The 275,096-nt window shown below is 43.4% G+C and overlaps 6 protein-coding genes and 3 non-coding genes across 15 annotated transcripts; 5 read left to right on the top strand and 4 right to left on the bottom strand.

Moving 5' to 3' along the window:
• Positions 1 to 1,748: 1,748 nt before the first annotated feature.
• On the top strand, positions 1,749 to 12,166 carry LOC120029943 (cerebellar degeneration-related protein 2-like). Its single transcript, XM_038975255.1, has 6 exons — positions 1,749 to 2,021; positions 3,044 to 3,156; positions 7,002 to 7,150; positions 7,413 to 7,583; positions 9,827 to 10,052; positions 10,226 to 12,166. Exons 1-6 carry the CDS (start codon positions 1,940 to 1,942, stop codon positions 10,868 to 10,870), a joined length of 1,386 nt encoding a protein of 461 aa, XP_038831183.1. The 5' UTR covers positions 1,749 to 1,939; the 3' UTR covers positions 10,871 to 12,166.
• Positions 12,167 to 14,739: 2,573 nt separating this feature from the next.
• Positions 14,740 to 20,066, top strand: LOC120029445 (NACHT, LRR and PYD domains-containing protein 14-like). The gene is given in 7 exon segments (XM_038974653.1): positions 14,740 to 14,807; positions 14,880 to 14,973; positions 15,205 to 15,463; positions 18,711 to 19,029; positions 19,232 to 19,348; positions 19,448 to 19,627; positions 19,889 to 20,066. Coding segments are annotated over 7 exon segments (1,215 nt in total).
• An 11,099-nt stretch (positions 20,067 to 31,165) lies between these two features.
• LOC120029798 (DNA-directed RNA polymerase III subunit RPC5-like) lies at positions 31,166 to 41,423 on the bottom strand. Its single transcript, XM_038975070.1, has 20 exons — positions 41,313 to 41,423; positions 37,688 to 37,787; positions 37,510 to 37,560; positions 37,331 to 37,408; positions 37,090 to 37,205; positions 36,883 to 36,965; positions 36,605 to 36,762; positions 36,402 to 36,521; positions 36,221 to 36,306; positions 36,033 to 36,077; positions 35,853 to 35,944; positions 35,602 to 35,722; positions 35,286 to 35,367; positions 35,070 to 35,129; positions 34,730 to 34,887; positions 34,559 to 34,620; positions 33,971 to 34,467; positions 32,575 to 32,652; positions 32,191 to 32,316; positions 31,166 to 31,814 (listed from the first exon to the last, which is right to left on the bottom strand). The coding sequence occupies exons 2-20, from the start codon at positions 37,724 to 37,726 to the stop codon at positions 31,758 to 31,760; spliced, it is 2,109 nt and encodes a 702-aa protein (XP_038830998.1). The 5' UTR covers positions 37,727 to 37,787; positions 41,313 to 41,423; the 3' UTR covers positions 31,166 to 31,757.
• Positions 41,424 to 41,689: 266 nt separating this feature from the next.
• Positions 41,690 to 41,771, bottom strand: trnal-aag. The gene has a single exon. It is a non-coding gene; the product is annotated as a tRNA-Leu (tRNA).
• A 21,954-nt stretch (positions 41,772 to 63,725) lies between these two features.
• On the bottom strand, positions 63,726 to 93,383 carry LOC120029325 (eukaryotic elongation factor 2 kinase-like). Of its 5 annotated transcripts, none has more exons than XM_038974552.1 (19): positions 92,936 to 93,383; positions 89,932 to 90,210; positions 89,190 to 89,246; positions 87,523 to 87,623; positions 86,306 to 86,366; positions 84,604 to 84,641; positions 79,706 to 79,877; positions 79,443 to 79,592; positions 77,954 to 78,086; positions 77,693 to 77,820; positions 76,018 to 76,249; positions 75,616 to 75,683; positions 75,426 to 75,503; positions 75,056 to 75,115; positions 74,217 to 74,351; positions 73,932 to 74,120; positions 66,609 to 66,733; positions 66,241 to 66,419; positions 63,726 to 66,097 (listed from the first exon to the last, which is right to left on the bottom strand). In XM_038974552.1, exons 2-19 carry the CDS (start codon positions 90,178 to 90,180, stop codon positions 65,982 to 65,984), a joined length of 2,271 nt encoding a protein of 756 aa, XP_038830480.1. In that variant the 5' UTR covers positions 90,181 to 90,210; positions 92,936 to 93,383; the 3' UTR covers positions 63,726 to 65,981. The 5 variants fall into 5 exon arrangements, with proteins under 5 accessions (XP_038830480.1, XP_038830481.1, XP_038830483.1 ...); XM_038974553.1 differs by having other exon boundaries at positions 93,098 to 93,383; XM_038974555.1 differs by lacking the exon at positions 75,056 to 75,115.
• Positions 93,384 to 117,386: 24,003 nt separating this feature from the next.
• On the top strand, positions 117,387 to 180,102 carry mrtfab (myocardin related transcription factor Ab). 3 transcript variants are annotated; one of them, XM_038974809.1, is made up of 18 exons: positions 117,387 to 117,495; positions 130,983 to 131,050; positions 142,478 to 142,663; positions 166,728 to 166,793; positions 168,521 to 168,576; positions 168,765 to 168,840; positions 169,068 to 169,235; positions 169,561 to 169,718; positions 169,878 to 170,006; positions 170,136 to 170,392; positions 170,630 to 170,798; positions 171,414 to 172,673; positions 172,953 to 173,165; positions 176,932 to 177,048; positions 177,254 to 177,397; positions 177,551 to 177,640; positions 177,877 to 177,937; positions 178,637 to 180,102. In XM_038974809.1, the coding sequence occupies exons 3-18, from the start codon at positions 142,540 to 142,542 to the stop codon at positions 179,164 to 179,166; spliced, it is 3,618 nt and encodes a 1,205-aa protein (XP_038830737.1). In that variant the 5' UTR covers positions 117,387 to 117,495; positions 130,983 to 131,050; positions 142,478 to 142,539; the 3' UTR covers positions 179,167 to 180,102. The 3 variants fall into 3 exon arrangements, with proteins under 3 accessions (XP_038830737.1, XP_038830738.1, XP_038830736.1); XM_038974808.1 differs by lacking the exon at positions 117,387 to 117,495 and adding an exon at positions 129,242 to 129,576; XM_038974810.1 differs by lacking the exons at positions 117,387 to 117,495; positions 177,551 to 177,640 and adding an exon at positions 128,976 to 129,082.
• Positions 117,590 to 117,671, top strand: trnal-uag. The gene has a single exon. It is a non-coding gene; the product is annotated as a tRNA-Leu (tRNA).
• trnat-ugu lies at positions 131,847 to 131,920 on the bottom strand. Its single transcript has one exon. It is a non-coding gene; the product is annotated as a tRNA-Thr (tRNA).
• Positions 180,103 to 222,864: 42,762 nt separating the features above from the next.
• shisa8b (shisa family member 8b) lies at positions 222,865 to 262,661 on the top strand. Its single transcript, XM_038974652.1, has 4 exons — positions 222,865 to 223,481; positions 233,034 to 233,152; positions 258,397 to 258,501; positions 262,189 to 262,661. Exons 1-4 carry the CDS (start codon positions 222,865 to 222,867, stop codon positions 262,659 to 262,661), a joined length of 1,314 nt encoding a protein of 437 aa, XP_038830580.1.
• Positions 262,662 to 275,096: the final 12,435 nt, after the last annotated feature.

Here is a 275,096-nt window from a genome sequence, read left to right as displayed (position 1 = left end):
GCAATAGTAACTGATAGAAAAGAACAGTACAGTATGTTGCCAGGGACTTGTGTAATTGCAAGGTCAAGGGTGCAGCACGTTTTGCAAACATGGAGAAGTCAGAGATAGCCAGACTAGTAAATTGTGCTAAGGAACAGAAGTTGGGTATTGGAAAAAGGCCATCAGTGCATGTTCTGAAAACAATACAGTGGATGAAGGAGCAGCATGGGGATGGTGAACGGAACAGCGGATGAAGGCGCGGCATGAGCGTTGTGAACGGATAGATGTGGTTATGGACAGCGAGGAAGAAGGAGAAGAGCAGAGGGAAGATTGTGTGTTGAGGAAGAATACAAACCATGGCTCAGAAATTTTACCTGACGAGTGATGAAGATCTCAGAGTTCGAGCCTCACCCCGGTGGTCATGCAAAGGATGATCCCTGCCTTTTGGCTGACCCACATGTAGTCTCAGGCTGGGTAGAAGTAACACAAACATAGGCACAGACACGTGCATACAAACATGATAACATATGCACTATACACACACGTACACATGGATTTTGCCTTGTAGATATGTGGTAGTGGAGTAGGGGCCTGAGGGCACACAGTGTTGTGAATTCTGTAATGAATATATTGTAATGTTTTTAAAGTTGTATAACTGCATTAATTTTGTCAGACCCCAGGAAGAGTGCAGCTAATGGGGATCCATAATAAATACAAAATAAATTGGGTACTGTTAAATTGCTGAAGGTAGCTCAAAGTGATGATTTTCTGTGCTTCACACGCCTTGGGACAAGACCTGTGATTTGCTTTGCTCTCCGGAGCAGGGCGCCTTTGAAACGAGTGATGGCTTGGGTGGTATTAAGTGTTGAGGTGGAGCAACTGAAATTGACCCGGTGGCGAGCGTGGTGAAACTGAGAAGACACCATCTGTTCTTTTGAGTTTTGAAGCAGAGTTTTAACCTGACAAAGTCATGTTAGGATATGTCAGTAGTGCCCAGTGCGAGAGAGACAGGTTAAGGTTGCCAGGGTCAGAGTTGAACAGATGGTGTTGTATGCTGAGGCAGTGAAGAGAGTAGAGGATGATGGGTCAAAGGTGAGTAGTAGGCCTAGGCCAATACAGAGTTATACGAATTTGTGCTTCAGTGAGGTTGGCTTTTTAGCATTCATTGCCATGGTTTTCAATTGTACCGCATAAATGTAATGTAAGTCACAGAAAATAGATGTGATGGCAGCTGCAGAGAAGTACTTAGGTGTACGACAGTGGAGGATGCTGAGGGGAGGACGGCTCATAATAATGTCTAAAATAAAGTGTTATGACTGGAATGGAGTGAATGGAATGGTATCAAACACATAAAAACCATGTGTTTGATACCATTCCATTCCAGCCAATATTATGAGCCGTCCTCCCCTCAGCAGCCTCCACTGGTGTACAAGGCTTTGCTGCAGAATAGTTACATGGTGTGTTGAACGAAAGAGTCTGTTGTTATGGTGTATGATCAATTAAGGTCAAAGTAGTGGAATGGGATGGTGTTCTAAAAATGTTTTTTTAAATAGTGGTATATAGGCGTAGAGATAGTCCCCCTTCCTTTTTTTAGCATGTAATGTAACGCGATAGACCACACACTACCGCACAGTAGGTGGCAGCATGCCCAAACAAAATGTGCGAACGCCATGATATCAAAGAAGGAGAAGAAGAATAGACCAGTGCGCGTTTACTGACGTGGTAAACTACGTTGCTGCTGGAGGGGATATGTGTGTGGAGTGCGATGCTTAGGCATGTTCATCATACTGTGGTTGTAGCCGGTGAATAGACATCCGCTTTAGACAGCACCAGCTGATGAGGGGAAACGCATTTGGTGGATTATTATATCTCAAAGGCATGTTGCATTGTCTGCGAAATTAGTATCCTACCAATTCCAATGAAAGCCCATTGATCAGTCGGGGATTCATTGTGGCCGAATATGCTTACAGATATGATTGAGGTGGAAGAATTCGAAATCAAGGAGGATGAACCTTGGTATGACAAGCAGGACCTTGAGCATGGTAAATATTATTATATCCATAATGATGACCGAGACTGGGAAAGCGCGGGTCGACCTGTGCTGTGCGTATCAGTGGCCGGCAGCAATAAACCAGGCAGTGGCCACAATTTGACACAGCGTAAAACAAAATTATTTTCAAGCAGGCGCTGAAACAATGAGCGCCGGGTGCACCGCCACTTTCATATGGCAGGTGTCATGTCACTAGCAAATGTAGTAGCCTACATGCTACGAGACACATTTGGTAGCCTACTGCGGCAGAACACACTGTCGGACTTCGGACGAATATTTCAAGGTAGTCTCAAGCAGAATTTCCATCACCCCCCGAGGCTATCATTCCATTGCCATGGATTTAGTAACCAACATATGAAAAAATTTATCCTTTGTCTTAGATTTTCTACACATTTTAAAATGTTCATCTCTGCATATTAAGGTTTTATTCCACGAAATTGCATTGTTCAATATCTATCTTTGGCTATCTATTGATGAATGCTAGAATAGAAATGAGGAAACGGGAAATGGCTCTAGAAACATCTATTCATTTTTCATGCTCATAAACTCACCCCATCACAAATCCTGTACATGAGACAGTCTCACAACGCATGAATTAGGCCAGAGTGATGAAGGTAGAGATATATATATATATCTTACCTTTCTGATTGTAAATGCCCTGACTTGGGTCAAATAGCCTACATATCTCCAATATATTTGAGGTGTGTTTGATTTATCCCTTTTTGGGTCTATATTCCATCAGTTCCATTGTAGGCAATTGTTGGCAAACTACTGTAAATCATGGGCAGCACAAGTAGTGTGTATTTGACACACCAACCCAGGTAGGATGTCTGCAAGATAGATGCATGTACCTGACCTTGAGCATTGAGGCACAGACACAGCCATAGATGCACACTGCACTCTGCAACCTCTTGTCGCACTAATGGACGTGTCTTTGCCCAAGCCATTATTTTGTTGGTGACACAGTGATCATTTATCGATCCTATTCTCTGATCTCTCTTTCCTCCCATGTAGACCTGCACCTAGCTGCTGAGCTGGGGAAGACCCTGCTGGACAGGAACAGAGAGCTGGAGCAGGGTCTGCAGCAGATGTACTCCACCAATCAGGAACAGCTACAGGAGATAGAGGTAAGGGGTTAACCAATCAGGTTGTAGCTACAAGGGTAGAGGTAACTGGGCTTGACCAATCAGGAGTCAGCAGACAGACACAGTCCCAAACTATAGCAATAGGCATTTCCCGTAGTGTGTGCAGGTTTGTTTTCCATCCCAGCACAAGCACACATTATCCAAGTAATCGAGCACTAGTTGACACACCTGAGGCCTGTCCATTAGGCTACAATCTGTTCCTGTTGAAAACAAGAGATGTTGAAAACGAAAGGATCTCTCCTCAGATTTGTGCTCCTTTAATTCCTTAATCAAATCAGTGTTCCATATTACCAAAAGGCAGGCTACCATTAACTCCATTTGAAGCTGAAATTAGAGGGTTGGACCCTGATGGACTGATTACTTAATCTTTCGGTTGCACCTGTTGTTTATCATGGGTCCATGTAGGGTAGGATCCTAGAAACACAAAGGTAACAGAATATAATGGCTATTTTATAATGCAGACTTCATCTGAAATGGTTTTGTCAAGACAAGGCTATAAAATCTATATTCCAATCCTTGTCTTTCTTTTTCTATACTATAAATCACCAGGTAATAAGTTTACAAAACCATTATCAAACGGTAGTGCACCGATTGGGATCTCTTACTCCTTTGAAAACAACATACCTCAATGCTTTTCACCTTGTTTAGGGAAGTTTCAGGTGCTTCTACACCTGCATTGCTTGCTGTTTGGGGTTTTAGGCTGGGTTTCTGTGCAGCACTTTGATATATCAGCTGATGTAAGAAGGGCTATATAAATACATTTGATTTGATTTGACTAGGAAAGATAGACTGCCCATATCAGTTGTCCTCTTTAATTTTTTCGGACATACCTTTGAACCAACATTGCCACCATTGTATTGTTGTGACTCAAAATAACTTTAGATTAAATAGCCTCTCCATGCTAGAGAATCTATTAAGCCAATTATTGAGTTTGTATTTAAATATCACATTCAGTCTTGGTGTTTTTTTCTCCTGTATCAATACTGAATCTATATTGTATGGTCAGCAACCGCCACTCATTTCCAGATGAGCTCTGGATTTAATTTCCCTGAACAGGGTCAGCTCTGGTTGTGCGACTCCTAAATCCTTCCCCGTCTCTGAAACTGCTGACTGACAGAATTCATCTCTCTAAAGGTGCCATCCATTTCATGACCTGACTGCATGTAGAAACGGTATAGGAGAAAGCTGATACTGTGAATTATGTTACCTTTCCTATAATGTTATGTTACACTATAGATCATCGCCACAATTTTTCATGATATTAACATGCAGAATTCAAAATACTAAGTTATCTAAGTGAATTGCGTTGCAAGATCATTTATAGCTCCTATCTACTGTAGCAGTATTTGTTTTATTGCCAGGATTTATGTTTTTAGTAGGTGTTTTGTGGCTGATCTTACTTAATGAGCTGACTAAAGGTTCACAGCGTTCTCCATAGATATTGAACTGTTATTATCTATGACATTCTCCCTGTTTTACCCTGATAAGATAAACTGTTCTCAAAGGAAAAGAGAGAGAGAGATGTATAGAGAAAAACAGAAAACGAAGGGTATAGGGAGAAGCAGAGAAATGATGTGTGAGGAGAGATAGTGTTATGTTATCCCAGCACCATTGTTAGTGTATTTAGCTCTTCAGTCTGAATCAACCTGTGATAACGAGAAGAGCCTGACCTTTACCTTGTGTTGGTGCCTTTCTACATTCCTCAGGAGTCAGCCTCTCGCCAGAAGTGTTACGCTCTTACAGACACTCATTCAGACCACTCAAATGCTATTACAGACATGCTGCTATCAAAGCAATAATAGTCGCTCAGCCAGGAGGTAGTTGTCATTGATTCTGCCAAGTTTGATTGATCTCATTCATGGCTGAACAAGCAACCAAATTAAATAATGTGTATGCCTTGTATGTAGTGGCTTAACCAATCGTATTGACTTGAACAAGTACAATGGTGTAATCTCAATGGTAGAAAAAGTACTCACTTGTCATACTTGAGTTAAAGTAAATATGCCTTAATAGAAAATGACTAAAGTGAAATTCACCCAGTAAAATACTACTTGACTAAAAGTCTAAAAGTATCTACACTGAACAAACTATAAACGCAACATGTAAAGTGTTGGTCCCATGTTGCATGAGCTGAAATAAAAATGTGTCAAATGTTCCATACTCACAAAAACAATTATTTCTCAAATTTTGTGCACAAATTTGTTTAAATCCCTGTTAGTGAGCATTTCACCTTTGACAAGATAATCCATCCACCTGACAGGTGTGGCATATTAAACAGCATGATCATTACACAGGTGCACCTTGTGCTGGGTACAATAAAAGGCCACTCTAAAATGTGCAGTTTTGTCACACAACACAATGCCACAGATGTCTCAAGTTTTGAGTGAGTGTGCAATTGGCATGCTGACTGCAGGAATGTCCACCAGAGCTGTTGTCAAAGTATTTAATGTTAAGTTCTCTACCATAAGCCGCTCCAAACGTTGTTTTAGAGAATTTGGTAGTATATCCAACCGGCCTTTCAACCGCAGACCACGTGTATGGCGCTGTGTGGGCGAGCGGTTTGCTGATGTCAACGTTGTGAACAGAGTGCCCCATGGTGGCGGTGGGGTTAAGGTATGGGCAGGCATAAACTACGGACAATGAACACAATTGCATTTTATCGATGTCAATTTGAATGCACAGAGATACAGTGACGAGATCGTGAGGCCCATTGTCGTGCCATTCATCCGCCGCCATCACCTGCACAGTCCCATGCAAGCAGCATACCGCCCTGCATCTCACTGCTGCCTTGCGTCTGAAGCTAAGCAGGGTTGGTCCCTGGATGGGAGATCAGATGCTCTCTATGATTTTTCATACCATCATGTCACCTAATCATCCCCAGCTTACAATTGGCTGATTCATCCCCCTTCCTCTCCCCTGTAACCTTTCCCCAGGTTGTTGCTGTAAATGAGAATGTGTTCTCAGTCAACTTACCTGGTAAAATTAAGGGTAAAAAAAATGGTGCAAGGATCTGTACACAATTCCTGGAGCTGAACATGTCCCAGTTCTTCCATGGCCTGCATACTCACCAGAAATGTCACCCATGTCACCCTCTGGATCGATGTGTACACTAATATTCAGCAACTTCTCACAGCCATTGAAGAGGAGTGGGACAACAGGCCACAGTAACAGCCTGATAAACTCTATGCAAAGGAGATGTGTGGCGCTGCATGAGGAAAACGGTGGTAACACCAGATACTGACTGGTTTTCTGATCCACACCCCTACTTTTTTTTTAAGGTATCAGTGACCAACAAATACATATCTGTATTCCCAGTCATGTGAAATCCATAGATTAGGCCCTAATTAATTTTTTTCAATTGACTGATTTCATTAAATGAACTTTAACTCAGTAAAATCTTTGAAATTGTTTCATGTTGCATTTTATATTTTTGTTCAGTATAGTTACAAATGTACGGTGGTGTAAAAAGTACTAAATTGTCATAATTGAGAAAAAGCAAATGCTATACATGAAGTTCCTTATATTAAAGCCAACAAGACGGCACACTTTCTTTTAACGGACAGCCAAGGGCATACCAGCATATGTATAGAAGTAAAAAGTACAGATTTTCTTTAGGAAAGTAGTGGAGTATAAATTGTCAAAAATTGAAATAGTAAAGTACAGACACTCCCAAAAACAACTACATAGTACTTTAAAGTATTTTTACTTAAGTACTTTACACCAATGTGTAATCTGGATTCAAAGTAGAAATTAATTGTGAATTTGAAGGTGGCCGGTTATGTGATGATACTGAGTCCTGGTTCTCTCCTCCATCCCCCTCCCTCCAGTACCTGACTAAGCAGGTGGACCTCCTGAGACAGGTGAATGATCAGCATGCTAAGGTGTACGAGCAGCTAGATCAGTCCTCCAGAGAGCAGGAGCAGAGCAACACCCGCCTGGTACAGGACAACAGGACCGCCCAGCACAAGATCCAGGGGTGGGTTGAAACCTGAGGCTGCCTCCCAATTCTTCACCCTTCTCGCACATTTTCTCAAATTAATGTAACAGTGGTGGAAACTCCCTCCAGCCAATGCTTATATCAATCCTATGCATCTAAATCAATGACGGGGTGGAGAATCGGGACACAGCCCGAGTCTTTCTGCAGAGAATACAGATGGAATGGTGAACGACTTGAGTTGGTGAGATGAGAGCTAAATGTGTGAGGGCAAAAGCAACTTGATTAGTCAGTCTCTCTCCAGGCTCACAGAGATGATCGAGGCTCTGCAGACCCAGGTGGAGGATCTGCAATGTCAGGTAGAGGATCTGAAGACAGCCCCTGCTAATCCCCATAGGAAACCCCTTGCAGAATCATGGAGGCCCTACGGGGTGCAGAGTGTGTCCTGCCTGAATGAGTTGCAACGCACACACAGGTGAGATCACAACACTCATACATGAAATACACACACTCAGCGTTCCTTGAGCTTGTGTGGCCTACCACTTCGCAGCTGAGCCGTTGTTGCTTCTAGACGTATCCACTTCACAATAACAGCACTTACAGCTGACTGGGGCAGCTCTAGCAGGACAGAAATTTGACAAACTGACTTGTTGGAAAGGTGGCATCCTATGACTGTGCCATGTTGAAAGTCACTGAGCTCTTCAGTACGGGCCATTCTACTGCCAATGTTTGTCTATGGAGATTGCATGGCTGTGTGCTTGATTTTATACACCTGTCAGCAACGGGTGTGGCTGAAATAGCTGAATCCAGTCATTTGAAGGGGTGTCCACATACTGTAGTGTATATACAGTTGAAGTCAGAAGTTTACAAACACTTAGGTTGGAGTCATTAAAACTAGTTTTTCAAACCACTCCACATTTCTTGTTAACAAACTATAGTTTTGGCAAGTCAGTTAGAACATCTACTTTGTGCATGACACAAGTAATTTTTCCAACAATTGTTTACAGACAGATTATTTCACTTATAATTCACTGTATCACAATTCCAGTGGGTCAGATGTTTACATACACTAAGTTGACTGTGCCTTTAAACAGCTTGGAAAATTCCAGAAAATGATGTCATGGCTTTAGAAGCTTCTGATAGGCTAATTGACATAATTTTGAGTCTGTTGGAGGTGTACCTGTGGATGTATTTCAAGGCCTACCTTCAAACGCAGTGCCTCTTTGCTTGACATCATGGGGAAATCAAAAAGAAATCAGCCAAGACCTCAGAAAATAAATTGTAGACTTCCACAAGTCTAGTTCATCCTTGGGAGCAATTTCCAAATGCCTGAAGGTACCACGTTCATCTGTACAAACAATAGTACGCAAGTATAAACTCCATGGGACCACTCAGCCGTCATACCGCTCAGGAAGGAGACGCGTTCTGTCTCCTAGAGATGAACGTACTTTGGTGCGAAAAGTGCAAATCAATCCCAGAACAACAGCAAAGGACCTGGTGAAGATTCTGGAGGAAACAGCTACAAAAGTATCTATACCACAGTAAAACGAGTCCTATATCGACATAACCTGAAAGGCCGCTCAGCAAGGAAGAAGCCACTGCTCCAAAACCACCATAAAAAAGGCAGACTACGGTTTACAACTGCACATGGGGACAAAGATCATACTTTTTGGAAAAATGTCCTCTGGTCTGATGAAACAAAAAGAGAACTGCTTGGCCAAAATGACCATCGTTATGTTTGGAGGAAAAAGGGGGATGCTTGCAAGCCGAAGAACACCATCCCAACCATGAAGCATGGGGGTGGCAGCATCATGTTGTGGGGGTGCTTTGCTGCAGGAGGGACTGGTCACTTCACAAAATAGATGGTAACATGAGGAAGGAAAATTATGTGGATATATTGAAGCAACATCTCAGGACATCAATCAGGAAGTTAAAGCTTGGACGCAAATGGGTCTTCCAAATGGACCATGACCCCAAGCAAACTGCCAAAGTTGTGGCAAAATGGCTAAAGGACCTGAATGTATTAACATTTTATATATTTACAGCTGAATAGCTTGTGCATTAATAATTGTTTTTAAGCTGCAGGTAGAAAGTGTTTTGTGATAAGACGTAGCCCCACTGAAGTTGCCATTAGTTTGTTCTATTCTAGATGGCCTAAGGCCCTAAGCCCCACTTTAGATTGCGTTCATTCAATACCACTATGTTTCAACAAGTCCCTCTTGGCCCTGCCCTAGCATTGCGGTTTGTCTCGCTCTCGCTCCCTTACCTCTCTCTTGCCGTACACTGCAGCTGTTGAAGGGGACTAGTGCTGCTGCTAGTACTCTAGCCCTATTCCTGTCCTCTGATGCCATAGCAGTTCAGACTGTGTTATTGAGTTAGGGATGGGCTCCTCTCCTTTAATCCAGGCCTAAACTCATAGGTCACTGATAAACACACATGCCAAGCAGATTATAGTACTCTCTCCCTACTGACCTCACTGGTCACAGTTGTCACCCACAGGATTTGATTTTGATTTGATTTAAGGTAATTTTCCACCCGTAAGGCCACTCATCTCTGCCTCCACTCATCTCTGCCTTCACTCCCTGATTAGTCTTATTGGCAGCTTATCAGTGACTTTATTACACTAATTAGGTGTAAGTGCTGGTCTGGACTGGAACAAAAGCTGTTTCCCATCCTTTTTAAAGTTTGATTGGTTGGATTCTCTCTGACCCCTCCAAGGTACTCGAGTGTCGACTCTGGAGACCATTCGGATGACCCCTGGTCTCCCTCTGACGTCTCGTGGCAGGAGGAGGAGCAGGAGTCGCTACGGCGATCGCTCCGCTCCCTACAGACCCAGTTGGCCAATGAACGTGCTCGGAGGGAGGGGGCAGAGCGAGATGCAGACCACCTAGCCAATGAGAATGTTGCACTGGAGCAACGCCTGGGAATGATGGAGGGGTGCCAGGTGAGGAAGAGAAGCAACACACAGAATAATTTGAAGCAGATGCGTGCTTCAAATTCAAATAGTATGTAGGGAAATGGTAAAGTCAAGAGTTCCATGTGACATTACTGAATCGTGTCTCTCTTTCTCTCTTTCTCTCTCTATCTCTCCTATCTGTCCTCTCTCTCTTTGTCCAGGCCAGACTAGTGGAGCTGGAGTGTGAGGCTGAGGAGCTTCGTCAGCTGTGGAGAGCCGACTACGGCAACAAAGCTTTGAGGTCAAGGGTCAGCCTGGGCATGCTGCCCAATGCCCTCTTCTTCCCCCTGAACCAGGAAAGGGGGATGGGGGAGGATGGAGAGAGTGAGGGAGAACTGATGGAGGTCAGCTACCATTCCAAGGTGAAAGGTTGTGATGTCCTAAAGCACTGCAATAGCGAGAAGCAGCTTAGGTCGCTGCGGGGTGAGGGGTCAGACGTATACGAGAGTCATGACCACGAGCGTTCGTGCGTCCGCCATTCGGAGGTGGTGAAGCAGCGTGGGATCTCCCTTCTCAACGAGGTTGACGCTCAGTACAGCGCCCTGCAGGTCAAATATGACGCGCTGCTGCGGCGCTGCCACCAGGGGGAGCCGGAGCCAAGCCAACAGCACAGCCTAAAGGACGTCCAAAAGCGCCGCGGAGCCCCCTTGGTCCGCCCACGAAGCCCAGCCTCCCTCCGCCAGGGCCAGGAGGATGAACTTCACCAGCCTGAGTACAAGGCACTGTTCAAGGAGATCTTTACCTGCATCCAGAAAACCAAACAGGATCTGAGTGAGAACAGGGGAAAGTCTTGGCAGCTGGAGTAGCATTACTTTTGCAAATAAACGTAGAAAAATGGGTTTGTGCTGAACAAGCTATTTCTTTTTCCAATTGGAGCTGGGACATACTGTATGTGCAAGCAAAGCACCATACTCAAACAATTTGAAAGAATTGTTTAAAAGTTTGCCTGGGAACTGACGTGTTAAATCTGGTATAAGTGAAGATGAATTGATAACCTTCTCAAAGGGCTCATCGTTATCTATGGACGTTGGCACAGCTAAAGAAAGGCAAGATACACCAGCTCTTATGCATGGAAACAACAGTGCCTAACGTTCAGTCTATTGTACATAATTCTGCCTCAATCTCCCAGGTATACCTGAGCCAGTTGCTTAGCATCTAAGGGCAACTTTACTGTACACTGAGAAACCAAGGACCTCTGGAAACTATTTCTGTGGACTAGCTCTTTTCAATGGTACCTCTATGCACTGTTAAATCAAAAGTTGCATATCCTTTTAAAGTGAATTGTCTGAGCCTGATGGTCAAAACGGAAACTTGTTACCATCTTTGTGTGCCTAGAAATGCCACTGTTTCCTACTCTTGGTAATGAGTTACCTTGCAAGGCGAGGTGTGAAGGCAATCTGTGAATTTTAAAAAGGGAGAGCTTGTTATCGCTTTTGTTCAATGCAGCTATACAATAATCATCAATGCGTCTTCAACTACAGCTATGAAATGTTTGGCCTAGATCTTTGTCATTATTAAAAGTTTCTGAATATTTTACCAGAAAAAACACCTGATGGTTTTTGGTGCTCATGTCAGGTCCATGATGCACTATAATTTCCGGAACTCTATCTTTCACAATTGTACTGTATGTCTTCAAAGTGTTTTGCCTGATCCTGAAGTTTAAAAACAAAAGTAATAGGGTACGAAGAATGAGTTGTTAATGAATAATGTAGTAGCTAGTGATAATCTACTGAGGCTATACCAAAACTCAGCTATATACTGTACGGTGCTATGATATTGATGTGCTTTACGAATACAATGACTGACAATGTAGACATTTCATAAGTGCTGTTCTGATTCTTTGTCAGAAACTGTCTGGTTAATCGTTTTTTTTTTACTCATGCTATCCTAATTGTTCATGATAGCCACATCCTTAGTTGACATCACTGTAAAATCACATTGTATTGAGATGCACTTAAGACTTGCACAGGGATCGTTGTTCTTTTCTGACACTTTATGTAGCTTGCCACTGTACTGTATAACAAGTGCTATTAGTAGTTCCTGTTCATTGTATTAGATACCAAAATATTGTAAAATGTATGTGTCATCTTTGATAAATGCAAACTCTGAGAGGATTCTGTGTTTCCACTGGTCAGTTATTACATGCCTAGTCATGTGGTTTGTCAAGGTGCTATCATCATCCATGCAATTTGAACAAACCAGTTTATACACAGAGGGACATCATCACACGACAGTGAAACCACTCTCACTTCGCAGAAGGGACAGGATGGAGGGCAGAGTACGGTGGGACTCTGTAAGTTGCTGTTTTGTACTGTATGCATGTGTATTATCCCGTGTGGCTCAGTTGGTAGAGCATGGTGCTTGCAACACCAGGGTTGTGGGGTTGATTCTCATGGGGAACCAGTACGAACATGTAACTTGCTCTGGGTAAGAGTGCTGCTAAATTACATTTATTTGTATTTAATAGTCTACATAGTAACAGATTCACTTGCCTTGTTTGGCATTTTACAAAATGGTTTAGTTGGAAGGAAGTAAAAAGTCTGGTGTATTGGAAATGAGGAGTAAGACAAATTCTGAGGGTTAGTATAATCTTTAGTTCCAGGCAATCTGTGCTCAAAATCAGTTTGTTGCAAATGCCAATAAGAATTGTATATTATGATTGTACCTGTACATAATTAGGCTATCTCTTTTGAAAGGAGAAAAGTTTGGTAAAATAGATAAAGATATAATTCAATGTATTTCCTGATGAAGTTTTATTTTATACATACTAAACACACGTAGCACTAACTGGAATGTAGACAAACCTTTTGTTGAACCTTACAGTATATGAATAGATCTGGTTTCTCTGTAAGAAATCAAACGGCATGAAGATAGCGGTGATGAGGACATATGGTGCTATGTTATAGATTTAAAAAGCTAAGAAACAAATAGACACGTTAATAATATCACTGACCTATTTTTTTTAACAAATATGATTTCAAGATTTTCTGGGGGATAACTTTTTAAAAACTTTGTCTTCCATTGTTCCACTTCAAGACAAAACTGCATGTGTTCACTGTACACGGATGGGTTTCTCAAAGCCTTTATATCCACCTCCAAAATCAGTCTCTCTGGGGAGAGAAGGGGACCACTGACTCTATAAGTCTCTCTGAGGAATGAATCAGGAGAGACCAGATTCACTTGTACCCAGCTGTGAATCCATGAAGAATGACCAGTCTATGATACTGCCAATATAATTCAAGCATGGAGCCTTCTATGATAAACAAGGTTAAGACATTTGCATTCTTGGACATTGGCATTTTCTTAATGACTTTTCTTGGTAGAAACACCAATGCCCTGTAAATATTCATTTTCTGCTTAACCCTTTAGACTTGTGGGAATTGGCCTATATGGATAGGGCCAAATGTAAATGTTTCTAACAGAAGAAATATGAGAAGTTTAAGCATAACCATGGTAACAATTGAATAGGAACATTGGAGATAATTTCCCCATAATCAGACCAAACGTGGGGACACAACAGTTCACCTGACACAAGACTGAATCCAAACATTTTCATTTTACATTACTGTACTTTTGGCAGCATTTGTCGATAACTAAAACTAAAAATACTCTAGATACAATCAGTAGCATAACAATATTCATGAAAAATGTGGGGTAGGTGCAACATAAGACAAATAAAAAGGCCGGGTTTAAGTGAGAGGTCTAGTTGGTGTCTTCAAGTGGCCACACACCTCTCCAAAGTGTGCACAGTTCCTAAGTAATTTCAATGGAGTTTTATGACTCGAGAAAAGAGCCTTCAACTATAAGGTGCTTTTTTGAGCTCATTGAGCTTTGCCATTAAAGATCTGAAGCAAGCACACTTGTAGTTTTTGTTTGGAACACAGCCCTGCATCCCCACCATCATAGATGGTGGTTTTTCTTTATTTTTACTATTTTCTGCATTGTAGAATAACAGTGAAGACATCAAAACTATTAAATAACACATGGAATCATGTAGTAACCAAACACGAGCAATGGACATTAGACCGGTGGAAATCTGTCCTTTGGTCTGATGAGTCCAAATTTGAGATTTTTGGTTCCAACCGCTGTGTCTTTGTGAGACGCAGAGTAGGTGAATGGATGATCTCTGCATGTATGGAAGGAAAGTGACGGAGTGCTGCATCAGATGACCTGGCCTCCACAATTACCTGACCTCAACCCAATTGAGATGGTTTGGGATGAGTTGGACCACAGAATGAAGGAAAAGCAGCCAACAAATGCTCAGTATATGTGGGAATTCCTTCAAGACTGTTGGAAAAGCATTCCAGGTGATGCTGGTTGAGAGAATACCAAAAGTGTGCAAAGCTGTCATCAAGGCAAAGGGTAGCTACTTTGAAGAATCAAAAATCTAAAATATATTTTGATTTGTTTAACACTTTTTTGGTTAGTACATGATTCCATGTGTGTTATTTCATAGTTTTGATGTCTTCACCATTATTCTACAATGTAGAACATAGGAAACATAAGGAAAAACCCTTGAATGAGTAGGTGTGTCCAAACGTTTGACTAGTACTGTACAAACACACATTTTAAAAGTAAGTTCAGTATCACCTGGCAAAGATTTAGGAATTCCAGTGTCTTGTGTTCAACAGGGTTCAGCAGGAGAGACCAGACTCCTCTTTACCCAGCTGTGTCCATGAAGAGTGACCAGTCTATGTTACTGCCAATAGAAATCAAGCAGGGAGACTTTTCTCCTAAACAAGAGTAAGAACTTTTGCGCCCCCCATTTTTTTAAGCACAAAAAAACATGACTCTCACTTGTTATTGTTCTGCCAGAGTTCACAGAGACCAACAGGAGAGATCAGAGTCAGAGGTTCCCAGTGGTCAGTCTGCCCAGAGTCATCAAATGGACCTAGACTCCATATTCAGGGTAGGCCATGTTAATTGTCTAATATGCAGTGGAAAATGACTTTGATACCTTGATTCTTATTTCCTAGCATGCTGCCTTAAACTAAGACTAATGTAAATAGGTCAGTGATTGGATGAAGACCAATAGTGTTTTCATCACCAGCTCAGTAATAGATCTCGCTTGGAGGCAACAAACAGTGATCAGAGATTAACATTCTTTTCAAAACATTCTCCTTTGTTTCATTTCCTTGAGCATGATGTCATCACTTTAGTCAAGAATGAGTTGAGGAGGTTCAAGAGACTTCTCCTTAAAGATTACACAGAGTGCACTGGGAGTCAGGCAGAGGATGAGGAAGTGGTGGATGCTGAAGATGAGAAGCAGGAGAGCAGCGCCAGAGAAGGGGCTCTGAAGAGCACGCTGCATGCCCTGAGAAACATGAACCAGAAGGAGCTCGCTGACACACTGGAGAAAACGAAGAAATCTAGGTCTGGTGGACCGCAGCTAGTTCCTCGTAGGTAGTGATGAGAAATATTGTTTATCGGGAGGGTCTCATAAAAAATTCAAAGGCTTTAGCCAAGGTCAGATTGTAATAATAGACAAGAGAAGCATTGCTAAATATAAAAGATAAATAATGTAAAAACCACTAAATGAACATGTATGATTTTTGTCCATTTAGTTAATTTAGATGAGCTTGCCAAATTGCCAAAATAAACTGAAATCTACCCTAAAGAAATTTCTGAATTTGTTTGAGGGAATAGCTGGGCAAGGAAACTCAGCACTTCTCAATAAGATCTACACAGAGCTCTACATCACTGCAGGTGGAAGTGGAGAGGTCAATAATGAACATGAGGTAAGACAGATTGAGACGGCATCCAGAAGATCAGCAACAAGAGACTCCAATCTCATGCAACGACATCTTTCAACCCTTACTTGGGCAAGATCAACCTATCAGAACTGTGATGACAAAGGGAATGGCTGGCATTGGAAAAACAATCTCTGGGCAGAAGCAAAAACAAATCAGGACGGCCATTTCATATTCCCACTCCCTTTTCAGGAACTTAATTGAATGAAAGGAAGAAACAATTGTTTGATTGAGCTTCTTGATAATTTTATCATGGTGTTGAACAAATCTGTTTTCTCCAGCTATGACAAGTGCAAAGTATTGTTTGTCTTTGATGGTCTGGATGAATGTTGACTTCCTTTACACTTCCTTTACACTGTGATATCAGTCGACCTCAGTGGATGTGCTGCTGACAACCATCAAGGGGAATCTGCTTCCCTCTGCTCGTCTTTGGATAACTTCCTGTTCTGCAGCAGCCAATCAGATCCCTCATCAATGCGTCGACCAGGTGACAGAGGTGCGTGGGTTCAATGACCCACGTAAATAAGTGTACTTTAGGAAAAGAGTCAGCGATGAGAACCTGGCCAACAGAATCATCACACATGTAAAGTCGTCAAGGAGCCTCTACATCATGTGCCACATACCAGTGTTCTGTTGGATTTCATCCACTGTTCTAGGGATGCTGTTGAGTGAAACAGAGAGTGGAGAGATACCCAAAACCCTTGCTCAAATGTTTACACACTTCCTGGTATTTCAAACCAAACAGAGGAAGCTGAAATATCTTGGAGACCATGACAGGGTTCAGCACAATGATAAGAGGATCCTTCTGTTACTGGGGAAACAGTTTTTTCAACAGCTGGAAAAGGGCAATCTGATCTTCTATGAGGAAGACCTGAGAGAGTGTGGCATTGATATCAGAGTCTACTCAGGAGTGTGCCTCCGCACATTGACTCTGTACCGGTACCACCCTGTATATAGTCTCGCTATTGTTATTTTACTGCTGCTCTTTAATTACTTGTTACTTTTATTTCTTATTCTTATCCGTATTTTTTAAAAACTGCATTGTTGGTTAGGGGCTCGAAAGTAAGCATTTCACTGTAAGGTCTACACCTATTGTATTCGGCGCATGTGATTAATAAAATTTGATTTGAGTGTGGTGTACTGCTTTGTGCATCTGAGCATCCAGGAGTTGCTTGCTGTTTTATGTGTTTGTCACATTCAAGAACAGAGGAAGAAATCCACTGGTCAAATGGAACTCGTTTTCCCATATCCCGGGGAAACATCAAGCTTTGATCAACTTACAAAAGAGTGCAGTGGACAAGGCCTTGGAGGGGAAGAATGGACACCTGGACATTTCCCAAATCAAATCAAAACAAATTGTATTGGTCACATACACATGGTTAGCAGATGTTAATGCGAGTGTAGCGAAATGCTTGTGCTTCTAGTTCTGACTGTGCAGTAATATTTAACAAGTAATCTAACAGTTTCACAACAACTACCTTATACACACAAGTGTAAAGGAATGAATAAGAATATGTACATATAAATATATGGATGAGTGATGGCCGAACGGCATAGGCAAGATGCAGTAGATGGTATAGATAGAGTACAGTATATTTATATGAGATGAGTAATGTAGGGTATGTAAACATTATATAAAGTGGCATTGTTTAAAGTGACTAGTGATACATTTATTACATCCAATTTTTTATTACTAAAGTGGCCAGAGATTTGAGTCAGTATGTTGGCAGCAGCCACTCAATGTTAGTGATGGCTGTTTAACAGTCTGATGGCCTTGAGATAGACGTTGTTTTTCAGTCTCTCGGTCCCAGCTTTGATGCACCTGTACTGACCTCGTCTTCTGGATGATAACGGGGTGAACAGGCAGTGGCTCGGGTGGTTGTTGTCCTTGATGATCTTTTTGGCCTTCCTGTGACATCGGGTGCTGTAGGTGTCATGGAGGGGAGGTAGTTTGCCCCCGGTGATGCGTTGTGCAGACCTCACTACCCTCTGGAGAGCCTTACGGTTGTGGGCGGAGCAGTTGCCGTACCAGGCGGTGATACAGCCCGACAGGATGCTCTCGATTGTGCATCTGTAAAAGTTTGTGAGTGTTTTTGGTGACAAGCCGAATTTCTTCAGCCTCCTGAGGTTGAAGAGGCGCTGTTGCTCCTTCTTCACCAGGCTGTCTGTGTGGGTGGACGATTTCAGTTTGTCCGTGATGTGTACGCCGAGGAACTTAAAACTTTCCACCTCCTCCACTACTGTCCCGTCGATGTGGATAGGGGGGTGCTCCCTCTGCTGTTTCCTGAAGTACACGATCATCTCCTTTGTTTTGTTGACATTGAGTGTGAGGTTATTTTCCTGACACCACACTCCAAGGGCCCTCACCTCCTCCCTGTAGGCCGTCTCGTCGTTGTTGGTAATCAAGCCTACCACTGTAGTGTCGTCTGCAAACTTGATGATTGAGTTGGAGGCGTGCATGGCCACACAGTCATGGGTGAACAGGGAGTACAAGAGAGGGCTGAGAACGCACCCTTGTGGGGCCCCAGTGTTGAGGATCAGCGGGGTGGAGATGTTGTTTCCTACCCTCACCACCTGGGGGCGGCCCGTCAGAAAGTCCAGGACCCAGTTGCACAGGGCGGGGTCGAGACCCAGGGTCTCGAGCTTAATGATGAGTTTGGAGGGTACTATGGTGTTAAATGCTGAGCTGTAATCAATGAACAGCATTCTAGGTATTCCTCTTGTCCAGATGAGTTAGGACAGTGTGCAGTGTGATTGCGATTGCGTCGTCTGTGGACTTATTGGGGCGGTAAGCAAATTGGAGTGGATCTAGGGTGTCAGGTAGGGTGGAGGTGATATGATCCTTGACTAGTCTCTCAAAGCACTTCATGATGACGTCTTCTTGGCCTCTCACTAGAGTCCAATCAGACGCTCCTACAAGGCCTACTGATACAGACAGGAAGCGGCTCACAAAGCAATGAAGAAACAATCAAGGAGAAGATCCGGGGGAATCCCTCCCCAGAGAGGTGCATCAATTTGTTCCACTGTCTGAATGAGCTCAATGACCATTCTCTAGCGGATGAGTTCCAACGCTACCTGAGCTTAGGAAGTCTCTCTAAAGCCGAACTCTCACTTGCACAGTGGTCAGCTCTGGTCTTTGTGTTGCTGACATCAGAAGAGGAGCTCGATGTGTTCGACCTGAAGAAATACACCAGATCAGAGGAAGGTCTTCTGCGGTAGCTGCCATTAGTCAAATCCTCCAGAACAGCTCTATAAGTACAGTAGAAGGCAAACACTATTGACAGATATCTTAAATAGAGTATACAGTATATGTAAGATTCTAACTCAGATTTAGTCTTTCAGTCTGTGTATTGATTCACTTTTTTTCCTATTTAGTCTGAATCAATGTTACTGTGAAAGGTTGGTCTCTGATCTCAGCTCAAACTCCAAACAACTAAGAAAGCTGGACCTAAGTGACAATGACCTTTAGGATTAAGGAGTGGCACTGCTTTCTGCTGGAATGGGAAGTCCACACTGTGAACTGGAGAAACTTAGGTCAGTATTGCATTCATTTTGGGATACATAATTGATATATATTATTGTGATCATTATTATAAAAATAACAAAAATATTTATTCTATCATTTTTATTCAGTCTGAATCATTGTAACATCACAATGAGATGCTGTGAAGTGTTGGTCTCAGCTCTCAACTTAAACTCCTCACACCTAAGAGAGGTGGACCTGAGCGACAATGACCTGGTGCAGGATTAAAGGGTGAAGCTGCTCTCTGCTGGACTGGAGAATCCAAGCTGTAAACTGGAGACACTAATAAGGTCAGTACATCTGCGATGCATACTATAACCATAATGTATATAAACAGAATTGTAACATTCAATAATTCTTCAATTTAGTTTTATATGTACATATTTAAGTCAAAACAATGTAGTGTATATAAAGCAGGAAAAGCAATGGCCCTAATATGAACACCTCAATTAGGCTTCAGGAATTAATTCATAAAATGTTTATTAACTTCCTGAATATACTTGAATATACTATGAAAACCGAATTGAACCCAACCTTGCTTTCCTCTGTAGGCTGTCATACTTTAGAGTCACAGAGGAAGGCTGTGGTTCTCTGGCTGCCGCTTTGAGGTTCGATCCCCCACACCTGAGAGATCTGGACCTGAGTTACAATCACCCAGGGGCCTCGGGAGTGAAGCTGTTCTCTGCTATAGTGGAGGATCCACAATGTAGACTGGAAAAACTCAGGTAAAGAATTAATATTGGGGCCTCCTGAGTGGCGCAGTGGACTAAGGCACTGCATCGCAGCACTAGCTGTGCCACTAGAGAGTCTAGGTTCTTGTCCAGGCTCTGTCGCAGCCGGCCGGAGACCCATGGGGCGGCGCACAATTGGCCCAGCGTCGTCCGGGTTAGGGGAGGGCTTGGCTGGCAGGGATGTCCTTGTCCCATCGCGCACTAGTGACTCCAGTGGCGGGCCGGGCACAGTGTTTCCTCCGACACGTTGGTGTGGCTGGCTTCCGGGTTAAGTGGCATTGTGTAAAGAAGCAGTGCGGCTCGGTTGGGTTGTGTTTCAGAGGACGCGTGGCTCTCGACCTTCGCCTCTCCCGAGTCCATACGGGAGTTGCAGTGATGAGACAAGACTGTAACTACCAATTGGAGAGAAAAAGGGCTAAAAAAAAAGAATGAATATAGGATTGGATGAATCATTACAATATTTGTAAAACATGAATAGTGGTTGCAGTCTGGCATTTAATCTATTCTTTGTTTGTCAAAATAATATGGACTATAATGCAGGCTCAAACGCAGATGTACCAAATGTAAGTCATGCCTACTATGGAGTCCAGGACTAAATTCAATTATGATATGTATAAAACCAACATATTATTTACATGAGAATATATTGTTAAAAAATAAAAATAAATAGAAAACCTTTTAAGATTCATAGTTGAAATTTAGTGCAGTGGCATAATTGTTTGAGATCACACTGGACCCTAACACAGCACACAGACGCTCTCTTTCTGAAGACAACAAAAAGGTGACAGAGGTGAGAGAAGCAGCCCTGACCACCAAGACAGATTTGAGCATTTGAAACAAGTGCCGTGTAGAGAGGGTCTGTCAGGGATTTGTTACTGGGAGGCAGAGCGGGTTGGTATAATTATGACATACAGTTGAAGTCGGAAGTTTACATACACCTTAGCCAAATACATTTAAACTCAGTTTTTCACAATTCCTGACATTTAATCCTAGTAAAAATTCCCTGTCTTAGGTCAGTTAGGATCACCACTTTATTTTAAGAACGTGAAATGTCAGAATAATAGTAGAATGATTTATTTCAGCTTTTATTTCTTTCATCACATTTCCAGTGGGTCAGAAGTTTACATACACTCAATTAGTATTTGGCAGTGGCGTGCCGTGGGCCTGGGGCCTGGGCCTTCAGTGAGGCACTACACAGTCCCACCCGAATTAATCCACCTCTTATTACTATCATTATGATGCCATGGCTCTAGACACTATACATTTAGACAGAAACGCAGTATAACCAGGCGTTGCGTCACCTTGAAATTGACAAATTGACATTTTTGGGTAAACAGTGTTTACCCAAAAACATGACACAATCAATGAGTCTTTTCAATATTTCCCTTCACCTTTTCATTGTGCAGCTCCGTTGCCCTGCGCTCTTGTTCGTTGAGCTGTAGATCCACTCCGGTGTCCCCAAAAGTTTTCAAAAGCACCATTGCTTGTTAGTGCCCAGCCGTACTTTGGTGTCTCGTTGCTGCCTTGGTTAGACAACTCAAGTTTGCAAAGCCAGTGTGGCTCCAAACACCAAATCGATCACTTGCAAATAATAGGCATTCCCAGCAGTACAGTTTGCAGTGCTTCTCGGAGCCTGTGAGCCATTGATAGCGCTCGTAGTTGGAACCCCTTTCCCGCCTGTGACAGGCTTTGTAGCGTCGGCGTCGGGCAACCTCTCCTTACAATGTCTAACTTTTCTTGAAAAGTTCGTCTTGAGAATGGCGTTATAATTATATCCTCGACCAAATCGATATCTTCTCCTCCTTCCGCCATTGTGGGTTGAAAAAACAGCTTAGTAGTACGCGAATTAATTCGTTTATCAAATTCAGTTTCCTAGATCTGCATAGACCTGCCCATAGGACCTGCCTCTCAATGTTGGTAATCCAATCAAAAGACGTGCACGCACTACGCCTGCTAGCTGGCTCCTGTGTAACACTGGAGCCAGCCAGCAGGCGTACAATAGCCAACTCTAAAGCTGATTGGTTGACACTAAATTTTAATTTCCATTCACTATAAGCTACAAGCGCCCGCACTGTTGATTCTGAAGGCCTGAGGGCAGATTTTAGACCCCTGGCAACACATGATGGCTGAATATGATTGGATAAAAGATCTAACATAAAGACCAGCCCTCCAAATCTCAACCTGGGGCTGGAAGCAGTGCAACCAAGAGGAAAGCTATGAAATTAAGAGTATAACTCTTACTCTGGGGAATAATTTAATACATATTTGTGGGAAAATATATTTAAAAAAAAATTATATTCTGATGATGTTTAGGCCAGCAGAGAAGGCCTTGCTGGCCCTGACGGCCCACCACTGGTATTTGGTAGCATTGCCTTTAAATTGTTTAACTTGGGTCAAACATTTCAAGTAGCCTTCCACAAGCTTCCTACAATAAGTTGGGTCAATTCTGTCCCATTCCTCCTGACAGAGCTGGTGTAACTGAGTCAGGTTTGTAGGCCTCCTTGCTCGCACACACTTTTTCAGTTCTGCCCACAAACTTTCTATAGGACTGAGGTCAGGGCTTTGTGATGGCCACTCCAATACCTTGACTTTGTTGTCCTTTAGCCATTTTGACACAACTTTGGAAGTATGCTTGGGGTCATTGTCCATTTGGAAGACCCATTTGCGTCCAAGCTTTAACTTCCCGACTGATTGATGTCTTGAGATGTTGCTTCAATATATCCACATAATTTTCCGTCCTTGTGATGCCATCTATTTTGTGAAGTGACCAGTCCCTCCTGCAGCAAAGCACCCCCACAACATGATGCTGCCACCCGTGCTTCATGGTTGGGATGGTGTTCTTCAGCTTGCAAGCCTCCCCCTTTTTCCTCCAAACATAACGATGGTCATTATGACCAAACATTTATATTTTTGTTTCATCAGACCAGAGGACATTTCTCCAAAAAGTACGATCTTTGTCCCCAAGTGCAGTTGCAAAACGTAGTCTGGCTTTTTAATGGCGGTTTTGGAGCAGTGGCTTCTTCCTTGCTGAGTGGCCTTTCAGGTTATGTCGATATAGGACTCGTTTTACTGTGGTATAGATTATTTTGTACCTGTTTCCTACAGCATCTTCACAATGTCCTTTGCTGTTGTTCTGGGATTGATTTGCACTTTTCGCACCAAAGTACGTTCATCTCTAGGAGACAGAACGCGTCTCCTTCCTGAGTGGTATGACGGCTGAGTGGTCCCATGGAGGTTATACTTGCGTACTATTGTTTGTACAGATGAACGTGGTACCTTCAGGCATTTGGAAAATGCTCCCAAGGATGAACCAGACTTGTGGAGGTCTACAATTTCTTTTCTGAGGTCTTGGCTGATTTCTTTTGATTTTCCCATGATGTCAAGCAAAGAGGCACTGAGTTTGAAGGTAGGCCTTGAAATACATCCACAGGTACACCTCCAATTGTCTCAAATGATGTCAATTAGTCTATCAGAAGCTTCTAAAGCCATGACATCATTTTCTGGAATTTTCCAAGCTGTTTAAAGGTACAGTCAACTTAGTGTATGTAAACTTCTGACCAACTGGAATTGTGATACAGTGAATTACAAGTGAAATAACCTGCCTGTAAACAACTGTTGGAAAAATGACTTGTGTCATGCACAAAGTAGATGTCCTAACCGACTTGCCAAAACTATAGTTTCTTAACAAGAAATTTGTGGAGTGGTTGAAAAACGAGTTTTAATGACTCCAACCTAAGTGCATGTAAACTTCCGACTTTAACTGTATAAAGGAATCAGCAGAAAAGGAAGGGGTGACGATACCTGGCTCGGTTGCAATGCCAAGTCCTGGAGACTGCTGGTTTGCTCTGATGGCAACTACATTGCCTGGAACAATAATGAAAACACTACCTAACAAGTCCCCTCCTCCCACTCTTGCAGAATAAGAGTGTATCTGGACTGGTCTGGTGGCACTCTGTCCTTTTACAGTCTCCTCTGATGCACTGAACCACCACGCCAAATTCACTGAGCCCCTCTATATAGGGTTTGGAGTTTGTGAAGGCTCTTCGGTAAGACGGAGAACAGCATTCTGTGTCCTGAGTCCTCAGGGAAGTCATGCTCCGGTTCAAACACAAACGTGCCATACATTTGCACATAGCATTTTTTCTTCACATAAAACATGACCTTGTAAAATCGGTTAACCCAGAAGTAAAATCTTGCGTACACGCAGAATCTGCCCATGGGAGATGAGTCCTTGTGTGGGACACATGTACTACACTTCATTCACTGCTGTTTATATGGTAATGTTGTATGTAATTAGCGTCTGCTAAATTACCAATGTTTTGTGTAATCTTTCTGATAAATGCAGCATCATGATTTTTTTGTATGTAACATTAACTGTCCTATGATGCTGTTGCTGTTGATAGTAATCAAGGAATAAAATAGATTACCATTGAGTCCACACATCACTGCTTTAATCTGAGTGATGAAACACTTAACTGCAGTGTTCTTGGCAGACACATTATGCTGATAAGGCTTGTACCAGTGGAGGCTGGTGGGAGGGGCTAAACTGGGGTCAGTCCCTGCACCTCTCCTGTTTCTCTGACTCACCTTAGACCTCACCACAAAATTGACCTTAGATCTGAGTCATTCAACTCAAAGGTCTTTAATTATACATGTTTAAAAATGGAACTGGCCACAGAGTAGACTGAATGATGGATGAAAGGGGCTGTGTTCTCTCCATTACAATTCAGTGAATCATTTATCACCACTAAAAGATCCTGTTTCCCTCTGATGTCGTTTGTGTCTCTGCTGTTTCTCATTAAATCACATCAAGACCTGTACATCACCGGGCTGGTAATACTGACATATCAGATAATCCACTCCTGTGTGTGACACCTACACCACCCGATGTCACAGGAAGGCCATAAAGATCATCAAGGACAACAACCACCCGAGCCACTGCCTGTTCACCCCACTATCATCCAGAAGGCGAGGTCAGTACAGGTGCATCAAAGCAGGGACCGAGAGACTGAAAAACAGCTTCTGTCTCAAGGCCATCAGACTGTTAAACAGCCACCACTAACATCGAGTGGCTGCTGCCAACATACTGACTCAACTCCAGCTCACTTTAATAATGGAATTGATCAAAAATGTATCACTAGCCACTTTAAAAATGCCACTTAATATAATGTATATGTATATACTGTACTCTATATCATCTACTGCATCTTGCCATCTTTATGTAATACATGTATCACTAGCCACTTTAAACTATGCACTTTTATGTTTACATACCCTACATTACTCATCTCATATGTATATACTGTACTCGATACCATCTACTGCATCTTGCCTATGCCGTTCTGTACCATCACTCATTCATATATCTTTATGTACATATTCTTTATCCCTTTACACTTGTGTGTATAAGGTAGTAGTTGTGGAATTGTTAGGTTAGATTACTCGTTGGTTATTACTGCATTGTCGGAACTAGAAGCACAAGCATTTCGCTACACTCGCATTAACATCTGCTAACCATGTGTATGTGATAAATACAATTTGATTTGACATGTAATACTGACATATCAGGCAATCCACTCCTGTGTGACAGCTTATCTGAAGGAGATGAAAATCAGACAATAGGCTTTCCATTATTGCAATTTTTATTGAGCAAAAGAACATACCAATGGAAAAATAACCAATAGCCTATTGAGATCATTGATCAAATTAATTCACCAGAAAAACCTGAATATTGCATGGACAGAAAGTTGTGGAATGCTTCAGACGGTTGCACTGATTGTGCAAGTCTTCATGAAATGCCAGATAGATTCTTTTGTTGATGTTGAAAATAGCTATAGTCAGAAAAACATTCTAATTTGACCTCTTTTATATTAATATCAGTGATTACTTAGTTTGTCCTGAATGTCTGCGGAGGCACTTTTATAGAGACCTAAGATGGGAGCAAGTGGCGACACACAGCAGTAAGCATATCTTAACCAAATCATACCAGGTCCAAACAATGCTGGCAGATATTTTAACATGTACTCTGTTGGCTTCCTTTGAATGTGGCAACAATTAAATCCACTCATCTCCCAGACATCGCCAATCCTCTTTTCTTCTAAATACTCTAACCGTTAAATAATAGCAAACCAATCTCAACATTCAATTGTTTTTATTCACATTTTCCATGAGGATCCACTACCAAGTGCATAACTGTGCAGTTTTGAAATATGTCTGTATCGAATATAAAATTAATTTGTTTAAGTTTCTTTCAAAGTAACATTCACCTCCACTCGTGGTACAACTTTGGGTTAACAGTTTAAAGGATTTGCTACCAGGCTGCGTCACATCCGGCTGTGATTGGAAGTCCTATAGGGCGGTGCACAATTGGCCCAGCGTTGGAGGGGTTTGGCCGTGGTAGGCTGTCATTGTAAATAAGAATTTGTTCTTAACTGACTTGCCTAGTTAAATAAAAGGTTAAATAAAAAAATGTAAGTTTTATTCAGATAGTATTTGGTTGTAAATTATTGCGATAACTTCAACACCAATTCACTCCTGTATTATAATTCACCTCAGTCCTCGGCACACTCCTCTCTTTTAATTTACTCACAACAGTAGTTTAATGTGTCTATCTACTCATGTTGATCCAACTATTAATTGATCGCTGTACAACAATCTGTTTCCTAGACTAATTGTTTAGGAACAAAACCAACGCGTGCGCAACTATGGGGAAAAATAGATGGGGGGTTAGCGCCTTAGACTGTTGACATGTCAATTATATTCTCCAAATGTTAATTGAAAACAAATACATTTGCACAATGAGCACTTGTCTCCTTAAATACATCATTAGAGTTGTTGGTTAGCGAGCTTGTGAATTTTTGCCATAATAGCATAGAAATGACATCAGTCAAAACACGACATGTTAATGATACCCTTTTGACACGTAAGTTCTAAATATGAATAAACAGCCCTTACAGAGTGAGTTTTTAGCACTTTAGGCTTTGGTATTAGCCTGTCTGCGGGGCTGCGTGTGAGATAGGGCGGGAAACCTGAGGCACTAAATCCGGTGTATTTGATACAATAGTGGCATACAACAAGTGAGAGAGTGGTATGAGCATATATAGTACATATGGCGACCATGTCTAAGGCCAGGAAAGGCTGGCATCCTAAATACTTTTTCTTCATTTTTAAAAATGACAAATTTATTCTCCCCTGGAAAAACTAGGCTATAGTGGTGGCTACATTTCATCACCATGTCAACGTATTATCACCACATGTAGCCTACAGATGCCTGCCTCGTCACCAAGCGAGGAAGATATTTCTCAAATGCGGTGAGTATTATGGCTTGGATAGGTTTTAGCCTGGTTGAGGATAATGAGAACAGGGTGGTGGACAAAGTCATGTAAGCAACAAAGTGAGGTAGTTTGTGCAGGCGATCAGATTGAATGGTGCGTGCGTCTAATCAGCTATATTGTATGCAGAGAACGTGGCATGAGTGAAGCGAGGTTGTAGATATAATGGGTTTTCGTAAACTATGGAGCTAGACAGGATTAAGCTTTGGTGCCATCTAAGGGGATGAATGATGTGGGTGGATCAGTTATCATTCTCCTTACAAAACTTGGTTACATTTATATAAACTTCAAGTATTACTAAGTACACAGTATATTTATAGTTTATAAACTTCTGTGTTTGTCCGCCAATTTATTGATAAATCCCCCTTCATAGTATTATTTCGTCCATCATATCCCCCCACGATACCTTCCCCCGTGCACTGAAACCCCCCCACAAATTAAATGAATGCCCCTCAAACTCCACTAAAATGGTTTCAACCAAATCTGTCAGCCCTGTTAGTGCTACGGCTCGGCAGTAGGCTTGTATTTGGGTGATGATCTGTGAGGCGATAACAATTTTTTTTGCTTTGTGATTGGTCAAAAACTAAAAACTTGTCATGTTCTCTAGTAACAAGCTCATGCAGATTTGTAATATGCTGAAGAGTGGCCAAACTAACATGATATTTTCTGGGCAATGGGTGCAACCATCTTTGACTTTGTTTATTTGCGTCTTATGCTGTGTTCAAAACTACTTGGAACTCGGAAAAATACAAGGTAAAATCATGACAAGTGATCTTCACGTCGGAAAGTCAGAGCTTTAGAAAGAGGCCCCGAGTTGTACGACGTTCAAATCTATTTTTCACTAGTCGGAGCTCATTATTTTCAGAGTTCCCAGTGGTTTTCAATACACTGAAGTCGGAGATTTCCAATTTCCCAGTTTTGAATGCGGCATTATAGTGAAGTCTGGGATTAGGGAGTTCTCGCAAAACGTAAAGAAACATGGCTGCCATCATAAAGAATGTAGCTGCTGTTAGCTTAGCTGACACACATTTATTTTCTAAACATTACATTAGTCTTTTGTGCCCACCAGAGATGTGGTATATTGTAAACTAGTCTAGCTGTTAGGTCGACAACTTGTGTTTTTTTTTTTTTGTCAGCGCAACTTAGACTGGTTTATTGAATGAGTTTGAGCTGTGGATGTGTTCCGTGTGATGCTTGGATGATGAAGTTCTCTTTTATCTTTGACCTTTTATTGTAAAATGGAGGAATAAAGTTTAAGACCTTTACTTTCCATCAGTACAAAATAATATTTAGATGCTGTTCAGACAACGCGTTTGTTGCATCATACGTTATGTTGCTACTGTTCCAATCACGTATTTGAGATCGTACGCTGCAGGGACCACTCAACATTGATCACAAATAAGTGATTGTATGCGTCAAAGGGTTAACAAGTTACAAGCTGAAACGAGCCACCCACATGGCAACTTGTCATTGTTGCTAGCTATCTGACCGTTCAGAATCATAACAACTCACGCCTTCCAGCCACATCGATGCGCGCATCATGTTAGCCAACCGATCTATAACCCTCAACACGATGCTGGGCTGTCCTCTGTATCAGTGACGGGGGAGTGAATATCTAAACAAAGTTATAATTCCTCCACTCTCCCTCAATTAAAAGTCAAGAAAAGAGTACCGAGAATTTTAAAACTCAAGCCTGGCAATGTGCTACCCTGGTTACGGCCTTAAACTCCGGGGGAGGCGAATAGTAAAATGGATTTTTATTTTATTTTATTTTTTAGAGGCCACTATCAGGTTAAAATCATTGGACCTGGCCTCCCGAGTGCCGCAGCAGTACAAGGCACTGTATCGCAGTGCTAGAGGTGTCACTACAGACCCGGGTTCAAGCGGGTGGGTGTTAAGCAGCGCAGTTTGGCAGGTCATGTTTCGGAGGATGCATGACTCGACCTTCACCTCCCAAGCCGGCTGGAGAGTTGCAGCGATGAGACAAGATCGAAATTGTGGAGAAAAAACAAAAAAACAAATTGGACTATGAACTGCACTCACTTGCTTCCTTAGTGGACACCACCCTCAGTCTAGTAAAATACTTCTATTTAATTTCTTATTTAATTTTTTTTGATAATTTTCTTAACTGCATTGTTGGTTAAGGGCTTGTAAGTAAGCATTTCACTGTAAGGTCTACACATTTTGTTGTATTTGAAGCATGTGACAAATACAATTTGATTTGCTTAATTCAAAAACAAAATAATTAAGGATCACTATCAAAATAGTCTAATTCTCAATGGCATAGTACAGTCATGACCAAAAGTTTTGAGAATGACACAAATATTAATTTCCACAAAGTTTGCTGCTTCAGTGTCTTTAGATATTTTTGTCAGATGTTACTATGGAATACTGACGTATAATTACAGGCATTTCATAAGTGTCTAAGGCTTTTATTGACAATTACATGAAGTTGATGCAAAGAGTCAATATTTGCAGTGTTGACCCTTTTTCAAGACCTCTGCAATTGGCATGCTGTCAATTAACTTCTGGGCCACATCCTGACTGATGGCAGCCCATTCTTGCATAATCAATGCTGGGAGTTTGTCAGAATTTGTGTTTTTTTTTTGTCCACCCGCCTCTTGAGGATTGACCACAAGTTCTCAATGGGATTAAGGTCTGGGGAGTTTCCTGGCCATGGACCCAAAATATCGATATTTTGTTCCTCGAGCCACTTAGTTATCACTTTTGCATTATGGCAAGGTGCTCCATCATGCTGGAAAAGACATTGTTCATCACCAAACTGTTCCTGGATGGTTGTGAGAAGTTGCTCTCGGAGGATATGTTGGTACCATTCTTTATTCATGGCTGTGTTCTTAGGCAAAATTGTGAGAGAGCCCACTCTCTTGGCTGAGAAGCAACCCCACACATGAATGGCCTCAGGATGCTTTACTGTTGGCATGACACAGGACTGATGGTAGCGCTCACCTTGTCTTCTCCGGACAAGTTTTTTTTCCGGATTCCCCAAACAATCGGAAAGGGGATTCATCAGAGAAAATGACTTTACCCCAGTCCTCAGCAGTCCAATCCCTGTACCTTTTGCAGAATATCAGTCTGTCCCTGATGTTTTTCCTGGAGAGAAGTGGCTTCTTTGCTGCACTTCTTGACACCAGGCCATCGTCCAAAAGTCTTTGCCTCACTGTGCGTGCAGATGCACTTACACCTGCCTGCTGCCATTTCTGAGCAAGCTCTGTACTGGTGGTGCCCCACAGCGGAATCAACTTTATGAGATGGTCCTGGCGCTTGCTGGACTTTCTTGGGCGCCCTGAAGCCTTCTTCACAACAATTGAACCGCTCTCCTTGAAGTTCTTGATGATCCGATAAATGGTTGATTTAGGAACAATCTTACTGGCAGCAATATCCTTGCCTGTGAAGCCCTTTTTGTGCAAAGCAATGATGACGGCACGTGTTTCCTTGCAGGTAACCATGGTTGACAGAGGAAGAACAATGATTCCAAGCACCACCCTCCTTTTGAAGCTTCCAGTCTGTTATTCAAACTCAATCAGCATGACAGAGTGAACTCCAGCCTTGTCCTCGTCAACACTCACACCTGTGTTAACGAGAGAATCACTGACATGTCAGCTGGTCCTTTTGTGGCAGGGCTGAAATGCAGTGGAAATGTTTTTTGGTGATTCAGTTCATTTGCATGGCAAAGAGGGACTTTGCAATTAATTGCAATTCATCTGATCACTCTTCATAACATTCTGGAATATATGCAAATTGCCATGATACAAACTGAGGCAGTAGACTGTGAAAATTAATGGGTGTGTCATTCTCAAAACTTTGGCCACGACTGTACAGTGTTCCCCGATCCATTCCTCGAGTACCTCCAGGACTGCACATTTGTGCTCAGACCCTGAACCAGCCCACCTACATTAGTTGGATCAAGTGTACCGGTTCTGGGCTAGAGCAAAAATTTGCAGTTCTGGGGGGTACTAGAGAAACAGATTGGGAAATAATGACATAGTACATCACCTCCAATTTTTTCAGTATTGTCTCGGTCATATACATCTCCTCTGCTCCTGCTCCAGCCCTTAGCGTGAATATGGAAGGTCTTCTGTCCAACAGATCGGCTCCGTTTGGGCCGAGCTTAGAAGTGACTTCTTTAGCTGCATTAACAACAAGTGTCATGTTCTGACCGGAGCAGATGACGGACATCTCAGTCCTCCAATCCCAGTCCGGAGAGCTGGGGGCAGGAGGGCTACAATTGGTTTGTGTGTCTGGCTGTCCCGCCTTCCCGTACAGAGCCCTCCCACTAGGCTCTGGGGGAGTGGGTTTGGTTGGTTGATGGTGGCCACAGGGGCGTGTCCTCAACGTTGTCAGGACTGTAGGGTACCCTTTAGGTACCACATCCCTCCAAAGCTCACACAGCACTCCTAATAAGAAAGGACCAGAGAACATAGGTTAGAAACACAGATGGTTCTTGAGACAGTTCTGAAGGGGTTCCTAGAGCTTTGCAACTGTGTCAACTCTGTACCCACTCAGTTACTCAATGGCAACTCTATTATAAGTTGGTTCCAGAACCCATTCTAAAGCTGGTTCCAGAGCCTATTATAAAGTTGGTTCCAGAACCCATTCTAAAGCTGGTTCCAGAGTCTATTATAAAGTTGGTTCTAGAACCCATTCTAAAGCTGGTTCCAGAGCCTATTATAAAGTTGGTTCTAACAGCCCATTCTAGAGCCTGTTTCTAAAGCCAGTTTGAGACGCTGTTCAACAGTCTGTTCTATAACTATGTTCTGAGACCAGCCGTACCTTAAGCAGGCGGTCCACATCGGCCTTGGTAACCTGGTCTCCCATCTCCTGCGTCAGCCTGGTCTGGATCACGTTCCTCCTCACTCGGTAGTTCTTCATGAAGATCTCATACAGGACCTGACGATGCTGAGGGGCAGGACATACAACAAGATCTTGAAATGTAGACAGTAGAATCCTTTAACACATCCTGATCTCAAGTTAGAGAAGGCAAACGGCTTAAGACATGATCCATGTATTTCTCAATGACTTCAAAACCATAATACAGGACATACACATACTCCGAGTGATTCAGTGGGTGCAGTAGGAATGTGGAAAAACAGTAAAAAAACAACATTTGTACAGACTTGATATAAAGAACCCCACCCTTGCCCCTGTCGTTGTTACCTTGTCGAAGGTCTCTCCTGTCTCCCACACAGCAAACACCTTCTGCTCATCAGCAGCTGCTGTGCTCTGGGCTGGAAACTACAGGGAAGAAAAGAGAGGAAGGAAACAACTATTGAAATTACAAGAAAGAGGATAAAATAGATAGAACCAATGAAATGAAGAGAAGAGAAAGACAACTGAAGAAACTAAGGGGACAGGAAAGAAACCGCTGAAGTGACCCACACAATCTCATTGCACTTGGATTTACAGACAGAAGAGACCTTTTTTACAACACTTTGTATTATTCCCAATCCCAACAAAACACTGAGGCAATGCACATCTACAGACAGGCGTGCTGTGTTCATAAAATGACTAAGTCGCTCTTGATAAGAGCAACTGCTAAATGACCAAAACAAATAAACCAATCACTAAATCAACCCTCTCCACTCCCAGTAAGCATTAACCCCTGCTGGGATAGGATGAAGTTGCCCTAGAGGATGATCTAAAAGTTTTGCCTTCCGCCTGCCTAATGTTTACGGTTAATCTGATCCTAGCCAATTTCTAACCAGTAATAGGCTTTGTCCTCTCAGCCAATAACAGAAGCTATTTAACAGTGGGATGGGGTCCTCCACCCCTCCAGGGCCTAAAATCCTACCACATCCTGAGGAGAGAGGAGGATAAGAACCTAAGCCAGGTTGAAAGGGGATCTGATACGAGGGAGAAGATGAGGTCCTTATCCATACAATAGGCATGTCTTGGTATTAATGCTAACAATGTTCATTCAACTGTTTCTCTGATGTGTCCTATGGAATTAAGACATAACAATGAGAGCAACGTTTGAAGAGCCACACCTCACAGGAAAATGTAGGCTTCGCCTAAGGTACAGTACAGGCTGGTGGGTTGTAGTTCAATTGAACAGCTAGATTCTACAATCCCACAGCCATCAGGCTCTATTCAGAGCTGAACCTGAGAAGGCCAACCCTCCAGTGCATCACTGCTCTCTACCTACTACCCTCAGGAGCAAAGCTGGTGTGCTGCTACAGGGATAGGTCACATACCAAAACCACCGTTAGTTTGTTATTCTGTTTAGGAAAGGTGATAGCCGCACTCCTGAGGCAAGCAAGAGACCACCATTCAGGAGTAGCAGAGAGCCCAGGCAGGCTAAGTTTCATCTGGCTGGGAGCCTAACGCCGATATCTTTAGTTCAGGGAGAGGATGTTTCTTTGGATATCCAGGCTTACTCATCGGGTGGAAGAACAGGCCTGTCTAACTGAAATCCTCCAGTACCACAGTGGGTTGTCAGTTTACGCTTTCCAGTGGAACTAACCCCATCCCCATGACCTTTTCACAATCTTAAACCAAGACCAAACCTCATCGGATAGTAATCCTGTAGCAGGGTTAGGGCTCTAATACTCACAGGCACCAGTATCTGTTTGCAGTGGCTCATCAGTATAGTATCCTGTAGCAGGCGGTCTGAGATGGAGTGGAACAGGCTGTCTCCGGGAGGCAGGGAGGCCAGGTGGAGGTTGAACAGCCTCTTGACTTCGCTCAGCGTCAGCACATGCTGCTTCCTGAACATGTTCCACACAAAGTCCCTCAGCTCAGGGGGCGGTGAGTGCGTGTGAGTCCCGCCGTGCCCGTTATGAGGATTCAAGGCAGCGGAAGTGGCGGCGGATGGGTAACCGTTTACCAACCCGTTAGGGAGAGCGGAGGAGGAAGAGGATGTGTCCATGGGTTCGTCTTCACCGTCGCTGACAGGTTCCTCTTTGACTCTGACCCCGGTTCCACCGCTCGGTCCGGCTCCACCCTTTCCCTGTCGACGAGCGCTCAGGTCCTTCTGAAGAGAGGGCTGGTTCTGTCGTGCACGCTCATGGGCTGCTTTCAGACGCTGCTCGCCACTCACGTGCATAGCTTCTGTAACAGAGAGGCACACAGTTTTCAGCTAGAGACACATAAATACCTTATGCCAGAGGGACTTTCCTATGAGCACACAATCAGTACACACCTGTTTGTGGGTGCTTTTTGGATACCACGTCCTCCTTAGAGAAGTTGAAGACCTTCTCCAATCTGCAAACAAAACCACCACGAACAATAAAATCAACCCAGTCTCTTTCCACATTACCATACCAAGAGAAACAGTGAGTGATAGTGTGTGTTCGCGTATATCGTCTCTTACTTGCTCTGTATCCCCATCCACAGCATGTGCTGCCGCTGGGCCACGTCAGGGTGCTTTTTGATGAAGTCACTGTCGCTTGGCAACATGAACTCCCAGCCACGGTTTATACGAGGCACCGCCATGTGTTCCAGGAAGTCCTTCACATCCTCTGGCGGGAGCTGAAAATAATAGGTGTGGACAGACATTTAGTAACACCCTCTAGGGCTAACTGTTAGTGAGTGTGTTACACCATGTACTTTAAATAAAGTTGTACTTTAATTGGGTATATCATCTTTGGCCAGGTGAGAGACTATAGGTCTATGTATCACTAGTAGTATCAACTGTTTAAACAGCTGATTACCTTGATGATGGCTGTGATCTCCTTCCTCATCACTGAGCGCTCCTGAGTGAATCTCCACATCTGAAAAGAGAAACAGGTAATTAACAGGATTCAAAACGGATTTTTTTTTTTCACCATGAATTCTCTTGAAATTTGAACGTGTGGTACATTTTACTGTGGACCTGTGCAGGAAGATATGCTATGAGATATGGTAGGGATATATACAGTGTAACTCACCACAAAGTCTCTTCCTCGACACAGCACTTCAGCAGGCACACCACTGTGGGGACTACAGCTGTTCTTAGGATACAGCACATCACTGAGGGAAGAAAAAAACTGTTCAATTGGTTTCAGGAACATGACCTGAAATATTTCTGGGACAATATAAATATATTTTTAGTATTCAAGCATAATCTCTGTTCATGAAATCACATATTTAGTTATTGAAAAACTAAACCCGAATTAGAACTACATTTTGGATCGATTTAATTTTGATCTGTGAACCTGGTCCCTAGGGCCTAGTGCCTCCACAGTCCTGCTCTGCTGGTCTCACCTCTTGACCACCCAGTTGCCCTGCACCAGTAGCGCCACCTGCTGGATGCAGCGCAGCACTGCAGTGGAGTCTGTCCCAGGGGTCAACAAACCCATCAGGTTGGCAAACGGTATCACTTTGACTAGAGGGGAGGAGAGAAATGATGGAAAGAATAAGATGGAGAAAAGCATGTACAAATATTTCAATTTCCGTTGGGGACAATAACAATTTATTGGATTGAAAGTAACAAGGTTAGCAGTTAGTGAGCGTACCATTCTTCAACAGGGTTTTGACCTGGTCACCTAGCGGCAGGGTCCGGAGCTGAGCCATGGACAGCACATTACTGGGACCTACGGGCCTCACACTGATACACACACAGGACATCGGTTTCATACCTGAAATTTTACATGGAATAAGTAGTACATTACACACTTCATGTAAGTGTTACTTACATCTTCTCCTCTGTGATAGGGGGCATGAGCATTGCCAGGTACTCCCTGAGAGAAGAGAGATGAATAAAGGGAGTGGGAGGAAAGAGACATAAGGGAGGTCACACAAAAGCAGCCTGAGTGTCAAAAAACAGCACAAAAATAAAGCAAAAGCAGACACTTAAATAGGGACACTACGGGTTAGTACTCACTTTGGTGTTTTTACCAGTTCTGTGTTCTCAGAGCCTCCCATGGCCTGACAGTACAGGTATTGCCTCTCGTGGTCTGACCGGCCATCCTAAACACACACACATAAAGCAGGTGTTGAATTGGTATTGGCAGTGACTTGGATTAACAGAGGCCAGAAAAGAGTGCATGAGAACGCCTCATTACGTTGAGGCCGTGGTAATGCAGGTAGACCCAGGGCTCCTCTGCCTGTTTCTTCTGAAGGAAGTCGTACGACTGGATACGCCGCTGACGAGCCTGGTCCGACTCAGGACGGGAAAACCTCACCTAGAGCGAAGAAACGGAGCTCAACAATTGTTTTAAGAGGATCATTGTGTGAGAACTGTGATTGTAACTGTGTGTTTCCTTACAGTGACGGCCTTGACATCTTCCTCCACCTCATCCTGAGAAGAGTCTCCCCCTTCGTTAGCGGCCTCCCTCTCTCTGTGTTTGCCGTCAGCCTTATCCAGATAGGAGAAGCTGGGTCGCATCTGGAGGATACCCTGCAGCGGCGTGATGTGGAGCTCCCCTGGTGACAACACAAGTCAGTGACAAACATTTAGATATTGACACTAACATAAACACAAGCAGGAGCAATGACAGTGCTGATCAGGGCCGATTGGATATGAATGTAGAGAAACACAGCTACCTTTCCTGAAGACAGCAGCAGCGTATCTGGAGGTGTTGGTTGTGGACTGGATGGATGTGAACGTCTGTTTGTCCATCATCTTCCTGCAAGGAGATTGATCAATGATCAGTGTCAATTCCCAGCATGCCACATACACAACTGAGACGTAAGGACTAACAGAGTACTAAGAAGCGAACCAGCACAACGTGTACTAAGTATTGCACTCACACAGAGTAGGTGTTGGAGTCCTCTGAGGTGGTTCCGTCCACATTGAGGGCAATCTGCTCTCCTTTACTTCGACAGTAGTTAGGACTCAGAGTGTTAATGGCCATCTCCAACTCCACCTACAGAGAGACAAATCGTAAGCCGAGAATGTTTTATAATTAACAGGCTGAGGAAGATGAATCATAAGTTGTCATTTAGGTATCAATGGGAGATGGAAATCTCTAACAAGGGAGCCCTGTCACACCTTCTGCTGCTTGGGCTTGATCTTGGCAGATAGATGAGTGACATCATCATAGGTCATAGAGGAAGGGCGTACTGGATACTATAAAAGGAGAAAAAAAATCAAGATAAAGATTAACAAATTATTTTTACCACAAACATATCAAATCGACACATCTTGATGCCGAATAGATGTAGGTTTACCTGGAACAGATATAGCTTGTCCGCAAGGCTTTTAGCTAGGTATACATCAATCTAAAGACACAGAAAGAGAGAAAGCTTTGGTTCATATTATTTTCATCACTCATCATCGCCTTGCCAAGAAGATCAAACCTAGGCTTGGGCAGAAACATACTGGAAAATGGGGAACCTAGTCACTCACCTCTTGTATGATGTGGTCATCGTCCTCCTCACTGGCCATAGTGAGGGGAGAGGTCTGGGGGAGACGTCAAAGAGCAGCAGCAGACCTCTGGGGACCCAACCTAGGATGAAAGAAATGCTGAGTGACTGAGACACTCTAACAGAGGCTACTTTCCAATAAATATCAAGGGTCTTATTCTGGTTACATGATCAACGCTCGGCTTCCGTTTGACAAAAAGAATCTCGCTCTTTTTTCCATAATAATCTCATCATGTAGACTATACGTGCAGATACAGTGTAGAGCGCACGTGCCAATACCAGAGTGGGCACACTTGCTATACAACGCAATGTTTCTTTGAGAAAACCATCAGTAGAGTTGATAATGCGATTAAAAAAAAAAACTTTTTTTATTTGGTACTGTGCACTCATCACACGCAGCCTTTTATCAACTTGATGGAAACATCTCTGTTGGGAAAATGTGCATATTGTTTTAATGCAGATGATTGAATATTCACATGAAAATCTGTCACCAATTGGATGGAAAGCTAGCTAGAGATGCCACAGAATTGCTAAACCCAGAGGCCCAACATTGCGATACTTCCGGGAACCTTTCGTGAAGCAGACTCGACAGACCAGACGAGTTTGAGAAAATAACATTTCGTCCTTAGTTGTTAATTCTCAAAATCTAAAGGCACGACGTAAATTCGAGCCAATGTCTTAAGTAGCTCAACATCTTGTGAAAGTGACATGTTTTCCTTTGTCAAAAATTTTCTAAAATCGACAGAGTGCCTTTCAAGGCCTGCACATGAGCAGTTCGGCACGAGACAACCGTTAGACCTAATTACGTGTTTCTGCGCATAAGCTTAGCTAACCAGGTGGAGACCGTGGCGAAGTTGGAGAGAAGTCTTGTGAATTATGACGCAGAAGAATGGCGCTAAAATCAAACCCGCGTCTTCAGAATATAGACCTACGTCTCCCGTATATACAGCTAGTACTGGAACTCGCAAATATAAAACAATGTCATGACTGACTACAAGAATCCAAATATGTCAGATCAGGTTTGCAATGAATAATTTCAATCAGACCCCCTGTCACCCAGAGGGGGAAGGAAAGAACTAGTGGTTTAAAGGACCAAAGCACACTCTTTGGTCCTTTAAAAACCTGCTGTATGTAATATCTTGTGTGCTATAGCTTGGAAAATAACTACATCTGACTCTGGATAACAAAATTGTTTGTTTCTAACATTAGGGCTGTTTTCCTAAAGAAGTTAAATCCGCTTCATGTTTTGTTTCCTTGCCAAGATACTAATGAGGATCGCGATACTGGTATCATCCCAGCCATAAGTTAATAGTGACAATGGAGGGAGTGTCATGGAGTTTAAGTATCAAAAAATTGTTGGAGTACGATTCAAGAAAAAAAACAAGTTTACATTTGAATATTTGTAGCTACTTTAACTAAGGAGGTATTTGGACATAAATGGACTTTATCGAACAAATCAAACATGTATTGTGGAACTGGGATTCCTGGGAGTGCATTCTGATGAAGATCATCAAAGGTAAGTGAATATTTATAATGCCATTTCTGACTTCTGTTGACTACACAATATGGCGGATATCTGTTTGGGTTGTTTGTCTCTGAGCGCCGTACTCAGATTATTGCATGGTTTGCTTTTTCCGTAAAGTTTTTTTGAAATCTGACAGTGGTTGCATTAAGGAGAAGTGGATCTAAAATTCCATGCATAACAGTTGTATCTTTTAGCAATGTTTATTATGAGTATTTCTGTAAATTGATGTGGCTCTCTGCAAAATCACCGGATGTTTTGGAACTACTGAACATAACGCTCCAATGTAAACTCAGATTTTTGGATACAAATATGAACTTTACCGAACAAAACATAAATGTATTGTGTAACATGAAGTCCTATGAGTGTCATCTGATGAAGATCATCAAAGGTTAGTGATTAATTGTATCTCTATTTCTGCTTTTTGTGACTCCTCTCTTTGGCTAGAAAAATGGCTGTGTTTTTCTGTGACTTGGCTCTGACCTAACATAATCGTTTGGTGTGCTTTCGTCGTAAAGCCTTTTTGAAATCGGACATGTGGCTGGATTTACAACAAGTTTATCTTTAAAATGGTGTAAAATACTTGTATGTTTGAGGAATTTTAATTATGGGATTTCTGTTGTTTTGAATTTGGCGCCCTGCAGTTTCACTGTATGTTGACGCTACCGTCCCACATACCCTAGTGAGGTTAACTTGTTTAAAAGTCTGGTTCGGTACCGAGAACATTAATCTGTTTTTTATTGGATATTTGGGTTTCTTTGTCAATAGCTATTGAACCAAGCATGCCATGAACATTTTATATTCTGAATCAGGGGAGGATTGAGATTTATTTAAAAAAAATGTAGATATAAAAAAAAGTGTGTTCTCCATTCTCCCCTGATTCAGAATATACCATAATCATTGTCTCCCTCTGCAACTTGATTCTCGACTTTGATGGGCCACCCTCAGGTGGTGAGGGTAGGTAACAACATCTGCCATGCTGACCCTCAACACTGGGGCCCCTCAGGGGTGCGTGCTTAGTCCCCTCCTGTACTCCATGTTCACCCACGACTGTTTGACCATGAACGACTCCAACACCATCATCAAGTTTGCTGAGACGATGATGAGACTACAGGGAGAATGTCAGACAACAACCACTTTCACACTCTCCACAAAAGCTGCTACTACTCTGTTTATTATCTATCCTGTTTGCCTAGTCACTTTTACCCCTACCTACATATTACCTCAACTACCTCGTACCTTCTTGTATGTAGCCTTGTTATTGTTATGCATTACTTTTAAACTCTGCATTGTTGATCAAGGGTCAATAAGTTAGCAGCTCACAGTCAAGTTTACACACCTGTTGGGTTTTGGCGCATGTGACAAATAACATTTCATTAGGTAAACAATACCTTCCTGTGCATACCTTGTCTCAAATTCCAGCAGCTTAAGGGCAAAACCCACAGACAACTGGTCGAATAAGTGTAATTGTATTGAACATTCTGGCTGATAAGGAACATTTCCCCTATTCTGCAGACGAACTATATAACGTTACCAATTACTTGTGTGTTACAGCCTGAATAATTAGACTACCATCGAGCTAGCTAACGTTAGCTACAGACACACATTATCACCATAAACAACATAGCTAACTAGCCAACAACTAGCTATGTAGCTAAGTTAAAGGTGTAAGCTAAATACCTTTATCATCGTGTGTAGTTATCGCAGTAAAATAGCATGTGTTAGTGGAATTTGCTAGCGTTAGCGTACATAGCTTATTTACATTGACACATCATGACAAGTCACCTGCTTAAGACGGCTAACGTTAGTAGCTAACGAGCTAGCATATCTGTGTTAGCGAGCTAGTCATTCGACCAAACCCAGTGAGTCAAAACGAATCGCTAAAACAAAACGAATTCGTGAAATAACAAGAGTAACGCGGTCCAAAACCGCAAAGTAATTGTGGCTAGCTAGCTAACGTTATATCTGTAACGTTAGCTATTAATGTACCGAGCAATCAAAATAATTGAAAGTTATTTGCCAGGCCTCGATTGTTTTAAAATAAGTTTTCACTGGTATATCAATTAAACTGAGGACTAAATCTCACCTGCCCATTTGACCGTTTCCCTCCGTTTATGTCATTCACGTTCACTTCAAGTGAGCTGGCTAAAGTTGCGGTAGCTGTCTGCGAATGCTGCCATGTTGCTTGGCTCTAGAGCTTCACACAGACATGGCCACACGTGGGGAGGAGCTGCTATTTGTGTTCCCACAATGCAAAGCGATAAAAACGTTAACTTTCTTGCCTGCAGATGTCGCAAAAGCTCTTAAAATAAGATAATGTACTTGAAGTCATAATACCGTGTGAAATTGAGTAGCATTGCTACGTTTTGTTAATACAGTGTATACATAATTATAGTCTGCTCTGTTCGCGAGTTACCGCTTGGACTGTCTGAGTACATCACCCGGGATAAAAAAGATATATATTGACAGCGGTGGGATTCGAACCCACGCCCCCGAAGAGACTGGAGCCTTAATCCAGCGCCTTAGACCGCTCGGCCACGCTATCATATAACATAAACGCGGAAAATAACACACTTAATACACAGATATTGTCGTCTTTAATTGTTTACAAACAGTCAGTATTGCCGCTAAATATTGATAACTAAGCAGTAAGGCCCGAGGGGGTGTGGTACAGTGCCTGGATACAGCCCTTAGCCTTGGTATATTGGCCATGTCCCACAAGCCCCAGAGGTGCCTCGTTGCCATTATAAACTTGTTACCAATGTTTTTTAATTTTTTAATGTTTTTTAATTTTATTAACAACAAATCAATACAGAAAGTACATAAGGGAACACAAGTATATATAGATTATATATAATGGACAATCGAGCTAGGGGGTACAATATCACATTACAATTACACAAGGACCTTAATTAAGGGACATACATACACTTACAATTCTAACAGCTTTTTGTTAGTAGAGTGTTTAACTGTCTTAAAATACAGTTACAATGTGTTTTTTGTTAGTAAATTTACATTTGTGTATATGAAATGTGGACAAAAGAATAATGAAATGAATTACATAAAAATGTTTCAGCTTATTTCTATCGTATGTAAAGAATCTCTCCACAATAGTGTCAAATCTTCATAAATGTGTTCAATTATAAATCTACTGATGTCTTGCCACAGTTTTCTTACATATATACAATGCCAAAAAAGATGCAACACTGTTTCTGGGTCGTCATTACAAAAGGAACAATTTGAGTTGATGTTTTCCTTAAACTTCTTCATATAGTGGTTGGCAGGATAATATTTATGAATAATTTTAAAGGAAACTTCCTTAATTTTGTTAACAAGTAGGTATGTGTGTGGCAACATCCAAACTTTTTTCCAACAGATATTATCAATAAATCCATTCCAATAAGGCATGACATAAGGTATAGATACAACATCCTGCTGAAACAAGGTTCGTATCGCTCTGTTGTTGAATGGACCAAAAGAGAAACAAATCTTTCCTACTGATGAGTCAACAGGGTCAATAGAAGGTAGGCTCTGAGGGTCAGGTCTTGACACGTTCCTGAATAACAGAGCAACACCTGAGGAAATGGCGTCTAAAACAATTGCAAAATCTTTAGGTGTTACAGGGACCTTGTAAAGTGATAAGAATTACTTATAACTGAGTAAAAGACCCTCTGCATTTACCAGTTGGCTCACCAATACGATATTATTTCGGGAACCAATATTCTAAAAACAAAGAAGTATTTTTATACAATATATCCCGATTATTCTATATATAATATCTGCGTGGAGAAAAATTGTGTTTATAAATTAAGGACCATGACAAGAAAACCTGCCGATGAAAAGCAGAAAGTTTCACTGGAATTTTGTCAATATTATAATTGCAAAACAACATGAAGTTAAGGCCACCAAAAGTAGAGAAGACATGATGAGGAATAAAATTCCAGATAGAAGTGGGTCTTCTTGGGAATTGTTTTATCCAATTGATCTTAAAAGTATTATTTAAAGTAGTAAAGTCCAGAAAATTCAGTCCACCATTCTCATAAGTGTTCATTACAACAGTTTTCCTAATGTAATGGGTACGGTTTCTCCAAAGAAAGTTGAAAAGCATCTGGTCTATCTCCTTGCTTATTTTACTGTCAAGATATAAAGATAGAGCGCCATATGTTAGTCTAGAGATACCTTCGGCCTTGGTTATTAGGACTCTACCTTTTAAAGATAAGTCCCTCTGTAGCCATTGATTTAGATTCTTCTGGGTATTTTTAAAAGAGGGTTAAAATTTAGTAAGCCTCTAGACTTCTGATCCTTTATAATGGTTATGCCTAAATATGTAAGTTCTTCTTTTACTGGAATACCATAATATGAAGGTGTCACACAATCTTTGACAGCTATGAATTCACATTTATTAATGTTAAGGTATAGACCAGACGCTTTGGAAAAGGATTGTATCACATTGATCGATATGGGAATTTGGTTAGCGTCTTTCAGAAAAAGTGTAGTATCATCAGCCAGCTGGCTGATAATAATTTCTTTACCAGCTATGGAAATACCTTGTACAGGACTATTTTTTAAAGAATTTGCAAGAAGTTGGGTGATGAATAAAAACAGGTACGGGGAGATAGGACAACCTTGCCTAATTCCTCTCTTTAACTCAAATCTAGGTGAGGTGCCATATTTCAATTTGATAGAGCTGTTACCATTTGCATAGAGAGTCTTAATAGCCTTACATAAAAAATCCCCAAAGCCAAGTCTCTCAAGGGAGTGGAAGAGAAACTGATGCTCTACTGTGTCAAATGCTTTATAAAAATCTAAAAATAATATGAAGCTATCCTCAGTTATTAGGTCTGAGTAGTCAAGTATGTCTAATACTAGTCTGACATTGTTAGAAATATGTCTGTTCCTCATGAAGCCAGATTGTGTTTCATCAATGATTGCATCCAGGACTTCTTTAATTATTTTTGCAAGTAGTAAGGCTAATATCTTATAGTCATTATTAAGAAGACAAATTGGACGCCAGTTATCGATGAGCAGCACTTATTTTTTAGGCTTAGGTATCAGTGTTAATTAACCCCTGACTCATTGTAGGAGGGAGAACATTGTTTTTAATACTCTCTAAAAAGACTTCAAATAGGAAGGGAGCTATTTGTTCAGAAAATAATTAGTAAAATTCTGATATAATTCCATCAACACCTGGTGATTTATTGTTCTTTAGATGTTTGATAGACTCTATAATCTCTTCAACTTTGATGGGTTCATCACACTGTTTAGATTCTATATCACTGATAGAGTGAACATTATTCAGTGAGTTAAAAAACATATCTGTGGATTCCTGAGAGTACGTAGAGCTATACAATTTTCTGTAAAAATTGCTACAGTATTTAGCGATTCATTTTTGGTCATCTGTAATAACACCATCAATGTTTAATTTATGGATAGTGTTATTTTTAGAGTGAAATTTCTCAAGTCAAAAGAAATAGGATGAATTCTGTTCTCCCTCCTCAATCCATTTTTTCCTAGATCTAATAAAGGCTCCTTCTGCTTTTAATCTATATATATTATCCAGTTTATTTTGTAACTCAATCAGTTCCATCTTCTCCTCCCCCGAGAGGCCGGCTGGGGACCTCTGAGAAAGGGAAGTCTTAATGATCACCTTTTCCTCCTCAGCTCTTCTGGTCTTAGCAAGATTACTACCATATTTTCTAAGGTATTTGGACACCTCAAATTTAAAGAGCTCCCAGTTCTTGCAATAAGATCTTTCTTCACAAGCCCTTTCCCAAAAGTGTGAGAGCAGATCTTTAACCTCAAATTTAACTATATCATTATTTAATAATGAGCTATTTAGCTTCCAGTAGGATGCTCTGCCAAGGTTAGTATCAGGGGTAAATATTTTGATATCAATGTAAATGGCCCTATGGTCTGTGAGGGGAGTAGTACAGATATTTGTAGTAACACACTCACTATCAATACATTTGGATATAAGCCAAAAATCTATTCTGGACTGTCTGGAACCTGTTTTGTTACTCCAAGTGAATGATCTGTTGGCCGGAAACCTCTCTCTCCATATATCAGTAAGATCAAACTTTTCCATAAAAGGTATTAAACCCAAATTCTGATTGGTTGGTCTACCTGGAGGCCATCTATCAGTTGAATTACCTATAGTAATGTTAAAGTCCCCTCCTATCAATAATAACGAATTGGGAAATTTAGATAACCAATTAAGTATATGTTTCTCTATAGATTCAAGCAATTCATCATTCTCATGTTTGGTGTTGTACCCGTAGAAGTTTACAGTAATGAGCGTAATGTCATTGTAACTGATCACAAGACAAATAAAGTGACCAAAGGGGTCACATTCCGAGTGTAGAATATTACAACCAAAGGTATTTTTCATTGTAGTGACACCAGCGGGGCGTTCAGATCCATGGGAAAGCCAAATATTGTTGCCCCACTGTGACCTCCAGAAGTTGGCATCAGCCGAAATTGAGTGAGACTCTTGAAGAAAGCAAAAATATGTTCGAAATTGTTTAGCAAATAAAAATAAGGCCTTGCGCTTCACATTGTTTCGTAACCCCCTAGCATTAAGAGAAACTAAAGACAAAGACAAAACAACAAAGATTATATACAAGTATAAACTGTAGTAGAATGAGTCAAAGACGTAGGAGCAGTGAACGTAAACGATAAGGAACCGAGATCTGCACCATTTAAGTCAATTTAAAGTGAAAATAGCTTATTCCATAAACTTTGAGCTAGACGTTATCCGGCTTTGAAATTCAACTCAACTGAAAATTATGTTCAAGACCAAACCAAGGGTTCTTGTAGTAAGAGAGACTAAAAACCCTCTTTAGTGTAATCAGGAACTATTCTGAGAAATAAAATACAAAATAATAATTTAAATAAAAGGGTACCTACTATTTTAAGTGCATATGAAAACTGATCATAAAATAATTGAATAAGAAATGTTTTACATATACACGTTCCTAAGATCTTTTTTTGGAAATAAGTAATAATAACTAAATGGAACAATAACCGTGTAAAGTCAGAGCAGACCTGTATGCCCTTTAAAACAGTATCTTAGTTATGGTATACATAAAAAATAAATACAGCTTTCAATCTTCTTCATAAGTTTGTAAACAAAATAGGTCTTCTGGTCATACAAGAACAAACGAATAAATTGAAGTACCTGAGTATTCCTGAAAAATAGTCACCTGATGCTTGTTAGGTAAACAACATAAGGAAAATGAGAATACCATGGCTGAAACCATCACCCTGTTCCTTTTCTATGTACTCCAGGCTGAGATGCTCGGCGAAACGCATACCATGGCTCTGAAGGAAGGCGTTCTTCCTAGCAGCTTTCCAGACAGCATCCCTGTAGAATCTGGCAGTGAAGAGGATGATGATACCCCTTGGTCTTGAATCGTTTTGCTGTTGCTTCTTGCCGAGGCGATGCACAACGTCGATGGTATCACCAACTTTGTTCATCTCTGCAGGCATAACTTCTTGGCAGATGCGGATGGCCTCTCCTCGCACATCTTCATTCTCCACCTCTGGCAAGCCGTAGAGTCTCAGGTTCCATCTTCTTGTGTATTGTTCCAGATCAGTGAGACGTCTATGGTAGACATTGTTATTCTTTTCCACCTTTTCCATACTTTTTTCAACTTTTGCCACTCTCGTTTTCACATCCTTGATTTCACCACATGCAAACTCCAGTCTTTTTCAAGCCTTGGATAACCATGGTGTTCGCGCCAACCATTTTCTCAATGGCATCAGACCTGGAGTTGATAAGTAAGGAAAGGGTAGCCACGATGTCAGAGTTCATGTTGGGTTTTTTGGAGGGTGGAGGTTTGCACGGAGTAACCGGTAAAGAGGGGAATTCGTCATCTTCAACAGCATTCGAAAGAATGAGATTATCCATAGGGCAAGCGTAGTTATGGCAGTTGTCTATAAGCACGTTTCTCTCTTGTTGATTAGCAATAGAACGGCTAACTTCTTCCTTTCTTTTTCTTGTCACGACTTTGCATGGACATGCCGAAATAAATTATCCAATTATTATTCCAGTAACAGGAAAGGTCTTATATCTTGAACAAATAAAAATAGTAATGACTGTAAACTTGTTTTTTTCCCACAATCTTTCTGAAGTTTGGTACGGAGCTCGGTAAAAAAGCATCTGTTCAAGCCGCCATCTTGGCACCTTTCAACTGGTTACCAATGTAATTAGAGCAGTACAAATAACTGTTTCGTCATACCCGTTGTATATGGTCTGTTATAGCACAGACTGGAATATGTTTGGAGATTCATCAGATGGCATTGAGGATTTTACCACATCATCAGTCACCGGCTTCATTAATAATACGTGCTTTGACAACCTCCTCCCCACAGTGACCATACCGAGCTGGAGCCGAGCTGGAGAGCGTGCCCAATTTGAATCGAGCGCAGAGCGAGTTTCCCAAAGACTGGAGCTTTGGCTTTCTTGCCCTCTCCAATTTCGCTCCAGTACTATTAAAAGCGATTAAAGGGCTTTATAAATACATTTGATTTTGATTTGATTTTTGCTTTAGCTACTGTCATGGAGTTTGCTCAATATTTTCATAAATTAACATAATGAATGTACTAAGTGCACATGCTAACAGAATGGAATGAGGTGGATAGCTAGCTAAGTGTGTCAGTCACTGTAGCAAAGTATTTATAAACAAACAATCAAATCTCTTAAACGTTTAATTCATTTTCGTTATATTATCAATACAATAGACTATCATTGATTTTGTCCCGATAAGCCTGACATTATCTCTTTCAAGGAGCTTTCCGTTTTGATAGGGTTATTTTGCCTAAATGTTTTTGTTTTGTTGCCAAAAACAAGTCTGCATCCCTGCCCAGCCTGGCAAGAGTGGCCCGACGGGTGTTTAGCATTCATAGTATGGTTCCTACCCCAGTGGCTCTGCAAGCACAGAGACGGTATTCTCCACTGCTGGCCTGCTCTCCAGGCACCATTGCATGAACCTGAACCTGAAGCCACCAGACCCTGGACAAACTAGTGTTTCTAAAAGTGAATTCCAAGGCACTGCAGATGGAGCCTAATAAAGCAATTTCCATTTAATTTGTATTTAATTCTAAGTCACAGTAATTCACATTTATAGACTATAATGATTTACTACAACGAAATGTTGTTTAAATGCTGAGCACATAATGTTCCTGCCAGCCTAGTGTGTTGCACTTGCATATGCTTCACAATGTATTTATTTGTAGGCTACAGCCTTGAAATAATTGAAATAACAGGCTAATAATAAAGCCTAAATTATTCAGTTTAGTTCCTTCTTTTGCTACCTGTCTGGCACCGGACCTATTTAGAGTGTTTATATGATGTTTAATACGAGATGTAGACTATTTGAAATGATGAGCGCTTCTTACAGTCAGTTTTTCATGTTGTTTATTAAAATCATTTTCATTCAAATCATATGGTTTGCTTTCAATACTTCAAAACCAAATGGTAGGTCCATGTAGTCACAAAAATAGATGGGTGTTTGTTAAATGGGGATTTTAATGAATGAAGCAAATTTGGAGCGACAGTTTTTTTTTTCTTCCTGTGAGCGATGCAGTTGAGCTGTCAACTCTGCACACATACTCTGGAGCATATGTACATATCCCAACCAGAAACCATGGATTACAGGCAACATCTGCACTGAGCTAAAGGCTAAAGCTGCCGCTTTCAATGAGCTGGACACTAACTGGATGCTTATAAGAAATCGCACGAACCATCAAACAGGCAAAGCATCAATATAGGTCTAAGATCGAATCCAACTACACCTGCTCTGACGTTCATTGTATGTGGCAGGGCCTTTACGGATTACAAAGGGAAACTCAGCCACGAGCTGCCCAGTGACACAAGCCTACCAGACAAGCTAAATGCCTTCTACGCTCGCTTTGAGGCAAGCTGAACCATTCCTGAAAGCACCAGCTGTTCCGGATGACTGTGTGATCACTCTCTCTGAACCCAATGTGAGTAAGATCTTCACAACATTCACAAGGCCGTAGGGCCAGACGGATAACCAGGAAGCTTACTCAGAGCATATGCTGACCAGCTGGCAAGACTCTTCACTGACATTTTCAACCCCTCCCTGACCCAGTCTGTAATACCTACATGTTAACAAGCAGACCACCATAGTCCCTGTGCCCAAGAACTGCAAGGTAACTTGTCTAAATGACTATCACCCCGTAGCACTCCGTGAAATGCTTTGAAAGGCTGGTCATGGCTCACATCAACACCAACATCCCAGATACCCTGGACCCACTCTAATTCGCATACTGCCCCAACAGATCCAGTGTACTTTTTGCTCCATACATTTTCCCTGACACCCAAAACTACTCATTACATTTTGAATGCTTAGCAGGACAGAAAATTGTCAAATTCGCACACTTATCAAGAGAACATCCCTGGTCATCCCTACTGCCACTGATCTGGCGGACTCACTAAACACAAATGCTTTGTTTGTAAATTATGTCTGAGTGTTTGATTGTGACCCTGGCTATCCGTAAATAAATGAAACAAGAAAATTGTGCCGTCTGGTTTGCTTAATATAAGGAATTTTTAATTTGTTTGTACTTTTACTTTTGATACTTAAGTATATTTTTACTGAAGTAGTACTTTACTGGGTGACTTTCACTTTTACTTGAGTCATTTTCTATTAAGGTATCTTTACTTTTACTCAAGTATGAGAATTGGGTACTTTTTCCAACACTGGGAAAGGAGGGACGAGCACGCCACCATTCACATCACAGGGGCTGTAGTGGAGAAGGTCGAGAGCTTCAAGTTCCTCATGGGCCTGCAGATCCTCAAAAAGTTCTACAGCTGCACCATCAAGAGTATCTTGACTGACTGCATCAATGCTTGGTATGACAACTGCTTGGCATCTGACCGCAAGGTGCTACAGAGGGTAGTGTGTATGGCCCAGTACATCACTGGGGCTGAGCTCCATGCCATCCTGGACCTTTATACCAGGTGGTGTCAGAGGAAGCCCAAAAATGTTTCAAAGACTCCAGCCACCCAAGCCACAGACTGTTCTCTCTGCTACCGCATGGCAAGCAGTACCAATACACCAAGTCTGAAACCAACAGGACCCAGAACAGCTCCTACTCGCAAGCCATAAGACTTCTAAACAAGACTGCTAAATAGCTAATCAAATGGCTACCTGGACTACCTGCATTGACCCTTTAATGCACTAACTCTCTTGCACTGACTCTATGCACACATGCTGGACTCTACCCACACACTCACACTGACACCCCAACACACACACACACACACACATACACACACACACATACAATGCCTTCAGAAAGTATTCACACTCCTGGACTTTTTCCACATTTTGTTGTGTTACAGCCTGAATTTCAAATGGGTTAAATTGAGATGTTGTGTCACTGACCTAAATATAATACCTTTTCAAATCAAAGTGGAATTATGTTTCTGGAAATGTTTACAAATTAATAAAAAATGAAAAGCTGAAATGTCTTGAGTCAACATGTATTCAAACCTTTTGTTATGGCAAGCCTAAATCAGTTCAGGATAAAACATCTCACATAAGTTGCATGGACTCACTCTGTGTGCAATAATAGTCTTTAACATGATTTTTGAACGACTACCTCATCTCTGTACCCCACACATACAATTATCTCTAAGGTCCCTCAGTCAAGCAGTGAATTTCAAACACAGATTCAACCATAAAGACCAGGGAGGTTTTCTTCCTATGCTTCCTGGCTGATGTTTTGGTCACTTTTGAATGCTGGCGGTGCTTTCACTCTAGTGGTAGCATGAGACGGAGTCTACAACCCACACAAGTGGCTCAGGTAGTGCAGTTCATCCAGGATGGCACATCAATGCGAGCTGTGGCAAAAAGGTTTGCTGTGTCTGTCAGCGTAGTGTCCAGAGCAGGGAGGCGCTACCAAGAGACAGGCCAGTACATCAGGAGACGTGGAGGAGGCCGTAGGAGGGCAACAACCCAGCAGCAGGACCGCTACCTCCGCCTTTGTGCAAGGAGGTGCACTGCCAGAGCCCTTCAAAATGACCTCCAGCAGGCCACAAATGTGCATGTGTCTGCTCAAACGGTCAGAAACAGACTCCATGAGGGTGGTATGAGGGCCCGACGTCCACAGGTGGGGGTTGTGCTTACAGCCCAACACCGTGCAGGACGTTTGGCATTTGCCAGAGAACACCAAGATTGGCAAATTCGCCACTGGCGCCCTGTGCTCTTCACAGATGAAAGCAGGTTCACACTGAGCACATGAGCACATGTGACAGACGTGACAGAGTCTGGAGACGCCGTGGAGAACGTTCTGCTGCCTGCAACATCCTCCAGCATGACCGGTTTGGCGGTGGGTCAGTCATGGTGTGGGGTGGCATTTCTTTGTGGGGCCGCACAGCCCTCCATGTGCTCACCAGAGGTAGCCTGACTGCCATTAGGTACCGAGATGAGATCCTCAGACCCCTTGTGAGACCATATGCTGACACATGCACATTTGTGGCCTGCTGGAGGTCATTTTGCAGGGCTCTGGCAGTGCACCTCCTTGCACAAAGGCGGAGGTAGCGGTCCTGCTGCTGGGTTGTTGCCCTCCTACGGCCTCCTCCACGTCTCCTGATGTACTGGCCTGTCTCCTGGTAGCGCCTCCATGCTCTGGACACTACGCTGACAGACACAGCAAACCTTTTTGCCACAGCTCGCATTGATGTGCCATCCTGGATGAACTGCACTACCTGAGCCACTTGTGTGGGCTGTAGACTCCGTCTCATGCTACCACTAGAGTGAAAGCACCGCCAGCATTCAAAAGTGACCAAAACATCAGCCAGGAAGCATAGGAACTGAGAAGTGGTCTGTGGTCACCACCTGCAGAACCATTCCTTTATTGGGGGTGTCTTGCTAATTGCCTATAATTTCCACCTTTTGTCTATTCCATTTGCACAACAGCATGTGCAATTTATTGTCAATCAGTGTTGCTTCCTAAGTGGACAGTTTGATTTCACAGAAGTGTGATTGACTTGGAGTTACATTGTGTTGTTTAAGTGTTCCCTTTATTTTTTTGAGCAGTGTATATATATATATATATTTTTTTTTAAAGAATAATAATAATAAGATATAAATAAATACAAATAAATAAAGTTTAATGGCTGTGATAGGAGAAAACTGAGGATGGATCAACAAAATTGTAGTTACTCCACAATACTAACCTAAATGACAGAGTGAAAAGAAGGAAGCCTTTACAGAATAAAAAAAAAAAATATATACATGTTTGCAATAAGGCACTAAAGTAAAACTGCAAAAAATTTATTTAAAAAATTATCTTTATCATGAATATTTGGTATTTTTGGTATTTAATTAGGATCCCCATTAGCTGTTGCAAAAGCAGCAGCTACTCTTCCTGGGGTCCATACAAAACAGAATTACATATACAGAACATCATTAGACAAGAACTGCTCAAGGACAGAACTACATACATTTTCTTTAAAGACACACATAGCCTACATATCAATGCATACACACAAACTATCTAGGTCAAATAGGGGAGAGGCGTTGTGCCACGAGGTGTTTCTTTATCTGTTTTTTGAAACCAGGTTTGCTGTTTATTTGAGAAATATGAGATGGAAGGAAGTTCCATGCAATTAGGACTCTATATAATACTGAATGCTTTCTTGAATTTGTTCTGGATTTGGGGACTGTGAAAAGACCCCTGGGGGCATGTCTAGTGGGATACATGTGTGTGTCTGAGCTGTGTGTAAGTTGACTATGCAAACAATTTGGGATTTTCAACACATTAATGTTTCTTATAAAATAAGAAGTGATGCAGTCAGTTTCTCCTCAACTCTTAACCAAGAGAGACTGACATGCATACTATCTATATCAGCCCTCTGACTACAATTAAGAGCAAAATGTGCCGCTCTGTTCTGGGACAACTGCAGCTTCACTAGGTCTTTCCTTGCAGCACTGGACCACATAACTGGACAATAATCAAGATTAGACAAAACTAGAGCCTGCAGAACTTGCTTTTTGGAGTGTGGTGTCAAAAAAGCACAACATATCTTTATTACGGCCAGACCTCTCCTCATCTTTACAGCCATTGAATCTATATGTTTTGACAATGACAGTTTACAATCTAAAGTAACACCAAGTAAGGTCTAGAACTTAAGGAATGATTTGTACCAAATACAATGCTCTTAGTTTTAGAGATGTTTAGGACCAGTTTATTACTGGCCACCCATTCCAAAACAGACTGCAACTCTTTGTTAAGCGTTTCAATGACTTCTTAGCTGTGGATGCTGATGCGTATATGGTTGAATCATCAGCATACATGGACACACATGCTTTGTTTAATGCCAGTGGCAGGTCATTGGTAAAAATAGAAGAGTAGAGAGCCTAGAGAGCTGCCCTGCGGTACACCACACTTTACATGTTTGACATTAGAGAAGGTTCCATTGAGTTCTATTAGATAGATAGCTCTGAATCCACGATATGTGTTATGAAAAGCCATAACACATGTGTTTTTTCAACAACAGGTTATGGTCAATAATATCAAAGGCTGCACTGAAATCTAACAGTACAGCTCCCACAATCTTCTTATTATCAATTTCTATCAACCAATCATCAGTCATATGTGTCAGTGCAGTACATGTTGTTCCCTTCTCTATAAGCATGCTGAAAGTCTGTTGTTAATTTATTTACAGAGAAATATCATTGTATTTGGTCAAACACCATTTTTCCCAACAGTTTGCTTAGAGCTGGCAGAAAGCTTATAGGTCTGCTGTTAGAACCAGTAAAGGCCTGTTTAACACTCTTGGGTAGTGGAATTACTTTGGCTTCCCTCCAGACCTGAGGACAAAGACTTTCTTCTTGGCTCAGATCAAAAATATGACAGATAGAAGTGGCTATAGAGTCAGCTACCATCCTCAGTAACTTTCCATCTAAGTTGTCAATGCCAGGAGGTTTGTCATTATTGATCGATAACAATAATTTTTCCACCTCTCCCACACTAACTTTACAATATTCAAACTTGCAATGCTTTTCTGTCATTATTTGTTTGTTTTTTATGCATGAATACAATTGCTCACTGTTCGTTGTTGGCATTTCCTGCCTAAGTTCGCACCCTTTGCCAATTAAATAATAATTAAAATAATCGGCAACATCAAATGGTTTCGTGATGAATAAGCCATCTGATTCGATGAAAGATGGAGTAGAATTTGTCTTTCTGGCCATAATTTCATTTAAAGTACTCCAAAGTTTTATATCATTGATCTTGGCTTCATAATACAGTTTCTTCTTCTTTTTGTTGAGTTTAGTCACATAATTTCTCAATTTGCAGTAAGTAAGCCAGTCAGATGTGCAGCCAGACTTATTAGCCACTCCTTTTGCCCCATCTCTTTCAACCATAGTTTTTCAATTCCTCATCAATCCATGGAGCCTTAGCAGTTCTAACAGTCAGTTTCTTAACAGGTGTATGTTTATCAATAATTGGAAGAAGCAATTTCATAAATTCATCAAGTGCAGCGTCTGGATGTTCCTCATTAATCACGTCAGACCAACAAATACTTTTAACATCGTCCACATAAGGGTCACAGCAAAATCTTTTGTATGATCTCTTATTCACTCTTTTAGGTCCAGCTGTTGGAACTTTGGCTTTTCCTGGATATAGCCACTATATTGTGATCACTGTTTGGGCTTGGCAGTATACCGTAATTTACTATATACCGATATTGATGCACGGACCGGTTTGGGTTTTTACTTTACCTTCTGTAACGGTATTTGAATGTTTGGTTTGTTAAATGTGATACGCCGTGTGTAACGTCCATTTGTATAGTTTACTCCGCTACTTGAGTCATCCCTCTCTGCTCTCTCTCTCTCTCCATGCCGCTTTCCACACAGACCTAGTCCCACCCCGTCACTCAAGGAGCGCATTTGTTGTTGCTTGACCACAAGACACTTTTGTTCAGTCTGCATGGTCAATGCAGCACATGCAACAATGTTGATGACAACAATGTTGTTTCCACTTTGATCTTAATATAAATCCACAAGTGTTCTATAATTACAAAATTAGTTTGTTTTTTACATCTGCAAACAGCTAGTTTGTATTTTCTTAGCAAGTTAAGCTAAATTGTGTTAGCCACTAATGCTAATCGCTAGTTAACTGTATTCTAACTATAGAATTAGAAAAAACATCTATTTCCATGATTCCAAAAGTTCACCCAAGTGTTTTGATCTAAATCGCAATTGCAACATTTGGTTAAAAATAAGGCCTAGTTTTTTTGCCCATAATCGTGGCAGTATGGAAATTATCTCAAATGAGTGCAGGAAATGCAGAAATTGATGGAAATGCAGGAAATGATTTTAGGTTGAAGTTGAATTGAACAGTATAAAACAATCAGAATGGAGAAAGACCCATTGAAATCACGCACCACTCATAAAGCAAATGTAGAACTTTTATCAATATAAAACAATACAGTCAAATACCGTCATATCGTCAAAAAATTGGAAAAATACCATGATATGATATTTTTGTCATATCGCTGTCACGCCCTGGCCTTAGTATTCTTTGTTTTCTTTATTATTTTAGTTAGGTCAGGGTGTGACATGGGGAATGTTTGTGTTTTGTCGTTTTGGGTGGTTATATGGTAAAGGGGGTGTTGGGTGTAGTGTATGAGTTTGTGTTGAGTGAATGTTTCTAGGTATGTCTATGGTTGAGTGAATGTGTCTAGGTATGTCTATGGTTGCCTGAGTGGTTCTCAATCAGAGACAGATGTCTTTCATTTGTCTCTGATTGGGAGCCATATTTAAGGCAGCCATGGGCATCATGCATTTGTGGGTAATTGTCTATGTCTAAGTGTTTAGTGTCAGCACTTATGTTTGAATAGCTTCGGGTAATCTGTTTTGTTGTTTTGTTTAGTTTGTATAGTGTTCGTGTCGTTTTCGTCTTCTTTCTTTAATAAAGAAGATGTACTTTCCACACGCTGCATTTTGGTCCTCACTCTCTTCGCAAGACGATCGTGACAGAATTACCCACCAATGCGGGATCAAGCAGCGTGATAAGCGGCAACAGGAGCAGCGCAAGGAGGAATGGCAATGGGAGCGTAATCTGGACTACACTACGTGGGAGGAGATCGACAGGTGGGCGATCGACCCAGGGAGAGTGCCGGAGCCCGCCTGGGATTCTCTGGCGCAGTGCGAGGAGGGATACCGGCGAATGGAGGCAGCACGAGGACGCGGTAGGAAGCCTGTGAGTCAGCCCAAAAAAATTCTTGGGGGGGGGGCTTAGAGGTAGTGGGCCGAGGGCAGGTAGGAGACCTGCGCCCACTTCCCAGGCTAACCGTGGAGAGCGGGAGTACGGGCGAACACCGTGTTACGCAGTAGAGCGCACGGTGTCTCCTGTACGTGTTCATAGCCCGGTGCGGGTTATTCCACCTCCCCGCACTGGTAGGGCTAGATTGGGCATTGAGCCAGGTGCCATGAAGCCGGCTCAACGAGTCTGGTCTCCAGTGCGTCTCCTCGGGCCGGCATACATGGCACCAGCCTTACGCATGGTGTCCCCGGTTCGCCTACATAGCCCGGTGCGGGTTATTCCACCTCCCCGCACTGGTCGGGCGACGGGGAGCATTCAACCAGGTAAGGTTGGGCAGGCTCGGTGCTCAAGGGAGCCAGTACGCCTGCACGGTCCGGTATTTCCGGCGCCACCTCCCCGCCCCAGTCCAGTTCCACCAGTGCCTACACCACGCAACAGGCTTCCAGTGTGTCTCCAGAGCCCTGTTCCTCCTCCACGCACTCGCCCTATGGTGCGTGTCTCCAGCCCGGTACCACCAATTCCGGCACCACGCACCAAGCCTCCTGTGCGTCTCCAGAGTCCTGTGCATCCTGTTGCTGCTCCCCGCACTAGCCCTGAGATGCGTGTCCCCAGCCCGGTACCACCAGTTCTGGCACCACGCACTAGGCCTAATGTGCGTCCCCAGGGTCCAGTATGCCCTGTTCCTTCTCCCCGCACTAGCCTGAAGGTGCGTGTCCTTAGCCCGGTGCCTCCAGTTCCGGCACCACGCACCAGGCCTACAGTGCGCCTCATCCGGCCAGAGCCATCCGTCTGCCCAGTGCCATCTGAGCCATCCGTCTCCCCAGCGCCATCTGAGCCATCCGTCTCCCCAGCGCCATCTGAGCCATCCGTCTCCCCAGCGCCATCTGAGCCATCCGTCTCCCCAGCGCCATCTGAGCCATCCGTCTCCCCAGCGCCATCTGAGCCATCCGTCTGCCCAGTGCCGTCTGAGCCATCCGTCTGTCCCGAGCCATTAGAGCCGCCCGTCTGTCCCGAGCCGTCAGAGCCGTTAGTCAGTCAGGAGCCGCTAGAGCCATTCGTCAGTCAGGATCTGCCAGAGCCGCCAACCAGACAGGATCTGCCAGAGCCGCCAACCAGACAGGATCTGCCAGAGCCGCCAACCAGACAGGATCTGCCAGAGCCGCTAACCAGACAGGATCTGCCAGAGCCGCCAACCAGACAGGATCTGCCAGAGCCGCCAACCAGACAGGATCTGCCAGAGCCGCCAACCAGACAGGATCTGCCAGAGCCGTCAGCCAGCCATGAGCGTCCAGATCCGTCAGCCAGCCATGAGCAGCCAGATCCGTCAGCCAGCCATGAGCAGCCAGATCCGTCAGCCAGCCATGAGCAACCAGATCCGTCAGCCAGCCATGAGCAGCCAGATCCGTCAGCCAGCCATGAGCAGCCAGATCCGTCAGCCAGCCATGAGCAGCCAGATCCGTCAGCCAGCCATGAGCAGCCAGATCCGTCAGCCAGCCATGAGCAGCCAGATCCGTCAGCCAGCCATGAGCAGCCAGATCCGTCAGCCAGCCATGAGCAGCCAGATCCGTCAGCCAGCCATGAGCAGCCAGATCCGTCAGCCAGCCATGAGCAGCCAGATCCGTCAGCCAGCCATGAGCAGCCAGATCCGTCAGCCAGCCATGAGCCGTCCAGCCAGGATCCGCCAGAGCCGTCCAGCCAGGATCCGCCAGAGCCGTCATCCAGCCAGGATCCGTCCCTCAGTCCGGAGCTGCCGTCCCTCAGTCCGGAGCTGCCCCTTATCCTGGTGCTGCCCCTTATCCTGGTGCTGCCCCTTATCCTGGTGCTGCCCCTTATCCTGGTGCTGCCCCTTAGTCCGGTGCTGCCCCTTAGTCCGGTGCTGCCCTTTAGTCCGGTGCTGCCCCTTAATCCAGTGGGGTTAATGTGGAGGGTGGCCATTTGGAGGAGGCTACGAAAGCGGGTAGTGACTATGGTGGGGTGGGGACCACGACCAGTGCCAGAGCCGCCACCGTGGACAGACGCCCACCCAGACCCTCCCCTAGACTTTATGCTGGTGCGCCCGGAGTTCGCACCTTAAGGGGGGGGTTATGTCACGCCCTGGCCTTAGTATTCTTTGTTTTCTTTATTATTTTAGTTAGGTCAGGGTGTGACATGGGGAATGTTTGTGTTTTGTCGTTTTGGGTGGTTATATGGTAAAGGGGGTGTTGGGTGTAGTGTATGAGTTTGTGTTGAGTGAATGTTTCTAGGTATGTCTATTGTTGCCTGAGTGGTTCTCAATCAGAGACAGATGTCTTTCATTTGTCTCTGATTGGGAGCCATATTTAAGGCAGCCATGGGCATCATGCATTTGTGGGTAATTGTCTATGTCTAAGTGTTTAGTGTCAGCACTTATGTTTGAATAGCTTCACGGTCGTCTGTTTTGTTTTGTTTAGTTTGTATAGTGTTCGTGTCGTTTTCGTCTTCTTTCTTTAATAAAGAAGATGTACTTTCCACACGCTGCATTTTGGTCCTCACTCTCTTCGCAAGACGATCGTGACAATCGCCCAGCCCTAATCACTGCATCCAATGGGTATGGATATAGCTTTAGAACAAAGTTCTACAGTATTAGTAAAAATGTGATTGATACATGTGGATGATCTTGTTCCTGTAGTGTTTGTAAACACCCTGGTAGATTGATTAATAAACCTGAACCAGATTGCAGGCGCTGGTTACAGTAAGAAGCTTCCTCTTGAGCGGACAGCTTGATGAAAACCAGTCAATATTTAGGTCCCAAAGAAAGTAGACCTCTCTGTTTAAATCACATGCACTATCAAGCGTTTCACACACCACAACACTTCAATAACAATTGACATAAGATCTTCTCTAAGCATTACAGGGATATGGCTCTGAATAAATACAGCAACACCTCCCCCATAAGCATTTCTATCTCTTCTATAGATGTTATATCTTTGTATTGCTACTGCTGTATCATCAAATGAATTATCTAAGTGAGTCTCAGAAATGGCTAATATATGAATGTTATCTGATGTTAGCAAGTTATTGATTTCATTAACCTCATTTCTAAGGCTACATATATTAATATGGGCTATTTTCAGCCCTTTCTTGGGTAGCTTATCAGATATAGATATAACACTGAAAAGAGCAAACAAAGCAAGAGAAACAATATATTAATTCAGCAGTCCATTAATCAATTGGTGTGTGTGTGTGCTGCGGGGTTGAAGCTACGAACCCATAGGCTCGGCTCTCTCACCCTTCCAAGCTTCTGGGAGGGAGGGTGGACAATAAGCCTGTCATAGCGGATGTAAGCAATATCCCCACCCGCTTTGGCAGCTTTCATGGCTGGGATCAGATCTTTCCTCTTCTGTGGCACAGCTTCAGGATAGTCCTTGTTGAGGAAGATATACGTTCCTCTCAAGTTCTTGGCTCTTTCCAGAACAGCTACCTTGTCCGTGAACCTCAGGAACTTGACCACTATTGGCCTGGGCCTATCACCTGGGCCGGTGGTGGGTTTTCCAGTCCTGTAGGCAGCGCTCTACCTCAATCTTCCTGTGGTCCATCTTCAATTTCTCAGAGATCGTTTCCCTCACTTTGTCCTCAGACTCCGTCCAGGTCTCATGTGGAGATTCTGCAATTCCATCCACAGCCATGTTGTTCCGCCTTGATTGTCCCTCGAGATAGTCTGATTTACTGGTCATTGTTATCATGGATTCACACACAGAACTGATGTCCTCTCTCAATGACTTACAGATTGCTGTCATCTTGCCATTCTCCTGTTTCAACTCATCAAGCTGACTCTGGGAGAACTGCAAACTGTTCTTCAGGTCCTGGGCCTCTCTGGTCAGGTCGTCCATTCTTTTATTAGTAGAATCCACCAGTATTTGGACAAAACACTTGAAGCTATTTTCTTGTTGTTGTAACAACTGCTTGTAGGTCTATATTTGTTCATTTAAAAGATCTTTCACGTGTGATAGAGAGACACCACTGTCCTCAACGGTACTCCTGCCGGCTTTGGTCTTTGTCACGGTAGCTAGCAACGTAGGTTATGCTGTTACTCCTCGCAGTTCCAGACAGGGCAGGTCATGGTGAAGATTCAAAACAACAAACAGCAGGATTCTAGACAGCCACAAACCCGGGACAATCCACGGTCCCAGCTACAATGGCTAATAGCGTCACGGGCTGCGTTCAAGAAAACCCCGCTAGCTTGATATGCAGCTAGCTAGCAGGTAGGCTAGCTGCGATGCCAAATAGCTCCTCAGACCCGTCCTTGGTCGGCAGGATCACTGGAGAGACAACCAGTCCCAGCAACTGATGCCAACTGCGTCACGGGATACAAACTAAGAAGCTAGCTAGCTACCAAGAATACAAAGCGTTATGTTTTGAGCAAATCCAACACAACACATCACTGACTACCACTCATATTTTCAAGCATGGTGGTTGCATCATGTTATGTGTATGCTTGTCATTTAGCAAGGACTAGGGAGTTTTTTTAGGATAAAATGAAACGGAATAGAGCTAAGCACGGGCAAAATCCTAAAGGAAAACCTGGTTCAGTCTGCTTTCCAACAGACACTGGGAGACAAATTCATCTTTCAGCAGGACAATAACCTAAAACACAAGGCCAAGTATACACTGGAGTTGAAGACGCCATTGAATGTTCTTGAGTGGCCTAGTTACAGTTTTGACTTAAATCATCTTGAAAATCTAGCAATAATCAATAACCAACTTGACAGAGCTTGAATAATAAATAAAAAAATAAAGTGCAAATATTGTACAATCCAGGTGTGCAAAGCTCTAAGAGACTTACCCAGAAAGACTCACAGCTGTAATCGCTACCAAAGATGATTCAAACACGTATTGACTCAGGGGGTTGAATACTTATCTAATCAAATCATGTTTATTTTTAATTTTTACAAATGTTAGAATTTTGTGTAGATCGTTGACAATTTGTAAAACATTTAAATTAATTTAAATCACACTTTGTAACACAACAAAATGTAAGCGGTGTGAATACTTTCTGAAGGCACAAATATACACACACATGTATACTGACGCCACACACACACACACACACACACACACACACACACACACACACACACACACACTACGCTGTTGCTAGTCACTCACTCCTACCTGCAGTATATATATTTTTTTTTATTTAACCTTTATTTAACTAGGCAAATCAAGAAAGAATTCTTACTTACAGTGACGGCCTACTTGTAAAGCCCCCCCCGGCCAAACCCTCCCATAAACCGGACGATGCAGGGCCAATTGTGCGCCGTTTGTGATAGAGCCTGGGATCAAACCTGGGTTTGTAGTGATGCCTCTAGCACTGTGATACAGTGCCTTTAGACCACTGTGCCACTCTGGAAGCCAAAATATATGTACATAGCTACCTCAATTACCTCGTACCGTTGCACATCAACTCAGTACAGGTACTCCTTGCATACAGTGCATTCGGAAAGTATTCAGACCCCTTCACTTTTTCCACATTTTGTTATGTTACAGCCTTATTCTAAAATGGATTAAATTAATGTTTTTCCTCATGTACACACAATACCCCATAATGACTAAGCGAAAACACGTTTTTAGAAATACCTTATTTTCATAAGTATTCAGAACCTTTGCTTTGAGATTCGAAATTGAGCTCAGGTGCATCCTGTTACCATTTATCATCCTTGAGATGTTTCTACAACTTGATTGGAGTCCACCCATGGTAAATTCAATTGATTGGACATGATTTGGAAAGGCACATACCTGTCTATATAAGGTCCCACAGTTGACAATGAATGTCAGAGCAAAAACCAACCCATGAGGTCGAAGGAATTGTCTGTAAAACTCAGGATTTTGTCGAGGCATAGATCTGGGGAAGGGTACCAAAAAACTTCTGCAGCTTTGAAGGTCCAAGAACACAGTGGCCTACATCATTGTTAAATGGAAGAAGTTTGGAACCACCAACTCTTCCTAGAGCTGGCCTCCCGACCAACTGAGCAATCGAGGGAGAAGGACCTTGGTCAGGGAGGTGACCAAGAACCTGATGGTCACTCTGACATAGCTCCAGAATTCCTCTGTGGAGATGGGAGAACCTTCCAGAAGGACAGCCATCTCTGCAGCACTCCACCAATCAAGCCTTTATATATTTTTTATTTAACTAGGCAAGTCAGTTAAGAACAAATTATTATTTACGATGAACGCCTACCCCGGCCGACACTGGGCCAATTGTTTGCCACCCTATGGGACTGCCAATCACGGCCGGATGTGATACAGCCTGGATTCGAATCAGGGACTGGTAGCCCTATGGTAGAGTGGCCAGACGGAAGCCACTCCTCAGTAAATGGCACATGACAGCCTGCTTGGGGGTTTGCCAAAAGGCACCTAAAGGACAGACCATGAGAAACAAGATTCTCTGGTCTGATGAAACCAAGATTGAATGCCAAGTGTCACATCTGGAGGAAACCAGGCACCGCTCATCACCTGGCATATACCAGGGGATGTTTTTCAGCAGCAGGAACTGGGAGACTAGTCAGGATGGAGGAAAAGATGAACGGAACAAAGTACAGAGCGATCCTTGATGAAAACCTGCTCCAGAGCACTCAGGACCTCAGACTGAGGATGAAGGTTCACCTTCCAACAGGACAAGACCCTAAGCACACAGCCAAGACAATACAGGAGTGACTTTGGGACAAGTCTCTGCATGTCCTTGAGTGGACCAGCCAGAGCCTGGACTTGAACCCGATTGAACATCTCTGGAGACCTGCAAATAGCAGTGCAGCGACGCTCCCCATCCAACCTGACAGCGCTTGAGAGGATCGGCAGAGAAGAATGGGAGAAACTCCAAAAATACAGGTGCGCCAAGCTTGTAGCGTCAAACCCAAGAAGACTCTATAATCGCCGCCAAAGGTGCTCCAGAAAAGTACTGAGTAAAGGGTCTGAATACTTATGTAGATGTAATATTTCAGTCAATTATTAATACATTTGCAAAAATGTCTAAATCTGTATTTGCTTTGTCATTATGGGATATTGTGTGTAGATTGGGGAAAAAAAAACATGTAATCAATTTTAGAATAAGGCTGTAACCTAACAAAATCTGGAAAAGGTGATGGGGTCAGAATACTCGCCGAAGGCACTGTGTGTGTCTGTGTGTATATATATATATATATATGTATATAATAAAAAAAACATTTACAATGTCATATATATTATATTATATTTATTCCAAAGTCAAGAGACATTTACATATAGCTACTTCCATGCATTCATATACACAAGTATGCAAACAATGCAACAAGTGTCCTCTATTACAAAAGTGTTAGGCAAAACCAACACAAAGTAAACATTTGTTGATGAAATGTTTATTTCATGAATCAAACATTAATTAATGTGCTTGCTGAAGGCACGACCCCTCTAGACTTCTTAAAATGTAATATGCATTCTTATGATTGGATTTCTTCCTCCCGCTCTAGAGCTTAAATGATTTAAGTTATGAACTCATAACCAACTTTAAAAACATACAACCAGTCCAAACTTAGATTGCTTGAGAATTTGTATTCATTTTAGAGCATTTATACTTTTTGAACTACATTTTTTTTTTTTTTTTACATGATCTCCAATGCATTTAAATGGCAATAAAAGGGCCATTACCTTTGAGTTAATGGCCCTTTTAGTTAAAAGTCAAAACGCATCTCCTCTTGAACCGTTTAAGAGTCTATTCTTATTGACGAGTATTAAGGAGAATTGAGGGATTCTCGAGACATAATCGTAATGTAAACTTGCACTTCTCACGTCTCGAACGCTACCTCCGGAGGTCGCGCACGACACTCGGCCGACCGTTGCCCTCCTCTAAGCAGAAGCAGGGCAGTGTAAGCAGAATTGTCTCGTTGAGCTCAACATTTATACAGTAAAAATACTAATAGCAGAGCAATGTTTTTGAAATAGCTGAAATGTATAGACATTTTCATTATATTTGAGAGTTGTTTTGTGTTCACCTGAACTTGCAGTAACAGCCTGTTTCATTTCTAAAATTGTCACCGTATTTTTAAAAGGCCTCTGCACACTTTCCAGCCGAAACAGTTTGGTAGAGTTCGTGCACATATGACGACATTTTGTGACGTTTCTGACTCGGGCACACATTTCCTTCTGGAGGCAAGCCGAAGTTTGGAGCCGAACGAAGTCTACTGTAGGTCAACAGTAGGGATTCTTCCATAACGTCTGTCATTCAACGAGAGATGACTCGTTTTCATAAAATAATACTGCACCAAACATCCTAGTTAGATGTAAAATTGCAGGTCTAAGATCTCCTAGGCAAAAACATCAAAATTAATGACATTTCTTGAGTTATCTTAGATTAATTCTGACTATTTTGAAGAAGTGTATACTTGCTACTTCATCTCAAAATGGACAAACCGTACTATTGGCGCTTTTTTTCTGTTTTTCAAGCGAATGTATTTTAAGGGAGTATGTGAGCACACTCGTTCAGTTTGGCTAGCCGAGTTTGGCTAAGGGCCAGCCGACCAGAAGCACGCCTTAAGAAAGGGATGCTGTACAGTGTCGGGATGCTTAGCTATCAACTCCAACCAGACTTTGAAATCAACTTAGCGTGCTTGCGTTCTGATTTTTTAAACTATAACCATTTCACATTACCATATATTAACATGGGTTTGAATGAGACCCATGGAATAAGTTACAATACCAACTTTAAAACATTTAGGCTATCCCAACTTCAATTAATTTGTATAAACTATCATGAAACTTCATGAATTCAATGCCAACCGTAAGAACACAATGGTAGACACTTCCAATGCTAATTATCTGTAACAATTTCAGCTACAAATATGAACACAACTAGCTTTAACACAATGACTCTAAGTCTATGGGTATCTACTAGCATGCTAGCAGATACCCATAGACTTTGTCATTGTGCTAATGCTAGTTAGCATTGGCACATAAAACTACCTCCAACTTCCTTCTTACTGGACACAAAGACTTAAAAATGGCATACACAAGTGCATCTGACTCTGGGGAAGTAGATGAAGGGCCTCATTGAAAAAAATAAAAATATCCCTTTACGCTAGCAAGCACAATTTTGGGGGGGAAATTTACTTTTCTAGTTTGAAATGGCTTATTTTCAGTTAGGTAAATTGCCTCAAATGCAACCATATTCATTAGTCCAAAGGGCAATGGGGACAGGAATAGAAAAGGGGAAAAATGTACAAGACCAGGACTAGACATAATTCCCTCTGAAGCACCAAGAAAGATAGCTAGGCCGGAGGACGGCTGCATAAAAGGTCATATACAGATCAAACAATTACACAGCATTTTGGAAATCACACAGTAAATGTGTCTGTAAACTTTAAACCATTAGGGAGGAAAATCCATCACAACATTATCCTGGGTGCCAGCTTGTTTCTGCTTTAGCCGATTCCTTTGGCCTTGCAGAGTGCCAGCCCGTCTCCTACTCCTCTTCCTCCATCATGCCCCAGGCCTCCTCTGCTTTCATATAGTACTGGTTGGCCAGTCGGCCCTTCATCGCCTCCATGGCTGCGTCTGCTGCCTCTGTGAACAGATCACCTGCACAGGAGAGAGAGAAAGTGAGTCTTTGGTTAGTTACTGTAATTACAACAAAGGTTATCACACTGAAGGCTCGAGTTAGGACTGTTGGCTAATAGTTCTAGGTTCTAAGCTCAGGTGTGGTTCTCTCTGCTGTTTCTTACCTGCTCTCTGTGGGTCTGGGTCCAGGCTGTGGCCCCCCTCCTGGTACATCTCAGCCTCTCTGGCCAGCAGCCGGTAGCAAGGCTCGTCCTGCATGCCGTCAAACTCGCCCCCCTCATCATAGTCTGTCATGTTCAGGGCACAGTTGTACCATCTCATCGCCTCCTTCCAGTCCTGGGACCTGAGAACCACAGAGAAGGCTTATAATAGTTTTTATAATATCCATTTCACAGTCCTGATCAATTCTAATCTTTCTCAGATCTCTAGGTAGATATCACCATGTAGGCTAATCAATAAATATGGTGCCATTTTAGTCACAGCCCATCACAAGTTGATACTGTATCTGATATATGTTCCACCAGTCTCTGACCTGTCTGGTGAGAGGTTGATGCCGGTGTCGAAGGCCCTGGCCACCAGGACCATGCAGGATCTGTGTCCTGCCTCAGCAGCCTGCAGCAGGAACTTAAAGCCCTTCATACGGCTCCCTGAGTTGTCCTGATGACAAGACAGCAACATATAGCATGTAATAAAAGAGAGAGATTCAAAAGACACCTCTCTAATACACATTATGTTACTGCCTTATTCGAAAATGGATTTAAAATGTTTTGAAATCCTCAATCTACACACACAATAATGACAAAGTCATTTACAACTTGATTTGAGTCCACTTGTGGTAATTTCAATTGATTGTATATGTTTTGGAAAGGCACATGTCTATATAAGGTCCCACAGTTGACAGTGCATGTCAGAGCAAAAACCAAGCCATGAGCTCGTAAAGGATTGTCCATAGTGCTCTGAGACAGGATTGTGTCGAGGCACAGATCTGGGGAAGGGTACTAAAACATTTCTGAAGCATTGAAGGTCCAAGAACACAGTGGCCTACATCATTGTTAAATGGAATAAGTTTGGAACCACCAAGACTCTTCCTAGAGCTGGCCGCTCGGCCAAACTGAGTATTCGGGGAAGAAGGGCCTTGGTCACACTGACAGAGCTTCAGAGTTCTTCTGTGGAGATGTGAGAACCTTCCAGAAGGACAACCATCTCTGCAACACTCCACCAATTAGGCCTTTATGGTAGTGTGGCCTGATGGAAGCCACTCCTCAGTAAAAAGGCACATGAAGGCCCGCTTGGAGTTTGCCAAAAGGCAAAGATTAACGGAGCAAAGTACAGAGAGATCCTTAATGAAAACCTGCTCCAGAGCGCTCAGGACCTCAGACTGGGGTGAAGGTTCACCTTCCAACAGGACAACAACCTTAAGCACACAGCCAAGACAACGCAGGAGTGACTTTGGGACAAGTCTCTGTATGTCCTTGAGTGGACCAGCCAGAGCCCGGACTTGAACCCAATCGAACATCTCTGGAGAGACCTGAAAACAGCTGTGCAGCGACGCACCCCATCCAAACTGACAGAGCTTGAGAGGATCTGCAGAGAACGGGAGAAACTCCCCAAATACAGGTGTGCCAAGCTTGTAGCGTCACACCCAAGAATACTCAAGGCTGTAATCGTTGCCAAAAGTGCTTCAACAAAGTACTGAGTAAAAGGTCTGAATACTTACGTAAATGTGATATTTCAGTTTTTAAATTTTTTATAAATTTGTTATGGGGTATTGTGTGCAATTTGATGAGGGGAAAAAAACAATCTAATACATTTTAGAATAAGGCTGTAATGTATTTTTTAAGTCAAGGGGTCTGAATACTTTCCGAATGCACTGTAAAAAAACTAACATCTTATGCTTCACGGAGTCATGGCTGAACGACGACAACATCAACCTACAGCTGGCTGGTTATACAATGTACCGGCAGGATAGAACAGTGGCACCTGATAAGACAAGGGGCGACGGTCTATGTATTTTTGTAAACAACAGCTGGTGCATGATATCTAAGTCTCAAGCCATTGCTCGCCTGAGGTAGAGTTTCTCATGATAAGCTGTAGACCACACTACCTAACGAGAGAGTTTTCATCTTTATTCTTTGTAGCTGTTTACATACTGCCACAGTCAGAGGCTGGCACTAAGACAGCATTGAATGAGCTGTATTCCCCCATAAGCAAACAAGAAAACGCTCACCCAGAGGCGGCGCTCATAGTAGCCGGGGACTTTAATGCAGGGAAACTTAAATTCATTTTACCACATTTCTATCAGCATGTTAAATGTACAACCAGAGGAAAAAGAACTCTGGACCACCTATACTCACACACAGAGATGCATACAAAGCTCTCCCTCGCACTCCATTTGGCAAATCTGACCATAATTCTATCCTCCTGATTCCTGCTTACAAGCAAAACTTAAAGCAGGAAGCACCGGTGACTATATCAATAAAAAAGTGGTCAGATGAAGCAGATGCTACGCTACAGGACTGTTTTGCTAGCACAGACTGGAATATGTTCCAGGATTCCTCCGATGGCATTGAGGAGTATTAGTCATTGGCTTCATCAATAAGTGCATTGATGACGTCGTCCCCACAGTGACCGTACGTACATACCCCAACCAGAAGCTATGGATTACAGGCAGCATCCGCACTGAGCTAAAGGCTAGAGCTGCCGCTTTCAAGGAGTGGGACTCGAACCCGGAAGCTTATAAGAAATCCTGCTATGCCCTGCAACGAACCATCAAACAGGCAAAGCATCAATACAGGACTAAGATCGAATCGTACTACACCGGCTCTGACGCTCATCGGATGTGGCAGGGCTTGCAAACTATTAGACTACAAAGGGAAGCACAGCCAAGAGCTGCCCAGAAACACAAGACTACCTAAACTACTTCTAGCTCGCTTAGATGCAAATAACACTGAAACATGCACGAGAGCACCAGCTGTTCCGGAAGACTGTGATCACGCTCTCCGCAGCCAATGTAAGTAAGACCTTAAACTTCTTATGGCTGGGGGCAGTATTGAGTAGCTTGGATGAATAAGGTGCCCAGAGTAAACTGCCTGCTACTCAGTCCCAGAAGCTAAGATATGCATATTATTAGTAGATTTCGATAGAAAACACTGAAGTTTCTAAAACTGTTTGAATAACGTCTGAGTATAACAGAACTCATATGGCAGGCAAAAACCTGAGAAAAAATCCAACCAGGAAGTGGGAAATCTAAGGTTTGTAGGTTTGCCTATCCAATATACAGTGGGGCAAAAAAGTATTTAGTCAGCCACCAATTGTGCAAGTTCTCCCACTTAAAAAGATGAGAGGCCTGTAATTTTCATCATAGGTACACTTCAACTATGACAGACAAAATGAGAAAAAAAATCCAGAAAATCACATTGTAGGATTTTTAATTAATTTATTTGCAAATTATGGTGGAAAATAAGTATTTGGTCACCTACAAACAAGCAAGATTTCTGTCTCTCACAGACCTGTAACTTACTTCTTCTTTAAGAGGCTCCTCTGTCCTCCACTCGTTACCTGTATTAATGGCACCTGTTTGAACCTGTTATCAGTATAAAAGACACCTGTCCACAACCTCAAACAGTCACACTCCAAACTCCATTATGGCCAAGACCAAAGAGCTGTCAAAGGACACCAGAAACAAAATTGTAGACCTGCACCAGGCTGGGAAGACTGAATCTGCAATAGGTAAGCAGCTTGGTTTGAAGAAATCAACTGTGGGAGCAATTATTAGGAAATGGAAGACATACAAGACCACTGATAATCTCCCTCGATCTGGGGCTCCACGCAAGATCTCACCCCGTGGGGTCAAAATGATCACAAGAACGGTGAGCAAAAATCCCAGAACCACACGGGGGGACCTAGTGAATGACCTGCAGAGAGCTGGGACCAAAGTAACAAAGCCTACCATCAGTAACACACTACGCCGCCAGGGACTCAAATCCTGCAGTGCCAGACGTGTCCCCCTGCTTAAGCCAGTACATGTCCAGGCCCGTCTGAAGTTTGCTAGAGAGCATTTGGATGATCCAGAAGAAGATTGGGAGAATGTCATATGGTCAGATGAAACCAAAATAGAACTTTTTGGTAAAAACTCAACTCGTCGTGTTTGGAGGACAAAGAATGCTGAGTTGCATCCAAAGAACACCATACCTACTGTGAAGCATGGGGGTGGAAACATCATTCCCAGAAGCTAAGATATGCATATTTATTACTGCATCGTCGGAACTAGAAGCACAAGCATTTCGCTACACTCGCATTAACATCTGCTAACCATGTGTATGTGACAAATAAAATTTTATTTTATTTGATCATGCTTTGGGGCTGTTTTTCTGCAAAGGGACCAGGACGACTGATCCGTGTAAAGGAAAGAATGAATGGGGCCATGTATCGTGAGATTTTGAGTGAAAACCTCCTTCCATCAGCAAGGGCATTGAAGATGAAACGTGGCTGGGTCTTTCAGCACGACAATGATCCCAAACACACCGCCCGGGCAACGAAGGAGTGGCTTCGTAAGAAGCATTTCAAGGTCCTGGAGTGGCCTAGCCAGTCTCCAGATCTCAACCCCATAGAAAATCTTTGGAGGGAGTTGAAAGTCCGTGTTGCCCAGCAACAGCCCCAAAACATCACTGCTCTAGAGGAGATCTGCATGGAGGAATGGGCCAAAATACCAGCAACAGTGTGAAAACCTTGTGAAGACTTACAGAAAACGTTTGACCTCTGTCATTGCCAACAAAGGGTATATAACAAAGTATTGAGAAACTTTTGTTATTGACCAAATACTTATTTTCCACCATAATTTGCAAATAAATTCATTAAAAATCCTACAATGTGATTTTCTGGATTTTTTTTCTCATTTTGTCTATCATAGTTGAAGTGATGACAATTACATGCCTCTCTCATCTTTTTAAGTGGGAGAACTTGCACAATTGGTGGCTGACTAAATACTTTTTTGCCCCACTGTACAGTGTCTATGGGATCATATTGCACTTCCTAAGGCTTCCACTAGATGTCAACAGTCTTTAGAACCTTGTTTGATGCTTCTACTGTGAAGGATGAGGGAATGGGAGCTGTTTGAGTCAGGGCTCTGGCAGAGTGCCACGAGCTCACTCAGGTGCGCCCCCGTGAGAGGTAGCTGCGTTCCATCGCATTTCTACAGACAAAGGAATTCTCCGGTTGAAACATTATTGAAGATTTATGTTAAAAACATCCTAAAGATTGATTCTATACTTCGTTTGACATGTTTCTACGAACTGTAATGGAATTTTTGACTTTTCGTCTGGCCTGCGCGTCATCAATTTGGATTTTGGAACTAAACGTGCGAACAAAAAGGAGGTATTTGGACATAAATTATGGACGTTATCGAACAAAACAAACATTTATTGTGGAACTGGGAGTCCTGGGAGTGCATTCTGATGAAGATCATCAAAGTGAATATTTATAATGCTATTTCTGACTTCTGTTGACTCCACAACATAGCGGATATCTGTATGGCTTGTTTTGGTCTCTGAGCGCTGTACTCAGATTATAGCATGGTGTGCTTTTTCCATAAAGTCTTTTTGAAATCTGACACAGCGGTTGCATTAAGGAGAAGTTTATCTAAAGTTTCTTGTATAATACTATTATCTTTTATCAATGTTTATTATGAGTATTTCTGTAAATTGATGTGACTCTCTGCAAAATCACCGGATGTTTTGGAGACAAAACATTACTGAACATAACGCGCCAATGTAAACTAAGATTTTTGGATATAAATATGAACTTTATCAAACAAAACATACATGTATTGTGTAACATGAAGTCCTATGAGTGTCATCTGATGAAGATCATTAAAGGTTAGTGATTAATTTTATCTCTATTTCTGCTTTTTGTGAATCCTCTCTTCGGCTGGAAAAAATGGCTGTGTTTTTCTGTGACTAAGTACTGACCTAACAATCGTTTAGTGTGCTTTCGTCGTAAAGCCTTTTTGAAATCGGACACTGTGGTGGGATTAACAACAAGTTTATCTTTAAAATGGTGTAAAATACTGGTATGTTTGAGGAATTTTAATTATGAGATTTATGTTGTTTGAATTTGGCGCCCTGCACTTTCACTGGCTGTTGTCAAGTCAATCCCGTTAACGGGATCTCAGCCGACCTCAGCCGTAAGAAGTTAAACAGGTCCACATTCACAAGGCCGCAGGGCCAGACAGATTACCAGGACGTGTACTGCGAGCATGCGCTGACCAACTGGAAAGTGTCTTCACTGACATTTTCAACCTATCCCTGTTCGAGTCTGTAATACCAACATGTTTTAAGCAGACCACCATAGTCCATGTGCCCAAGAACACTAAGGTAACCTGCCTAAACGACTACTGACCCGTAGCACTCACGTCTGTAGCCATGAAGTGCTTTGAAAGGCTGGTCATGGCTCACATCAACACCATCATCCCAGAAACCCTAGACCCACTCCAATTTGCATACCGCCCCAACAGATCCGCAGATGATGCAATCTCCATTGCACTCCACACTGCCCTTTCCCACCTAGACAAAAGGAACACCTATGTGAGAATGTTATTCATTGACTACAGCGCAGCGTTCAACACCATAGTGCCCTCAAAGCTCATCAATAAGCTAAGGACCCTGGGACTAAACACCTCCCTCTGCAACTGGATCCTGGACTTCCTGATGGGCCGCCCCCAGGTGGTAAGGGTAGGTAACAACACATCCGCCACACTGATCCTCAACACAGGAGCCCCTCAGGGGTGCGTGCTCAGTCCCCTCCTGTACTCCCTGTTTACTCATGACTGCACGGCGAGGCACGACTCCAACACCATCATTACATTTGCAGATGACACAACAGTGGTATGCCTGATCAACGACAACAACGAGATAGCCTATAGGGAGGAGGTCAGATACCTGGCCGTGTGTTGCCAGGACAACAACATCTCCCTCAAAGTAATCAAGACAAAAGAGATGATTGTGGACTAGAGGAAAAAGAGGACTGAGCACTCCCCCATTCTCATCGACGGGGCTACAGTGCAGCAGGTTGAGAGCTTCAAGTTCCTTGGTGTCCACATCACCAACAAACTAGAATGGTCCAAAAACACCAAGACAGTCGTGAAGAGGGCACGACAAAGCCAATTCCCCCTCAGGTTACTGAAAAGATTTGGTATGGGTCCTCAGAGTTTCTACTGCCTCACCAACGAGAGCATCCTGACTGGTTGCATCACTGCCTGGTATGGCAACTGCTCAGCCTCCGACCGCAAGGCACTACAGAGGGTAGTGCGAACGGCCCAGTACATCACCGGGGACAAGCTTCCTGCCATCCAGCGCCTCTCTACCAGGCAGTGTCAGCGGAAGGCCCTAAAAATAGTCAAAGACTCCAGCCACCCTAGTCATAGACTGTTCCCTCTGCTACCGCACGGCAAGCGGTACCCGGAGCGCCAAGTCTAGGTCCAAGAGGCTTCTAAACAGCTTCTACCCCCAAGCCATTAGACTCCTGAACATCTAGTCAAATGGCTACCCAGACTATTTTCAGAGCCCCCTCCCCTTTCACAACACTGCTACTCTCTGTTGTCATCTATGCATAGTCACTTTAATAACTCTACCTACATGTACATACTACCTCAAATAACCGGTGCCCCCGCACATTGTATCAGTACCCCCCTGTATATAGTCTCGCTATTGTTATTTCACTGCTGCTCTTTAATTACTTGTTACTTTTATCTGTTATTCTTATCGAAATTTTTTTAAAACTGCATTGTTGGTTAGGGGCTCGTAAGTATACCTGTTGTATTCGACGCATGTGACTAATACAATTTGATTTGATTAAATACCTCGAGCACCATCTCTGACAATATATGGTGTGGCAGCTGTAGGTAACACTGTCCCAGGGCAACGATAGCCTCTAGTTCCCCACACATGGCAGCTCTCTCCAGGTGGTACATGGCTGAGTCCTGGTCCCACTGCTCCTCCTTGTCACAGAACCGACCAGCCTCGTGGTAATGCACCATCGCCAGGTGCACCTGGGGGAGAGGCCAGAGGAGATAGTGTGTGTTTTTAGTGTGTGTGTGTGTGTGTGTGTGTGTGTGTGTGTGTGTGTGTGTGCGCGCGTCACTCACCTTCCCCAGGATGGACTTGCCAATCTTCCTCTCCAGGATCAGCGAGTCAAGTCTCTCCATCTCCACAGCAACACAGGATGGCCGGTGGACGTGAGAACGAGACGAGTGGTAGACACTCCATTTATCATCTGTCAGCTGGACACAGACACACAGAGCTTAGGAAAGGACAACGAAGCACTGTATCTATAGTATTGCTTGTTCAAAAAACAACAACTCAGGCACTAATGCAAATCATATTTCACACTCTAGGCATGCACTAAGAGATGGAACATGATTCTGGTGAACAGGCAGTTAGACTGATTGATTGGTTAGGTGATTTGATAAGTATTGGGGCAGGTAGACATGGACAGGCCAAACAAGGAATTAGACTAAAACACAGGGCTGCTGGTGATTTCTCTGTTGTGTTTCAACAAGTTTGCATTCCCTTTCTTGGGTGTACTCAAACTTTTGCCAATACTAAGCATGTATCGTTAGAAAACAAGCAAGTGTCAAATCAACAGCTGCTCCACACTAGAGGGAGAGGCCTGTGTTAGAGGCCTTCATGCAGAGGGCAGGGAATCACCGGTTGGCTGTTGGGGGTGTTTACGGCAGGAGAGTTTAAGTTTGGGGAAGATCTGCTGGGAACCTTTCTCTAGTAAGGAGATAGACAGCAGCAAGAACTCAAGTTAGCTCATGGATGAAGGCATAGATTAGATAGCAGGAACACTACACTAGTGAGCAAGGGGATAGTGGGTGACACAGAGGGATGAGTACAGGATTATTTGATTATGGCGACGGTGGCTTTGTTGATTATGATGATTATGGTGGTGATGAAGATTAGACATCGTTATTTTGTTTACCCGTCTCACACTGTCCTCGTCTGACTCAGAGTAGTATCTGTTGTAGCGGTGGGGGCGGGCCTACATGGTGACATCATACAGTATAAAACCTACTGCTAAAAGGCCATAAACAGAGCTAAAGAGAGGGCCAAGTTCACACTAACATCGCTATACAAAGGGTAATAGTTGAACAGCTTTTAATGCTGGTGAGTCAAGAAAGAATCCATGTCATGGTGAGCAAACATGAACAATAACTTTGGTGTCAGCTACAGATAACCAATAGAAGACAAAAGAGGAGGAGTACAAAGTGTTACAGCATTTGACAGTTTCCATAAAGCATTTATGATGGCCAGGCTCACTAAGACCAAGTGTTGGTGTGGAGAAGATGTACCCCATCTGCATGGTCGGTTGGGTCCCCTTCACTCCTCCTCTCACTCGGACAACCACTGTCTCCTCCATTCTCTGAGTCCTACAGGGGAAAAAAAAGAAAACACAGCCCTCAGTACATGCCAACCAACCATAACTAATGTCATTCTTGTGATCAGAATCATCAGAGTCATTTCCACAAAGCCTTGACTGACCTTGTGTTCTGGGCTGTGGCTGCGGTTGTGTTTCTCCCGTTCATCCATCTCATTTATGAAAGACCAACCTGAGGGTGATTAACGAGACGTTAGATTAAAATGTTTAATGGCTGATAATTCTTTTTTTTTTCTTTTTTTTTTTTATCAAGTTGAAGTAGTTCAACCATATCTCAAACAGGGCACTCAAGCCTATGGTACCAAATAAAACTGTTTTGAAGTTAGTTTTATGGGGATTTAGGCATGCTATTTGGAACATAATGCTAATGCTGGGCTGAAAATAAGAAAACAAACCCATATGGTGGGTCATTGACTTTATAGGCCCACAGATTACCTTCTAGATCTTCAAAGAATTTGATACGTTTGTAATTTGGGTGAACTATAACCTCGTAAAACTGTTCTTACCCAGAGGAGACCTGCCCATGGAGCCCATAGAGAAGTGCTGTCCTAGTGGAGAGCCGGGGAAGGCGAGGGGCGAGCAGGGGATGGAGTCACTTATGTCACTCATAGAGTCGTCCCCAGACGAGGTCTCTGACAGGTGGGAGAGAAGTGGGGGCACACGGCCCCCTGATATAGTACGAAAACGAGCGAAACCACACTGTTCCTCACTACCCCTCAGTACCGTCTGGGCCGACTTCTGATTGGAGTAGAGGGTTGAAAATATTGTTAAAAGATGACTAAAATGACCATTCTAAATTGTTGCATTAAAGCTGCAAACAGGTCTTAGCCTGTGGTGAGGTAGTATTCTGTCTGATGTACTGATAATCATTTCTGTGGTAATATGACGACTGTGGGTATACCTAGGAGATATGTGATGCTGTATGTCAGCCACACGCCCTTTGATTCTACTTCAATATAATTATACAGTGCATTTGGAAAGTATTCAGACCCCTTGAGTTTTTCCACATTTTGTCACGTTACAGGTTTGTTCTAAAAATGTATTTAATTGTTTTTGAATACATTTATTCAATGACAGAGCAAAAACTTTTTTTTAGAAATGTTTGCAAATTTATCAAAAATAGAAAACTGAAGCTATTTTCAGGTCTCTCCAGAGATGTTCGATTGGGTTCAAGTCCGGGCTCTGGCTGGGTCACTCAAGGACATTCAGAGACTTTTTTTTTTACGTTCATCTTTCCCTCGATCCTGACTAGTCTCCCAGTCCCTGCAGCTGAAAAACATCCCCACAACATGATGCTGCCACCACCACGCTTCACCGTAGGGATGGTGTCAGGTTTCTTCCAGACATGATGCTTGGCATTCAGGCCAAAGAGTTCAATCTTCATCAGGCAAGAACATATTGTTTCTCATGGTCAGAGTCCTTTAGGTGCCTTTTGGCAAACTCCAAGCGGGCGGTCATGTGCCTTTTACTGAGGAGTGGCTTTCATCTGGCCACTCTACAATAAAAGGCCTGATTGGTGGAGTGCTGCAGAGATGGTTGTCCTTCTGGAAGGTTCTCCCATTTCCACAGAGGAACTCTGGAGCTCTGTCAGAGTGACCATCGGGTTCTTGGTCACCTCCCTGACAAAGGCCCTTCTCCCCCGATTGCGCGGTTTGGCAGGGCGGCCAGCTCTAGGAAGAGTCTTGGTGGTTCCAAACATCTTCCATTTAAGAATAATGGAGGCCACGGTGTTCTTGGGGACCTTCAATGTGCATAAATGTTTTGGTACCCTTCCCCAGATCTGTGCCTAGGCACAATCCTGTCTCGGAGCTCTACGGACAATTCCTTCGACCTCATGGCTTGGTATTTGCTCTGACATGCACTGTCAACTGTGGAACCTTATATAGACAGGTGTGTGCCTTTCCAAATCATGTCCAATCAATTTACCACAGTTGCACTCCAATCAAGTTGTAGAAACATCAAGGATGATCAATGGAAACAGGATGCACCTGAGCTCCATTTCGAGTCTCATAGCAAAGGGTCTGTATACTTATGTAAATAAGGTTATTAATAAGGTTAAGGGTATTGTGTGTCGATGAGGAAAACTATTTATTTCATACATTTTAGAATAACAGAACAAAATGTTGAAAAAGGGAAGGGGCCTGAATACTTTCCAAATGCACTGTATTTCTATGGTCTCACCAGCAGTGTGTTGGTGCAGTCTAGCTGGCTTTTCTCTGCAGTGGAGAGGTCAAAGGGTGTGAGCCCCATACTCTTACATATCTTATTACACAGGTGGGAGTGGAAGAACAGTGCCATGCCCCGCACACCTGTAACACACACACACACACACACACGTATGTTGTAATCTATTTGAAAGTCTTTCGCTAGGTGGGTCACAACTCAAAATGTCAGTCTACCTCATTGTGTTGCTAACACTGACTATGTGAGAGAAAGCCGTACCCAGGTTTCCGTCTCCGAAGTCTGTCCCCCTCTCTGAGTGGATCTGAGGGTCCGTGTAGAGGTCCCCCACCCCCTGGATGTCTACCACAATCAGCTGGTGGGCCGAACGTTCAAACGAGAAGTGACTGAATGCCTGCAGGCAGAAAGAAAAATACTAGGGTTACTGGCAGACGACAAAAAGATGGCAGTTTACAGATATTTTGGAAAGGTTGCAGGTTCACACACACAGAACAAAGGGGGGAAAAAGCATAGATATGGTAAAGAGGTCAATGGAACACAGACCATGAGGGATAGAAGGACGCTGGATTGGCGCACATTCAACAAATCTGATCTAACAAAGTGGATATTCGCCATGACTGATGTATTGTAGAAGGCCCACAATGTGGTTACTAAAGTCCCATTTGGATCTATTTGGCTGTTTTCGCTGCATAACATTAGAAGTTGTTCGTTTTCAGGTTTAGAAGAAGTGACTGCTAAATGCTAACTCCCGTTCGTATAAGCTGGTAGCATAGCTAATATACAGAAATTGGTGTTGGTAGTCAAGTCTTTTTTAACAGGAATGCAGTTGATTGGTGATGATAAACATGTATTGGGGTTGACATCCATCCAAGCTAGGGGTGTGCCGACATGGCCATACTCGTATCCATAAATTGACAGTTGATAGTCGGATCGAATGATACTCGTGATCGAAAAAAACTAAATGTTTTAATATGCCTCAGTAGAAAATACCCATCTCCATGCACGTTTATAGACCAAACAAGCTGCAGATTAAACTCAGTGGAGGGGTGTGCATATCTGACCCGTGTCTGTCCTCAACGTCTTTACCATTTGATTTATGGGCTCCCGAGTGGCGCAGCGGTCTAAGGCACTGCATCTCAGTGCTAGAGGCGTCACTACAGACCCTGCTTCGATCCTGGGCTGTATCACAACCGGCCGTGACTGGGAGCCCCATAGGGTGGCGCACAATTGGTCCAGTGTCGTCCGGGTTTGGCCTGGGTAGGCCATCATTGAAAATAAGAATTTGTTCTTAACCGACTTGCCTAGTTCAATAAAGGTCAAATATCATAGGAGGAGGCAGCAGCAGTCTGAATGATCAGACCGAAACAGAGAAGTGAAAGTGATCGGGTGAAATTATGAAGCGAGTGAACAGAGAAATACAGCTTCACTCTATCCAATCAGAGCATCAGGATTAATGTACAGCCCCCCCTCTCTTTACAAACAGGCACACTAGCCTGTTGAGTTATTTAGACCATGTAGAGCCTCACTTGACTGACTAGAAAGAGTTAGATGCGTGCTGGCACCCAAAAATTGGCACGGATAATAAACAATGTAAACATAATTGAGTTCTATTGACCTCTTTACCGCATCTATTATATTGACAAATCTAGCAATTGATAACAGAAAGATGAAGATGCATCTTCGGGTTCTGCAGCTCAGGAGTAATCCATAAAGTTTGACAATACATTTAAAGTAGTAACACCCACTGTACCTGTGGAGTGAGCCTGATGTTGTCATCCTTGACGAAGCCAGAGTTGGAGTTGTATTTGATGTACTTCCCCTCTATGTAGTGTTCCAGGTGGTACAGAGGTTTACCTGGACGCTCCATCATCTCAATCACACACATCTGCATGATGTCCACCTGGGGGGGGGGGGGGGGTTAATTTAATTTAGGATTGTGGATTTTCCACAATATCCTATCAATCGATCAATCAATGGGATGACTCATTGGTTAATTAAATGTTCCATCCATACCTGTTTGGGTGGCCTGTGGCGGTTGTACTCTTCTCCCCAGAGTTTGGCCTCCATCTGCAGCCTGACATCCTCAAAGTACACATCCCTGTCCACAGGCTCCATGTAGCGCTTGGTCACATAGTTACACGCACACTTCCAGTTACTACTGTGGGAGAAGTTAGAGAGCTTCTTCCTGCAGAAGAAGGAAAGGAAATATGGAAAAAAAGGCATCGAAAGACAAGAACGGCACTGCACTAAAACGAAAGGAACATTTAAAAAAATAAACCCTGAAGAATGTTAGTTGTGTATCAGACTGACAACAAACTAAGATGGTATTACCCAACTAAATCATACAATATTCCTAAGGTTTTGAAATTGTGTATCTCTTGGACATTGTGTATTTTTGATGATAAACCATAAACATGTTTTTTGTGGTTAGAAACAGTGTTTGGGCTTGTTAGTGAATAAGGGCTTATTTCCTCTATGTGTTGTTTGTGAAAGGGATGTTCTTCTGTGGAAGGCATGGACTGCCAGTGGTGTGATCTAGACATGACGGATGCCTCATTGCCTCCCCTACACTGTTCCCACAGAAAGAGGTCAAATCATAATAAGGTCATAATATTAATAATATTCCTGCTGCCTAAAGCTGCAAATGTCAGGCTAGACCAGAGTTATGTACTATATACACAGAGTTCAGCAAACTCAGTTTGAGATAGAGAACTCTACCGGGTGCCATGGCAAGTTTAATTGTGATCACATTCCATGAAAAATGTGAACTAGAATGTTGTAGTTATGGAATGTTTGGTTCCATCTGGATATCTATGTGTTGCTCTAAGCTGGACTAAATGGGTCTGAGAGCGATATTTCTGGAATGTGAATTGGGGACCTGTGAATCTTGTGCCGTCTTTTCATTTTATTTAGACTACATGAAGAGGACTGTGCACATGGCTCTGAAACTAGCAGGAACAAAAGGCCAACCGCCTCAGAAATAGGAAATCAGACTGTATGGCAAATATGACTAATTATTCTGAACGATAATCAAATTAAATCCAAATCAAATTGTATTTGTCACCTTTGCCGAATACGTTAATACACCTTAACGTGAAATGCTTACTTACAAGCCCTTAAAAACTTCTTATGGCTGCAGGGGCAGTATTGAGTAGCCGGATAAAAGGTGCCCATTTCAAACGGCCTCGTACTCAATTCTTGCTCGTACAATATGCATATTATTATTACTATTGGATAGAAAACACTCTCTAGTTTCTAAAACCGTTTGAATTATATCTGTGAGTAAAACAGAACTCCTTTTGCAGCAAACTTCCTGTCAGAAAGTGAAAAATCTGAAATCGATGCTCTGTTCTAGGACCTGCCTATAAATGTGCTTGATATGTATGAGTATACATGCACTTCATACGCCTTCCACTAGATGTCCCATAGGCTGTGAGAGGTGAAATGGGGTTTCTAGGTGTTTCTATGGTGAAAAGAGAGCTCTTGGAATGACATGACCCCAGAATTCCTCTGTCCAGGAAGCGCATAGAGGTCACCAGTAATGGCTTCTGAAAAGCAATCGTTATAGACGTGTTATATCTCCGGCTTTGATTTTATTTGATAAATGTGATCATATCATCGTAAAGTATGTTTTTTCAATATAGTTTCATCAGATTATTGAAATATTTTCGGGAGTTTAGGCGCCTTGCGTTCTCTGGGTATGGTGAAGATGGAGAGCTTCGCGCCACTTGGCTAGTTAGCTTGCTAATTCGAGAGGGAAGAAGGCCGTTCTAAAACCAAACAACGATTGTTCTGGACAAAGGACACCCTTGTACAACATTCTGATGGAAGATCATCAAAAGTAGGACCCATTTTATGATGATATTTCATATATCTGTCAGAATATGTTGACAATTATTTTGCGCCCAGATATTGGGCTCTCTCTCGTTATAACGTAAGCTGGATGTGGTAATGAAGTTATTTTTAGAATTCTAACACAGCGATTTCATTAAGAACTAATGTATCTATCATTTCCTATACAACATGTATTTTTTAGTAAAGTATATGAATAGTTATTTGGTCAGAATAGGTGAGTGTCATAAAAATATCCGGACATTCTAGGAAAAAGATGCTACGTTAGCACAATGTATAACCACGTATTTCAGCTCTAAATATGCACATTTTCGAACAAAAAAGAAGTGTATTGTATAACCTGATGTTATAGGACTGTCATTTGATGAAGCTTATCAAGGTTAGTCAAAAATTATATATCTTTTGCTGGTTTGTTACGATCGCTGACTTTTGCTGCGGGTAAATGCCTTGTGTTTCTGGCTATTGTGGTAAGCTAATATAACGCTATATTGTGTTTTCGCTGTAAAACACTTAAGAAATCGGAAATATTGGCTGGATTCACAAGATGCTTGTCTTTCATTTGCTGTAAACCATGTATTTTTCAGAAATGTTTTATGATGAGTATTTAGGTATTTCACGTTGGTCTCTAATTATTCTGGCTGCTTTCAGTGCAATTTCTGATTGTAGCTGCAATGTAAACTATGATTTATACCTAAAATATGCACATTTTTCGAACAAAACATAGATTTATTGAATAACATGTTATAAGACTGTCATCTGATGAAGTTGTTTGTTGGTTAGTTTGGTTGGTTCTTGGTTAGTTTGGTTGGTTTTGTGCATGCTACCTGTGCTGTGAAAAATGTTAGTGCTTTTTTGTATTTGGTGGTGAGCTAACATAAATATACGTGCTGTTTTCGCTGTAAAACATTTAAAAAATCAGACATGTTGGCTGGATTCACAAGATGTGTACCTTTCATTTGCTGTATTGGACTTGTTAATGTGTGAAAGTTAAATATTTCTAAAAAATATCTTTTGAATTTCGCGCCCTGCACTTGAGCTGGCTGTTGTCATAAGTGTACCGACACCGGGCTGCAGCCATAAAAGGTTATTAATCTAATGAGTCACAAACCCGGATCCGGGATCCCCCCCATCAAAAAAGCTGACTAGCATAGCCTAGCCTAAAGCCACAGGGATATCATATAATAAAATGTTCATGAAATCACAAGTCCAAGACACCAAATGAAAGATACACATCTTGTGAATCCAGCCATCATTTCTGATTTTTAAAATGTTTTACAGGGAAGACACAATATGTATTTCTATTAGCTAACCACCATAGCAAAAGACACAACTTTTTTTTCCCACCATTTTTTTCCTGCATAGGTAGCTATCACAAATTCGACCAAATAAAGATATAAATAGTCACTAACCAAGAAACAACTTCATCAGATGACAGTCTGATAACATATGTATTGTATAGCAAATGTTTTGTTCGAAAAATTTGCATATTTCAGGTATAAATCATAGTTTTACATTGCAGCCACCATCACAACTCTCACCAAAGCAACTAGAATAACTACAGAGAGCAACGTGAATTACCTAAATACTCATCATAAAACATTTATGAAAAATACACAGCAAATGAAAGACAAAGATCTTGTGAATCCAGATTCTTTAAGTGTTTTACAGCGAAAACACAATTTAGCATTATATTAGCTTACTACAATAGCCAACCACACAGCAGCATTGATTTATGCACGTTAGCGATAGCGAATAAACCAGCAAAAGATATTACATTTTTCACTAACCTTCTCAAAACTTCATCAGATGACAGTCCTATAACATCCTATTACACAATACATATATTGTTTGTTCGAAAATGTGCATATTTAGCGGCACAAATCGTGGTTATACAATGAGAATAGTAGCCAAGCTGCAAAGAAAATGTCGGGAGAAATCTTGGGAGAGGCACCTAATCTAATCAATAACTAATCATAAACTTGACTAAAAAATACAGGTTGGACAGCAAATGAAAGATACATTAGTTCTTAATGCAACCGCTGTGTTAGATTTTTAAAATTAACGTTACTACGACATACAGCGTGCGTTAAAGCGAGACCGCACCGAAATTAATGGCGGAATAGTAGGTCAACATTTTTCAACAGAACAACGAATTAACATCATAAATAGTTCTTACTTTTTGATGAGCTTCCATCAGAATCTTGGGCAAGTTGTCCTTTGTCCAGAATAATCGTTGCTCCGGCTGTAGAATGTAGTCTTCAGCTTAGGAATTAGCAGCAAACATTAGCTATGTGGCCCAGACGTGTCCAACTCTTCATTACGCAGCACAAAGAAAATTCCGAAAATCGCAATATACTGATATAAAATGATATAACTCGGTTTAAAATAACTACATTATGACGTTTTTAACACCTATATCGAATAAAATCAGAGCCGGATATATCTAAGGCCTATAACGAGAGCTTTCCAGAATGCCATCCTGAGGTCTGTCTCGCGTCATGGCGAACGTTGAAAAGAGTGCACCCCACGTTCCAAGACCCTTTATATGGCCTCAGATCTGCCTAGCAACTCCATTCCAATTCTCACTGCTTGCTGACATCTAGGGGAAGGCGTATGCAGTGCATGTCGACCAATAGAATACATGCAAATTAATAAACTGACCCTGGAACAGAGTGCCCGATTTCAGATTTCTCACTTCCTGACAGGAAGTTTGCTCCAACTTGAGTTCTGTTTTACTCACAGATATAATTCAAACGGTTTTAGAAACTAGAGAGTGTTTTCTATCCAATAGTAATAATAATATGCATATTGTACGAGCAAGAATTGAGTATGAGGCAGTTTAATTTGGGAACAAATTTTTACAAAGTGAAAACAGCGCCCCCATATTGACAAGAAGTTAACCAACAATGCAGTTCAAGAAATAGAATTAAGAAAATATATTTACTAAATAAAGTAAAAAATATAAGAAACATTAATAACAATAACGAGGCTATATACAGAGGGGTACCGGTATCGAGTCAATGTGCGGGGGTACAGGTTAGATAATGAGTGAAACTTACGTTCTGAAGCATTCCCTCATGGCCCCGCGTCCAAACGGCTGTGAGAAACAACAATTACAAATCAATCATTTGAGAAAGTCAATCAATTCACCAAGCTTTTGTAAACTTTCACATTCAAGTAAACAGTGTCACTACACTGAACAAAAATATGAAAAACGCAACATGCAACAATTTCTAAGAGTTACAGTTCATATAAGGAAATCAGTCAATTAAAAGAAATGTATTAGGCCCTAATCTATTGGTTTCACATGACTGGAAATACATATTTGAATCAGTTGGTCACAGATACCTTAAAATTAAAAAAATTAACTAAGAGCGTGGATCAGAAAACCAGTCAGTATCTGGTGTGACCACCCTTTCGCCTCATGTAGTGCAACATCTCATTTGCATAGAGTTGATCAGGCTGTTGATTGTGGCCTGTGGAATGCTGTCCGACTCCTCTTCAATGGCTGTGTGAAGTTGCTGTATATTGGCCGGAACTTGAAAACGCTGTCATACACATTGATACAGAGCATCCCAAACATGCTCAATGGGTGACATGTCTAGTGAGTATACAGGCCATGAAAGAACTGGGACCTTTTCAGCTTCATGGAATTGTGTACAGATCCTTGTGACATGGGGCTGTGCATTATCATGCTGAAACATGAGGTGATGGCGGCGGACGAATGGCACGACAATGGGCCTCAGGATCTCATCATGGCATCTCGGAGCATTCAAATTGCCATTGATAAAGTGCAATTGTGTTTGTTGTCCATAGCTTATGCTGGACCATACCATAACCACACCGCCACCATGGGGCACTGTTCACAACATTGACATCAGCAAACTACTCGCCCAACCTACGCCATACTGTCTGCCATCTGCCCTGTACAGTTGAAACCGGGATTCAGGCGTGAAGAGCACACTTCTCCAGCATGCCAGTGGCCATCGAAGGTGGGCATTTGCCCACTGAAGTTGGTTACAACACCAAACTGCAGACAGGTCAAGACCCTGGTGAGGACAACGAGCATGCAGAGGAGTTTCTCTGAGACGGTTTCTGACAGTTTGTGGAGAAATTCTTTGGTTGTGCAAACCCACAGTTTCATCAGCTGTACGGGTGGCTGGTCTCATACGATCCCGCAGGTGAAGAAGCTGGATGTGGAGGTCCTGGGCTAGCGTGGTTACACGTGGTCTGTGGTTGTGAGGCCGGTTGGACGTACTGCTAAATTCTCTAAAACAATGTTGGAGGCAGCTTATGATAGAAAAATGAACAATCAATTCTCTGGCAACAGCTCTGGTGGACATTCCTGCAGTCAGCATGCCAATTGCACGCTCCCTCAACTTGAGACATCTGTGGCATTGTGTTACGTGACAAAACTGCACATTTTAGAGTGACCTTTTATTGTCCCAGCACAAGGTTCCCCATATGAAATGATCATGCTGTTTAATCATCTTCTTGATAATCCTTCCACTTGACAGGTGTGGCATATCTTGGCAAAGGAGAAATGCTCACTAAAAGGGATGTAAACAAATTTGTGCACAAAATTTGAGAGAAATAAACTTTGTGTGTGTATGGAACATTTCTGGGATCTTTTATTTCAGCTCATGACACCAAAACTTTACATGTTGCATTTCTATTTTTGTTCAATGTATATTCCACATACATATGTTCTGATCAATAATACAATTATAGATTACTGATGATTTAGGAGCGGAGGCATACCTGGCCAGAAACCTTGATGTGCACTGTGTCTTGAGACCACGCCGCCGTGATAGCATTGTACCTGAGGAAAGATAAAGCAAATAACATTCAAACATTATTATTCCATTCTATATGGGCCAGAATTCTGGACTTGTGTAACCAATATGGTGATGACTAGGAAGTGTAACTTCGACCACAATGATCTATGTACACTGAAGGGGTCAGGATTAGGACAGAAAATAGAAACAGAGTACATGGATTTGTTCTGACCAGGACCTGAGCTGCTTATCCTCAGGTCTGTGGTAATAGCCTGTTATTATTGTCAACCAATTGAGTGTGTGTTTACCAACAACAAACTCAACAAATATGCCTGTTTGTACTCTGTTCTGTCGGAATACCATTATCACCAATATGATATTGACGTTACATGTCACAATAAACTAGGGGAACATTTCAAACACGCACACTGATATTGAAAGCTTGGTTTGACTGAGACTGGGTCAGCCATACACAGATAAGAAGATACACAGCAGACCCAGAGGCTAAGGCTAATATTTACACAGTCGGTTCTGCCCTTCCGTGCATATTTCTCGGGCCTAGAACTCTGTGTACCATGGTTGTCATATTAGGCGCATGGGAAAGGAAGATAGCTATTGGCATCGTGCCAAGAGACCAGAGAGGCTTAGGAAGAGTAAGGTTACAACCGGGTTAAAAATCAACCCAGACACACCTCTCCCCTAACCTGGCTCCGTCTAGGCAGGGTTTTGTCATACAGTAAGAGGTGATTAGTAATACAAACAAACACGTTAGAGAATGCAGAAGTCTAACCCCTATTATCTAAGCGGGGGGGGGGGGGGGGGGGGGCATCCCTCTAGTTGTTCTCGCCTGAAGAATTTGGGCGAGTTCCATGTAATCTCAATGCCTGGAGAAATGTTCAACGTCTCAGGGACAACGATATAGCATTATTCTTAGTTGTGCAACGTTACTGGAAAGACTGACCCGGAATGCACCTTTTGGCTTCAAACGAAGTGTTTTGGTGTGGGCAGGCAGCCCTGATATCTGCCACGAGGGAACTTTGCGCACTGGCCAAGAAAACTTGGAAGGGCCATTGGAAATGGAGTGATATCATGTACTGTACCTTCAGAAAGGGCAGGGGTGGGGGATGGTGTGTATTTGTCAACAACTCCAGTACAGGGTAGGGATCAAGCCCACTGATACACAAACACAGGAATATGTACCTGTATCGTATGCATGGCTCTGTCTTGACTTCCTCCAGGTGAAACTCAGCCCATGGGTCAGGCATGGCCCTGGCCTTCTCTATGGCTCTTTTCCACACCGCCTGGGACAATGGGAAATATGGCATATATTTTAGGTAACTATCACACTCACTGTGTAATACAGCTTATGTTAAGGGAAGCTGCAGACACTGGGGATATATACATGAAACAGACAGATACATTGTCTACACACAAACCCAGATAGAAGGATTAAAGCTGGACTCCTTAATGGTGAAACTGCCACGACAGTTTGCAATATTACAAAAACAAAGAAGTTACTGCAAACAACGAACAGTTTTTCCCCTCTGACATCATTACACGCGCAATAGAACAGCAGAATATGAGCTGCCATTTTTATTTACCACATTGCGTAACGCTTCTCACATCCGGTTCATCAACAAAATAAATACCATAACACTGGTGGGGCACCCTACTGCGGATTCCATCTTTAAGTGTCCTGACAGGTGGATTGCTAATCTTTCCGGTTCTGTGGAAGTGTTGAGGAACATGCAAATCACTCTTTTGAATTGATAGAGGAAAACAAAATACAGGGAGAGATATGGCAAACAGACACACACATCAACAGAGGATCATGAGGAGGTTGCTTCAGGAACTTTCATTATAAGAAAAGCGTAATCAATCATGATTATATGATACAGGGCCCAAAAAAAATTCTGACCACATATGACCTACTAGAAAATTAAGAAGTCTCACACTAGCTGTCCTATCTGGCAGTCACCCATGAGCCATACATTGCACAATAACCAGCTAATAACCACAGCCAGCACTTGGGCCAGGGGTTTTCCCAATCAAAAACTCTGGACTGTTGTACTCCACTTTCTCAGAACTAACAGTGGTTCAAGTGGCATTAGCTATTAACGTAAACCTGTTGGTAACCTGAACCTCCCCTACAGTAGCACCCTCCTACTCACAAACATGTGGCATTTTAGGCTGGTGTATATTTAGCCTGAACTATTCACATTGATATATGAAGGTCATGTTTTAACAGGCTGAGGGCCACTGCTGGTTGGTGAGAAACATACACCAGATATTGCACGTCAGTCCCTGGTCACTTGACGTTTGTGTCCCTTCACACGTCCCAATTGGTAGTATATACTGTGTCTCTGGTGCAGTTGTACCCTTGTGATGAGAGACACTATCCCCTCACAAAACTGGACCACATAAGATATAGTAGTGGTATGGTAGTGGTAAACTATGGTATTGTATAAACAGCCTGCCTGGTTGTTGCTTTTCTACTGCACTGGAGCTGAAAATTACATTTAGGATAAGAGAAACAATACTGTTTGTTCCAACCATTATCATAATGTGCTTACTTGCTGCTTATTACATTTACATAACTCTTCATAAGATTCCTGAGGACTGCTGCATGGGTTAGGGGAGATTAAAAATGTCAGTTAGGTGGATTAAGGATCTAGATTTTTGTTTAATAACTAAAGGAAAAAACACATTTCTTGGGTAGGGAAACGATCATGCAAGTACAATGGAAAAAGAAAGGAGGAAGGAATAAATTATTTAAAGAGTAAATTAATGTTAGGAAGGTGAGGAGGAAGGAGGCAGTCACTGATGCAAAAGGAGGGGTAAATGAAACAACATGATGATTAACGTACCCGTGCATTGTCAGAAAACGCCCCAAACCTGACAGACTGTTGTTGTGGAGTTTCATTCTATGTGGAGTAGAGAAATTAACTGTTTTATATCAGCAAATTAACCATACACGAGCAGGAGAGAAAAATACTTATTGAGTTAAGTTGACTATGTTGTTGAACATTCCATGAAAACAGAATTCTTGGTCTTATTGACAGTAGAATGTGTTTTGGAACTTGGTTCCAACCTTGCGACCCATACATTCTACATCTCAAACAGAGTCTTCCCAACTCTGTATGTATAACTATAACTCTGATGAGGAAGGGCTATTAATTCCTTCACATCAAGCCCACTCTACAGGCTGGCCTACTGGATCAGAAGGCCAAGGGTCGCACTGTGAGAGGGATGTTTACATATGACATCATCATGCGAAGGGAGAGACGCTCTTTGGGTACTTACTGTTCTGAGAGAGAGAAAGAGCACACAGATGAGAGGCAGCTGAGCTGCTGCTGTCAGCCACAGTAGATGCACACACAGACAGACACACACATGCAGAGATGGATATAAGGAGAAAGCCCTCTCTCTAAGGCAGAGTGGTTCTGACCACATCTCTAGCAGTGAGAGCAGGGGCACCACTTTGCATACTGACAATAGAGCAACAGTACAAAGCAACAAGTCAGCTCTTGTCCGGTCAGCTTTTGCCCAGCACACCATTCAGAATGTACTGAACCGTGTGAATATTGCACCTACACTACTGCTGCTCACCTTGTAAGAGAAGGAGTTTTTGGGGGAGTTAGACGGCTGTTTGCTGTGGACGAGATTCTTTAAATAGCCACAGATGTCTTCGGCCTGGCTGACAGGGTCGTCTGTGATTGGACAGATGTAGTAGTCGTCCTCGTCGCTATCGTAAGCGTTGCTAAGAGATGGGGCCCGTTGATCAGGGGTCCTCTGTTGCAGTGGGTTACGCTGGGCACTGCCCACCTCGTCCATACTGAACATCAGTTCATCCTCCATGTTGACTGGTAGGGGTCTGTGTGATGAGTACTGGGATGGGTTAACACAAGAAAAAAATACACACACACAAAGATGTGAATATTAATGTACACACAGAGACAAACCGACAGATGGCTGCTTTTGAGTCAATGACAATCTAGCTAAGTGTGTTTAACTGTGTTCAATCAATCACAAATACAACAATGAAATTGTCCCATGTGGAAGATAGTATTACTTTGCATACAGGAACAATTTTGAAAATAACAATATTACAACTATTTTATAACTAAATTATATTTATTACTACAGGCATTACCATTTTAAAAAATGCAGCAGAACTGTAGGACTGCTCGGTCAGGGTTTACTCAATCACACCTGTCAATTCCATGTCTATCTACGGACTGCAGTTCCTACAAGGTACACCTCCACGCGAAACGTTCATTAGCATTTTACTACATGCCACGCCCACATTTCAATCATTTTGGATAATGGTATAATTAGGGGTACAGCAACATCTTCCATCTTTAGATTGAGGTATGTTTTCCCCAAAATATCCCGAGCCGCTTCAGAATAAAAAAACGGTACCACCATAATACATAACTCTAAATACACACCAACCACCTCTGTAGCCAAAATGTCAATATTTACAGGCCTACTTATTTTCTGCAACACAGGCACTCCTGACATTCTTAGCAAGCAAGTGCCAGCTAGGCCTTTTAACTTGACTACTGGAGACAATTGACTTCAGGAAAAGAGAAGCTATCAGCTGATAGCGAATGATGAGGTCTATCTACTAGCTAGTTATGCTTGTTTGTTCGGCTGCCTCTTAAAAAAAAAAAATCAAATTGCCCTCTTCTCTGTCCATAAGTGAAAGACAAACATGACAGATACATCTGAAATGTAGGCAAATAGCCACTTAAGCAATAAGGCCTGAGGGGGTGTGGTATATGGCCAACATACCACGGCTAAGGGCTGTTCTTATGCACGACGCAACGCTACAGCCCTTAGCCGTGGAAAATTGGCCATATACCACAAACCCCTGAGGTGCCTTATTGCTATTATAAACTGGTTACCAACTAGTTAGAGCAGTAAAAATAAATGTTTTGTCATACGTGTGGTATATGGCTGTCAGCCAATCAGCATTCAGGGCTCGAACCCCCCAGTTAATACTGCTGACATGGGGCGGGGAATATTCATTGGTTCAAGAGTTTACGAAATTAGCTAATTTGATTTGCAATTCGATACATTTAAAATTAAAACATTGAAAATAAACAAAACAAATTTACTCAAAAGTTATTCATAAATTTAAATTAAAAATCCATGAGCTGTGAGGGCACTTATTTATAGGAGGGCAAAGGGGCCGATGCTCGGGCACAGGCCCGGCAGCTGTACATTCCAACCTGAAAGGTTAAAATGTATTTACTGCCTGCCTGAATCTCAGATCGGAACAGTTCTGGCTAACCCTTGTATCAAGGTGCCTGGCGAATTGAGGTGTTTCCCACTGGGCAGCTGTATCACGGTGCCAGTGTTGTGCCGAAAATCTCCCCTCTGCCAGAATTTCCCCCCCATTCGCGTTCTTCATTGCTGCGACTTGCTTACTAGTTGAGATTTCTGCTCTTCACTCCGTTGTCAGTTTAGCCAACATTTCACTGATCTTAGTAGCAGAAAGCCTTTTTTATTTGTGTCCTTCAAGGCAGCTGTCAATGATGACGTTAGGCTGCGTTTCATTTTTTTTTAATGGAGGTTTGATCGCAGGGGAGGCACTAGCAATGTCTGCAGTTTTCGGTTTAGCTATTTGTTTCAAGTGTATTAGTTTATAAATAAATCTGCCAAAATTCATAATCTCTCCCATGTCTTATTTGACTAGTAGTTGTTCTGAAATGTTTATCGCTTGCCTACATTTTACTCCCTCTGTGTTTAATATAACACACATACATTCATTATTAATTTAGGTTGCCTATCCTGACGTGAAGTTTGTTCTACAGAAAGTTAAGAACAACTACTAGTCGAATAAGACATGGGAGAGATGACGAATTTTGGCAAAGAGATGCAATTATAGACTAATACACTTGAAACAAATAGCCAAACCGAAAACTGCACATTAACCTCCCCTGCGATCAAACCGCCAGAAAAAAATATAATGAAATGCTGCCTAACGTGATCATTGACAGCTGCCTTGCCTTGAAGGGACACAAATAAAAAATGCTTTCTGCTACTAAGATCAGTGAAATGTAGGCTAAACTGACAACTGAGGGAAGAACAAAGATCTCAAATTGCAAGCAAGTCGAAGCGTGGAAGAATTGAGTGTGTGCGCGTTCACGCTAAGGGGGGGGATTTTGGCAGGTGGAGATTTTCGGCACAACGCCGGCAGTAGTTAACTTGGCCAAATATTTTCTTCCAAGTTTAAAAAAAAATAGCATAGCAGCCTGCACGGAAAGTCAGTTTTTCACAACATCGGTACAGTGTCATTCGCCCCCGCCTGTCGAGCACTGTTTTCCCGTAGTTCTGATAACGTTATGGCGTGAGAAGTTACGTTAGCTTGCTAGTGTAGCCAACCCAACTCTCGCGTGGCAGGTATTGATGTGCAGGCGATCGTCACGACACAAATCCCCACACGACACACCCCCAGTCTGCTGTACGCTGATAAGGGTCTAGTACGCTGATACTAGACCCTTCTCACCAATTCACCTGTTAACAATATTATTGTAAATACATTTGCTGCAGTGCAGTTACGTAACACATGTGTGCAAAGACAGACAGTACTGCTATTGCTTACCTAATCTAAACAACGGTGGACAGAGATTACTTGATGAAAATATGCATGCCCTGAAAATCCTCCACCAATTTCCTCTTCGTCTCCTGCGTTTTGTCTGTCTGGTGGTATTTGCAGTTTTCAGGTATTTTTGCTAGCTTGACAGCTGTTACTCCAGGTGCATACCAAATCAGAGGATCACTGCTGGACTGTGGTGGATTCTGGCCTGAGGAAATGGCCTGAGGATCCAGGGCGAGTCGCGCTTCTCTGTTTTGTCTGTTCCCTGGGCCACGTTCAGTTACCAAACGTTGTCGAACGTTGCAGATATAAATATATAGAAGAAAAAGACCAAGGAATCATGTTGCATCTATTCATGACATCTCTATCTGAACATTCCAAAACGTTTTTTTTTTTGTTGAACGCGCCCTTGGTCCACCCGTCCGCCACCGCGACTTGTACTCCCTGCACGTATCCTTGCAGTCTAGGACAGCCACAAAGTATTTCTGGCTACACCCCTTCTTGTGCAACTGGCAGTGAGCCAATATAAACTGCAAGTACTGTACACAAATACACAAGGTTATTTACTAAGATAAAATGTGTTTTATATTTGGTCTTCTCTCGTCAAAAGCTATTGACCCAAGCATATGACGGAAGATGGTACAGTATATTCTGAACAATGGAGAACGATCCACACCATAGTAATAAATCAATTTAAATCTTCAATAGCTCTTACACAAAGCGTGCCATGACTATGTTAATGATATATCCTGAATCGGGAGGGTTGACAAAAATCCACAACTTTTTGGGGGTGAAATGTGATTTTTTTTCTTTTTCCGGCTTTTAATCTTTTTGATTTTATAGTTCGACAGAGTGGGCGTGTCATAGATTTTATAGTTCGCCAGGGTGGGCGTGTCATAATATCCATAAAACCTAGCAGTAAAACACGGAAATCGTTATAATCGTTTTTCCGCCATTCATTTTTGACATCGTGAATTTTACAAACACTTCAAATGTTTCGTACACACACACTCACTAGGCTCCCAGAATAGGTTATATTACATACAAGCAGGAGCGACCCAATAGATTATATTACATACAAGCAGGGGCGACCCATCATTTTGAGCCCCACCTGTTTAGCTATATATATATATATCTATATAGATATAGATATATATATATGTCAAAAGATTGTACACACCTACTCATTCAAGGGTTTTTCTTTATTTTACTATTTTCTACATTGTAGAAAATAAAGTGAAGACATCAAAACTATGAAATAACACATATGGAATCATGTAGTTACCCAAAAAAGTGTTGAACAAATCAATATATATTTTATATTTGAGATTCTTCAGTAGCCACCCTTTGCCTTGATGACAGCTTTGCACACTCTTGGCATTCCCTGTAACGCACAGTGTTGAGATTGCCTGCAATGACAACAAGCTCAGTCCGATGATGCCGTGACACACTGCCCCAGACCATGATGGACCCTCCACCTCCAAATCGATTCCGCTCCAGAGTACAGGCCTCGGTGTAACGCTCATTCCTTCGACGATAAACACGAATCCGACCATCACCCCTGGTGAGACAAAACCGCGACTCGTCAGTGAAGAGCATTTTTCGCCAGTCCTGTCTGGTCCAGCGACGATGGGTTTGTGCCCATAGGCAACGTTGTTGCCGGTGATGTCTGGTGAGGACCTGCCTTACAACAGGCCTACAAGCCCTCAGTCCAGCCTCTCTCAGCCTATTTCGGACAGTCTGAGCACTGCTGGAGGGATTGTGCGTTCCTGGTGTAACTCGGGCAGTTGTGTTTGGATGTACTGATCCTGTCCAGGTGTTTTTACATGTGGTCTGCCACTGCGAGGACGATCAGCTGTCCATCCTGTCTCTCTGTAGCGCTGTCTTAGGCGTCTCACAGGACATTGCAATTTATTGCCCTGGCCACATCTGCAGTCCTCATGCCTCCTTGCAGCATGTCTAAGGCACGTTTACGCAGATGAGCAGGGACCCTTGGCATCTTTCTTTTGGTGTTTTTCAGAGTCAGTAGAAAGGCCTCTTTAGTGTCCTAAGTTTTCATAACTGTGACCTTAATTGCCTAGTGTCTGTAAGCTGTTAGTGTCTTAACGACCGTTCCACAGGTACATGTTCATTAATTGTTTATGGTTCATTAAACAAGCATGGGAAACAGTGTTTAAACCCTTTACAATGAAGATCTGTGAAGTTATTTGGATTTTTACGAATTAACTTTGAAAGACAGGGTCCTGAAAAAGGGACGTTTCTTTTTTTGCTGAGCTAATGTTTTTTGTTGCCTGTTTTGAATGTTATTTTGGCATTAATACGTGTCACATATCAGTAAGCAAACAATGTAAAACATGATAAAAAATAATCATTGAGTTAATAAAGTCACAAACAAACATGGTCTCTTTTTTGCTTTCTTGTGTAAGGCTGTTCCAAAATGCAGGCGTTTCAGCCTAACTCAGTGCTTTCTGTGGTTGTGGGGGAGCCAGCGGAAAATACGGAGCGTAGGGGTTGGTAATGTTTTCTAGTTGCGCCATGATTGGCTCAGTGTTTTCTCACTCATGGGGACACTACGTCACCGCAAAATCTAAAGGGAGAGCTAGAAAATTCAAGCCCCTTGGGTGCTACCATAGAGTTACATTAGAAGTGCCCATCCAAGAAGGCTCAAGGTCATTGGCCACAGACAAAATGACGTCAATATCTACAGTAGTTTTGATTGGACTGATGTCAACATCATACTTTCAAAATCTTAGCTAGCAAGCTAGCAGTCATCATGAATCAAGTAAACAATCTACTGGCAAATCCTTTTCAATCCTTGTCATTTGAAGTTAAATTAAAAAGATCAATTATAGATAAAATGTTTCGGTGCTCATCGGCCATTGGATATAAACATTACACAACAAGTTGGAAATTGCAAATTCAACAATGAGCAGTTTGGAAGGAATTAGTGGCTAACTGCAAGCATTGCAAAGCAATCACTAGCCTGCTATTCAGTGGAGTGGTTGTGTGGTCCAAGTCTGGGTTTAAGGGTCTCTTTTCCAAGCTTAAAAGGATAAACATTCAACATTGGCCATGCTGTCAATCCAGCATGACCTCTGCCGCGTTCAAAACAACTGGAAACTCGGAACTGGGAAATCTCAGACTTCAATGAGTTCAAGACAACTGGAAACTCTGAAAAAAACGAGCTCCAACTGGGAAAATTTTGAATGGTCATCCAACTCAGAATTCCAAGTCGGGAACTCAGGCCTCTTTCTAGAGCTCCAACCTGAAGATCACTAATGTCATAAGTTTCCAGTTGTATTGAAGCACCATAAATCCAGAGAATGACCAAGTTTGATGACAAAATTTTCCCACGAAGGACCGCCGTGCCACCTTCCTGTTCAAGTGAGAACAACAAGGTGACTCCAAAAATTGTATGCTGCTGCATAAATGAGGTAATATGCCAGGGAGATATGTATACTGTAGCTAAGACATTAACACTAAGTGTATGTTGTGTAGTAAGCTGTTAGTAGCCCATGTGCCTCACCCTATTAATTTGGTCCCTTTTCCCTTCATAACTTAGCATAGTGTTCTGACTTGGTGGTGCACATGTAGCCTATAGCCTGTTTTAGAGAAATGTCATCGTCGAATGTTTGTACATCTCAATTGTCAGTAGAAACCAAAACATTTTAAAGCAAGTCAGCCATATCAGCTATTTTTTTTTAAAGGCAGTAAATGAGGCTGAGTTAAGTGTTTTGCTGCCAGACAAGGCTCCGCTGACAGCCATGTGTAGTGGTTGTAAGGTTTTGGGACTGCTATGTTAGGACAGCTTTATGTAGGCCATCTGTCACGCCCTATCCTTAGTATTCTTTGTTTTCTTTATTATTTTAGTTAGGTCAGGGCGTGACATGGGGAATGTATGTGTTTTTGGATTGTCTAGGGGTTTGTATGTTAAATGGGTCAGTGTCTTGTCTAGGTGTTTGTATGTCTATGGCTGCCTAGATTGGTTCTCAATTAGAGGCAGCTGTGGTTCATTGTCTCTGATTGAGAGCCATATTTAAGGCAGCCATAGGCATTGGGTTTTGTGGGTAATTGTCTATGTAGAACGTTTGTAGCTTTTGTATTTGCACTTACGTTGGTAGCTTCACGGTCGTTTGTTGTTTTGTTTAGTTTGGTTATAAGTGTTCGTTTCGTGTTTCACTCGTCTCTAATAAAAGAGATGTATTTTTCACACGCTGCGCCTTGGTCCACTCATTATCCTCAAGACGATCGTGACAGAATTACCCACCAGAACGGGACCAAGCAGCGTGTCAAGCGGCAGCAGGAACATACACAGGATTTATGGCAATGGGAGCAGGATCTGGACTATACTACGTGGGAGGAGATCGACAGGTGGGCGATCGACCCAGGGCGAATGCCGGAGCCCGCCTGGGATTCTCTGGAACAGTGCGAGGAGGGATACCGGCGAATGGAGGCAGCACGACGACGCGGTAGGAAGCCTGTGAGTCAGCCCCAAAAAATTATTGGGGGGGGGTACAAGGGAGTGTGGCGAAGTCAGGTAGGGGACCTGCGCCAACTCCCCGAGCTTACCGTGGAGCGCGAAAGTACGGGCATACACCGTGTTATGCGGTAGAGCGCATGGTGTCTCCTGTACGTGTGCATAGCCCGGTGCGGGTTATTCCACCTCCCCGCACTGGCAGGGCTAGATTGAGTATTGAGCCGGATGTCATGAAGCCGGCCCAACGCATCTGGCCTCCAGTGCGTCTCCTCGGGCCGGCATACATGGCACCAGCCTTACGCATGGTGTCCCCGGTTCGCCTACACAGCCCAGTGCGGGTTATTCCACCTCCCCGCATTGGTCGGGCTACGGGGAGCATACAACCAGGTAAGGTTGGGCAGGCTCAGTGCTCAAGGGAGCCAGTACGCCTGCACGGGCCGGTATTTCCGGCGCCACCTCCCCGCCCCAGCCCAGTACCACCAGTGCCTACACCACGCACCAGGCTTCCAGTGTCTCCAGAGCCCTGTTCCTCCTCCAAGCACTCGCCCTATGGTGCGTGTCTCCAGCCCGGTACCACCAGTTCCGGCACCACGCACCAAGCCTCCTGTGCGTCTCCAGAGTCCTGTGCGTCCTGTTGCTGCTCCCCGCACTAGCCCTGAGATGCGTGTCCCCAGCCCGGTACCACCAGTGCCGGCACCACGCACTAGGCCTAATGTGCGTCTCCAGGGTCCAGTATGCCCTGTTCCTTCTCCCCGCACTAGCCTTCAGGTGCGTGTCCCCAGCCCGGTACCAACAGTTCCGGCACCACGCACCAAGCCTCCTGTGCGTCTCCAGAGCCCTGTACGCACTGATCCTTCTCCCCGCACTCGCCCTGAGGTGCGTGCCCTCAGCCCGGTACCACCAGTTCCGGTACCACGCACCAGGCCTATAGTGCGCCTTGAGAATTCAGTGTACCCTGTTCCTGCTCCCCGCACTTGCCTTGAGGTGCGTGTCTCCAGTCCGGTACCACCAGTTCCGGCACCACGCCCCAGGCCTACTGTGCGCCTCAGCAGGTCAGAGTCGGCCGTCTGCCCAACGCCGCCTGCACTGCTCGTCTGCCCAGAGCCGTCTGAGCTGCCTGCCTGCCCAGCGCCGTCTGAGCCATCCGTCTGCCCAGCGCCATCTGAGCCATCCGTCTGCCCAGCGCCATCTGAGCCATCCGTCTGTCCCGAGCTATTAGAGCCGCCCGTCTGTCCCGAGCCGTCAGAGCCGTTCGTCAGTCAGGATCTGCCAGAGCCGCCAACCAGCCAGGATCTTCCAGAGCCGCCAACCAGCCAGGATCTGCCAGAGCCGCCAACCAGCCAGGATCTGCCAGAGCCGCCAACCAGCCAGGATCTGCCAGAGCCGCCAGTCAGCCAGGATCTGCCAGAGCCGCCAGTCAGCCAGGATCTGCCAGAGCCGCCAGTCAGCCAGGATCTGCCAGAGCCGCCAGTCAGCCAGGATCTGCCAGAGCCGCCAGTCAGCCAGGATCTGCCAGAGCCGCCAGTCAGCCAGGATCTGCCAGAGCCGCCAGCCAGCCATGAGCAGCCAGAGCCGCCAGCCAGCCATGAGCAGCGAGCCGCCAGCCAGCCATGAGCAGCCAGAGCCGCCAGCCAGCCATGAGCAGCCAGAGCCGCCAGTCAGCCAGGATCTTCCAGAGCCGCCAGTCAGCCAGGATCTACCAGAGACACCAAAGCTGGTATTGACAATGGTGGAGTGGGGGTCACGTCCCGCACCCGAGCCGCCGCCATAGGAAGGCCCACCCCGGACCCTCCCCTTCTGTGTTAGGTTTTGCGGCCGGAGTCCGCACCTTTGGGGGGGGGGGTACTGTCACGCCCTGGCCTTAGTATTCTTTGTTTTCTTTATTATTTTAGTTAGGTCAGGGTGTGACATGGGGAATGTATGTGTTTTTGGATTGTCTAGGGGTTTGTATGTCTATGGCTGCCTAGATTGGTTCTCAATTAGAGGCAGCTGTGGTTCATTGTCTCTGATTCAGAGCCATATTTAAGGCAGCCATAGGCATTGGGTTTTGTGGGTAATTGTCTATGTAGAACGTTTGTAGCTTTTGTATTTGCACTTACGTTGGTAGCTTCACGGTCGTTTGTTGTTTTGTTTAGTTTGGTTATAAGTGTTCGTTTCGTGTTTCACTCGTCTCTAATAAAAGAGATGTATTTTTCACACGCTGCGCCTTGGTCCACTCATTATCCTCAAGACGATCGTGACACCATCACAGTTTGTGGGCACTGTTTGTCACAGTTATAGTCCAATTAATGCATTGTTTAGTGTTGTGTTGTGTAATGGCTTTGCTGGCATGCATATAAAAAAAAGACCTACCACTGACCAAATGTCTCTTTGTTTTCCAGTCTAACAGGAGTGCATCCTTCAGACCGTCCAGTGCATGGACATCTTAGGCCAGTGTGAGCTTGCCCCACCAAGATTTACATCCTAAAATCACCACTGCAAACAAGTTTTGTTCAAAGGAGCTAACTAAAGAAATGGGCACAGTGGGAATTTAAATCTGTGATGTTCAAATTATATCTTACCCCTGTGTCTTACTTGCTGAAGTCCCCAGTCATCCCTGCCTGTACATGACATTGTTGAAAAACAAGTGAACAAGATATAAAGATCATACAAACAATAGGCTCCTAGAATAGGTTATATTACATTCAAGTTTTGCTCAAAGCAGCCAACTAAAGTAATTTAGTTCATGTAAATTCAATCACAAAGGCTGGTCTGAATTCACATTGTATTTTATCATGGGTACATTGGGAATTTATATCTGGGATGTTTAAATTATGTCTTATCACCAGAGTGAGAGAGTACAGTACATCACCACCAGCAGATCACCCTGCTGAGGGTGTCGTTGATCATGCACTGCTTCTCGTGGGGTGAGTCTGATGTTCCGTATGTCACGCCTCATGTCTAAAACATGGGGAAAAGGGAACATAAAGTCAACATTTCGATGCATCTACAAATTCAATGTTTTACACAATATTGTATCATATTTGATGAGTTACTGACCTGTCCGTCCACAGGCTCGATGTGCTGTAGTCTCCAAATCAAAAATTGAATCAAATTCTGTTTGTCACATGCGCTGGGGTGGCCATTTGATGAATTGTTCAGCAGTCTTATGGCTTGGGGGTAGGAGCCTTTTGGACCTCGACTTGGCACTCTGGTACCGCTTGCCGTGCGTTAGCAAAGGGAACAGTCTATGACTTGGGTGACTGGAGTCTCTGACAATTTTTGGGCCTTCCTCCGACACCGCCTAGTATAACTGGACGCTTGTGCTCATTCACACTGGCCTAAGATGTCCATGCACCGGATGGTCTGAAGGATGCACTCCTGTTAGACTGGAAAACAAAGAGACATTTGGTCAGTGGTAGGTCTTTTTCAATGCTGTATCACCATCTTTATCTTGACAGAAAACGCATTGTTTATCATAACACAAACACAGCTTGGACAATGTGACAAGTGGTCCCTCAACACCCAATCTTAAATCATGGGAACCATACACAAACATACTCTGCAGATAAATATACACATGAATTGTATCACATTTGATGAGTTACTGACCTGTCTGTCCACAGGCTCGATCTGCTGTAGTCTCTACAACTGGACGCTTGCGCTCAGATCACACTGGTACAGGATGTCATCACACTGGCACAGGATATCCATGCACCGAATGGTCTGAGGGATGCACTGGTAGGTCTTTTTCAATGCTGTATCATCATCTTTATCTGGACAGAAAATGCATTGTTTATCATAACACAAACCCAACTTGGACAACGTGGCAAGTGGTCCCTCAACATGCCTTTGTTCTTGTTTCCCAATCAACAGTCTGAATCTTCATCTTCTGCCATGGTGGATGAGCTACCTTTTCTGGTAAAAATAGGGCCATTTCTCTTTCCCAACGGAAAATGGCAGCTGCAGACCCGACTGTTGTCATTGGGCTTCCGGTCCGCACATCTGAAAGACAAAAAAAAGTACATTTTACTAGCTAGCTAGGTTGATTACTAAAATGATAACATCTGTTTCTAAATACTATAATCAACAGACTTGACTATAGTAATTTTAAAATAGACTGGGCTTTGGTCTATCTGCAGATCTAAAATACTACTATGTGGATGGGACATTTCTGCTGGGATGGAGGAATTATCTGGAATGCTCAACTAGATGATCAGGACAGTCTAGGGTACCTTTTGCCGGAAGAGGTGAAGTATTGCAATGAGCTATATGGCTGTACTTATGATTCTAATGCTCAAGAGGAAAGTTAAACCCTCAGCCGTATGGTCACTGAGGAGGACCAACAGTGGTAGGGGGATATTCTGAAAGGGACTGACATGCAGAGATGGAGCATAAGGATTTTGGGCAATGCCCAGCAGAACACAATTTGTATTAGCCCGGGTAACATTCTGGTCCTACATCTGTGGAATGTGATGTTTGTAAAGGCAAAATTTCCCTGCATTGTCAGGCTAGTTTGGCACATTTTCTACTAGCCCAGTCTGAAAAGTATTAGCCTCGGGCTAGCTTAATTTCCATCCCTGCTGACATTTCTAACTGACTTCACAGGTCATTTGCTTAGTCATGTACAACAGATGCACTCTTGGAACAAAACTGTTTCTGTGTTTTGTATGGGGAAAACATTGAGCCCACAAATCCTTTGTGAGCTAGCTAGCCAACTTTAGCTAATGTAGCCAACTAGCCAATCAAGTGCCTTACTAGCTAGCCTACCAGGTGATATTTAGCTAGCTAGCTAGTTAACATTAGCTCACTGTTCGTGTAGTCAGATTTTTCAAAGTGGTGACATGCTAGCTAACCAACTATCCTTACCATTGGGCCGGTGTTGTGGCGAAAAGCTCCCACCTGCCAGAATTCTCCCCCTGCCCCCTTCGCATGAACACGCACGCACTCAATTATTCATTGCTGCGACTTGCTTGCCAGTTGAGATTTCTGACCACGTTAGTCTGCGTTTCATTTTATTTATTATGTCGGTTTGACCGCGGGGAGTTTGCAATCTAACCAGACACCTAGGTATTTGTAGTTGTCCACATATTCTAAGTCAGAACCGTCCAGAGTAGTGATGCTGGACGGGCGGGCAGGTGCGGGCAGCGATCGGTTGAAGAGCATGCATTTAGTTTTACTTGCATTTAAGAGCAGTTGGAGGCCATGGAAGGAGAGCTGTATGGCATTGAAGCTCATCTGGAGGTTAGTTAACACAGTGTCCAACGAAGGGCCAGAGGTATACAGAATGGTGTCGTCTGCGTAGAGGTGGATCAAAGAATCACCAGTACCAAGAGCGACATCATTGATGTATACAGAGAAAAGAGTCGGCCCAAGAATTGAACCCTGTGGCACCCCCATAGAGACTGCCAGAGGTCCGAACAACAGGCCCTCCGATTTGACACACTGAACTCTGTCTGAGAAGTAGTTGGTGAACCAGGCGAGGCAGTCATTTGAGAAACCAAGGCTGTTGAGTCTGCCGATAAGAATGTGGTGATTGACAGAGTCGAAAGTCTTGGCCAGGTCGATGAATACAGCTGCACAGTATTGTCTCTTATCGATGACGGTTATGATATCGTTTAGGACCTTGAGCGTGGCTGAGGTGCCCCCATGACCAGCTCGGAAACCAGATTGCATAACAGAGAAGGTACGGTGGGATTCGAAATGGTCGGTGATCTATTTGTTAACTTGGCTTTTGAAGACCTTAGAAAGGCAGGGTAGGATAGATATAGGTCTGTGTCATGTTTTGTCTTTTGATTATCATGTCTTGTCCCTGTGCTTCCCTTCCATTTGTCTCCCTCTGCTGGTCTTAGTAGGTTCTTTCCCTCTCTCTTCCCCTCCCTCTCTTCCTCTCTCGCTCTCTCTCTATCGTTCCGTTCCTGCTCCCAGCTGTTCCTCATTCTCCTAACTACCTCATTTAATCTTTCACACCTGTCCCCTATTTTGCCCTCTGATTAGAGTTCCTATTTCTCCCTCTGTTTTCCGCTTCTGTCCTTGTCGGATCTTTGTTTGATGTTTGCTGTTCCGTGTCCTGGTTCCGCCCTGTCGTGTTTTTGCCTTCATCAGATGCTGCGTGTGAGCAGGCGTCCTGGTTCCGCCCTGTCGTGTTTTTTGCCTTCATCAGATGCTGCGTGTGAGCAGGTGTCATCTAAGATATATCCAGGAGTACCGTTTTGTTTAAGTTTGGAATAAAGACTCTGTTTTTGTTAAGTCGCTTTTGGGTCCTCATTCATCTGCATAACAGAAAGATCCGACCAGTATGGACCCAGCGACTACGGATTCTCGCAACACTGCCATCGAGATCCAGGGAGCAATGCTCGGCAGACACGAGCAGGAATTATCTGCTGCTCGTCATGCCGTTGAGACCCTGGCCGCTCAGGTTTCCAACCTCTCAGGACAGTTTCAGAGTCTTCGTCTCGTGCCACCTGTTACTTCCTGGTCTTCCGAGTCTTCGGAACCTAGGGTTAATAACCCACCATGTTACTCTGGGCAACCCACTGAGTGCCGCTCCTTTCTGACCCAGTGTGATATTGTGTTTTCTCTCCAGCCCAACACATACTCACGAGAGAGAGCTCGGATCGCCTACGTCATATCACTCCTTACTGGTCGGGCTCGGGAGTGGGGCACAGCTATCTGGGAGACAAGGGCTGAGTGTACTAACGATTATCAGAGCTTTAAAGAGGAGATGATACGGGTTTTTGATCGTTCAGTTTTTGGGAAGGAGGCTTCCAGGGTCCTGGCTTCCCTATGTCAAGGTGATCGATCCATAACGGATTACTCTATAGAGTTTCGCACTCTTGCTGCATCCAGTGACTGGAACGAGCCGGCGTTGCTCGCTCGTTTTCTGGAGGGACTTCACGCTGAGGTTAAGGATGAGATTCTCTCCCGGGAGGTTCCTTCCAGCGTGGACTCTTTGATTGCACTCGCCATCCGCATAGAACGACGGGTAGATCTTCGTCACCGAGCTCGTGGAAGAGAGCTCGCGTTAACGGTGTTTCCCCTCTCCGCATCTCAACCATCTTCTCCCATCAGCTCAGAGACTGAGCCCATGCAGCTGGGAGGTATTCGCATCTCGACTAAGGAGAGGGAACGGAGAATCACCAACCGCCTTTGTCTCTATTGCGGTTCTGCTGGACATTTTGTCATGTCATGTCCAGTAAAAGGCCAGAGCTCATCAGTAAGCGGAGGGCTACTGGTGAGCGCTACTACTCAGGTCTCTCCATCAAGATCCTGTACTACCTTGTCGGTCCATCTACGCTGGACCGGTTCGGCTGCTTCCTGCAGTGCCTTGATAGACTCTGGGGCTGAGGGTTGTTTTATGGACGAAGCATGGGCTCGGAAACATGACATTCCTCTCAGACAGTTAGGGAAGCCCACGCCCATGTTCGCCTTAGATGGTAGTCTTCTCCCCAGTATCAGATGTGAGACACTACCTTTAACCCTCACAGTATCTGGTAACCACAGTGAGACCATTTCCTTTTTGATTTTTCGTTCACCTTTTACACCTGTTGTTTTGGGTCATCCCTGGCTAGTATGTCATAATCCTTCTATTAATTGGTCTAGTAATTCTATCCTATCCTGGAACGTTTCTTGTCATGTGAAGTGTTTAATGTCTGCTATCCCTCCTGTGTCTTCTGTCCCCTCTACTCAGGAGGAACCTGGTGACTTGACAGGAGTGCCGGAGGAATATCATGATCTGCGCACGGTCTTCAGTCGGTCCAGAGCCAGCTCCCTTCCTCCTCACCGGTCGTATGATTGTTGTATTGATCTCCTTCCGGGGACCACTCCCCCTCGGGGTAGACTTTACTCTCTGTCGGCTCCCGAACGTAAGGCTCTCGAGGATTATCTGTCTGTTTCTCTCAACGCCGGTACCGTGGTGCCTTCTTCCTCTCCCGCCGGAGCGGGGTTTTTCTTTGTTAAGAAGAAGGACGGTACTCTGCGCCCCTGTGTGGATTATCGAGGGCTGAATGACATAACGGTTAAGAATCGTTATCCGCTTCCCCTTATGTCGTCAGCCTTCGAGATGCTGCAGGGAGCTTTTGATCTCCTCAAGAAGCGTTTTACATCCGCTCCTATCCTTGTTACTCCTGACGTCACTAAACAATTTATTGTCGAGGTTGACGCTTCAGAGGTGGGCGTGGGAGCCATTCTGTCCCAGCGCTTCCAGTCTGACGATAAGGTTCATCCTTGCGCTTACTTTTCTCATCGCCTGTCGCCATCGGAACGCAACTATGATGTGGGTAACCGCGAACTGCTCGCTATCCGCTTAGCCATAGGCGAATGGCGACAGTGGTTGGAGGGGGCGACCGTTCCTTTTGTCGTTTGGACTGACCATAAGAACCTTGAGTACATCCGTTCTGCCAAACGACTTAATGCACGTCAAGCTCGTTGGGCGTTGTTTTTCGCTCGTTTCGAGTTCGTGATTTCCTATCGCCCGGGGAATAAGAACACCAAGCCTGATGCCTTATCCCGTCTCTTTAGTTCTTCTGTGGTTTCTACCGACCCCGAGGGGATTCTCCCTGAAGGGCGTGTTGTCGGGTTGACTGTCTGGGGAATTGAGAGACAGGTAAAGCAAGCGCTCACTCACACTGCGTCGCCGCGCGCTTGTCCTAGTAACCTTCTGTTTGTTCCTGTCCCTACTCGTCTGGCTGTTCTTCAGTGGGCTCATTCTGCCAAGTTAGCTGGCCACCCCGGTGTTCGGGGTACGCTTGCTTCTATTCGCCAGCGGTTTTGGTGGCCTACTCAGGAGCGGGACACGCGCCGTTTCGTGGCTGCTTGTTCGGACTGCGCGCAGACTAAGTCAGGTAACTCTCCTCCTGCCGGTCGTCTCAGACCGCTTCCCATTCCTTCTCGACCATGGTCTCACATCGCCTTAGACTTTATTACCGGTCTGCCTTCGTCTGCGGGGAAGACTGTGATTCTTACGGTTATCGATAGGTTCTCTAAGGCGGCACATTTCATTCCCCTCGCTAAGCTTCCTTCCGCTAAGGAGACGGCACAAATCATCATTGAGAATGTGTTCAGAATTCATGGCCTCCCGTTAGACGCCGTTTCAGACAGAGGTCCGCAATTCACGTCACAGTTTTGGAGGGAGTTCTGTCGTTTGATCGGTGCTTCCGTCAGTCTCTCTTCCGGGTTTCATCCCCAGTCTAACGGTCAAGCAGAAAGGGCCAATCAGTCGATTGGTCGCATTTTACGCAGCCTTTCGTTTCGAAACCCTGCGTCTTGGGCAGAACAGCTCCCCTGGGCTGAGTACGCTCACAACTCGCTTCCTTCGTCTGCTACAGGGCTATCTCCGTTTCAGAGTAGTCTTGGTTACCAGCCTCCTCTGTTCTCGTCCCAGCTCGCCGAGTCCAGCGTTCCCTCCGCTCAGGCTTTTGTCCAACGTTGTGAGCGCACTTGGAGGAGGGTCAGGTCTGCACTTTGCCGTTACAGGGCGCAGACTGTGAGAGCCGCCAATAAACGTAGGATTAAGAGTCCTAGGTATTGTCGCGGTCAGAGAGTGTGGCTTTCCACTCGTAACCTTCCCCTTACGACAGCTTCTCGCAAGTTGACTCCGCGGTTCATTGGTCCGTTCCGTGTCTCTCAGGTCGTCAATCCTGTCGCTGTGCGACTGCTTCTTCCGCGACATCTTCGTCGCGTCCACCCTGTCTTCCATGTCTCTTGTGTCAAGCCTTTTCTTCGCGCTCCCGTTCGTCTTCCCTCCCCCCCTCCCGTCCTTGTCGAGGGCGCACCTATTTACAAGGTACGGAAGATCATGGACATGCGTTCTCGGGGACGTGGTCACCAGTACTTAGTGGATTGGGAGGGTTACGGTCCTGAGGAGAGGAGTTGGGTTCCATCTCGGGACGTGCTGGACCGTTCGTTGATTAATGATTTCCTCCGTTGCCGCCAGGGTTCCTCCTCGAGTGCGCCAGGAGGCGCTCGGTGAGTGGGGGGGTACTGTCATGTTTTGTCTTTTGATTATCATGTCTTGTCCCTGTGCTTCCCTTCCATTTGTCTCCCTCTGCTGGTCTTAGTAGGTTCTTTCCCTCTCTCTTCCCCTCCCTCTCTTCCTCTCTCGCTCTCTCTCTATCGTTCCGTTCCTGCTCCCAGCTGTTCCTCATTCTCCTAACTACCTCATTTAATCTTTCACACCTGTCCCCTATTTTGCCCTCTGATTAGAGTTCCTATTTCTCCCTCTGTTTTCCGCTTCTGTCCTTGTCGGATCTTTGTTTGATGTTTGCTGTTCCGTGTCCTGGTTCCGCCCTGTCGTGTTTTTGCCTTCATCAGATGCTGCGTGTGAGCAGGCGTCCTGGTTCCGCCCTGTCGTGTTTTTTGCCTTCATCAGATGCTGCGTGTGAGCAGGTGTCATCTAAGATATATCCAGGAGTACCGTTTTGTTTAAGTTTGGAATAAAGACTCTGTTTTTGTTAAGTCGCTTTTGGGTCCTCATTCATCTGCATAACAGGTCTGTAACAGTTTGGGTCTAGAGTGTCTCCCCCTTTGAAGAGGGGCATGACGGCGGCAGCTTTCCAATCTTTGGGGATCTCAGATGATACGAGAGGTTGAACAGGCTAATAATAGGGGTTGCAACAATTGTCTAGCCCGGCTGATTTGTAGGGGTCCAGATTTTGCAGCTCTTTCAGAACATCGGCTATCTGGATTTGGGTGAAGGAGAAATGGGAGAGGCTTGGGAAAGTTGCTGTGGGGGGTGCAGGGCTGTTGACCGGGGTAGGGGTAGCCAGGTGGAAAGTATGGCCAGCCGTAGAAAAATGCTTATTGAAATTCTCAAGGCCATCAGACTGCTAAACAGCAATCACTAACTCAGATAGGCTGCTGCCTACATAGAGACTCACTAGTCACTTTAAACAATGCCACTTTAATAATGTTTAAAGATCTTTCATTACTAATCTCATATGTATATACGGTATCTTATACCATCTATTGCATCTTGCCTATGCCGCTCGGCCATCACTCATCCATATATTTATATGTACATATTCTTATTCCATCCCTTTAGATTTGTGCATATCAAATCAAATCAAATTTTATTGTTGTTACTTTAGCTAATTAGGTAGTTGTTGGGGAATTGTTCGATTACTTGTTATATATTTCTGCATTGTCGGAACTAGAAGCACAAGCATTTCGCTACACTCGCTTTAACATCTGCTAACCATGTGTACAGTCGTGGCCAAAAGTTTTGAGAATGACACAAATATAAATGTTCACAAAGTTTGCTACTTCAGTGTCTTTAGATATTTTTGTCAGATGTTACTATGGAATACTGAAGTATAATTACAGGCATTTCATAAGTGTCTAAAGCTTTTATTGACAATTACATGAAGTTGATGCAAAGAGTCAATATTTGCAGTGTTGACCCTTCTTTTTCAAGACCTCTGCAATCCGTCCTGGCATGCTGTCAATTAACTTCTGGGCCACATCCTGACTGATGACAGCCCATTCTTGCATAATCAATGCTTGGAGTTTGTCAGAATTTGTGTTTTTTTGTTTGTCTCTTGAGGATTGACCACAAGTTCTCAATGGGATTAAGGTCTGGGGAGTTTCCTGGCCATGGACCCAAAATATCGATATTTTGTTCCCGAGCCACTTAGTTATCATTTTTGCCTTATGACAAGGTGCTCCATCATGCTGGAGAAGACATTGTTCATCACCAAACTGTTCCTGGATGGTTGGGAGAAGTTGCTCTCGGAGGATATGTTGGTACCATTCTTTATTCATGGCTGTGTTCTTAGGCAAAATTGTGAGAGAGCCCACTCCCTTGGGTGAGAAGCAACCCCACACATTAATGGTCTCAGGATGCTTTACTGTTGGCATGACACAGGGCTGATGGTAGCGCTCACCTTGTCTTCTTCTCCGGACAAGCTTTTTTTCCGGATGCCCCAAACAATCGGAAAGGGGATTCATCAGAGAAAATGACTTTATCCCAGTCCTCAGCAGTCCAATCCTTGTACCTTTTGCAGTATATCAGTCTGTCCCTGATGTTTTTCCTGGAGAGAAGTGGCTTCTTTGCTGCCTTTCTTGACACCAGGCCATCCTCCAAAAGTCTTTGCCTCACTGTGCGTGCAGATGCACTCACACCTGCCTGCTGCCATTCCTGAGCAAGCTCTGTACTGGTGGTGCCCCACAGCTGAATCAACTTTATGAGATGGTCCTGGCGCTTGCTGGACTTTCTTGGGCGCCCTGAAGCCTTCTTCACAACAATTGAACCGCTCTCCTTGAAGTTCTTGATGATCCGATAAATGGTTGATTTAGGTGCAATCTTACTGGCAGCAATATTCTTGCCTGTGAAGCCCTTTTTGTGCAAAGCAATGATGACGGCACGTGTTTCCTTGCAGGTAACCATGGTTGACAGAGGAAGAACAATGATTCCAAGCACCACCCTCCTTTTGAAGCTTCCAGTCTGATATTCGAACTCAATCAGCATGACAGAGTGATCTCCAGCCTTGTCCTCGTCAACACTCACACCTGTGTTAACGAGAGAATCACTGACATGATGTCAGCTGGTCCTTTTGTGGCAGGGCTGAAATGCAGTGGAAATGTTTTTGGGGGATTCAGTTCATTTGCATTGCAAAGAGGGACTTTGCAATTAATTGCAATTCATCTGATCCCTCTTCATAACATTCTGGAGTATATGCAAATTGCCATCATACAAACTGAGGCAGCAGACTTTGAAAATTAATATTTGTGTCATTCTCAAAACTTTAGGCCACGACTGTATGTGACCAATAAAATGTGATATGATTTGAGTTATTGCATTCATTGTCTGTGTGTCAAGTTTACAAACTATCATTTCAAGTTGATCAAAGTTCATATATTCAACTTCTCAGATGCATTCAGATTAAGTTTTTAAATTCACTTCTCTAAAGTCAGATTCAAAACCAAAAACATCCTGGTACTTAGCCAGCCAGGAAAAGTACAGGAGAACAGATAGAATGAAATGCTCACTGTGGTAAACAGAAGCTTCCTGTTAGCTTTCTGAAGCTAATGTGGCATGTTGAATTTATTTTCTTCCTATGAATTTGGCTCTAGCGTTCAAACCGTTTCAGCTATAAACTATAAACTCCATTCCTGAAAGCTAAGACTCTGGAATATGAATGTACCTTCTGTTCCCCTCTATGATGATCACAGTTCGCGTTAAAAAGGACAAATTGGCCTCCATAAGAATACAGTTGAATAGCCCTGTCATAGTCCTTCTAAGGATAGCCTGTCCACTCCCTATTAAATCTTGCTCTTGTGACGAACTGGGTTCGAACCAGGTCTCCTACATGTCACAAGAATGTGTTAGCCCACTTAGCTAAAGCCCATATGGATGAGTTCTGGAAGCTAACACAAGTCATAAAGTCTCCAGCAAGGTTACACATCAAAAGTTACATTTCAACCCCCTTTCACCTCCTACTCAGAGATCACGGCACCAATATAACTGACTGGGTTGGAAATCAAGCCTACAACACAACAACACTTTCTGTGGCAAACAGAAGCAGAAGGATCTGTGCACCCCATTTAATGACAGATTACCAGAGGTGGTTTGGTGATCAATGCACGTGATGAACAACCTTGCCTGAGACCTGAAGACACGTGACAGTTTGACTGATGGGGTTCTAACCCAGGTTTCCTGTGCGCCAGACAATGTAACTTTTCAGGTCTCAGACAAGTTACTCATCACAAGAACGAGGTCACCGAACCACCTGGTTTACACTTCACTCCCCTTTGACCTCCTCCTTGAAGAGACGGATCCAAGTCACAGGGCCAATTCCTAGGCTTTAGCTCAACAGGCTAACACAGTCTTAACCCAGTCAGTCACATGTTAACCTTATAATGACTACCCTTGCCGGAAACTTGAAACTAACACGTCTAACACAAACTAACACATGTCAAACTAACAGGTCTTCAGGTCTCAGGCAAGGTTCTTATCACATAAGCATGGATCACCAAACCATGCTCTTTTGATGATCAACCTTGCTGGATCTTAGTTATTAGTGCAGCAGTTTGGGATCTGTGAAATTCACTTATCAGCCTGAAGTGTCAACTTTTTAATTGCAAGGTGTGTTGGAATGCTTCAGGAGGACAGCCACATGTGTTTCCGCAGAAGTCCTGAGTTCAAGTCTCCATATGAGCTGAATCAGGGGGAAGCAGTACTCGCTAAGCAGGCAGAGTGATGTCCTTTACAGTGGTGCCACTGGACTTGGATCTACAGTTGCGCTGGTTCAGCCCCTGGGGTTGCTGTGGAGTGAGTTTAGGGGGAGAATGTAGCAGATGGGAATCTGTGGAACTCACTCATCAACCTGAAGTGCCCTTGCGCAATTGAAGAGGCCTTGCACGGTACGTTGGAACACTTCACGAGGGTGGTCATGTGTGTTTGCGAGGCAGAGGTCCTGAGTTCAAGTCTCGGTATGAGCTGAATCTGGGGGAAGCGGTACTCCCTAAGCAAATCAGTCACCGGATTCATTAATAAGTGCATCAATGATGTCTTCCCCACATTGACCATACGTACATTTACCAACCAGAAGCCATGTATTACCGGCTACATCCGCACTGAGCTAAAGGTTAGAGTTGCCGCTTTCAAGGAGCGGAACAATAATCTGGACACTTAAAAGAAATCCCGCTACGTCCTCTGACGACTGTGTGACCACGCTCTCCGTAGCCGATGTGATGTGAGTAAGACCTTTAACATTCACAGAATATCCACGTGTGCAAGGATATTGGACATTTTATCAAAGTCTACTGGATGACAACTTGCTTTTAACGAAGACAGAAGTACACTATACAGTGCATTCGGAAAGTATTCAGTTCCCTTCCCTTTTTCCACATTCTGTTCTGTTACAGCCTTATTCTACAATGGATTAAATAAAAAAAATATCTCATTAATCTACACACAATACCTCATATTGACAAAGCAAAAACAGAAATACCTTATTTGCATAAGTATTCAGACCCTTTGTTATGAGACTCAACGTTGGGCTCAGGTGCATCCTGTTTCCATTGATCATCCTTTAGATGTTTCTACAACTTGATTGGAGTCCACCTGTGGCCAATTCAATTGATTGGACATGATTTGGAAAGGCACACACCTGTCTATATAAGGTCCCGCAGTTGACAGTGCATGTCAGAGCAAAAACCAAGCCATGAGGTCAAAGGAAGGGTACCAAAATATTTCTGCATCATTGAAGGTCCCCAAGAACACAGTGGCCTCCATCATTATTAAATGGAAGAAGTTTGGAACCACCAAGACTCTTCCTAGAGCTGGCCTCCCGACCAAACTGAGCAATCGAGGGAGAAGGACCTTGGTCAGGGAAGTGACCAAGAACCCAATAGTCACTCTGACAGAGTTAATCTCTGCAGCAGTACACCAATCAAGCCTTTATGGTAGAGTGGCCAGACGGAAGCTACTTCTCAGTAAAAGGCACATGACAGGACACTTGGAGTTTTCCAAAAGGCACCTGAAGACTCTCAGACCATGAGAAAAAAGATTATCTGGTCTGGTGAAACCAAGATTGAACTCTTTGGCCTCAATGCCAAGCATCACATCTGAAGGAAACCTGGCACCATCCCTACTGTGAAGAATGGTGGTGGCAGCATCATGCTGTGGGGATGTTTTTCAGCGGCAGGGACTGGAAGACTAGTCAGGATAGAGGGAGGGAAAAGGTTTGCCTTCCAACAGGACAAGACCCTAAGCACACAGCCAAGACAATACAGGAGTGGCTTTGGGACAAGTCTATGAATGTCCTTGAGTGGCCAAGCCAGAGCCTGGACTTGAACCCAATTGAACATCTCTGGAGACCTGAAAATAGCTGTGCAGCGACGCTCCCCATCCAACCTGACAGAGCTTGAGAGGACCTGCAGAGAAGAATGGGAGAAACTCCCCAAATACAGGTTTGCCAAGCGTGTAGTGTCATACCCATGAAGACTCGAGGCTGTAATCGCTGCCAAAGGTGCTTCAACAAAGTACTGAGTAAAGGGTCTGAATACTTATGTAAATGTCATATTTCAGTTTTAAATGTTTTTTCTTTGTCATTATGGGGTATTGTGTGTAGATTGATGAGAAAGAAAAAAATATTTAATCCATTTTAGAATAAGGCTGCAACGTAACAAAATGTGGAAAAAGTCAAGGGGTCTGAATACTTGTCTTGTCCGTTTATTCTGTTTATTGTGGCAGCACCATTTTACTGAGTCAAATGCCTTTTCATGCATATGTATTTAGTGAATAAAGGTGATTCTGATTTAACTGACGAAAATTCTGTTATCAAAGTAATTTCCTTAATATGTGAAATGTCACGAATGTTTTAAAACTTTGTGTCCTGCTAAACACGCCTGTGGCCCACCTGTCCACCATGGCAACATGCACTCCCTGCACGTATTGCTTACTGTCAGTGACAACCACAAAGTATTTCTGGCCAATAGTCACACCAAATAGAATTTGGCCACACCCCTTCTTGTGCAGCTGGCAGCGAGCCAATTGAAACCGCAAGTACTGTACACAATATACAAGTATATTTATCACCACTCTGTTACCATCTGGCAAACGATATTGGAGTATCGGGTCTCGGACCAACAGCCCCCGAGACAGCTTCTACCACAAGGCGATCAGACATCAGACTGTTGAACACCTAACCCTAGCTGTCTATCAGCTCAGACCTGCACCTTAGAGACTATTTGCACTGACTCTCCACACATTAATCTCTCCACACACACACACACACACACACACACACACACACACACACACACACACACACACACACACACACACACACACACACACACACACACACACACACACACACACACACAGACACAGACACAGACACATAAACACACACACACACACACACACACACACACACACACACACACACACACACACACACACACACACACACACACACACACACACACACACACACACACAGACACATAAACACACACACGCTTACATAAACACACAATCGACGCTGCTGTTCTATTTATATACTCATTCAACTGCACGAGGGTCATTCCATGAAGAGTGCCTTTTACCTCTTTGATATTTGAAGTAGAAATTGCCTCCCAATATTGAATTTTAAAAGCCTGTTTTATGAAATGAAGTGTCCTTTAATATAGAACACATGGAGAATTTAATATGAATTATACTTGCTAAAGTGCCAAGATTCAGCATTTTGACATCCCTCAATGTACCCTCTGTGACTTCTAGGAAGATTTTAACTCACTTAATCTCAACATTTGTCCAAGTTTTCGCCAGCATTGTAAAGCAATACTTCTTACAAAAACAAGTAGTGATGAAGTCAATCTCCCGTCTACTTTGAGCCATGAGAGATTTACATGCATATTATTAATGTTAGCGCTCTGTGTACATTTAAGGGCCAGCCGTGCTGCCCTGTTCTGAGCCAATTGCAATTTTCCGAAATCCTCTTTGTGGCACCTGACTACACGTCTGGACAGTAGTCCAGGTGTGACAAAACTAGGGCCTGTCGGACCTGACTTGTTGATAGTGTTTTTAATAAGGCAGAGCTGCGCTTTATTATGGACAGACTTCTCCCCATCTTTGTTACTGCTGCATCAACATGTTTTGACCATGACAGTTTACAATCCAGGGTTACACCAAGCAGTTTAATCACCTCAATTTGCTCGATTTCCACATCATTCATTTCAAGATTTAGTTGAGGTTTAGGGTTTAGTGAATGATTAGTCCCAAATACAATGCTTTTAGTTTTTGAAATATTTAGGACTAACTTATTTCTTGCCACTCATTCTGAAATGAACTGCTGCTCTTTGTTAAGTGTTGCAGTCATTTAACTCGCTGTAGTAGCTGATCTGTAAAGTGTTGAGTCATCCGCATACTGTACATAGACACACTGGCTTTACTGAAAGCCAGTGGCATGTCATTAGTAAAGACTGAATAAAGTAAGGGGTCTAGACAGCTGCCCTGGGAAATTCCTGATTCTACCTGGATTATGTTGGAGATGCACCCTCTGTGTTCTGTTAGACAGGTAACTCTTTATCCACAATATAGCAGGGTGTGTAAAGCCACAACACATACGTTTTTCCAGCAGCAGACTATGATCAATAATGTCAAAAGCTGCACTGAAGTCTAACAAAACAGCTCCCACAATCTTTTTATCATAAATTTCTCTCAGCCAATCATCAGTCATTTGTGTAAGTGCCGTGCATGTTTAATGTCCATCCCTATAAGAGTGCTGAAAGTCTGATGTCAATTTGTTTACTGAAAATAGCATTGCATCTGGTCAAACACATTTTTTTTCAAAAGTTTACTAAGTTGGTAACAGGCTGATTAGTCGGCTATTTGAGCCAGTAACGGGGGCTTTACCATTCTTGAGGAGGGGAATTACTTTTTCTTTCCTCCAGGCCTGAGGGCACACACTTTCTTGTAGGCTTAGATTGAAGATATGGCAAATAGGAGTGGCAATATCGTCCACGGTTATCCTTAGTATTTTTCCATCCAAGTTGTCAGACCCAGGTGGCTTGTCATTGTTGATAGACAACAGCAAACATGTATTGGATCAATAATTTGTTCACCTCTTCCACACACACTTTTCGGAATCCAAAATTACAATGCTTGTCTTTCATAATTTGGTCAGATATACTTTTAAAATTTTAATTTAACCTTTATTTAACGAGGCAAGTCTTGGATGGGTAATGTCAGCGTTTGTTGCTGGCATGTCATGCCTAAGTTTGCTAATCTTGCCGATGAAAAAATCATTAAAGTAGTTGTCAATATCAGTGGGTTTTGTGATGAATGAGCCATCTGATTCAATGAATGATGGAGCTGAGTTTGCCTTTTTGCCCAAAATTGTATTTAAGGTACTACAAAGCTTTTTACTATCATTCTTTATATCAGGTCAGCTGGTTCTACTCTATTTGGCCATTTTCTGGTGTTTTGTGGAGGGAAACTGAGCGGGTCAAGCATAACAAGTCGACCCTCTTATCCATAGACAGGCTAGAAATGATATAACATGTATTTATTTTTTGTGAAGCTTGCATTCAATTGCCCCTCCCTGTTGCATACAACAAGCTTCCATTCCCACGTCACCAGCGGATTCATGGCTGATTTAAGATGAAATCGTCAACCCTGTTACGTTCAACCCTGTGACTTTATTTGGCACGTAACAGGCACTTACTATAGTATTTTTTTATTTTATTTAATCTCTTGAGACGGGTAAACATGTTTTTTATGAAGTGGAACGTGCTCTTTTTGACAGAATGTTAAAATTAGGCGAAATCAAACGTTTTTTGGGACCAAGTTACACTTCTAAAAAGGCACCCATCTCTTACACACAAGGTCACACACACACACAGATTGCAATTTCAAATCAAATCAACGTTTATTTGTCACACGCGCTGAATACAACAGGTAGACCTTACAGTGAAATGCTTACTTACAGGCTCTAACCAATAGTGCAAAAAAGGTATTAGGTGAACAATTTGCACATCATCCTGTAAATGTCTTTATTAGTACATCTATACATGCACAATTCATATTGTAGCTTATAGTGTAGTCTAGTTTTTTGCTTAGTGTTCATTGTGTACATACTGTATGTGGATTGTGTAAATTCTGCGTCTATATATCCTGTCTCTATATTCTGTTTATTGTGTGCATGTTCTTTTTTATTGTGGCAGCACCATTTCAGTCAAATTTCTTTACATGCAAATGTATCTGGCGAATAAAGGTGATTCTGATTTTACTTCGGTAAATTCTGTTATCCAGGTAAATTACAACCTTCCATCTTGGTTATGAACGCAGCATTAGTGAGCCACGTGGTGAAAGTCAAAATTAAAAACAACTGTTAAGTGTTAAAAGTGGATCTCATGTAAGTAGCCACAGATGAAAGGGGTTATCACAATATTTTCCTGAAGTTCTCTTCTCTAAGGTTATCGACATTTCAAAAGACTGCAATGCATGATTCTGCAGCTAGAACTTTCTAGCCCAAGTCTAGCTACAGCAGTTAGCCCCATGAAAGGGTAGGTCCCTGGCGGCAACTAGTTAGCAATCTTCCAGCGAAGTAAACATACCACCACTGGTGTTATGGACGTCTCCGTCTGTTGTGTTGGCAAGGTAAGATCACAAGTAAGATATTATTGCTTTTGGAACCCCCTACGAAATATTGTATATATTCAAATCCGTTTCTGTACGCTGGAAGTCTTCGGAAGGTAGCGTGGCCGAGTGGTCTAAGGCGCTGGATTTAGGCTCCAGTCATTTCGATGGCGTGGGTTCGAATCCCACCGCTGCCAAATTATTTTTATTAAACGTCAAGTCTTAATTATCTCTACACTTCACAGAACAATGTATTAGGAGTAGGGCTGTCAAACAATAGACAAAAAATTGAGTTAGTTGCAGGATTTGCTGTGGTTAATCACAATTCATTTTCTCAAATTGAACTGTAAATTAAGATTTTTTTTATACAAAAAGCATTACAAGAATATTGAAGTCTAAATTGATAAAGCACACGTTGATAAAGCCCACACATCCAAATATCAACTTATTTTGACATCGCATTGTTGTTTTCATCGCTTATGTATTTTGGATGCTTTCAGTGTATTCTGAACGCTTTCAGACAATACGATTAAAACAAATGAGTGCATCAAAAATTGACTACGGCTCAACGTTCAACACCATAGTGCCCTCAAAGCTCATCACTAAGCTAAGGACCCTGGGACTAAACACTTTCCTCTGCAACTGAATCCTGGACTTCCTGATGGGGTGCCCCAAGGTGGTAAGGGTAGGCAACAACCCATATGCCACGCTAATCCTCAACACCGTGGCCGCTCAGGGGTGTGTACTTAGTCCCCTCCTGTACTCCCTGTTCACCCACGACTGCGTAGCCAAGCACAACTCCAACATCATCATTAAGTTTCCTGGAGACACAACAGTGATAGTCCTGATCACCGACAACGACGAGACAGCCTATAAGGAGGAGGTCAGAGACCGGGCAGTGTGGTGCCAGGAAAAACAACCTTTCCCTCAATGTGAGCAAGACAAATGACCTGATCGTGGACTATAGGAAAAGGAGGGCCGAACAGACTCCATTACCATCGACGGGGCTGTAGTGAAGCAGGTTGAGAGTTTCAAGTTCCTTGGTGTCCACATCACCAACTAACTATCATGGGCCAAACACATCAAGACAGTTGTGAAGAGGGCACGACAACACCTTTTCAGGAGACTGAAAAGATTCGGCATGGGTCCCCAGATCCTCAAAAAGTTTGGTTGCATCACCATCTGGTATGGCAACTGCTCGGCATCTGACCATAAGGCGCTACAGATGGTAGTGCGTACGGTCCAGTACATCACTGGGGACAAGCTTCCTGCCATCCAGGACCTATATACTAGGCGGGGTCGGAGGAAGACCCAAAAAATTGTCAGAGACTCCAGTCACCCAAGTATATAGCCTGCCCCCCCCATTTGTTTTTACACTGCTGCTACTCTCTGTTTATTATCTAAGCATAGTCACTTTACCCCTACCAACATGTACAAATGACCTCAAATAACCTGTATCCCTGCACATTCTTTTTTATTTAACCTTTATTTGACTAGGCAAGTCAGTTAAGAACAAATTATTATTTACAATGACGGCCTACCAAAAGGCCTCCTGCGGGGACGGGGGCTGGGATTAAAATATATATATTTTTTTTATAGGACAAAACACATCCCCAACAAGAGAGACAACACTACATAAAGAGAGACCTAAGACAACACAGCATGGTAACAACACAACAACATGGTAGCAACACAACATGGCAGCAGCACAACATGGTACAAACATTTATTGGGCATAGACAGCAGCAAGAAGGTAGAGACAACAATACATCACGGAAAGCAGCCACAACTGTCAGTAAGAGTGTCCATGATTGAGTCTTTGAATGAAGAGATTGAGATAAAAACTGTCCAGTTTGAGTGTTTGTTGCAGCTCGTTCCAGTCGCTAGCTGCAGCGAACTGAGAAGACGAGCGACCTAGGGATGCGTGTGCTCTTGGGAGAATGTGACTGGTAGAACGCGTGTTGTATGTGGAGGATGAGGGCTGCAGTAAATATCTCAGATAGTGGGGAGTGAGACCTAAGCGCGTTTTATAAATAAGCATCAACCAGTGGGTCTTGCGACGGGTATACAGAGATGCCTCGGTACCGGTACCCCCTGTATATAGCCTCGTTATTGTATACAGTCTCGTTACTTTTTGATACTTTTTTAACTTTAGTTTATTTAGTAAATATTTTCTTAACTCTTTCTGGAACTGCATTGTTGGTTAAGGGCTTGTAAGTAAGCACTTCATGGTAAGTTCTACCACCTGTTGTATTCGGCCCATGTGACAAATACAATTTGATTTGAAGCCCTAATTACGAGTTAGAAACCTTGGTAATTCAGGTGAACTATAAAACATGTCTGTTGCGTAGATTGGTGACTAGTGGTAAAACTACAATCGCCATGACAAAGACCTTTACTTTACTGCTATCTTGTGGTGTTGCATAGTCATTACAAAGAAGAGTCCACTCAAGGGCATTGTTGCCAATTCCATAATTTATTAGTTAGAATGCTTACTGCTAAGAAATAAGTCTGTATCTGGAACATTATTTTGTGGTATTTAAATTTGTCGCAAATGGCTTCCAGTGAATCCCTCTAAATAAGAGATCCATGATCATGGGAGCCCAACCTGCAGCTTGCCATGGCTGGGTCACATCTACAGTCAGAAGTTTACATACACCTTAGTCAAATACATTTAAACACAGTTTTTCACAATTCCTGACATTTAATCCTAGTAAAAATTCCCTGTCTTAGGTCAGTTAGGATCACCACTTTATTTGAAGGATGTGAAATGTCAGAATAATAACAGAGAATTATTTATTTCAGCTTTTATTTTTTTCATCACATTCCCAGTGGGTCAGAAGTTTACATACACTTAATTAGTATTTGGTAGCATTGCCTTTAAATTATTTAACTTGGGTCAAACGTTTCAGGTAGCCTTCCACAAGCTTCCCACAATAAGTTGGGTGAATTGTGGCCCATTCCTGACAGAGCTGATGTAATTGAGTCAGGTTTGTAGGCCTCCTTGCTCGTTAACGCTTTTTCAGTTCTGCCCACAAATTTTCTATAGGACTGAGGTCAGGGCTTTGTGATGGCCACTCCAATTCCTTGACTTTGTTGTCCTTAAGCCATTTTGCCACAACTTTGGAAGTATGCTTGGGGTCATTGTTCATTTGGAAGACCCATTTGCGACCAAGCTTTAACTTCCTGACTGATGTCTTAAGATGTTGCTTCAATATATCCACATAATTTTCATGATGCCATCAATTTTATGAAGTGCACCAGTCCCTCCTGCAGCAAAGAACCCCACAACATGATGCTGCCAACCCCGTGCTTCACGGTTGGAATGGTGTTCTTCGGCTTGCAAACTTCCCCCTTTTTCCTCCAAATATAACGATGGTCATTATGGCCAAAGAGTTCTAATTTTGTTTAATCAGACCAGAGGACATTTCTCCAAAAAGTAAGATCTTTGTCCCCACGTGCAGTTGCAAACCGTAGTCTGGCGGTTTTGGAGCAGTGGCTTCTTCCTTGCTGAGCTGCCTTTCAGGTTATGTCGATATAGGGCTCGTTATACTGTGGATATAGATACTTTTGTGCCTGTTTCCTCCAGCATCTTCACAAGGTCCTTTGCTGTTGTTCTGGGATATAATATTCTCTAAACCTACGCCCATACATCCACACTAGCATTAGGATTTTCTCCTGAAGTCTCACCACAGTTTATTACCACTCAACTGACAGTTCCAGTCCCCCCCAGATACGGGAAACCTGGAGGGGCTCTCCCTGTCCTATCTTATCTCCCCAGAGTTACAGCCGGGTCGGTTCAAACATAGTTTAATGATCCACTTTGTTTTCTTTAGGCACACACATACATTCCTCTCTTCCCAGGTACATGCTACATAACCTCTTTCTTATGAACTAACATTATTTATCATGACAGAAAAACAGGGTAGAATTCAGTTAGTTATAGTTCTACGTTAAATGTATACATCATTTAGTCATTTTTCATAAAATTCATAACAACTACCCTCTGTAGTGCCTTGTGGTCGGAGGCTGAGCAGTTGCCATACCAGGCAGTGATGCAACCCATCAGGATGCTCTCGATGGTGCAGCTGTAGAACCTTTTGACGATCTGAGGACCCATGCCAAAGCTTTTCAGTCTGCTTAGGGGGAATAGGTTTTGTCGTGCCCTCTTCTACTGTCTTGGTGTGCTTGGACCATGATAGTTTGTTGGTGATGTGGACGCCAAGGAACTTGAAGATTTCAACCTGCTCAGTCCTTCTCCTGTAGTCCACAATCATCTCCTCTGTCTTGATCACGTTGAGGGAGAGGTTGTTGTCCTTGCACCACACGTTCAGGTCTCTGACCTCCTCCCTATAGGCTGTCTTGTCGGTGATCAGGCCTACCACTGTTGTGTCATCGGCAAATTTAATGATGGTGTTGGAGTCGTGCCTGGCCGTGCAGTAATGAGTGAACAGGGAATACAGGAGCACGCACACCTGAGGGACCCCCGTGTTGAGGATCAGCGTGGCGGATGTGTTGTTACCTACCCTTACCACCTGGGGGCGGCCCGTCAGGAAGTCCAGGATCAAGTTGCAGAGGGACGTGTTTAGTCCCAGGGTCCTTAGCTTAGTGATGAGCTTTGAGGGCACTATGGTGTTGAACGCTGAGCTGTAGTCAATGAATAGCATTTTCACATAGGTGTTACTTTTGTCCAGGTGTGAAAGGGCAGTGTGGAGTGCAATAGAGATTGCATCATCTGTGGATCTGTTGGGCGGTATGCAAATAGGAGTGGATCTAGGGTTTCTGGGATAATGGTGTTGATGTCAGCCATGACCAGCCTTTCAAAGCATTTCATGGCTACAGACGTGAGTGCTACGGGTCGGTAGTCATTTAGGCAGGTTACCTTCTTGTTCTTGGGCACAGGGACTATGGTGGTCTGCTTGAAACATGTTGGTATTACAGACTCAGACAGGGAGAGGTTGAAAATGTCAGTGAAGACATGTACTGACATGGACGTGTACTGCGAATGCATGCTCGCAGTACACGTCCTGGTAATCCGTCTGGCCCTGCGGCCTTGTGAATGTTGACCTGTTTAAAGGTCTTATTCACATCGGCTGCGGAGAGCGTGATCGCACAGTCGTCCGAAACAGCTGACGCTCTCATGCATGTTTCAGTGTTATTTGCCTCAAAGCGAGCATAGAAATTATTTAGCTCGTCTGGTAGGCTCGTGTCACTGGGCAGCTCTCAGCTGTGCTTCCCTTTGTAGTCTGTAATAGTTTGCAAGCCCTGTCACATCCGACGAGCATCAGAGCCGGTGTAGTACGATTCGATCTTAGTCCTGTATTGAAGCTTTGCCTGTTTGATGGTTTGTTGGAGGGCATAGCAGGATTTCTTATAAGCTTCCGGGTTAGAGTCCCACTCCTTGAAAGCGGTAGCTCTGCCCTTTAGCTCAGTGCGGATGTTGCCTGTAATCCAGGGCTTCTGGTTGGGTTATGTACGTACAGTTACTGTGGGGACGACATCATCAATGCACTTATTGATAAAGCCAGAGACTGATGTGGTGTACTCCTCAATGCCATCGGAAGAATCCCAGAACATATTCCAGTCTGTGCTAGCAAAACAGTCCTGTAGTTTAGCATCTCCTTCATCTGACCAATTTTATTGACCAAGTTTTTGCTTATAAGCAGGAATCAGGAGAATAGTATTATGGTCAGATTTGCCAAATGGAGGGTGGGGGAGCGCTTTGTACGAGTCTGTGTGTGTGGAGTAAAGGTGGTCTAGAATTGTTTTCCCCCTCTGGTTGCACATTTAACATGCTGATAGAAATTAGGTTTCCCTGCATTAAAGTCCCCTGCCTCTAGGAGCGCCGCCTCTGGATGAGCGTTTTCCTGTTTGCTTATGGCGGTATACAGCTCATTGAGTGCGGTCTTAATGGTCTGTGGTCTTAATCGGTCTGTGGTGGTATGTAGACAGCTACGAAAAATACAGATGAAAACTCTCTAGGTAGATATAGTATCTCATGATAAGCTGTAGACCACACTACCTCAGGTGAGAAAAACCTTGAGACTTCCTTAGATATCGTGCACCAGCTGTTGTTTACAAATATACATAGACCGCCACCCCTTGTCTTATCAGAGGCTGCTGTTCTATCCTGCCGATACAGTGTATAACCTGCCAGCTGTATGTTATTAATGTCGTTGTTCAGCTACGACTTGGTGAAACATAAGATATTACAGTTTTTAATGTCCTGTTGGTAGGATATACGTGCTTTTAGTTCGTCCCATTTATTTTCCAGTGATTGTACATTGCCTAACAGTACGGATGGCAAAGGCAGATTAGTCACTCGTCACCTGATCCTCCCAAGGCACCCTGATCTCCTTCCGTGAAATCTGTCTCTTTCTCCTGTGAATGACGGGGATGAGGGCCTGTTCGGGTGTCTGTAGTAAATCCCTCCCGTCCGACTCATTAATGAAAAATTATTTGTCCAATTCAAGTTGAGTAATCGCTGTTCTGATGTCCAGAAGCTCTTTTCGGTTATAAGAGATGGTAGCAGCAACATAATGTACAAAATAAGTTACAAACAATGCGAGAAAACAAACAAAATAGCACGGTTGGTTAAAACTTCTTCGGGATCGGTGTCCCGTCCACAGGACGGTTGAGCTGACGTAGGCTAATGTGATTAGCATTAGGTTGTAAGTAACAAGAACATTTCCCAGGACATAGACATATCTGATATTGGCAGAAAGCTTAAACTCTTGTTAATCTAACTGCACTGTCCAATTTACAGTAGCTATTACAGTGTAAGAATACCATGCTATTGTTTTGAGGGGAGTGCACAATTTTGAACATAAAGTTATTAATAAACAAATTAGACACATTTGAGCAGTCTTGATACAACATTTTGAACAAAAATGCAATGGTTCGTTGGATCAGTCTAAAACGTTGCACATACACTGCTGCCACCTGGTGGCCAAAATCTAAATTGCACCTGGGCTGGAATAATACATTATGGCCTTTCTTTTGCATTTCAAAGTTGATGGTACAAAAAAAAAAAAAATTTTTTTTTTTCTTCTTTGTATTATCTTTTACCAGATCTTATTGTGTTATATTCTCCTACATTCCTTTCACATTTCGACAAACTTCAAAGTGTTTCCTTTCAAATGGTACCAAGAATATGCTTGCTTCAGGGACTGAGCTACAGGCAGTTAAATTTGGGTAATGAATTTTAGGCGAAAATTGAAAAAAAAGGGTGGATCCTTTTTAAGAGCCAATAAAACGGCAGCCATCCTCTCCGGCACCATTGCGATTGATTAGTCTATCTCCAAGGCATTCCTAGTCGATCACCAAACATTTATTTAAAAAAAACAACAACGATAAAGCTTTATTACCATTTTTCCCCCCATTTGTTTCGTACTGTTGGTGGTATGTGCACTTGATTCAGCAGCCATAGCGCCGGGAAGGCAAAGTGTTCTCATTTTGAACAACTACATGTGTCTGAATGTAGAACTCCTACCCGGCAGGCCCAGAGGGTAAATCAAGTGCACCTATAGACATACCGCTGGCCAATCAGATAGCTCAGATCACTGCAGTTTCCTCGAGCCATAGGCTGTAAAAAGAAGAGCACAGCAAAGTTTATACTGTTAGATTTCAAAACGTTTAAAACGATGACTAGAGAGACTCAACAAATACAGCAAAGAGCTGCTGTTTTTATGAGTAAGTTCATTTTTAAGTTGTTATTCAGCACTATCAACACTTTGTTCAACACTTTTTTATAAGCCATAAAATGTGTGTTCTCCTTACTTCCATTGACATGACAAGCAGCACTGCAGCTCCAATGAATGAGTAGCAAAGTGTTTCAATAAGCTTGTGATGTTGTTAGCTTTTTTAATATTGAGGAATATTTAACTTTTTATGGTCATAGGAATAACAACATGAATTCATGCATGAGGCAGAAATAATATAGTGCGACTTAAGTTTCACCATCAGCTGGAAGACTGAGGGAGGGAGGGAGGGAGGGAGAGAGGAGGGACGGTTAGTCGAGTGAGAGGCAGCCTCACCGCTGCTCCCTTCCTCCCCCTCAGACTGACCATTAGATGCAGGCCATCAGTCCAGTAAAATGATTATGCTCACTCTGCTGTGCAAATGATCTATTACCAGTTTGATCATATACCTCAAATTTGGAAATATAATTTCAAAATGGTCTGAGAAGAACAACATTGGCAGGGCAATTCAAGCATAGCCAATATGCAGTGATAATGTATTGGGACTATAGCCTACTGCACAAACTTCATTGCTACAGCTGTTTTTAATAGGTAAATGTTGCATAGACTGAAGTTTTTTAAGTCGTGTTTTTTTAATTTATCCGAGTGGTAGATCTTGGCTTGCGTTTTGACTCAGGATGTGAACTTGACCCAGAAAAGGTTGGTGACCATTGTGCTAGAGAGTCGGTCCCATCAGGACCAAGGCTCTGCATGCTGTGGGGACCCGGCCTGCATATGATATACCTCTGTCTCTTGGGCGATGCTGCGCTCCACCTCTTCGGTAGGGCTGAGTGTCTGTTCCTCCACTCCTGAGCAGGTACAGCGTGAGTCTGGGCCTGATTTCTTGGCTTAACAGTTGGGGCCCTGGGACGGGAGTAATGGTTTGCTGGCTGATGCATTCTATGCTTTGCAATGAGGCGCTGAAGCTCCATCTGTGCTTCTCTGTCCTCATTAGACACTTGGATGTGGGCCGCTGCCGGGCCAAATGTCTGGCCTGGTGAAATGACATGGGTACACCTAGGAGTAGAACCTTCTCTTTGTCAGGGAGTTTGGACTGCGCTAACCGTTGGTGGTGCCGTGATGTCCTTCTCCCATCGCTCTCTAGCGACTCCTTGCACGCTGACTTCGGTTGCCAGCTGTATGGTGTTTCCTCTGACACATTGGTGCAGCTGGCTTCCGGGTTAAGCGAGCAGTGTGACAAGAAGCAGTGCGGCTTGGTGGGGTCGTGTTTCAGCGATGGGTCAAGACTGTAACTACCAATTGGAGATCACGAAAAAGGGGTAAAAAGTAAATTTAAAAAAATAATAACCACTGTAGCACATGCTGCCACTGTTTTGAACAGATTACATTATACTATTTAGAAAGAGCTGCCAGCTCAAGTCACAAACACACCAGGGAGAACGCAACAAGCATGCAGATGCAATAAGTGAAAACACATGATCTAGCTGGGGATAGCTAGCTAACCTAATGTCACAAAGCATGATGCGCTAGCTGATTTGATTTTCATTCTGAAATATAATTACTTCATATTTCTGAGTTAGTCAGATATTAGTTTAGAAAGACCTGAAATTGGCATGGGAGCTAACTAGCTAATTTTGAGAAACATTGAGAAATAGCTTGGTAGATTTTTTTGTGTCAAATGAACCAGTTATCAAAGGTAGATAACTGGTTCATTTGACACAAAAAAAATCTACCAAACTATTTCTTAATGTTTCTCAAAATTACTGTAGCTGGCTAATTTGATCATGCTTTGTGATAGACCTGATTTTATGCTTTTAGTCCACACAACATGTCACCCTGTCACCTACAGTAGAACCTGATGAACAACATGGGGGAAACAATCAAATTGGCCATGCTTTTTTGTCCTACCAAACCCGCAATGAGAAGGTTCTAGCTAGTGTATCCCTCTGTCTTTCGACTCTTGTTGGATGTAGTTGTCTGGTTTATCAGGTCCCAAGCTCCCATGCCTGTTATAAATAAATATTCATGTTCATTACAATTTGCTTTTTGCTTTAGCGCCATCTGTACCTGATAGAGCTAGTCTCACGTGCAGAAATAAGTCGTCTGGCGTGAGAGTCTTGGGAGGGAGACTAGAGCAGACCCAGAAGTTCTGACTGAACGGATGCACATTTGAGCGCCCCAGCACGGTCCATTTACTTTGTGACGTTATATTTTATGCTATGAAATCCTGTGATTTCATTGGGGCAGTTCCCCTTCATAGCAAACAGCTGGAAATACAATCCAAACAATGTTCGCACGGCCTATGCGCCCACGGAGGCAGAGCACTTTAACAAGTGCCTGGTTAAATAAAAAACAAGTGACATCAATAAGGGATCATAGCTTTCACCTGGTCAGTCTGTCATGGAAAGAGCCAGTGTTCTTAATGTTTTGTATACTCAGTGTGTGTGTGTGTGTGTGTGTATATATTTGGGCGGGCTGCCGCTGGTTATGAGGTTTGCCATGGTTCCAGAGGGGATGTTTATTTTTTAAATTGAACCTTTATTTAACTAGGCAAGTCAGTTAAGAACAAATTCTTATTCACAATGACGGCCTACCCCGGCCAAACCCGGACGACGCTGGGCCAATTGTGCGCCGCCCTATGGGACTCACAATCACAGCCAGAGGTGATGCAGCCTGGATTCAAACCAGGGATTGCAGTGATGCCTCTTGCACTGAGATACAGTGCCTTAGACCACTGCTTCACTCAGAAGCCCCGAGAGCTGGCTCCATCCCAAACACCTCTGCAACCATCTTCTGGAGCTCTGTATACATGTAACGGATGTGAAATGGCTAGCTAGTTAGCGGGTACGCGCTAGTAGCGTTTCAATCAGTTACGTCACTTGCTCTGAAAACCTAGATATAGTGTTGCCCCTTGCTCTGCAAGGGCCGTGGCCTTTGTGGAGTGATGGGTAACGATGCTTCGTGGGCGACCGTTGTTGATGTGTGCAGAGGGTCCCTGGTTCGCGCCCGTGTCGGGGCGAGGGGACGGTTTAAAGTTATACTGTTACATTGATGCTGTTGACCCGGATCACTGGTTGCTGCGGAAAAGGAGGAGGTTGAAAGGGGGGTGAGTGTAACGGATGTGAAATGGCTAGCTAGTTAGCGGGTACGCGCTAGTAGCGTTTCAGTCAGTTACGTCACTTGCTCTGAAAACCTAGATATAGTGTTGCCCCTTGCTCTGCAAGGGCCGCGGCTTTTGTGGAGCGATGGGTAACGATGCTTCGTGGGTGTCAGTTGTTGATGTGTGCAGAAGGTCACTGGTTCGCGCCCGTGTCGGGGCGAGGGGACGGTTTAAAGTTATACTGTTACATACACACACACACAATTTAACAAATTAAATCAGGTCCATAAAAATGGAAAGGATGCATCTTAAAATAATTCAAACAGGGCCATGTCAGTGCAATCAGATCACAGTTTCACATTAATGTATTATGCAGTGTGTGCGTCTCATGCACTTCACTGCAGAATGTTTATTAGACTGTTTCACATACTTGTATTATTGTTCGGCCAGAGCTTTGATCAGTGAAAGATCATATAAGACATGTAAAATAATTTGATCATAATGATGAGCACTTTCTTAAAAGTCAGATCTTCATAAGTGATTGTTATGCAACTCCATATGCTTGCTAAAACTCACCCATCATCTAATCTACTCCGATGACTGGCAGGCCTGAGTATTGGAAAGGGATCAGAAATAGCCAGTAGGTGGCGCCACAGACTATGCATTTCACTACACAAGCCCACAACACAAAGAGTTTATTGCCATGATTCAACTTCTCTTCAATGCAAGTCAAGACTGGAAAAACATCTATGCCATAGCTACTTTATTCCCAAAGCAGTTGACATCTCATTCTGTCGTGTGGTTAGATGTGAGTATATATTTGATACTGGTCATCAAGTTGTTGCTATCGTGTGGTTAGATGTGAGTATATATTTGATACTGGTCATCAAGTTGTTGCTATATGGAAGTAACGATTTGCCTTTCTAGCTGAGAGGAGGGTTTTCCGGTCAAAGTTTCCATTGTGAGTCGGAAGTGGTGCACCACTAAAGCCAAAGGCTTTTAAACTCGTCAACAACAATAATAGCGACAGTGATAAGTAGCTAATGAGAGAACGCATTAATTCAATCTTTAACATCGAGCAAGATACCTCGATATTACCACCGCGTGACTAGACTGACAGGTAGCTGCTAGCATCAGATGCTAAGCTAGCTATTTCTTGTAGCTAACGTTAGCTGTCTGGAGCCGGAGAGGTGGACTTGTCTAGTTTTACTGGTGATAGATTCGCTTAAACCCCTTTTCTCTTTGCTGTTGTGGAGGCATTGGATTTCGTTATTCAATAGTTCTGCGTTGGACAATTTTCAGGTGAGCGCCCACTGCGTAGTTAACTAGCCTAGATACCGAGCAAATATGTCCACATTGGCACAATGACAATATGGGCCCAATGCGGGCTAAAATATTGGCCACATGTAGGCTTCCCACATTGGGCCGATGTGCCTTTGCTCATCTGCTCCACATTTGCCCCAAAGACATTGGCTCAGTGTGGGGGTGAGGGTAGCCCTCACTTTGCCTAGAAAATGTGTCCACATTGGCAGGATGTGGTCCCAATGCGGGTTAAACCCATGTAGGCTACCCACATTGAGCCGGTGCGCCTTTGCTCATAGGCTCCACATTTGCCCCAAGGGCAGCCCTCACTTTTCCTGAAATGAGCCCACCCTTTTGGATCGGCTGCCTGTTACATTGTATCAGAAAGACAACAATGTTGTTGTTGTTTTATATATATATATATATATATATATATCATTACCAGAGAAACTTAGTTGTCATATGTCTCATGCACTTATTTAACTTTATTTAACTTATTTAACTTTTTTTACGGTCTTCGTCATTGACAATGTACAAGTTAATATATATATATTTTTTTTAATTCACTAGTAAAATTGTACAAAAATAACCATAGAACTATAAGGTTCTATCTGATAAAATATGATTCCTAGTTAATTGTCTTTAAAGTTCCAAACACTCATTGGTTTGAATGGTGTCTGCAATTTTTTTTTTTTTACTTTAACATATTTGCAAACCACACCACTAACTATTCTAATGAGCCCCCACCTCTACATTTTTGAAGAAGCTGGGCTTGGTTTGGGCTAACCTGTGTTGGACTGGTGTGGGAAAGCCATGTTGGGCTTGTTGTGGGTTAGCCCGTGTTGGGCTTGTTGTGGGTTAGCCCGTGTTGGGCTTGTTGTGGGTTAGCCCGTGTTGGGCTTGTTGTGGGTTAGCCCGTGTTGGGCTTGTTGTGGGTTAGCCCGTGTTGGGCTTGTTGTGGGTTAGCCCGTGCCCACCAAATATTTACATGGGGTCGTGTTTGCTGGGTAAATATTGTATTGTTGTCAAAGGGTATTGTGTAACATAAGCTGTTAGCTATCAGCCATATGAGCCAATGACAGCTGTCGTGACATCTGTGGTTAGCCAAATCCACAGTTGGCGTAATAGCTATCTAATCATACACATTGACCTTGATATCGACATGTTAACAGCTATTGGGCCAAACGAGAGTATATCTTCATCATGTTGCACCATACAGCTACATGCATAGCTACCTAAATAGTTAGCTAGTTTGTATTCATGTCATGAATGATCTGCATCATATCATGAATGATCTACATCAAGCCATGGTGAGTTTGCATACAATGATTGATGAATAGTTGCTAGGCCTATTTGTAGCAATGTGCTTGGACTAATGACAATCTCTTTCCCTTCTTCTCTTTCAGCACTCTTCCTAGCTGTGTGCTGAAATGGAAAAACCATCCCATTTGTTTTCAAGGATTTAGCGGAACGGGTAAGTTCACAATTCTCGTTCAACATCCAGTCCGTCACTCATCTCTTGTTGTCACAATATAGCTTAGCTAGATCTCCATTTACCTTCCATTGATGACTGTAACTTATAGATTTATCCTGTCATACATCATCACTGTGCATTTGTCCTCTGTGACAAGCTGATGACAAATGAGTGGGGTTGCTAACAATCAAGTGTAGCTGTTTTTCACTTCTAAGATGCAAAACCCACATTACAGCCAGGTGGGAGGTTGCCTGCTGTGTTGCTTTGTGAACGTGTTCAGCGCACATCTGCACAGACTCGTGTAGGCGTGCAGTGGGAGGAATGCCAGAGAACTCACTGTCCCTCCCCATGCTATTATGTCAGCACAATGCACTACATGTTTCAACACCCTCATACAGGAGAGGTGCTGGGAAGGAATTAAAAACAACCATCAGGTGGATGTTGGCATGCCTGCAATCTGCAGATTATCCAGGTCATCATTATTTTTGTGATAATGTATAATATGAAAACCTGATATTGTTGTTTGGGTGGTATCAAATATAAGATCTTTTTGCTCCTGTGACAACTTGGTTGCTCAAGGATTGTCATCAACTACATTGTGACATTGCCTTCACCTCCAAAATGTGACTATGTTCTAATAATGCATTGTTATTATGACAACTCCATATTCATTGTTATAAATGAAAAGATTTATCTTCCGCTGGAAACGTATTGAAATCATAGAAATATATAGATCATATTTACATTTAAGTCATTTAGCAGACGCTCTTATCCAGAGCATACATTTTCTTGTACTGGTCCCCCGTGGGGATCGAACCCACAACCCTGCCATTACAACTGCCATGCTCTACCAACTGAGCCACATGGGACAAGAATATACATTCCCATTCAAGTTGACATTTGATGGTGGGTGGACAAGCGGCCATCTTTCTGGAAGTATTTGGAAGTTAAAGTTAATAAAAAGTAAATTTAATTGGTTTAGCAGCTTAATTGCACTGTTCTGAAGGGATAGGTCCATTCTATAAATTATATTTCTATGATTGAAATGACGCCTACCCTGTATTCAAGAGTATGTGACGTCTCAACCGATGATGGGCACAAATCAAATCAAGCTTTATTTATACAGCACATTTCAGACATGGAATGCAACACAATGTGCTTCACAGGAAAAAAAAGAAAGAAAAAAAAACTATGAAAATAAAAACTGAAATATTTACTACACAACAAACATAAGTGGATAAATAACAAAAACTGAACGACTAGAAAGCACCCTAAGGAAAAGCAAAGGTGTGGTTTAAAAAAATATTTATTTTAATATGTCCACAGTTTTGGCCCCCCTCGGGTTCTCTGGAAGGCTATTCCAGAGGCTGGGGGCATAATAACTAAAGGCTGCCTTCATGCCTCTTTGTCCTAGGCTTTGGGATAGTTAAAAGACCAGTGCCAGAGGACCTGAGGGACCTACTGGGTACATAACTTAAAAGTATGTCTGACATGTATTGGGGTGCACAATTGTGGAGTGATTTATAAACCAATAGAAGAATCTTAAAATGAATTCTAAAACTCATAGGCAGCCAGTGCAGAGACCTTAAAACCGGTGTCGTGTGTTCTCCGTCTGGTCTTGGTCATTACCCGTGCTGCTGCATTCTGTATGTTTTGCAGTTGACCAATGGCTTTCCTGGGTAGACCAGACAGGAAAGCATTACAGTAGTCAAGCCTGCTTGTAATAAAAGCATGGATGAGTCTCTGTATCTGCCTGAGAGAAAAACGACCGCACCGTTGCAATATTCCTCAGGTAGTAAAAAGCTATGTTGGTCACATTCCTAATGTGTGATTCGAGTTCAGAATCCAAACTAACACCTAAGTATTATTCTTGTTTTTAGTTGTAATTTTTTAAATTTATTATCATTGGTGCGGCTGGCTTCCGGGTTAAGCGGGTGGGTGTTAAGGAGTGCGGTTTGGCGGGTCATGTTTCGGAGGACGCATGAATCAATCTTCGCCTCTCCCCAATTTAAACCCAACATGTAAAGTGTTGGTCCCATGTTTCATGAGCTGAAATAAAGGATCCCAGAAATGTTCCATACGCACAAAAAGCTTATTTCGCTCAAATTTTGTGCTCAAATTTGTTTACATCCCTGTTTGTGAGCATTTCTCCTTTGACAAGATAATCCATCCACCTGACAGGTGTGGCATATCAAGAAGCTGATTAAACAGCGTGATCATTACACAGGTGCACCTTGTGCTGGGGACAATAAAAGGCCACTAAAATGTGCAGTTTTGTCACAACACAATACCACAGATGTCTCAAGTTTTAAGGGAGCGTGCAATTGGCATGCTAACTGCAGAAATGTCCAACAACTGAATGTTAATTTCTCTGCATATGCTGCCTCTGTCATTTTAGAGAATTTGACAGTACGTCCGGGGGGTTTTAAGGAGTATTTCTGTCTAATGAAGCCCTTTTGTGGGAGAAGAACCTCATTTTGATTGCCTGGGCCTTGCTCCAGTCATGTGAAATCCATAGATTAGGGCCCAATGAATTTATTAATTTATTCTATTGATTTCCTTCTATGAACTGTAACTGAGTAAAGTCTTTATTGGTGCATTTTGCGTTTTGTATTTTTGTTCAGTATAGTTCTCAAGGGCAATAGTTCAGAGAAATCAGTAAATGAAGTGGGGCAGTGCTTTGGTGGCCTATACAGGGTTATGATGCTCAAGACCTAAAGTCGACAAACAAAATGTCCTTACAGCTGAGAGCATTAGTAAAAACACAAACACCTCAGATGATGTAAAATAGGTTCTAAAGCTATAACATTTGTGAATATTTTTTAATTAATTAATCAGAATACTTTCACAACCGTGTTTGTAAGCTTTGAAATAATAACATTCCACAGTTTCTCTTTCTCAGTGATGAAGATGGGTCAAATAGGAGCACCGCTATTTCGTTTCTGACCTTTCTGACCACTAGTGCTGACCGTTTAGTGCTTTTGGATGTCGTTTCAATTATTTAAAAAAAAATAGTAACGGTTTTCCATTTTCCATATTTTTTTCCATTTAAATGCACTATGCATTATGTGGGTTGAATGCTGTAACAATACAGACTAACAAAAGTCCCACAATGGTAGACTGCCCATTCACTGCTTATCACTTATTAACCATAATTTTTTCTAGGGCTGTCCCCGACTAAAAGAAAATCTTGGTTGACCGAAAGTCGTCTGTTCTTTGATTGGTCGAAATGTTTTATCTTATTTTTCCATATACAGTACCAGTCAAAAGTTTGTACATATATGTTAGCCTGTTGGAAACTACAACTCCCTACTACATCGCACAGTTCGGGAGTGATTTGATTTATCTCTAGGGAAACTGCAGTGAGAAAATGCGCATTGAACTCACAGAAAATGTTTGGTTAATTGCTCAGCACTACAGAACACTTCTACCATAGGCAAACATGTATGGAAGGTTTCGTTCAAATCTAAAGGAATGCATTCAGAAAGTGATTGAATTAAAATAGAACGACCCTGAGTTCTACTGCTGCATTATGACATCATCCACACTCGAGAATTTAGTTCTTTACTTGCATTGAATTGTAGGGCAAGGACAATACCGGTATCGCAATATTTTTTTCCATTGCAAATATGAAAACACGAAGCTTGATGTATGTAAAATATTGTGTGCTATGGCTTGGACATTTAAAAAAAATATGACTCTGGATGACAACATTAATAATATTTTATAACATTTCTAGAGCTCTTTTCATAACAGTCTCAAAGCGCTTCAAAAGCAAAAAACAAACAAACAATATATCCTCATGTGTAGCCTAGCTACGGTTAGGTCAACCAATAGAGGCGAAGTCTGAGTGCATGCATCCTCCAAAGATGGAGAGGGACCGTTCATGGCTTGATCAGAGGAAGGTTGATCAGGGAGATGGTTGATGAAGAGTGTTGACGATCATGAAGAGGGCTACTCTGGGAACCAGCCTGAGTCATGTAGCTACTGGACTTCTTCTTCACAATGTATGGCATCCACTTGGGTGATGCTTCAGCAACTCTGGGCGCCAGAAAGCTCACCACTACAAGGCCTCTGCCTCAACACTGCATTCCTTTACTCCATTCCTCTCAAGCAAGCTTCAGCTTCAATAGATGTTTTCAAAAGATCAGGCACCAGCAGCCAGGTGAAACAAAAAAGCTACAGTGTAACGATACTAACGATTAGTATCACGATACTAGTATCGACCCGGCCCTATTGCATTGTGATCTAACAAAGTGGATATTTGTCAAATCGGTCATGATTTCTGTATTGTAACAGGCCAACAATGTGGTTACTTAAGTCTGATTTGAATATATTTGTCTGTTTTCGTGCATAACATGTAGATGTTTTCCCTTTTCAGGTTTAGAAGAAGTGACTGCTAAATACTAACTCCTGTTTGTATAAGCTGGTTAGCGTAGCTAGCATACAGAATTCGGTAGTGGTAGTCAGTCATTTTTTAATGAACTGTAATACATATGATTGGTAACGATAACATGAACATGTGTTGGGGTTGACAACCTACCAATATTGTACTCAGATTTCTTAGATCAACAGTGTGAAATACACATTTAAACAATAGTCTAAATGTAGGCACATTTTTCTGGGGGCAAATAAGGAGACTCGGGATCTTTGCCCCATGTGTTTCCATGGCAATTCCATTGTTTTGGTTGAGTTTGATTGACCTCTTTTTACCAAGTCTATGTTTAGTTCTTAGTTTACATTGGGATGAATTGCTTTGTGACACACACCATGTTAGCCTAGTTGAGTTATACTACTGAATTATGACTTCACTCACACTCTACTGCATTGTGACATCACCCCCTGCACTAAAGCGTGGCCTACAATGAGTCTTTCAATGACCTGTCTTGTTCTCCCACATATCACTTTAGGGTTTTAACTTAATTCTCTCCTAAGTTGACCTGTTTCACTGACTTTTTTAAGCTTTTTCTGCCTGTCAGAGGTCTCTTCACGATAGCCTCAATTAGATCAGTGGGGAAACCACAGGGTGAGGCTGCCGCTGATGTCATGATAAGATGAGGGGAGGGGTCTACAGTTATGCAACAGGAGATTGGATGATTAGATCAGACTTAATGTGCCGTAATAAATCATAATAAAGGTCAATTACATTTTGTTGTGGTGAATTATGTGGTAATGGCTTGTGGTGTGACAGATCTGGAGGATGAAACTGAGTGTTTCTCTGTAGAAACCCTGTTGAGATTGATCAGACTATGTTTTTCGGTCCAGGTTTTTCAGTTGGGGTGTGTCGTCCGAGAGGAGACTGGACTTCCTCTGGCTGCTGGAACACTCAGAACCACAGAAATCCTCTCTGCCCGCATGAGCATTATGGTTTTTCTTGAGCCAGTGCCAGGGAATCGCTCCTTACGGTCACATCAACACTTATCTGAGAACCAGAGTACTGTATGCTGCCACACCTAGACTGTCATGGAGAGAGCGGGATAGAGGGAGACGGATAGGTATGGGAGACAGACAGATAGTAGGTTGAGATGTAGGCTAGGTAGAGTGAGACATGTTTTTTGGTCTATCAGCAATAGCCTGAGCTGAACACAGAAATGGAGAGATTGATAGTGAAAAGAATAGTGTGAGAGCAAGAATGAGAAAGGGAGAGATCCTTAGACAACACAGCCTTATTGTTGACCTGCTCTGTTGTAATGGCGTTTCCTGCTGCACTCCATGGGTAGAAAACACTCATGAAAACAAACAGAATTAAAGCTGCAAGCAGCATTGCCGGGGTTCATGACTTTAGGTCACACGGGGTGCGGGGGCTGACCTTACAAAGTTAGCATTTTCAATCGCTTGTTTTAGCGCCACCATGTGGCCAATTGGCATGGTATTGCTTGAGAGGGTGTGGCCCTTGGGCCTTTACCATGCTAAATTGCACAGTCCTGGGTCTTATCTCAGGGGAATTTGCTTTTTTTCCCACCAAAACAGCAGAAAAAGCAACATAATAATGATCTGGAACAAGTACAGTAGGACTTCAGCTGCTTCGCACCTCTGAACCCCTAATTAACTCTGCAGTGTTGACATTGCGGCAGGTAGCCTAGTGGTTAGAGCATTGGGCCATTAACTGAAAATGTTTCTGGATCAAATCCCCAAGCTGACAAGGTAAAAATCTGTCGTTCTGCCCCTGAACAAGGCAGGTAACCCACTGTTCCCCGGTAGGCCGTCATTGTAAATTTAGAATTTGTTCTTAACTGACTTGCCTTATGTAATCTCTCAAGACATCTCGTGGCCCTTTTTGGGAGCTTTTGTCTAATTTTGTCTTTAAGTATCTCTGTCCCTCTGTGTGGCCTTATCACATGTAAAATATATGAAATAGTTCAATAAGATGATTTGAAAATAAAATGACAAAGCTGTAAAACTAGCATAATAGTCGAATTTGCGGTTTGCCTTCAAAATAAAAGTATGTCATTGACAGTGATGCAAATGAATACAAATAGTAGAATTATGCCATACTTTTATTTTGAAGGTTAACCGCAAATTCTACTATTGTGGCTAATCCTTATTGTGGCTAGCTTCACATAGATGGGTCCGACCACCATTAATCAAATAAGAATAGTCATATAAATGTTTGGTTAATTGCTCAGCACTACAGAACACTTCTACCATAGGCAAACATGTATGGAAGGTTTCGTTCAAATCTAAAGGAATGCATTCAGAAAGTGATTGAATTAAAATAGAACGACCCTGAGTTCTACTGCTGCATTATGACATCATCCACACTCGAGAATTTAGTTCTTTACTTGCATTGAATTGTAGGGCAAGGACAATACCGGTATCGCAATATTTTTTTCCATTGCAAATATGAAAACACGAAGCTTGATGTATGTAAAATATTGTGTGCTATGGCTTGGACATTTAAAAAAAATATGACTCTGGATGACAACATTAATAATATTTTATAACATTTCTAGAGCTCTTTTCATAACAGTCTCAAAGCGCTTCAAAAGCAAAAAACAAACAAACAATATATCCTCATGTGTAGCCTAGCTACGGTTAGGTCAACCAATAGAGGCGAAGTCTGAGTGCATGCATCCTCCAAAGATGGAGAGGGACCGTTCATGGCTTGATCAGAGGAAGGTTGATCAGGGAGATGGTTGATGAAGAGTGTTGACGATCATGAAGAGGGCTACTCTGGGAACCAGCCTGAGTCATGTAGCTACTGGACTTCTTCTTCACAATGTATGGCATCCACTTGGGTGATGCTTCAGCAACTCTGGGCGCCAGAAAGCTCACCACTACAAGGCCTCTGCCTCAACACTGCATTCCTTTACTCCATTCCTCTCAAGCAAGCTTCAGCTTCAATAGATGTTTTCAAAAGATCAGGCACCAGCAGCCAGGTGAAACAAAAAAGCTACAGTGTAACGATACTAACGATTAGTATCGCGATACTAGTATCGACCCGGCCCTATTGCATTGTGATCTAACAAAGTGGATATTTGTCAAATCGGTCATGATTTCTGTATTGTAACAGGCCAACAATGTGGTTACTTAAGTCTGATTTGAATATATTTGTCTGTTTTCGTGCATAACATGTAGATGTTTTCCCTTTTCAGGTTTAGAAGAAGTGACTGCTAAATACTAACTCCTGTTTGTATAAGCTGGTTAGCGTAGCTAGCATACAGAATTCGGTAGTGGTAGTCAGTCATTTTTTAATGAACTGTAATACATATGATTGGTAACGATAACATGAACATGTGTTGGGGTTGACAACCTACCAATATTGTACTCAGATTTCTTAGATCAACAGTGTGAAATACACATTTAAACAATAGTCTAAATGTAGGCACATTTTTCTGGGGGCAAATAAGGAGACTCGGGATCTTTGCCCCATGTGTTTCCATGGCAATTCCATTGTTTTGGTTGAGTTTGATTGACCTCTTTTTACCAAGTCTATGTTTAGTTCTTAGTTTACATTGGGATGAATTGCTTTGTGACACACACCATGTTAGCCTAGTTGAGTTATACTACTGAATTATGACTTCACTCACACTCTACTGCATTGTGACATCACCCCCTGCACTAAAGCGTGGCCTACAATGAGTCTTTCAATGACCTGTCTTGTTCTCCCACATATCACTTTAGGGTTTTAACTTAATTCTCTCCTAAGTTGACCTGTTTCACTGACTTTTTTAAGCTTTTTCTGCCTGTCAGAGGTCTCTTCACGATAGCCTCAATTAGATCAGTGGGGAAACCACAGGGTGAGGCTGCCGCTGATGTCATGATAAGATGAGGGGAGGGGTCTACAGTTATGCAACAGGAGATTGGATGATTAGATCAGACTTAATGTGCCGTAATAAATCATAATAAAGGTCAATTACATTTTGTTGTGGTGAATTATGTGGTAATGGCTTGTGGTGTGACAGATCTGGAGGATGAAACTGAGTGTTTCTCTGTAGAAACCCTGTTGAGATTGATCAGACTATGTTTTTCGGTCCAGGTTTTTCAGTTGGGGTGTGTCGTCCGAGAGGAGACTGGACTTCCTCTGGCTGCTGGAACACTCAGAACCACAGAAATCCTCTCTGCCCGCATGAGCATTATGGTTTTTCTTGAGCCAGTGCCAGGGAATCGCTCCTTACGGTCACATCAACACTTATCTGAGAACCAGAGTACTGTATGCTGCCACACCTAGACTGTCATGGAGAGAGCGGGATAGAGGGAGACGGATAGGTATGGGAGACAGACAGATAGTAGGTTGAGATGTAGGCTAGGTAGAGTGAGACATGTTTTTTGGTCTATCAGCAATAGCCTGAGCTGAACACAGAAATGGAGAGATTGATAGTGAAAAGAATAGTGTGAGAGCAAGAATGAGAAAGGGAGAGATCCTTAGACAACACAGCCTTATTGTTGACCTGCTCTGTTGTAATGGCGTTTCCTGCTGCACTCCATGGGTAGAAAACACTCATGAAAACAAACAGAATTAAAGCTGCAAGCAGCATTGCCGGGGTTCATGACTTTAGGTCACACGGGGTGTGGGGGCTGACCTTACAAAGTTAGCATTTTCAATCGCTTGTTTTAGCGCCACCATGTGGCCAATTGGCATGGTATTGCTTGAGAGGGTGTGGCCCTTGGGCCTTTACCATGCTAAATTGCACAGTCCTGGGTCTTATCTCAGGGGAATTTGCTTTTTTTCCCACCAAAACAGCAGAAAAAGCAACATAATAATGATCTGGAACAAGTACAGTAGGACTTCAGCTGCTTCGCACCTCTGAACCCCTAATTAACTCTGCAGTGTTGACATTGCGGCAGGTAGCCTAGTGGTTAGAGCATTGGGCCATTAACTGAAAATGTTTCTGGATCAAATCCCCAAGCTGACAAGGTAAAAATCTGTCGTTCTGCCCCTGAACAAGGCAGGTAACCCACTGTTCCCCGGTAGGCCGTCATTGTAAATTTAGAATTTGTTCTTAACTGACTTGCCTTATGTAATCTCTCAAGACATCTCGTGGCCCTTTTTGGGAGCTTTTGTCTAATTTTGTCTTTAAGTATCTCTGTCCCTCTGTGTGGCCTTATCACATGTAAAATATATGAAATAGTTCAATAAGATGATTTGAAAATAAAATGACAAAGCTGTAAAACTGTATCCTAAATACAGACCATCAATTTAGTGAATACCATTGGTGGTTTAATATGAGGGTTTCTGCAATATTTTTTCAGACTTTTACCACTTTTTACATTTTAATATGTCAATATTTATTTGTTAATGTTTTGCCGTAAAACTGGTGGCAGTTGTGGAAAATGTCAATAGTTAGGGTTGCGGAGTTAATTAGGTTATTTTTCTCTTCAACCATATGTTCGATATACTAGAAACTCATGGATACAAAAAATTAACACTATATAACAATATAAAAATTATTCAGGTATAAATGACTAAAGTTATTATCCATTGCCATAGATTTTCTGTTAATTACCAAAATTACTGAAGATTCCGGTGAAGGAAAACACAAAATGCCTATTCCTCCGGATAGTTGACTTTATAATCCTTAGCCTGCAGATATGCATTCCTAAATTGTGTTCTTTCTGCGTCTGAATTCCATAGTTGCACCATTAGCGTGTTCCAGCCTCCATTAGCGTGTTCCAGCCTGTTCCAGGTTCTACCTCCCAGCCCTGAGCAACTGAGAGGGAGAGTAGGCTACATCTATCTACCCTAACCCTCTGCCACTGTGTCTGCGTCAGTGGTTAGCAAAGAACAGGCCTCAGGGGAATTGAGTGTCTAGTTTATACAGAGCTGTCAATTGAAGGACGACTTCAGATATTGAGTCACAATTCTGGTTGCAAGTTTCTATAGACCGGGTCACGATAAAGGAGTGTGTGCAACATTTGTCTTGGACAGCCACTGAGTTTTGTTCTAGCCCAGCTGTAATACACACCTGATTTAAACTAAGTGGTTTATATTGAAGTCCATTATTAGCTGATAAGCTGAATCCAGTAGGCTTGGGCGGCATCCAGATTGTCATACCTTCATACCGACCTTGTGCCATACCGGGATATTTGTAATACCGGCACTGATCACAAAACCCCACCCAGCTTTTGCAATCCAAAAGTTAGCAATGTTAACAAATAGATGTGAAATCCCATAGAGAATGCTAACTAAATGCTAATGAGTGCATTGCGAACATTTTATATAATCTCTGACCTAAACTATCTGCAAGAAGGATATCCTAGTTCATAAAGTTATCCAAGTTACTCAAAAATGCTACTCCGTTTGGCACAAAACAGATATTAGACAGCAAGCCTCTTGATCCAGGCAGGGATTCACTGCTTTTACCAAGCAAAGCGTGATTTTGGAAAAACTAACCACTTTGCTAGATTGCTAACTAGCTACGAAATTAGCAAAACAAATGCACATTTAACTTAATAGTTATAAGATGCCTAGCTGGCAAATATTTAGTTGTGAATTCCATACTGTCACCTGGCGGGTGCTGCACAACAGTGAGTCACACGGCTATGGTCTTGTAGTTGTGTGCTTGTAAACAAACACAATGTGACTGGGAACTATCGTTAAGCTTCATAATGAAAATTGTGACAAGTAAAATGAAGAACGCGTTCTTCATTACCTACTAACTTATTGCGCAAGTTGACTGCAGGTGTTTTCTTTAAAAGTAGCTACAAATATAAACATTTATTTTAAAACTTCAAAGAAATAGTTTCAATGGTATTGACTGTATTGAAAAAACATTCTGTGGCAATTTTCAAATACCCCGGTACACTGCCCAAGCCTAGAATCAAGTGTGTTATTGCAGGGGTGGAACAAAAGCCTGTGCACCATTTCTCTTGGACCGGAGTTCCCCACCCCTGTTGAAACCAAATTTTCTGCATGCGACAATTTGCAAACCAGACTGACCTTTTAATTTTTTTTTTTTTTTTTTTAAATAATTGTATACTTCACAGGTATCTCTGTCACCCTGGCGACGCTGGAGCCACAGGGTGGGGCTGAGCTAAGTCCTGGCATCATGGTGGTTGCCGTGGCACCCGGCTCCGCCTCCAGCCCACAGAGCGAAGCAGTGACCAATGAGCTTCAGGAGTTAACTCTGCAGCCCGCCTCCAACGACATGCCTGTGCGAGACAGGAAGAACGGTGAGTTGGTGTCAGACGCAAAGCGTTCCCTATTCCCCCGTATGATCCTCTTTCATCAACTATCAGACATACCATACAGTATCAAGGTAAAATAAATTAAATCTTGAATATTGTATTTTCTCTGTTACGCTGTGTGCACTGAACCGACATGCATGATTGTTGCTAATACTCCGATTTTCAGATGAGAGGAATTAAACGGTCTATAATGCACACCACCGTGTCGCTCAACTCAGTGGTGTGTAGCTGCTAGCGAAGTCATTCAAAGCCTATACTTTATCACTCCGGATGTGTGCTACTATTTTTGCCTTGTAATGTTGTTATTAAAACAATATCAGAACCCCAGTATAGAATAGTTCACCTACAGTGCATTTGGAAAGTATTCAGACCCCTTGACTTTTTCCACGTTGTTACGTTATACCCCTTTTCTAAAATGGATATCAATCTATAATGACAAAGCAAAAACAGGTTTTTAGAAATGTTTGCAAATGTAATTTTTTTTTTTTATGCTGAAATTAGAGATGCACGATATATCGGTGAACATATCAGAATTGGCTGATATTAGCTAAAAATGCCAACATCGGTATCGGCCGATGTCTAGTTTAATGCCAATGTTTAAAACCTATGTCAAAGCCACCGTGCATACTTATATAACGTAGGTACATGATGTAATGATGCCACGTAAAATTTTGCACTGCATGTGCAACACAGCATTCCTAACCTAGCCCACAATGTCTGCTGTGTGGATCGAGCAGTCATTTGAAAGAGTAAGAAATTTCAGCGAGACAACTCAAAGGCGAAATCCATTAAAAGCCAAGATAATGGAATTCATTGCCCTTGACAATCAACCGCTCTCTGTCGTTGGTGATGTTGGCTTTCACCGACTGGTCGAGCACCGGTACACACTACCAAGTGCGCTATTTTTCAAATGTTGCCCTACCGGAGTTACACAGTAATAGCGTCACTGCTATTATCTTCACGACATACATACTATGGAATGCCGTATGGGTCTTTGCGTGTCAAAAAAAGACAGTTGCACTGTCAAAGCTGCAGAAAAAAGTCTGCAAACAAGCAAACCCCGGACACGAACGATGTGTTTACAATACCACGTTGGTAATAAAGCATTATTTCTTCGACCGTAACTTCTGTGGTAGCTAGCTTTAGCTTGGTACCTAGCTAGCACCAATACAACCAGCCTGAAAACAATGACCAGTAGAAACTGCAGTCATTTTCATTATTCTTAGCAATGGAGTCCTTGTAAGTAAGTATTCGCTAGGTAGCCACTTGTTGTTCACCTATTGAAATTGAACTTCAGTTCATGAAAATAAATAGCTAGCCAGCTACTTAATCCTGTTGCCCAAAGCTAACGTTATAAGCAGCCAGCTAGCTTCATCTGGCTAGTGAGGCTCGACCGGACCGGGTTATGTGTTGTGAAGCTAGCCACAATAAGGATTAGCATAATAGTCGAATTTGCGGTTTGCCTTCAAAATAAAAGTATGTCATTGACAGTGATGCAAATGAATACAAATAGTAGAATTATGCCATACTTTTATTTTGAAGGTTAACCGCAAATTCTACTATTGTGGCTAATCCTTATTGTGGCTAGCTTCACATAGATGGGTCCGACCACCATTAATCAAATAAGAATAGTCATATAAATTAGGATTATTTTAGATGACACCTAGCTATATAGTTAGCTAGCTAACTATAGCTACTGAAACAGATTGTTGTTTTGATGCGTTTTTGGGGAAGAACATTGTTTGCATCCATGAGCTAGCTAGCTTTTTTTAATGACCAGCACTGTAGGTGCGCGAGACAACTTTACCAGCATCATAGCATACGTATCGATGAATCATTGTGACAGGAAATACGAGTGATAGTGTAATCAATATGTAAAAAAGTAATGAACACGTTAAATTATTCTGTGATGTGCAGTCATATTCAGGTCCTGATTGGTCAACAAGCTTATTTAACACGTCAAATAGTGTGTTTTTTTTTTTTTTTTTTACACGCAAAGACCCAAATGCCGTTCCATAGAAATCCTGGTTGAGAATGAAACGACTGAACAAATGAACAACGAAACAGCACAGCAAGTAAGTGAAAGAAATAGGTTTTGATTATGTTTGACTGGTAATGGGGACATGCGTAAATGCCAACAAAATAACTTTTTGGTCAGGGTGGTGTGTGTAACCTTTTATTTAAATAGGCAAGTCAGTTAAGAACAAATTGTTATTTACAATGACGGCCTAGACGACCCTGGGCCAATTGTGCGCCACCCTATGGGACTCCCAATCACGGCTGGATGTGCTACAGCCTGGATTCGAACCAGGGACTGTTACGCCTCTTGCACTGAGATGCAGTGCCTTAGACCGCTGCGTCCATGTGTGTGTGTGTTAACTATTTAACTGTACTAGAATGCTTAAAAGGCCGCTCAAATTTTAAATATTGGTATCGTTTTTTTGGGGCAAGGAAAAGATCGGATATTGGTATCGGCCAAAAATGTCATATCGGTGCGTCACTAGCTGAAATCACATTTACATAAGTATTCAGACCCTTTACTCAGTACTTTGTTGAAGCAGCGTTTACAGCCTCGAGTCTTCTTGGGTATGACTCTACAAGCTTCGCACACCTGTATTTTGGGAGTTTCTCCCATTCTTCTCTGCAGATCTTCTGAAGCTCTGTCAGGTTGGATATAGAGCGTCGCTGCACAGCTATTTTCAGGTCTCCAGAGATGTTCGATCGGGTTCAAGTCCAGGCTCTGGCTGGGCCACTCAAGGACATTGAGACTTGTCCCAAAGCCACTCCTGCGTTGTCTTGCCTGTGTGCTTAGGGTCGTTGTCCTTTTGGAAGGTGAACCTTCGCCCCGTTCTGAGGTCCTGAGGATCTCTCTGTGCTTTGCTCCCTTCATCTTTACCTTGATCCTGACTAGTCACCCGGTCCCTGCCGCTGAAAAACATCCCCACAGCATGATGCTGCCACAATGCTTCACCGTAGGGATGGTATTAGCCAGGTGAAGGGGTCTGAATTTTTTCAGAATGCTCTGTAACGAGTACTTTTGGGTGTCAGGGGAAAATGTGTGAAGTAAAAAAGTACACAATAAGTTGTCAAAAATATAAAAATCGTAAAGTACAGATACCCCAAAAAATGACTTAAGTAAAAGTACTTTAAAGTACTACTTAACTACTATACACCACTGAAAAATGTCGACCTACCGTTCGCAGTGGTCCCAGATAGGGAAATAAAGCCTGCGAGAAGAGCCCTGTGGCTTAAGGCTATTCGGCATGGGAGAATGGGAAATGTGGGGACCTAGTGTCCAAGTATACATGTGGAAAACATTTCATCACAGGTAAGACATTTAACATGTTTAGTACAGTCCGTTTGTAACTCCACTCACTACTTGTTAATGTTACGATTGCTAGCTAGCTAGCACTCAGTCACGTGGCTGCTAGCACCGTCATGAAAAGGGGCATGAGGGAAGCCCTACAATATAAAAAATAAACAATTAAGGGAAATTGTCCACAAAGCGGCACTGCGGGCTGTCTAGCTCCCACCTATCCTTTCTTTGGACAGGTGGATACATCTCATTATTGTAATTGTTTTTTGAATATTCTATGAGGGTTGTTGATGTCAACCGCCCGTAATCAGTGAAGAGAGATGCTATGCTAGTAGCCTCATGCCATGAATATCTCGAGACAACTCTGATAGTGTTTTTTCTCAAAGTTTCCAGGGTGTCCTACTTATATCAGTACACTCCTAACAACTTAAGCATTACGAAAAATAAACCTCACGTAGCAAATGAGCCATTCATTTTTTGTTGTTGACCAAAGTGGTGGTGAGAATTTTTCTGCCTGTGCTGCTGACTACCATGTTTGTCCGCTCATACAGGAGTAATTCAGGCCCTGTGTACAAATGTTTTAAAAAGTATTCTTTTACTTTATCAGGGACCCTTTATCTGCAGCACCCTCAACATCCTTAATTCCTACTGTTATGCTCATTAGTCAGAGGCTCCATGTGCAGCAACATGAAGGGGAAGATCTCCAATGCAAAATGGAATAAAAATTATGGAATAAAGTTAGATAAATGAGAAGCAGTAGGCAACAACGAGCAACCGACAGGTAGGCTGTTTAATCTGAATGGAATTGTTGTAGACAAGAACTGGGAGCATAGCAAAATAGCCTCAACTAGCCTAGCTAGCTGGCTATTTTAGCTAGCTTCTTTACATCGATTTGATGATAGATAACCTACAGTATTTACAAGTTTGTCTAAATGGCGTGAGTCAGTGGCTACTTTTTGTCTGTCTCCCATGTCACACACCGGCCCCTGCCCATCCCCCACCTTGCTAAAGCGCTCTCCCGAGTTGCTCAAGCTGCGTAGCAAGCAAGTGTCCAAGTTTAAACAAAGTTACAAAAAAACATGTATTTCTATCCTAATTTCCGAAGAAATGTCATGATATTATTCTAATAGTTTTTTTTCCACCAAATGGCCATCGCCTGCATGAAAAGCAGGAGTTCAGTATGAGGTCTGTACAGCTCTCCCAGCCATATACAGTGGCCAGTTTACATCTCCACAGGAGAGGGTTCAGAGAGATGGCGATTAGGTGGTGAGATGAGGGTGAAGGAGATGTAGAATGCAATAGAGGGGGGAGTGAAGGGTCATTGCTGATACTGAGACAGTAATACTCTTCATGATGATGGAGTTGATGTATTTATGTGTAACTGCTGTTATCTTGAACAGGTCCTTCTTGTAAAATATGCCTAGATTGTATCTCAATGAGACATGATCAGCTTAATGTAAGGAGAGTGAAACTGAAGGTGCAACGAGTTTGCTTAAACAAGATTTGCTAAAGAGCCAGATGGGAGTCTCAGTCAAGGCCAGGATGAATAGACCCTCCCTGCAAAGGGAATTACAAGGATAAAAGGTTGAGTTTTAGTGTTTAACCCCCACTTCCCACTCACTCCCCCAGCCCAAGGGCACCACTCCTCGTTTTAAACACTGCCTACCTGGGCTACTAACGCTTCATACAGGCTGGCTGCCAGTAGCAGACATGTCGTAGCAGGACCTTCCCAGTCTCTTATCTGACACAACATGGTGGAAGCGAGACACAGGAATGTTAGCAAGGCTATCAGTCCATTACATCTATCTAGTCTACAACCATCTTAATGGCCTCTGCATGGTAGCTATGGGTTGTGTCCCAAATGGCACTATATTCGCAGTGCACTCGTTTTTTGACTAGGACCGATAGGTAGCCCAAGCAGTGCACTAAATGGGAAATAGGTTGGGACTCTCTCTCTCTCTATCTGTCTTCTTCCAAGTAGAGTTATGCAATCTCTCATTCCACAGTACCTTGCTTTAGAGAGGAGGGCTGCTGAAGGTTTTTCAAGTGAATATTTACAGGCTTTCATGTCAGGGTTGAGTCGGGGGTCAGCGTTCAACGTGTGTCTGTGTAGGCAGGCCTATTTGTCAGAGAAAGGAGGAAAGATGGAAAGAAAAGGGCAAATGTTGATTAACATTAACACTTTTCTTTATGATAACGTGGCCCTGAGTGAGAAGGGCGACCAACGTTTTCTAATCCACTAGAACTTTGTGGAGAGAGTATGAGAACATGGTACAATAATGCCTTATGAGGTCATTTACAACTTGGAGGTGTAAATAGAGGGGGATGTAGAAATATTGGAGGAGGAGAGTGGGGGATGAAAAGGGGGGAGTCATCCGAAAGACGGAATTGCATAATTCTGTAGGATATAGAGAAGGAAGGAACGATGCAGACAGAGGAAAACAGGAAGAGCGAGAGAATGGAGGGCAGTAGTGATAATATTTGAGGCCAAAAGGTGATCTGGAATGCAGATCGGCAGGCACCAGTGTTTTCCCCTGGATTTTTTTATTATTCTGCCTGAACAACAACAGCAGTGACAGTCTGCCTGCAGCCTGCCTGCATTTCTAAAGAGAAAAAAAAATGGCACAGAGCGGGGAAAAAGTAGGTGTCGCCCCAGAGAGGTTAGGAACTTGGGCCTGGACTTGGATGGAATCCAAGGAGCAATGAGGAAGAAGAAGAAAAACTGACTGCCTCAAACACACAGACCTACACACACCCTTTCTGTCAGGGCGTGCACACACTCGCAGACAGGTACAACAGGCAGGGATTGAGCAGGCAGGGATTGGCTGCAGCCAATGTTAGAAGAAGTGGGCTACACACACACACACACACACTCACAAACACACCGTGTTGTTTGTAGATCTCGTAGAGAATTTATTCTACAGGGAGGGGTGCCGGGACTGCCGTGGAAAACTTTTTTGGTCTTGGAAACGCAACTCTGCCTGTAGCCTCTCTTTCCTGCTGTTCTCTTAGGAGTATGGATCGCTAAACTTGGAGGAAGGTTGTACTTTATCCTTCTAGTGAATAGGGATATGGCCATACACTCAGGTAAAGTGTCTTTTTGCGGAGTATTTGTTTATTTCAGCTGTGGGTGTTGTCGCTCAGCTGTCAGTATATCTGTACCAGTAGGTCAAGTGTGTGCGCGTGTGTGCGTAATGTCATAGCGGCAGTGTAACTTTAAAAGAGTGTTATTGTTCAATGGCAAGGCTCTCCGCTATGTGAAGTACTTACTGCTCTGTGTTAAAGTTTCACAGCCGCTCTTTCATCTCAAGGCCAATTGAACAAAGAAAAATAACTGTAATCATTGTCATTCCCAGCCCGCCAGCATTAGCATGGTTTTAAAACATATTCTGAAGCTATTATACAATTATTATGATGCATTTCCATTACATTTATTTCTGTTTCTGTGGGAATGAATGGGCTGTGAAATAAATTAATGAAACCCTGTCATGTGTGCCTGCAAGTTACCTAACAACTGTCTCCCTTTGTTGAAAGAAGAAAGATCACGCTGTAAAAGTAGTGGCTCTTTTTTTAATTTTATTTTTTATTCTTGACTCAGTGGCAGATATGGGAAGGCCGGGGTGCCCTGGAGGGTATTCCTGCTAACAGGGAAGGCTGGGGTGGGGTGAGCTGGGCTGGAGGGTGGAAGGTTGGTGGGGGTGATGAATTTGACTGTTCTCTCTGAGACGACAGCGCCTCATTGAAAGCAGCTGGCTTGTCTGTTATGACTCCCACTCCATCAGGAGAGATTTGGGACACTGTCCTGTTTTCTCAGCTTTTTCCGCTCATATGAAGTTTGGTTTGGGATTGGAAGAGTTGCTCTCAGATCAGCTGTTAGTAGCAAAGCACAGAACTAGACCTGCAACCCCCAGAGAGGTTGATTGACTCGCTGTGATTGTCCTGGGTGTTGTGCTGTGGAGCCCAGCTGAGGGCTTGTCATGTTAAACAGGCTGGCTCCGGTGTTGGCAGGGCTGGTCATCAGTCATGTCTATCTGTCTGTCAGTAATGAATAGGAGAGACTTGAGACTGTTCACCTCTGCTACTTCCCAGACCACCACCAACCGCCACACCTGGCAACAAAGCAAGGTGGGGTATGTTAATGCATGGCTAAAGGTGTGTGGCTCTGATTCGTCTAAACTAGCCTACTAGAGCAATGACGGAGAGCCTGGAGCCAATGGGGGAAATAGTCATGTGTTCTTTCGGAATACATTCTGTCAAATCAACACTTCTTCTCCCCATACAGTACAAACCTAGTGATTTTTCATGGTTAGAGGTACAGCATTTATTTGAAGAATATAGATTCTTAGCCTGCCTGCTCATTTTAAATATTCCATTACATGGGGAAAAGTTACGTTTTTATTAGTAGGATTCCGGCTACATAAATAATGACGTAAATGTACACAAAACCACACATTGTATGGAAACTTGGAAAGTACCCTAGATGTCCCACTCCCACATTCTGTCCCCCTCTCCCGCTGCCCTTAGTGTGGGTACAGTGTGAGCGGAGGCAGCCTGTAAGCTGTGGCGCTTTCTAGCAGCAGTGGTAGGCTGTAGAGGAGCTGTGTGGTTGAGTTTATGTAACAGGGAGGGAAGAGTGCCAGCAGCCAGCCAGCCCAGCATACCGTAGAGGCTCCAGCACGCTCTCACTGGCCCTGAGCAGAGAGGGAGAGGGGAACGGAGGAGAAGGTGGAGAGGGAGAGATGGCCGGGGAGGGAAAAGGGACGAGGAGAGAGAGGAACAAAACGGGGACAGGAGAGCAGGAAGAGGTTGAGGAAGGAGTGAGAGGAAAAAGGGGCTTGAGGGGCCTCCCTGTCCCTGCTTAGCTAATGTGGGCGAGACACACAGCTGTCTGTGACATCCACTCAGTTACAGCAGCACACACACTTCTATTTGCCCCCCTCTTTTCTCTCTTCCCTCCCCCTTTTCCCTCCGTTTGTCTCAATCTCTCCGTCCTTGTAGCGATTGTATTTTTGTCTATCTCTGTTACTGGCTCATTTACATAAATACAATGCAGTCAAAACACATATACAGTGCATTCGCAATGTATTCAGACCCCTTCCCCTTTTCCACATTTTGTTACGTTACAGCCTTATTCTAAAATTTATTAAATCGTTTTTTCTACTCATCAATCTACACACAGTACCCCATAATGACAAAGCTAAAACAGGTTTTTAGGGGATGAAAAAAGGAGAGAAAAAGTATTCAGACCCTTTACTCAGTACTTTGTTGAAGCGCCTTTGGCAGCGATTACAGCCTTGAGTCTTCTTGGGTATGACGCTATAAGCTTGGCATACCTGTATTTGGGGAGTTTCTCCCATTCTTCTCTGCAGATCCTCTGAAGCTCTGTCAGGTTGGATGGTGAGTGTCGCTGCACAGCTATTTTAGGTTTCTCTAGAGATGTTTGATCGGGTTCAAGTCCGGGCTCTGGCTGGGCCACTCAAGGACATTCAGAGACTTATCCCGAAGCCACTCCTGCGTTGTCTTGGCTGTGTGAACCTTCGCCAAAGTCTGAAAACCTGCTCCAGAGTGCTCAGGACTTCATCAAGGATCTCTCTGTACTTTGCTCCGTTCATCTTTCCATCAATCCTGACTAGTCTCCCAGTCCCTGCCGCTGAAAAATCCTCACAGCATGATGCTACCACCATCATGCTTCACCGTAGGGATGGTGCCAGGTTTCCTCCAGATGGGACCCTTGCCATTCAGGCCAAAGAGTTCAATCTTGGTTTCATCAGATCAGAGATTCTTGTTTCTCATGGTCTGAGAGTCCTTTAGGTGCCTTTCGGTAAATTCCAAGCGGGCTGTCATGTGCCTTTTTCTGAGGAGTAGCTTCCGTCTGGCCACTCTACCATAAAGGCCTGATTGATGGAGTGCTGCAGAGATGGTTGTCCTTCTGGAAGATTCGCCCATATCCACAAAGGACCTCTGGAGCTCTGTCAAGAGTGACCATCGGGTTCTTAGTCACCTCCCTAACCAAGGCCCTTCTCCCCCGATTGCTCAGTTTGGCCGGGCGGCCAGCTCTAGGAAGAGTCTTGGGGGTTCCAAACTTCTTCCATTTAAGAATGGAGGCCAATGTGTTCTTGGACCTTCAATGCTGCAGACATTTTTTGGTTCCCTTCCCCAGATCTGTGCCTCGACACAAGCCTGTCTCGGAGCTCTATGAACAATTTGTTCAATCTCAAAGCTTGTTTTTTTTAATGACATGCACTGTCAACTGTGGGAACTTATGTAGACAGGTGTGTGCCTTTCCAAATCATGTCCAATCAGTTAAATTTACCACAGGTGGACTCCAATCAAGTTGTAGAAACATCAAGGATGATAAATGGAAACAGGATGCACCTGAGCTCAATATCGAGTCTCATAGCAAAGGGTCTGAATACTTATATAAATAAGGTATTTATGTTTTTTATTTGAAAAAAAAACAAGTCAAACAAACTACACATTTTTGCTTTGTCATTATGGGGTATTGTGTTTCGATTGATAAGGGGACAAAAATATTTCATCCATTTTAGAATAAGGCTGTAACGTAACAGTGGAAAAAGGGAAGGGGTCTGAATACTTTCCGAATGCACTGTACATACTCTTGCAATGTACATGCACGCACGCACACACACCAAGCCAACACAAGACTTGTTACTGTTGAGAAATAGACAGGAACTCACATGCACTGACAGAGCACAGCACATATCACAGTGCCATCACCAACACACAGTGCAGTTACGTAATTACAGCTTCTATTTGTTATAGTCATTCAGTAATAAAAACTCTGAGCACAACTGAACAATCTCCTGGGATCGGTTCTCCCCTTAAGCTACGGAAACTGCTTAATCAGCCAACCGCAGACTGTTGCTCTTTGCAACAGCTGCTATGAATACAGTGGAAAGATGCAGATCCACACGTACACATGCACAAACACACACATTACAATGTACACATACATACAGTACTCATTCCAGGGTTTTTCTTTATTTTTACTATTTTCTACATTGTAGAATAATAGTGAAGACATCAACTATGAAATAACACATGGAATCATGTAGTAACCAAGAAAGTGTTAAACAAATCAAAATATTTTATACTTGAGATTCTTCAAAGTAGCCACCTTTTGCCTTGATGACAGCTTTGCACACTGTTGGCATTCTCTCAACCAGCTTCACCTGGAATGATTTTTCAACAGTCTTGAAGGAGTTCCCACATTGACTGGTACTGTAGCTCAACTTTCAGCATACACATTCATAAATGTTCACACATTTATAAACATGTCACACATACAATGCAGTGTCTATTTTCACTTGGAAACTATTTGATTTCTCACGCTCCTATTATCCTTACACAAATGATGTGTCTGTCTGTATAGAATAGACTTTACCTAGTGATTCATAGTAAACACTGTCCTAAATGTTCTAGTTTATTAATCTCTGACTGAGAGGTCATTGTGGACATTGGTTTGTTATTATGAGTCATCTTGAAGGAAATGAATTGTGCTGATAACCGAGAGGTGTAAACCATGCCAGGCTAGGGCCTCTCCTCTGTAGACTTTCATTCTACTAAAAAGTAGTTGTATCTTATCAGTTAGTCTGTCACTGCTTTCACATGATCAATGTGCACAATCTCTCACCATTAGAAACTCACTGACACGCCTGTTTGCACTTCAGGTTGGTTGTCATGATGTAACTGGATATAGACCTTTATGATAACTTGGCCTTTGCCACAAGTCTAATTTACTGGTTTATTATTGTAGGCTCCTATGTGTTGTTAGCTTGATATACAGTTAGTGGGATCTATTGTTAGTGAGCCTCTAAGGTTGGTACTTTGCCTTGTCTGGTGGTAGTACTGAACACATTGGAGGAATGAGGTTAGGTCTCCTGTATATCAGTTAGATTGTTTCCCCTACACACTGATAGGTTAAGGTCAATTTAGCTTTATATGTTGGGGAGAACGGGCTTGTGTTGGATGCCATTCCGTTCGCTCTGTTTCAGCCATTATTATGAGCCATCCTCCCCTCAGCAGCCTCCCCTGAAATCAATCACAGTGTGTAAAGTCTTCCCATTTGTTGCTGGACCAACACAGAGGGGCCTCTGCTACAAGGAAAGGAGGAGAGGAAGAATCCATCCGTTTAACCACAGAGGTGATGGGTATAGTTTGAGGAACACATGACCTAAAAGAGACACAAGTAACTCTTGCGGTCGAGTAATTTGATCCAAATTTTAGAAGTAACCATCACAAAACGAATCTCACTTTGCTGTTCTCTGTTTGACACAGCGGTTTTCTTTTCACACGAATCCTCCTTTTCTTTCTGAATGAATCAAACTGTTCTTGCCTCTTCTACGCCACATGTAACAAGTTCCATGTTCCAGACTGCATGCCTGCTGGTGCTTTAGGGGCTGGACTGTTACCGTGAGGGGAAGGATATGGAATCTGTTTTCTGTGAAGTGAACTAGGGAGTTATGGGGTGCAGAATATAGTCATCTCAGATGTTCATCCAGAAATGTAGTGCCTGGAAGAGGAACCCCCTCACTCCCTCTCTTTTTCTTTCTTTCACTCCCTCTTGCTCTACTCTCTTTCTCTCTTGCCTCCCCTCTGTCCCTCCCTCCCTCCCTTGTGCTCTGCTGCACCATATTAACAAATGCTAACAGCAGCCCTGAATTGGGAAACCTTACCTCCTGTAGCTGTTTAGAGTGGCCAAAGGCCCTGCATCTCAGTGCTAGAGGCGTCACTACAGACCCTGGTTCGATTCCAGGCTGTATCACATCCGGCCGTGATTGGGAGTCCCATAGGGCGGCGCACAATTAGCCCAGCGTCATTAGGGTTTGGCCGGGGTAGGCCGTCATTGTAAATAAGAATATGTTCTTAACTGACTTGCCTAGTTAAATGAACGTTAAATAAAATGTCCTTCCCTCTCCCTCGTTCCCCCTCTTTTTTTCTGCTGACTTTCTTTGTCTACACCTCAGTGTTTGTCTCTGTCTACCCCACTTTCTGAGTGCCTGTGTGTCTGTCTACCCTGCTGTCTGTGTGTCTGTCCTCTCTTACCCACTCTGCTGAATAGTGAGGCGTGTTGAGTAAACAGTGGTGACACTTTTTTAATGTCTGCTTACTATCACACAATCAAACCCTTCTATTTACATACTTTGCCTACCTTGTGAAACAGCCCACTGTTCTGTTACCACTCGGGTGAACAGACTTCCTCAGATATAATACCACCTTACCCCCCTAACAGGGAATGAACCCACAGCCAGGGTCTTTGTTTGAGTCTGTCAGGCCTGCCTAACCACATACAATCCCCCTCATCTGTTAGGACTGAAATCAATGGGACTGGGCGTGCCTCTGTGCTTTGGCCGTTCTGTCGTGTGTTTACTACCCTATTTAAGATGTGTGTTGTTGTTGTTGTTGCTCACATTATGGGACTGGACCTTTTACTATACACCTGGTAGATATCGTCTCCAGTGCTGCAGCCACAGGGTTTTTGAGATCCAGTCTGTTTAGCGAAGGATAAAGAGACTGACTGACTGAGGGAGTGAACAGAAAGGGACAAGACCTGTAGTTTGTTTTAAGCTAACTTGCCCGTACCGCCTGACATGGTTCTATCAGTCCCACCCATACTAGAGCTGGCAAACACACAGACGCACAGAAGTGTAAGGAGGGAAAGGAGGCTGGGTTGTGGGAGGTTATCAGTCTAGCTGTGTGTCTATCCAGGCGTTACAGCCTTCTCTCCAGGACTGGGGCAGGGCGACCCAGCAAGGTGACCTTCGTGTGGGGGAGTCAGTGCCCGACCGCCTTACCCTGGATGTCTCTGAGCATTGAATTAGTGAGAACTCCATAAGAGTACTGTATCCTGCTGTAACAACATGGAAAAGGGTTTCACTTGCGATGATGGTTTTACGTGTTTTATTTTTTAGATTTTTTTGCCTGCCTTAGCTGAATGTACTGGATAAGATTTCATTCTTAATGGCTAAAATGTAATTTAAAAAATAAATGTATATATATATATATATATATATATATATATATTGGCTTAGCGGGGGCCCTGCCTAATATTATGGTAGGGGAAGGTGGGAAACACTAGGCCTTACGGAATCTCTTCAATCGGCCCTAGTGTGAGGCTTCAAACTACGACTCGCAAGACTATGCCTCAGTTGTCCTCTAATGAACTGAATGGTAGTTGATGGCAGAATGACTGTGAACGCCTCAGACAATCTAACCCTAAAAATCTAACCTAACCCTCAAACCCAGGTACCATAAAACCATGGGCAACAGCCCTGCTGTAACCACCCACACATTAGGCCGGGCTGCTCCTAAAACCATAAACCTTTACTACAACACTACCTTTCTCCTCTGAGGAGATAGCTGTGATAATCACAGTACAGTGGTAATGGTGATAACGATAGTCAGGACAGGTCATGTATTACTCATGATATTACTGTCTTTGGAGTGGTCTGACAGTCCTATCTCTCGAGGTAGGCCATCATTGTAAATACGAATTTGTTCTTAAATGACTTGCCTGGTTAAATAAATATATTATATATAATGTATTATAAAACATTTTTTTTTAATCTCTTCCATACTGGGAAGTTGTAGGCTAAAGCTAGGTGGACTTTGGTCCTGTTTTTCACACTGCTTCCTGTGAAGTGTGTTTGGTCAAGGTGGTGCTCTGTTCTCTATGGACAGTCTGTCCACCATGGCCTGATCATAAGACCTACACGCAAAGACGTCAGCAGCCTAAAAATGAATCCAAGTCTGTCCATGTATTTCAATGAGAACTGTTAGTCAGCGAGGGGCGAACCTATGGGTACACGCTGGATAAACGCACCGGCCGTGAAAGTTGAAATGATTGTGTGTTAGTGTGTGGGTGTCTGTAAGTAACTCTACCCAACAGCCACACAGGTGATACTGAGCTGAATATAGCCCCCTATGGCCAGCTGTCCCTACTATTTAAAACACAGAGAGCGGGGGAGAAGGGGGGGTTGGGGGGACCTCGGCAGCATTCTGGAGCAGCCTAAGACAGGACAGAAAAGCTTTGCATGCGTTCAGGTTGTGAACACAACGTGTCGCCCCAAATGCAGTAGCTTTGACTGTAACCTGCATTGTCAAGATTGAAAGGTATATTCTGCAATGATCTCTGTCACTGTGTTACAGCATGTGATGTAGGAGTTGCCTGCCGCAGCTCACTAGAGAAGTTGCCTGCCGCAGCTCACTAGAGGAGTTGCCTGCCGCAGCTCACTAGAGGAGTTGCCTGCCGCAGCTCACTAGAGGAGTTGCCTGCCGCAGCTCACTAGAGGAGTTGCCTGCCGCAGCTCACTAGAGGAGTTGCATGATGTATTCCATTGCAGTTGTTCTACTCGATAAAGGTTGCAAATCTCCCGAAGAGCCATAGACACTCAGTGTATCAATATGTTCCATCAAAGAATAACAAGTACACTACTGAGAGATCTAAAACCGGCTGTACTTCGAGGTCATTGTTATTGCCGTAACTGATTGATAAAGTTTCTTGCATTTAACCATGAATGATGACTTATCAAAACCGTTAACACAATTACCAAGTTTTTCTTTAAATGTGTCTCAAGTATGTCATCAGTATAACATGTGTGGAGTTAAATGTTTTTTGTTTATCAACAAATCCCTTTTCTCTGGGGGGGAGGCTGGGTCTGTAGGTTGAGCTGTGGAGGGGGAAGGTATGTGGGCAGCGATATGAATGAATGGCAACAGCTGAGAACTCTATCACCAACCCCACCGTGTGTGTGTGTGTGTGTGTGTGTGTGTCGTGAGTGAGGAGCTCCTACCAGAGCATTCTCTCACTCTCTCTGGGCTCTCGTCCCTGCTGCTGCCCTCCTTTTTCTCTCCTCCCTCTCTCTTTTTCATCTTTGGCTTTACCCTGTGGATTTCCACCGTCTCATTGGACACCTTAGTAGAGCAACTCTATCGTTCCTAGCTGACTGTCACGACAAGAGAAAACGAGGGAAGGACAGAGAGAAAGAGAAGAAAATAGATTTTCTGACCAGGAAGACGGAAGACGGCAAGTTTTCTTGAGTCAAATCACATCCCCTCTTTTGATAGAAATTTCAAGCTACTTTTTCTTAATCAACCTTTGACAAGCACAGTCAGAAGTCATCTGGACACGCAATGAATAAGACTAACGTCTTCTCCCTGCCTCGACCTTAGTGAGAGGAAAACCAATACGTTCTTGGATGTCGTCTATTGCAGACGAGACCTCTTTTTAGAGACCCATCGACTGCCTCCCACTCCATATCTTCGGGCACCGCTATATCAGCATCTATTCAAGACTTGAACGACGACACCTCTATATGAAAATATTTTTTTTTACAAAGATAATTAATAGCAAGTCTAAATGATCATGCTGGACACCAACCACTTCCTGTCCTTTGAGCTCGCCCCCTTGGACTCTCCTCCAATGGGGGAAGAGCTGGACAAGCAGGACCTGATGGATTATGAGAGACATGCCTATCACAGCCTCAAAGAAGGTGGGTGGGGTTAGAAGACACCCAGTGGAGAGGGGAAATCTGATCTGATTTGTGTTTTCGATGGAGCCTAGCCCTCGATTTTATAATTCACTAGTTTATGGTCTAGCCAGCTTTGGGTTTGATTCTGTATGGTGACAGGACTTCTGTCAAGCTTTTGATACGTCCTCTTCCTGCTCCTTTCTTATTGATGCATTTGATGAACCATAATTAGCTGTTCATTGGTCATTCCTCATGTCTGTTTGTCTGTAAATCCCTGGTTGTATTATGTAATGGTTAAGCTAACGTCCAAATGATGAGCTCACTGGATCATTACCGCGTGCTTTGCAAATAGACGTGTTCCAAAGGCCATGCCAAGTGTTAGGCTGCTGTGTGTGCCTGCGAGTTTATAAGGGAGACTTCTAGGCTGACGTGTGTGTGTGCACAGCAGGTGTGGGCGGTGCTGTGCCAGGTCTGGGGCCCTTTGGGGACAGTGGCAGTCAGCAGACATATTTATTAGACCTAATGACACATGAGCACACTGGGATTAGCCCAAGTTGGCCAGCAGTTGGCCAACCTCCCGCTTCTTTTCTCTCTCTGCGTTCGATCTTCTCTCTGCACTTTCTCTCGCTCTCTCTCGCTCTCCAGAGTTGGGATTTGTCCCAATATTCTAATAAATAGCCCTACTTCCTATATGACCGCTGCAGATCCAGAGGGATCTCGTTGGTGAAGGTTATATGGTGGAAGTTGTAACTGTGTCTGTTGCTTTCAGTGGTCATGAAGACATGGAAAGATGTGGGCTAGTATTTGGATCGATATATAGGTCTGAACTGAAGGGTACTGTTATGTCTTTGCCAGTTTGTCACCAAAATCTAAGTTTAGACTTTTCTAACATATACTGCCCAAATCTTTGTAAGAAAAGCGGAGATAAAATGAAAGCTTAATCTTGTGAAGTTGTATGATTTTATTTACAGCATTTATTACTAAGGCATAACAATATTTGATCAAATGTGTCCGGACTGGGCTTAATGGGTTCCAAATGTACCTTTTTAAGCCCATGGGTGTTCCAAACAATAATAAATTAAATAATACATTTGAATGAATTTCAAAACGTACAAACTGACATTTCTTATGTAAAATTATATTAATATCCCCAAAAGTTATTAATATAATTTCTATTCATCGTGAAAGTAGCACTCATAACGATCGGGGTGGGGTGGTCCAATCATATCTTTTGTTCTTGCCAACCAGTACACACCTGATTTTAAACTAATCATACTTCAATCAAGACATGATTAGTTGAATCAGGTGTGTTGTTGCTGGGTTAGAACAAAACAACTGCAGCCATTCTGTTGATATGAAGCCTTGCACAAATAACATAACACAACTTTGAACCAATTATCTGAAAGCTGATTCACATTTGCTGTACTGCTATTCTTCTTAATTTGTTAATTAGTTCATCGTGTTCATTGACTATTAGGGATATCAACACACTATCCTATGTGTTTCAAAGCATACTGAGCTGAATTGGAACAACAGTGATTTATGGTGAAATAGACCAACTAGCCAAATCTACTCATAAAATATTTGGAAACCAATGGTTTTGGGGTGTAAATATTCACTGTAGACTCCAATATTATGCAAAGTTAGTATTGATTATATTGACCACTATTTATTTCCATTTCCATTCTATATAGAGGGAGGGCTTTTTGTGCTTCACCCTATAAGCCCACCTGAGATTAATCAAAACACATTTTATTGGTCACATACACATGGTTTGCAGATGTTAATGCGAGTGAAATGCTTGTGCTTCTAGTTCCGACCATGCAGTAATATCTAACGAGTAATCTAACAATTTTACAACAACTACCTTATACACACAAGTGTAAAGGAATGAATAAGAATATGTACATATAAATATATGGATGAGCGATGGCTGAAAGGCAAGATGCAGTAGATGGTATAGAGTACAGTATATACATTTGAGATGAGTAATGTAGGGTATGTAAACATTATATAAAGTGGCATTGTTTAAAGTGACTAGTGATACATTTATTACATCCAATTTTTAATTATTAAGTGGCTAGAGATTTGAGTCAGTATGTTGGCAGCGGCCACTCAATGTTAGTGATGGCTGTTTAACAGTCTGATGGCCTTGAAACAGAAGCTGTTTTTCAGTCTCTCGGTCCCAGCTTTGATGCACCTGTACTGACCTTGCCTTCTGGATGATAGCGGGGTGAACAGGCAGTGGCTCGGGTGGTTGTAGTCCTTGATGATCTTTATGGCCTTCCTGTGACATCGGGTGGTATAGGTGTCCTGGAGGGCAGGCAGTTTGCCCCCAGTGATGCATTGTGCAGACCTCACTACCCTCTGGAGAGCCTTACGGTTGTGGGCGGAGCAGTTGTCGTACCAGGCGGTGATACAGCCCAACAGGATGCTCTCGATTGTGCATCTGTAAAAGTTTGTGAGTGTTTTTGGTGACAAGCCGAATTTCTTCAGCTTCCTGAGGTTGAAGAGGCGCTGTTGCGCCTTCATCAGGCTGTCTGTGTGGGTGGACCGTTTTAGTTTGTCCGTGATGTGTACGCCGAGGAACTTAAATCTCTCCACCTGCTCCAAGGCTGTCCCATCAATGTGGATAGGGAGGTGCTCCCTCTGCTGTTTCCTGAAGTCCACGATCATCTCCTTTGTTTTGTTGACATTGAGTGTGAGGTTATTTTCCTGACACCACACTCCGAGGGCCCTCACCTCCTCCCTGTAGGCCGTCTCGTCGTTGTTGGTAATCAAGCCTACCACTGTAGTGTCGTCTGCAAACTTGATGATTGAGTTGGAGGCGTGCATGGTCACGCAGTCATGGGTGAACAGGGAGTACAGGAGGGGGCTGAGAACGCACCCTTGTGGGGCCCCAGTGTTGAGGATCAGCGGGGTGGAGATGTCTTTTCCTACCCTCACCACCTGGGGGCGGCCCGTCAAAGTCCAGGACTCAGTTGCTCAGGGCGGGGTCGAGACCCAGGGTCTCGAGCTTAATGACGAGTTTGGAGGGTACTATGGTGTTAAATGCTGAGCTGTAATTGATGAACAGCATTCTTACATAGGTATTCATCTTGTCCAGATGGGTTAGGGCAGTGTGGTTGCGATTGCGTCGTCTGTGGACCTATTGGGGCGGTAAGCAAATTGGAGTGGGTCTAGGGTGTCAGGTAGGGTGGAGGTGATATGATCCTTGACTAGTCTCTCAAAGCACTTCATGATGGCGGACGTGAGTGCTACGGGATGATAGTCATTTAGCTCAGTTACCTTTCTTTCTTGGGAACAGGAACAAAAATGTCAATTTGACTTATCTAAAACAATGCAAGGCTCATTTAACAGTAAAACAAGAAAAAAAATCATAAATATGTAAGCTGTGAATGCCTGTAATCTATCTATCTTCTAGTTCACCAAGTTATGTTGCTACTGTTTGACTGTGACAAGCAGGCATGACTGCTAGCATGAAAAATCCATATTTTTAAAATGGCAAGAAATAGTCATATGCTATCGTGTGCATATCAGCACATTAGTCTCTTAATTTTATTATTATAATTATTTTATTATCACTTATCTGAGAAGGTACTAAAAATATTGAAAATATGTTTATCTGAGGGTCGCCTCAACACCAATGTTTTTTTGCAGCTTTGAACTTACACAACTGTCAACTGAATAATAAAAACATTTGATTGGCTTAGAATAAAAACTCTGATAGTGTTTCTGATCTCTTGGTCTGTGGATAGAAATAGTGCAGAGGGAGGCTTGGAGTGGGTGGCAAGGCAATGACGAGAGAGAGTGCGAAAGAGAGAGAATGAGGTAAGGTTACAGTGAGATACTAAATGTGAAGTTCCCCAGGGAAAGAGGAAGAGAAAAATAATTGAGAATGACCTGCCTCAGGGAGCCTGTGAAAGAAAGAAAGAAGCAAGTTTAGGAGAGAGGGTAAAGGGGGAGAGATGTGAGGAAGTGATAGATCTATTCTGGGAGAGAGAATCACTATCTCTTCTCTTTACTTCCTGTGGGTGCCAAGTGGTGTGGCATGCCCTGGGCTGGCACGTTCCACATGTTTGTGTTATTGTGTGTGTGTGTGTGTGCGCTTGTCTGTCTGCATAGTCACGTGAGTCAAGTGTATGTGTGTAACAGTGTGTTTATGTTACATACACGTGAGTCTCAGGTGCGTTTGTGTGTGTGTGTGTGTCAGCGAGAGCAGAGAGAAATTAATACCATTGCTTACAGCAGGGACTCAGAATCCCTGATATGCTGTGAGATGGAAGGCCAGACTCAGAACAGGTCTGTGCCCAAAAAATTCGAGCTTCTACTTCTAAAAAGAAAAAGAAAAAAAGAAAATTCACCTTTCAAAAAACAAATCTCTCACCGTTGCCACTTGTTAAAGACCACCTTCAGCCCCCAGCTGTGCCCTGGACACCATATGTGAATTGATTGCCCCCCCATCTATCTTCAGAGTTTGTACTGTTAGGTGACCTAAACTGGGACATTCTTAACACCCCGGCCATCCTATAATCTAAGCTAGATGCCCTCAATCTCACACAGATTATCAAGGACCTACCAGGTACAACCCTAAATCCGTAACCATGGGCACCCTCTTAGATATCAACCTCTATAGCACCCTCTTAGATATCAACCTCACCCTCTTAGATATCAATCTCACACAAATGATCAAGGAACCTACCAGGTACAACCCGAAATCCGTAACCATGGGCACCCTCTTAGATATCAACCGCTTAGATATACAACCCTCTTAGATATACACCTCTGCTGTCTTCAACCAGGATCTCAGCGATCACTGCCTCATTGCCTGCATGTGTAATGGGTTCGCGGTCAAATGACCACCCCTCATCATTGTCAAATGCTCCCTAAAACACTTCTGCGAGCAGGCCTTTCTAATCGACCTGGCCCGGGTATCCTGGAAGGATATTGACCTCATCCCGTCAGTAGAGGATGCCTGGTTGCTCTTTAAAAGTGCTTTCCTCACCATCTTAAATAAGCATGGCCCATTCAAAAAATGTAGAACTAAGAACAGATATAGCCCTTGGTTCACCCCAGACTTGACTGCCCTTGACCAGCATCGAATAGCCCCCGCGATATGCAACTTTTCAGGGAAGTCAGGAACCAATATACCCAGTCAGTTAGGAAAGCTAAGGCTAGCTTTTTTGAACACTAATTCTAAAAAGTTTTGGGACACTGTAAAGTACATGGAGAATAAGAGCACCTCCTCCCAGCTGCCCACAGCACTGAGGCTAGGAAACACCGTCACCACCGATAAATCTACGATAATCGATCATTTCACCTGGCTACCCCTACCCCGGGCCAACAATCCCCTACAGCAACTTGCTCAAGCCCCCCTCTGCTTTTCCTTCACCAAAATCCAGACAGCTGATGTTCTGAAAGAGCTGCAAAATCTGGATCCCTACAAATCAGCCGGGATAGACAATCTGAACCCTCTCTTTCTAAAATTATCCGCCGAAATTGTTGCAACCCCTATTACTAGCCTGTTCAACCTTTCTTTCGTATCGTCTGAGATGCCCAAAGATTGGAAAGCTGCCGCGGTCATCCCCCTCTTCAAAGGGGGAGACACTCTAGACCCAAACTGTTAGACCTATATCCATCCTGCCCTTCTAAAATCTTCGAAAGCCAAGTTAACAAACAGATCACCAACCATTTCGAATCCCACCGTACCTTCTCCGCTATGCAATCTGGTTTCCGAGCTTGTCATGGGTGCACCTCAGCCACGCTCAAGGTCCTAAACGATGTCATAACCGCCATCGATTAAAAGACAGAACTGTGCAGCCGTCTTCATCGACCTGGCCAAGGCTTTCGACTCTGTCAATCACCGCATTCTTATCGGCAGACTCCATAGCCTTGGCTTCTCAAATGACTGCCTCGCCTGGTTCACCAACTACTTCTCAGATAGAGTTCAGTGTGTCAAATCGGAGGGCCTGTTGTCCGGACCTCTGGTAGTCTCGATGGGGGTGCCACAGGGTTCAATTCTCGGGCCGACTCTTTTCTCTGTATAATATATCAATGATGTCGCTCTTGCTGCTGGTGGTTCTCTGATCCACCTCTACGCAGACACCATTCTGTATACATCTGGCCCTTTTTTGGCCACTGTGTTAACAAACCTCCAAACGAGCTTCAATGCCATACAACACTCCTTCCGTGGCCACCAACTGCTTTTAAATGCTAGTAAAACTAAATGCATGCTTTTCAACCGATTGCTGCCCGCACCCGCCTGCGCGACTGGCATCACTACTCTGGATGGTTCTGATTTAGAATATGTGGACAACTACAAATACCTAGGTGTCTGGTTAGACTATAAACTCTCCTTCCAGACTCACATTAAGCATCTCCAATCTAAAATTAAATCTAGAATCGGCTTCCTATTTTGCAAACAAAGCCTCCTTCACTCATGCTGCCAAACATACCCTCGTAAAACTGACTATCCTACCGATCCTTGACTTCGGTCATGTCATTTACAAAATAGCCTCCAACACTCTACTCAGCAAACTGGATGTAGTCTATCATAGTGCCATCCGTTTTGTCACCAAAGCCCCATATACTACCCACCACTGCAACTTGTATGCTCTCGTTGGCTGGCCCTCGCTACATATTCGTCACCAAACCCACTGGCTCCAGGTCATCTAAGTCTTTGCTAGGTTAAGCACCGCCTTACCTCAGCTCACTGGTCACCATAGCAACACGCACCCGTAGCACACGCTCCAGCAGGTATATTTCACTGGTCACCCCCAAAGCCAACACTTCCTTTGGCCGCCTTTCCTTCCAGTTCTCTACTGCCAGTGACTGGAACGAATTGCAAAAATCACTGAAGCTGGAGTCCTATATTTCCCTCTCTAACTTTAAGCATCAGCTGTCAGAGCAGCTTACTGATCATTGTACCTTTACACAGCCAATCTGTAACTGGCATACCCAACTACTTCATCCCCATATTGTTATTTATCCTCTTGCTCTTTTGCACCCCAGTATCTCTACTTGCACATCATCATCTGCACGTCTAGCACTCCAGTGTTAATGCTAAATTGTCATTCTTTCGCTTCTATGGCCTATTTATTGCCTTACCATCCTACTCTTCTACATTTGCACACACTGTATATAGATTTTTTATATTGTGTCATTGACTATATGTTTGTTTATGTGTAACTCTGTGTTGTTTTTGTCGCTTTGCTTTATCTTGGCCAGGTCGCAGTTGTAAATGAGAACTTTTTCTCAACTGGCCTACCTGGTTAAATGAAGGTGAAATAAAAAAGAACAGCTGACTAGACTCAGACTCCCTGGCACTTCTGATGATGTCATGGTATCAGCCCTCCCTAACAGGTGCTCCTGCCCTTAAAGGACCAGGCGAGAGAGAAAGACACACACACATATATGCTCTGCATGTGGCCGCTCCACAGAGACTAGCCTACTACATAGAGACGGGAACTGATGACAAACAAATAGTCCACTCCTAGAAATGCAGCAGTGGCTTGGTACTCTCCTGAGTGCATACAATAATTAAACCAGGGGTGAGTTTCCCAGAAAGCCTGGTTAACAAAAAGGTCAAACACAGTCATTTAGGTGGTCAGTTGTTCTGATTGGAAGACTGATATGGGTCTACTTCCTTTAATTGTTGCAAGATTTGCAGTACATTATAGTTTGTACTGCAAATCTTTCAACAATTAAAGGAAGTAGACCATAGCTGGCTTGATAATACAGGGTACTGTGAGGAGTGAATGAATAGGTCAACCTAATTAAACAGTGAGAAAACAGTCTGCTGACAGACAAGACTGACTGTATCTCTGAGTCGTTACGTAAGAGATGTTTCCTGCTTTGAAATAACGATGTGTCAGGCGTACATGCAACAAGGAGTCTGTCCCAAACACACATTCTTCTGTGTTTTTATAAGCGCACTTTGAGTTTAGAAACAGGAAGTGTGTAATAATGTCACTACTCCGCCCTCCTTTGCAACAGAAAAAAAAAAAAAAAAGAGCGAGGGAGGAAGTAAAAAAGAGCGAGGATTCTGTCCATTGAGTCCTGCTCTATCTGTCTGCTCCTGTGTTTGTTGACATCAGGATACCCTCTCTGCCCTGCAGACGGATTCTTCAGTGTAGGATGGCAGTCTGGACCTGAAACTCTTGTTTTGAAGAGGTTGTTGTTGTTGTTTCCATGCTGGCAGTTGCTGACTCTCCTCTACCTCTCTCTCACTGTCCTCATGCAGTCCTCCAGCTCAAACTACAGCAGAGACGCACCCGGGAGGAACTGGTCAGCCAAGGGATCATGCCACGTAAGTAGTGCCCAAACTCTTTATCCTTATCTCTATTGTCTAGAGCAGCAATTATAATAGAATATCACTCTCTGCATGCTTGACCAGCACAGGTTCTGTTCCGGTTCTATTGGACAGACAGGCCTGTTGTGTTAGCGTTGTAATTTGTGTTGTCTTTTGCGTTGTTGTGTTATCAAGTGGGCCAGCCAGCTTCCCCTTCTGTGTCCACTTCCTGTTCTGTGCTCTGTTCAGTAGCTGAAGAGACTCAGTGTTCAGCTTTGGGAAGGAGGAAGTGCATGGGCTATCTCTCGGTTCTTACTGGAGAGAGAAGCTGACTAACTCCCTAACCTGCACCCTTCAGAAGGACCCTAACAAGGACACAATTGTCACTGTCAGTGACAGCGTTGTCACTGACTCTCCTTGACAAGTGCACTGTTCGGGTCTGTTCGATTTTCAATTCACTTCAACAGAATGTAAGCTTGCGAGAGCTCCGGATGGTTGTGCTAGGCTAGTTACGATGGGTCACAACTCGGGTGCAAAGTGGCTAACCTGGCCCTAAGATGGGCCTCTCCTCTGTGCTCCCACTCTTATTACACAACAACAACAGGCCAGGGGAACTGTGTATCTACACAGTTACCCTGCACAGACAAACATACATACAGGACTTTATTCCAGATTAGTCCAGATTACTGAGGATCAGGTTGTCTTCCTGTGGGGGAGGCATTACAACCCAACCTTTATAAGTCACTTGTTATGAATATGGCCCAAGGCTATAGCAGAATACAGGGCCTTGACGGTAAAACCGTTGTCAGTTGACGGTAGTGCTCATGTCATGGATTTACAGTCACAGTACAGTTGGATATATAAATAAGAGTGAATTACAGAGTATACAGGATCCTCCATGATCCATTTGCATGTATTTGGAGACAAATGTTGACTTGATATGAGTGGTTAGGCCAATATTTAGGCCTGCTAGTCTGTGACCCCATCCTCCCGGTTGACCTCCTAACCTCTGGCTTGACCCCTTCCTGTAAGCCAGCATTACGTCCCACAATGGACACACACACACACACACACACACACACACACACACACACACACACACACACACACACACACACACACACAGGTGATGTGATGAGGAAATCTCCAGTGTCCCTCCATCATCCTCTTCAACTTTCCACTGTGTGTGTCTTGTACTTGTTTTGGTGTGTATGTTTGTGTGCTTACGTGTATGTCCACATTTGTGTTTTGATGGGGGCTGCTGGGGTGAGATGCTTAGTCACACACACACACACAAAGTACACACACACGGACAGGGACATGCTGAGGACCAATACATTTGAAGAGTGATGGATGTAGAAAGTCCCCCTCTCAGAAAGTTGTTCCATCACTCCTCTCTCTCATCTGTCCTCCCCTCCTTAAAGATCCTGTGTGGTCTGTAATTCAGATCTTTCTTCGACTGTTCTCAGGCGTAGACCTCTCTCATACTATAGCAGGCTGTTCCTCCTTCACTGTTCTGCTGAAACGGGTCACGCACCAGTCAATACAAAAACATACGGTTCTATTTTCTCTTACTGTTTGGTGTATATAACTCCTTTGACCTTTTCATATAGAGTTCTGCTTTGAGCGTGTGTTCTCACACTGGCAATCTCCAGTGGTGGTGAAGAGCTCACAGCATAGTCTGTACTCCTTTGTTCATTCTCTCTTCCTTCGTCGTTTCTCCCTCTTTCCCTCACTGTCCACAGCACTGAAGAGTCCGGCAGCCTTCCACGAGCAGCGGAGGAGTCTGGAGAGAGCCAGGGTGAGTCTCTCCACGTCGGTCTTTCTTTCTGTAGTTCAATATGTGCAGTCTTTGTTGAACTGCGTCCTCTCTCTGAGACAACACTCATCGCTCTCTCTCCTTTTCCACCCTTCTCCTCTCCCATACTTCTTTCATCTCTCCCTTTCTTCGCACTCTCTCTTCTCCCACCCTCCTCTCCTCCCTTCCAGACTGAAGACTATCTGAAGAGGAAGATCAGGAGTCGTCCTGAGCGCTCAGAGCTGGTTAGGATGCACATACTGGAGGGTGAGTCACAGCGCCCCCTCTCTGATCACCACAAAACTACACCACAGGACTACACCCTCACACTACTTCTCGACGTGGTTACATTGAGCCAACTATACCACGTCTGTTTGTGCTGCTCTATATACATAAGTATGTTTAGTTATGCACTTCTTTGAGGACTTTGTGTACTTAATTGAGTGGTGTCTGGACATCCTTGTGAAACCGTGTGTGTACTTCTCTTCACACAGAGACGTCAGCAGAGCCGTCTCTGCAGGCCAAGCAGCTGCAGCTGAAGAGGGCCAGGCTGGCTGATGACCTCAATGATAAGATCTCCCACAGACCTGGTCCTATAGAGCTCATCCACAAGAACATCCTGCCTGTAGACCTGGACTGTCCTCTGCAACACTCACTACTGGGTATGGACACACACTGTCTACTGCAATACACACACAGTTCAAATGTTCCTCAAAATGTTATCATTGCAATATCACAATGTCACAGTACTGAACTGGTGTCAGGACATTGTTATTGCTAAATCCTCATGGTGGAGACTGTGAGACCATCATTAGTCATTCTGGTTTGGCAATCGCCTCTTGGTGTATTGCCAATTACTAATCTCATAGTTTGAAATATAGATGTTTGTTGTAGTGATACTGAACCTCACAACTTACCAACTAGTTTTTGTAGAAGATCATTTGTTTGGTGAAATAGAGGTTTAATAAATCTCTCTATCACACACAGATTCTCCAAAGGGTGCAGGAGAGTCCTCATTGGACGAGGACAGCAGTGATGCGTTTTCTCCGGACACTCTAGCCAATCACGACTCTCCACTGGGTCCTGTGTCCCAGCTGTCCCCCTCCGACATGCTCACTCAGAACGGGGACATGTCCCCCTCACAGGTACAGATCATTCTAAAAATGTTTTTTATTTTTGTACAGTACTTATAGCCACAGAATGGAGATGAAGCCAATGGTTTTCGCGCATGCTTACATAGACAAGTAATCACATGAGTTGTCCCATTATTGGCGCTTCAACTGACCAATCAGATGTTTTCTTAGTTTCTTACCCAGGTCCCTCCTCCCCCTCCTCCGCTGTTGCTGAATGACCATGACTCCTTGCAACGACAGAAGCTGACCAATGGGACAGTGACGCCGGTTGCTTCCCGCCCTGCCAGTGGTCAAACCAAGGTGAGGGACATCCCCTGTTGTTAGTCTGAATATCTTGCTATGAAGGTTGGAATGTAATACTTTCTGTATACAAGCAATCATATCTTACGCTCACTCTATCGATCCCTCCATCTACTGTAACTCTCTCAGTTCCAGTCCAAGCCCAGCTTGGAGCGCCTCTCCCAGAGGCCTAAGAAGTCCAAAGACGTGAAGCCCAAGGTGAAGAAGCTGAAGTACCACCAGTACATCCCTCCGGACCAGAAGGCTGACCGGGAGCCTCCCCCTCAGCTGGACTCCACCTACGCCAAGATCCTCCACCAGCAGCAGCTCTTCCTCCAGCTGCAGATCCTCAACCAGCAGCAGCAGCAACACTACAACTACCACAGCATCCTCCCAGCACCACCCAAGTGAGTGTGTGAGGGAAAGGTGTGTGTGTGTGTGTGTGTGTGTGTGTGTGTGTGTGTGTGTGTGTGTGTGTGTTGGGATTGGAATTGACGATGTGTGTTTTGAAAATAAGAGGAATCACATAATTCACTCCATGCTGTTTAATGGCATGTGGTTTTGTGTGTGAAGGCGACTGTTCCACCCTATGTGCGTGGTTGTGTGCGTGTGGACTCACTTCTCTGTTTCTTGTTTCTCCTCAGACCACCTGCAGAGCAGTCAACTTCAACAAACCCCGGCCCCTCCCCTTCACGCAGTGTTCCCCCGACGACCCCGGCCCCTTCCAATCAGCATGGGCCAAGTCGTCAGAGCCAAACCCCTGTGGGAGGGGCCAAACCTTTGACGCTACCAGCCAACCTGGATGACTTCAAAGTGAGTAGATGCCAGATGGTGAAGCGTGATTCATCACTCGAGAGAACGCATTTCCACTGCTCCAGAGTCCAATGGCGGCAAGCTTTACACCACTCAAACGGACGCTTGGCATTGCGCATTGTGATCTTAGGCTGCGTGCGGCTGCCGACGAGCAGTTCTAGTGCTGACCTTGCTTCCAGAGGCAGTTTGGAACTTGGTAGTGAGTGTTGCAACCGAGGTCAGCACTCAGCGGTGCCGTTCTGTGAGCTTGTGTGACTTACCACTTCGCGGCTGAGACGTTGTTGCTCCTAGACGTTTCCACTTCACAATAACAGCACTTACAGTTGACCGGGGCAGCTCTAGCAGGGCAGAAATCTGACTAACTGACTTGTTGGAAAGGTGGCATCTTATGACGGTGCCAGGTTGAAAGTCACTGAGCTCTTCAGTAAGGCCATTCTACTGTCAATGTTTGTCTATGGAGATTGCATGGCTGTGTGCTCGATTTCATACACCTGTCAGTAACGGGTGTTGCTGAAATAGCCGAATCCACTAATTTGAAGGGAGTGTGCACATACTTTTGTGTGTGTGTGTGTGTATATATAGGATCAGAATCATAACTCTTCTTCTCCCCTCCAGGTTGCTGAGCTGAAACAGGAGCTGAAACTGCGGGGTCTGACCGTGTCTGGCACTAAGATGGACCTGATCGAGAGGCTGAGGAACTACCAGGAGCAGAATGGTGGAGGTGGTGTTACTGCGACTGTAACCCCTAAACCCAGCCTACCAACCCCACAGCATGCCTCAACCCAACCTGCAGCCATCACCATCTCTGCCCCCCCCCATGCCGGGACCAATACCATCACCCACCAATCAGGAGAGGCAGGCGGGAAGATACCCGCTTTCTCACTGGCTCAGAGTGCTGCTCCAGCCCGTATTATGAGGTTTGGGAGTACGTACTCCTCCCCTCCTGTGTCTCCCACCCCATCAGAACGGTCGCTGGCGGTAATGAGCCCCGACGAGACCAGCTGTAATGGAGACTTATTCGGGGAGATGGTGAGCTCTCCCCTGACCCAGCTCAGCCTGCACCCTTCCCCAGCCTCCATCAAAGAGGAGAACCAGGGTCACTTACCCACCTGCAGCTTCTCCCAGTCTCGGCTTTCACCCACCGCGCCTCAGGAGCCCTCAGGAGCCCCTGGGGCAGCCATGGAGGCCTCCCCCTTGGACAAGGACCAGTTGCTCCAGGAGAAGGACAAGCAGATCGAGGAGCTGACACGCATGCTGAGGCAGAAACAGAGGCTGGTGGAGACCCTGCGCTCGCAACTGGAGCACGGGAAACAGACAGGATTGAAAGAGATGCAGGGTGTGGTGGTAAACGGTTATGCCCAGGAGGCCCAAACCAAAACTACCTCTATCAAAGCCTCAGCCATTCTCCATCCCGTTCTCACCAACGGAGAGATGGTGAGGGTCAAGACGGAGGTAGAGACGCAAGAAGAGATGGAGGGAGTGGACGAAGCTCAGCCTAAGGGACAGCCTCAGCCGACACAGTGCTCCCAGCAGACTCTGCTCAAACTGCAGCAGATCCACCGGATACAGGTTCAACAACAGACACAACAACTACTTCAGACACAACAACAACAGCAGACACAACAACAGCAGTCCCAACAGCTCCAGCAACAAAAACAGCAACAACAGACACAGCAGATGCAGCAGCAGAAGACATCAGCTCAGTTGTTACTCCAGCAACAGCAGCAGCTGCAGCAACTGATCATCCAGCAGACCCAGCAGAAACAGCTCCAGCTGCAGCACAAACAGCTGCAGGCCCAGCAGAGGAAGCAGCAGAGACAGGCCCAGAGACAGCAGCAGAACAAACAACTGAGTCAGACCGTCACCACACAACAGGTACATTCAGTCATTACAGATCTATATCGTACAGTCTATAGATCTACGGTATAGGTATACACACTGCAGACAGTCACCGCACATCAGGTACATATTTAACAGAATAACCTTGTCTGAAACCATACATGCATATTTAACGGAATAAATGTGTCTGAAACCTGAAGACTATTCTTTACCTCAGCGGGCAAAGACCTGGGTTTGGAACCAAGTCTGTCTCTTCCCCATCTCTGTTGGGCCGTTGGTTTGAATATGTCTGTTCTCTACTCCTATTCTCTCCAGGTCACTCCAGTCTTCATCGGCCAACAGAATGGCACCCAGGTCCCCGCCCAGACCTTCTCATTGGACCTCCTCAAGTCGGGCACCACGCCCACCCTTGTCACCGACGGCAACGGTAACCACTACCTGATAGCACTGACCAATCACAATGCAGAGGGCCAGAACGGCGTGACCTCATTGGGCAAAACTAGTGGATCACAACGCATCACACTGCAGGTACAGTTACGCTGGAAATCTGCTAATAAGTGTTACAGATCTCTATGTTAAGAGGTAAAATGATTGTGAAAGATGGTAGCACAGTGCAGTAAAATTGCTCTGAGCTGTTTTGTCCTTTTAACCCCCTCGGTTGGATGTCCGTGGCCTCGTTGGAAATCAAGTTAGCATAATACAAAAATCCACATAAAACTCTTGTCAGTTTAAGCTAGAGACATCTTTTTTTGCATCGGGATGCGTCTCAATCCACCGTATCCGCCAATTGCACTTCTGCACACTTCTGTGTAGTTGAAATAGCCAAATCCACTAATTTGAAGGGGTGTCCACATACTTTTGTATGTATAGTGTATCTCTCGGATATAGGATCGACACTTCAGAACAAACTTCCTTTAGATTTGTTTAAGGGAATATCTGTTGTTCCATGTAGTGAATCCGTTATTTGATGCGTTTGTCTGGGCTAATAGCAGTAAATCAAACAGCTAAATGATCTTTGGTATGACCTTCTGAAAACAATTCCATATAGCTTAGTACAGTGGTCACCAACCGATCGACTGGTCAATCTCCAAGCCATTCGTAGTCGATCACCAAACATTTCTGTAAAAAAACAACAACGATAAAGCCTTGCGTTCCTATTTTTTGTTATTCGTTTCACGCTGTTGAAAGCAGGTGCACTTGATTCAACAGCCCTAGCGCCGGGAAGGCAAAGTGTTCCAATTTTGAACCATTTCATGTCTGAAGGTAGAACTCTGCCTACCCAGCAGGCCCAGAGAGCAAATCAAGTGCATCTATAGGGCTACTGCTGGCCAATCAGATAGCTAAGATCAGTGTCTGCAGCTTCCTCGCAACATAAACTGTAAAAAGATGTATGTAATGTACGCACAGCAAAGTTGATCATGTGAGATTTCAAAACTTTAAAAACCATGGCTAGAGAGAGACTCGACATACAGAATCTTAGTTTTTCTTTCAGAACTCAATATATCCATTTAAATCAGAAAATAAACAGAAATGGCATTGACAAAATTATTGACACCCTAGGCTTCCTGCACCAATCTTCCATCGAGTTTTCTCTTGCAACCACGTCCAGGGAGGTTGGCTACAGTGGCATGGGCCTTTAAACATCTTGATAACATTATGTACAGTGGAAACAGGAACACCAAGGTCTCTGGAGATGGACTTGTAACCCTGAGATTGTCCATGCTTGGCTACAATCTTCTGTCTGACCTCCTCAGATAATTCTCTGCTTTTCTTTTCTCCATGCTCATTGCAGTACACACAGTGACACAAAACAGGATAATTAGTACTTTTCTCTATTCAAACTGGTTGAATGAGTGACTTTTATATTGCAGGCACCTGCAAATCACCAGAAGTGAGTTCAATTCCAAAGTAAAGGAGAGTCACCTGCTTGAAATCTAATTATTTCTAACTACTTCTAGAAGGTGCCAATAATATTGTCATATTGACATTTTAGTATTTCTTAGTAAATATATATACAGTGGGGAGAACAAGTATTTGATGCACTGCCAATTTTGCAGGTTTTCCTACTTACAAAGCATGTAGAGGTCTGTAATTTTTATCATAGGTACACTTCAACTGTGAGAGACGGAATCTAAAACAAAAATCCAAAAAATCACATAATATGATTTTTAAGTAATTAATTTGCATTTTATTGCATGACATAAGTATTTGATACATCAGAAAAGCAGAACTTAATATTTGGTACAGAAACCTTTGTTTGCAATTACAGAGATCATACGTTTCCTGTAGTTCTTGACCAGGTTTGCACACACTGCAGCAGGGATTTTGGCCCACTCCTCCATACAGACCTTCTCCAGATCCTTCAGGTTTCGGGGCTGTCGCTGGTAATACAGACTTTCAGCTCCCTCCAAAGATTTTCTATTGGGTTCAGGTCTGGAGACTGGCTAGGCCACTCCAGGACCTTGAGATGCTTCTTACGGAGCCACTCCTTAGTTGCCCTGGCTGTGTGTTTCGGGTCGTTGTCATGCTGGAAGACCCAGCCACGACCCATCTTCAATGCTCTTACTGAGGTAAGGAGGTTGTTGGCCAAGATCTCGCGATACATGGCCCCATCCATCCTCCCCTCAATACGGTGCAGTCGTCCTGTCCCCTTTGCAGAACAGCATCCCCAAAGAATGATGTTTCCACCTCCATGCTTCACGGTTGGGATGGTGTTTTTGGGGTTGTACTCATCCTTCTTCTTCCTCCAAACACGGCAAGTGGAGTTTAGACCAAAAAGCTCTATTTTTGTCTCATCAGACCACATGACCTTCTCCCATTCCTCCTCTGGATCATCCAGATGGTCATTGGCAAACTTCAGACGGGCCTGGACATGCGCTGGCTTGAGCAGGGGGACCTTGCGTGCGCTGCAGGATTTTAATCCATGACGGCGTAGTGTGTTACTAATGGTTTTCTTTGAGACTGTGGTCCAAGCTCTCTTCAGGTCATTGACCAGGTCCTGCCGTGTAGTTCCGGGCTGATCCCTCACCTTCCTCATGATCATTGATGCCCCACGAGGTGAGATCTTGCATGGAACCCCAGACCGAGGGTGATTGACCGTCATCTTGAACTTCTTCCATTTTCTAATAATTGCGCCAGCAGTTGTTGCCTTCTCACCAAGCTGCTTGCCTATTGTCCTGTAGCCCATCCCAGCCTTGTGCAGGTCTACAATTTTACCCCTGATGTCCTTACACAGCTCTCTGGTCTTGGCCATTGTGGAGAGGTTGGAGTCTGTTTGATTGAGTGTGTGGACAGGTGTCTTTTATACAGGTAACGAGTTCAAACAGGTGCAGTTAATACAGGTAATGAGTGGAGAACAGGAGGGCTTCTTAAAGAAAAACTAACAGGTCTGTGAGAGCCGGAATTCTTACTGGTTGGTAGGTGATCAAATACTTATGTCATGCAATAAAATGCAAATTATTTACTTAAAAATCATACAATGTGATTTTCTGGATTTTTGTTTTAGATTCCGTCTCTCACAGTTGAAGTGTACCTATGATAAAAAATTACAGACCTCTACATGCTTTGTAAGTAGGAAAACCCGCAAAATCGGCAGTGTATCAAATACTTGTTCACCCCACTGTATATATTTTTTAATTTCAACAGTTTTCTGGATTAAATGGTGCAAGGGTGCAAATATTTATGGCCACAACTGTATTACCAGTGTGATCATATAATTTTTTTTGGGGGGGGGGTGGTATAATTTCAAATGGTCTGAGAAGAACAACATTGGCAAGGAAATTCAAGCCTAATCAATATGCAGTGATAATGTATTGGGACTATAGCTTACTGCACAAACCTCATTACTACAGAACTATTTTTAATTGGTTAATGTTGCATAGGCTTATATTTTTTAAGTCATGTATTCTTTTTTTTATCTGAGCGGGAGATCTCTGCTTGCATTTTGACTCAAAGTGATTTTGACTCTCCCAGTCATATTGTCAACAAGGCAGCCTTATGTATCGTTCAAAAACGTAAAATATGTTAGTTTTCATTGGAAAGGCACATAAAGCGTTATCAGAAGTCATCACTTTTGCATGTGAAATCCTACTCATTACTCCACATGCTTAACCGACGTCACTTGTTTTTTCTGCCGATTTCAACGTCGGCCAGAGCGGGGCTCACACCAGGGATGCAACTTGGTCCAAAACAAATGCAATCATTTTTCACCCGGCGCAAACTCCATGCACTCGGGCCAGCTTCAAAATCCATCAATGTTTAATGGTGAATTCAATCTCCCTATTTCGTCCTCTAGCGATTGCAGTCAACTACAAGCAAACTCCCCAACCAATCCCCAGCTGAGATACTCAGCTCCGACACTCAATCAAAACAACAGTTACAACCAGGCCCTGTCAACCAGCCTATCAAAAAGGTATGAGAGTTACAACAAATCAAGGCAAATACAAGGTCTGCTCTCTCTCTCTTTCTCTCTCTCTCTCACACACACACACACACACACACACACACACACACACACACACACACACACACACACACACACACACACACACACAATTGTAGCTGTCGCTGTCTGGCAATACTCTTAAAATCATCACTGTCCTTTTTCTCTCCTTCAGGAACAGAAGGCGGGTCTAGATCTGGAGACCAATGGAGTGCCAGAGCCGAGTCAGTCTGTCTCCGCTCCGCCCAATCTCCATCCTTTCTTTGACGAGGTGTCCAACTCGTCTGAAAGCCAAAGCACCGCTTCCCCCTTCCTCAAGGTAGACCAATTATGCAATGATCATTCATGGCATGTCCAATATCATCTCATATTTGGCTTATTTTTTTAAAAAGTTGCATTTATTCTTTCTTTGTAGCCCATTTCCTTTCCCCTGCCCTCATTCTTTCTTTTTTCTCTCCTTCCACCCTTTCAGAGAGAAGTGTGTCCCACTTTTGACCGGCACACTTTGTTCACCCCTCCCTCTCCTAAACAGACCTCTTTCTCCTCCACTCAACGCCTCAAAGTATGCCCTTCACTCCTGCCATGTCCCTCTGCACATGTCTATCCATGTCTTTCCTGTCCATTATTTTTCTCTTCCATCTTTTATTTTCTCTCATTTTCTCTGTCCATCTGTTAGCATTGGTCTCATCTCAAATTTGCTCAGTATGTTGTTGATTTTATAGTACTGTACATGTTTGCCGGTTTTGTTAAACAGCCATGAGTACTGTAAACTGTACTAAATTTCTTCTCTGCCCCCAGGAGAACGGCCTGAGCAGTCAACAGATGGACGACCTGTTTGACATCCTCTTGAAGAGTGGAGGTAATCGAACAGAGCAGTGTACACACAACACTCACACACAACACTCACACATATCTTCATAATGTCTTACATGCTGACCACACCGCTCACGTCGCGTGCGCCAATGAGTCTGTGTTGCCAAGTGCTAAAATAGAAGTCAGTTCTATTTGTGACGCTGAACGCGGTTCAAATCCTGCTTCTCCCATCTCCTCATTTGGTTTATAGAAGCAGATACCCGCGTGGGTGATTGAAAGATTAACTGAGTTTGGTCGGTTGTCATGGTAACTATGAAAGTTAGATGCCAATCGCAATATAAAGTCCAAACGAGAAAAGGCCTGGAAGGAGGAGAGATGACTAGAAACGATTCGGTTGACCGTTTTATGTGTGGATTAATTGTCAGAGTAGAGGACGTGGTGCATTTCAGGTAAAGTAACAACTCAATGTTTATATCCCAGGACAAATTAGCTAGCAACAGCAAGCTAGCTAGCTAAATTTCCATAAATGTTTAATGATTTTCGACCTGTACCCAAATAAATATAATTGGTTCAGAGTTTGTTTTGATATTTCAACCTGCGTGTCATGATCGCGTTTGGTGTGGGGGGACAAAATCAATTTGCGCACGCGCGTGGCCGGTTTGGGTACAGTGTTACTGCCAATACATGAGCGCCAACCCATTTGTTTAATAATTGTTCATATTTATGCTTTCTCTTCTCCACCCAGAAATCTCTGGATTCCGAGCAAACCCAGACCCTTCCCTGGCCCTCCTCCACTCCAACCCCCCCACCCCTCCCTCGTCCCCTCTTCACCTGTCGCCACCCACACCCCCTCCGGAGCCCTCCCTGCCCGCTGTGCCTTCCCAGCAGCCCTCGCCATCACCCTGCACAGGAAGTAGTCGTCTGGAGGATTTCCTAGAGAGCACCACCGGCACGCCCCTCCTGGGAGTGGAGCCTGACGGTGGCCTGACTTTGATTGACGACCTCCACAGCCAAATGCTGAGCACCTCCAGCATCCTGGACCATCCCCCCTCCCCGATGGACATGGACACTAGCGACCTGGGCTTCTCCCCCCACCCGGCAGGGCTTGACTTCGGGGACCCAGCCCTGGACAGCATGGACTGGCTAGACATCTCCATGGGAGGTGGAGGGGGAACGAGTCTTGCCCCTCTGGGCCCCCACACGCTCCCCAGTGTGTTCTCAGTAGACTTTCTGGACAGCTCAGACCTCACTCTGCACTGGGACTCCTGTTTGTAGCTTCTACGGAGTGAGGAGTGGTAAAGAATCACACACAAAGACACACGCTCACGCATACTGCGTACAGGCTCTTATCTCTCTCACGCAAACACTCTTACTCGATAAGCAGGTCCACCACTCTGGAGGTTCACTGGCCCAGCATCATTCATCATTCACTGAGACCGGGGGCCTTGCCCTGCATTCACTCTAGTTGGACAGGCTAGTGAGCAAAACTGACTTTAGATCAGAGGCAGTGGGTGAGAGATGATACTGCATTAGTGGAGCTTGGTCTATGACACACCCTTATGGTGACAAAGGGTAATACACGTGGAGGACAGACCCAAAGTGTCCGTGGTGCCTGCACCACTGATTGGTGGAAAGCTGTAATGAACAAGCCTCATTGGTGCATTGATGCAAACCAGAGGAGCGTTTACAATGTTATTTAATGTTTAGCTCAACGGAAACTGCACTGTACTGAACGACCAGTGGAAAAGCGGGTTGATTATGGTAGCCCAGAGGGAGATTGTGTATGGTGTGTGCTGCACGAGTTTTTACGATTTTTAAATGGTCACACCCATATTGATCAACCACACCTCGCTGCACTATCCAAACAGAAGCAAACGTACATCAAAGGCTGTTGAACGGTACACGCTGTTTTGGGGAAGCGTGTCGTTCACTACAAACCGCCACGCAACGTAGCAAACGTTGTATTGAATTGAACGCACCCCAATTGGTGAAATGAACCTCATTGGAGGAGGCAGTTACTGGAGGTGTTTGCTAGACCACTATGCATTTCTGTATGTGGGGGGTGTATTATTGATTGTCCATATTTTTTCTTCCCAGTTGCATAGAATAGCAGGTGGGGAATAAAGTGGTCATGGCTTGGTTTCCAAACAACTTGGACCGTGTCATTTTATATGAAAAAAATATATATAAAAAATTCAATAAACTTGAAAATGTGTGTGTTTTTATTATACCATAACCTTTTGTAAATGCACACTGATTTGGTGACTGTCTATACCTTGGTACAGTTTTTATGGTACTGGATATAGCCACTGGAGGGCGACATTATCATTGACAAAATACAGCTTGAGAGTACCCATCACAGATCAACTGCACTTTTTTTTTTAGGCCTAGTTAAGTGGTCTTTTAACCTAAATGAATGTGTACATTTATGTGAGAAATCAGCGTTTGAGGACTGCTTTGGATGCACATGTGCCCAGAGAGATGGCAACCTTACCTTAGGTCCAGCAGTGTCTTGATTACATTGGGTCGACAAGCCCAAGCTGATTATTATGTTCAGATGGTGACAGAAACAAATTGATACAAAAAGGAAAACAGGCATGCCTAAACTCAAGATTGCAAATCATGGCCACCAAACGAACCCAGCAGCCTCACGGCTTACCAGCTGGGACACTGACTGACCACCTGAATTGGCAGCTCTTGTGTGCTTATCAATCAGGCTCAGCACTTGGACAAGGTTGCTGCTGCCCCCTGGGGGAATTGAGTGGAAGTGGTAGTGTGCAGGTTAACATATTGCATAACACTATACAGTGCACTACTTTTGACCAGAGTTGAATAGGCCCAGGTCAGAAGTAGTGCACTATATAGGGAATAGGGTGCCTTTTAGGGTTAAATGGTGGGAACCTGGTTACTGAGATGTATGAGGATTTACCACCCAAAAACATTCCCTTTTCCCTGGAGAAAAAAAATGGTAAATTATAATAAATTATTTCTAAGGACAGCAAGGCGTGAAATGGAACTTAAATGATATACAATGCCTAAATCTGGCTTCTCTGCATGATCAATCAATGCTCAGGGTGGGGACAGACAGCCCATCTCAGTATGGAGCGCAGTTCACAATGCATGTAGACTAATCTAATCATTTGTTCTCTTGTGACAGGTAGGCCTGCATTTGCTGCAGCATAGTCTATGCTACAGTAATATAAAGACCGAATGCGCGTATAATTTACCCATCTGCATCTGGTATCTTTTAGTTGTAAAGATTTTACTTTTTTTATTTTTATTGCAGCCACAGAGTTTTAAAACAGCCTGTAACTCTATCGTTGCTTTACAGCAGTACAAGCACTCTTGCAGCCTTTCTTTCTGCATCAACTTCATTAAAATTGCATCCAAAATAGATGATACTGTTCTAGTTTGATATATAGCCCTATACAGTGCATTCGGAAAGTATTCAGACCCCTACCCTTTTTCCACATTTTGTTACGTTACAGCCTTATTCTAAAATGGATTACATAAATGTCCTCATCAATCTACACACAATACCCCATAATGACAAAGCGAACATGTTTTTAGAAATGTTAGCAAATTAAAAAAAAAACATACCTTATTTATATAATTATTCAGACCCTTTTCTACGAGACTTGAAATTGAGCTCAGCTGCATCCTATTTCCATTAATCATCCTTGAGATGTTTCTACAACTTGATTGGGGTCCAACTGTGGTAAATTAAATTGATTGGACATGATTTGGGAAAGGCACACCTGTCTATATAAGGCCCCACAGTTGACAGTGCATGTCAGAGCAGAAACCAAGCCATGAGATCGAAGGAATACCCATAGAAGTCCAATACAGTTTTGTGTCAAAGCACAGATCTGGGGAAGGGTACCAAAACATTTCTGCAGCATTGAAGGTCCCCAAGAACACCGTGGCCTCCATCATTCTTAAATGGAAGAAGTTTGGAACTACCAAGCCTTCCTAGAGCTGGTCGCCCGGCCAAACTGAGCAATCGGGGGAGAAGGGCCATGGTTTGATTAAACTCTTTGGCCGGAATGCCAAGCGTCACATCTGGAGAAAACCTGGCACCATCCCTACGGTGAAGCATGGTGGTGGCAGCATCATGCTGTGGGGATGTTTTTCAGCAGCAGGGACTGGGAGACTAGTCAGGATCAAGGGAAAGGTTAACGGAGCAAAGTACAGAGCGAACCTTGATGAATACCTGCTCAGGACCTCAGACTGGGGTGAAGGTTCACCTTCCAACAGTACAATGACCCTAAGCACACAGCCAAGACAACACAGGAGTGGCTTCGGGACAAGTCTCTGAATGTCCTTGAGTGGCCCAGCCAGAGCCCGGACTTGAACCCGATCGAACATCTCTAGAGAAACCTAAAATAGCTGTGCAGCGACGCTCCCCATCCAACCTGACAGGGCTTGAGAGGATCTGCAGAGAAGAATGGGCGAAACTTCCCAAAATACAGGTGTGCCTGTAATCGCTATCAAAGGTGCTTCAACAAAGTACTGAGTAAAGGGTCTGAATACTTATGTAAATGTGATATTTGAGTTTTTTGTTTGAAATAAATTTTCATCCATTTTAGAATAAACCTGAAACGTAACAAAGTGGAAAAAGGGAGGGGTCTGAATACTTTGCTAATGCACTGTATATGTATATATCAAAGCTTTGATCAAATCCATGCATAGGCCTATTTATATACTGTATAATGCTTTTGAATGGCACTAACGGCTTTGGCAGGGAATACCAGGTTACCCAGGAGAAAAATGATTTGTAAAATACCTGGAAGATATTCAACCCTAGTGCCATTTGAGATGCAGCCCGGGTCTCACTCAGCCCGGGTCTCACCCAGTGTCCTTACCTTCACTCGCTTCTAATTAAATACATCTCCCTCTAATCTCTTCAGACAGTTAGTTTGGGGGCACCTCATACCATTTTGTCATTTAACCTTTTTCTTCTCCTTATCATGGGGTTTCAGCGTGCATTCTAGACCCTCTCTCTCTACACACACAGACATGGTGCAGACATTGCTAATAAATTCCATCACCCATCTGTTTCAGTATGTGCATTTTTTTCATGACAAATTACCAGAAATATTAAAGCACGTGAGAGAGACTTCTTTTACTCTGCAACAGAATCAGCAGGTCTGGATGTAATTGGTCCTGTAGCTAAAACATGAAGGGTGGGTTCCACGGCTAAGGCGAGGTGACACAGCAACCAATGGTTGCGTTGTGTGTCATCGACTGACAAACGTGGTTAGCTGATACTTAAAATGCCTATCCAGGCGTTGTAAGGCCTGTCAGGCGTCAGCAACGTCTAAGCGTAGGACATTTTCTAACCTCCCCAACACACGAACACACATTTCCCCCACCCCCCTCTTACTTCATGCAGATACTGTATTATCCACATCGCTGAATTTCAACTAATTCTCCCAATTTCTCCCTCTGCACATACTTACGCTGTCCGCTCTCTTTGGGAAACCCTGTTTCAGGGGACAGCTTTGAGTCCTGAAAACACACACCACCCCTCCCTCTGAGCTCACACTTGCTGTGTTTTGATCCTGGGGCTTTTTTAGCTCATAAAGTTTCATGGAGTCTGGTCTGAATCACCTGAGTCCTGGGATGTGCTGGGAATTGACAATAAGGGGAGGGAGATAGACAGGGGCTGCCCCACAGGCTGCCCAATCTTGATATTTTGCTCATGATTTTATTCAGTATGATAGTTGCATATTCACAGCAGTTAATATAATGCTATGAATTTTGGACATACTGCATAGGTGTACTTTTAGTGTCATCATATCGAATGGATTAGTAACGACAAAAAACAATATCCATTTCCTCAAAGGAAAAATCAAACTGTGTTTACTGAGGTTTTGGATGGTGTAGCTTAAAACCAGAGTTTGTAAAGGTTCAAAAAGTACTCCAACCCGGTCGTCAATTTAGTGAGTTGGCTCTGCCAAGAATTGACCAGTTAAGCAAGTATGTCTTTATTAACATAACCTCTGGACAGCTAAACTGTATGTGTTACGCAATGCTCTGATTATAGCCAGTTTTAGATTTTTTCATTTAGTTCTCTGTGTGTGTGTGAGAGAGAGAGAAGAGAATGTGGGGAAGGAGTGAGGGGGTGGGGAGACACTTGCGCATACATACGCACAGAGGAAAATTGTAATTCTGGGCTGCTGTGATGGAATGAGAGGGGAGTGGTGTGTTGCATACTGCTGACAATGACTGGCGAGTTACACTACTGTAGTGTCACCATGGTATATCTATGAATATCCATGAGCATATGGGAGACCGATAGTAAACTGACCGGCAGGTTGACTGACAGCTAGGTATAGTCTACGATACTGTATAGACATGTAGAGGGTAGACAGGCACCCTTGCACAGTTAATTATCTGTTGTTTGTTTGCACATTGTTGGTGTACATCTGTATGCTGCTCTGTCACCTGGGTTAGGGTTATGGTTGATCCGGGTGTGGACCTGAAGCTAGGGTTAAAGTTAGGGTTATGATAGGGTTAGGGTTAAAGTTAGGGTTATGACTAGGGTTAGGGTTAAAGTTAGGGTTATGACTAGGGTTAGAGTTAAAGTTAGGGTTATGACTAGGGTTAGAGTTAAAGTTAGGGTTATGACTAGGGTTAGAGTTAAAGTTAGGGTTATGACTCGGGTTAGAGTTAAAGTTAGGGTTATGACTAGGGTTAGAGTTAAAGTTAGGGTTATGACTAGGGTTAGAGTTAAAGTTAGGGTTATGACTCGGGTTAGAGTTAAAGTTAGGGTTATGACTAGGGTTAGAGTTAAAGTTAGGGTTATGACTATGGTTAGGGTTAAACCGGGGTGTGGACATGAAGTTAGCGTTAGGGTTCCGAACAAACGAGAACGTCTGTAAGCCGAGGCTAGGGTTAAAAAGCATCCGCAAAAAGTATCCGTTCATTACCGAATTACATAATCACAATTCAAAACACATCCCTACAATACAGACAATCCAAAATTATTGCATCACCCTTAAGGTGAATTATCATTATTGTAATTCACTCTCATGGTAATTAATCTAGAGTCAATGCATCATTTGGAACCTTCATTTAGAAAGGCCATGGTGAGAGTTGGGTTAAGAGGGAAGGTGTCATGATTTTAATATCAGTTAATTGACTCTTGTGTCATTGGCATAACGCTCCTGGGCTCCAACCCTAACACAATGGGACAAGGTGGAGATGTAATTGGGAAGATTTTGTGAGTCAATTATGGGAATTACTAACCATTAATTGATTGGGATCCTACAGGATCACAACAATGTCCATGGGCTTGAACCAGGAGAGAAATAATCTGTGGTTAAACAATATGTAGGGTTGAACTGTTGCCAATAAACCACACATGGTGGTATAGACTGCAGGAGGCAGAGTCTTTACATTTTGCTGGTCATATTCATTGATCTCCAACACCTGAATGTGTGAATGTATTTTCCCCTATAGTTACAGTAATTCCCATCCCCAACACCCCACTACCAACTACTAACTCCATCACCACCACTTCAGCACAGACAACCAGAACCCTGAGTCTCTTCTTTGCTTTGCCTCTGCTCCAAGATTTTGACGTTTTTTTCAAAGCTGCGATCAAAGCATGTTAAGCTCTGGTGGGGCTGAGGGGGTTGGGGATTGGATGGGAGAAGCTTGAGATGATGTTCTTGGTCATTTTTGGGGATGTTTCTTTGCTCCTCTCTCCACTCCCAATGCACACATACGGTGTTGTACTTACAGGGCTATTCGCTCTTCTCCTCCTATTCCTCTTCTCCTCCTACTCCTCTTCCCTTCCTACTCCTCCTCCTCCTCTTCTACTCCTCTTCCCCTGCTACTCCTCTTCCCCTCCTACTCCTCTTCCCTTCCTACTCCTCCTCCTCCTCTTCTACTCCTCTTCCCCTTCTACTCCTCTTCTCTTCCCCTCCTGCTCCTCTTCTCTTCCTGCTCCTCTTCTCCTCCTGAAAGTGCTAGCTACTGCCCTCATTGTGCTAGCTACTGCCCTCATTCAATGCCATTTTGACTAAGCTAGTACTTCCTGGTTTGGGGGCTTATCTAAATTTATGAAGGGGAAGCTCCAGATAGCCCAGAATAAGTTGATCAGGGCAGTTTTGAAGGTGATTCCACGTACTCACATAGGCAGTAGCTGCTTTCAGGAACTAAACTGGCTGCCTGTTGAGGCTAGGTTGTCCCAGATTAGACTAGGTTTGGTTTACAGGAGTATTTATGGTCCTGCGCCCAGATATTTAAGTGATTACTTTCCTCGTGTTAGGGATGCACACAATCATAGCACCAGATCAGGTGTTGCTGATGTGTGCTTATACAGGTTCAGGAGTAATGCTGGGAAAGGTACTTTCTTGTATACTGGAGCCTCAGAATGGAATGAGTTGCCTCTGCCTATAAAAACAACGTCCTCTCTGGACAGCTTTAAAAATAAAGTAAAAATATGTGTGATGTCCTCTGTGCCCATATGAATAACCCCTATGATGTAACTGGAATGATGAGATGGATGTTCTTCTTTTATGTTTTATTATTTCACTGCCATACGGTGTTCGATCTTGTCTAGCCATCTTATCTCAAGAGGACCACAATGGAAATAAGTCCCAGACTTTATTGTGTGTTATCCTCGATTATTTTATTCATGTGCATGTATGGCTTTTAAGTTTTATGTGTGCTTGTTTTTTTTAAATGGTCGAATTAATAAACTTAAAAAAGTTATCTTCTCCTACTCCTCTTCCCCTCCTACTCCTCCTCCTACTCCTCTTCTCCTCCTACTCCTCTTCTCCTGCTACTCCTCTTCTCCTGCTACTCCTCTTCCCATCCTCTTTAGATGAGTATAGATCTGTTCTTCTCCAGGTCCTCCTGCTGGTTTCATCTGTCCTTACTGCTCCTGCAGGGGTTCAACCTCTCCTCTTCTCTATTTCTGTCTGTCTCTCTCTCACTCTGCCCCTTCATCCCCATCTCAGCGGAGTTTGCCTTCTCTCTCACTGTGGCTGTCTGGTATTAAACTAACTTTCCCTCAGAGAGAGAGAGAGAGATAGTCAAAAGGGTTCTAATGCTCAGTGCTCATTCTGGCACACGTACTCCAGCGCAATGTTAAACTGGGAGGGAGGAGAGAGGAGTGTGTGCATGTGTGTATGTGTGTGTGTGTGTGTGTGTGTGTGTGTGTGTGTGTGTGTGTGTGTGTGTGTGTGTGTGTGTGTGTGTGTGTGTGTGTGTGTGTGTGTGTGTGTGTGTGTGTGTGTGTGTGTGTGTGTGTGTGTGTGTGTGTGTGTGTGTGCTGACAGGGTATCCTGCTGGCACAGACTACCATCCCTCGCCTCTCGGTCACCCCGGTGTGTGTATGTGTGTGTAGGTCTCCGTGCCTGCATGTGTGTTTTATAGACTGCGCATTAACCAGCACTCGTCAAAAGCCTGAGAGAGACAAAGAGATGGTTACCGTGTAAGCATATTAGAGAGAGAGGTTTGGGATATGGATATTGGGCATTACCATAAAATAGCAGCTAATGACATTCAAACAGCGTTCCTCAGAGATGGAAGATCATTAACAGGAGAAAGAGAAAGAAAGGGAGTGGGAAGATGAGCGAAAATGAAGAAAAGGAAGAGGGGGTCCTAGAGAAGCCTGAGTAGAGAACAGTGGGAATCTACTCTTTACAGTGATTATATCTGGGGAAACAGGATTGATTTAGGACTGACGGAAAGAGATGCTCCCTAGTAATAACAACCAGTCCAACTGTCAGTCTACTACTTCTGATTACCATTGCAGATTCAGGAGACAATGTGTCTTTGGTCAAAAGTAGTGCCCTAAACTAATATTTAACAATTCTTAGACAACTTTAAACCCTTTATAAACTAAACTATCGTGTACACTTTACAGAGCAGCAGAGTCACAGTGTTGATAATTTGCTCTGTGACTTTTGCCACAAACTAAGATGAACAGCAACCCAAACATATCACATTAAGCCTGCCCACTGCCAGAGACCAACTGACCTTTACACGCACACACACTAAACTTATTTGTTTGTGTGTTTTAAAGACACTAGAGAGCTAGAGACAGAGCTTCCTAATTCACTATGACATCCAGTCTTCTACAATGTCTCCTACCAAACCCCATCACCACTCTCAGTGCCCCTGCTCTTGCCTCTCTATACCTCTAGAGTAAAACCTCCTGAATACACAAAGCCACTCTGATGATGACACAGCTCTTAAACAGTACAGCTTTAGGCAGGAGTCAATACCCCACACAAAGCATTGGTGGTCAATGACTTGTTTTTCTGCCTCCCCGCCGTCCTCACCATTCACTTTTTTACTTCTTTGCTGTGTTATCACATTCACCCATCCCTCTTCTCTCTACCCCCTTTTTTCTCTTGTTCACTAGTTCTCGTTCAACTTCCTGTTCACAAGAGTTGAAGTTGCTGGGAGGCACTCCAAATCTGTTCTTGTGATTGTCACAGCAGGCGGAGTGTGTCTGTGTGCGTGTGTGTGCACGCGTGTGTGTGGCGCGTGCGCGCGTGTGGCGCGTGTGTGGTGCGTGCGCATGCATATGCATGTGTGGTGCGTGCGCGTGTATATGCGTGTGTTGTGTGTGTACGCGTGTATATGGGTGTGTGGTGCGTGCGCGTGTATATGCGTGTGTGGTGCGTGCGCGTGTATATGCATGTGTGGTGCGTGCGCATGTATATGCATGTGTGGTGCATGTGTGGTGCGTGCGCGCGTGTATATATGTGTGTGGTGCGTGCGCGTGTATATGCGTGTGTGGTGCGTGCGCGTGTATGGTGCGTGCGCGTGTATGGTGCGTGTGTGGTGCGTGTGCGTGTATATGCGTGTGTGGTGCGTGTATATGCGCGTGTATATGCGTGTGTGGTGCGTGTGCGTGTATATGCGCGTGTATATGCGTGTGTGGTGCGTGTATATGCGCGTGTATATGCGTGTGTGGTGCGTGTGCGTGTATATGCGCGTGTATATGCGTGTGTGGTGCGTGTATATGCGCGTGTATATGCGTGTGTGGTGCGTGTGCGTGTATATGCGCGTGTATATGCGTGTGTGGTGCGTGTATATGCGCGTGTATATGCGTGTGTGGTGCGTGTGCGTGTATATGCGCGTGTATATGCGTGTGTGGTGCGTGCGCGTGTATATGCGCGTGTATATGCGTGTGTGGTGCGTGTATATGCGCGTGTATATGCGTGTGTGGTGCGTGTATATGCGCGTGTATATGCGTGTGTGGTGCGTGTGCGTGTATATGCGCGTGTATATGCGTGTGTGGTGCGTGTGCGTGTATATGCGCGTGTATATGCGTGTGTGGTGCGTGTGCGTGTATATGCGCGTGTATATGCGTGTGTGGTGCGTGTATATGCGCGTGTATATGCGTGTGTGGTGCGTGTGCGTGTATATGCGCGTGTATATGCGTGTGTGGTGCGTGTATATGCGCGTGTATATGCGTGTGTGGTGCGTGTGCGTGTATATGCGCGTGTATATGCGTGTGTGGTGCGTGCGCGTGTATATGCGTGCGTATTAGTGTTAAGCTTGACATCAATGACGTAACTGTATAAATCCTCTACACTGATTTTGTGAGTTGGAGGTACAGTTCGAGAAGTTCATAGAAATTGTACCTTATGCATGTCATGTTGTGGTAGATGTGTAATTTTATAACTAAGCGTATTAAGGCGACAGATGCAGAAAAGAGGAATGAGGAGAAAGAGAGAGAGAGAGAGTGTGTGAGTGTGTGTGTGTGTTCACCAGTGGAGTTGTAACCACTGATTTTCTGTGTGTTCTCATTGCAGTATGATACTCCCATGTCCTATCTACCCCCAGCCCACATTTGAAGTGGTATTGCATGCTAAGTTATCTGTCTCATGCTTGTTATTCTGATTATTCTTAGGACATCAAACCAACTGAGACAAAAGCCTGGCTTTATTAATTTTAGATGGGGAAGGAGGGATTTCATTTTGGGGGAAGGGATGTAATGGGGAGGAAGAGGGATGGAAGATTTGATTTAGGCTTATTCCGGTTATTTAGAGATGGGTTAAGCAGCGGTGAGGAAACTGAGAAGAGGATGGAAGAACCTGACAAGTAAACAGACACATAAGTAGCTACACAGAGACACACACACACACACACACTCCCAGGATAAACAAACTGTGGTAGCGTGAAGTCGTTTGAACCAGAGAGACTGCGACAGACACACACATTAGGCAAATGTCAAAAAGACTACCAACAAGTTCTCATCGTTACAAAGTTAGACGCAAACAACAAAATAATGTCACACTTCATTCCAAACACTGGTGTGAAAGAGAAAAGAGGGAAAGGAAAGTAGAAAAGACGTGAAGGAGAGTGAGACAAAGAGCAGCGGAAAGAAAAAGAAATATATCAAGAAAATACACTTAATTTAGAAACAGACAAATACATTGTTTTAAATTCAGGGAAAATAATCCTCACTGTCCACCTCACCATTCTCCCAACAGTCTGGTTTCACACGGCTAGATTTCCCTTGGTGCAGAGAGGTGATACACACAGATATACTGTATGATGTGTTGGTACCAGAGCCAGGAAGAGATATGATTGGTTGGTTTAAAGAAGTCCTGGACACTGACATATTGAACTTTAAAATAGATTTTATGCCTTGTCATGTTTTTTATTTTATTATTATTTTCCATTTGAAGTGTTTCTCAATTCAGATAAGTAATGCAAATAAACATGTTTAATTCGCATTATTCAAAGTGCTATTTAAACCCATAAAACTCCACTGCAGTGGATAGCAGACGTCTTCTGGGCTCCTGACCAATTCTGCTATTTTGAGTTTTTTTAAGCTTATCTTGACTTTTTTTGTACATAATGTCTCCTCCATAATTTCCTATGACCGAAAACAGAACATCAGAACAGCGATCACGAACCTCGAATTTGGACAAAAATGTCTACTTCAACGAGTTGGCAGCACTTGACATTCTGCTTACTCCGTACCAGGCCCTAATTCCTGGGATTTGAAAGAGGAAGCCACTGTGAAAAATAGGCATGCGAGCCAGCAGCCTCACAAGACTACGTCGGCGAGCTGTCACGCGGAATCACGCTGGAATCACGCTGGAGGGACGAAGCAGGTACGGGGAGTAAACATTTAATAAACAACTGACATAGACGAGACAAGTACAGCGTCAGCAAACAGAAACTAAGACAAAAAACAATCAATGCAGCAACAGGGAACAGACAAATATAGGGAAGGAAAAGAACGTGATAAGTGAGTCCAGGTGAGTCCAATAACGCTGATGCGAGTGACGAGGGAAGGCAGGTGTGCGTGACGGATGGCAGAAGTGCGTGATGCAGGGTAATCTGGCGCCAGGGGAAGGGAAGAGCGGGAGCAGACGTGACACGAGCAAATAGACCGCCATTGCCCTCTGTTCTATTGGCGAACGTGTAATCACTGGAGAACAAACTGGAAGAGCTCAGTTCAAGACTATCCTATCAACGGGACCTGAAAAACTGTAATATCCTCAGAGTCATGGCTGAACAAGGACATGGAGTGCATTCGGAAATTATTCAGACCCCTTGACTTTATCCACATTTGGTTGCGTTACAGCCTTATTCTAAAAACTATTAAATCGTTTTTTCCCCCTCATCAATCTATGCCCCATAATGACAAAGCAAAAACAGGTTTTTAGAAATTTTAGCAAATGTGTAATTTTTGTGGGGGGGAAATATCACATTAATGCAGTATTCAGATCCTTTACTCACTACTTTGTTGAAGCACCTTCGGCAGCGATTACAGCCTTGAGTTTCATTGGGTATGGCAGTGGAGGCTCCTCAAAGGAGTAAGGGGAGGACCATCCTCCTTAGTGAATTTCATAAAAATGTAAATTGTAAAACATTTAAAAAGTTATACTTTTTAGATAAAACTATACTAAATATAACCACATGTCACCAAATAACTGATTAAAACACTATTTTGCAAAGGTCTACAGTAGCCTCAACAGCACAATGTAGTAGCACCATGGTGTAGTCAGAGGACAGCTAGCTTCCGTCCTCCTCTGGGTACATTGACTTCAATACAAAACCAAGGAGGCTCATGGTTCTCACCCCTTTCCATAGCCTTATACAGTAATTATGACAACTTCCGGAGGACTTCCTCCAGCTTATCAGAGCTCTTGCTGCATGAACTGACATGTTGTCCACCAAATCAAAGGATCAGAGAATTAATCTAATACAAAAAGCACAAGCTACTGCTAGCTAGCACTGCGGTGTATACAATGTGGTGAGTAGTTGACTCAAAGAGAGAGAAAGACAATAGTTGAACAGTTTTGAACAAATTCATTTCTTACAAAATGAAGGAGAAGCAAGAGAGAAATAGAGAGATTCTTTTTCACTCACAATACTTACCTATCAAATGCAGCTATCTAGTTTAGCCTACTTAAACACCCTGCTCAAACAGAGGGATGCTATGTTATCAAGCTGGCTAAGACTTTCCAACACAACACTGGAACAAGGTAAGTTTTTGGTATTACTAATTGATTGCCACTGGGGCAACTGCTTACTGACTGTACACTAATGTTACTGCATGATTGTAGCTGGTTTACTAACGCATTACTTCTATTAGTTATGCTGACTATGACGTTAATTTAGCTAATATGGTGACAATGATGTGGGCTGTATGTAGCGGTTTGGCTTGGCAAGGTCACATACAGCTAATGTGTTGTGCATTGAAGTCCACAAGCGAAGGGAAGAAGGAATACAACGTGGCCGTTATGAGAGTGAACTCTGTTTACGCGTGATCAGGGGTATTTTCATTCAGCCGATTCTGTTGAAAAACGTTCTTAAATGGAAGCAAATGGAACAAAACGGGGATAAACATACCTGAATTTGGCCAATGAAACTCTCGTTTGCAACTATTGGACTGATTGGAATGATTACACCCTATATCAGCTAGATGCAGGCAAGCAGTATTGAATGTCACTGTCTGCCACCTCAAATTTGTCTCTCGACCTGTCTGAACCTACATTGTAAACTTTAATTCATAGGCTAGGTTGTAGCAACCACATAATGGTTATAGGGAAAATTCGAGTATCATGTAATAGCCTAAACCTATCGATGTTACATTGAGCAGGGTAAATGGAATATGAATGAGAGTCATCCAATATGCTGTAATAGAAGTAAGGCCATGCTCATGACAAAATAAATCGTCCTCCCTCATCAAGGTTGCTGGATCGAATACCGTGCTGACAAGGTAAAAATTGGTCGTTCTGTCCTTGAGCAAGGCAGTTGACCCACTGTTCCCTGGGCGCCGAAGATGTAGATGTCGATTTAGGCAGCCCCCCGCACCTTTATCAAAGTAAATTTCTTTGCCACATTTTTGTAGTTTTACTTTAGGTTTCCTTCACTTCACTCTGTCATTTAGGTTAGTATTGTGGACTAACTGCGATGTTGTTGATCCGTCCTCAGTTTCTTCTTATCACAGCGATTGTAACTGTTTTAAAGTCACTATTGGCCTCATGGTGAAATCCCTGAGCGATTTCCTTCCTCTCCGGCAACTGAGTTAGGAAGGACGCATGTATCTTTGTAGTGACTGTGTGTATTGATACACCATCCAAAGCATAATCGCTAACTGCAACATGCTCAAAGAGATATCTACCAATAGGTACCCTTCTTTGCGAGGCACTGGAAAACCTCCCTGGTCTTTGTTGTTGAATCTGTGCTTGAAATTCACTTCTCGACTGAGACAGTAGCTGTGCGTGGGTAAAATCACTGGGGAAGTACCCCCCCCCCCCCCCCCCCCAAAAAAAAGCCACATTACAACCTTTGTGTTGTGATAATCTCGTTGTTTGCTTTTTAACATGTTAATTCATATGCCTTGCGACTGTGATATATAGGATTAAAGGCAGAGACAATAAGAAGACACAGTGGCAGAATAAATTCAACCACACCTTTGTTTTATCACCAAACCGGACAGCAACCTCTGTCCAGTGAAGTCCACAAAGCATATTGCATGTACAGTAACAGACATGACCACTAAACAACTGAGAGTTACCACAAGTCGCAAAGAATACAGGAGCTGCCTCTACTATTCCAGCACCATTTCAACTTCAAATGTTTAACATCATAAAATCCCCTCTGCTTAGTCTAATACAGTGACGGCTAAAAGATACCAAAAACATTTTAGGCCAATCAACGTAAGCTAAATATGATATGGCTCTCCATGGTTCTGATTTCTGTGTGTGTGTGTGTGTGTGTGTGTGTGTGTGTGTGTGTGTGTGTGTGTGTGTGTGTGTGTGTGTGTGTGTGTGTGTGTGTGTGTGTGTGTGTGTGTGTGTGTGTGTGTGTGTGTGTGTGTGTGTGTGTGCGTGCGTGCTAGTAGAACAATTTGTTAGCCTACTTGTAGAGAAATGCCAATGCCATCCTCCTTTCTTTCATGTTGACAAAACAATCTATCACTCTGTCATGCAGTACACGCTTACATTTTTTGTTGTCCTAGACTACCTGGCAAAAACGCTTGCTCGCTAGCCTAACTTCTATTCATGGGCAACGTTAGCTAGTTAACATTAGCCTTTACATCTAGCTACATATTGAACTTCCATCCTCTTTGGCCAGGGGCATAACAAGGTATGAATTAATGGTTGGATCAGAATCGCCGTTATAATCATTGGCCAGTACGGAGAATTAAGTAAAACCATCTCCATCCATGGCTAATTTGGGAAAGGGACAATTTTAGCTGGCTAGCTAGCCACTGGAGGAAAACAACACAACAAGATGCATTAATTAAAAAAATTCTGTCAATGATGTATTCTCTCAATGGGATTTGATAGGAGTGATGCCAAATCGAAGCTGGCTTCCCTTGACACTTTTTTTTGGTGCGCCAGGTCCATTCACAGTTGAGCTCGCTCAGTTTAGCTCAACGCTGATTGGCACATTTTTAATACTTTTTTGTCAAGGGATGCCAGATACTCTCTGGCTTCCCTTAACTTCAATGCAATGAGCGGCAACAATGTCATACTCGTTTGGACCAGACAGCATCAGATAGATGGCCTACACGTAGAGAGACAGAGGGGCGCTGTTTCACTATCTCGGATCAGAGCTTTGGGCCAGTAACCGAAAGGTTGCTAGATCGAATCCCCAAGCTGACAAGGTAAAAATATGTTGTTCTGCCCCTGAGCAAGGCAGTTAACCCACTGTTCCCCGAGTGCCGAAGACATGGATGTCGATTATGGCAGCCCCCCGCACCTCTCTGATTCAGATGTGGGTGAAATGCGGAAGACACTGACTAGGTATCCCCCTTTCCCTTTCTCCTGTAAGATACAGTCAGCCTCTTGTGAATTGAAGGAAAATTATAAAAACATTTTTGGGGAATCCTGACTTGGCATCCATGAATACACACCACTGCTTACAGATAATTGTATGTGATTGGTACAGAGATGGGGTAGTCAAAAATAATTTCAGAATCACTATTATTGCACACAGAGTCCATGCAACTCATTACCTCTGAACTTATTTAGGCTTGACATAACAAAGGTGTTGAATAGTTATTGACTCAAGGTATTTCAGCTTTTCATTTTGAAATAATATTTGTCGTCCCCCCTACCACTTTGACATTATGGGGTATTGTGACACAAAATCTAAATGTAATCAATTTTATATTTAGGCTGTAACACAACAAAATGTGGAAAATGTCAAGGGGTGTGAATACTTTCATAAGGCACTGTAGCTACCTCAATTACCTCGTAACCCTGCACCTCGGTACTGGTACTCCCTGTATATACATATTTCTTACTCGTTATTGTTATTTGTTATTCACTGTGTATTTATTTCTCATGTCACCATTTCTACTTTTAATTTTGATTTTGTATCTTTAACTTTGCATTGTTGGAAAAGGAGACCCATAAGTACACATTTCACTGTTAGTCTACACCTGTTGTTAATAAAGCATTTAACAATTTGATTTGATTTGTCCTATGCAACTATTTAACATATGATTTGGTCCCGATGAAGTAAGCCTGTCTGTGACTGTCCTGATATCATAACATCATAATCATCACATAAAGGTCAGCATTAACAGCTCCAACATTTATATCTGATGTTTGTTTATTTTGGGTCCTGCCCAGCCTAGCTCAGGTCAGGAATCATTCCCCTCTCCCGTTGGTCTGAACCATCCCATGGTGACTGTGGCTGCTGTAGGTTCTACAGTGTAGGTCACAGTCCCTTTATACCACCATGTACTCACCACGCTACAGATCAATCCCTAAAACAACATTACCAAGCTGGAGGCCAGCCAACCGCCATCGGTTTTCACAATTCTAATGGAAGGGATAGAGGGGGGATAGGGAGGAGAGAGAGAGAAAGAGAGAGAGATAGGTGGAAGCGAGATTGAGGAGGGAGAATCATCATATCTATCATCAGGATCTCTTCCAAATTTGAATAGTAAAAAAAAAGAACAGTGTCATGGTTGATTTGTATCTGTTCCGTTGATTCAGGCATTGCGGAAGGCGGCTGTATAAATTGCTAATCAAACCCGGCTAAGGAGAGTGACAGGTATTCTCAATGGAGCCTGGTGAAGCTTATTCACTTCTATAAATCATTCTGTCCAGTTAAATGGAGGAATATGAGCTGGTTATTTGCATCTTCTTTCATTTACAAAAGGTTAGGTCTGACAGGAGGTCCACAGAGTAACCAGACATGCAGTGTAACGTATGTGTGTGTGTGTGTGTATGTGTGTGTACATGTAATTCAACTGTAAAAATGTATTATTACTAGGGCTGTTACGGTGACCATATTATCGCCACACTGGCGGTCACGAGTCATGATGGTAGTCAAATTTCACGCGACCATTGAGTCACGGTAATTAGGCTTCTCCAAGCTCTGATGCTGCTGATGGTCATTAGTAGCCTACCATACTTGCTAACTGCCTGGTACGCAGCACTCTATTGTTCCTCTAATCACTCTGACATCAATGTAAATGTAATCGAAAATCGAATCAAACACTTCATCAGAGCTCATGAGCTCATGTTGAGCAACATTTCTATCGGCTATGCAAAACAGAATGATGGCCTCTATTAAAAAGAGGAGGATCCCATCAGCTTTCTATAGACTAGACCTACTATTTTTATTTATCAACTTTCCTAATATTAAGCACATTGCTTCTCTTTACAACAGGAGTATAGCCTACCTGGCTGGCATGAAAATAAACCATCGTAAAAGCGTCCTCCATTCGCTATTTAAGTGCATAGATGACATGTATTTTTTCCCGCTGCCCCTTTTTCGTGACAGGTGCATGATAATGTTCCATTCTAAATCAAAACAAATTTCTCACATATATTATTTACTATATGTAAAGACAAGATTAAATTAAGACTTGTGAATGATATATTATCACTTGTGGATGATGCCCAGCTGTTGCACATGCTTTTTTTTGCCACTACCTCATGTAGCCTAGCCCAAAGGCCTATATGTTTTGATAAGGTTGGTATCACAACTAAAGTGGCCAAATAACTTCTTAAAATGAAGCACATTAATTAATCCGGTTTACAACAGGGTCGAGCCTAACTGGCATACATATGCAGCACTTGAGATTGGGGAAGATCATTTTCACTGTAAAAATGAACCTTTATAATAAAAGCATTACATGCATAATCACATTTGTGGTCACTTTTGAGAATGGCGTTTTCCTGCTAATGGAACACTTGCGCATATAGCCTACTGCCGGGTGCGCATTGCTGCACTCATAATGTGAAGAAATAGCCTTATCGTTAATCAATATTTTAAGCTAAATGTTCTCATCTGTTGCGTCAGGCTCATTGCTAAAAACGTTTTTTTTTATGCTAGTGGTTGTGCTAATTTAGGATCTATCGCATCCCACAACTGTCCCAGACTATGTTTGGAATATTTATTTCTCGCACAGAATAGAATAGGTCAACTTTTGTACTATGGGGCTAGTGTTTTTGCTGTTTGTTAAGCCTACTCATCTTGTTGACTGATGAAAAGTAAATGTGGACAGTTATTCCAATATCTTCAATATGCGCCTCGGAATGTGTCTGTCTTCCCTTGTAGCCTGTGAGAAAAACCCGATCACATGACAGAAAGCCATGTGTGAGAGGTGCTTCGGCATGCAGCCGGAGAAGGGAATTATAATTATTATATTCAGCCCAAGGGCACAATGGCCACTGGCTGCAAAAGGCATGGATTACGGCTTCAGAAAGGGATGCAGCTGAGAAATTTGAGGCATTATCAAGTGCTTGTAAAATTGTGAATGAGAAACTGATGAAGTGTGTACTGCCTGCGCAAAAAAACCGAAGCAGTGCTCATGCCTTTCATGAGACTTTTTTCAAATCATCATTAAAAATGAAAACATATGGCCTAACATTTGTATCACAACTAAAGTTACATCAATAACTCTAAATTAAGCAAACAGGAATAGCCGTTTCTTTGTTAACCGCTCAACACTGAATTGTGCGCACTCCCTCAAATCCATTGGAGAAAACATATTTTCTCTTTTATTCAGCTATGTTCAATTGTATTCTTCATGCTATAAAATAATATAAAATAATGCCACAGAATTATAAGCAAATCTTGTCTGCTTAATGAACTAGTGTATCCCACAGCCATATGGCATAGCCAGACCAGGGCCTAACACAAGGACAACTCAGAGTATGCTATTCTGTTCTTCTTCTAGGCTACATTTTCTTCATATCATTCTTCATATTTAGACCTGTCTAAAATAAAGAATGGATTTATTGTGATAGTGTGGGCTATATTACATGGATTTATTAGACTTTCTACATTGTAGATGTTCCAAAGGTCTGCATCAGTGGCTTGTAAGCTGTGCTTGGAAGCAAGGAGTCGCGAAATGTGTTTATGTTAAGTTATGGTCAATTACCGTGAGCCCGGCAGTTATTTGCTTGACAATCACCAGCTGACAAAATTTCATGACAGCCACAGCCCTAATTATTACATTTTAATGTGCCATGAAAACAACCAGTCATGATGTTTTCATCTGAGTGTCAAACAAACGGTAACGGTACCAAAGGTGACCAAGAACCCGATGGTCACTCTGTCAGGACAACCATCTCTGCAGCACTCCACCAATCAGGCCTTTATGGTAGAGTGGCCAGATGGAAGCCACTCCTCAGTAAAAGGCACATGACAACCCGCTTGAAGTTTGCCAAAAGGCACTCAAAGGACCCTCAGACCATGAGAAACAAGATTCTCTGGTTAGATGAAACCAAGATTGAGCTCTTCGACCTGAATGCCAAGCTTCACGTCTGGAGGAAACCTGCCACCATCCCTACGGTGAAGCATGGTGGTGGCAGCATGTTGTGGGGATGTTTTTCAGCAGCAGGGACTGGGAGACTAGTCAGGATCGAAGGAAAGATGAACGGAGCAAAGTACAGAGAGATCCTTGATGAAAACCTGCTCCAGAGAGCTCAGGACCTCTGACTGGGGCGAAGGTTCACAACAGGACCATGACCCTAAACACACAGCCAAGACAACGCAGGTGTCACGTTCGTCGTATAGAGGAGACCAAGGCGCAGCGTGATTTGAATACATTCCTCTTTTTTAATAAAGAAAGAACCCGAAGAACACTAAACAAACTAACAAAACGAACGTGAAGCTAATAATAACGAGTGCAGACATGCAACATCACATAGACAATAACCCACAAACCAAACTGGAAAATGGCAACCTAAATAGGATCCCCAATCAGAGACAACAATAAACAGCTGCCTCTGATTGGGAACCAATTCAGGCCACCATAGACCTACATATGCCTAGATTACACACGGACACCTAGACATACAAAACCCCTAGACAATACAAAACAATCATACCCACCCTCGTCACACCCTGACCTGACCAAAATAATACAGAAAACATAGAATACTAAGGTCAGGGCGTGACAGCAGGAGTGGCTTCGGGACAAGTCTCTGAATGTTCTTGAGTGGCCCAGTCAGAGCCCGAACCCGATCTAACATCTCTTGAGAAACCTGAAAATAGCTGTGCAGCGACGCTCCCCATCCAACCTGACAGAGCTTGAGAGAATCTGTAAAGAAGAATGGGAGAAACCCCACAAATACAGGTGTGCCAAGCTTGTAGCGTCATACCCAAGAAGATTCTAGGCTGTAATCGCTGCCAAACGTGCTTCAACAAAGTACTGAGTAAAGGGTCTGAATACTTATGTAAATGTGATATTTCAGTTTTGTATTTTTAATACATTTGCAAAAATGTCTAAAAACCTGTTTTTGCTTTGTCATTATGGATTACGGGTTATGGGTTACAGTAGACTGAAGAGGCTCAAGCGGAATATTTTTTTTACCATTATTTTTTTATGCCCAGCTCATGAAGCCCTTTGATGATGTTAGGCCTGATCTAATGGCCTGTTAATGGCCTGTTCTGCCTAATGGTAAGTCCGCCAGTGTGTTAGCCGCACTGAAGGCCTATCTTGGGTCTTTCTTCTAATCAGGGGAGGAACTGACTGCTTTGATAATCAGCTCCTTATTTTGTCAGACTCATTCTCTTCTTCCTTTGCAGTTTTATTCCTGTATTTGCATTCCGTTATCTCTCACTCTTTCTTTTATTCCTGTATTTGCATTCCGTTTTCTCTCACTCTTTCTTTTATTCCTGTATTTGCATTCCGTTTTCTCTCACTCTTTCTTTTATTCCCACGATTCTGTACATATTTCAGTCACACTGTTTTTTAAATGAGTCCTCCTTCCCTCCGTCGGTATCTCCTCTTGTACCTCTCCTCCTCTCTCGCTGTATCGCTTCACAATTTTGTTCCTCCATATTGCATGTTCGTCTCCCCTAATCTCTCTCTCCCTCCATAATGGGGCTCTGTGCGTCCACCAGCCAGGTTCTCTGTGTGTGTGTGTGTGTGTGTGTGTGTGTGTGTGTGTGTGTGTGTGTGTGTGTGTGTGTGTGTGTGTGTGTGTGTGTGTGTGTGTGTGTGTGTGTGTGTGTGTGTGTGTGTGTGCATCTCTCTCTTTCTTTTTCTCTCTCTTTCTCGCTCTCTCTCTCTCTCTCTCATTGTCTCTCTCTCTCTCTTTCTCTCTCTCTGCCGCCAGTCAGCAGGTGTGTGTTGTTCTGTCCTGAGAAGCAGGATTATCCTCCAGGAAGTGAGTAAACTCATTGTGTGAGAGAGAAGAGACAATAAGCTAAACAAAATGGACTGAAACACACTGCAAGAATCAAACCAAGGTCTGGTCCATACAGGAGCTGGGATGATATTATCCCTGTTCCTTACGTACGGGCTGGGGTCAGAAGTGCACTATAGGGAATAGAGTGTCATTTGGAAGTCAGTGTTTCATCTCCGTTTCACTTTTATAATTTTATCTTCTGATCCTCGAATGAGGCTCTGAAAGGTTTTAATTGTTTCCCCCAACACAAACCAATTACCATGTCATGAATAGGAATGACCCTCATTAAAAAGACTTAAAAGACAAAGTAATATCCACATTAACAACAACACCTTTATGCCTAGTGTACTGTGTACTACCCTCCACCTTTAAAACAAATCTGCCTCCCTCTATCACATTATCTTTATTTGCATTAGAAAAAGAGATTAAATAATAATTTTAGCGACGTTATTTAATCTCTTTAAGATTACTATTCACAGTGAATTAATGGCGGGCAGGAGTTTTGGTGGTGTGTTCATTCGGTGTATCATCCTACTTGTGTATTTTTATCACATTGGGCAGAGGCAACGGGCATAGCTGGGTAATAATCCTTCACATAATCATCCCACTCTACCTCTTTACTGTGCACAAATCAGGATTGCTCACTCTCCTTCTTTCTCCCTATTCTTCTCTTTGTCTCTTTGACTCTCTCTCTCTCATCCTCTTTCTCTCTCCCTCTCTGTGTCCTTACCTCCCCTCGTTCCTCTTACTTCTGCCTCCCCTCCATACATGTACTGAATATGACCTCTGAGTCCATACATCTATGACGCTACGGCACTCAACTACTCTGTGACAACCATAGAGATTCACTGAAATATAGGATCTCTATGGTGACAATAATCGATGACAGAGTGACAGGCTGGGTCAACGCAGGGTCAGTATATGGGACATCCTGACTGTACTATATAGGTTGACATTAACACACATTAACACACAGGGCTATAGACATAAAGAGAAGCTTCACCGGTTTAAACATTACGAATGACTGCCTGTATCGATACTGCAATGCGTGCATTAGTACTTGTTTCCTGTTCGGAAAGCAAGGACAGAGGACAGATATGGTGGAGAGGGAGAATGAGAGAGAAGGATTCAAGTGTTAAATTAAATAAACAGAAATTCTAACCTTGAGAGCTCTTTAGAAGATACATTCAGAGAAGAAGAAAGTTAGAGACAGAATAGAGTAATATATCTGCAATCAATTCTGCGTAATTATACTAGAACTGTGCTGTGAAATCTCTGTTGATGACTTGGTCAAAACAGCTGCATTATTTACTATAGTTAGTCAAACAGATGTGTCAGTAGTGCTTGTCTGTCACTTTCATTGTCAGAGATTATCCTCACAGGTTTAAAGACTCAAAGTACACTAATTTACAGTGCCTTCAGAAAGTATTCATACCCCTTGAGTTATTCCACATTTTGTTGTGTTACAGCCTGAATTCAAAATGGATTAAACAGACATTTTCTTTCACCCATCCATACACAATACCCCATAAGGAAAAGTGAAAACATGTTTTTAGACATTTTTGCTAATTTATAGAAAATTAAATACAGAAATATTTCATTTGACTGTGGGGACTAACTTAAAAAGTAGCTACAAATATTCACATTTATTGAAATACTTCAAAGAAATAGTATTGACGCTATTGAAAAACCATCCCCTGGCTTTTTCCAAATACCCGGTATACAGTATATACAGTATACCACCCAACCCTAATTATAATCCACATAATAATTCACATTTCCTGTTGTTGCAGGATCATTTTTCTGCTGTAGAAAACTGGCTCAAATTAAGATCCTACATCTGGTTTGGGAACAATTTTTATTTGTGAACTGAAATGAAAGACACATTTTTGGAGGGATGTAATGTGAGTGCTGGTGAGTCATTTTGATCTAAGTGCAATGAAGTGAATCCATTTCTCATTCTTGGACCTTCACATTTCAGGTATCTCTCCTAATTGGCCCATTATCTCCTATTTGGTCTACATTTGTGTTGACATCACACCCTCTTAGATGAGATTAATGTGATCACTTAGATTTGGTTTGATCTCCTGATTCTCCTGGGAGAGAGTAGATCCCAAAGAACTTGACCTCATAATCCTGTGACCTGAAGCTTCAAACAGTGGTGTCTGATCACTACGAGACGGCATGGCACCTTATTGACCAACACTCAGGATAACCTTTTAGCTGTGAACATTCTGGGAACCATACCTATTATTACACATACAGTCGTGGCAAAACTTTTGAGAATGACACAAATATACATTTTCACAAAGTCTGCTGCCTCAGTTTGTATAATGGCAATTTGCATATACTCCAGAATGTTATGAAGAGTGATCAGATGAATTGGAATTAATTGCAAAGTCCCTCTTTGCCATGCAAATGAACTGAATCACCCGAAAACGTGTCCACTGCATTTCAGCCCTGCCACAAAAGGACCAGCTGACATCATGTCAGTGATTCTCTCGTTAACACAGATGTGAGTGTTGGGGAGGACAAGGTTGGAGATCACTCTGTCATGCTGATTGAGTTCGAATAACAAACTGGAAGCTTCAAAAGGAGGGTGGTGCTTGGAATCATTGTTCTTCCTTTGTCAACCATGGTTACCTGCAAGGAAACACATGCCATCATCATTGCTTTGCACAAACAGGCAAGGATATTGCTGCCAGTAAGATTGCACCTGAATCAACCATTTATCGGATCATCAAGAACTTCAAGGAGAGCGGTTCAATTGTTGGGAAGAAGGCTTCAGGGCGCCCGAGAAAGTCCAGCAAGCGCCAGGACCGTCTCCTAAAGTTGATTCAGCTGCGGGATCGGGGCACCACCAGTACAGAGCTAGCTCAGGAATGGCAGCAGGCAGGTGTGAGTGCATCTGCAACCACAGTGAGGCGAAGACTTTTGGAGGATGGCCTGGTGTCAAGAAGGGCAGCAAAGAAGCCACTTCTCTCCAGGAAAAACATCAGGGACAGACTGATATTCTGCAAAAGGTACAGGGATTGGACTGCTGAGGACTGGGGTAAAGTCATTTTCTCTGATGAATCCCCTTTCCGATTGTTTGGGGCATCCGGAAAAAAGATTGTCCGGAGAAGACAAGGTGAGCGCTACCATCAGTCCTGTGTCATGCCAAAATTAAAGCATCCTGAGACCATTCATGTGTGTGGTTGCTTCTCAGCCAAGTGAGTGGGATCACTCACAATTTTGTCTAAGAACACAGAATAAAGAATGGTACCAACACATCCTCCGAGAGCAACTTCTCCCAACCATCCAGGAACAGTTTGGTGACGAACAATGCCTTTTCCAGCATGATGGAGCACCTTGCCTTAAGGCAAAAGTGATAACTAAGTGGCTCGGGGAACAAAACATCAATATTTTGAGTACATGGCCAGGAAACTCCCCAGACCTTAATCCCATTGAGAACTTGTGGTCAATCCTCAAGAGGCGGGTGGACAAACAAAACACACAAATTCTGACAAACTCCAAGCATTGACTATGCAAGAATGGGCTGCCATCAGTCAGGATGTGGCCCAGAAGTGAATTGACAGCATGCCAGGCCAGATTGCAGAGGTCTTGAAAAAGAAGGGTCAACACTGCAAATATTGACTCTTTGCATCAACTTCATGTAATTGTCAATAAAAGCCTTAGACACTTATGAAATGCTTGTAATTATACTTCAGTATTCCATAGTAACATCTGACAAAAATATCTAAAAACACTGAAGCAGCAAACTTTGTGAAAATTAATATTTGTGTCATTCTCAAAACTTTTGGCCACGACTGTACATGAAATTACCATCCCTTCAGATTTATAGGAAAAGAAACACATTCCCAGGACTTTGTTGTGTTCACTCACAGCATTAAGGACATGCCAGCAGCAGTGATGTCTATGGCCATCTAGTCACATACGTCTGAGAATGGCCTATGGCTGCTTGTTGAAATAAGGAATGATGATGCCGCCTCTGAGGAAAGTCTGTGTGGTTATTCTAGAAATTAATAAAGAAATGACTGTAATAAAGTCGATCTATGCTTCTTACAGCCACATACAGATACACACAAACCCATGACTGGAAACTACTGAGTTTCATCTTATCTGTCCTCCACTTTCAGTGAACATCTGGACCAGTATTGGTCCCTGGCCAGCAGTACCAGGGACCAATAGTAGTACTTGAGAACTGGGCTTTACCTCCATATCAGAGGGGTCAAAGGTCATGTATTGTCTCCCAGAACCCCCTGCAGCATCAGAGCATCAAAGCAGAGCCTGGATCTACGCATTAAGAGTGATCCTATGATCACAGCCCACCACACTGAACCACCCTGCCCCAGCCTGCCCAGAGTATTACTATACTGTACTAGAGAGGAATGAGAGAGGAACGGTTAAGCTCTTTGCAAAAGTTGTAAGTTGCAATGTGAATAGTACAACAATACAATCTAGTGGTGGAGGTACTGTAATTTAGGAGATCTGAAAAGTACTGTTTGAATATTATGGTGTAATTTATGTTTAATCAAATATTGATTCATATAGATCCTATTCATAATGATATGACAGTATCACCCCAACTCTCATCAGAATGTCTATTATAATAGAGAGAATTACTGTGTTCTTCTCCACCTCTTCCACCTCATTCCGATAGCCCTGTCTTCTTTCATCAAACTGTGACCTCGCTCCCTTTCTCATATTAAACCTAATCTGGGTTGGTGGAGTATATTATACCTCTCCAACCCTACTGAACACACAATATTTCACGCTACGCCAACTTCGTATGAGACCTAGCAACTGATGACACGTTTTCCTACTATTGTATCTAGGTTCTCTTTTAAGCATGAATGAGAAGACGGATGAGGGTGACCTGAAGAAGGATAATGACAGAAAGGAACGAAGGATATAAGGGGAAATAGAACAAATAAAAGGATAGACAGACGACAGACACAAAGGGAAAAAATGGATGCAGTCTTTGTTTCAAAATGCTTAAGAAGAAAACACACAGCAAAAAAATGAATATTCAAAGATAGCCTAATGTCAATGAATAAGAAACAGGATAAAATATTCAGGAGCATCACTTCACAGCCTTGCCATGTATTCTGATGAGAGGGCGCATTCAGCTTGTGAGTGGAGACCCATTGGCATTTCTGTTACTGAATCTAGTTCAAGCATAACATTAATTCTAGGGGACTATTCAGAATTCACAACAACTACAAGAGCCCCCTCCCCTCCTTTCACACACATAGACACACATACACACGCACATACGTACGCACATACATACAGACGCGCTCATTATCTCTCTGTCTCTCTCTGACACACACACACACACACACCTTGTCTCTCTGCTCTTCTCTAAGTGTTTCACCCTCCAGATGTTTGCTTCTTTCTTGCTTCCTCCTGTCACTTTGTTGTTTCTTCAATCCTATTCCTGTAATCCAGTGGTTCTCAAAATGTAGGGGACGCGAGGGGTCGGCAGGGGGAGGGGGGGTGTCCCCCCTCAATTAAAATAAATATATACAGTTGAAGTCGGAAGTTACATACACTTAGGTTGGAGTCAATAAAATTCGTTTTTCAACCACTCCACAAATGTCTTGTTAACAAACTATAGTTTTGGCAAGTCGGTGCATGACACAAGTAATTTTTCCAACAATTGTTTACAGACAGACAATTGTTAACAGACAGACAAAGATCATACTTTTTGGAGAAATGTCCTCTAGTCTGACAAAACAAAAATAGAACTGTTTGGCCATAATGACCATCGTTCTGTTTGGAGGAAAAAGGGGGAGCTTTGCAAGACAAAGAACATCATCCCAAGCGTGAAGCACGGGGTGGCAGCATCATGTTGTGGGGGTGCTTTGCTGCAGGAGGGACTGGTGCACTTCACAAAATAGATGGCATCATGAGGTAAGAAAATGATGTGGATATATTGAAGCAACATCTCAAGACATCAGTCAGGAAGTTAAAGCTTGGTCGCAAATGGGTCTTCCAAATTGACAATGACCACAAGCATACTTCCAACGTTGTGGCAAAATGGCTTAAGGACAACAAAGTCAAGGTATTGGAGTTGCCATCACAAAGCCCTGACCTCAATCCTATAGAAAATATGTGGGCAGAACTGAAAAAGCGTGTGCGAGCAAGGAGGCCTACAAACCTGACTATGGATATGGAAGACGTGCTGCACCATAAACTGGGCCGTCTCCTTGGCTGAAGGTAACTTAGGAAGAGGGATGAAATGAGCGGCCTTGGAGATGGTGGTGTTGCCATCTGACGAAGCCCAAAATCCAGAGAAATATGGGACCAGGGGCGATAAGGAACAGGAAGTGGTTGTAGGAGGCCAGAAGGAGCTTTCCGCGGAGATTTGCTTTAGATATTCCAGATTCTTGTGGTCGGTCCAAACCAAAAAGAATACCTAATTCAGAAACTAGAGTAGCATCCATAAAACTCTCATCTGCCCCAGAGTCAATAAGCACCCGTAGAGATTTAGACTGGTCTCCCCACAGCAGTAAAACAAAGGAGGGAGTGCGGTTAATGGGATTAAGAAGATTCCCAGTCTGGCTCACCAGTGTACTTGTGCCTACTACAGAGATAGGTCTCTTAACTGGGCAGGTGGCTATAGAATGTCCTGCAGCCCCACAGTACAGACAGCTGTTGGAACTCAGCCTATGTGAACGTTCCTTAGGCGATAATTTAGCTCTGCCCAGTTGCATAGGTTCCGGAGTATCTGACTCATTCGTCGCTGATGATTCTCGAGGGAGCTCGGGTGGCTTCGGATCCTTCCGGATTCCTTCGAAGAAGAGTGAGCCACTGCGGATAAACGAGTGTGACCCAGGCCAGACCTCCTCTCACTCCTGCGTTCCCTTAGCCGCCCATCAATTTTAATGGTGAGGGCGATGAGGGAATCGAGGTCCACTGGCAATTCCCGAGCAGCTAGCTCATCCTTTATCACCTCAGATAGTCCGTGAAGGAAGGTATCGAAAAGGGAATCCGGATTCCAGGCACTCTTGGCAGCCATCGTGCGAAAGTCAACAGAGTAGTCTGCCACACTACGAGAACTTTGACGTAAATCCAGCAGTTTATGGGCCGCCTCTCTCCCGGATGCCGGAGAATCGAACACCTTCCTCACCTCTGCCATAATATCCTCCAGATGATGACAAATGGTGGATTGTTTCTCCCAAACAGCCGTAGCCCAGGAGAGCGCCCTTCCCGACATTAGCGTAATAATATTTGCTATCTTAGATCGGTCCGAAGGAAACGAAGATGGTTGTAGCTCAAAAATAAGGAAGCATTGAGAAAGAAAACCCCGCAGGTACCAGGATCCCCAGAGTATCGCTTCGGAGGAGGTAAGCGGGGTTCTCGGGGAGCCGGGGTAGGCTGTACAAACTCACCACTCACAGGGAAAAAGTTTCTGAGTGGTTGGGGGTTCTCAGAGGTGGTATGCTGCCTATAAGCTAACTCCCTAAATTTGCTCCATAATAGCCTTAAGCCCCTGGTCGTGGCGTTCTGTCAGGGAACGAAGCCCTTCAGAAGGTCCTGAAGTAGCTCCTCATGCCTCCCAATGGTGGCTCCCTGTAGGGAGACAGCATGGCGGAGCTGATCCAGGTCTGCTGGGTCTGTCATGGCCAGTTCGTACTATAAGGGTACAAGGCGAGACCCAGATGCAGACACAGGAGGCAGATGGTTAGAGTCCAAGATGTTAATTAACAATCCAAAAGGGGAAGGCAAGAGAATGGTCGTGGACAGGCAAAAGGTCAAAATCAGTTCAGAGTTCCAGAGGTACAGAACGGCAGGCAGGCTTGAGGTCAGGGCAGGCAGAATGGTCAGGCAGGCGGGAATGGAGTCCAGAAAACAGGCAAAGGTCAAAGCCGGGAGGACGTAAAAGAGAATAGAAAAGCAGGAGCATGGGATAAAACACGCTGGTTGACTTGAACACACAATACGAACTGGCACAGAGAGACAGGAAACACAAGGATAAATACACCAGGGAAAATAAGCGACACCTGGAGGGGGTGGAGACAATCACAAGGACAGGTGAAACAGATCAGGTCGTGACAGTTATGGTGACCATATTACCGCCACACAGGCGGTCACGAGTCATGACTGCAGTCAAATTCCACGTGACCGTTAGACTTAGCTCTTATGCTGCTGATGGCCATTAGTAGCCTACCAAACTTGCTAACTGCCTGTACTTCGCACTCTATTGTCCCTTTAATGACTCTGACATCAATCAAAAATAAAAAATTATAATCAAATAGTTCCTGAGAGCCCTTGAGCTCATGTTGCGCAACATTTCTATAGGCGATGCAATTACTATAGGCTATGCAATTGCGTGAGGAAAGATTGATGACCTCTATTAGAAAGAGGAGTATCCCATCAATTTTCAATTGGCTAGGCCTACTATGTTTTTTTCTCAACTTTTCCTCATATTAAGCACATTTCTTCTCTTTACAACAGAAGTATAGCCTACCTGGCTGGCATGAAAATGAACCACGGGAAAAGCGTTCTCCATTCGCTATTTAAGCAGCTCCTGTTTCAAGACAGGTGCATGATAATGGTACATTCTATATCAAAACAAATTTCACACATATATTATTTAGTATATGTAAAGACAAGATTAAATCAACAATAGTGTGATGGGTGACAATATTAGCTCATCACTTGTGAATTATTTATTATCACTTGTGAATGACGCCCAGCTTAAGGCATTTTTTCAAATAATAGTTGCACACCTCATGTAGCCTAGCCCATAGCCCTATATGTTTTGATAAAGTTTGTATCACAACTAACTTAGTAAAATGAAGCACATTAATCCGCTTTACAACGGGTGTAGAGCCTGACTGGCATGCATACGCAGAGTGTGAGTTTCAAGTTTGGGGAAGATCATTTTCACCATAAAAATACACCTTTATAACAAAAGCATTACATGCATAATCACATTTGTGGTATCTTTTGAGAATTGTCTTTTCCTGCTAATGGAATATTTGCGCATATAGCCTACTGCCTTGTGCGCATTGCTGTGCTTATAATGTGAAGAAATAAACGAATAGTTTAACATTTTAAGCTAAATGTTCTGATCTGTTGCGTCAGCCTCATTGCGTAAACAAGTTTTTTTGATTGCTAGTGGTTGTAATAATTAGGGATCTATCGCATCCCACAACTGTCCCAGACTGTTTGGAATATTTATTTCCCGCACAGAATAGGTCAACTTTTGTACTATGGGGGAAAGTAGATAGGCATAGGCTAATGCTTTGCTTTTGCTGTTTGTTAGGCTGTCACGTTCTGACCATAGTTCTCTTGTATTTTCTTTGTTTTAGTGTGGTCAGGGCGTGAGTTGGGTGGGTAATCTATGTTTTCTATTTCTGTGTTGGTTTTCTGTGTTTGGCCTGATATGGTTCTCAATCAGAGGCAGCTGTCAATCGTTGTCCCTGATTGGGAACCATATTTAGGTAGCCTGTTTTCTATTGGGTTTTGTGGGTGGTTGTTTTCAGTCTTTGTGTGTCTGCACCAGATAGAACTGTTTCGGTTTTCACTTTGTTGTTTTTGTATTTTGAGTTGTTCACTTCCATTAAATAAGATGAACAATTACCACGCTGCGCATTGGTCCTCTGATCCTTCAAACTTCTCCTCCTCAGACGAGGAGGAAGACGACAGCCGTTACATAGGCCTACTTACCTTGTTTGCTGACGAAAAGTAAATGTGGACAATTCTTCCAATATCTTCAATATGCACCTCGGAATTGGATAAAGAGGTGCGCAGTTGTGTCCCTGATGTGTCTGTCTTTACTTGTTGCCTGTGAGAAAGACCCGATCACGTGACTGAGAGCCATGAGTGAGAGTCTCTTCGGCACGCAGCCAGGAGAAGGGAATTATAATTATTTTATTCAGCCCAAGGGCACAATGGCCACTGGCTGCAAAATACATTGATTTTTTCAGGGGGCATTTTGGCCACACAAAGGGGATGCAGCTAGGAAATTTGAGGCATTGTGAAGTGCTAGTCAAATTGTGAATGAGAGACTGATGAAGTGTGTACAGCCTGCGCAAAAAAACAAAGCAGAGCTCATGCCTATCGTGCAACTTTTTTCAAATAATCATTAGAGTCGCATCATGCAGCCTTAGAATGTATTAAAAATCAAAACATATAGCCCAACGTTTGTACTACAACTAAAGTTACATAAATAACTCTAAATTAAGAATATAGGAGTACCTGTTTCTTTGTTAACTGCATAACACAGAAAATATAATTTCTATTTTATTCAGCTATGTTCAATTGTTTTCTTCATACTATAAAATAATGCCAAGTAATTCTTAGCAAATCTTGTCTGCTAAATTAACTAGTGTAGCCCACAGCCATATGGCATAGCCAGATCAGGGTCTAAAATAAGGACAATTCAGAGTATGCTATTCTGTTCTTCTGAAATACACTACATTTTCTTCATATCATGTTTCTTTAGACTGGTCTAAATTAAATCATGGATTTATTGTGATGGTGTAGACTATATTACATTGATTTATTATCCTTTTTAAAATGTAGATGTTCCAAAGGTCTGCATCAGTGGTTTGTAGGCTATGCGTAGAAGCCAGAAGATGCTAAATGTGTTTATGTTAATTAACGGTCAATTACATGAGACCGGCAGTTATTTGCTTGACAATCATGGGCTGACAAAAAATGTCATGATCGCCACAGCCCTACGTGCGACATATGCATAGTTGCTTGAAATGGGTCACAAATGAGTAGAATTGCAGGAAATAAGATTTAAACCTGAAAAATTCTCTCCACCAACAAGAGGGGTGTGAACAGTTTGTCATGAACAGTGCTTGTGCCCATATAAATAGACGTGGTGCGGGGAGGAGGGGGGGGGGGGGGGGAGGCGGGGGGGGGGGGGGGGGGGGGGGTCCCCCAATGCTGGAAATGGGGCCCTGAGTGAAAAAGTTTGGGAACCCCTGCTGTAATCTGTCTATCCGTCCATCCTTACCCTGTCGTCTACCTCTCTCTCTCTCCCTCCAAACCTGTCTGTGACTCCATCCCCCTTGTCACCTATCTGTCTTTCCCACAACTTTATTCCTCCATTCTCCCTTGTTCATAATCCCTTGCTTCCATAAACCTGTCATTTCGCTGCCTCTCTCTCTCGCTTTCCCCCTTGGCCCAGTATCTCTCTCTTTTTCACTTTCAAGTCTCCAGTCCTATTTACTCCTGCTTTTCTTCCCCCACTCTCATGGTGTACTTACTATACAACCCCTGTTGTCCCCTATTCCCTCCTCTCTTTCTATTTCTCTCTTACTCTGATCCAGAAAGACCATATAAATGAAGCGGTGAACAGACACACACAGTCACTGAACTGCTTTGGCGGAAGTGAAAGTGTTGAGAAAGGAGAGGAAAGGAGAGGATGGTAAAAGGGAAAGTAAAGGAGCGTAAAGAAGAGTAGAGCAACGGTTGAGGGAGAGCAAAAACCCTTGACAATCTGTACCTGTTTATAATTTCAAACAATTTAGGTTTTCTATAATCCACACTGGGAGAAACTGTTCTAATCTGAGCTGGCGTCAGTGTGTGTGCAGATATGCGGAGAGGAACACCAGTGCATCAGCTGCCGTCCAGGCTCTTGTCGTTGGATTCCAGCTGCTGTGGTTTTGACTGACAGGCGGAGGGTATCGCTGTGGTCTCAGCACAGGTTAGAATTGGAAACAAACCAAACACAAGGAAGATTTCAGACAGGGTTGCCAGGTCTAGCTAAAAATGTATAGCTCAATGACCTCTGAAAACCCGCCCACAAGGGCTGAAAACTAGCCCCAAAAAATGTTTCACAGCAAGAGAGGAGTTGCCACATTTATCCAATAAACCCTTTTTCCCTAACTTTATTGAGAAAATTAAGAACGAATATCGACATCATTCTTAAGTAGGCTAAGAAGCTAAATTCTGTTTTCCATCAAAATAATAATTATTGCGAGTTTAAGAATATGTCGCAAGAGAAAAGATAAATCACTCCTATTAAACTCTCCAGACCATTTCCTGGACCCACTGTGACTATTAAAACCTACCCTAACCAGAAACCGTGGATAGATGGCAGCATTCACGCAAAACTTAAAGCGTGAAACACTGCATTTAACCATGGCAAGGTGACTGGGAATATGGCAGAATACAAACAGTGTAGTTGTTCCCTCCACAAGGCAATCAAACAGGCAAGACGTCAGCATAGACACAAAGTGGAGTCGCAATTCAACGGCTCAGACACGAGACGTATGTGGCAGGGTCTACAGACAATCACGGACTACAAAAGGAAAACCAGTCACGTCACGAACACCGATGTCTTGCTTCTGGACAAGCTAAACACCTTCTTTGCACGCTTTGAGGATAACACAGTGCCACCAACACGGCCCACTACCAAGGACTGTGGGTTCTCCTTCTCCGTGGCCGATGTGAGTAAGACATTTAAGCGTGTTAACCCTCGCAAGGCTGCCAGCCAGACAGCATCCCTAGCCGCATCCTCAGAGCATGCACAGACCAGCTATCTGGTGTGTTTACAGACATACTCAATCTCTCCCTATCCCAGTCTGCTGTCCCCACATGCTTCAAGTTGGCCACCATTGTTCCTGTACCCAAGAAAGCAAAGGTAACTGAACTAAATGACGCCCCGTAGCACTCACTTCTGTCATCATGAAGTGCTTTGAGAGACTAGTCAAGGATCATATCACCTCCACCCTACCTGATACCCTAGACCCACTTCAATTTGCTTCTGCCCCAATCGATCCACAGACAATGCAATCGCCATCTCACTGCACACTGCCCTATCCCATCTGGACAAGAGGAATGCCTATGTAAGAATGCTGTTCATTGACTATAGCTCAGCATTCAACACCACAGTACCTTCAAAGCTCATCATTAAGCTTGAGGCCCTGGGTCTGAACCCCGCCCTGTGCAACTGGGTCCAGAACTTCCTGACGGGCCGCCCCCAGGTAGTCAACACTGGGGACCCACAAGGGTGCGTACTCAGCCCCGTCCTGTACTCCCTGTTCATCCATGACTGTGTGGCCACGCACAGCTTCAACTCAATCATCAACTTTGCAGACGACACAACAGTAGTAGGCTTGATTACCAACAATGACGAGAAAGCCTACAGGGAGGAGGTGAGGGCTCTGGGAATATAACCTCTCACTCAATGTCAACAAAACCAAGGAGATGATCGTGGACTTCAGGAAACAGCAGAGGGAGCACCTCCCTATCCAAAATCGACGGGACCACTGTGGAAAAGGTGGAAAGCTTCAAGTTCCTTGGCGTACACATCACTGACAAACTAAAATGGTCCATCCACACAGACAGTGTAGTGACGAAGACACAACAGCGCCTCTTCACACTCAGGAGAAGGAAGAAATTTGTCTTGGCACCTAAAGCCCTCACAAACTTTTACAGATGCACAATTGAGTGCATCCTGTCAGGCTGTATCACCACCTGGTACGGCAACTGCACCGCCCACAACCGCAGGGCTCTCCAGAGGGTGGTGCGGTCTGCCCAACACATCACCGGGGGCAAACTACCTGCCCTCCAGGACACCTACACCACCGATGTCAGAGGCCAAAAAGATTATCAAGGACAACCACCACCCGAGCCACTGCCTGTTCACCACGTTATCATCAAGAAGGCGAGGTCAGTACAGGTGCATCAAAGCATGGAACAAGAGACTGAAAAACAGCTTCTATCTCAAGGCCATCAGACTGTTAAACAGCCATCACTAGCACATTAGAGGCTGCTGCCTATATACATAGACTTGATATCACTGGCCACTTGAATAAATTGAACACTAAGCACTTTAATAATGTTTACATATTTTGCATTATCATCTCATATGTACAGTTGAAGTCGGAAGTTTACATATACTTAGGTTGGAGTCATTAAAACTCGTTTTTCAACCACTCCATAAATTTCTTGTTAACAAACTATAGTTTTGGCAAGTCGGTTAGGTCATCTACTTTGTGTATGACACAAGTAATTTTTCCAACAATTGTTTACAGACAGATTATTTCACTTGTAATTCACTGTATCACAATTCCAGTGGGTCAGAAGTGTACATACACTAAGATGACTGTGCCTTTAAACAGCTTGGAAAATTCCAGAAATTATGGCATGGCTTTAAAAGCTTCTGATAGGCTAATTGACATCATTTGAGTCAATTGGAGGTGTACCTGTGGATGCATTTCAAGGCCTACCTTCAAACTCAGTGCCTCTTTGCTTGACATCATGGGAAAATCAAAAGAAATCAGCCAAGATCTCATAAAAATGTGTAGACCTCCAGAAGTCTGGTTCATCCTTGGGAGCAATTTCCAAACGCTTGAAGGTATCATGTTCATCTGAACAAACAATAGTACGTAAGTATAAACACCATGGGACCACGCAGCCATCATACTGCTCAGGAAGGAGACGCGTTCTGTCTCCTAGAGATGAACGTAATTTGGTGCAAAAAGTGTGAATCAATCCCAGAAAAGCAGCAAAGGACCTTGTGAAGATGCTGGAGGAAACAGGTACAAAAGTATCTATAGCCACAGTAAAACGAGACCTATATCGACATAACCTAAAAGGCCGCTCAGCAAGGAAGAAGCCACTGCTCCAAAACCGCAATAAATAGCCAGACTACAGTTTGCAACTGCACATGGGGACAAAGATCGTACTTTTTGGAGAAATGTCCTCTGGTCTGATGAAACAAAAATAGAACTGTTTGGCCATAATGACCATCGTTATGTTTGGAGGAAAAAGGGTGAGCCTTGCAACCCGAAGAACACCATCCCAACCGTGAAGCACGGGGGTGGCAGCATCATATTGTGGGGGTGCGTTGCTGCAGAAGGGACTGGTGCACTTCACAAAATAGATTACATCATGAGGTAGGAAAATTATGTGGATATATTGAGGCAACATCTCAAGACATCAGTCAGGAAGTTAAAGCTTGGTCGCAGATGGGTCTTCCAAATGGACAATGACCACAAGCATACTTCCAAAGTTGTGGCAAAATGGCTTAAGGACAACAAAGTCAAGGTATTGGAGTGGCTATCACAAAGCCCTGACCTCAATCCTATAGAACATTTGTGGGAAGAACTGAAAAAGTGTGTGCGAGCAAGGAGGCCTACAAACCTGACTCAGTTACACCAGCTCTGTCAGGAGGAATGGGCCAAAATTCATCTAACTTATTGTGGGAAGCTTGTGGAAGGCTACCCGAAACGTTTGACCCAAGTTAAACAATTTAAAGGCAATGCTACCAAATACTAATTGAGTGTATGTAAACTTCTGACCCACTGGGAATGTTAAAAGCTAAAATAAATCATTATCTCTACTATTATTCTGACATTTCACATTCTTAAAATAAAGTGGTGATCCTAACTGACCTAAAACAGGGAATTTTTACTAGGATTAAATGTCAGGAATTGTGAAAAACTGAGTTTAAATGTATTTGGCTAAGGTGTATGTAAACTTCCAACTTCAACTGTATATACTGTATTCTATTCTATTCTACTGTATCTCAGTCTATGTCGCTCGGACATTGCTCGTCCATACATTTATATATTCTTAATTCCATTCCTTTACTTAGATTTGTGTGTATTGGGTATATGTTGTGGAATTGTTAGATATTACTTGTTAGATCAGGTCTGGGCAACTCCAGTCCTCGGGGGCCTGATTGGTGTCTCGCTTTTCCCCCATCCCTAGCAAACACAGCTGAATTAAACTAATTGCATTTTTGACTGAAGATCATGATTAGTTGATTATTGGAGTCAGGTGTGTTAGCTAGATCTGGGGCAAAAGTCTGACACCAATCAGGCCCCCGAGGACTGGAGTTGCCCAGGCCTGTGTTAGATATTACTGCACTGTCAGAGCTAGAAACACAAGCATTTCACTACACCCGCAATAACATCTGCTAAACACGTGTATGTGACCAATAAAATTTGATTTGATTTGATATACCACAAATAACAGCCCTTAGCCGTGGGAAATTGTCCATATACCACACACCTCTGAGGTGCCTTATTGCTATTATAAACTGGTTACTAACATAATTAGAACAGTAAAAACATTTTTTTTTTCATTCCCATGGTACATGTCTGATATACCATGGCTTTCAACCAATCAGCATTCAGGGCTCAAACCACCCCGTTTGTATTTAAGAATTAAGTCCCAAAGGGTGGGGTATATGGCCAATATACCACGGCTAAGGGCTGTTCTTAGGCACAACAATGCAGAGTGTATACTTTCAGCCAATCAGCATTATGGGCTTGAACCACCCAGTTTATAATTGTAAATAAGTTGTGTTTGCGCAAGTGCATAACTATAGATAAATCCAACAGGAGAGTTTGAGTGATGAAAGTTGGACAGAGGATCCTGAAATCTCTGTGCAAGAACTTCCAAAAACGAATGTGCTGTTATTATGTGCCAGATGTTAAGGCTACAAACCGTTATAAATGGCCTATTTGAATGTGCTGTTATTATGTGCCAGATGTTAAGGCTACAAACCGTTATAAATGGCCTATTTGCGAGATGTACTTGTTATTTTAATAGGCATAGGATACTGACTAAAATCTGGGTTTATAATTGCAATTCAACTTTGCCATGGTTTGCTTAGGTAGATGCAGGTAGCCCATAGGCCCTGATATGCCAACATGTCAACATCTAATTTCAGGGAAAAGTCCACAATGAAACTGACATTAAATGTGGAGAATGATTCATTTGCGATAGGAGAGATGACCATGTTCACTATTGATAACTTCCAATTTAATGAGCTAAACATGGCCTTTAATACTTTAATAATAACACAAGGCTACAACAACAGTTACAGGCTTTTTGTTAAATCCGTTTGCCAGCTCCAGTGGCACAAATTGATTTGCAATGTCTCCAGTGGTATTATAATTTCAATATATGTATTGTATCAAATGGTACACTACACTTAATGGCCTTAATGGCCAACAGATGCCAATGTAGCCTATTATTCTCCACATTTAAAGTAATTTTCATTGTGGACTTTTCCCCGTGACACAAGCACTTGAAGGAGTTCCATAACTTCAATTTCAAATGTCCACTCGCGCAGTGCTCCAGACCCTAGAACTGAGCATGAGTACAACCCCTTACCTTGATGCTGTTATCCATAAGAAAAGTCGACATTAGAATGCAGTTTACTTTAAATCACCTCTGCGCAAATTTGACTAAAGAGCTCTAGTGCGCCTAAAGTCGTTTTCCAATGCTTTGTTGCCTTATTCCAGTTCTAGCGCGTTAATATGTTTTATGGGAAAAGGGTGTCTCCATAATGAACAATCTAAACAGCCTACCTACAACTGGTAAAAAGTTGTCACGATGTGCGAATGTGCTGCTCTGTCACCGTGACTCAACTGCCCTTGGTGCAGCACTCTATCAACCAGTGCGCTCAACGCACACACACCCCTCCGCCCCCCCTCTCCCCCACTCACTCATTAAAAAAATATATCTATTTTTTATTTTATTTCACCTTTATTTAACCAGGTAGGCTAGTTGAGAACAAGTTCTCATTTGCAACTGCGACCTGGCCAAGATAAAGCAAAGCAGTTCGACACAGACAACAACACAGAGTTACACATGGAGTAAACAATAAACAAGCCAATAACACAATAAACAAGTCAATGACACAGTAGAAAAAAGAAAGTCTATATACAGTGTGTGCAAAATGCATGAGGAGGTAGGCAATAAATAGGCCATAGGAGCGAATAATTACAATTTAGCAGATTAACACGAGAGTGATAAATGAGCAGATGATGATGTGCAAGTAGAGATACTGGTGTGCAAAAGAGCAGAACGAGTTTTAATGACTCCAACCTAAGTGTATGTAAACTTCCGACTTCAACTCTATATATATATAATATTTATTTTTTATTTTTTATACTGTATATATTTATTTATTGTGATTTATCAGGGGGTGCTGCAGCACCCTCAGGATCCCTACTTCACGCGGCTATGCATATTTGTCGCCTACAATGCCTTCAGAAAGTATTCCCACTCCTTGACTTTTTACACATTTTGTTGTGTTGCAGCCATAATTTCAAATTGATTAAATTGAGATTTTGTTTCACTGGCTTACACACAATACCCCATAATGTCAAAGTGGAAAATTTTTTTTACAAATTAATTAAAAATGAAAAGCTGAAATGTCTTGAGTCAATAAGTATTCCACCCCTTTGTATTGGCAAGCCTAAATAAGTTCAGGAGTAAAAATGTGCTTAACAAGTCACATAATACACGGCATGGACTCACTCTGTGTTATAATAGTGTTTAACATTATTTTATTTTATGACTTTCTCATCTCTGCGCACCCCACATAAAATTATCTGTAATGTCCCTCAGTTTAGCAATGCATTTCAAATACAGATTCAACCACAAAGACCAGGGAGGTTTTCCAATGCCTAGCAAAGAAGGGCACCTATTGGTTGATGGGTAAAACAAATAAAAAGCAGACAGTTAATATACCTTTGAGCATGATGAAGTTATTAATTACACTTTGGACACTGTATCAATACACCCAGTCACTACAAAGATACAGGCATCCTTCCTAACTCAGTTTCCGAAGAGGAAAGAAAACGCCCAGGGATTTAGTTCCAAAGTTTAATGGCTAGGAGAAAGCTGAGGATGGATCAACAACATTGTAGTTACTCCACAATACTAACCCAATTGACAGAGTGAAAAGACAGAAGTCTGTATAAAATAAAAATATTCCAAAACATGCATCCTGTTTGCAAAAAGGCACTAAAGTAAAACACCAAAATAATGTGGCAAAGAAATTAACTTTATGTCCTGAATACAAAGTATTATATTTGGGGCAAATCCAACACAAAATATAAATGAGTACCACTATTTATATTTTCAAGCATGGTGGTGGCTGCATCATGTTATGGGTATTTTTGCCATCGGCAAGGACTAGGGAGTTTTTTTTAATAAAAATAAATGAAATACAGCTAACCACAGTCAAAATCCTAGAGGAAAACCTGGTTCAGTCTGCTTTCCAACAGACACTGGGAGACAAATTCACCTTTCAGCAGGACAAAAACCTAAAACACAAGGCCAAATATACACTAGAGTTGCTTACCAAGATGACGCTGAATATTCCTCGGTGGCCTAGTTACAGACTCAAGTCATCTTGAAAATCTATGGCAGGACTTGAAAATGCCTGTTTAGCAATGATCAACAACCAACTTGACAAAGCTTGAAGAATTTTAAAAAGAACAACGTGCAAAGAAAGCTCTTAAAGACTTACCCAAAAAGACTCACAGATGTAATCGCTGTCAAAGGGGATTCTAACATGTATTGACTTAAGCGTGTGAATACTTATGTAAATGAGATGTTTCTGTATTTAATTTTCAATAAATTTGCTACAATTTAAAAAAATATGTTTTCACTTTGTTGTTATGGGGTATTGTGTGTAGATGGGTGAGAGAGAAAAATATATTAAATCAATTTAGAATTCAGGCTGTAACACAACAAAATGTGGAGTAAGTCAAGGGAAATGAATACTTTCTGAAGGCTCTGTATCTGTCTTTCCTACAGCTTCATTCCTCTGTTCTTCTTTGCTCATAATCCCTTGCTTCCGTAGCCCTGTCGTTCCGCTGCCTCTCTCTCTCTCTCTCGCTTTCCCCATTGGCCCAGTATCTCTCTCTCTTTTTCACTTTCAGGTCTCCAGTCGTATTTTCTCCTGCTTTTCCTCCCCCACTCTCACGTTGTACTTACTATACACCCCCTGTTGTCCCCTATTCCCTCTTCTCTCTCTCTCTTTCTATTTATCTCTCTCTCTCTGACCAAGAAAGACCATACAAAGGAAGAGGTGAACAGACACACACAGTCACTGAACTGCTTTGGCGGAAGTGAAAGTGTTGAGAAAGGAGAGGAAAGGGAGGATGGTGAAAGGAAAGTAAAGGAGCGTAAAGAAGAGTAGAGCAACGGTTGAGGGAGAGCAAAAACCCTTGTCAATCTGTAACTGTTTATAATTTCAAACAATTTAGGTTTTCTATAATCCACACTGGGAGAATCTGTTCTAATCTGAGCTGGCGTCAGTGTGTGTGCAGATATGCGGAGAGGAACACCAGGCTCTTGTCGTTGGATTCCAGCTGCTGTGGTTTTGGCTGACAGGCGGAGGGTATCGCTGTGGTCTCGCTCCAGGATGGAATTGGAAACAAACCAAACACATGGAGGATTCCAGAGTTGGAACTCTGGACTTAATCTGGCAGACACACACACACACACACACACACGCACGCACACGCGCACACACACACACACACACACACACACACACACACACACACACACACACACACACACACACACACACACACACACACACACACACACACACACACACACACACACACACACACACACACAGACACACATACGAACACACTCACCCTCACATGCACACACTCATTTGTGTGAGAGGGTGGAAAGAAATCGAATGAGTGTAGGACAAATGAGAAGCAGACTGAGAGATAACAAGAGCACCCGCAACTAAACAACAGGAGGGATAAAAACAGGTGTTAGCTGTTCACTGCCTGACTTTTAGCTACATACCTTTAGACAGAGCAGAACAAACACACACACACTTACATACAGTACTTACTTAAAAACAGGGTAATTTGTGACAGAAAGTAAAGAACATCTCAGTTTTGCTCTTTTTTTATGTCTTCCACTACCCTCCTTCGTTCTCAGGGGATGATGTGAGCAGCAGCTGTATAGGATTGCCTCCCCTCCCTCACTCTCCCTCCCTTTCTCCTTTTCTCTCTCTCTCTCTCTCTCTCTCTCTCTCTCTCTCTCTCTCTCTCTCTCTCTCTCTCTCTCTCTCTCTCTCTCTCTCTCTCTCTCTCTCTCTCTCTCTCTCTCTCTCTCTCTCCAGCTCTCTCTCTCTCTCTTTCTCTCTACTCTCACACTGTCTTGCTCTTCCTCTCTCTCTCTTCCTCTCGCTCTCTCGTTCATTGTGTTGAGCAGAGGGGATTGAATTTGGCTCCTGAACTGTTACGTTTTCACAGAGCTCAGAGCGAGTCACATTCAACAGCACACACACACTCTCACACACACACTCTCACACACACCCACTCGCGCACACACACACACACGCGCGCACACAGGGAGGATTGTCAGCAAGCGCAGCGCGGTGTTCTGTGGGATTGCAACCACAAGTTGTCTGGTCTGGTCTGGACCTCCAAGCCACCCTCAACCACTGAGCTAGGAGGAGGAACAGGGAAACACTGCTTTAACGAGAGGAGAGGTCGCCTGTGGTGGACAAAGCTGCTACAAAACTACTTGGGGAATGGAAAAAACATAAGGAAAAAAACAAACTCCTTTACCCTATAGAGAAAAATGATGAGTAAAGTTTGTGGTTAATTGTTCATGGAATATACCCTGGTATATTGAAACTGCTGCTTTCTCTAAAGGCAATTTCAAAAGACAAAGGTAAGACAAACCTACTACGATGGTTCAGAGGATTTTAGTCCAGAGCATCAGATATTTTAGCTATTTTGCACTGTTCTGAGTAACCGGCATGCTTGTACCAAAACAAAAATGTAAAATCTACAAACACTCTCTGTCTGTTCCCATTATTCATAAATCGCATATGTGAGTGATTGAACTGTGGGTGAACCTTTCAATTATGTTGAAAAACTATGGAACGTCAGTTAGTATTCGCTTGTTTGAGAGACAGGAACCACATACTTTAGATTTTTGGACTATTAGATTTTTCTTTGTTGTTTCTCCCCAAACTTGTTGTTCTGTCTCTGACTACAAGCCCTGCTCTGAGACTTTGACCTCTGGTCTGACCCACCATAGAGGACTGTTCTAAAGCCTCAGCTTGGCACTGAGGATGGGGTGTACCATGGCAGCTTGCCCCCTGTCCTGCCTCCTCCTCATCCTATCCTTCATCCTGACGGGGCCCAGCCTGGCCCAGGACCTCACCAGCTCCACCACCACTGACCCGGACACTGTCCAAACCCAGACAGCCAATCAGACAGCTCCGATGACACCCACCATGACGGAGCCCGTCACCACGCTAGTAACCACAGAGTTCAGTGGCGTGTCGACGCCCAGCGGCGACATCGCGGATGATGAGGATGCCATCCCTACCAAAGGCACCCGTTGCCAAGGTTACTACGATGTGATGGGCCAGTGGGACCCACCTTTCAACTGCAATATGGGTGTTTTCCTGTACTGCTGTGGCACCTGCTTCTACCGCTTCTGCTGCCAGTTCAGAGGGCAGCGGCTCGACCAGAGCATCTGCTCAAACTATGACACACCCATCTGGGCCAACACGGGCAAGCCCATCACCACGGTGACCGAGGGCCATGGCAACCAGGAGAGAGACCGCACCCATATGATTGTCTACATCATCTGTGGAGTGGTGGCCATCATGGTGCTGGTGGGCATCTTCACCAAGCTGGGCCTGGAGAAGAGCAGGGGATCGGCAGGGGCGCAGAACGACCTCAGCAACTCCAGGTGAGGGAGAGTGTGTGTGTGTGTGTGTGTGTGTGCGTGCGTGCGTGCGTGCGTGCGTGCGTGCGTGTGTGTGTGTGTACATGTGGCTGCAACCATCAACTGAATCAGGCAAATTCCATTACATCATTCTCTTTTGGCAAATTTTAAAGAAATGTGTGTGTTGTGTTGTCAGGAGAAACAAATAAATGTTTTCATACCCACTGATAAGACATGCTATGGTTTGTGTATTTCATCAAAATTTCACAAACTTGTTCAGGAAGCTACCTGATCACTTTAGCCAGTATTGTAATTACATTCATGTTGAATATTGAAGGTAACTGCAGGGTGATGTTGTGTTTACCAACAATCTTTAGGGAATATGACCTGCTCCAGAAAGTGAGAGGGAGAGAGAGAGAGCGAGGAGAAGAAAGGCACAAAGGAAAAGAGACAAAGAGAGGAAGGAGATCACAATATGGCCAGAGGTACAGTATAGTAATCTATAGATATCAAGCAAAATCTGTTTACAGTACAAGCCAAAAATTCCGCATATACTTATCAAAACAAAACATTGAGGGGAAGTTTCAAGTATTCCAAATAATGTATCATATTCCCCAATAGCTACAGTATGTAGATCACATGACTTCTCATTCAGGCTTCATCTCACTGTACAGCGTTTTAGCCAGCGTCAGTCAGGTTAAATATCTGGTTCAGTGTTGGAGCAGAACCCCATGGACATCATTACTGAAACACTGCTGTGCTACATGGTGTCAACTCTCCCTCCTTTAATCAGTTTTCCTCTTGTCTTTCCTCCTCCTTATCTCTCTTTCTTTTGTATTACACCTTTCTCTCCTCTCTTCCGGCAGCCCTTGGGTTTTTGAGGTAATCAACGGAGGCAGGGCTGCAGGGGAGAAGAGATTTCGCCCCATCAGAATCTTTCTCTCTCTCCCTCTCCCTCTTTCTATCTCTCTCTCCCTCTCCCTCTCCCTCTCCCTCTTTCTCTCTCTCTCTCCCTCTCCCTCTCCCCCTCTCTCTCTCTCTTTTTCCCTTTCAAACTCCCTTTCTTTGTGTTGTTTTTTCCCCCATTTCTCTCCCTTTCACGCTTTCTCTCCCTTTCACACTTTCTCTCCCTTTGTCCTTTTCCCTCTCTCCTCCACTTCCCCTCTATCGCTCCCTTCTCACAACTGCTGACTTATGTTGCCTCTTTTACAGTAATGTCTATATTAGCCAATAGTTAATAACTCCGCCATGGTTTCATATAACTCCACCTAGCCAATATTGAGATATGGAAATCTTCTAATGACCTCAATGATCCCCCTGTCATAAAAAAAGTTATTTAAATACATTTAATAAATAAACAAAAAGCCCAAAGCAATGTTTTTATTTCTCTCTGAAATCCACGTATATGCAGTAGTTATCCCGCAGGGAGTGAACAGTTGCTCTCGTACGAGGCCGTCTACATCTTCAGTTTGGATAAATATTCCCAGGATTTAATGTTTTTCAGAGGTTAACACCTCTCAAAAATAGAACGCTCCCCGACCATATACACTCCTCGGCTGATTAACACTTCTTAACAGATTAACTGCCCTGGCCAGATTAGACTCGCACAGATTAAATAAACTCTCAGATTACTGGAATACTGTCGCTACTCCTCTGCTACCCAGTTATTACTCCTGGCTGGTCTAGCTGTGTAGCTCTAGAGGCCAACTCATTTCTACACAGATCATTTTGTCCATCTCTCTCTCTCGCTCTCTCTCTCTTCCTTTCTGTCTCCCTCTTTCGGCAACAGGCACACTGCAGTGCTGCTCTATAGGGCCCTTATTAGACCAGCATGGGGTGTCTGTCTCTCACATCTGGTAGTCAGCTTCTACCAGGTCAGGTGTTAGTTCATTACTCCTCTCAATCCCCCTCTAAAACCTCACAGCAGTTAGCAGTGTACGGTCCATCACACACTGCTCCAATTCTTGATTCCCAAAGGACAGAATGTGCCACTCTACCCGCCCCCAGGTGATGCATGTCGAATCTAATGGAAGATATCAACTGGAAGGGACTTAAAACAAACAACAATGACATTCATCCTAAAAGGCATCATGCCTGACATACTGTATAGTGATTTATAGTTCAATTAACAACAAGAATGATGATACTGACGTTTAGGTTGTGGTAGTGCATGGTTCAGATCACAACATTCAGAGAACACGGGCTCCAGGCATGATAGCATGGCTAAAAGTATCCACTTTACACCACCATGGGTGAGAATTAACATGGGGAAGAGAGAGGCCTGGTGTGGTGGTCCATTGATCTGATCTAAGTGTGTGTGTGTGTGTGTGCATGCATGTGCCTGTGCGCGCCCCCGCGCATGTTTGTGTGAGAGGGACACACAGCAAGCCATTGGCCCTTTAGATATCATGTTATATAACCTGGGACTAAGATGGCTTCTAAAAGGGCTTGACCCTTGTTATACTGCTATGTCCTTCAATAAGGCAAATAAACAATAGAAATGTCCGAAAATAAACCTCAACAAATGTAATTGCTTTCCCAATTCCCACTCTACATTCTTCTTTGATGAGCTACACCTTTTATGTCGCCTTTCCTTTGCTGCTGAGTTTCAGTGTGACTTTCAGTATTTTGTTGTAAAAAAAAAAGACTAAAAAAAGATGAAATCGTAAAACACCCCTTTCCTGCAGTCAAATTACCAAATTGCCATCTAGTGGCCTCATGGGTGGAATGTTACAAATCTTTTTCATAATTTTATAATTAATAAGCATTGTTTCAAAAAACCTGTCGAAACTCCAGTGTTTCTATGTCAAACATTTTTGTAATATTCCAGTCTTCTGTGATGTACAGTATATACAGTGTAATATCTGACATAGTACAGGTGTCTTCTTTGTTTTAAGCCAAGAACCATATATTTACCTGATTTGTTTGATATTAATAGTTAACGATTATATACTTGACATTTCTGTTCTATTAATGCTGTGTTTCTGTAAAGGGATGGTTTCCACTCTAGCTTCCTGCAGTTAGACTGGGCGTATGGTCAAGTAAATGGGTTTACCTTGAGATACCTTAAACTGACAATGACTTGGTTATAAAAACCTAAAGCTGGCATTCCATAGACAAGATGTGGTGTGTGACCCGAGATAGAGATAGCCTGGAAGAGTTTTGAACAATCCCTCATTGTCTCATCTTCCTGTCATCTGGGAAACTAAGCCGGATTGGGGGTAAAACAACATCCGTACGGATAACCAGGAGATGAACCAAGGTGGTTTATGATGCCCCCCGATCCGCATGGGAGGGGTGGAACTAGCCCTGACTAAGCATTTTTAGGTCTCCTATATTTAAAAAAAACATATATTTATCCTTTATTTAACTAGGCAAGTCAGTTAAGAACACATTCTTATTTACAATGACGGCCTAGGAACAGTGGGTTAACTGCCTTGTTCAGGGGCAGAACGACAGATGTTTACCTTTTGGTTACTGGCCCAACACTCTAACCACTAGGCTACCTGTTTTTTTATTATCAGTTAGGCTGCTCGGTCCAACAGTCAAGAGTGTTGTGTTGACTAGTCTCAATATTGCAATAATTAATCAATATTAAATAAAGACGATTGTTTGAAGAAATGATAAAGCCTCTCTCAGTATGAATTTCCACGACACAACCCAAAGGAAGATGCAGACAGACAGACAGGCAGTTGGGTACTTATAGAACGCAGCACACCCCTCCTCTCCTTCTTCCTCTATCCTATCCCTCTATCATTCAGCTTTCCTTCAGAGTTGGTTTATGTTTGCTATGAGTGCTCTCTGATTTTATACACCCCTCTCCATCCATTCATCCTAGTCCAGCTGTGATGGATACTTAGTGACATTTACCTTCCCCTGACCTCCTCCTCGGGCTCTCCCTCTCACCCCTGGACAGACACACATGAGGGCCACTGCTCATTGACTCAGCTCCAAGGGGTTGAATTCTCATGTTACCATTTTTTCTGAATATCACAACATGGAGCAGAATTGGATGTATTTTCATTGAGAATATAGTTCATGAAGTCTAGGAGAAAACATTATGTCAGATAGTACAAGGACATCTATGCTTTTGAAACTGCACCCAGAGTTAATAAAATGAGAAATTACATTAGTACTTTTTGGGGGGTTAATTATTTAAAAAAACATTATTGTGATTTATCAGAGGTACTGCGGCACCCTCAGCACCCCTACTTCCCGTGGCTATACTTTGTTTATTATTTTTTATCTCTGAAGACTATCCAACTGTGCAGTTTCACAAAAATTCTGAACCTATGTACATTTTACGGACACAGTGTAACGGTTGTCGTCGGTGGAAGGAGAGGACCAAAGCGCAGCGTGGTTAGTGTTCATCTTATTTAATAATAATCCAAAACTGAACACTTCAAATACAAAACAACAAAGTGAAAACCGAAACAGTTCTGTCTGGTGCAGACACACAAAGACTGAAAATAACCACCCACAAAACCCAACAGAAAACAGGCTACCTAAATATGGTTCCCAATCAGGGACAACGATTGACAGCTGCCTCTGATTGAGAACCATATCAGGCCAAACACAGAAATAGAAAATCATAGAAAAACTAACATAGACAACCCACCCAACTCACGCCCTGACCATACTAAAACAAAAGACAAAATAAAGGAACTAAGGTCAGAACGTGACACACAGTATATTTAGTTAATTAGTTATCTTGTTTTTAGTCCCACCCTTCAGCTCCACTCAACCCCTCCCATCTATCTCTGAACACCATCCAGTTTTGATTTCTATTTGCCATATATTTTTCAACTGTACTGTGATGTTTCACAAAAGATGTTAACCTTTCTATTCTCATAGTTTCTACAGATTGTAAATTAAAGATAAACATTTTTGCTAAGAATATTATTATATTATTGATCAATATTATTGCTTTTCAAATCATCCAGTAGTGCTATTTGCAGAGGTAGCTCCAGGTAAATGTTTCAATTCTTCAGTCATTCCTGAACCTGTGACTAAAAACAAGAAACAACCCGTATGGACAGTACCAAAACAAATGATCTAATGATTCTGGCTCTTCACAGCGAAATGGTGGTGTCTCCCATATATATATAACATTCTATTAGTTGCAATAATTTTTTATAATCATTGAAATGTTTTATTTTCTTTAACCAATTTTGGTCTTTAATGCAGGGCCGACAGACAAGTTCTTTACTTTCTCCCCCTTCTACTTGCCTCTTCCATTTTTGCTTTAATGCTGCAATTAGTTGGTTGTACTTTTGGATAGAGCAGACATTTCCATATATTTTTGTTAGCTGCATGTGTGACATAACTCCACCAGTCCTATTTATGATATGCTAGTACATTACTTTACAGGGCTAGATTCCCTTATCATTAGAGTGGGGACTGTGCTGGGCTGGAAGCTGTGGTGGTGAATGACGAAGAGTAGGACTGAATGTTGCTAATTAGCCATCTTCCTTCCTGATATGGGAGGAGGGATAATTGATTGTTACACAACATTAGGAGACTCTCCTTGTAATTCGATATGATGCGCTTTCACTACAAAGGATTAGCGATGATGATATCACGAAAGCTCTGACGCAGGAAGTCAGATATAAGAGGCTATAGATACAGAGGCTACGTCCCAAATGGCACTCTATTCCCTATATAGAGCACTACTGTTGACCATGGGGTATGATCAAAAGCAATGCACTATATAGGGGATAGGGTGCCATTTGGCACGCATACAGAGACTGTACTGTATGTAGGCTGGGCTACATGTCCTCGGTGATGCTCAATGCTGTGACCTTCCCTGCGCTCCAGGAGAAAGACATAATCCTATTGTTTCTCATTGACAGCAAGACGGCCATGTCTTTAATAACTGAATGACTCTTGTGATGTTATCATGAAGTTACTGGGATTCAAGTGGAATGGAGGATTATACCCTATGTTTTGTTTCTCACCTCCATGATCTTAAAGATACTGTATTGTTTTGATTTAATAGACAAACGCATTGCAGGCTGAGTCCCAAATGAGTGGGCAGTAATGATTAACATCCCCTGTTTCAATTTATTAACTGTTTTTTTTATCCCGTACTGATGGCCAGCATCTACCTTACCGTAGTCATTTAATTATAATTTCATCCTAATTTACATCAAACACACATTAGGCTAGTAGGAAAAGGATGACCGAGCACGCCCTCATTCTCATCGAAGGGGCTGTAGTGGAGCAGGTTGAGAGCTTCAAGTTCCTTGGTGTCCACATCACCAACAAACTTACATGGTCCAAGCACACCAAGACAGTCGTGAAGAGGGCACGACAAAGCCTATTCCCCCTCAATAAACTAAAAAGATTTGACATGGGTACTGAGGTCCTCAAAAGGTTCTACAGCTGCAACATCGAGAGCATCCTGACTGGTTGCATCACTGCCTGGTACGGCAATTGCTCGGCCACTACAGAGGGTAGTGCGTACGGCCCCGTACATCACTGGGGCTAAGCTGCCTGCCATCCAGGACCTCTACACCAGGCGGTGTCAGAGGAAAGCCCTAAAAATTGTCAAAGACCCGAGCCACCCCAGTCATAGACTGTTCTCTCTACTACCGCATGGCAAGCGGTGCCGGAGTGCCAAGGATAGGACAAAAATGCTTCTCAACAGTTTTTACCCCCAAGCCATAAGACTCCTGAACAGATAATCAAATGGCTACCCGGACTATTTGCATTGTGTGCCCCCCAACCCCTCTTATACGCTGCTGCTACTCTCTGTTTATCATATATGCATAGTCACTTTAACTATACATTCATGTACGTACTACCTCAATTGGACCGGCCAACCAGTGCCCCCGCACATTGGCTAACCGGGCTATCTGCATTGAGTCCCGCCACCCACCACCCGCCAACCCCTCTTTTACGCTATTGCTACTCTCTGTTTATCATATATGCATAGTCACTTTAACCATATCTACATGTACATACTACCTCAATCAGCCCGACTAACCGGTGCCTGTATATAGCCTCGCTACTGTTATAGCCTCGCTACTGTATATAGCCTCGCTACTGTTATAGCCTCGCTACTGTATATAGCCTCACTACTGTTATTTTTCACTGTCTTTTTTACTGTTGTTTTTATTTCTTTACATACCTATTGTTCACCTAATACCTTTTTTGCATTGTTGGTTAGAGCCTGTAAGTAAACATTTCACTGTAAGGTCTACCTACACCTGTTGTATTCGGTGCACGTGACACATAAACTTTAATTTGATTTGATTAGTGTACATTTAGGATAAAACTTCCACATAGATAGAGCCTGAAATGGAAGTTCAATTTAGCCTCTATAAATGCCCTAAATGCCCAGAGATAAAAGCAGTTTTTTTGCAGATTAAAAGCCTTAATCAGCAAGTTGTTTAGTAGCGAGCCAAAAGAAGAGAGAACCAAGCCCTAGGCAGCCTCAGTCTAGTGAGTAAGAGACAACATGAGGTAGCGAGGGAACGACAATAATGTAGGTTTAGAAAGAGAAATAAAGTAAAAGAGAGTGACATTAGAGAGGGCGAGAGAGAAAGAGAGAATGGAATATTTCGAGATTTAGGTGGCTTGAAAGAGAGAATTTTTAAAATTAAAAATAATACCTTTATTAGCCCAGTAGTTACATAATTTGAGCACAATCTTACCGAAACCAAAAACTTACAACCAAGCCCCTATTTTTATCCACTGTACACAGAACCCTCTTGAAGCTCTACACCTCTGCAAAGTCCCCCAGGCGATTCACCAGTTTACTTGTTGTACAAAACAAAGTCATCAGCGATTGGTACTACTTAAGTAGTTTTTGGGGTATCTGTACTTTACTTTACTATTTATATTTTTGACAAGTTTTACTTTTACTTCAATACATTCCAAAATAAAATAATGTACTTTTTACTCCATACATTTTCTCTTACACCCAAAGTACTTGTTACATTTTGAATAGTAGGACAGGAAAAATTAAACACAAATGCTTTGTTTGTAAATGATGTCTGAGTGTTGGAACATGCCCCTGGCTATCCGTAAATTTAAAAAAGAAAATGGTGCCGTCTGGTTTGCTTAATATAGGGAATTTTAAATGATTTATACTTTTACTTTTACTTTCAATACTTAAGTATATTTTAGCAATCACATTTACTTTTGATACTTAAGTATATTTAAAACCAAATACTTTTAGACTTTTACTCAAGTCGTTTTTTACTGGGTGACTTTACTTTTACTCAAGTATGACAATTGGGTACTTTTTCCACCACTGGGAAGGAGTCCCTGTAGACGAGACATTTTTTCCATCTGAAAACAGCCAGCTATCATGTCTGACATCAACATTGCTTCCCTCTCAGCATGCCACCACAGCACTCCCTAAGAATTTGGCTGTCCCACACACATATCACACCTACACACTGTCCCAACTCAGCAGTTCCAATGGGCCGGGGCTCACTTTCTGGCAGCTCTAACACAGGAGTTCCCCTCTGGCTGGTTCTCTTACCGTGTGGTCGCAGTCCCTGATGTGCAGGGTGGAGGAGCACTATTCGGCAGCGGAGCGATACACTGAGCAGAACAGAGGCACCAGTGTGTGAATAATTGATCAATGTCAACTCTGTAAATTCAGTAAACTCAAAGAGAGAAAACATGTTTGTCTAAAGTGATGAATGAGATTGCTGGGGAGGTGGATTAGTTTATTCTGTTTGTCATTAGAAAAAGGGGTTTGGGAGTTTTTGTATGTGCGCATGTGTGCGTGCAGGTTTCTGCAAAGTCTGTTTTGTATAGAAACAGAGTTTGTAGAGCAAGAGTTGTTCATTCTATTAATCTCTCCCATTTGATATATGTCACATTGTCACCTCTCCCTCGGCTCACCCCTATGGAGTTCTGCTCTGTCCAGCTAGGGAGGGCAAATTCACCGTAGTACCCTTCCCACATTTATACACATTCCTGGCACATAATGTACTGTACAGATAACCACAGCCCAGGGGAAGGTCAATCTGTTCAGGAAAGTCCTCCCAGGAGAAGAGGAGAGCCCTGGCTCCCCACCCTTCCTGAGGTCTGGTTCCGTGGGACACAAACACACAGATAAAGAGAGATGATGTCTATCAGTACAGCAGTGTGTTCCCTTACACACAGCTCAATGACGTGACAGTGTGTTTTAGGGTATTTATGAGTGTGACACTGTGTGCCTGATAAGATTACACTCAATTAAAATGGCCCATTTTCAGTGTCACTCTCTCTGTCTCCGTCTCTCCCCCCCCCCCCCCCTCTCTCTCCCCCTCTCTCTCTCTCTCCAGATTATATGATCACACACTCAGCCCAATTCTCTGGCTCCTATCACTTTCTTCCATGTTCCCCTGCAGTGCTGCTGTTCTTATTTTTGGCTTTGACTAAGCCTACAGTCACACACAGTGGCCAGCTATGGGGAGTTATTTGCCCAGGAGTTTAGGGTTAGGGCTTGGGTCGAATGCCTATAACCACGGGATCAGCTGGTTCAATCCCCACTCACAGTTCCTACTCAATCACCACACATGTAGAGAGTCATTCTAAAGTCTACCTGTAATATGTGTGTCTGTCCATTCACAGGACCCTGACAGAGCTTCTGAAGCAGCCCAGAGGAGAGGTTAGCTCAGTGGACAGCACAATCACCAACCCCCCTATCGAAACCAACTACATCTCAGCTAGGATGCTACGCAGCCGCAGCGGTAAGCACAGCTACTCAGCACACACGCACAGTGGTGTAAAGCACTTAAGTAAAAATACTTTAAAGTACTACTTAAGTCGTTTTTTGGGGTACGTGTACTTTACTTTATTATTTATATTTTTGACTACTTTTACTTTTACTCCACCACAATCCTTAAGAAAATATTGTACTTTTTACTCCATACATTTTCCTTTACACCCAAAAGTACTCGTTACATTTTGAATGCTTAGCAGGACAGAAAAATAGTCCAATTCACACAGTTATCAAGAGAACATCCCTAGTCATCTCTACTGCCTCTGATCTGACAGACTCACTAAACCGACATGCTTTGTTTGTAAATGACGTCTGAGTGTTGGAGTGTGCCCCTGGCTTTCTGTAAATTAGAAAAAACAGAAATGGTGCCATCTGGTTTGCTTAATATAGGGAATTTGAAAATATTAATTTTTTGATACTTAAGTATATTTTAAACCAAATACTTTTAGACTTTTACTAAAGTAGAATTTTACTGGGTGACTTTTACATTTACTTGAGTCATTTTCTATTAAGGTATCTTTATTTTTACTCAAGTATGACAGTTTTCCACCACTGCACAGGCACACACACACGCAACAAATTCTCTCACTGTACTTTTGCTCTTCTCTTGCATCACTAAAGCAGCCAGACCAAACACTGCAGTTTCAGTGCTGCGTAAAACCTAGCTGACTCATTAGTGTAGTTACAGGATGAGGATCTAGGGGGCACTTATAACCCTGCACTCAAACACACTATGACTTATTCGAGGAATTCAGAGCGGAGCGCAACTCAGTCCATCCTATTATAGGATCACGAAATGATGCTCTACGTATATGACATGTGTCTGTTGATGTACCACATGATTTCTGGAGACTTCTTTCAATGACTAAAGAAATGACATGTATTTGTACATACTTCACTAGTTTCCGGCTGTGTATGCATCACAATATGCATGTACAGTATGTGTGTGTAGCTACCGTAGAATAATAATGACTCATTCTAATTCAATGGTGTGTACACTGTGCTGATAGTGGCGTCAAGTTAACACAAAGCATGCCTTAGTGGTTGATAACATCAGTGAGGCATCAATTTGGAGAGCTCCTTGTCTGATAGGGGCAACAACAGATACTACTCACATCAAGGAGATAAGGAGCTAGGGGGAGGAGAAGAAAACCAGGGACAGCACCCTCCTCAGTAAATAGGCATGGTAAACTGGTAAACATCAATAACGAAACCAGCAGCAATCACCATGCAAACTCAACTAGCCAGCCCACCAGCACATCCATCCACAACAGGCATGTGCCAATTCTATACATCCAGATGTGTGTATGTGTGTGTGGATGTGTGTGAGAGAGAGAGAGCAAGAGACAGAGAGGGGTGTGTGAGATAGAGGGGTGGTGTTTGATCTAAGAGGCCCCCTACCTTTTCCCTCACCCGTCCAGCTGACTGTGCATCCATAGACCTAGGTTAGAGAGAACACACACATCACACACACACAAATGCGTACACACATCACACACACTGGTCTGCTCACACTCAATCCCCAAAAAACCTTTGGATCTCAGACCAGCCACAGTCTTTTCTGTGATCCCCACTCAAAACACACACACAAACACATATACACATCAAGGATCTGTATTACTGTGTGTTGATGGAGGCCTTGGCTGTAGCACTAGAGATTGGACTTGGATCATCTGCGCAAATGCAGTTTAGTGGATTACACGCACACACAAGGCACAGCGCTCCTCCAGCCTTGAGGATTTGGGCCGTCGGTGATGTATTATTTACGGTGAGAACTGTAGACTCCGCTAGGCTCACCAATCCCTCTTTTTACTCCTCTTTTCCCTCCTTTCTTCTTTCTAAAGGATTTCAGTTTGACACACCAGTGCTTCTGGTTTATAGTTCTGTCACTGCTCTAATCTCACTCTGTCTCAGAGTGTGGGATTGGCACAGTTGTCAGGCAAATTTAAAAGGTCTGGCTCTGAAGGTGATGTTGTTAAAATGCTGTGGTTTGAATAACCTCTGTCCTCTCAATTGACTGTTAAGGGTCATCCCTTTCTGTTTCTCACTTAGTTGAGTGGGACATTATAGCACATTATGGTGCTAAACAGTATTGGCTTTTCCAGTGGAGAGGGAAAGAGATGCTTTGATAAAAGAAATATATGGTTTGGGAAAAGAAAGAGATGCTTTGGGAAAAGAAAGAGATGCTTTGATAAAAGAAAGAGATGCTTTGGGCAAAGAAAGAGATGCTTTGATAAAAGAAAGAGATGCTTTGATAAAAGAAAGAGATGCTTTGATAAAAGAAAGAGATGCTTTGGGAAAAGAAAGAGATGCTTTGGGAAAAGAAAGAGATGCTTTGGGAAAAGAAAGAGATGCTTTGATAAAAGAAAGAGATGCTTTGGGAAAAGAAAGAGATGCTTTGGGAAAAGAAAGAGATGCTTTGGGAAAAGAAAGAGATGCTTTGGGAAAAGAAAGAGATGCTTTGGGAAAAGAAAGAGATGCTTTGGGCAAAGAAAGAGATGCTTTGATAAAAGAAAGAGATGCTTTGATAAAAGAAAGAGATGCTTTGGGAAAAGAAAGAGATGCTTTGGGAAAAGAAAGAGATGCTTTGGGAAAAGAAAGAGATGCTTTGATAAAAGAAAGAGATGCTTTGGGAAAAGAAAGAGATGCTTTGGGAAAAGAAAGAGATGCTTTGGGAAAAGAAAGAGATGCTTTGGGAAAAGAAAGAGATGCTTTGGGAAAAGAAAGAGATGCTTTGGGAAAAGAAAGAGATGCTTTGGGAAAAGAAAGAGATGCTTTGGGAAAAGAAAGAGAAGCGTTGATAAAAGAAAGAGATGCTTTGATAAAAGAAAGAGATGCTTTGGGAAAAGTAATGCCGCCTGCTCACTGACCAAGGAGTCAGATTTACGAAGCATTTTGCTCTGGGTGTAAAGTTTGCACCAGCTTTTTCAATAGGGGATAAAACCCCAAAAAACATAGCTTATTATACTTCCTCTTAACCTTTATTTAGCCTTTTGGTCTGCCCTCAATATTTAATTCACTTAGAAAACTTGTGTCTACTGGTGTAAACTTTGCACCTGGTGCAAATGCTTAAGTTTGGCCCAAAAGCTTCATTTTCATTTAAGTGTAGAGCAGCTTATGATACTTTTGTGTATGTTTATGAACCTCTCTCAGTCCAAAGACAACATTAAAACACGTAGAACGTTGGTTAACGTAAGAAATGGATTGTTAAGAGAGGCCACAGAAGAAAAGGACAAAATTAACTAGTTATCAAACAGAAAATTACCTTGGGATAAGCATTTTCTCACGACACTCACCTCTCACGTCCTCTATCACGCAATAGCTCTTTCCCTCTCTATTCTGTCCATCTTTCTCTTTGTCTCTTTCTCTCTCTCTGCAACACTTATTTTTCACCCACATTTACCTTCCCTCTCTTTCTTAGTATCGTCATATTGGCTGATAACCTCCCATCTCCATCTCCAGGCTCCAAAAAAGACAGACAGCTTGTTATTCTTATAAATGACAGATTTTAGCAGGGAGGGATTTGTAGCCCCCCCCCATCCAGCCCTAAGGGAAGCACTCCAGTTAAATATATAAAAACTAGTCTCTCATAGGGACTGATCAAGTGTGAGTCTTCAAGCACAGAGGGGTGATGGGGAGTAGCACGGCTCTATATACAGGGCGGTAATAGGAGGTAGCAAGGTGTGTGTGTGTGTGTGTGTGTGTGTGTGTGTGTGTGTGTGTGTGTGTGTGTGTGTGTGTGTGTGTGTGTGTGTGTGTGTGTGTGTGTGTGTGTGTGTGTGTGTGTGTGTGTGTGTGTCGCTATGCCTGTCACACTAGTGAAGCTCAAATGGCCAATGTGAAACTACACTGCTCTCAAAGTAGTACAGACGCATTAGGGCCAGCCATACACACACACACACTCTCTCGTGTCTTACAGACGTCAGACATCCCGTTATGTACTCTCCTCTTTATCACCCTCCCTAAGGCACAAAATACTCTTTAATGTAACATTACAAACACACACACACACATGTGCTTGCTTGCTCGTCTCAGCAGTCTCTTAGTGTTTCACGGCTATGAACACACACAATAGCTGGGTATTGGGAGCAGGTTGTACTATGGGTAAGTGTGTTCAGAATGAGGCACAAACACACCTCTGGGCCTCTTGTGTAATAACCATGTAATATCCAATGTATTATCAGTCCTGTTACTGTTCTGAAGGATCATGCCATCTCACCAATTCCCTAATCACCCTTTGGACACGCCGGCTCTCCGGCAAACTCACCACACCTGAACTCACTCTGATAATCACCATTCCTCTCCTTTCCTCACCTATATAAGCAGCTAGTTTTATATCAGTGTTTGTTCAGTGTTTGTAGTGGCATGGGGCGGCCCAAGTCCTTATTCGATTTCCTTTGTTGTGCTTACCGGACTCTAAAGTAAGTGCCTTTTATGTATATAGAGAATTGTATAATGCTAATGCTAACTTTCTAGCCGGTATGTTTATTGCCAATCAGTTTATGATGCTTTACTTTCCTTAGAAAGTATTCCTTCCTTCCTTTGTCTTATATATCCTGAGTTCCATAGATATTACCCCAACCAGAAGCCATGGATTACAGGCAACATTCGCACCAAGCTAAAGCTGTTGCTTTCAAAGAGCGGGACTTTTTTCTTACTTTTATTTAACTAGGCAAGTCAGTTAAGAACAAATTCTTGTTTTCAATGACGGCCTTGGAACAATGGGTTAACTGCCTAGTTTAGGGGCAGAACGACAGATTTTTACCTTGTCAGCTTGTGGATTCGATCTTGCAACGTTTCGGTTACTATTCAAACTGTCACGATCGTCATAAGGAGTGGACCAAGATGCAGCGTGGTATGTTTCCATCCTTTTATTTGGAATAGAAAACTCAAAGGGAAAAAAAACAATAAAGCGAACAAACGAAACGTGAAGCTCAAAATAGTGCACACAGGCAACTACACCTAGACAAGATTCCACAAAGCACAATGGGGAAATGGCTACCTAAATATGATCCCCAATCAGAGACAACGATAAACAGCTGCCTCTGATTGGGAACCATACCAGGCCAACATAGACATATAATTCCCCTAGATAACCCACCCTTAATCACACCCCAACCTAACCAACATAGAGAATAAAAGCTCTCTATAGTCAGGGCGTGACAGTACCTCCCCCCAAAGGTGCGGACACCGACCGCAAAACCTGACTCAATAGGGGAGGGTCCGGGTGGGCATCTACCGTCGGGGGCGGCTCCGGTGCAGGGCGAATTTCCCACTCCGCTCGTGGATACGTCATCGGAGGAACCGGACCGTGGATCGTCGCCGGAGGAACCGGACCGTGGATCGTCGCCGGAGGAACCGGAACGTGGTTCGTCGCTGGGGACTCCGAACCGTAGATCGTCGCTGGGGACTCCGGACCGTAGATCGTCGCTGGGGACTCCGGACCGTAGATCGTCATCGGGGACTCCGGACCGTGGTTTGTCGCCGGGGACTCCGGACAGTAGATCGTCATCGGGGACTCTGGACCGTGGTTTGTCGCCGGGGACTCCGGACCGTAGATCGTCGCCGGTGGCTCCGGAGCTGGAGGCTCTGAACTGCAGACTGTCGCTGGATGTACCAGACCGTGGACCGTCTCAGGAGGTTCCGGACTGTGGACCGTCTCAGGAGGTTCCGGACTGTGGACCGTCTCAGGAGGTTCCGGACTGTGGACCGTCGTTGGAGGTTCCGGACTGTGGACCGTTGTTGGAGGTTCCGGACTGTGGACCGTCGTTGGAGGTTCCGGACTGTGAAACGTCGCCGGAAGCTCTGGACTGGGAACTGTCGCCGGAAGCTTTGGACTGGGAACTGTCGCCGGAAGCTCTGGACTGGGAACTGTCACCGGAAGCTCTGGACTGGGAACTGTCGCCGGAAGCTCTAGACTATTGGAGGCGCACTGGAGGCCTAATGCGCGGGACCGGTACAGGTGGTACCGAGCTGGTGACACGCACCTCAGGGCGAGTGCAGGGAGGTGGCACAGGATGTACTGGACTGTGGAGGCGCACTGGAGGCCTAATGCGCGGGACCGGTACAGGTGGTACCGAGCTGGTGACACGCACCTCAGGGCGAGTGCGGGGAGGTGGCACAGGATGTACTGGACTGTGGAGGCGCACTGGAGGCCTGATGTGTAGGACCGGTACAGGTGGCACCGGGCTGATGACACGCACCTCAGGGCGAGTGCGGGGAGGAGGCACAGGACGCACTGGACTGTGGAGGCGCACTGGAGGCCTGATGCGTGGGACCGGTACAGGTGGCACCGGTCTGATGACACGCACCTCAGGGCGAGTGCGGGGAGGAGGCACAGGACGCACTGGACTGTGGAGGCGCACTGGAGGTCTAGAGCGTAGAGCTGGCACAAGCCGTCCTGGCTGGATGCTCACTTTAGTCCGGCAAGTGCGGGGCACTGGCACAGGATGCACTGGGCTGTGAAAGCGCACTGGCGACACAGTGCGTAGAGCCGGCGCAGGATATCCTGGACCGAGGAGGCGTACTGGAGACCAGGAGCGCTGAGCCGGCACAACCCGTCCTGGCTGGATGCTCACTTTCGCACGGCAAGTGCGAGGAGCTGGCACAGAACGCACCGGGCTGTGGATGCACACTGTAGACACATTGCGTATCTCCGCAAAACATGGTGCCTGACTGGTCCCACGCTCCTCACGGCAACTGTCTTGCTCCAGACACCAAACCATCCACTCTACCTCATCACTCCCCTCAACTATCCTGCAATACTCCTCGCTCAGTCTATCCCAATATTACTCTTCTCTCTCAGACTCGCCCCTCAGACTCGATCCCACAAAGCACAATGGAGAAATGGCTACCTAAATATGATCCCCAATCAGATACAACGATAAACAGCTGCCTCTGATTGGGAACCATACCAGGCCAACATAGACATATAATTCCCCTAGATAACCCACCCTTAATCACACTCCAACCTAACCAACATAGAGAATAAAAAGCTCTCTATGGTCAGGCCGTGACACCAACGCTTTAACCACTAGGCTACTCTAACCCGGAAGCTTATAAGAAATCATGCTATGCCTGCCGACAAATCATCAAACAGGCAAGCGTCAATACAGGACTAAGATGGAATCGTCCTACACCGGCTCCGACGCTCGTCGGATCTGGCAGGGCTTGCAAACTATTACAGAATACAAAGGGAAGCACAACCGAAAGCTGCCCAGTGACACAAGCCTACCAGACGAGCTAAAGAACTTCTATGCTCGCTTCGAGGCAAGTAACACTGAAACATGCATGAGAGCATCAGCTGTTCCGGAGGACTGTGTGATCACGTTCTCCGCAGCCGATGTGACAGGTCAACATTCACAAGGCCGCTGGGCCAGACGGATTACCAGGATGTGTACTCCGAGAATGCGCTGACCAACTGGCAAGTGTCTTCACTGACATTTTCAACCTCTCCATGTCTGAGTGTAATACCAACATGTTTCAAGCAGACCACCATAGTACCTGTGCCCAGGACAACAACCTCTCCCTCAACGTGATCAAGACAAAGGAGAAGATTGTGGACTACAGGAAAAAGAGGACAGAGCACGCCCCCATTCTCACCGACGGGGCTGTAGTGGAGCAGGTTGAGAGCTTCAAGTTCCTTGGCGTCCGCATCACCAACAAACTAACATGGTCCAAGCACATCAAAACAGTTGTGAAGAGGGCACGACACAACCTATTTCCCCTCAGGAGACTGAAAAGATTTGGCGTGATCTTTCTCAGATCTTCAAAAGGTTTTACAGCTGCACCATCGAGAGCATCCTGATGGGTTGCATCGCCACCTGGTATGGCAACTGCTCAGCCTCTGACCGCAAGGCACTACAGAGGGTAGTGCGTACGGCCCAGTACATCACCGGGGCCAAGCTACCTGCCATTCAGGACCTCTATACCAGGCATTGTCAGAGGAAGGCCTTAAAAATTGTCAAAGACTCCAGCCACCCAAGTCATAGACTGTTCTCTCTGCTACCGCACGGCAAGAAGTACTGTGGCGCCAAGTCTAGGTCCAAGAGGCTTCTAACCAGCTTCTACCCCCAAGCCATAAGACTCCTGAACAGCAAATAAAATGGCTACCCAGACTATTTGCACCCCCCCCACCCCGCTGCTACTCTCTGTTATTATCTATGCATAGCCACTTTAGGAACCCTACCTGCATGTACATAATTACCTCAATTACCTCGACACCGGTGCCCCCGCACATTGACACATTCACTCTGAACCGGTACCCCCCTGTATATAGCCCCGCTATTGTTATTTACTGCTGCTCTTTAATTATTTGTTTTTCTTATCTCTTACTTTTTTGGGGGTATTTTCTAAAAACTGCATAGTTGGTTAAGGGCTTGTAAGTAAGCATTTCACTGTAAGGTCTGCACCTGTTGTATTAGACGTATGTGACAAATAACATTTGATTTGATTACATTTTATTGGTAATGTCCTTTGTTTGGTTAGCATAGTTGATATACTTTTATATTTCTCCTTACTTATGGCTGTAACGGCAGTCTACTTCGTCCTCCTACTCAGACGAGGAGAGGCGAGAAGGATCAGAGGACCAATGTGCAGCGTGGTAATTAGACATAATGAAATTTAATAGACAAAACAAAAACACTATACAAACTGACAAAACACACTAACCGTCACAGTCCTTGCTGGTGCAGACAAAACACAAAGACAGGAAACAACCACCCACAATCCCCAACACAAAACAAGCCACCTATATATGATTCTCAATCAGGGACAACGATTGACAGCTGTCTCTGATTGAGAACCATATCAGGCTGAACATAGAAACAGACGAACTAGACACACAACATAGAATTCCCACCCAGCTCACGTCCTGACCAACACTAAACAAGCAAAACACATAAGAACTCTGGTCAGGACGTTACAATGGCACTTTGTCTTGTGTACTAATGTATTTTATCTATCTCCTCTTTGTATTCCCTTCAGACCACAACCTACTATCATAACTTGTCACAAACTTACCTTCCGGCCTTACGAGCCATCAAATCTCCATCCTACCCCCCATGTGCTCCTGTGACCTTCTGCTGTGCCCTTTTAGTTAGTGAATAAATAACGAGAACTAGAAACCTTGCCTTGAACCTTCGTTCCCGCATTCTTACAGATGCGCCATAGTGGCAATATCACTCTTCAACCTAGCCCAAGATACAGTCCACCCTAGTCTTCTTCTTTAATTATACTAGTAATAGTACTGCTGCTTCACTGCTGTATAACTCCAGCCCGTTCCCTCTGTCCCTCAAATGACTGCATCATGTCTCAACAACCCTCCACTGTTCAGACAGAGAGAGTAGCCCAGGCCCAACTGGAACAGACAGCTAAGGACACATATCTACACTATCTATCATAGATGGCTTGGTCTGCAGTGTATAGTACACCACCCAGCCTGGGAAGACATGACATTACATAACCATAATGGGCCGCTCCTGCCCTCTTGTTCTTTCTTCAGTGGGTCACCACGCCGAAGGTCTTACTTGGTCATATGCAAGGCATAACTCCAACTCCCCATCTCCCAGCTTCTTCTTTGCTAGATCACATACCACTCATTTGATGTAGGCATACACACATACAGTGCATTCGGAAAGTATCCAGGCCCCTTCCCTTTTTCCACATTTTGTTACTACAAACAATACCCCATAACGACAAAGAGAAAACTGGTTTTTAGAAATAGTTGCAAATTTATAAAAACTAAAACACAGAAATACCTTATTTACATAAGTATTCAGACCCTTTGCTATGAGACTCAAAATTGAGCTCAGGTGCATCCTGTTTCCATTGATCATCTTTGAAATGTTTCTACAAATTGATTGGAGTACACCTGTGGTAAATTCAATTGATTGGACATGATTTGGAAAGGCACACACCTGTCTATGTAAGGTCCCACAGTTGACAGTGTTTGTCAGAGCAAAAACCAAGCTATGAGGTCGAAGGAAATGTCAGTAGAGCTTTGAGACAGGATTATGTCGAGGCACAGATCTGGGGAAGGATACCAAAAACTTTCTGCAGCATTGAAGGTCCCCAAGAACACATTGGCCTCCTTCATTCTTAAATGGAAGAAGTTTGGAACCACCAAGACTCTTCCTAGAGCTGGCCGCCCGTCCAAACTGAGCAATCAGGGGAGAAGGGCGTTGGTCATGGAGGTGACGAAGAACTTGATAGTCACTCTGACGGAGCTCCAGAGTTCCTCTGTGGAGATGGGAGAACCTTGCAGAAGGACAACCATCTCTGCAGCACTCCACCAATCAGGCCTTTATGGTAGAGTGGCCAGAAGGAAACCACTCCTCAGTAAAAGGCACATGACAGCCCGCTTGAAGTATGCCAAAAGGCACCTAAAGGACTCTCAGACCATGAGAAACAAGATTCTCTGGTCTGATGAAACCAAGATTGAACTCTTTGGCCTGAATGCCAAGTGTCACGTCTGGAGGAAACCTGGCACCATCCCTACGGGGAAGCATGGTGGTGGCGACATCCTGCTGTGGGGATGTTTTTCAGTGGTAGGGACTTGGAGACTAATCATGATCAAGGGAAAGATTAACCGAGCAAAGTACAGAGAGATCCTTGATGAAAACCTGCTCCAGAGTGCTCAGGACCTCAGACTGGGGGCGAAGATTCACCTTCCAACACGACAACAACCCTACGTCTTGAACCCTATCTTACATCTCAAATCAAATCAAATTGTATTGGTTACATGTGCCGAATACAACAGGTATTTTCACCTTACAGTGAAATGCTTACTTACAAGCCCCTAACCAACAATGCAGTATTTTTTTTTTATAAGAATAAGAAATTAAAGTAATAAGTAATTAAAGAGCAATAGCGAGACTATATACAGGGGGGAGACTGGAGACCTCTGGAGAGACCTGAAAATAGCTGTGCAGCGACGCTCAACCCTCCAACCTGACAGAGCTTGAGAGGATCAGCAGAGAAGAATGGGAGAAACTCCCCAAATACCGGTGCGCCAAGCTTGTAGCATCATACCCAAGAAGACTTGACGCTGTAAGTGCTGCCAAAGGTGCTTCAACAAAGTACTGAGTAAAGGGTCTGTATACTTATGTAAATGTATTATAATTGTTTTATTTTTTTAAAGAAATTTGCAAAAAAATGATTTAACTGTTGTTGCTTTGTCGTTATGAGGTGTTGTGTGTAGATCACCAACTCAAAAGAGTTGCCGGTTTAAAAATATACTGTAGGTACAACTGTCCCAGCACTCCAGGTTAGAGGACGTAGAATGACCAGTAGGAGACAGAGATACAATTCACACTACCAGACTCAAGACAGACACACACAGCATTGAAACAGGAAGTAATGGTGGAAGTGATGTGATAGTGGTTAGGAGTCCACTTACATGGTCAAAGTTTAAAGTTTTTGTCACATGCACAAGTACAGTGAAATGTGTAAAGGATAAGTTTATTACAACCAAATCTCTATTTTTGATGTAAATGGCATGTTATAGAAGGGTCCAGACACCTTTTTTGCTGAACAAAAGGGAATATAACATTGCAGATAAAGTTTGGAATTACACAACTTCATGTGTACAACATCTAAAGACCTGCATCACTACATTGAGAGCTTTGCCATTTCTAAAATGACATTTTGTTCATACTACACAATGAGGATGAGGAAGTGATTTGCTGTTTGGGGTAAGTTTCTCTGAAACGTGAAATCACGAAAAAGGTGTGTGGACCCTTTTATAACATGCCATTTACATGTGGTGGTATAAAAGAAAACGTATATTTTAACTTGCAAGCCCTACCCAACAGTGCAGTATTCAATATCATAATAGTATAACAAATAAAAATAAATAAGAAATGAGAAAAACCTATATACAGGGTCAGTACCACTACAAAATGTACACTGTGCAGGGATACTGGAGTATTTGAGGTATACAGTATATACATGTAGGCAGGGATTAGGAGAAATTAACTGGTATCAGGATAAATAATAGTAAACAGTATGGCTGCAGCATAAGTGTTGGGTGGTTATGTACGTGGCGTTGAGTGTGGGTATGCAAGTGTTAGTGTGTTAGTGCGAGTGTGTTAGTGTGTGGGTGTTAGTGTGTGGGTGTGTGCAAAAGTGTCAGTGTAGGCGTCATAGGCGGTTATACATGTAAACAGGGATGAAAGTGACTGGTAGCAGGAATATAGAAATACTTATGGTAATATACTAATGGTAATATACACTGAGTATACCAAACATCAGGAACACCTTCCTAATATTAACGGGCGGGAGCATGGAGAACAGTTCATGTCTCAGTGGCTGGAGTCTTTGGCAATTTTCAGACCTTTCTCAGACACCGCCTGACATGTTCGTCCTGGATGGCTGGGAGCTCACCCCCAGTGATGCGTGGGCCAGCTGCACCACCCTCTGTAGGGCCTTCCCGGACGAAGTCGGTGCAGTTGCCATACCAGACGGTGATACACCCAGTCAGGATGCTCTCGATGGTGCAACTGTAAAGGTTCCTAAGGATGTGAGACCGTTTCAGCCTGCTAAGGGAGAAGAGGCACTGCCGTGCCTTCTTCACGACTGTACTGTTGTGAGAGGACCATGTTAAGTCCTCAGTAATCTTGACCCCCTCCACTGCGGCCCTGTCGATGTGGACAGAGTTGTGCACCCGCCCCTGTTTCCTGTCCAAGATCAGCTCCTTGTTCTTGCTGACATTGAGGGAGAGGTTGTTGTCCTGGCACCACACTTGGAGTAGTGCGTGGCCACACAGTTGTGGGTGGACAGGGAGTACAGGAGGGGGCTAAACACACACCCCTTGATGAGGGTCAGCGTGGCAGAGGTATTGTTGCCTACTCTTACCACCTGGGAACGGCTCAGGGTGGTAGTCATTGTAGCAGGATGCCTTAGAGAATTTGGGGGAAAGGAATGATGGTGGTCAGCTTGAAACATGTGGGTATTACAGACTGGGACAAGTCTATTTCTAAATCGTGGACGATTCGACAAGATAAGTTGTACTCCAATACTTCCCACAGTTGTCAAGTTGGCTGGATGTCCTTTGGGTGGTGGAACATTCTTGATAGGAGGACTGAGACGTAAATGAAGACTTACTAAAAAGTATTCTCCATTGCCCGCTGTAATCCTGGGAAATGTTTGCTTACTCCTTCACAAGCTGGATGAGCAAATGTAAACTACCAGCATGAATGTAGGAACACGCCCATTCTTGCTTTCACAGAGACTTGGTTGGATAGTGGAGTGGGTGACAACGATCTTTCCATTGATGGATTTTGCGCACCAGTCTGCTTGGATAGAGACAAATTGAGTACTGGAAAAGAACAGGGTGGTGGGGTTTGCATTTATGTAAAGAACTGGTGCAACACAGTGCGAGAAAAAATCTGTGAATCTGACATTGAACTTCATGTCATTTCTCTCCGCCCATTTGTGAGTTCTCCCAACTATTCTATGTTGTTGTTTATATCCACCCATGTGCCAATGTTGATAAAGCCACAGAGCTCTTAGAAAACACCCTGCACAAACTTGATACACTACATGACCAAAAGTATGTGGACACCTGCTCGTCAAACAGCTCATTCCAAAATCATGGGCATTAATATGGAGTTGGTCCCCCCTTTGCTGCTATAACAGCCTCCACTCTTCTGGGAAGGCTTTCCACTAGATCAGTGGTTCCCAAACTTTTTATAGTCCTGTACCCCTTCAAACATTCAACCTCCAGCTGCGTACCCCCTCTAGCACCAGGGTCAGCGTACTCTCAAATGTTGTTTTTTACCATCATTGTAAGCCTGCCACACACACACACTATACGATACATTTATTAAACATAAGAATGAGTGTGAGTTTTTGTCACAACCCAGCTCGTGGGAAGTGACAAAGAGCTCTTATAGGACTAGGGCACAAATAATAATTCAATAATAATCAATAATTTTGCTCTTTATTTAACCGTCTTACATTTAAAACCTTATTTGTTCATCGAAAATTGTGAATAACTCACCACAGGTTATTGAGAAGGGTGTGCTTGAAAGGAGGCACATAACTCTGCACTGTTGGGTTGTATTGGAGAGTCTGTCTTAAATAATTTTCCACACACAGTCTGTGCCTGTATTCAGCTTGCATGCTAGTGAGGGCCGAGAATCCACTCTCACATAGGTATGATGTTGCAAAGGGCATCAGTGTCTTAACAGCACGATTTGCCGAGGCAGAATACTCTGAGCGCAGCCCAATCCAGAAATCTGGCAGTGGCTTCTGATTAAATTCAATTTTCACAGAACCGCTTGTTGCAATTTCGATGAGGCTCTCTTGTTCAGATATCGGTAAGTGGACTGGAGGCAGGGAATGAAAGGTATAACGAATCCAGTTGTTTGTGTCATCCGCTTCGGGAAAGTACCTGCGTAATTGCGCACGCAACTCACTCAGGTGCTTCGCTATATCACATTTGACATTGTCCGTAAGCTTGAGTTCATTTGCACAGAAAAATCATACCATGATGGAAAGACCTGTGTGTTGTCCTTGTTAATGCAGACAGAGAAGAGCTCCAACTTCTTAATCATAGCCTCAACTTTGTCCAGCACATTGAATATAGTTGCGGAGAGTCCCTGTAATGCTAGATTCAGATCATTCAGGCGAGAAAAAACATCACCCAGATAGGTCAGTCGTGTGAGAAACTCGTTGTCAGACAAGTGCAAATTATGGTCAGTAAAGAAAACTTTAAGCTCGTCTCTCAATTTTTTTTTAAACGTGTCAATACTTTGTCCCTTGATAACCAGCGCACTTCTGTATGTTGTAAAAGCGTTACATGGTTGCTGCCCATATCATTGCATAATGCAGAAAATACACAAGAGTTCAAGGGCCTTGCTTTAACAAAGTTAACCATTTTCACTGTAGTGTCAAAAACATATTTCAAGCTGTCAGGCATTCCCTTGGCAGCAAGAGCCTCTCTGTGGATGCTACAGTGTACCCAAGTGGCGTCGGGAGCAACTGCTTGCGTTACCACTCCACTATGTCTCCCTGTCATGGCTTTTGCGCCATCAGTACAGATACCAACACATCTTGACCACCAAAGTCCATTTGATGTCACAAACCTGTCCAGTACTTTAAAAATATCCTCTCCTGTTGTCCTGGTTTCCAGTGGTTTGCAGAAGAGGATGTCTTCCTTAATTGACCCCCCATAAACGTAACGGACATATACCAGGAACTGTGCCAGGCTCGCCACGTCTGTTGACTCATCCAGCTGTAACGCATAGAATTCACTGGCATGTATGCAAAGCAGTAATTGTTTCAAAACATCTCCTGCCATGTCACTGATGCGTCGTGAAACAGTGTTGTTTGATGAAGTCATTGTCTGTATAGTTTTTTTTGCCTTTTCCCACAGCATTGTCCCAGCCATATCCGCGGCAGCGTGAAAATTAAGTCCTACACAATAGTATGGGGCTTGCGTGTCCTAGCCACTCGGTAGCTCACCATATAAGATGCTTCTAGACCCTTCTTATTAATGGTATCTGTTGCTTTTATACATGTCTCACTACTCAAAAGTCGTCTTAATTCTCGCTCAAAAAACTCCCGTGGCTTATTTTTCAAATTGGCATGTTTTGTTTCTCAATGTCTGCGCAAGAGTGAAGGTTTCATCGAGTTTTGAGATAGTACTTTTGCACATATAACACACTGTGGCTGAGGAAAGGCACTACTCCCAATATAAGTGAACCCCAAATCAATGTAGTTCTCATCATATTTGCGCCTCTTCGATGGTCCTGTCTGTTGTTCGGTGCTTTCCCGGGTAAGGGGGCAGTAGCTCTTTGGCTGCATCAGATTCACAACTGTCAGTGTCCATGCTAGCTGGGCTAACAACAAATGTAGAATTACTGATGCTAGCATTGGATGTGCTCGTGGAAGCAGAACAACTTGTGTCGTCGACAGGTGCAGGTGTAGTACTGCTGGTAGTAGCCATACTACCAGTAGAGCTGGTATGTGTCTCTATGGACGCGGGCCTTCCTTTCTTTAACCATTTATCAATTTTAGAGCAAAGGGAATGAGCAACAGCTACGTTTGGCTACATACGGACCGTTAATGTAATTCCCGCGAGAGAATAACGGTTAATGTGATTGGATGTTAATTATTTGACGAGGCTACCTGTATTTGACATTGTGTTGTTATTTTGCTGAACACTGGATGGTTTAATTTTATTTTTGGCAGTGAAACGAGGCTACTCAGGCGAGAAAAAAAACTCACCCAAATGTACAGTGTATATCCCACTGTATATCCCCGTTGGAAAATATAAATTGACTGTTTGAAAATGTGAATAATTTTTATTATTTTTATAATCATTTTAACACATTTTTATTTGGCTACCCCCGATGGCATTGCGCGTACCCCAGTTTGGAAATGCCTGTTCTATACCAATGACTGTCAGAGGGCTCACAACCACTGACATCCTACCCAGGGTCTGAGTAGGACCACGAACCAGCCCTACAGGACTTCATTGACTGGTGTGATAGTGCGCTGCTGGAGTTGAATGTCTCCAAGACGAAGGAAATGGTAGTCGAATTCAGGAGGAAGCCCCCCAGGATGGACCTGGTGATCCTCCATGGTGAAGAGGTGGACATTGTGGACCAGCATAAATATCTTGGTACCATCTTTGATAACACCCTGAAGTTTGAAAAAGCTCACCAGAGACAATACTTCCTCATGAAACTGAATTAATTCATTGTCCACAAATCGATATCGCAAACCGAGAGCATTCTGTTTTTCCTTCGTATGCTGGTTCACATCCCTTTCTGTCAAGAACAGGAACACCTCCAAGCCATTGTGAACACCTGTTGTAAGATCCCCGGGGTGCCCCTCATAAGTCTGGCTTCATACTTTGAGCAGCAGGCCAGGAGGAAGGCCTATAACCTCCTCAGCACTCATGTCCTCAACCCACAGTTTCAACTGCTCCCCCTTGGACGCCGCCTGCTCTGTCTCAAGTGCTCCACCAATAGGCACAGGGCCTCGTTTGTGCCCGAGGCCATCGAGGACCATTAAGGAAGACCTAGGGACTATTCTAGAAATAGTTTAGCCCTGCAATGAATTAAGAACTGTAAATACAATTAACTTTTAGTTTCTTAAATCGCACAATGTGTGTGTTTGTCCTGTCTGAAGCACCCTGTCAGCCAGGAATTAATTGCCCCTTGGGGATTAATGAAGTAGTATTGTATACACATGGGAAACTGAGTGTGAAAAACCCAGCAGATCTTGACACACTCAAACTGGTGCGCTTGGCACCTGCTACCATACCCCGTTCAAAGGCATTTGTCTTGCCCATTCACCCTCTGAATGGCACACATATATTATTCATTTCTCAATTGTCTCAAAGCTTAAAGCTCTTTAACCTGTCTCCTCCCCTTAATCGACACGGATTGAAGTGGATTTAACAGGTGACATCAATAAGGGATCATAGCTTTCACCTGGTCAGTCTATGTCAACGAAAGAGCAGCTGTTCCTAATGTTTTGTACACTCAGTGTATAAGTATGAACATTTTATTTGTATACAACAAATACAATGTCTTATAAGCCCATGTGGGCTGAGCATCATGAAGATGAGTGACACTAATAAATAAATAAATAAACAAAAACAAGTCATGATCCGATTTGCCGAAGGAGGGACGAGCAAGGGCCTTGTAATGCATGCTTGTAAATTGAGTAACAGCAGTCTAGGACTTTATTGCCCCTAGTGGCGAAAAATACGTGTTGGTAAAAGTTGGGTGTCACGTGTCTTAGTGATGTGAATTAAAATCACCATTAACAAGAAAAGCAACCTCCCGGTACATGGTTTCCTGCTTGTTTATAGCCTCGTACATGTAACGGCTGTCCTCGCTGACAGAAGGAGAGGACCAAAACGCAGAGTGGTTAGTGTTCATTATTTTAATGAAAGTAAACTGAACACTTCAAGATACAAAAACAACAAACGAGAATCAAACCGAAAGCAGTCCCGTGTGGCACGAACACTGACACGAAATACAAACACCCACAAACACACACGTGAACCCCGGCTGCCTAAGTATGATTCTCAATCAGGGACAACGATTGACAGCTGCCTCTGATTGAGAATCATACCAGGCCGAATGCACAAAACCCCAACATAGAAAACAACACATAGACAACCCACCCAACTCACGCCCTGACCATACTAAATAAATACAAAACAAGAGAAAACAGGTCAGGAACGTGACAGTACAGTTCGTAAAGTGCCAGCTTGTCGTAGTTGTTGTCGTCCTGAAGTGGAATATATATACAGCAGTCATGATATAAGATTGAATATATATCCAGCCATTATTATGAGCTGTCCTCCCCTCAGCAGCATCCTGTGCATGGTGTCGTATCTTGTCCGAAAGCATTGTTTCAGAAAACAGAGAGTATTGCAGTTACGAGTCCCGTTGATTAAAACAAATATGTGATCAGATCTATCCATCTAATTATTCGTCAATAGAATGGAGGGAAGTGGTGGCCAGTTTTCCCTTCGCCTTCAGTTCAGTTGGTGTCTAGCCAAATCCAGCCAGATGAACCGAACAAGTGTGCTAGCATACTCCCTTAAAAGTCCTTCACTTGAAAAACTAGAAAAAATGGCAATAGAACCATTTGTCCATTTTGAGACTCCGTAGCCAGTATACACTTCCTCAAAATAGTCAGAATTTATCTAAGATAACTCAAGAAGTCTGTCATTAATTTTGATGTTTTTGCCGAGGAGATCTTAGTCATGCAATTTTACATCTAACTAGGATGTCTGGTGCAGTATTTATCAATGAAGTAATGGGCATGAAAACAAGTTGTCTCTGATTGAATGACAACAAAGACTTTATTGAAGAATCCATACTGTTGACCAATCACCGACGAAGGAGATTAGACTTCGGCTACCGACGTCGGCTTGCCTCGAGAAAAACATTTCTGTTCCCGAACAGCCGAAAAAACCCTTAATGAAGTCCAAAACGAACAAAAGAGGTGGGCCTCTGATTGGCTGAACAAGTCACACACCCCCTGACAACCTGGTCCTGAGGGTTTTCTACAGCCGCCCCAAAATGTATGTAGTACGTTTTACTCAGTAAAACCTGTGGGCAAGGCTGTTTGTCCCAAGGAGGTTCTCCATGTAGTAACCAAAAAAGTGTTAAACAAATCAAAATATCAGTTGTTGTGACAAGGTAGCGGTGGTATACAGAAGGTAGCCCTATTTGGTAAAATACCAAGTCTATATTATGGCTAAGAACAGCTCAAATAAGCAGAGAGAAACAACAGTCCATCTTTACTTTAAGACATGAATGTCAGTCAATACGGAAAATTTAAAGAACTTTGAAAGTTTCTTCAAGTGCAGCCGCAAAAACTATCAAGCGCTATGATGAAACCGGCTCTCATGAGGACTTTTGACTGACTACACTACTTTTCAAAAGTTTGGGGTCACTTAGAAATGTCCTTGTTTTTGAAAGGAAAACAAATTTTTTGTCCATTAAAATAACTTCAAATTGTTCAGAAATACAGTGTAGACATTGTTAATGTTGTAAATGACTATTGTAGCTGGAAATGGCTGATCAATTTGATGTTATTTTAATGGACAAAAAATGTGCGTTTCTTTCAAAAACAAAGACATTTCTAAGTGAAGAAATCAGCCAAGACCTCAGAAAAAAAATTGTAGACCTCCACAAGTCTGGTTCATCCTTGGGAGCAATTTGGGAGCAATTTCCAAATGCCTGAAGGTACCACGTTCGTCTGTACAAACAATAGTACGCAAGTATAAACACCATGGGACCATGCAGCCGTCATACCGCTCAGGAAGGAGACGCATTCTGTCTCCTAGAGATGAATGTACTTTGATGCGAAAAGTGCAAATCAATCCCAGAACAACAGCAAAGGACCTTGTGAAGATGCTGGGGGAACCAGGTACAAAGTATCAATATCCACAGTAAAACGAGTCCTATATCGACATAACCTGAAAGGCCGCTCAGCAAGGAAGAAGCCACTGCTCCAAAACCGCCATAAAAAATCCAGACTGCCATAATGACCATCGTTAGATTTGGAGGAAAAAGGGGGAGGCTTGCAAGCCGAGAATACCAGCCCAACCGTGAAGCACAGGGGTGGCAGCATCATGTTGTGGGGGTGCATTGCTGCAGGAGGGACTGGTGCACTTCACAAAATAGATGTCATCATGAGGGAGGAAGTGGCAAGAAGGTTTGCTGTGTCTGTCAGCGTAGTGTCCAGAGCATGGAGGCGCTACCAGGAGACAGGCCAGTACATCAGGAGACGTGGAGGAGGCCGTAGGAGGGCAACAACCCAGCAGCAGGACCGCTACCTCCACCTTTGTGCAAGGAGGAGCAGGTGGAGCACTGCCAGAGCCCTGCAAAATGACCTCCAGCAGGCCACAAATGTGCATGTGTCTGCTCAAACGGTCAGAAACAGACTCCATGAGGGTGGTATGAGGGCCCGATGTCCACAGGTGGGGGTTGTGCTTACAGCCCAACATCGTGCAGGACGTTTGGCATTTGCCAGAGAACACCAAGATTGGCAAATTCGCCACTGGCGCCCTGTGCTCTTCACAGATGAAAGCAGGTTCACACTGAGCACATGTGACAGACGTGGCAGTCTGGAGACGCCGTGGAGAACGTTCTGCTGCCTGCAACATCCTCCAGCATGATTTGGCGGTGGTTTGGCGGTGGGTCAGTCATGGTGTGGGGTGGCATTTCTGTGGGGGGCCGCACAGCCCTCCATGTGCTCGCGAGAGGTAGCCTGACTGCCATTAGGTACCGAGATGAGATCCTCAGACCCCTTGTGAGACCATATGCTGGTGCGGTTGGCCCTGGGTTCCTCCTAATGCAAGACAATGCTAGACCTCATGTGGCTGGAGTGTGTCAGCAGTTCCTGCAAGAGGAAGGCATTGATGCTATGGACTTGCCCGCCCGTTCCCCAGACCTGAATCCAATTGAGCACATCTGGGACATCATGTCTCGCTCCATCCACCAACGCCACGTTGCACCACAGACTGTCCAGGAGTTGGCGGATGCTTTAGTCGAGGTCTGGGAGGAGATCCCTCAGGAGACCATCCGCCACCTCATCAGGAGCATGCCCAGGCGTTGTAGGGAGGTCATACAGGCACGTGGAGGCCACACACACTACTGAGCCTCATTTTGCCTTGTTTTAAGGACATTACATCAAAGTTGGATCAGCCTGTAGTGTGGTTTTCCACTTTAATTTTGAGTGTGACTCCAAATCCAGACCTCCATGGGTTGATAAATTTGATTTCCATTGATCATTTTTGTGTGATTTTGTTTTCAGCACATTCAACTATGTAAAGAAAAAAGTATTTAATAAGAATATTTCATTCATTCAGATCTAGGATGTGTTATTTTAGTGTTCCCTTTATTTTTTTGAGCAGTGTATATATACACACTGTGTATACAAAATATTAAGAACACATGCTCTTTCCATGACAGACTGACCAGGTGTAAGCTATGACCCCTTATTGATGTCACTTGTTAAATCCACTTTGTGGCAACTCAGTATTCGGAGTATGAAACTAAATGCATGCTCTTCAACCGATCGCTGCCCGCCAGTCTAGCATCACTACTCTGGACGGTTCTGACTTAGAATATGGGGACAACTACAAATACCTAGGTGTCTGGTTAGACCATAAACTCTCCTTCCAGACTGACATTAAGCATCTCCAATCCAATATTACATCTAGAATCGGCTTCCTATTTCGCAACAAAGCATCCTTCACTCATGCTGCCAAACATACCCTCGCAAAACTGACTATCCTACCGATTCTTGACTTCGGCGATGTCATTTACAAAATAGCCTCCAACACTCCACTCAGCAAATTGGATGCAGTCTATCACAGTGCCATCCGTTCTGTCACCAAAGCCCCATATACTACCCACCACTGCGACCTGTATGCTCTCATTGGCTGGCCCTCGCTTCATATTCGTCGCCAAACCCACTGGTTCCGTGTCATCTATAAGTCTTTGCTAGGTTAAGCTCCGCCTTAGCTCACTGGTCAACATAGCAGCACCCACCCATAGCACGCGCTCCAGCAGGTATATTTCACTGGTCACCCCCAAAGCCTTTGGCCGCCTTTCCTTCCAGTTCTCTGCTGCCAATGACTGGAACGAATTGCAAAAATCACTGAAACTGGAGACTCATATCTCCCTCTCTAACTTTAAGCATCAGCTGTCAGAGCAGCTTACAGATCATTGCACCTGTACATAGCCCATCTGTAAATAGCTCACCCAACTACCTCATCCCCATATTGTTATACTTTTTTTTCTCATTTGCACCCCAGTATCTCTACTTTCACATTCATCTTCTGCACATCTATCACTCCAGTGTTTAATTGCTAAATTGTAATTATTTCGCCACTATGGCCTATTTATTGCCTTATCTCCCTAATCTTACTTCGTTTGCACACCACACACTGTATATAGACTTTTCTATTGTGTTATTGACTGTACGTTTGTTTATTCCATGTGTAACTCTGTGTTGTTTGTGTCGCACTGCTTTGCTTTATCTTGGCCAGGTCGCAGTTGTAAATGAGAACTTGTTCTCAACTGGAATACCTGGTTAAATAAAGGTTAAATAAAAAATACAAAATAAATCTACACACAAGACCACATAATGACAAAGCAAAAACAGGTTTTAAGAAGAAAAAAAAATTCAATATCATATTTAAATCAGTATTCAGACCTTTTACTCAGTACTTTGTTGAAGCACCTATGCAGCGATTACAGCCTTGAGTCTTCTTGGGTAGGACGCTACAAGCTTGGCACACCTGTATTTGGGGAGTTTCTCCCATTCTTCTCTGCAGATCCTCTCAAGCTCTGTCAGGTTGGAGGGTTGAGCGTCGCTGCACAGCTATTTTCAGGTCTCTCCAGAGATGTTTGATTGGGTTCAATTCTGGGCTCTGGCTGGGCCACTCAAGGGCATTCAGAGACTTGTCCCGAAGCCACTCCTGCGTTGTCTTGGCTGTGTGCTTAGGGTCATTGTCCTGTTGGAAGGTGAACCTTTGCCACAGTCTGAGCGCTTTGGAGCAGGTTTTCATCAAGGATCTCTCTGTACTTTGCTCCGTTAATCTTTGCGGACTAGTCTCCCAGTCCCTGTCTCTGAAAAGCATCTCCACAGCATGTAGCTGCCACCGCCATGCTTCACCGTAAAAATGGTGCCAGGTTTCCTCCAGACGTGACGCTTGGCATTCAATCTTGGTTTCATCAGACCAGAGAATCTTATTTCTAATGGTCTGAGAGTCCTTTAGGTGCTGTTTGGCAAACTCCAAGCGGGCTGTCATGTGCCTTTTACTGAGGAGTGGCCTCCGTCTGGACACTCTACCACAAAAGCCTGATTGGTGGAGTGCTGCAGAGATGGTTGTCCTTCTGACAGGTTCTCCAATCTCCATAGAGGAACTCCGGAGTTCTGTCAGAGAGACCATCGGATTCTTGGTCACCTCCCTGACCAAGGCCGTTCTCCCCCGATTGCTCGGTTTGACTGGGTGGGCAGATCTAGGAAGAGTCTTGGTGGTTCCAAACAGTGTTTGGAAAAAGTACCCAATTGTCATTCTTGAGTAAAAGTAAAGATACCTTAATAGAAAATGACTCAAGTAAAAGTGAATGTCACCCAGTAAAATACTACTTGAGTAAACGTTTTAAAGTGTTTGGTTTTAAATATACTTAAGTATCAAAAGTTAAAGTAAAATTATAAATAATAAAGCAAAGCAGGTGGGATCATTTTCTTGTTTTTAAATGTACTGATAGCCAGGCACATGCTCCAACACTCAGACATAATTTACAAACGAAGCATGTGTTTAGTGAGTCTGCCAGATCAGAGGCAGTAGGGATGACCAGGGATGTTCTCTTGATAAGTGTGTGAATTAGACAATTTTCCTGTCCTGTTAAGCATTCAACGAGTACTTTTGGGTGTCAGGGAAAATGTATGGAGTAAAAAGTACAGAATTTTCTTTAGGAATGTAGTAAGTAAAAGTAAAAGTTGTCAAAAATATAAATAGTAAGGTAAAGTACAGATACCCCAAAAAACTACTTAAGTAGTACTTTGAAGTATTTTTTACTTAAGTACTTTATACCACTGGTTCCAAACTTCTTCCATTTAAGAATGATGGAGGCCACTGTGTTCTTGGGGACCTTCAATGCTGCAGACCTTTTTTGGTACCCTTCCCCAGATCTGTGCCTCGACACAATCCTGTCTCGAAGCTCTACGGATAATTCATTCGACCTCTTGGCTTGGTTTTTGCTCTGACATGCACTGTCAATTGTGGAACCTTATATAGACAGGTGTGTGCCTTTCCTAATCATGTCCAATCAATTGAATTTGATTGGACTCCAATCAAGTTGTAGAAACATCTCAAGGATGATCAATGGAAACAGGATGCACCTGAGCTCAATTTCGAGTCTCATTGGAAAGAGTCTGAATACTTATATAAATAAGGTATTTCCGTTTTTTATTTTTCGTACATTTGCAACATTTTCTAAAAACCTGTTATGCTTTGTCGTTATGGGGTATTGTGTGTAGATTGCTAAGGATTTTTTTTTATTAATCTATTTTAGAATAACGCTGTAACGTCACAAAATGTGGACAAATTCAAGGGGTCTGAATACTTTCCAAAGGCACTGTATGTATTGCAAACTGCGTTGCCATGCCATGGCAATGTTGGTGTCACAGTACATCATAGGGAAAAACACTTGGGGATTTTTATGGCGGTGTACCGGTATGTAGGAATAATCATGTGAGCCTACTGTATGTGCTCATATAGGCTACTAACGGACCCCAGTTCTATGGCCACTGGCCATGCAGGGTGTGAGATGGCTCTGCCCCTAGGCAACCCCAGTGTCCCACTTTTCTTGTTCCCCCTGACAGCATGACAGAGGCTGGGCCAGCAGCGGTCATTGATGCAGTTTTTTTCTACCTAGTTTGTTTGTTCCATTGTTAATTAGTCACACCTCATTTAGCACTAGGGGCCACATTCTCCCTTGGCAAAACAGCACTTTGCAACAGACAATGTTGGGCTGTGACAGATCTGGACTAGGGAAGAAGAATTCTCAACCCCAGTCACAAATGTTACACATTTAAATAGTTTGCTGTCCGTACAATTGACAAATAAAGTGATATTAATCTAATTACTAACTTTTCTCTTTTTTTCTTTCCATCTCGCTCTCTCTTACTCTCTATCCTTCTTTCTCCCTACAGAGCACTACCACCTGAACAATTCAGCCTTATACCCAGGAATGCCACACCCTCACAGCAACCTCAGTGGACTGGGCCTCAACAAGTACAACTCCCTCAGGGCTGTGGGTAAGGCCACACACACACACACACACACACACACACACGCACGCGCACAAGCATAATGGACACAAACATGCGCGCACACACACACATGCATAAACACACATACTGTATAAACATATGGACACACACATCTGGACACACACACACACACACACACACACACACACACACACACACACACACACACACACACGCACACGCACACGCACACACACACACACATACACACACACACACACCCATTGTGCACTCCAGGACATGCTGATCATAATCCAGACTGGCACTGTAACCTTTTCAAACCATCGTAAGGTTTTTAAGCTGGCATCTGATGTGGTTCAGGCTCCCTTCATGGAAAAGACATATCATGAATGAAAGGAGATATCCTACTGCAAATACAGTCTCAGCGCTTTTCTGGAAAGTGTAGGTCAGATCCATATACACTCAGTGGCAGTTTATTAGGTTCACAAAAATGGTTTGCTCCTACGAACAGTGAGTCACGTGGCTGTGGCTTGCTATATGAAGCAGGCAAACAGGCATCGAGGCATTCAGTTACTGTCCGAGGTACTGCTGCTCATTCCGTTCACCATCTCCAGAGGTCTACGTCACGGGCCTTCTAGGCGTCACTGAACTGGATTCATTACCACCAACCCTGGACTGTCTTGTCTCATTACGCACACCTGGTTCCCATTCCCCCTGATTAGTATGTGTGTATATGTGCCCTCTGTTCCCCTTTGTCCTTGTTGATTATTGTTCCGTGTCCGTTGGTCTTGTGTGTACCTGTGCTGTGTTGTATTCGCTTGCGTGTTATCATGTTAGTGTGCACTTGTTATTATGGGTCTCGTGTATTTATTAGAGGTTTACACCTTGCTCTTTGTTTGGGTTACAGCCCTGTGTTATATGTATATGTATTTGTTTTGGGCTTCGTCCCCGTAATGTTCATGACATACGCTATTTTGGGTAGAGAAATAAAAGCCCTCATTTCATATTCCTGCGTCTGTCTCCTATCATTATACAACGTGACATCGATTGCACGTTAGAATGGGCAAAACGAGTGACCTTAGCGACTGAGCGTGGCATGATCGGCGGTGCCAGGCGCGCTGGTTCCAGTATCTCAAACGTCCAGCCCCCTGGTCTTTTCACGCGTGACAGTGTCTAGGCAGTGGTGGAAAAAGTAAAAGTAAAGATGATACTCTTTAATATAAAATTACTCAATAAAAGTCACCCAATCAAATATTACTGGTTTTAAATATACTTAAGTATCAAAAGTACATGTAATTGCTAATATATACTTAATTATCAAAAGTACATTATTTTCTTTTTACGAATGTAGTGAAGTAAAAGTTGTCAAAAATAGAAATAGTACAGATGCCCCAAAAAACTACTTAAGTGGTACTTTAAAGTATTTTTATTTAAGTACTTTACATCACTGTGTCTAAGGTTACAGAAAATGGTGCGACAAACAAAAAACAACCAGTCAGTGAAGTCCTGTGGGCGAAAACATCTTGTTGATGAGAACGGTTGAAGTAGAATGGCAAGAATCGTGTAAATTAACAGGCGGGCCACAAACAGACAAATAATGGCGGAGTGCAACAGTGGTGTGCAGAACAGCATCTCGGAACACACAACTCGTCAGTCCTTGTCATGGATGGGCTATTGTAGCAGACGACCACACCGGGTTCCACTCCTATCAGCTAAAAACAAGAAGCGGCTCCAGTGGGCATGCGATCACCAACACTGGACAATTGAGTGGAAAAACAATCTGGTCCGACGAATCCCGGTTCCTGTTGCGTCATGCTGATGCCAGTCAGGATTTGACATAGGCAGCATGAGTCCATGGCCCCATCCTGCCTGGTGTCAATGGTTACAGGCTGGTGGTGATGGTGTAATGGTGTGGGAAATTTTTCCCTGGCACGTTTGGTCCCTTGATACCAATTGAGAAACATTTGAATGCCACACCTTGTAGAATCCATACCTCGAATAATTCAGGCTGTTCTGGAGGCAAAAAAGGGGTCCAGCCCGGTAGTAGATGGTGTACCCAATAAACTGGCCACTGAGTGTATATACACAGTATATGGTTCTGGTGAAGCTCATGTCAACCAGGGTTTCCCAAACCCGGTCCTGGGTGCACGTTTAGTTTATTTCCTTAGGACTACACAGCTGATTCAAATCATCAAAGCTTGATGTTGAGTAAGTTATTTGAATCAGCTGTGTAATGCTAGGGCAAAAACCAAAACATGCACCCAGGAGCTACAGTGATGTTGTGGTACAGACTGGCAGATCATAAACTTGGGAGAAAAAAAGATTAAAGTCGCACACTCTATACTATTCACAGTAATGTATTATTTTGTGTCTGGAGCAACATTATGGCAGTGTGTTGGGACAGAACACACCATTCACACCGACAGACTGAAGAGAAATACAGCAATGGACAGGGAACGGAATCTCTGTCACTCCACAATCTACTTTTCAGGCATAGAGGGATGATTCACTGACTAGAGTGGAATGGAAAGTATTGCACTCTGAATTCCTCTCAGAAACATTTGCTCTTTCTCTCTTAGATTTGTCTCTCCGCGGCTCTAATGAGTATCCAGGCATCACACACATACCATTGCCTGGCAGACAACGCTGATCCGACCTGACAGAGACCAGGAGACGACTTACACAAACATGTAGACACACACACACACACATATGTAGACACACACACACGTATATAAACGTATGTAGGAACACACATCCAAACACACATGCACGCATACTGTACATACAGACAGACACACGCAGCAGCAGCAAACGTGTTTCTCATGTTGGGTTGGGATCAATTCCATTTAAATTCTCTAAATTCAGGAAGTGAATTGAAGTATATATTTTTTATGAAAATCCTTCCTGAACTGAAATGGAATTGACACCAACTCTGGTGCTTCATTCAAAACCAAAAGCATCATCTGTGTGAAAGAGGCATTATGACTTCAACCCACAGCTCAGAGAGAACAGAACGTCATTGACGTGTTCAAGGAGAGAAACAGAACAATAAATACACGAGAGCATACACACAAAGCGAGCAGAAGAGGGTTGGGAGTGTGTGTGCCTGAGGGATCGGGGTTCTGGAAGCACTGACCTCACTGCTGAGACAGAGGCTGTCCCCGTCCCCCTGAGCTGAAGCTATCTGACACACTGGCCTCACTGCTGAGCCGAGGATGTCCCCGTCCCCCTGAGCTGAAGCTATCTCACACACTGGCCTCACTGCTGAGACCGAGGCTGTCCCCGTCCCCCTGAGCTGAAGCTATCTGACACACTGACCTCACTGCTGAGGCTGAGGCTGTCCCCGTCCCCCTGAGCTGAAGCTATCTGACACACTGGCCTCACTGCTGAGACAGAGGCTGTCCCCGTCCCCCTGAGCTGAAGCTATCTGACACACTGGCCTCACTGATGAGACCGAGGCTGTCCCCGTCCCCCTGAGCTGAAGCTATCTGACACACTGGCCTCACTGCTGAGACAGAGGCTGTCCCCGTCCCCCTGAGCTGAAGCTATCTGACACACTGGCCTCCCAGTGCCCACCCTATTTATAACACAAACTTCCAGAATTTTTACAGTTGAGGATTTTAGTTTTTTTCTGAAATCAGGGCCTCTTCTTAGACAGTTGACAGTTAATTTCAGGCCACTAACTCTCTTCTCTCTTGTCTGCTGCAGCGGACACTGCCTCTCGGGGATACTATAAGAGCTACCCTTTGATGGACTTCTCCCAGTACCAGGCAGCCCCTCCAGCCTTCCAGCCCATCTCCCTGCACCCCAAAGACAAGTCCTACCTTCACCAGGACCACCACCAGCTCCCCACCCACCACAACCTCCACGCCCCCCTCTCCATCTCCATCCCCCAGAGCCACCCGGAGAGGTCCCGCCTGTCCAAGACCACCAGCCACCCCCTGTTCTCTAGCTCGGCCTTGAAAGCCTGGGACACCAGTGGACGCCATGTCCAGAGGCAGACCTCCCAGCCTGGGCACATCTCAGCCCACCAGCATGCCTATTCCACCAGGAGACAGCACAGCGTAGAGAATTTCCCGGAGATGTTCAACCACCCTGTGTCATACGGCCACCCATCCTCCTACCACCACACCAGGCATAAGAGCTACTCCACCAACAGCAAGACAGAGGTCACTGTCTGAGAATGGAGCTCTGAGTTCCTCTGTACCTACAATGATACAGAAACAGATACAAAAATGTACAGGATACAGAGGAGTGTCGGAGTGTTTCAAAGATACTGGATGAAGTGGGGTTAAAAGATAGGGCAACAATGCATCAGCATCGCCACCCACCACCATGACTCAAGTACAATAACTGAACCACAAAGATCACCAAGACATTGATAATGCAAGAGAAACACTGTCGCTCTCTGAACACCTCTGAGCCTCAGAACCTGGACCCTCTTGGTCTCTATGTCTACCACAACTCCTTGTTGCTCAAAACCTTTCTTTAACTCTACTACATCTCTCCATGCATTCTTCTCTGGTCTTGTTATTTCGCCTATATCCTCTATTTCCCACTCCCACAGCTCCCCCCTCTCTCAGCCCTTAGAAGCGCTGTGTTCAGGCCATTAGAGGGATGATGGCACCCCCGGGGCCACATTAACTCGACAGGGACAATGCCATCCTCACGTCAGCTCCAATCAGCCTCCGCCCCAGCGCAAGACAGAGAGAGAGAAAGGGAGAGAGACAGGTAGGAAGAGAGTGGGAAATCACTCTAGAGATCTTTAGAGGAAAGCCGGATGACAGGAGAGGACAAAGTATATATGTACAGATTTTTCTTCCCTGGGGGTGAAATGAAGGAGTCATTGTGGATCTGGAGACTGTCTAGCCTGGGTGCCAGTCTGTTTCTGCTCTCTTGCCAGCTCCTTATGGAATTGTTACGGCTTGACATTGACAATGGAGTAGGCAATGGCACAAACAGATCTGGGACCAGGCTAGAGACTGGGTCTTGATGGAGTGTTTATGAGTGCGTGTGAGTATGTGAGGACACACTGGGCTGTCAGTGTAAGGGAATTCGTTGCGGCATCTCAGACCCCAGAGGAGGTCTTCCGTGTTTTCCCCCGATGCACGGACAGTAAAGGGCACAGACAAGAGCTCTAGAGGTGTTGCTAAGGCTACCAGACTCTCTTTAAATGGCAAGGGATGTACCCTATTCTACAAGTGGTGCATCTATTTGTTTACCAGGACAATGATTAACCACTGAAGGAGAATAAAGAAACAAAACTGTTGTTGAAAAGTAGGATACTTGTACATGACTAAATGACACATAACAGGCAGGGGACTAGTGATAGCAGCACCTTTGGTCAGTTGCAGTAGTTCTAAAACCCAGACAATGGTGCAGAAATGTGTAAGGACCAATGAAGTCTAATCGACGCTACGGTCTCTCGGAAGTATTGGGTTGAACACAAACTCACTCTAACAAGGTACACACATGTAGCCTTGTAGGACCATCCTGATCTCGCGAGCAAGCAAGATCAGGATGGCCATACGAGGCTAACACACATGGCCAACGTACTAGCTGCACACTTCAGATTAATCCACTTCCAGAAGTGGATTGCTAATGAAGGCAATGAATACAACTAAACTCTTTACATGAGTCATGATCATGATGCATTACTACACCTCGCACATCCCTACCCTTCCTCCTTTTCGACAAGTAGTCTAACGTTTAAGAGAGTATGCGCCAGTAACCGAAAGGTCGCTGGTTCGAATCCCCAAGCCGACTAGATTAAAAATATGTCAATGTGCCCTTGAGCAAGGCACTTAACCCTAATTGCGCCTATAAGTCACTCTGAATAAATGGCTAACGTAATCTTCTCTCTATTCCTCCTCATCTTCTCTCTATTCCTCCTTATCTTCTCTCTATTCCTCCTTATCTTCTCTCTATTCCTCCTCTACCGTTTTCTAATCAGCTCCTCTTCAGTTGTAATCATAGCCTTCTTTCATCTCTTCCTTCTCTCGGCTCTCTCATCAAGTCTCTATTCACCCCTTCTTTTGGAGAGCTATTTTCTCTCTCATTCCCTCCCTATCACTCGCTCATGTTCCCTCTGTTCTCTGGCTCCAAGCGGTGTAACTGATAGTCCTTTGGCCCCCTGCTCTGTTTCCCAGTCCCATCACCCCACGTCCCACAGCCCCAGAATGCAGGTTTACTTGCGTGTGTATGTATGTGTTTCAGGGCAGTGGGCTGAGACAAGGGCATGTGTACTCTCACATGAACATGATTGAAACTACCAGACACTGTTTAAATGACTCCAGCGCCAATAGCAGCTTTTAAAACAAATGTTTTGACGACAAGAACAGAAAACAGACCCATTTTCAGCTAAGTTTTCCACTGAATGCTTCCTGTCCTCAAGTGAAAAACAAACACAGCCTATGCAATGCCAAACCTGTAACACTGTATCAACATCAATACGCTAGCATTACACCCTCACAACAAATCGTAAGATACCACCACCACAATGACTACCGCAACTGGTCATAACCATGTCATAACAGCTGACATAACTTGTCATAACCTGTCATAATGGTCATAACACTGTCATGACCCATATATTTTCACCTGTTGTGATATATATTGTGTTATTTTATGGCTGGTTATGACACCTAGATAAGTGTCGAAACCCACATTTTTTTCAATTTCTTAAAATGCTTTTAAAAATCCTTTGTTGTTGTAATGTATTCACTACAGTCATGTTTTTTTTAAAATATTTTTAAATAACTTGTAGAAAATACACTTTATGAAACTGTCATGAAGCATTCTGGCCACCCTGTGTCACTTTACTTGGACTAAGAAAATACACTATGCCAAGAGTGCAAAGCAAAACAGCCTTTTAAAGAAGACTAAAACAACTACTAAAGACAGTAGGAACACAGAAAACCCATGCTCCTCCTTGCGTAAACATCTTTACTCAACGGGATAGAACCATCAAGGCAAAGGGTGGCTACTAATCAAATATATTTTGATTTGTTTAACACTTTTTTGGTTACTACATGATTCCATATGTGTTATTTCTTAGTTTTGATGTCTTCACTATTATTCTAGAATGTAGAAAATAGTAAAAATAAAGAAAAACCCTGGAATGAGTAGGTGTGTCCAAACTTTTGACTGGTACTGTATATATACAGTTGAAGTTGGAAGTTTACATACACTTAGGATGGAGTCATTAAAACTTGTTTTTCAACCACTCCACAAATGTCTTGTTAACAAACTATAGTTTTGGCAAGTCGGTTAGGACATCTACTTTGTGCATGACACAAGTAATTTTTCCAACAATTGTTTACAGACAGATGATTTCACTTATAATTCACTGTATCACAATTCCAGTGGGTCAAAGGTTTACATACACTATGTTGACTGTGCCTTTAAACAGTTTGGAAAATTCCAGAAAATGATGTCATTGCTTTAGAAGCTTCTGATAGGCTAATTGACATCATTTGAGTCAATTGGAGGTGTACCTGTGGATGTATTTCAAGGCCTAACTTCAAACTCAATGCCTCTTTGCTTGACATCATGGGAAAATCAAAAGAAATCAGCCAAGACCTCAGAAAAAAATTGTAGACCTCCACAAGTCTGGTTCATCCTTGGGAGCAATTTCCAAATGCCTGAAGGTACCACGTTCGTCTGTACATACAATAGTACGCAAGTATTAACACCATGGGACCACGCAGCTGTCATACAGCTCAGGAAAGAGACCTGTTCTGTCTCCTAGAGATGAACGTACTTTGGTGCGAAAAGTGCAAATCAATCCCAGAACAACAGCAAAGGACCTTGTGAAGATGCTGGAAGAAACAGGTACAAAAGTATCTATATCCACAGTAAAATACGTCATATTTCGACATAACTTGAAAGGCCGCTCAGTAAGGAAGAAGCCACTGCTCTAAAACCGCCATAAAAAAGCCAGACTACAGTTTGCAACTGCACATGGGGACAAAGATCGTACTTTTTGGAGAAATGTCCTCTGGTCTGATGAAACAAAAATAGAACTGTTTGGCCATAATGACTGTCGTTATGTTTGGAGGAAAAAGGGGGAGCCTTGCAAGCCGAAGAACACCATCCCAACCGTGAAGCACGTGGTGGCAGCATCATGTTGTGGGGGCGCTTTGCTACAGGAGGGACTGGTGCACTTCACATAATAGATGGTAACATTAGGAAAGAAAATTATCTGGATATATTGAAGCAACATCTCAAGACATCAGACAGGAAGTTAAAGCTTGGTCGCAAATGGGTCTTCCAAATTTGACAATGACCCCAAGCATACTTCCAAAGTTGTGGCCAAACTTCTTTAGGACAACAAAGTCAAGTTATTGGAGTGGCCATCACAAAGTCCTGACCTCAATCCTATAGAAAATGTGTGGGCAGAACTGAAAAAGCGTGTGCGAGCAAGGAGGCCTACAAACCTGACTCAGTTACACCAGCTCTGTCAGGAGGAATGGGCCAAAATACACCCAACTTATTGTGGGAAGCTTGTGGAAGGTTACCCGAAACGTTTGACCCAAGTTAAACAATTTAAAGGCAATGCTACCAAATACTAATTGAGTTTATGTAAACTTCTGACCCACTGGGAATGTGATGAAAGAAATAAAAGATGAAATAAATCATTCTCCCAACTATTATTCTGACATTTCACATTCTTAAAATAAAGTGGTGATCCTAACTGACCTAAGACAGGGAATTTTTACTAGGATTAAATGTCAGGAATTGTGAAAAACTGAATTTAAATGTAGTTGTCTAAGGTGTATGTAAACTTCCGACTTCAACTGTATATAACAAACCTACTGTTGACACGTAGGCTATGGAGTAATGGAATGTTTTGCTTTGTGTGTAGGTTTTGTGGGTTTTGACACTTCTGTACGCATCATAACCAGCCATAAAATAACCACCGTGGTAGGTTTTGTGGGTTTTCACACTCTTATGTAGGTGTCATAACCAGCCGTAAAAAAACGCAATGTCACAACAGGTTTAAACATGTGTCATGACAGTGTTATGATCATATTATGACAGGTTATGTCAAACGTTATGACATATTATGACATGGTTATGACCGTGTAATGAGGCTGGGTGTCAAGTAAAGTGTTACCATGCAACATAACACAACATGAGTGACACACAGAGGCAAGAACTGTGCAAGCAGCACACACTGGTGAGGGTAGTCAAGAGGGACTAGACAGGTTGAAGCAATATAAATAGTTATTCATATTTCAGTAGTTAAGTCAATGTTTTTACCGTTGAATGAAGTGCTTCTAACCTTTTCCATTATGACACCATGCATTTTTCCAACCCTTGTACTTACCGTAAGAGTAGGGGTGTTAACCCCTGGTGTCCAGGCTAAATGACCAGTCTGGCCCTCATACCATCATGGCCACCTAATGATCCCCAGCTTCCAATTTCCTCATCCATCCCCCTTCTCTTCCCTGTAACTATTCCCCAGGTCATTGCTATGAATGAGAATGTGTTATCAGTCAACTTACCTGGATTTTTTATTATAAAAACATACAGGGAATACTTTGCTTTATGTTCTGTTGGGATAAATGTATGACACACAGTGAGCTCCAAAAGTATTGGGACCGTGACAAATATTTTGCTATTTTGGCTTTGACTCTAGCACTTTGGATGTGAAATGATACCATGACTATAAGGTTAAAGTGCAGACTGTCAGCTTTAATTTGAGGGTATATACATCCATATTGGGTGAACCTGTCACGTTCTGACCTTAGTTCCTTTCTTATGTCTTATTTTAGTTTGGTCGGGGCGTGAGTTGGGGTGGGCATTCTATGTTGTTTTTCTATGTTTTGTTCTGTATGTTATATTTCTATGTGTTTGGCCTAGTATGGTTCTCAATCAGAGGCAGGTGTCAGTCGTTGTCTCTGATTGGGAGCCATATTTAGGTAGCCTGTTTTTCATTGTGTGTTGTGGGTGATTGTTTCCGTTTCAGTGTTTGCACCATTCGGGACTGTATCGGTTTTCATTTGATTCTCTTGTTCTTTTTTTGTATTCATTCTCGATTAAACATTTATTATGTATACGTACCACGCTGCATTTTGGTCCTCCTCTCCTTCCACCAATGAAAGCCGTTACAGAACCGTTTAGAAATTACAGCCGTTACAGAACCGTTTAGAAATTACAGCACTTTCTGTACATAGTCCCTTCATTTTAGGGGACTAAAAGTAGTGAAAAGTTAAGTATTTGGTCCCATATTCATCGCACGCAATGACTACATCAAGCTTGTGACTCTACACATTTGTTGGACGAATTGGCTGTTTGTTTGGTTGTTTCAGATTATTTTGTGCCCAATAGAAATGAATATACCTAACTGAAAGCGCGAACCATCGCATTTAACAATGGAAAAAGGTGACTGGGAATATTGGCGAATACAAACAGTATTCCCTCTGTAAGGCAATCAAACAGTATAGAGACAAAGTGGAGTCACAATTCAACGGCTCAGGCACAAGACGTATGTGGCAGGGACTACAAACAATCACGGACTACAAAGGGAAAACCAGCCACGTCAGGGTCACCGACGTCTTGCTTCCGTACAAGCTAAACACCTTCTTCGCCTGCTTTGAGGATAACACAGTGCCACCGACACGGCCCGCTACCAAGGACTGTGGGCTCTCCTTTTCCGTGATTGACATGACTAAGGCATTTAAGCGTGTTAAACCTAGCAAGGCCGCTGGCCCAGACGGCATCCCTAGCCGTGTCCTCAGAGCATTCAATCTCTCCCTATCCCAGTCTGCTGTCCCCACATGCTTCAAGATGTCCACCATTATTCCTGTACCCAAGAAAGCAAAGGTAACTGAACTAAATTACTTTTGCCCCGTAGCATTCATTTCTGTCATCATGAAGTGCTTTGAGGGACTAGTCAAGGATCATATCACCTCTATCTTACCAGACACCCTAGACCCACTTCAATTTCCTTAGATCCATCCACAGATCCTGCACACTGCCCTATCCCATCTGGACAAGAGGAATACCTATGTAAGAATGCTGTTCATTGACTATAGCTCAGCATTCAACACCATAGTACCTTCAAAGCTCATCATTAAGCTTGAGGCTCTGGGTCTGAACCCCGCCCTGTGTAACTGGGTCCTGGACTTCCTGACAGGCCGCCCCCAGGTGGTGAAGGTAGGAAACAACACCTCCACTTCACTGATCCTCAACACTGGGGCCCCACAAGGATGTATGCTCAGCCCCCTCCTATACTCCCTGTTTACCCATAACTGCGTGGCCATGCACGCCTCCAACTCAATCATCAACTTTGCAGACGACACAACAGTAGTAGGCCTGATTACCAACAATGACGAGACAGCCTACAGGGAGGAGGTGAGGGCCCTGGGAGTGTGGTGCCAGGAAAATAACCTCTCCCTCAATGTCAACAAAACAAAGGAACTGATCGTGGACTTCAGGAAACAGCAGAGGGAGCACCCCCTTATCCACATTGATGGGGCCGCAGTGGAGAAGGTGGAAAGCTTCAAGTTCCTCGTCAGTGATGTGTACACATCACTGACAAACTGAAATGGTTCACTCACACAGACAGTGTGGTGAAGAAGGCGCAACAGCGCCTCTTCAACCTCAGGAGGCTGAAGAAATTTGGCTTGGCACCTAAAACCCTCACAAACTTTTACAGATGCACAATTGAGAGCATCCTGTTGGGTTGTATCACCGTCTGGTACGGCAACTGCACCGCCCGCAACCGCAGGGCTCTCCAGAGGGTGGTGCGGTCTGCCCAACGCATCACTGGGGGCAAACTACCCTCCCTCCAGGACACCTACAGCACCCGATGTCACAAGAAGGCCAAAAAGATCATCAAGGACAACAACCACCCGAGCCACTACATGTTCACCCCGCTATCATCCAGAAGGCGAGGTCAGTACAGGTGCATCAAAGCTGGGACCGAGAGACGTCTATCTCAAGGCCATCAGACTGTTAAATAGCCATCACTAGCACATTAGAGGCTGCTGCCCTATATACATAGACTTGAAATCACTGGCCACTTTAATAATGGAACACTAGTCACTTTAATAATGTTTACATATTTTGCATTGCTTATCTCATATATACTGTATTCTATACTATTCTACTGTATCTTAGTCTATGCCGCTCTGACACCGCTTGCCCAAATATTTATATGTTCTTAATTCCATTCCTTTACTTTAGATTTGTGTGTATTGTTGTGAAATTGTTAGATATTACTTGTTAGATATTACTGCACTGTTGGAAACACAAGCATTTTCGCTACAGCCGCAATAACATCTGCTAAACACGTGTATGTGACAAATAAAATTTGATTTGATAAATAATGTAGTCATTTTGGAGTCACTTGTATTGTAAATAAGAATAAAATGTTTCTAAACACTTCTACATTAATGTGCACGCTACCATGATCTGACTTTGTCACTCATTATTATTCATGAATTTGTAGAGTCACAAGCTTGATGTAGTCATTGTGTGCTATGAATATGGGACCAAATACCTAACTTTTTCTACTTTAATACGCACAAGTGAATTAGTCCCAATACTTTTGGGACTATGTACAAAAAGTGCTGTGATTTCGGTTCACCTGATATGCATGAAAATACCCTCAAATTAAAGCTGACAGTCTGCATTTGAACCTTAGGTCATTGTATAATTTCAATTCCAAAGTGCTGGAGTACAGAGCCAAAACAAACAAAAACAGTGTCCCTGTCCCAATACTTTTGGAGCTCACTGTATAAATGTATGTATTCTTGTACGCATAAATTATATTTGACGGGCAATACATGACTTACAGATCATACCAAATTATAGGTTTTATAGTGAGAAGAAATCTGAAAATCATGTGTTCAGCTGTATAATTCAATAATATTATTTTGTGTATATGTTATGAGATGTGATGATTCATATTTTGTTTGCATAATGGCTTTATGATCTGAGGAAAATATATATATTTCAATTGATAGTTTATTGAATTGCAGTTGATCTCTGACTAGTCCACTATGATGTGACCAAATCAGCTGGATTTTTCACGTAGAATGTTACTCTGATAAAATGGAGGCCATTGAAAGCTATGTGTCATAAAAAAGTGTGAAAGGTGGATATATTTCTGATGAGTAACCCGGGGTTACCAGGGGTAAATTGTGACAGAACGCATTGGAATGAATTTCCTGTTTCTATTGGGAATTACCATAATGGAATAACAACCAATTTAACCCATGTGAATTTCAATCCATCTATTCACTGCATATAAGCATATAAACTGTACATAACATTGAACCCAGAGTAGGCCACTAAAAACATGTATTTCCATTCAAATATGAGTCTCACTGTACTGTTGTATGGGCATCATACTGTATGCAGATTTGGGAATGAGAGCTACATTAGTATCCATTATATTCTAAAGTAAGATCTGTCTTGTTGACAATGTGGGTTTGGTAATAGGAGACATAATACTTTCACATACAGATGATACAGTTCCCCTTTAGGACTGTGATGTCTGACTAGGGATATATTCTGCTTAGTTGTAAATCCAAGGCTGGCTCTTACTGCAGTGCTTGTAGTAGCAAAGCTGTCACCAGCTGAAGACTGAATCTACAGCCTAGTTTGGTACACAAAAAGACAACTAGACCAATGCATAATGCGTTATATGAATATACCTACTTCAGTCAAAAGTATACAGTGCAGTATTAAATGTATAATATACTATGACCAAACATAATTATCTGATATAAGTGTGATATGTGTACGCTATTATGTGCTGAATAAGACCAAACTACTTATTTGTATCTGTACAAGCTGTATATGGAAATGTTCTTTGTTGAAGACTGTTTAAGTTTTCGTTAACATTGACTTTTCAGATGAAGATGAAATATTATGGAACTATTTCAAGAGGTTTAAATGTCTCTCTCAAAAGAGACCTTCTTAAGTGTTATTTGTATAACTTGATAAAAAACAACAAAAAAAACACTGGTGTGTTTCATGTTTATAGCTCTATTCATTTGTCACAGCTGACAAAAGAGAGAGGGAGGGAAGAAAATAAAGCAATACTCCTAAGAAGACTCCTTGCTCACAAAAGCCAGGAGGAGTCTACACACCCTCAAGCTGCTCACATTTTTCACACAGGTTATTGTTTTTTCCCCCTCAATTCTGTGTTCCCTGACATGTGTGTGTAGACTAGAGTAATGTCACAGAACAATAAGCCAGATGTTTGACCGATGTATAAATCTGAAGCATCCGGTTGGTATTTCCACTCACCACCAAATATGGTGATGAGAGGAAGTCCAGTGACCAGCAGTTGGAGAAGATGGACGAGATTGATTTTTTTACGAGCAGAGTGGAATACGTTTTTTAGACTTTACCCTTAGTCAGAGTTTCTATATATTTTTTTGTTTTGGAGTGCAAGGGCGAATTTAGTTATTGCACACGTGCACATCACATAGTAGGCGTTCCCTAAAGGAAATATGCAAAAACATGCTAGAATGCACAAATAGGATCTCGCTAGCTTGTGCTTGGCTCTACCCTCTTTCTTGCTAGTTCTGACCACTATGATTAATTTGCTCGCATTGGAAAGAGGCTGTGGTCTGTCTTGGGTATAACAAATCGTTGGTAAAGTGTTGTCCAGAGTGGACTCGAGACAGGAAATTAGAAAATCTGAAACTAGAAAACCAACATCCCCACCATGTGGACATTCTGGGCATTATTCACCATAAGCACTTACCAGTATCACTCAATAAGTATCTTACACACCAGTGGTTCCCAAACTTTTTCTAGTCCCATACCCCTTCAAACATTCAACCTCCAGCTGCATACCCCCTCTAGCACCAGGGTCAGCGTACTCTCAAATGTTGTTTTTTGCCATCATTGTAAGCCTGCCACACACTATACGATACATTTATTAAACTTAAGAATGAGTGTAAGTTTTTGTCACAGCCCAGCTCGTGGGAAGTGACAAAGAGCTTTTATAGGTCCAGGGCACAAATAATGATATAATAATAATCAATAATTTTGCTCTTTATTTAACCATCTTACATATAAAACCTTATTTGTTCATCGGAAATTGTGAATAACTCACCACAGGTTAATGAGAAGGGTGTGCTTGAAAGGATGCACGTAACTCTGCACTGTTGGGTTGTATTGGAGAGAGTCTCAGTCTTAAATCATTTTCCACACACAGTCTGTGCCTGTATTCAGCTTGCATGCTAGTGAGGTTCGAGAATCCACTCTCACATAGGTACCTGGTTGCAAAGGGCATCAGTGTCTTAACAGCACGACTTGCCAAGGCAGGATACTCTGAGCGCAGCCCAATCCAGAAATCTATAAGTGGCTTCTGATTAAATTAAATTTTCACAGAACCGCTTGTTGCAATTTTGACGAGGCTCTCTTGTTCAGATATCAGTAAATGGGCTGGAGGCAGGAAAGGGATAACGAGTCCAGTTGTTTGTGTCATCCGTTTCGGGAAAGTACCTGCGTAATTGTGCACCCAACTCACTCAGGTGCTTCACTACATCACATTTGACATTGTCCATAAGCTTGAGTTAATTTGCACACAAAAAATCATACAATGATGGAAAGACCTGTGTGTTGTCCTTGTTAATGCAGACAGAGAAGAGCTCCAACTTCTTAATCATAGCCTCAACTTTGTCCAGTGTAACAGTATAACTTTAGTGCGTCCCCTCGCCCATACCCGGGCGCGAACCAGGGACCCTCTGCACACATCAACAACTGACACCCACGAAGCATCGTTACCCATCGCTCCACAAAAGCCACGGCCCTTGCAGAGCAAGGGGCAACACTACTTCTAGGTTTCAGAGCATGTGGCGTAACTGATTGAAATACTATTAGCGCGTACCCGCTAACTAGCTAGCCATTTCACATCCGTTACACTCACCCCCCTTTCAACCTCCTCCTTTTCCGCAGCAACCAGTGATCCGGGTCAACAGCATCAATGTAACAGTATAACTTTAGACCGTCCCCTCGCCCCGACCCGGGCGCGAACCAGGGACCCTCTGCACACATCAACAACAGTCACCCACGAAGCGTCGTTACCCATCGCTCCACAAAAGCCACGGCCCTTGCAGAGCAAGGGGCAACACTACTTCTAGGTTTCAGAGCATGTGGCGTAACTGATTGAAACACTATTAGCGCGTACCCGCTAACTAGCTAGCCATTTCACATCCGTTACACCAGCACATTGAATATAGTTGCGGAGAGTCTCTGTAATCCTAGATTCAGGTCATTCAGGAGGGAAAAAACATCTCCCAAATAGGCCAGTCGTGTGAGAAACTCGTCGTTATACCAACATGATCCGTTTTGTCACCAAAGCCCCATATATCTTTGCTCTTTTGCACACCAGTATTTCTACTTGCACATCATCATCTGCACATCTATCACTCCAGTGTTAATTTGCTAAATTGTAATTACTCCGCTACTATGGCCTATTTATTGCCTTACTCCATTTGCACACACTGTATATAGATCTTTCTATTGTGTTATTGACTGTACTTTTGTTTATCCCATGTGTAACTCCGTGTTGTTTTTTGTCACACTGCTTTGCTTTATCTTGGCCAGGTCGCAGTGCTTTGCTTTATCTTGGCCAGGTCAGT

This window comes from Salvelinus namaycush, chromosome 35, assembly GCF_016432855.1.
Source record: "Salvelinus namaycush isolate Seneca chromosome 35, SaNama_1.0, whole genome shotgun sequence".
Taxonomy (NCBI): Eukaryota; Metazoa; Chordata; class Actinopteri; order Salmoniformes; family Salmonidae; genus Salvelinus; species Salvelinus namaycush.
Note: the sequence above shows the minus strand (reverse complement) of the source record. Positions and strands in the feature narration are given on the sequence as shown.

Coding starts and splice junctions, on each gene's coding strand:
- LOC120029943 (XM_038975255.1), top strand. CDS start 1,940: ATGCTTACAGATATGATTGAGGTGGAAGAATTCGAAATCAAGGAGGAT. Junction 3,157..7,001: donor AACAGCTACAGGAGATAGAG/GTAAGGGGTTAA, acceptor CCCTCCCTCCAG/TACCTGACTAAGCAGGTGGA. Junction 7,584..9,826: donor GAGTTGCAACGCACACACAG/GTGAGATCACAA, acceptor GACCCCTCCAAG/GTACTCGAGTGTCGACTCTG.
- LOC120029798 (XM_038975070.1), bottom strand. CDS start 37,726: ATGGCCAGTGAGGAGGACGATGACCACATCATACAAGAG. Junction 35,130..35,285: donor GTCGAGGAAGAGACTTTGTG/GTGAGTTACACT, acceptor TTCTCTTTTCAG/ATGTGGAGATTCACTCAGGA. Junction 32,317..32,574: donor CAGGAGAGACCTTCGACAAG/GTAACAACGACA, acceptor CCTGCCCCTCAG/CATCGTCAGGTCCTGTATGA.
- LOC120029325 (XM_038974552.1), bottom strand. CDS start 90,180: ATGGAGGATGAACTGATGTTCAGTATGGACGAGGTGGGCAGTGCCCAG. Junction 76,250..77,692: donor ACTGCACCAACACACTGCTG/GTGAGACCATAG, acceptor TACTCCAATCAG/AAGTCGGCCCAGACGGTACT. Junction 75,504..75,615: donor GCCACAGCCCAGAACACAAG/GTCAGTCAAGGC, acceptor TTTCCCCTGTAG/GACTCAGAGAATGGAGGAGA.
- mrtfab (XM_038974809.1), top strand. CDS start 142,540: ATGGTGGTTGCCGTGGCACCCGGCTCCGCCTCCAGCCCACAGAGCGAA. Junction 169,236..169,560: donor TCTGCAACACTCACTACTGG/GTATGGACACAC, acceptor TATCACACACAG/ATTCTCCAAAGGGTGCAGGA. Junction 169,719..169,877: donor GGGACATGTCCCCCTCACAG/GTACAGATCATT, acceptor ATGTTTTCTTAG/TTTCTTACCCAGGTCCCTCC.
- shisa8b (XM_038974652.1), top strand. CDS start 222,865: ATGGCAGCTTGCCCCCTGTCCTGCCTCCTCCTCATCCTATCCTTCATC. Junction 233,153..258,396: donor GATGCTACGCAGCCGCAGCG/GTAAGCACAGCT, acceptor TTCTCCCTACAG/AGCACTACCACCTGAACAAT. Junction 258,502..262,188: donor CAACTCCCTCAGGGCTGTGG/GTAAGGCCACAC, acceptor TGTCTGCTGCAG/CGGACACTGCCTCTCGGGGA.